The sequence below is a fragment of the Heloderma suspectum genome, chromosome 1 (genome assembly GCF_057233095.1).
Source record: "Heloderma suspectum isolate Gila_16-S chromosome 1, 16-S_ref, whole genome shotgun sequence".
NCBI classification, from domain to species: domain Eukaryota; kingdom Metazoa; phylum Chordata; class Lepidosauria; order Squamata; family Helodermatidae; genus Heloderma; species Heloderma suspectum.
The window spans coordinates 146,662,051-146,935,025 of NC_139458.1; the positions used below are offsets into that span (position 1 = coordinate 146,662,051).

Sequence of the window (272,975 nt, forward strand, 5' to 3'; positions counted from 1 at the left end):
AGCTGATTGGTGGGAGATTCAGGACAGATAAAAGGACGTACTTCTTCAACCAGCATAGTTAAGCTAAGGAATTTGCTACTGCAAGATGTAGTGATGGCCATCAACTTGGATGGCTTTAAAAGGGAATTAGGCAAAGGAGAGAGCAATCTTATGGCTGCTAGACAGCAGCTAGACGGCCATAGGATATGCCATTTCCAGGAACCGACCTCGGAGCCTGTGCTCTGAGGTCAGTTCCCAGAGAACCAACCTCCTCCCACTTCCAATCCCATCCTCCGTGCTCGCAAGAGGAATGCAGAGCGGCCAGAAAGGGGCGTGGGTGGGGACGTTCCAGGGCGGAGAGAGTGTAGCTGCCTGTATGACATCCAATGTGTTGTACAGCAGCCTCCCTCCACGCTCCATGCTCCCATGGCTAGACAGCGGCAATCCCCTCCGTGCTTCTCCTACCCTGCTTTGGATAGGCTGTCACCTCCGAGTTCAGAGGCGGCCGCCTATCTCGATAAGATTGCGCTGTTAATGGAGAATAAGGCTATCAATGGCTACTAGTTGTGATGGCTGTATGCTACTTCCAGTATCAGAGGCAGTATGCCTATGCACACCAGTTGCTGGGGAACATGAGCAGGAGGGTGCTATTACATTCATGTCCTGCTTGTGGGCTTCCCATAGGCAGCTGGTTGGCTACCTTGTGAACAGAATGCCAGTCTAGATGGGCCTTTGATTTGATCCAGCATGGCTCTTTTTAGGTTCTTAGATTGGGCCCAAACATTGCTTTTAGCTTTTGATGCAGAAAGCTTTGTAAACTCTTGATGCCTGCATTTGTGATAAATTCAACAACCAACAAAAACTAATCAAGTCTTCACCACTATTCCTATTAATATTTAACTGTAATCTGCTGCCAGTTTTAGGGGCAATACCCAAACCAATATAGTATGTCGGGGTTCTATTTTAATTCGCTTGTCAAATAATTTGTTCCTGGGTGGCATCACATCTACGCCATTATCCTTGTTTGCAGAATATTATAGCGGTGCTTCTGTTAAATATACAGGCAGGCAATTACTAGCACCATCCCTTCTACATCCCCCTTGGGTCTATTTACCTTGTCTTGCAAATCCTTGCTAATAATTTTAAATTAAATGTTTATTATTGATCTTCCCCCAGACCTGGTAAATTTGCATGGAACTTCATTGCAGAATAGCTATCAAGATTTGATTAATGGGCTTCATTTGGGAATGCTAAGGTATTGCTGCCCCACCTTTAAAATTAGATGTATTTGTTTATAATGTCTGCCAGAAGGGAGGCACTAGACTAAATGGCAATTTTCATTTTGTAGAGTATGGGTCATATTCAACTTAATGCTAGTGGAAAAATTACAAGAGTTGGCCTTGTTCTGCTAGTGGTTGCACAACCCTAATGAAGGCACACAGCCCTAACGAAGTTGCACAACACCTTGTGGAATGACTTGAAGAATGCCTTTTGGACAGCTTGTGAAACAGCTTTTGCAACACCTTGTGCAAAAGCTTTCTCAATAGCTTGCGCAAGTAGAATCAAACACTGGCTTGAGGATAAAAACGAGGTTTCCGTAAGCAATAGAAGCTTTAAGCTAGCAGAATGACACCATTGGATACAACCTTTTGTTGTTGTTGTTCAGTCGTTCAGTCGTGTCCGATTCTTCGTGACCCCATCGACCATAGCACGCCAGGCCTTCCTGTCCTCTGCTCTCTCCCGGAGTGTGCTCAAGTTCATATTTATTGCATTGTTGATGCTATCTAGCCATCACATCCTCTGCCGTCCCCTTCTCCTTTTGCCTTCAATCTTTCCCAGCATCAGGGTCTTTCCCAGGGAGTTTTCTCTTCGCATTAGGTGGCCAAAATATTTGAGCTTCAGCTTCAGTATCTGTTCTTCCAATGAGCACCCAGGGTTGATTTCCTCTAGGATGGACTGATTTGACCTCCTTGCAGTCCAGGGGACTCGTAAGAGTCTTCTCCAGCACCACAGTTCAAAAGCATCAATTCTTCAGTGCTCAGCCTTCCTTATAGTCCAGCTCTCACAGCCATACATTACTACTGGGAAAATCATAGCTTTGATTATACGAACCTTTGTTGGCAAGGTGATGCCGCCACCCTAATCATACAAATTTGTTTACAAATCTAAAAAAGAGAAAGGAGCCATGGAAATCTGATAGTCCCTGGAGGAACCATACCCATTTTCCATCCTCCAGGATGCCCTTGATATCCTAAAACAAAGCCTGACTTGAACAAGCACATTCTAGGGCTGAAGCAATGACACAAATGAGGTTGCCCAAGGCTAAACTCCATCTGGCCACTTCAGGAGAGAATGAAAAGAATAGGCCTCAGTTGCATCCCAAGAAAGGACACATTATCTCAAGAGCTGCAGCAGTAATGCTGCAGGGCGCTGAGGTCCACAGATCTGTGAATGGATTCTGTGTACAGTAAAATAGAACCTTTCCCCTGTGCAGCAGCAACAGGATCCTTATCTAGACTAGATGAAGCTCACTATGAACAATGGTGAACAATTTGGGGTGGGGTTGCGGGGAGGGTGTAGCCCAGACATTTTATTGAAATAGATACCTCCTGCAAGGAATCTTTCCATGAAATAATTAAGCTCCAAGACTAGTAAAAGCTCTCTCTGTGGAAAAGAGGGCCACTAATAGGAATTGAGTAATAAAAGGCAGAACCTGACTAAGTAAGCACACTTCCAGTCAGAGGACTCAAAAGGGAACCCCCCACCCTGATGCAGTCCTCACCACCCCAGAGGAGCCAGTGGCTGCAGAATCAAGCAATGGTTGAGACAGTACCTCAGAGGGTGCAGGTTAATAGCAGGCCCATATCAGCCAGCCTTCATAAAGCCTCAGAAGACCTCTGCATGATGCTGAGACAACAGCTCTTCCTGAGCAAGTTCCAGCCATCATAGATCTGTCCAGGGTTCTGAGGAACCCTGACTAGTCTGATTTTGCCATCATAGCAGGACTTGACTCTGCACCACCTGTCTTGTAAGTGCAACTGCTTCAGATTGGCTCTCCTGGGAACCTTGAGCTGAGCTAGACAGGACAGCATCATCCCAGATAGTAACTTCATCAGACCAAAACAGTAACTATAACCCCCACCCCCACCCCAAAATAAGTATTACTTATTTTTAGAGACAGGACTAGTCCAAGGCACTGGTGGCTGCAGCAGGAAAAGCCAAATGCTACACATCTCTTTCTAATTAACATGGGACACAATCGGTCAACAGGTTCCCCTATCCTGAGAATACTTTTTGGGGAATGCAAGCACTCAGGCTCATTTCAATGGGGTTTGCGCAGAACTTCCCAGTGGAGTACAGATTTTTCTGTAGGCCAGATCTACGTCTCTAAATTATGCCCCAAATCTGTCATTTGAAGTAGTTTCCTTACCACGCCTCATGGGAAGGCCACTTCTGTTGAAGTATTTCCTGCTGTTCTTCGTGTTACATATGACTGCTGCTGCTTGTTACCCAAAACAGCTAAATCCTGTGCAGAGTTAAGTGCCCCTAAATCTATTGAAATCAAAGGGTATAATGCACTTAACTCTGCAAAGGATCGGGCTTCGTATCTGGACACAGTCTAAGAGCAAGATGATGTGCATCTTCCCTCTTTGGGTGGGAATCTCTGTGTTATCTCACAGGCTTGTTGTGAGGATAAGATGGAAACAAGGAGGACCATATAAGCTGCCTTGGGTTTCTTTCAAGTAGAAAAAAGAGAGCCAGTGTGGTGCAGTGGCTAGAGTGTTGGACTGGGAGCCAGGAGATCCAGGTTCTAGTCCCCACTTGGCCATGGAAGCTCACTGGGTGACCTTGGGCCACTCACAGACGCTCAGCCCAACCCACCTCACAGGGTTGTTGTTGCGAGGATAAAATGGAGAGGAGGAGGATTATGTACGCCACCTTGGGTTTCTTAAAGAGGAAAAATGGTGGGATATAAATGTAATAAATAAACAAACAAACAAACAAATAAATAATAAAAAGGTAGGAAATAAATGTAATAATAAATAAAAGATCACTGTTGCCCTGGGAAAGACACAGGGCCAATGTTGGCAGACAATCAGTTTATAATCCTTGAACCAGAGCCTCTAAACTCTGCTTTTTAAAAAACAAAAACCTTTTCCTCACCCCAGCCCATAAGAGTGTAAAAATGCTAACCTTACCCTGATACTACACATCCTGTCTCTTTCAGCAGCATCGTATGCCACTTGTCAAGGGCTCCTTGGAGGCTTCTCTCAGTCTAATCCAGTAGCCAAGTCCAGACACAGACAAATGGATTCTTTTCAAAGCTTTATTCCTCTTTTACAACTTAACAATTCTACTATTAGCAACTAGATATGAGCAGCAGAGTACCTATGCCCTACATTGGAACAGTTGGTCCCCGTTTGAAAGGGAATTACTGGCAGACCCCTGAACTTAAGGACTAGGGAGAGTCCCTCCCCTTTTCCCTTGGATCCTCTGGGCGCAGACGTTGTTTGCGCGCCAACCGGGCACTACGCCTCCTTTCTGCGCCCTCCATTTGGCGCCGCTCTCTGCGTCGACGTCGCGCGTCCATCAAGTCTGCTTCCCGCGCTCTGTCACTCCCAGGACTGCTATTTAAGCTAGGAATGCTGGTGGGAGGAATCTCTGTCAGCTGTTGGCCCTGGGAAAGAGGTGCGCGCTCCTCTCCCAGGAGCGACTCCTCTTCCCCAGAATCAGAACTACTCTGGGATTCTATGGGCTCAGTTTCCACCCTGACACCACTACACCTCAAAAGTATGCCTTGAAGGAGCACAGCTACCATGTTCCTCAATAACTTCTCACCTCAAGCAGCATATCTGCTACCCCTCACTAATCTAATTTAAAGGGCGCAGGTCTCTGCTGTCTTTCAAAAGCCATATCTCTTTTTCTTCCCGCTTTCCTGGTGCTTCTGCAAAAGGGAAGCAGCCCAGTTTACTGAGACAGACTGCTGATGCCTTTATTGGTTCTGCTAGAAGGAAGGGTACACACAGCAACATACCTCCCACCCCACCCTCGGTGGATGTGGGGGGACAATAACTACACTAGAGAAGAAAATATTTCTCTAATCATTCAGAATACTCCCCCACCTATATTTTTGCATGAAACTCACCAGCCACATTAGGAACTTCTATATGGTGCCCTTGTGCCCAAAAGTTGGTAGCAACATTAGTGCAGCACTAAGCAAACTTGAATTATATTTATCTCCATAGAAAGTAGCTATGGAAGCCCCAAGATTCACATTCAAGAATTCTTACATACCTGCCCAGTCCTAACCCGGGAATATTTATTTAAAAGTCAGGCCATAGATAACCAACAGGGGGGAGTATGTTTGAACTTGGAGAGGAGATGCTACTCCCCTATTTTCCTGGGTTATCATAATGGTGCCAGTATGCAGACTAGAAGGTTCCCAGTTCAAGTCTCATCGGACAATGACAACAGTTTGGACTCAGCCTTGGTCATATACTCAGACTAGACCCACAGAAGCAATGAGTCCTTTGTTAGTCATGACTAACAAGAACCACTGATTTCAGTCAGCCTGGTCTAAGTATGACCAAGTCTGGATCCAACCCATTAGCTACAATTGGGAGCACTTATCATTTAAAGAATGTATGTAATGAAAATCAGGGTGTGTGTGCACACGTGGGATCACTATGCAAATAAATAAATTGCCCTTAATTCATATCCCCACACCTTCAACATAAATGTATTACTGCATGGCTTAGTACTTCCATAACTAGTTTTTAAAGTCCTGTGATTAAAGTCCTGTGATTAACAAAGGGATTGCGTCAGAAACTGTGAGAGATACATCTACATTAATCTTACTAATGACAAATTTTTATAGGGAGAAACATCAGCTGAGAACCTAACAGATGCTTCTGGCCTCAAATATATTTATTTATTTACATTTCTATACCACTCAATGCCAAAGCTCTCCGGGCGGTTCACAAAAATTAAAACCACAAAGTTGGTTTTAGTAATGATTTATAGATCTGCTGTGTATCACTTCTTGTGCTTCCTGGTTTTGCTTAACCTGTGTAAGAAATGCCACAAGCTCCAGTAGAACATGTAACAACAAGAAGGTTAGAACTTAAACTTTAAGTCTTAAAGTGAGGAAACCAAGAAGACCCAGATCTCAGTGAAGCACCGCTTGTATTTGTGGTGGGGAGGTGGGGGAAGAGAATGAAAGAAACTCAAGAAGAAGGTGGAAGGAAAGAAGTTAAAGAAGAAAGAAACGATAAATACAAAACTACCATCCACAGCACTTTAATACAAGTCAAGCAAGGGAGAACAATGGTACACTTTGAGGCCAGAAATCAAAGAGAGAGAGACACAGAAACCCAATAAATATTAGGAAATACATCTTTAAGGGTTGTATCCAATGTTAGTCCTACTTAGAGTAGAAATGAATAAGATTTAAGTTAGACTAACATTGATACAACCCTAAATCTCCCAGTACAAACATGGGAGTAACTAGACACATTCAGCTAGTAAGCCTCTTTGGGGAATTTCAGCAAGATAACAATGGATGCATACAGATGTAACATTAAAACAGGAGCCACCACAGATTTTTCTTCAACTTCCTCCATCCTTATGGGTCAGTTCACATGATCAAACAAGCCACCATGGCTTAAATAACCCTACAACAGGATATGGGTTAGTTGAGGGTTGTTTCCCCCTCAAACAAACCATGCTGCCCAAGTTTGGACATGACAAGCTGCACCCAGATGTGTAATTAGGGAAATGGCAGCTGGCATGCACCACTGATTAAAATAAGCTTAATCTGATTTTGTGAACCAGGTCAATGTAAATGATAGATATGCATACATGTGAATCAAACATTGATTCACTCCGTGATTGACTTGCCCCACCTGCCGTACTTCATGCAGTCTGTTTACCTAAAAAATTAATAATAATAAGCACTGCATATACTTGCTTTTTATAAGCAAAACTCAATTTTTTAAAAGCCACAAAACTGCTCTGGTCATGGGAGGGACTAATAATGTCAACAGGCATCAACCAGTCAGCACTGTGAATAATCAACTCCTGCTGCAAACTTCTGGAACCTTTTTGTTGGTTTTCCTGAGCTTGACCTGGAGAGAAAGTAGTTTGTTTGAACTGAATGTGGTGAGTATACTTTTAGAGAGGCCTCACTGCTCAAATAATGTTGCATCTGTTCACTACACACCCAGTGGCACATTATCACCAATTAATTGTGAGTAGAGGAAGGAAAGAACATTGTGCTTTTCAACTACAGCATGGCTTTTAATACAGTTAGTAAGCCTTTGCAGTATTAGGCAACTAAAGTGGTGTGGTAAGAGAAAGAATCTAGAGTTTAGGAAGGCATAAGAAAGGCAAATACAAATAGCACCAGCACTTGGGCTTAAACCTCGTTTACTTTACAGAAGTCAAGAGACCATGAAGCAAGAAGGCCCAAAAATGCATATCCCAGAAGAAAATGTATAATTTGTATAGATGCTGTGTAACTACCAGCCCCCAATACTACTGTGTTTGCCCCATATGAACAAAGGATAGGACACTCTGTGGTGGTATCACCTCCCTTCCCACCCCACTGTATAGTATGTGTAGTAAGGCTTGTGTGAATGATCTACACCAAGGGTGCAGAACTGTTTAGGGGTGGGAGGCTGGATGACATCAGGACCTGTGTCCCCATTCCTGACATCAACCCCCTTTTTCTTTGTGCTGGAAGGAGGCATGGAACTGTACCTCCTCCCAGCACAGAGAGAGGGACCCAGGCAGCCCTGCTACTATTTCCAATCTGAGATCAGTGATAGCAGCAGGATGAGGGGTGGTGGGCATCTACACAAACTTAATTCACAAGCACATCTTATTGATTTTATACATGTTTTTGCTTTCTGTCACATTATTAAGGTAGGTTTCCGATTCACCATGGCTTTCTGCCCACTTGTTAAAACCGATGTTAGAAATGACACCCTTTAACAAATATTACATAGATGTAAAATATGTGGTGACTAAATAGGGACCTGTGGGAAATTGTAAGGAGCTGTATAAAATGGGGAAAGGGCCTGACATGGCTTGCAGCATTCAGGTTCTTCATGTCTTTCCCAGGAAACTGTTCCTGGGACCCTAGTTTTTTTGGGGGAAATCCAACGCTATGCACGTGGAGTTTCCCTTCTCCTCTTCCCTCCTGCAGCCCCCAAATCTGCTCTAGAGGGTCTTCCAACCCTCTGGAGCAGATTTGGGAAGCATTTAGGGGCTGCAGGGGGGAGGGAAAATTTGACCCACCAGTGATGTTCATTCTGCTGGCAGTAGGACACCCCTGGATCAACCTCCCTAGGTTAGTCTAGCCAGCAAGCCTCACTTCAAACTGTGTTCCCATTTGAATCCCCTGGAGGCATTCCTTTGTAGCCTGAGAGTCTTTGAGGATTTGCATCTGTAATGAACCTGTTGATAATGAATTAAAGGCCTGAGACTGAAGCCTCTCTATTTGTGTGTGAGAGTGCATCAGGAAAGAGGGGGCCCAGCCATCTGGTAGTTAGTAACCTGAGAAGCACGCCTACCCATATCTGAACTGGCTTGGGAAAATGAATCTCTCGGTTCTGGCTGTTCCTCTTCTGAATCTGAGCTGCTATCTCCCTGCACCCAGAATCAATCCTGACACAACCCTAAGACAGCACCTATATCGCCATAGGCTACAGGTAATTACATTTGGGCTCTGTTATAATAGGGTTTATTCTCAGGTAAATGCATCTCAGATTGCAGCCATCAGCACCTGGCAGCTTCTGATTTTCAGCACAAGTAAGAGGCAGGTATCAACTGGAAGACTGCATCAGTGTGTTCACATTGGAAGATCCATTTTGCAAATGCAGGAAGCTTTGGGGACCATTTTCTTGTTCCGTTCCCCTCCCAGCCAAGTAACCCCAATAAAACAGATTTTTTTTAATCACTAAACAATGTGCTTTAATAAAACTGAACAAGATTCATTGATCAGACCAGCAGTATTATGAACCAGCCATGCATGTTCATCTTACAAGGAATGGTAGATTCTTACCCAGCACACTGGTATTGCACATTCCTTTAAGAATCGAGGGGCCAGTTTATACAATCAGCAGAATTAAGTGGTAAAGCTGCTCCTGGACTGAACCATATCAGGCTGTGGGTAGGTTGAATGTTTGAATGTTATAATTAAAAATAAATCCTGCCCAGGCTTCTCAATGACAGGTTATTTTTGTATGTGCAGGGAGATGTTTTGTTCATTCAAACATGTAACCCTTCACTGACAGCCTGAAGTGGTATAAACTGGCCTTGGGCAAGTCAAGGTCTGTACCACATGATACTGAATACTAGCAAGTCAAAAATACAGCTAGACTAGAACCCTGGACATGCTAGCTTTCCACAAAATGTTGATTTTTGACAAGGAGAAAATATTTAAAGTTGTGATCACCCCTTCATTTTGAAGTGGTACCATCCAGGAAGGACTGTCCCATGTGTTTTTTCCTGAATGTCTGAATTGGCTTCAAGGGTTTATCCATGAATACTGTGCATGCTTCTTGCAGACACTGTAGGTTCATTTCTAATACCTGTGAACATGAACAGTCAAAGTCACTTAAAGCAAAGGCTCAGACGGCTGAAATCTCTTCACCCTGTGCTGAGCCTTTAGCTGACAGGCTACCTGAGACGTTGTCAGAATCTAGTAGCTCAACAATGCTGTACGGGGAACAATCTTCTAGGCCCATCTTGCTACACAGCCAGCCACAGAATCCTTTCTCCATATCTCTGACAGCATGCCACCAATGCCCAAAGGCCCAGGAGATCTGAGTCACTGCTGTGTAAAGGCCCAAGGAGAAGGAAATCACCATGATTATGATAGGGTAAAAGATAATTAGAAAGGGGCAGAAGGTGATCTTGTGCCAAAAGGTCCTCTCTTCATTGTACACTAAGAAGACATTGTACCAAGTGATGGTCCCATAGTAAAAGGAAACCACAAAAGACATGACAAAGATGACAGGAAAACAGGCGAGGCTCCAGAGAAGGACATGGGGGCCTTTATCCAGCCCAACCTCACAAGCCTTTTTCCCTTCAGGCATTTCTGGTTTTGGAGGCTCCTTTGACCTAGCCAGCTCCTGAAGCTCTTTGTCGGTGAGCGTCACATGAATGTCCACCATCTGGCCTTTTTTCTTTCCTCTTGTGATGGTTCCAGTTAAAGTAACATACCTGCTATCCAAAGGCATCGGCCATGAACCTAAGAACAACAAAAAACCCTAAATAAATCCAAAGCAAAGCAAAACAAAACAGAGTTTCATTTTTGTGCAGTGAGTTTCACTGCATTTTCTGCAATGCCTCGAATATATATTGGAGACCTGGGGCAGTATCCAACAGTGACATTCCGCAAACTCAAACAGCGCTAGTGGAGATCTGCTGAATCTTTCCATTGCGCAAGCAGGGAGATGTGTTCCATTTACACCATGCATGTTGGCTTCCCAAAGAGAAACAAGAAACCGATGGGACAAAATATGTTAAATTATATGGTCTGATCCAGCAGAGCTCATATGCTAAATCAGGGTGCACAACCTGTGGACTCCTTTGGTTGTCCTGACCCCACCATCAAATTCCCCTTGCCTGTACTCTCCTCTCATTCCCCATACAGATCACTCTTTCCCCACCGCTGCTAGGATCCCTGACGTGTGCAACCTTTTCTAAAAAGGTTGTGCGTCCCTGAAAAAAAAAAGGTTGTGCATCCCTGTGCTAAATAATGGTCATCTCCACTTTACTATTTTGTAAAAGGTTGTGCTCCCTTCATGGATCACTGCCTTGTTGTGGCGAAGGGGCTTGCGTAGCTCAGTGAAGCCATAAGCTATGCCGTGCAGGGCCACCCAAGACAGGTCATGGTGGAGAGTTCTGACAAAATGTGGTCCACCAGAGAAGGAAATGGCAACCCACTCCAGTATTCTTGCCAAGAAAACCCCATGGAACGTATCACAAAGCTAAAAGATATGACGCCGGAAGATGAGCCCCTCAGGTCGGAAGGTGTCCAATATACTACTGGGGAAGAGCAGAGGGAATTTCCAAGTAGCGCCAGAAAGAGTGAAGCGGCTGGGCCAAAGCCGAAAGGACACTCAGCTGTGGATATGTCTGGTGGTGAAAAGAAAGTCCGATGCTGTAAAGAACAATATTGTTTAGGAACCTGGAATGTAAGATCAATGATTCAAGGTAAGCTGGAGGTGGTCAAACATGAGATAGCAAGATTGAACATCGACATCTTGGGAATCAGTGAACTAAAATGGACAAGCATGGGCGAATTTAATTCAGGTGACCATTATATCTACTACTGTAGGCAAGAATCCCTTAGAAGAAATGGAGTAGCACTCATAGTCAACAAAAGGGTGGGAAAAACAGTACTGGGGTACAATCTCAAAAACGATAAATGATCTCAGTACGAATCCAAGGCAAATCATTCAACATCACAGTAATTCAAGTCTATGCCCCAACCACTGATGCTGAAGAAGCTGAGGTTGATCAGTTCTATGAAGACCTACAACACCTTCTAGAACTAACACCAAAAAAAGATGTCCTCTTCATCATAGGGGATTGGAAGGCTAAAGTAGGAAGTCAAGAAATCACCGGGATAACAGGCAAGCATGGCCTTGGTGTACAAAATGAAGCAAGACAAAGGCTAACAGAGTTTTGCCAAAGGAACAGGCAGATCATAGCAAACACTCTTTTCCAACAGCACAAGAGACGACTCTACACATGGACATCACCAGATGGTCAATATTGAAATCAGATTGATTATGTACTTTGCAGCCAAAGATGGAGAAGCTCTATACAGTCAGTAAAAACAAGAACTGGAGCTGACTGTGGCTCAGATCATGAGCTGCTTCTTCTCGCAAAATTTCGGCTTAAATTGAAGAACGTAGGGAAAACCACTAAACCATTCAGGTATGACCTAAATCATATCCCTTATGAATATACAGTGGAGGTAAGGAATAGATTTCAGGGATTAGACCTGATAGACAGAGTGCCTGAGGAACTATGGATGGAGGTCCGTAACATTGTTGAGGAGGCAGCAATGGAATCCATCCCAAAGAAAAAGAAGTGCAAGAAAGCCAAGTGGCTGTCTGAGGAGGCTTTACAAGTAGCTGAGGAAAGAAGGGAAGCGAAAAGCAAGGGAGAAAGGGGACGATATACCCAACTGAATGCAGAGTTCCAGAGAATAGCAAGGAGAGACAAGAAGGCCTTCTTAAATGAACAGTGCAAAGAAATCGAGGAAAACAACAGAATGGGAAAGACTAGAGATCTTTTCAAGAAAATGGGAGATCTCAAGGGAACGTTTTGTGCAAAGACGGGCATGATAAAGAACAAAGAAGGCAGGGACCTAACAGAAGCAGATGAGATTAAGAAGAGGTGGAAAGAATACACAGAAGAACTATACAGGAAACATCTTAATGTCCCCGATAGCCATGATAGTGCGGTCACTGAACTTGAGCCGGACATCCTCGAGAGTGAAGTCAAGTGGGCCTTAGGAAGCATTACTAACAACAAAGCTAGCGGAGATGACAGTATTCCAGCTGAGCTATTTAAGATCCAAAAAGATGATACTGTTAAAGTGCTGCACTCAATATGCCAACAAATTTGGACACTCAACAATGGCCACAAGACTGGAAAAGGTCAGTTTACATTCCAATTCCAAAGAAGGGCAATGCCAAAGAGTGTTCAAACTACCGTACAATTGCGCTCATTTCACATGCCAGCAAGGTGATGCTCAAAATCCTACAAGCTAGGTTTCAGCAGTATGTGAACCGAGAACTACCGGAAGTACAAGCTGGGTTTCGAAGAGGCAGAGGAACTAGAGATCAAATCGCCAACATTCGCTGGATCATGGAGAAAGCAAGAGAATTCCAGAAAAACGTCTATTTCTGCTTCACTGACTACACTAAAGCCTTTGATTGTGTGGATCACAACAAACTGTGGCAAATTCTTAAAGAGATGGGGGTACCAGACCACCTTACCTGTCTCCTGAGAAACCTGTACAAGGGTCAAGAAGCAACAGTAAGAACTGGACATGGAACAACCGACTGGTTCAAAATTGGGAAAGGAGTACGACAAGGCTGTATATTGTCACCTTGCTTATTTAATTTATATGCAGAGTACATCATGAGAAATGCCGGGCTGGATGAATCACAGGTTGGAATTAAGATTGCCGGGAGAATTATCAACAACCTCAGATACGCAGACGATACCACCCTAATGGCAGAAAGCGAAGAGGATCTCAACAGCCTCTTGTTGAGGGTGAAAGAGGAGAGTGCAAAAGCTGGTTTGAAACTCAACATTACAAAAACGAAGATCATGGCATCTGGCCCCATCACTTCCTGGCATATAGAAGGGGAAGAAATGGAAGCAGTGACAGATTTTATTTTCCTGGGCTCCAAGATCACCGCAGACAGTGACTGTAGCCATGAAATTAAAAGACGCTTGCTCCTTGGGGGGAAAGCTAAGGGAAACCTAGACAGCATAGTATGAAGCAGAGACATCACCTTGCCCACAAAGGTTCGTATAATCAAAGTTATGGTTTTCCTAGTAGCAACGTATGGCTGTGAGAGCTGGACTATAAGGAAGGCTGAGCGCCGAAGAATTGATGCTTTCGAACTGTGGTGCTGGAGAAGACTCTTACGAGTCCCCTGGACTGCAAGGAGGTCAAATCAGTCAGTCCTAAAGGAAATCAACCCTGAGTGCTCATTGGAAGGACAGATAGTGAAGCTGAAGCTCAAATATTTTGGCCACCTAATGCGAAAAGTCAAAAAAGACCCTGATGCTGGGAAAGACTGAAGGCAAAAGGAGAAGGGGATGGCAGAGGATGAGATGGCTAGATAGCATCACCGATGCGATTAATATGGACTTGAGCACACTCCGGGAGAGAGCGCAGGACAGGAAGGCCTGGTGCGCTATGGTCCATGGGGTCACGAAGAGTCGGACACGACTTAACGACTGAACAACAACAACAACAGGTTGTGCATCCCTGTGCTAAATAGTGGTCATCTCCACTTTACTATTTTTCTAAATAGTGGTCATCTCCACTTTACTATTTTTCTAAATAGTGGTCATCTCCACTTTTACTATTTACTTCTCTAAATAGTGTCATCTCCATTTTGCAACTGGGTGGTATGTGAATCATCAGTCATTTCTCTCAGCAAACAGAGCTATTTGTAATCTAATCAACACAATCTGCTATTTTATTCCAAAGAGTAAAGGCTCAGCCTCACTTGCATGTATAACAAACGCTTCTTTTAATTTTCCTCTGAACATCTACACCCGATGAAGAATGTGTAGTACAAAAGCTCACTGGCGTGATTTTAACTAGCATGTATCCTGATAATAAGCATGCTTACTCAGAGATATGTCCCACTGTATGCAACAGGATTTACTTCCATGCAGGTGTGTGAAAGATTGTAGCATTAGTCTACAATTTACAAAAGAAAAAGAAAACAAAACAAAATAGCTCAATCTGATGCAGAGTTAGGTGTGCCAGGACCATTGAGAACAAGGGTTTTCAGAGCACCTAACTCTACATAGGATTGGGCTGAAATGTTCCTGGTATTACTTTCCCCAGGTTTCTCATCTTGTGGGACCAAACCAGTCACTGATGCTCACCCTCTATAGTAACTCTTAAGAGTTATACTTTTCATAGAGGAGAAGCAGAAAAACCTTGCAGCACATAGCATAAAAAGGTTGGACAAAAAGAAAACAGACCAAAGCATAAGTCCTCATTTGAGAACTGCTTTCTAGTGGGAAAGAAAGAACCCATAGAACCCCCCGCCTAACTCACACTCTTAAGGAGAACATTAAACATGTATTACGAAGCACAAACCACTTATTCCAAGGCATTTACCATCTCCAAGAGAGTGTCCCAAGAACTTGGAGCCTTCCTCTGAACTTCTCTCACACCCATCCTCATCTGCCTGTTCTTCTTCCACCTTGCTCTCATTCCCTGACCGATAAATGATGATTGATTCTGGACGTGACTCTTTCTTCTTCTTTTTCCTTCTCTCGGTGGTGGCTTCCCCATCAAAAGTCACTGCAGTCGCCACAGCCCTGCGTAAGGAGTTGCGGTGAGGGCTCTGCGTCCCACCCTTGGTTTCTCTTACCACAGGCTCCTCCACCACATCGCTACCTTGGAGCCCCTCGCTGGGCATCTTGGCAATTTTTTAAAAATTAAATCAGCCTCTTCTGTTCTTATGAGCCATTAATGCGGACTTCCAAGTGGGATATGCTGCCTCTAACAGTAGCAACCGTTTCACACCACTGAACAAACACATTCCATTCCCAACCCTAAAAGAGAGAGAGAAGGGTGAAAATAATTGGGGAATATAATCCATTTGTTAAAATACAAAGAGCATCCTATAGCACTTGGAAAGCTCATGGTGAGCAAGAATTTGAACCAATGGGTTGGATCCCCATATCAAGAAAACAAAATATATGGTGATAAGCAAAAAGCCTTTTACTGCATTTAAGAGTACAATAAATAATATGCCAACCGAGTGAGTCACAAAATACAAATACCTAGGAACTTGACTCAATGAAAGAAATGAACAAACACAAGTGATAAATGCAAAAGTGGAGATGGCAAGAACAGTGTTTGTTAAAAGGAAACAATTAACATGTAATCAGGACCTTAATCTCACAGGAAGGATTCAGACGGTAAAATGCTAAGTGTTCTCAGTATTATTTTATGGAGTGGAGGTTTGGACACTTAAGAAAAACAATCTGAGAAAAATCGAATCCTTCGAAATGTGGATATACCAACGCATGATGAAAATGCCATGGACTGATTGAGTAACAAATGAGAATGTACTATGCAGAGTAAGAAAACAAACAGAATTGGTAAAGACCATCAAGAGAAGAAAGTTACAATACCTTGGTCATATTATTTGAGGGAAAAAATACACCATACTCGAGCTCGTTATACAAGGGAAAATGGAAGGGAAAAGATCAATACGAAGAAGACAAACATTGTGGTTAAAGAATCTGAGGGAATGATTCAGCTGTACTTCTATACAACTATTCAGAGCAGCGGTGTCAAAAACAAAAATAGCTGTAATGACAGCTAACCTCCAATAGGAGATGGCACCTTAAGAAGAAGAAGGTGCCATCATACTTAGCCCCACTGAAATCATACTTAGCCATACTTAGTTCTACTTCGTCATACTTAGCCCCATTAAAATCAATGGAACTCAAGTTACTCATGACCAACTTGCATTCCATTTATTTGGATGGCTACTCTACGTATGACTAAGTCTGGATCCAACCCAACATCTCTTAGGTCAAAATGTAACACTCTTCTAGTTTAGGCCACAATGAAAGCAGTTTAAACCTTGTATTTAAACTTTTGGGCAAAAGAAGTCAAGTTTAAATACTGTTCAGGCTGTTTTTATTAGTATAAGCTTGCCAAGTGCCCTAAATTAAGCTGTCACCACTCAGCCTAAGTTTCCTGTATAACAGATGTGGGAAATGGAGACTTATTTTTGGTGTTGACTGTACCACTGCCCACATCCATAAAACAGGGAGCACAAAACTGAATATTGTGAACCACTGAGAGATTTTATTATATTCAGCAGTATATAAATACCACAAATAAATAATAAATAAATAAATAAAACAAAAGGACAGGTGAGAGAGGGCAAATCCTTCCCTGAGACAAATAGCTTACCCCCACGCTACTGCTGGGCCCCTGTGTTTACTTGAAGGAAAAAGGTTTTCACATGCAATTATAACTAAATCATTGGCTATATCCAAAGTTAGTCATACTTAGAGTAGACTCAGTTAGACTAACATTGGATACAACCCATAAACTGGAAATTAAAGGATGCAGTCCTGAACTTACTAACTTGAAAGGTTAATGCCATTAAAATCAATACGACCTACTTCAGAGGAGATATGTTAAGGATGGTTGCATTAATGAGAAATATACTGCTATTTCTCTCTTCTGGGAATCTAGCATAGGATAACAAAGTTCACCCCTCCAGAAAGGCACTTCGCTGCTTCTGTACTCCCCCCATGTATTTTTTTTCTGATGCTGCCACTGCATTCACTCCCTCTGTGTGTATATGTATATATTTATGACCATGTTATGCCTTTCCTTTACACTGGGAGAATTTCCATGTAGGAAAATATGCATATATAGTATTGTTTGTTGGGGTGAGGAGATTCTGCTGCTGGTACAAAGACCTGGCAGCGATAAACTGTTTATTGCACTGTATTTATCTTGGTGTGATTTATTTTACTCATGCTTTTGTACACCACTCTGGAGTCCATCTGTATGAAAGTCAGCTCAGAAATATTTTAAATAAGTAAATATGTAAACTGTATTGGCTGAAGTCCAATCTCTGTACTCACAGAGGGGGGAAAACCCACAACCCTTCATATATGTCAATAAATGGATTGCATTCAGAGTTAGACATGCTTAGAGCAGACTCGCTGAAATCAATGGGACTTAAGTTAGGTATGACTAATTTAAGACTCATTGATTTAAATGGGTTTACTCCAAGCATGACTTAAGTCTGGATCCCATCCTATACCTATAATTTTCTTACACAGAGTTCATTCCTGTCTAGGGGAAAAGTAATTTATCAAGCTGCCCTCATATTCATAAGCCAAGAAGTGTATACACAAATGACCACAGAAACGTATATTTCAGTCCAGATGTGCATGTATCAGGAAGCTAATGCAAATAAATTCATGGAGGATAAGGCTATCAATGGCTACTAGTCCTGATGGCTATATGCTATATGGCTATATGTTCTCCAGTATCAAAGACAGCATGCATATGTAGATCAGTTGCTGGGGAACATGGGTGGGAGTGTGCTGTTGCACTCATGTCCTGTTTGTGGTTTTCCCATGGGCAGCTGGTCGGCCACTGTGTGAATAGAATGCTGGAGTAGATGGACCCTTGGTCTGATCCAGCATGTCTCGTCTTATGTTCTGCTGTCTTTTCAGGGTGCCAAATTATATGCTCACACACAGCCATTCCTACATTATTTTATATACACTCCTTTACACAAATATGAATCTGTATCTTACAAAGTAAAAAGAACTAAGACCTAAGCAGCAAAATTGGGAAGGAAAGAAAATTAGAATGCAAGAAATAACTGTAAGGGCTGCAGAGGTAGCAGCTGGTTAACAGGCAACAGACAGTAGCGTCTCTGCAGCAAAAAAACCCCAACAACCAGGGAGTTTTTTCAACCCTGTGTGGGTTGAAAAAACAGGGAATTTTTAGATATAAGGGAATCGACTGTAACTATGCAGAATGCTACTGCTGTGTTCTCAGAGATATTCAGGGCTTCCTGCTGAAGCTGTGGAGTTCTCACATTAGTTTAAAAGACTTCCTATTGCACGAAGCAAAGGATGAGACGCGGACAAATTTATTCAGCATCAAAGGGGCAATGTACTTGACCTGGCAGGGCAGCACCTAATTAGCACATATTGGTTACAAAAAGATTGACAAATTATAATCATGTTTGAATAAACAGTGGAACATGTGTTTATTCAGTTACACTGGGGCAGGTTTCCAGTGTGAAAGCGGCAATTAAGATGTTTTGCAGATGAATTATCATCACTTAAAAACCAAGATCTCAATTTTACACCAATTAAACTTCATCAGTTGTGGGGGTGAAGAATCCTCAGAAATGGTTACACTGCCAAAAAGGAAGTGTTAGTAAGTACAAATCTCTCTCTTCCCAAAATTAGCAGACTACCAATAACAGTTAAAGCAGTAGTTCCAAAGTAGCCTTTGGGATGGCCCCCAAGCAGCACTGTCAACACAGTTATGGATTGCTGCAGGGAGTTGTCAGCAGAATCCAGGAGTGGCACAAGCAAAATAATTCAAAAGTTGTGCTAACTCTGAACTTCAAAACATAAAGCCAGTTTCTTAGCGTCACGGAGGGAGCAATCCCATGGCTGCTAGACAGCGGCTAGACGGCAATAGGATATGTTTTCCGGGGTCTGACCTCAAAACCTGCATCCTGAGGTCGGTTCCTGGAGAACCAACCTCCCCGCACTTCCGTGCTGCTTCTGAGGCAGCGCGGAACAGCCCTGTCCTCCGCACTCACCAGAAGAGTGCGGAGCAGCTGAAAAGGGGCATGGCTGGGGGCGTTCCGGGGTGGGGAGGGTGGAACTGCCTGTATGACACATCCTATGTGTATAGAGGCCTCTTTCCCCGCTCCGTCCTCCCGCAGCTAGACAGCCACAATCAGCTGTCTAACCGAAAAAGCAGGGCAGGAAAAGTACAGAGGGAATTATCCCCTCTGCACTTCTCCTGCCCTGCTTTGGATAGGTGGTCGCCTCTGAGTTCAGAGGTGGCCGCCTATCTGGATAGGATTGCCCCCTAATTTGCATATCAAAACAACCCCTGAAGTGAAAGCAAACTTCCCTTGTTTTTAGAAGATACTTAACACACACATGGTACCAAGTCTAGTACTATGAACACTATATCCATTAAACCACTCTGACTTTACATATGGGGCAGCATTGGACCCAAAGTAACGAAAGCTCTTTTTTTCAGGTCTCCCTTAGCCCCCAGGTCTGGCTCAAAGATATATCCTGGTAAAGGAATAGCTTTGTTCATGGTTGGACAACAAGGCCCAGACATCAACAGAGCAATGATGTGACTGTTATCTTCTAAGCTTGTATCCACCAATTGAAAATATTGTTATTATTACAGATTACAACTGAGGTCAGTCAAATGCACTTTGGCAGATTTAAAAGGAGAGCTATCTTAAGAGATGCATCAGCCACACCTATATTCCAAATAGATTCTTATGGTTATTGTAGTGGACAAAACTGTGCTGATTCTATCTAGCTTTTAAAGGAGTTTCCACAATTACACTATTTCCAGATATCACCTTTACAGGATTATTTAAACCATTCTGGTAAGGGCACTTTACACTTTGTTTTATGGATTGGTCCACTACATTTTGTAAAAAGAAAAGAAAATCTGATGCTGTAAAGAACAATATTGTTTAGGAACCTCAAATGTCAGATCAATGAATCAAGGTAAGCTGGAGGTGGTCAAACATGAGATGAACATCGACATCTTGGGAATCAGCGAACTAAAATGGACAGGCATGGGTGAATTTAATTCAGGTGACCATCATATCTACTATTGTGGGCAAGAATCCCTTAGAAGAAATGCAGTAGCACTCATAGTCAACAAAAGGGTGGGAAAAGCAGTACTGGGGTACAATCTCAAAAACGACAGAATGATCTCAGTACGAATCCAAGGCAAACCATTCAACATCACAGTAATTCAAGTCTATGCCCCAACCACCGATGCCGAAGAAGCTGAGGTTGATCGGTTCTATGAAGACCTACAACACCTTCTAGAACTAACACCAAAAAAAGATGTCCTCCTCATCATAGGGGATTGGAAGGCTAAAGTAGGAAGTCAAGAAATCACCGGGATAACAGGCAGGCATGGCCTTGGTGTACAAAATGAAGCAGGACAAAAGCTAATAGAGTTTTGCCAAGAGAACACGCTGATCATAGCAAACACTCTTTTCCAACAGCACAAGAGACGACTCTACACATGGACATCACCAGATGGTCAATATCGAAATCAGATTGATTATGTCCTTTGCAGTCAAAGATGGAGAAGCTCTATACAGTCAGTAAAAACAAGACCTGGAGCTGACTGTGGCTCAGATCATGAGCTGCTTCTTCTTGCAAAATTTCGGCTTAAATTGAAGAACGTCGGGAAAACCACTAAACCATTCAGGTATGACCTAAATCATATCCCTGATGAATATACAGTGGAGGTAAGGAATAGATTTCAGGGATTAGACCTGATAGACAGAGTGCCTGAGGAACTATGGATGGAGGTCCGTAACATTGTTCAGGAGGCAGCAACGAAATCCATCCCAAAGAAAAAGAAATGCAAGAAAGCCAAGTGGCTGTCTGAGGAGGCTTTACAAGTAGCTGAGGAAAGAAGGGAAGCGAAAAGCAAGGGAGAAAGGGGAAGATATATCCAACTGAATGCAGAGTTCCAGAGAATTGCAAGGAGAGACAAGAAGGCCTTCTTAAATGAACAATGCAAAGAAATCGAGGAAAACAACAGAATGGGAAAGACTAGAGATCTCGTCAAGAAAATTGGAGATCTCAAGGGAACGTTTTGTGCAAAGACGGGCATGATAAAGGACAAAGAAGGCAGGGACCTAACAGAAGCAGATGAGATTAAGAAGAGGTGGAAAGAATACACAGAAGAACTATACAGGAAAGATCTGAATGTCCCTGATAGCCATGATAGTGCGGTCACTGAACCTAAGCCGGACATCCTCGAGAGTGAAGTCAAGTGGGCCTTAGGAAGCATTAGTAACAACAAAGCTAGCGGAGATGACAGTCTTCCAGCTGAGCTGTTTAAAATCCTAAAAGATGATGCTGTTAAAGTGCTGCATTCAATATGCCAACAAATTTGGAACACTCAACAATGGCCACAAGACTGGAAAGGTCAGTTTACATTCCAATTCCAAAGAAGGGCAACGCCAAAGAGTGTTCAAACTACCCGTACAATTGCGCTCATTTCACATGCCAGCAAGGTGATGCTCAAAATCCTACAAGCTAGGCTTCAGCAGTATGCGAACCAAGAACTACCGGAAGTAAAAGCTGGGTTTCGAAGAGGCAGAGGAACTAGAGATCAAATCGCCAACATTCGCTGGATCATGGAGAAAGCAAGAGAATTCCAGAAAAGCATCTATTTCTGCTTCATTGACTACGCTAAAGCCTTTGATTGTGTGGATCACAACAAACTGTGGCAAATTCTTAAAGTGATGAGAGTACCAGATCATCTTACCTGTCTCCTGAGAAACCTGTACAAGGGTCAAGATGCAACAGTAAGAACCAGACATGGAACAACCGAGTGGTTCAAAATTGGGAAAGGAGTACAACAAGGCTGCATATTGTCACCCTGCTTATTTAACTTATATGCAGAGTACATCATGAGAAACACCGGGTTGGATGAATCACAGGTCGGAATTAAGATTGCCGGGAGAATTATCAACAACCTCCGATATGCAGACGATACCACCCTAATGGCAGAAAGTGAAGAGGATCTCAAGAGCCTCTTGTTGAGGGTGAAAGAGGAGAGTGCAAAAGCTGGTTTGAAACTCAACATTACAAAAACTAAGATCATGGCATCTGGCCCTATCACTTCCTGGCGTATAGAAGGGGAAGAAATGGAAGCAGTGACAGATTTTACTTTCTTGGGCTCCAAGATCACCACAGACGGTGACTGTAGCCATGAAATTAAAAGACACTTGCTCCTTTTCAGGAAAGCTATGGCAAACCTAGACAGCATAGTAAGAAGCAGAGACATCACCTTGCCGACAAAGGTCCGTCTAATCAAAGCTATGGTTTTCCCAGTAGTAATGTATGGCTGTGAGAGCTGGACTATCAGGAAGGCTGAGCGCCGAAGAATTGATGCTTTCGAACTGTGGTGCTGGAGAAGACTCTTACGAGTCCCCTGGACTTCAAGGAAGTCAAATCAGTCAATCCTAAAGGAAATCAACCCTGACTGCTCATTGGAAGGACACATACTGAAGCTGAAGCTCAAATATTTTGGCCACCTAATGCGAAGAGAAAACTCTGTGGGAAAGACCCTGATGCTGGGAAAGACTGAAGGCAAAAGGAGAAGGGGATGGCAGAGGAGGAGATGGCTAGATAGTATCACCGATGCAATGAATATGGACTTGAGCACACTCCGGGAGGGAGCGCAGGACGGGAAGGCCTGGCGTGCTATGGTCCATGGGGTCACGAAGAGTCGGACACGACTGAACGACTGAACAACAACAAGAACAACCACTACATTTTAACATCTCTTTTGTGAACATTGGAAAATGTTCTTAACACTGTGCAAAATGGGTTGCTTTGAAGACAATACTACACACAACTATTTTTTATTCAATTACAAGACAAACATAGCAAAAACGTTATTAGATTAATCATCCGACACATCATTCTCGATATGCAAATCCTTTTTTTTTACAATTACAAAGATCACTGGAAAAACATATCACCTACTTCAGACTTTCTTACAATGTACCAGATTATGGGTAGAATCCATTGAAATGAATGAGACCTGCCTTAGTCATGACTAATTTGTCTCATTCATTTCAATGAGCCTACTGTAAGTAGGATTTATGTTGGATTTAACTCTGTATTCCTAAATCACTTGGGACTAGGATACCTATCAGATCGCCTTCCCCTGTATACATCTAGTCGACTTTTGAGATCGTCAGAGGAGGCCTTGTTGGCCGTTCCACGTCCAACAAAATGTCGCCATGTAATATCATAAAAGCATGTCTTCTCAGCAGTAGCGCCTACCCTCTGGAACAACCTCTCCCAAGCAGTTTACATGTGATTTCTGTGGCTTGTAATTGATCACACTGCTTGCTTTGTTTTCCTGGTTTTTGTTGTTGTAAGTTGCCACTGTTTGTTATATTGTATTATACATATATTATAGCTGTGTTTTTTATAGTATTTTGTGTGAAACCACTTAGAGGTTTTATTATAATAAGCGGGATATAAGTATTATAAATGAAATAACAATAAATATTTTTTGGTCTCCCAGTTTGTTTAGGTATCTGTGCTTTGTGCCACAGCTTCGCAAGAGTTGTTAGTTTACATAACAGAACAGATAGAAGATTTTGAATTCAGAACTGCCATTTCTAAAATCACCACCAATGCATCTGGAGGAAAGAACCACCCTCAGTCCTCCAGGAGCTGCAATGACAGAGTGTCAGCAGCCAACAAGGAGAGGGGCCTTCCAATTCCCCTCCCATGAAAGAGCTCAAAGGGTCCAAAGCCATGCCTCGGCAATTACACCATGTGTAGTTGCTTGGATAAAGCACCAGAGCAGCCTTCCCCAGCCTGGTGCCCACCACAGGTTTTGGACTGCAACTCTCATCAGCCCCAGCCATGATCGTCAGAGACAATTACTGGGTTTGCACAACATGCTAACCTACACTCAGTGCACCACACTCAGTGGTGGAGTGTGGGTTGTTGTTGAACCACCAGTGTTGAACCATTGCTGTCTGAACCTAGGACAATTTCTTCAGGGTGACTTGTTAACCATGCAGTGTGGCTTATTTTTCTCAAACGAGCCAACCTTGAGAAACCATGGTTTGTTGTTGTGTTGTTCAGGCTTGTTAACTGCATGGTTAACGAGCCACCCTGAAGAAAATGTCCTGGGTTCAGACAACACGCTAACCCCTGGCTCAACAAACAACCCATGGTTCAACAACAGCCCATACTTGACCACTGAGTGTGGGTTAGCGTGTTGTGCGAACCCAGATAATGAGAGCTATACACCAAACATCCCCAACCTGGAGGACACCAGGTTGTGAAGGTTGCACTAGAATGAGGCTAAAGAAGATGACTTGTTTCTAGCAGGGGAGCGGGTTTTATTAGGACAGCACTGGAGGAAGACTCCTAAACAAAGAGAAGAGGAAACATTAATGTATTACTGGGAAAAGCAGGAAAATATACATTTTTATATTTTTAGAGGAGTTTTGTGTCAGTGAAGGACAAGGTATATAAATTGCTTTGGTTGAAGAAAGTAATTGTGTAATATATACACTGCCATTATATTAAGCTAAGGCAACCACATAACGATAGCTTTAAAAGTCATGTGAAGCACCCAGTTTGAAGTCACTTGCAACATTTTGTTTAATGCAGAATACAGTGGTCCTGCTCAATTTTGCTTGTTCTGTCAAATCTACATTGAAGATTATACACTTCCTCCTCCTTAACCTTCACCCCTTTTCCAAAGGGCAAGGAGAGAAATGGGCCTTTTTAGGCAAAGAACTCAAAAGCGTCACAAGTTCACTGAGAAACTTGCTTTTGTGTATTGCAGGGGTACACCCCCAAGGCCTTTACTGTGCCCCCACTGAGGCCATGAGTACCCCTGCCCCGTGCTGCTGCTGCATTCTCCTCCTGTCAATTTCCATTCTGCCTGTATTCTCCACTCCTCCCCCAGAGACTCTTTATACAGATTGCTCTTTTCTTGCCGCTTCTAGCAGCAAGGAAAGAACAATCTGCGGCAGGATGGCTGGTGCGCATATGTGTGTGAGACAGAATGAGAGAGAGTGCCTGTGTGTGTGCGCACACACACATGCCTATGCACATGCAGTCCCCAAAGCAGCATCATATTTTAGCACTTGGGGCTGAAAAGGTCACACACTCCTGGTGTGTTGCATCTCCTACCTGCATGCTTATCATGCGATGACTTGCAGCATCAACTGGTAATATAAATACATGGATACAAGCTATCACAGACCAAGTACCACAGACAGAATTCTCACATCACCTCCTAATTCTCACATCACCTCAAACACAATACTTTTCAGCAGAGTCAATTTACACATTCAGCTAGGAGTCATCAAATGCTGAATGATCCAATTATGTACAAAGTTGTGTGAACTTCTATGCCCCTGCCAAGTACAGAATGAAATATAGGCCAATCTAAGTCCCCAAAAGCAAGGAATTGCAAGGTTAAATAATTCCTTTGCCCAATACTATGCTGCGATGTAGCAAAAGATAATTATGTTTTGAGGTAAATAATTATCTTTCCAACTGGTGGGGTGGGGATCACAATAATTCCTGTGTTAATGCTTCTCATCTAGAAAATAATCTTTGCATATGAGTTATACTTGAATGAAGGGACTCCCTCTCTCACCAGCAGAACTGGCACCCTGAATGATGAAGACCTATTTTTCCTAGCCTAGATTTAGTGTTTCTCCTGGGATTAAAGACCTGTATTATATGGTCCATCTGAGGTGTGTAGAGCAGCCAAAGGCAATAAATGCAGCTTTCTATGGCCTCCATCATAACAGCAAGACAGGAAAGGAAACACAAGAAATCCTAAAGGGATATGGAATAAAAACAGGCAGGGAGCATAGGATGATGGTTGCTGGGTGTATGGAAGGTGAAAGTGCTAAAATGCTGAATTACTGAATGACTTCTGCTAAGTCAGGGGCCATCTGTGCTTCTTTCTATGCATGTGTTTGTTCAGTGAGGCATCACATATGCTTCATCCCATGCAGCACTTGCTCCTGCATAGGCAGAAGCCACACCCAGTGCACAGCTATCCTTTAGCAACTAAGCATACCAGTTAACTCTGCCCAGATCTTAAGTCGACAAGGAACCAGCAATCATTCCCAATTAGTGCATAATTGGTGGTTGAACACTTCTCCCTCCCCCTAATGTGTCAGTTGTAAAACAAAGCATTAACATGACTCTTTTGTTCCAGTGGATGGGTTTTCATAATCAAAAGTGACCATGTGAATCTTTACTTCCATAGAATTAGAGACTAAATTTAGAAAGATAGCTAGGGTTGTCATCTGGATGTTCCCCCTCTACCTGCCTCTGCCTCAAGATATGAGCACCATCACTACTGTCTTCCAATTTCTGCCTTGGCCCTTTCATCCGCCCCCTCCTTGCCTGCAGGACTCAGGTATGCCATACAAGCAGGGAAGGGGGCATTCAAAGACCCAGGAAGTCAGGGGAGAGTAGCAATAATGCTCCTATTCCAAGGCAGACCCAGATTTAAAAGACACAGGGGGAGCCTCCAGGTTGTAACCTGAAATGGCTGCTTTTCCTTACTTGGTGTCCAGTTCTGTGGAGACCACAACTGTCCCATCTTCCAAGTAAGTGAAACTGTGGTAGGCATACATGCACACACAAGGCTGACTGGCGCCCACAAAAGTCAGTGCCACAGTAAACTGAGTAGTCTCCAAGGTGTCTCAAATGTTTAGTATGTGTTTTACCACCACAGACTAACTTGGCTACTTTCCTGGTGCCCAGTTCTGTGGAAGTGAAGATCCATGTAGGTGACAGCAAAAATGTTAGCTAGCATCACATACACAGTAACTAACAATTTGTCTCTCTTGCCACGTTTGAAGTGAAGTATTCAACCAAGTGTTACTTTCTAGCCCAAACTGGTGCCCTCCAGATGTTTTGAACTAAAACTCCCAGCATTCCTGACAATTGGCTATGCTGGGTAGGGCTATTTGGAGCTGAAATCCAAAATATCTGAAGGGCACCAGGCTGGCAAAGCCTGTTCTAACCAGTACCAGAATACACCCTACTCCAAAACTGTCACGTGAGCAAGCTCATTTATTTATTGCATTTGTACTCCACCTTTCTACCAAGAAAATGGCGCTCAAGGATACTACTTGGACTACATCCAATTTGGATGGCTTTAATAGGGGATTAGACAAATTCATGGAGGATAAGGCAATCAATGGCTACTAGTCCTAATGGCTACATGCTACCTCCAGTATCAGAAACAGTATGCTTATGTACACCAGCTGCTGGGGAACATGGGTGGGAGGGTGCTGTTGCACTTGCATCCTCTTGTGGTTTCTGGTTGACAGCTGGTTGGCCATTGTGTGAACAGAATGCTGGACTAGATGGATCCTTGGTCTGAGCCAGCATGGCTCTTGGCATGTTCCGATTGTTCCAGTTGTTCCATCCCTATTCTAGTTTTACAGAATGCATACTTCTATTAAAAACCATACACATATCAAATGGTTATAAAAATAAGTAAGAATCAATTCCTAAAGAGAAACTGGGTATAGATAAAAGGGAAGCATACATCAAAGAAAGTGCTGTTCTATGCTGCGATCCTATACCCACCTACTTAAGAGTAAGCCCTAACTCAGTGGGAATTACTTCTGAGTAGGCTTGCATAGGATTACACTGTCGGAAAGCATTAGAGCTCATATGGATGATTCAGACTAGTGGTTAACTCTACAGGGTTCCATTAAGGCACTGCTTCTGGTAATGTGATTGAAAATATGAGGCTGGAATCTGTAAGTCATTTAGGCGGGCAGACTGTGTGCATAAGCCCACTGTGTTCCATTGATTTCAGTGGGACTAATAGCACAATTTGCGGCATGTTTATTCAGATGATGGTTCCACTGTGTTCAACAAGATCTACTTCTGTCCTAATATGCTTAAAATTGGGCTCTTCATCTAGCCACTTTGGGACTGCTATCCACCGTGACCTATTGTTACCCTTGCAAAAGCCATGGTGACTTGGAATACCTAGTGAAGGTTTGTAAGGAGATATATACAGTTTTCTTTTAAAAATGGCTTCCTCCCCCAAAGCCAAAAAGCAGTCACAAAAAGGGAACACTGAATGAAGGGTAGGTCTGGCAGAGAGGGTGTGGGGTGGAGTGAGAACATGTGTGCAAAGGCTCATCTCATCGCCCCAGAATTGCAGTTTGAGCCCATGAGATAGGACGGATTTGTGCTTCACAAGCAGGCAGTGGTACTTGAGAGGAAGATCACATTCAAAGTCTTTGCACCCCTACTGTAAAGGGTGTGATTATTTCAGCACGCGGGAGTGCCCTTTTACCTGCATCATGTAGGAACCAATATTCTACACATCTAGGTAACATTTGGCCCCAACTAGGCATGATGGTGACCAGGATAAAGCACTTGCCCGTGTATTCCATGTTTGCTCCATATAAGGCATTTTTTTTTTTTGTCCAAGATGGCCATTTGGGGTATAGACTTGGCCTGACAGCTCTCATTGGCCTGGGTGCATGTAGCACTGGCATGCTGATTATGAACAGCCCTACAAGGGCTGACTCACGTATGAAGAGTACGTCATGGGGAATGCTAACAGGGGCAACTACTCTACCTGTGGCTGCCATCCCATCCTTTTTGGCCTTTTAATAGAACACTCCTATACATGTTTATTTAGAAGCTATATTGTGTCTAATGAAGCTTACTCCCAGGAAAGTGTGCACAGGCTTGTAGCCTCACAGTGCTACCCTATGAGTGTCTACTCAAATGTAAGTCCCACAGAATTCAATTGGGCTTTCTCCCAGGTAACTGTGTATAGGATTGTATCCTAAGGATGCAATCCTATACATGTTTGGACAGCAAAAGGCCCTACAACTCCCAGCATTCCCCATGCTGGCTGGGGAATGCTGGGAATTATAGGACTTTTTTTCTGTCTAAACATACATAGATTGTGCCTTAAGTGACCCAACCACGGGGGAGGGGGCAATCACATGTTTGTTTCCCAAGAAAATGACTTCCTCCCTACTCTTGCTGCTGACCTGCACAATACCCCCCCACACACCCCCCCCTTTCATGTGGCTGAATCATTTAAACATTATCCACCTTCTCAGGAGCTGCTCATAGAAAAGGAAACTTGGGTAACAGGTAAGGAGCTTCACAGTTAGAGACAAAAGCCTGGAAGGGTATTACAATTCATTGTCAGTTTCCTGTTACAAAGTGATCCAACCTAGCACATTGTAAGTAAATTCCATTTATTTAATTGACACCAACGGACTTAGGAAAGAGCTTCACAGTACAGGCGCATGAGGGAGGACATTTTATTTGCTGCCTTACACAGTCCGGCTCCCCCCATTAAAAACCCAAACCTGTTTTAACACGCATGTCAGATTCCCCACATGCAAGTTTGCTTGCAAAGGAAGTTGGGAGGGTGGCTCTCTTTCTTTCCTTGGAGAGGATTCTTCAAATAAGGAGGGGCCTTCCCCGTTGGGGTGCATATGTTGGTAAGAAATCTTCAGATATCCAAAATATGCCCTCAGCCGGGCAATCTTGAACAACTCCAGATGTGCACATAATCTTCAGGAGCCCCTCTATGTCTTGCTGGAGTAGTGAGTGTCTCCTTAACATCGTGGGAAAGGAATTAATTTGAACAGAAAAATTAGATCTAATGGGTTCTCTGTCACTAGGAATTACCCGGCCGCAGTTGCGTGGAACAAGCAGTCCTTGCACGCATTTGCAGACCACAGCCCCATTTACAATGGGTGGGGGAGGGAAACATCTGGCTTGCACCTGCTACCATTTTAAAGAAAGGAAAGGAGATAGAGATGCATGGTCCCCTAACGCTGAACAATTAAAGCCCCCTTCAATTAAACTCGCGCTTACCTGCTCCTGCAAGACCGGCGAGGCCTGCAGCTGCCTTTGCCCTGATGCGCACCTTGGGATGGCATTGGGGGCGCCAAGGATGGATGACGCCCCTGTTCCTTCGCCTCCTCGGCTGGCGACGTGGGTGGGGAGATGGGGTGTGCGTGCCACTGTCGCCTCCTCCTCCACGCCCGCCCTAGCCCGGCGAGGTCAACGCAGACAGGCAAAGAGGGCCTCCCCTCCCACCTCAACCAAACGGATCGCCGGCACAGGAGAGGACGCCCAGCGAGATGCCGGACAGACGCCCTTCAAGAAGGGGGTGGGCCGGGCTCGCTCCACTTCGAGCGCACCTTCCGTCAGATCAGCATGTTTCTGCATCGCTCTGTTTGGGACCCTGCCGGTTCTTTTCCTCGAGGTGCGGGGGGGGGGGGTGTGGAACGAAGCTTGCAGCGCGATTTATGTATGATCCAGCGTGACTGACGATCCGGCGCCACCCCGCCACTCCCTCCTCTTGGGCGGATGAGACCACCGAGGAAGAAGGCGGCCGCTTTGGGGGCTCGTGTGAGCTGTGTAGCGGGGAGGACCAGGGGAGAAACAGTTGTCCTAACCTCGACTCCTCCCTCTAACGTGGGGGAGAAAGACGCACCAGGCAGGGACGGACCTTTTGTGTTGCGGGGAAAACGGCGGGTGGGGGGAGAGCTCATGCTGCCCCCTTGCCACCCCCACCCCTTTCCTCTGATGCAACAGCAGAAGACAGAATCCTGTTTGCATCCCATTGGGCTGTATTGGGATGGGGACGACCCGCCCCCTCGGTTGCACAAGCGGGGCGGGGGCGCCAGGAACGCAGCGCTCCTGCTGTTCCAGGCTCCGCCTGCTTTGGTGGCTTAATTCAGGGGAGGGGAGGGGAGGGGAGGGGCGGGGCTGGCGGCGGGTCGGTCACGTGGAGCCGGGGGCCGCCGCAGCCGACTGGCGGCGCTTTAGCGACCGAGGCCTGCGGGAGCGGCGTTAAGATGGCGGAAGCGGCTTGCGGCGCGTATGGCGGCCGGATTCTGGCGGACGGGCTGTTTCGCAGCTGTGTGGCCATCGTGACCGGCGGGGGAACCGGCATCGGCAAGGCCATCGCCGCCGATCTGCTGCAGCTCGGTGGGGAAAGAAGCCTGGGGAGCCCCCAAAACAGACCGGGAGTAGGAAGGAGCGTGGGTGTGGGAATGCTGGAGGCGGCGAAGGGCCGAGGTGGAGCGGCTGCTGTCACTAAAGCTAGGGCTGTCTCTTGTCGTTTTGTTCCTGGCAGTGCCCCTGTGGCTTCAACAGGACTGGCAGGAGGACTGGCTCGTTAATCTAAACGAGCGGAGGGGGCGGATAAAGGGGTTCCTCTGTACACACTGGGGTGGGGTGTCGAGAGGGATTCCTTTAAGAGAGCTTGAGGGTTTGGGGCAAGAAAGAGTTCCCTATGGATAGAGGGAGCCGAGTGGAGTGGGGGTTGCTTCATTGAAGGGAGAAGAGGCGATTTAAGGAGACGGCGTGTGGGAGCAAGTTAGGGATTGAGAGGCGTAGGTGAATGTAATGATGGGCCTCAAAACAAAATATTTTAACCAACTTGTAGTGCAACTTCTCAGAATATGCTCCGTTCCCCACTACAAGATCTGTCGATCTTTCAGCAGTGTTTGAATCCTGGCCTTTGACCATTACCATCTAGATCAGCCTTTCCCAATGTGAACATGAAAGCTTAGGTGCTAAGTCCATCTCTCTCTCTCTCTCTCTCTCAAAGAAGGAAATCATGCTGAGGCACCTGCATAACTCCACTTTAAGAGGTAATCCCACCCCCCTTCTGGCTCAGTTTTTTTTTTAAACCTTTGAAGGAGCAAGCAAGCTTTTCTGCCTGTAGCAATACTAGCCTTGGCTACTGTTTCATTACTATTGTATAGTTGCCTAGTTCTTCAAGCTGGATCACACTAGTGCAAAGATCTGACCTTTGAATTCAGAGTTCATAGAATCATAGAACAGTAGGGTTGGAAGGGGCCTACAAGGCCATCGAGTCCAACCCCCTGCTCAATGCAGGAATCCAAGTCAGAGCATCCCTGACAGATGGCTGTCCAGCCTCATCTTGAATGTCTCCAATGTGGGAGAGCCCACCACCTCCCTAGGTGATTGGTTCCATTGTCGTATTGCTCTAACAGTCAGGAAGGTTTTCGTGATGTTCAGCCGGAATCTGGCTTCCTGTCACTTGAGCCCATGATTCCGTGTCCTGCACTCTGGGATGATGGGAGAAGAGATCCTGGCGTTCCTCTCTGTGACAACCTTTCAAGGACTTGAAGAGCGCTATCCAATCTCCCCTCAGTCTTCTCAAGGCTAAACATGCCCAGTTCTTTCAGTCTCTCTTCATAGGGCTTTGCTTCCAGTCCCCTGATCATCTTTGTTGTCCTCCTCTGAACCCTCTAGTTTCACATTGCTTTTGCTGAACTTTACATCTCTGGTCCAGCATTTTTGTGAGATGCTCTCCCATGTTAGTGACAGATATGCACACATCTCTGAATGGGCTCACTTAGCAAATATCAACTTCGGCAACCTCCTTTCAGACGCTGCCAGTGGACTCCTGTTTTCTGCCTCTTTTATGCTGTACAACAGCTTTCCCCAATTTAGTGTCTGCCGAATGTTTTGGATCACAACTCCCAGCATTCCTGACCATTGGCCATGCTGGCTGGGGCTGATGGGAGTTTGGCGGGCATCAGGTTGGTGAAAGCTGTTTTACCACAGGAATCGTATTGTGCATATCCTTTCACATCTGTGCTGCGCTTCTGCTAGACCACTGAGGCAGCAGGAGGAATATCGGGCAACTCCAGCTACCTTAATCTCCTGATAGCCTTTGCATACTCCCTCCTTGTACAGCTGTGCATATACCTCTACTGCAAGGGTGCAGAGCCTGAACTTCAGGGTCCCAGTCTGGCTATGTGGAGCGCCTCAGATGGTAGCCCCACCTCCTTTTCCATTGATCATTTGATATTTTCCCAGCTTTTGTGCTGCTTCTTCCTGGTTCTAAAAGGTTGAAATGCCTCTCCTAAGGCTTGGTTACTGACAGTAAGAGCTTTAAGCTAAAATATGCTGGTATTTTTGGCCCTGCCCATTTATTTATTTATTTATTTCTATACCACCCAATAGCTGAAGGTCTCTGGGCGGTTCAATTTTGCCTTTGGCCCTGCCCACCACTGGAAAGGGGCCCCTGAGAGATTCTGCGAAATGGAATTTGGCTCTTGGGCTGAAAGAGGTTCAACACCCCTGCTCAGCTGTATCTTACTTGATAAGCTATTGGTTGTTTTTCTGACTTTTTTGGTCATTCTGTTAGAGGTCTAACATCTCTTGTTAATCAGTGATCTGTAATGTTAACTCCAGCAAGGCAGATTGTGAACTCCTTTAAGCTGTACTTACAGCTGGTAGATAACTGGACTGTGAGTGGCAGTGAAAGTGATTGCCAGATTGAAAATGAGTTGGATATATTTACGATATTTGTATACTGTGTTTGAACTATATGTTTCTCAAAACCTACCAGCATTAATAGGTCACATCAGGGAATTGGTGTCCTTGTTGCTTGTGTGTTAATTTAGGCAGATGGTTAAAATACTAAAGCAACTTGCACTCTGCTGAAGATGTTGTGTGCACGTGTAATGATAGGTGAGTGAGGTCCTAAACGAAAGATGGGCAGCTTATTTGCCATTAAATGCTGTGTAGTGCAGCATAGCCCATTTTGATTAACATATGGTATATGTGCAAACTCTGGACATGAAGCCACAAGAACTGATGGAGATTTTATGATGATGCCATGCAATTTTTGCTGTCAACTAGGACTTCCTAGCATGCTTTTGAAATGGGAAGTGTGGCTGTTTCTGTAAAGCAGCATCCATATTGGAGCAATGGTTTGAGGTATGGGTTTACTCCCATTTTTCAGCAAATTGCTTAGGTCTTAGAGACAAAATTCCCCACTTCTGTCCATATGAAGAAGTGATGATGGTACGGTTCTTTGTGTCAAGAAGGTGTAGTTCCTGCTAGCATTACACTTCGGGATATACAAAAGTTCTGCCATGGATCTCGGGGAGGCTGAATGCCAGCGCATTCGGCCCCCCGAAATCGGTGGCGGAACGGCCCGCCACCCCCCCGGGACGAGACTTACCTTGGGCGAATCTTCCTGGCGGCGGTGGCTCCGGCGGCGGTTCGGCAGCTGCGGCAGCCGGTCTTCTGACCGGCTGCCACCGCCGCCATTTCCAGTTTAAAAACAAACAAACAAACAAATGTGATAGGCTATGTAAATGTTTACGTAGCCTATCACGGCTGACTTAAAAACAAAAACAACCCCCCTCCCCGCGCGTACGCAAATGGCGGTCAGGGCTGCCGCCATTTGCGTTCCTTATTTTGGCACGTCTTAGTCTACGTAAACATTTACGTAGACTAAGACGTGCCAAAATAAGGAACGCAAATGGCGGTGGCCCTGACCGCTGCCATTTGCGTACGCGTGTTTTTTTGTTTTTTTTAAAGTCAGCCGTGATAGGCTACGTAAACATTTACGTAGCCGATCACGGCTGACTGCAGGGACGCAAACGGCGGCAGCTATGGCCGCCGCCATTTGCGACCCTGCTAGCCAGCGGCCGGATGTCCGGCTGCTGGCAGAGCCGGCCGGCGGCTCCACAGAATCGCTGCAGAGCACAGCCGGCCGGCCAGGATTCTGGGGGGGGGGGGGAGGAACGGAGCGCCTCCCCCCCGGCGAGGATTCCGGGGGGGAGGGACGGAACGCCTCCCCCCCAACCATAAACATAATTCGCAAAAGGTAAGTACCTTTCGTACATCCCTAATTACACTAGTTTCATGACTTATTAATTAGATTCTAACCCCATTAGTTCAGGCAGTTGCTACAAAGCAGTTTGCAGAGAGCTTCAACTATTGGGCAGTAAAGAAATGTAATAAATAAAATTTTCAAACTAGGAGTGGGAAGGGTATATTTTGCAAGCTGAATATCAAGTTAAAGAAGCTTTTAAGATTTGATCTAACTGTATCTGTAAACTTCCAGAACTGCTAGAAGCTCCCAATAATCCAGAAAGTCCTGATGGAGGATGGTTATGACAGTCTGTATACAGTGCCACTTCTTGAGCCATCTTGTTGATCTTGCCCAAAGTCTAATGAAAGAATTACTGTGAATTTCTAAACTGCTTATGGATTCTTTTTTGTTTTGGGGCAGGTTGCAATGTAGTCATTGCCTCTCGCAAACTTGACAGATTAAATGCTGCTGCGAAAGAGTTGGCTGCCAAAATTCCACACACAAATTCTGCCCAGGTGACCCCTATACAGTGCAACATTCGCAAAGAAGAGGAGGTAAAAACAATATATTCTTCTGCTGGTTTGTAGAGTGGATGACTAGGATATTGGCTCACTGGAGAATACATGCCCCCCCCCCAAAAAAAACCTGTCAAAAAGATTAAACCAAAATTTAACAGGAAGTGCTAGTTTTGCTGTTCTCTGTTGCTTTCACAGAGGTTGTTACAAGGATGTTGTAATGCCTTGCTAGCTCTTGGAAAAGATTGTCTATACATCTTGTTGCAAAATTGTTCATAATCCTTTGTATGTCACTGAATATAGTCTCCTTTACCCATGTTCAAACTACTGAGTAATCAATCCTAGCTATGTATAGTCTGTAGGCACTGAGAAATGTACATATGTTGGCCTGCCCCTTGTATTTGGGGTTGGGGTCTAGAAATGACCAGCTTTGACTAAACTATGCACCTTGCTCTCCCCAAAGAAAACTCCCCCAGCTGTGATTGGGAATGCATGCAATTAAGGAGGAGCCAGTTCTTTAGGTGATTTTGTTTTATAAGGAAAAGGAATGAATGTATAATAGGGCTGTTGATTTGACTGAGACAAAATGTTTTTCACTTTCCTAAATGTAGCTTTTATTTATGATGGCATTGGCCATCAAGTCTGGCTTGTCTTGGCAGTGTCAACACACAGATGTTTATTTTGTTAAAATGTGTATTTGCTGATTTTACTTTAAAAATAATAATCAGTTAAGGACTTTGTGAAAGAGCAGAGACATAGATCTGGTTCGCATGTAACAGCAATTCATGAGTTGTTCAGCCCATGAATTTCCAGGGTACAGTGGGAGTGAGTGTGCTGTCTGCTGTGCACTTGTCACTTCTGCTTTACATCTGGATCTGCAAACAACCCAGGTATGCGCCATTCCTGGGTTTTTGCCATGCTGCGTGACGTTTTGTTGCACTCTGGGTTGTTTAGAATTGCAACCCAATAACAAACCATGGACGATGATTGGGTTAAAACTCTGGATTATTGGACCCTAAACAAGCCTGAGTTCCAGGTTCACACATCATGACAACAGCCCAGGAACAAGGCATTCTTGTTTTGTTTACAAAGCCAGATGTAAAGCAGAAGCGAATGTGCTTGAGACAGTGCGCTGGCTCTGGTGCGGCCATGGCTAACTATGGGTTGTTTAACCCATAGTTAGTCATGATGTGTGAACCAGGTCATGAAGTTAATTTTGCCTTTCACTTAGTTTTCTAATTGGGACACGACCTCATGTTTTCGGTATAGACTATCTTGTGTCAATAAAAACCTATTAATTATAACAGGGGTGGGCATCTTGGTACCCTTCAGATGTTTTGGCCTACAGCTCCTATAAGTTCTCACCGTTGACTATGCTGGCTAGGGTTGATGGAAGTTGTAGGCCAAAACATCTGGAGGGCCACCCCTGAAATATGCAGAATTAGGAGTACTGTATACTATCTGGGTCTGTCTGGAGCCTGAAATATATCTGGAATTACTTGTCTGTTACGTTCATGAATAAATGTGTACAATTTGACATGTGTCTTTTCGTTTCTTTTAATATATGACATTTTGTTTTCCTAATCTGTGAATGGTGGTTTATCAGTTCACTTTCAAAGCCTTGCCTAGCGTGTCCCCTGTCTTCTGAGATTGGAGACAGACGTTTTGTTGGTTTAAGAGTTGGACAATAGACTGATTTGCATGTAACACTATGTGGACAAGCTGGACTTCTGGAACTCTTCTGTAATCTCTATTTTCTGGAGTGATCTGCACCACCAGGTTCGTGTGAGGCACCTAGGGAATAATTTATTGAATGCGAGTTGCGAAGTCTTCATCCATACCCTCAGGGGCCTCCTTGCTTTCTAACAAAGCTTTCTTTTCCACAAATGTGCCATAAATAATTCTGCTTCTTTGGCACTGGGCTGCCAAACACCGCACAGCCTGCCAGTTTCCTTTGTTAAGAAGACCGTGATGCTGCATTATAGTATCTGTTGCTCTTGGCTGTTCTACATCCAGTAGTTTGTATACTGTCACTAGTTCAACTAGGCTTCCATAATCTCTCCTAAGAAAGGGAGCGATTGAGCTAGTGGATGCTGTCATGTGTGAAGATGACCTCAATTCTCTAAGCTTTTTCTTCTCACAGGGTTTATTTGGATTGTGCAGTTGTAGACAGGATGAGCTTCCAGAGATTATTAAACAGCTGGCATTGGTGAGCCTTTGGTGTCATGCTCGCTGCTTTTAGAGGAGTCATTAGAACTATAGGCCTCTTGACCAAAGTCTGTATCAAGTTATCGTGACTTAGTTACATTTATATCCTGCCTTCCTCCAAGAAGCCCAAGGCAGTGTGCATGATTCTCCTCCTCTCCATTTTATCCTCGTAACAATCCTGTGAGGTAGGTTAAGCTGAGGTCAGTGATGACCCAGGGAGCTTCATGGCTGAATGGGAATGAAAACCTGGGTTTCCTGAGTCCCAGTCCTACACCACTGTGGTGCTCCACTCATTAAGCCATAGTTCTCATAAGGCTGGGGAAAGCTGTCTGATGCTGTCCTGATGTTTTGGAGCACATCTCCCATTATCTCTCACCATTGGTCATGCTGGCTCGGGCTGATGGGAGTTTTAGTCAAACAGCTGGGGAGCTCTAGATTGGGTAAGGCTGTTGTAAAAAGAGTCCTGTTGAACTGGACTAATGTTCAATGATTCTGTCCAGTATTCTGCTTCCAACAGTAGTGAGCCAGGTACTTCTGAGAATAAGTATCTGGCTGGCAGCCTCCTCCTGTTTTGTCCCCATGACCTGGGATTTATTAATCAATTGCTTATTTTAAAATATTTCTAGGCTACTTTTAAAGGTAGCCTAGAAATACTACCTTTATTTCTACTTTTATTTCTACTTTATTTCTACCTACTTTTAAAGGTAGCCCTCTCAAGGCAGCTTACACAATGAAATCCCATGCAATAATAAAAGCAAAAATGAATAAAATCAACAAATGCTAGCAATAAAAACATCCCACCCTGATAGTGCTAAAATGTTATGCCATTGGGTGAGCAGTGGTTATTTGTCCTAACTTTTTCATATGTGTATGAGCGAGTGAGGGGTTACAATTTCTTGCTCTATTCACTGGAAGGTAGATCTAATGGTCCCAGGGCATAGTCTGAAGGCACATGAGGCAGCCACCTTGCTGAAGCTAAGCAGGTTGGGTCTGGCCAGTGCTTGGACGGGAGACTACCTGGGAACCACATGTAGCCACCTTGAGTTCCATGATGGAAGAAAGGTGGGATATAAATGTAATAAATTGTTGTTCAGTCGTGTCCGACTCTTTGTGACCCCATGGACCATAGCATGCTAGGCCTTCCTGTCCTCTGCTCTCTCCCAGAGCATGCTCAAGTCCATATTCATTGAATCAGTGATGCTATCTAGCCATCTCAACCTCCGCCGTCCCCTTCTCCTTTTGCCTTCAGTCTTTCCCAGCATCAGGGTCTTTCCCATAGAGTTTTCTCTTCGCATTAGGTGGCCAAAATATTTGCGCTTCAGCTTCAGGATCTGTCCTTCCAATGAGCACTAAGGGTTGATTTCCTTTAGGATAGACTGATTGGACCTCCTTGCAGTCCAGGGGACACGTAAGAGCCTTCTCCAGCACCACAGTTCGAAAGTATCAATTCTTCAGCGCTCAGCCTTCCTGATAGTCCAGCTCTCACAGCCATATGTTACTACTGGGAAAACCATAGCTTTGATTAGACGGACCTTTGTCGGCAAGGTGATGTCTCTGCTTCTTACTATGCTGCCTAGGTTTGCCATAGCTTTCCTTCCAAGGAGCAAGCGTCTTTTAATTTCATGGCTACAGTCACCGTCTGCGGTGATCTTGGAGCCCAAGAAAATAAAATCTGTCACTGCTTCCATTTCTTCCCCTTCCATATGCCAGGAAGTGATGGGGCCAGATGCCATGATCTTCATTTTTTTAATGTTGAGTTTCAAACCAGCTTTTGCACTCTCCTCTTTCACCCTCAACAAGAGGCTCTTTAGATCCTCTTCGCTTTCTGCCATTAGGGTGGTATCGTCTGCGTATCTGAGGTTGTTGATAATTCTCCCAGCAATCTTAATTCCGACCTGTGATTCATCCAACCCGGCGTTTCTCATGATGTACTCTGCATATAAATTAAATAAGCAAGGCGACAATATACAGCCTTGTCGTACTCCTTTCCCAATTTTGAACCAATCGGTTGTTCCATGTCTGGTTCTTACTGTTGCTTCTTGACCCTCGTACAGGTTTCTCAGGAGACAGGTAAGGTGGTCTGGTACCCCCATCTCTTTAAGAATTTGCCACAGTTTGTTGTGATCCACACAAAGGCTTTAGCGTAGTCAATGAAGCAGAAATAGACGCTTTTCTGGAATTCTCTTGCTTTCTCCATGATCCAGCGAATGTTGGCGATTTGATCTCTAGTTCCTCTGCCTCTTCGAAACCCAGCTTGTACTTCCGGTAGATCTCGGTTCACATACTGCTGAAGCTTAGCTTGTGGGATTTTGAGCATCACCTTGCTGGCATGTGAAGTGAGCGCAATTGTGCGGTAGTTTGAACACTCTTTGGCCTTGCTCTTTTTTGGAATTGGAATGTAAACTGACCTTTTCCAGTCTTGTGGCCATTGTTGAGTGTTCCATATTTGTTGGCATATTGAGTGCAGCACTTTAACAGCATCATCTTTTAGTTTTTTAAATAGCTCAGCTGGAATACTGTCATCTCCGCTAGCTTTGTTGTTACTAATGCTTCCTAAGGCCCACTTGACTTCACTCTCTAGGATGTCTGGCTCAAGTTCAGTGACCACACTATCATGGCTATCAGGGACATTCAGATCTTTCCTGTATAGTTCTTCTGTGTATTCTTGCCACCTCTTCTTAATCTCATCTGCTTCTGTTAGGTCCCTGCCTTCTTTGTCCTTTATCATGCCCGTCTTTGAACAAAACGTTCCCTTGAGATCTCCGATTTTCTTGAAGAGATCTCTAGTTTTTCCCATTCTGTTGTTTTCTTCGATTTCTTTGCATTGTTCATTTAAGAAGGCCTTCTTGTCTCTCCTTGCAATTCTCTGGAACTCTGCATTCAGTTGGATATATCTTCCCCTTTCTCCCTTGCTTTTCGCTTCCCTTCTTTCCTCAGCTACTTGTAAAGCCTCCTCAGACAGCCACTTTGCTTTCTTGCATTTCTTTTTCTTTGGGATGGATTGAGTTGCTGCCTCCTGAACAATGTTACGGACCTCCGGCCATAGTTCCTCAGGCACTCTGTCTATCAGGTCTAATCCCTGAAATCTATTCCTCACCTCCACTGTATATTCATAAGGGATATGATTTAGGTCATACCTGAATGGTTTAGTGATTTTCCCTACGTTCTTCAATTTCAGCTGAAATTTTGCAACAAGAAGCTCATGATCTGAGCCACAGTCAGCTCCAGGTCTTGTTTTTACTGACTGTATAGAGCTTCTCCATCTTTGACTGCAAAGGACATAATCAATCTGATTTCGATATTGACCATCTGGTGATGTCCATGTGTAGAGTCGTCTCTTGTGCTGTTGGAAAAGAGTGTTTGCTATGATCAGCGTGTTCTCTTGGCAAAACTCTCTTTGTCCTGCTTCATTTTGTACACCAAGGCCATGCTTGCCTGTTATCCCGGTGATTTCTTGACTTCCTATTTTAGCCTTCCAATCCCCTATGATGAAGAGGACATCTTTTTTTGGTGTTAGTTCTAGAAGGTGTTGTAGGTCTTCATAGAACCGATCAACCTCAGCTTCTTCGGCATCAGTGTTGAATGGTTTGCCTTGGATTCATACTGAGATCATTCTGTCGTTTTTGAGATTGTTCCCCAGTACTGCTTTTCCCACCCTTTTGTTGACTATGAGTGCTACTCCATTTCTTCTAAGGGATTCTTGCCCACAGTAGTAGATATGATGGTCACCTGAATTAAATTCGCCCATGCTTGTCCCTTTTAGTTCGCTGATTCCCAAGATGTCGATGTTCAATCTTGCCATCTCATGTTTGACCACCTCCAGCTTACCTTGATTCATTGATCTGACATTCCAGGTTCCTAAACAATATTGTTCTTTACAGCATCGGACTTTCTTTTCACCACCAGACACATCCACAGCTGAGTGTCCTTTCGGCTTTGGCCCAGCCGCTTCACTCTTTCTGGTGCTACTTGGAAATACCCTCTGCTCTTCCCCAGTAGTATATTGGATACCTTCCGACTTGAGGGGCTCATCTTCCGGCATCATCTCTTTTAGCTTTGTGATATGTTCCATGGGGTTTTCTTGGCAAGAATACTGGAGTGGGTTGCCATTTCCTTCTCTGGTGGACCACATTTTGTCAGAACTCTCCGCCATGACCTGTCCGTCTTGGGTGGCCCTGCACGGCATAGCTTATGGCTTCACTGAGTTACGCAAGCCCCTTCGCCACAACAAGGCAGTGATCCATGAAGGGGAATAAATTAAATAAGTAAATAAAATAATAACCATGACAGCTAAATGCAGCCTTTACATACAGTACTAGTATATACCTGAATCCAAGGTGATGGGGACAAAAAATGGGAAAGACCATCACCTTCATGCATGTGTGGAGTATTCTGGCTGGCCTATATGGGATGCAGGGTATTGGACTTCATGGAGCTTGGTCTGATCCTGTTAAACAATGGAATAATAGTAAGGCAGATAAGAATAATAATCATACATAGCATAATGATTAAGGAATTATGTAAATACCACATGTACAGGAAAACCAAACATTACTGGTGACAACTAACAACCCACAGCAGAAGGAATTTGGATACTAAAGCTGCTAACATTGCAATTCTACTAACCCTTTAACAGTTTGATCCTATACATGACTACTCAGAAGTGCCACTGAGTTCAATGGGACTTTCTCCCATGTAAGTGTGTGTAAGATGGCAGCCTAAATTGTTTCTTCAAGAAGGAAAAGTTTCTCATCCAGAGAATAAGATTGGCTCTCCTTAACAGATTGACTCACTCAACACCCCGTGCCCCACAGCACTTCAGAGAGCATTATGGGCTGCAGTACACACTTGCATTCTACTGGGATTTAAGAATATCCACCAGATGTAGGGTGGCAACCTATCTCATAAACTGAAAATCTCTCTTCTATTCCAAGTGATTGTTTGAGGGTGTTTGCTGATTTGTACAATTTATTTAACTAGCATTTGTGTACAGTTGAAACTGCACCATTTCAAAAGGAATTACTATAAAGCTGCAGCAATTTATACTGTGAGGATTTAGATGTTTGTCTTATTTATTAGGATCAAGTTATAATGAAGAGGCTGACTCAGCCACAGTATCTTGCATCTGTTATAGGTTCTTCCCTGTAAAAGCTCATGTACAACATACTGGTTAGTTTTTAACACAAGACTGCAGCAGATTTAATACAGCTACTTTTCTGGAGTTTGTCCCAGAAATGAGTATGTTTGCAGAAGGATTTGTACCAGCTTAGGAAGAGTTTGCTGTCAAGCGTTTTTTATGAACAAGCAAAAGGGTTGCAGATTCTTAATGTAAGACAGAGAGGGGATCTGAAGAAAGCTGATACAGTCCTGAATAATTCACTCTGATCAAGCCAGAAACAATACAGAGCAAAACCCAGATTCCCAGACGTTAGAATGTTAAAGAAGAGAGTGATGGGAAAAAGGGGTGTGAGGGAAATAATGGATCTGTGGCGAAAGTACTGTACATACAAACTGTATGTACAACAACCCAACGCCCTTTTTTATTTTCCCTCCTGCATAAGACTACATCATTGTCAACAAAAGAAGGTCGGGGGGATAGGAATCCAATTTTCAAGAGAGAATGGGTTGGTATTTTCTTGAAACTATTGTCCATGCTTTCACCTGAATTACTCAGTACAGACAAGACTTCACCTTCTGGTATTGTATCCAGGTTTCCTCTGGTTATAGTTTTGCAGCAAAGCTGCAAGTGCAATTAGGGGAAAGGACATTTTTACCATGAATTCCTGTTTCCAGGACTCCCAGAGGGCATTCACAATTCTTTATCATTTGGGATAGCCCCTCCTCTTCCATTAGTAGGCAAGGCAAACGACTTGCCATCTCCTCCAAAGGGAAGGGTATCCCTGGTCTCCGGACTCGTACTGGAAAAGCAGAAAATCTCTACTACCTCCAAAAGCAGGAACTATAAAAATATATATTGATATAAGTTCTGGAAATGTGCCAGTTACTGTGAGTATTGAAACACATTAACATGACAGAGCAATTGTTCAACAAAAGCAGGAAATTCGTCCCATGAAAAACTGCTTACCGCTCCTATGTGTATGGCAGATACAGTAGCCTAAAAAAACCCTCTCCCCATATCAGCATCTGGACTGAAGAGGTGGGCAAATACCCTCCGGGAGTCCTGGAAACAAATTCACAGTAAGAATTTCCTTTTTCTCAGGACTAACAGAGGGCATTCATAATTCTTTATCCTTAAAGATGTGCAAAAGCAGTGCCATCCCTGGGTGGGAGTCCAACTGGCTAATCGCAAGACAGCACAACCCGTTGCAATATCCTTTTACCAAAAGCTGCATCAGCAGAAGAGTATTTGTCTACCTTATAGTGTTTAGAGAAGGCATGTATGGAAGCCCATGTAGCAGCCCAACAAATCCTTTCTATGGAGGACCCACTCCATAGTGCAGCAGATGTGGTTGCCACCTGGACAGAATGAGCAGTCACCCTAAGCCATCTGGAAATGGTTATCTCCGACACCTTCTTCCCCAGGGATGTATCCATGAAGGACACAAACAAGGATTCAGATTTCCTATATGTGGCTGTCCTGTCCAAGTAGAAATGGAGAGCCTTTCTGACACCGAGCATATGCCATTTCTTCTCTTATTGGTGTTTTAGTTCAGGCAGAAAGATGATAGGACTACCTCCTATGGAATACTGAATTCACCTTGGGAATAAATTATGGATCAGAGTGAAGTACCACTTTATCGTGGAACACACAATTGTGGGTTAGGAGATAGTGCCTCCAATTCTGATAACCTGCGAGCAAATGTCACAGCCACTAAAAATACAGTCTCTAAGGTAGGAATTCTACCATAGGCTCAAACAGGGGGCCCATTAGTGCTGTAAGGACCCCATTTAAGTTCCATGAAGGGAACCTGTGAATGGGTGGAGGGTTTAACAGTGCTGCCTATCTGAGGAATCAGCAGACATGGGATTCAGTGCTGCCCCAGTTCAGTGCTGCCCCAATTCAGGGTTCCTTCCCTTGCCTCACACCTAGATAGAAACATCCTTCAAGTCTCCTCCACCTAATTATTGGAAGGCTTACATGAGGGCAGGACAGTTGTAAGAACCCCTTTAGAGTATCCCAACCCCCATAACCATTGCCACTCAGCCTCCAGGCTGTCAGATGAAACGTGAGGCTGAGGGCATCTCACTAGGCTCTGGGTCAGCAGGTCCACTCTGCTGGGGAGCCACCAACGCTCCTGTAGCTACAGATTAACTAGGTCTGGAAACCAAGGGCTCTGAAGCCAGCCTGGTGCCACCAGAATCACCTCAGCTCTCTGATTCTTCAGAGCATCCTCAGTAGCAATGGCAGAGGTGGAAAAGGCATATAGAAGCTCTGGAGGCTATGGAGTCTTGAGAGTGTTGTTTCCTCTGGCTTCTGGACATGATGTGGAGACCTGTATCTTGTCCTGAAATTCCAAAAGAGCCAATCTGATGGCTCTCAGTTCCAGCAGATTTATGCTCTTCTTTGCCTTCATTGCTGACCAAATTCCATGAGTCACCCAGGACCTCACGTGGGCCCCCTAACTGAACAGACTGGCTTCTGCGGTGATGACAACTCCATTGGGATTTGCCAGTGACATTCCAAATGTCAGGCTGGGGGGTGCAGCCACCATTGTAACACCAACTGGACTGTTGTTCTCCACCATGAAGTGGTCCTGATGTGCTATGTGAGCCTGGAAGAGGTGAAGTAAGCACTGCAGGGATTGAGTGTGAAAGTGTGACCAGCTTATCAACTCTTTTCACAACAGAATCAGGCATAGTAGCGGAGCCAGGGGAATCAGGTCCATGCGCCTTGGCTGTGCTACCTCTGATGCCATCTGAAGGACTTTGTTCTTCCTTTCCTCTGTGAGAAATATCCTGCACACCTTTGCATCCAAGATCACCCCCAGGTGTTCCAGACGCTGGCTTGGTTCTAATGAGCTTTTCTGTGTGTTCACAATGAAGCCATGCACCTGGAGACAGTCCAGAGTAGTCTGAACATCCTTGATCCCTTTCTTTTTGTTTGAGGATTTGACTAGGTGTCTAAGTAGGGATACAGGTAAATCCCCATCTGTCTCAGGTGAGTCACTAATGGTGCCATAATTTTGGTAAATCCCAGTGAGGCAGATATCAACCCAAAGGGCATTGCCCTGTATTGGTAGAGTTTGGGATAGTAAACGAATTGAAGAAACTTCTGATGACTTGGCCTGATTGGCACATGTAAATAGGCCTCTGAGAGACCTGTTGATGTCAAGAAGTCATCCTTAGTCAGGGCAGCCACTATTGACTATAGAGTTTCCATATTAAAGTGCCATTTCTGGATGAATTTGTCCAGCTGTTTTAATATGGCTCTCACATCCCCGTTTTTCTTTGAAACCATAAAGAAATTGGAGTGGACCCCCAATTTTCGTGCTCTGGGGGAACTAAGTTCGATAGCATGGATGTCCAACAAGTTGTCAGGGTGGAAACTGAGCCGATAGAACCCCAGAGCAGTTCTGATTCTGAGGAGGATCAGCAATCCGTGAGAGAGGAGCCAGCTCATCCCTCACAGGCACAGCAGCTGGCAGAGATTCCTCCTGCCAGCATTCCTGAGATAGTGATCCTAGCAGTGAGAAAGTGTGGGACGGGGGCTTGCTAGATGCTAGACGCAGATGCAGGGAGCAACGAGCGATGGAGGGCTCGGAAAGGAGGCGTAGCTCCCGTTTGGCGCACAAGCAATGGCCACCTCCCGTGGACCCAAGGGAAAGAGGGAGGATCTCTCCCTAGCCCATAAGTTCAGGGTCTTCAAGTGATTCTCCTTCAAATGTGGATCAACTGCCTACTTGGAGCATGGGCTACTCTGCTGTTCATTGCTTAGTCGCTGGTGATTAGCATCTGAAAGAGTCATTAAGTTGTAAAAGGATTAAAGCCTTGAAAAGAATCCTTTTGTCTGTGTCTTGAGTTGGCTATTGGAGTGTACTGAAAGAGGCTGCTAGGGCGCTCCTGACATAACTGTTGAATGGCTGTATTGAATAGGCTGTGGTTTGTGGGATTTTTGGACTTCAAGGTAATCCAAAATTTGTTTCTGGGATGACGGGCAAACTCCAGGGTATAACCCTGGGAGACTGACTCCAAGGACCAGGCGTCTGTTGTTGTTATTGGCCATGGATGGGCAGACTACAGAAGTCTTCCCCCTATTGGACCTTGGGATCCAAGTCTGACATCAGGAAGTGTGTACCTTCTTTGTTTCCTTGGCTGTGTTGGCAAGTCTGTTTGCTGACTGTGACTGCTTCTTGTATGTCTCCCTGGTGCAAGGCCACTTGGATGCTGAGAATCCTCATGATCTACCTGAGGGTTTAGAGGAGTGAAAAGTAGATTCTTGTCTTCCCTCTTGGAGGATGGAAATGCCTTTGTTTTGACTTTGTCTTCCACCAGAATGTTTTCAAGGGGTTCCCTAAAGACTTTGCCGCCAGCAAGGGGAGAGCCTGTGAACCCAGATCAATGTCTCAGCTGCAAAGCTGTATGTTCCTGCGTGCTACTGCGTTGGTCACCGTGGCTCTAGATTAGACCCAAATGGCGGCCACAAAAGAATCAGCCAGGAGTACATCTGTGTGTGTGATCTTCCGCAGTCTGTCTTTTTCTGACTTGGGAACAGACTGTGTTGCTTCCAAGTCTTGTGCCCAAATATAAATTGTTCTAGTGAACATGGAGTTGTGGTGGTTGCTTGGAAGTCTGTAGCAGAGGCCTCAAAATCTCTGCAGAGTGCCACCTCCACACACTTATCGCATGGTTCCTGCAGCCCACCTTCCCCATCTACCAGAATGGCTGCATTGGAAGTGAGTGCCACCACTGGGGCATCTACCAGTGGCACCTTAAGCTAGCCCATGATTTCCTGATGAAGCATGTAAACCTTGTTAGCCAACTGGTTAGATAGTCTGGTCTTGGTTGGGTTGTCCCACTCCGCCTTACAAAGCTTCTTGAAGAAGGAAAGGAAGGAACCATCAGAGCCTGTTTGTCTTCCTAAGGGAAAACCACCTTAGAGACAGAATAAGAAGAGTTTTTTTTCCCTCTCCCCTCTGGTTTCTTTTTTTTAAAAAAATACTTTTTATTCTATTTTTTATCTTTATAAATGAAATAAACAGTACCAACAACCTAGTCATTATCTACAGTTTCCAACAATACAGTATTCTTAGGACACAGCAATAACAAAGAAGAAGAAAAAAATAGGAAGAAGGAAAAGGAAGAAGAAAGCAAGAAAGAAAAAGAAAAAATATAAAAAAGTTACTTAAAAGGATTAAATTTAAACTTCATTACACCCAAACTTCAAGTATCATTCTACTTAAAAGTTATACCTATAACATTGCCAATATTACAATTCAGTACAGCATAGATAATCAACCTTACATTTCAATATCATATCATCAGTCTTATAGCAAGGGAGCAAGCCTACAATTAATTTCCAATAATCATATATTGCCCTTCAGTTAACATATGATAGTAAAGCTTAACAATTTAACCAGCCAAAATTATTACTAATCAAAGTCCCATAATAATGATAGTAATAATAATAAAAAGGAAGGAAATTAAAAAGGATAAGTAATAATAATAACAACTTTATGCTATATATTTTAGATAGTGTAATTTCTAAATCTATATATGAATTTATACATATCTGTACATACACAAACAGGAATTTTATTATACAGTATATCATGTCTAATGTAAAAAAAAGAGGGGAGGAAAGGGGGGTTATATGTAAACAATCCTCTGGACTGACGTACTACCTGGACCTTATAAACCAAACAAATCCGAAGAAGAAGAATTGAAAAGTTCCCAGCTCGTGAGGCTGGGGAAGATGTCTCCCATGCCTTACTTTGAACGCCAGCTAACTAAGCCTCCACTATTTCATGTTTTAAAAACTTTTTCATCTGGCCTTCAAAAAGAATGCAAAATATAGCAGGATATTTGATATGATATTGCAGATTCATTTGTCTTGCCAGATTTCTCGCCTTGGTAAATTGCCTTCTTTTGTTAGCGATTTCTTTAGTGTAGTCTGCAAATAACATAACTTTGTCTTGTGTTGGCCCCCAAAAAAGTTCTCCCACTTCCCTTGCTAAGCACAAAATATGATTTTTTGTAGAAACTCTTGCAAATTGAACTATAACAGTATAGGCAGTCCCTTTGATGCCACGAACTGGACCTGGAACACGGTATGCATGCTCAATATCAAGTAAATAATCAGATGGCAGAGCAAGTAGCTCATGCAGAAATTTATCCAAGAATTTAGACAGACTTGTATCAGCAGGCAGATCTTTGATACCAAGGATACGCAGATTTGTTCTATGAGTATATGCCTCCAGTTGGGAAATTCTCGCAGACAGGATATTATGGGAGGCATGCCTCTCCCCTCTGGTTTCTGATCCCCAGTGAGCTGTATGGCCTGGCAGGCTTTCACTAGCAATATTGGGAACAGATCTGGCTAAAAAGCTTGGTGACCTTGGGGGACACTTAAGTCACATCCCTGGTTAGTACTTGGATGGAAGACCACCTGGGAATCAGGCTTCCTGCATTGAGCAGGAGGTTGGACTCGATGGTCTTGTAGGCCCCTTCCAACCCTATGATTCTATATCTATATCTACCCTCTGGAAAGAGCTGGGAAAGAGCCTTGGATACTGCTCTGCTGTAGGCTGTCTGTCCCAAGAGAGGGAGATTTACCTGTCAAGGTGGACACTGAGCCCATAGAATCCCAGAGTAGTTCTGATGCTGAGGAGGAGCAGTCGCTCCTTCAGGAGAGGAGTGCGGAGCGCGCTCCTTTTTCCCCAGGACCAACAGCTGAGGGAGCTTCCTCCCACCCACATTCCTAGTTTAGAAAGCAGTCCAGGGAGTGATTCAGCACAGATAGCAGACTGGGGGGGATGCGCGGCGCAGACGCAGAGAGCGGCGCCAAATGGTTCGCGCTCAAAGAACGGTTGCGCCCAGAGGATCCAAGGGAAAAGGGGAGGGATTCTCCCTAGTCCTTATATTCAGGGGTCTGCCAGTAATTGCCCTTCAAACGGGGACCAACTGTTCTAACTTAGGGCATAGGGATGCTGCTGCTCAGATCTAGTTGCTACCTGTAGAGCTGTTAAGTTGTAAAAGAAGAATAAAGCTTTGAAAAGAATCCCTTTGTCTGTGTCTGAACTTGGCTACTAGATTAGACTGAGAGCCCTCCAAGGAGCCCTTGACAGCACCTTTGCGTGCCCTAGAATTAGTGGCAGATGCCTTACCTTATATGCCCAATGGCCTCTGCACCTTGTTCACACACTTCTCCCTTTTTTCCCTGCTAGACTGTGACCTCAGCTCTGATGATAATGAGGATCATACAGAGGATAGGCTCTTAGATGAAAAAGAAGGGGATCTACATTCCTTCTTGTACTTACGTCTAAAGCTGCTGTGGTCATGTCTGAATTTTTTCTTCCCCTTTTGTAGTTTCATTTGGAGGGAAGTTGATTTGGGGGGTTCCCTACCAATCCCTGGCCAGGCCTCATGCCCCCCCCCATCCTTGAGAACTAGGGCTTGCACTCACTGCAGAAATTCGGGGTGAGCCCTCTCCCCACTCAAGTCTGGTAGATAGGGGGAAAGAGGGGAAGAATCTCTGCTCACCCACTGCACTGCAGTGGGATCCTTCTCTGGCACCATGTGGTCCCAGCCATTACTGGTGTTTGTGACCATTTCTCCTGTGTTGTCGGGGTGCCTGGCTTCCATCCCTGTCCCGGTCAGTGTGGAGGGGGAGAGGCATGGAGTAACCAGCGGTTTGGCATCTGCTCACCTTCCTTATAGGAAGAGGAGGCAGCAGGGCTCACTGTTTCCTGGCTGATGTGTGCTGCAGTGGCTTGAGTGTCAGCCTTGCACCCTGATAAAAAGACAAAAAAACATGCCACACTGTGGCTCTGTGGGGCCCACATGAGGTGGGAGGGTGGTCACAGAGAAATGAATGCTTCCTCTTCCGTGCCTGATTGAATAGCCCCCAGCCCTAAGTAATCTGTGTCAGGAAGGAGTGGAGAAGACTCAGCAACCCCCCCCCCCAATAAATACGCAGTGAATCAGAGGCCAGAGGCCCTGTTGTTCTGCTAGTAGGGGGGCTGGTCTGGGGTCCAGGGATACCCCTCCTTCTGGAGGAGACAAGATGTTGGCCCTGCCTACTGACAGAAGAGGAGCCTACTGATGGAAGAGGGGCTATCCCAAAGGATAAAGAATTATGAATGTCCTCTGTGCGTCCTGGGAAAAGTGTTCTTTTTTGTTCTATTTGTTGATTACTCAGTATTATGCATGTAATCATAGGAATATAACTTCATGCTGTATTAAAGAAACCCTCATGTTAGTGAGCCATTATATGTAATTGACAGTTATGTTTTTGGACAAAGATATGAAGGAAAACCTGCAAGTAGAAATGACTGTTGCAAAAGGCTGCTCCATAAAGTCTTGTCAACCCAACTTCTTTCTTGTTGTAGGTAGAGGCACTGGTGAAATCGACATTGGATCTTTACGATAGAATAGATTTCCTGGTTAACAATGGAGGAGGCCAGTTTCCTAGCCCAGCAGAAGCAATCAGTTCAAAAGGTTGGCATGCTGTGATTGAAACCAACTTGACTGGAACTTTCTACTGCTGTAAAGCAGGTGAGTGCTAGGTGTTTTGGCTTACAACTCCCATCAACCCTCATCATTGGCTATGCTGGCTAGGGCTGATGGGGAGTTGTAGTCTAAAACATCTGGAGGGCCACAAGTTGCCTATTCCTGGCGTAAACGGAAATAGAGGCCACTAAACCATTGGAAGAACTCTCCCTCTGCTTTCCTTGTATAGTGGTCCAGTCTCTTAGTACTGGCCTTGATTATTCTCTGCTGGAGGACTTCTGTTTATTGCCTAGGAGCATCCTTCATAACTGGGCATTCTGAGAACTTTGAGATGCTTCATGGGTTGTTAAAGGACTCTGGGGTAGCCTGTCTCCATTAGAGACTCTTCCACTTTACTATACCACACAATATAACCACAGCAACTGTTCCTTGGAGTGCTGAACAAACCTAGCATTACACTTGGGTTTGAATTGTAAACAAGATATTATATAGAATGCAGAAGAATCTGGATTGCTTCAGTGAGAAGATAACAAAAGTTGCTGGCATTCATTTATGTAATTCATGTATTTAATCACTTAAAATATGTGTAGCTTTCTCACAAGATGGCTAAAATAACCCAACACTAAAAACGATACGTAACATAAAGTACTAATTAAACAATACAGATGAGCATACATATAGTGCTTCTTCATGGGCCATGTTCCAAGCCTTCAAAAGTTGACTTGTAGAAGTCTTAAGGTCTGAGACTATGCAGAAACTTTTGGTCCCTAGCAGCATAGTAGAAATGGGAGCATGCGTTACAAAGGAGTCTCCATGAAATCTTGCTGTACTTCTGTGTTTGTGGGTTTTTTTCCCCTCCTTTTGAAGACAGCTAACTGGGTTAGGCTGAAAGTAGGGTTGCCAGGTCTGCTCAGGTTCAGAACCTGAGATTCAGGTGTCAAAGCCTGGGAGGCTAGCTGGAGAAGCTGGCTGGTATAGGTGGAGTTTGATGGGCAGGGGGTAACAGCAGCAGGGTGAAGCAAATGCAAAACCTCTCAAGCCAAGAACAAAACAGCTTCTGCCTTGAGTTTTGGCGTGAAATTCTACCATCTTCTTGAGAGTCTGAGAAGGCTAAACACTGGACACCCCAGTTCAAACCCTGAGATCTGACAAGCAGTTTCTTCCCTTGAGTAATCACAACAAAAGCTGGAGGAATTAAGGCTGAGAGTGCAATCCTACAGATGGGATGGTTCTGATCTCATAGCTCTTTGTCTATCCTATGCCACTGCTGGCAAGAGCCCAGTGGGGTGGGAGGAACAAAGCCATTTTTGCCCCCTGTTCCTGTTAAAAAGCATTTATAGTCCCCTGCCTTCACAGGGACAGCAGCGAAGAGGCCCATGGATCCAGCACAGGGGTAAGCAACCTTTTTGGGCTGTGGGCACATTTGGCAATTTGAGACACTGTCTTGGGCACCACCACAAAATGGCTGCCATGGGAGGTGTGGCAAAGGAGAAGTAACCTGACTAAAAGACTGAGTCCAAGCAGAAGTGGGGTCTGAGCCACAACATACTAAACAACTCCCATGGCAGCCATTTTGTGTCATTTTAAGAATGCACTTGTCATTTTAAGAATGCACTTAATGCAGGTGCAGGGAGGGGGGAGAGAGAGAGTGATTTTTATCGAGACAAAAGGTGTTTTCTGTTTCCCGGCACAAACGTGTGTGTCTACTCAGAAATAACGCCCATTGTGGTCAATAAGGCTTGTTCCTGAAATGCAGGGGCATCTGGAACTTCAGGGGAAAGGAGAAAGGGTGGGGGGAGCCTGGCGGAGAGAGCCTGTCTTATTGGCTGAGCAGCCCCACCAGTCAGATGACGTTCACTCCAACCCCCACCCGTAAGTATGATCTGTGAAGCACTTTTTACTGGTGTGGAGTGCTCACTTGCAGAGCCCTGCATGGACCAAAGCGCAGCAGAGTTGATTCCTTTTTAAAAATCCAGCATGCTTCCATTCGCTTCTCCCTTCATTGTTGTAGAAACACACACACACACACACACACCCAGTCTAGACTAGATGCTCCAGGGCAGTTTGTTCTAGGAAGAAAGGAAATCAGGCTGTGTGTGGAGAAAACAGCATACCTTATTTATCAATCTTTTTATACCAGCCTTTTTGCAAAAATAAAGCCACCAGGGTGGTGCGCAACAAATCTAAATAAAACCTGCTTTTGGATTTTCCAAAACTGGTAAGGGAGTAATTTTGTTCTTGCCAAGAACAGTCATTCCTGGGCCTTCAAACTTTACCAGCTGGAGCATCCTACAGGTTTTCTCTGAAGCTAGTAGACCAGACGGCAGCAAGGTGGATTGGCATCCCGTGTTTATGCAGATACAAAGATTTATTTTATTTAATTGATTTCAGTTCTGTACCACCCAATAGCCAAAGCTCTCTGGGAGGTTCACAGAAATTAAAACCCAAAATACAATATATAAAATATTTTGCATACAAAAAGATGAAAACAGTTTAAAACAACTAAAAGTGTTAATAATACAGACCTAATAAAACAATGGATATTAAAAACTACATCATATGCCACCAAATGTAGAGGAAAGTATCTGATCCTGAAAAGATGACAATGTTGGCACCAAGTGGGCCTCAGTGGGGAGAGCATTCCACAGTTAGTGGACTGCCACCAAGAAGGACTTCTCCCTTGATGCCATCCTCCAAGCCTCCCTCGGAGGTGGCCCTCCGATGTTGATCATAGTGTACGGATAGGTTCAAGATCAATATAGTCCTGAAATGTGCAATTCAGTTGTGGTGTTCTGGTGAACATCTCGATTTAGTTCCATTTCTCGTAATGAATCCATGTTTAAAAAGAAAAGTATGGCCAAGTTGATAAACTTCCAGTGTAATCCTATGTGTACTTTCCTGGGAGTAAGTCCCTTTCGGTTCCATTAGGTTTACTTTTGAGTAGACATGTATAAAATTGTGCTATTATTTTATTTCCATAGCCTTAAGCCATAGATTTTGTCATTGTTCTTAAATTCAGCACTAGACTGAGATTTCACTATTCATTTATATCCCACCCCTTCCTCACAGAGAGTGGCTAACAACCTTTATAAGCACGGTACCGTACCATACACAAACACCATTAAAATAATAATTCTAAAATCACAGATAAATAATATTATATATTATATAATATATAATCAGTAAAAATAGACAAAAGAGAAAAAATCAGTTGCCTATGCCCCCAAAGCTTGCACAAATGTTTTCAACTGGCACCTAAATGACAACAGCATGGTGAACCACAATCTCTCTACTGGGAGTTCCACAGCCAGGGTGCCTCCACTGAGAAGGCGCTGCCGCATGTGTTAGCCCCGCATGTGTTAGCTGGGTCACACTCATCAAGGACACCACAAGTAAAGCTTGCTTTAAGCATTGCCCACCATCCATCTGGGAATGTAAAGACATTCACTGCTATTTTTCTTTTTTTTTCTGTCTCCCTACAGTGTACAATGCTTGGATGCAGGAGCATGGAGGTGCTATTGTCAACATTGTGGCTGATATGTGGAAAGGGATGCCTGGCATGTCGTAAGCCTGTTAATTAAAAAGAAAGTTGGATATTAATAACAGGACACATATCGCTGGCTTTAATTTAAACTGCTATGATTCTAAATAGTTTAAGTGAAAGCAAACTTAAACTTGCTGGGTATTTGAAGGGCACCAAAAAGAAATGGAACAGTAGCTATTTCCTAATACATCATTTCTAGAAAATGTTTTCTGAGATTCTGTTTTAACAAAAGTCTTTGAAGAATTCAGGACTACCGCCTGTCTTTATGATCCTTGTTTGTGGATCGCAGAAATAGCTCTCAACAATTAATTGTGACAGGTATGGCTTGTCTCAGACCACTTCCATGAACAAAAAGTATAATAAAAGAAGCAGCAGCCTTCAGATATCAGAAGTCTGCATTTCTTCTAGACCAGCTAAAAAACAGACATGGCATGAAAGTCTCTTGTCTGAGCAAACAAGACCCTCCCAGTGCAAACTTAAAGATGCACCAGAGGCTTATGAAGCATCCTATCCTTGCTTGCCATTTACACTTTTCCATACCTTGCAGGAGAAGAACATGGGGTTGTATCCAATGCTAGTCTAACTTAAGTTCTGTTCATTTCAGTGGGTCTATTCTGAGTAGGAATAACATTAGATACCACCCATGGGACATTAGTTGGCTGTCCCTGCTGTAAGAGAGACCATTGTATTTTGTGTCTCAAAAATCACCATGTAAGCAATATCTTCCTCCCAGTAACTAGCCATAATCCTATAACTTGTTGGCATGTTTGTAATTTGGGGGTGCAACTTGCATCATGTGAGCTTTTAGTCAGGATGGAGTAAGTGTAAACGGGCAAATGCAAAAGGTAGGATTCTGTACTGCAGTCCTTCTATCAGCTAGTCTCTGGCTCATTGACCCATGTCAGCACGCCTACAGGTAAGTGAGTTTGCCTGTTAACTTTTGGGCTGGTAAATATTCCTGCCTTGACTGCCCTGTTCTGCAAAGAGTGAATCGTTTGGATTTGTTCCGTGACCATGAAAATCTGTCCAATGAAGAGAGCTTGTTTGAGTTTCAACCTAGTTAGGCTTGGCAGGTATCGCTCTCGCCACCTCATCCAAACTTGATGCAGCTGCCACATGCTCCAGGGTTGTCCCAGGCTACCCTGTTGCTGGACGCTGCTACTGCTTTTTGATTTCCGTTCTTCACAGGCACAGTGGTGCAGCAAGAGCGGCAGTTGATAACCTGACCAAATCTTTCGCCATCGAGTGGGCCCACAGAGGTGTGAGAATTAACTCAGTTGCACCGGTACGTGATGGAATATGTGACCGGACAAGCTTTGGTGCCCAAGAGGGTGGAGCCAAATACACAGGCGGATTTCACACTGTTATTTACCTGGGGGTAGCTACGCTGAGCTGAAAGCAGTTGCTTTTCCACATGCAGGAGGTTCAGTTGGCCATTGTTGTTGGAGCCTGTGAAGGGTTTTCTTGAGAGGGTTCTACCTTTAAAGGCAGCCTAAAAATTTTAAATAAGTAGATAATAAATTTGTTGCTAAACTTGTAAACGCATTAAGGGTTGGGGCAGGGGTCTTACTTTCCTAAAAGGGGCTTGCTTCTGAGTAGACATATATAGGACTGCATTATTAGTCAGGATCTGGAACTTGAGGGCAAGACATCTCTTTGGTGTTCACTTGCAGCAATTCAGAAAGCATACAACCATCCAGTGGTACACTGATATGAGATATTAAGTGCCATCAAGCCAAGGAGACAGCAATTTAAAGTCTAAATAAAATGATTATTTTATGGTGGTGAGAGGTTATTGGCTTGGCTGAGAGTGCAAAAATCTAAGATCTGCACTGGGACTTGTCATGGAGGGGCAGAAGAACCTATTTAAGGTGCTGAGCTTTGTCCCTGATCCGTTGAACTCTGATTCTCCCCTACCCAGCTCTTCTGAGATTTTTCACAAAGCATGCCAGCATATTTGAAGCTGATCTTCACAGTCAGAAGACTAGATCCATGTTTTGTGCATGTGCTTTGGGGTATTTTTTAATGCAAGTGGAGATCTTTAGGGTGAATCCTGTACCACATGAGTACATAATGTAGTATTGGGATCAGGGGATACACAGAGCCCTGTTTACTAAGGGACCTATAAGCAACTTAAAGTAAGCCAAGATTTTGTATGAAAACGCTTGTGGTTAACAGCTGGAAATACGATTGACTTTCAACAGAGTAGCTTGTACTTTATGCGATTTGCTTGTTGGTAGATAAATATATCCATATTCTGTCTCTCAGGCTATTCAGTGTGCACACATCATTTTTTTAAAAAAAATGTTTGGGGCTTATATTGCTGTGTAACACAATGATGTAGTCTTACCATGAGCTTATCCTTTCTACACAGGGAGTGATATTTTCAGAAACTGCTGTTGCAAATTATGAAAGGGGGGAAGAAGTGTTTAGCCACTTTATTGAAAAGATTCCTGCAAAGAGATTAGGACTTCCTGAAGAGGTACAGTAGTATCTTAACTTTTTGGCACTGGAGGAATTTCCAGGTGATTAAAGAAAATATTAGGTTTTCCCTCCCTACATTATACTTGCACTATCCCTGATTTAGCACAAACCAACTTTGTAGTGGGACATGTTTATTGGTGGTACTCCTGATCAACGTGTGTGTTTGTGTGTAAAATTCAATACAATAATATATATAATTAAGGGGAAATTGTGCTGCTGCAATGAAAAGAGGGTGATCCCAATATATTAAAAAAACACCTTAATTAAAAAGTAAGACATTCACAGAATGGTAAGGCGTTGTTCTGAATACCATTGTGGTATTCACTTTATATTTATATATTTGTTCGTTTGTTTGTTTGACTATTAATGAAAGATAGAAAGACTAACAGAGTGTTCAAAAATATATTTAAGCTAAATGTTTTGGCTTCTGACCTCATCAGTAGCTGTGCCATTATGTGTTTTGGAGCTTAAATATACAGTCAGGGCCAGAAATATTGGAACAAGGATAACTGTTTGGGCAGTTGGCCTCTGTACACCACCACATTGAAGTTGAAAGGAAACACACCCAGATGGGAGCGAAGTCAGGACTTCCAGCTGTAATTCAAGGGGTTTGACAAAAGTGGGGCACTAACCATTCAGGAAGGACAGCCAGTGGCATACACACACCCTCACCGTTGGTGGCTCATAAGTAATGGAACAAACCAACATTTCAAACTGAAGGATCGCCTTTAATACCTGGATGAAAATCCTTTGCAGTCAATGACTGCCTGAAGTCTGGCACCCATGGACATGACCAAATGCTGAGTTTCCTTTTGTTTGTGGGTCTTTCTGCCTTCAGTCTTGTTTTCAGGAAGTGAAAAGCATGCTCTATTTGATTGAGATCAGGTGACTGACTTGGCCATTGAGGAACATCTCACTTCTTTGCCTTGAGAAACTCTTGCGTAGCTTTTGCTGTATGTTTTGGGTCATTATCCATCTGCAATATGAAGCGGCGTCCTATCAGTTTGGCAGCATTCGGCTGAATCTGAGCAGAAAGTATAGCCCTATACACTTCAGAATTCATCCTGCTGCGTTTATCAGCAGTCAGGTCATCAATAAACACCAGTGACCCGGTTCCATTGGCAGCCATACATGCCCATTCCTTAACACTGCCTCCACTGTGTTTGACAGATGATGTGGTATGCTTTGGATCATGAGCTGTTCCTTTCCTTCTCCATACTTTTCTCTTCCCATCATTCTGGTACAAGTTAATCTTGGTTTCATCAGTCCAAAGAATCTTATTCCAGAACTGGGCAGGCTTTTTTAGGTGTTTGCTGGCAAAGGCTAATCTAGCCTTTCAGTTCTTGAGCGTTACCAGTGGTTTGCACCTTGTTGTGAGGCCTCTGTATTTACATTCATAAAGCCGTCTCTTGACTGTAGATGTTGACAATGACATGCCTACCTCCTCAAGAGCTTTCTTGACTTGGCTAGATGTTGTGAAAGGGTTCCTCTTCACCATGAGCAGAATTCTGCAGTCATCCACTTTAGTTGTCTTCTGTGGTCTTCCAGGCCTTTTGCTGTTGCTGAGCTTGCCAGTTAATTCCTTCTTTTTCAGGATGTTCCAAACTGTTGTGTTGGCCACTCCCACTGTTTCTGCTATCTCTCTGATTGCTTCCTCAGCCTAATGATGGCCTCCTTCACTCGCATGGACACCTCTTTGGACCTCATGTTGAGTGTTCCAGTGAACAGCTACCAAATGCAAACATAACACTCAGAACCACCTCCAGGCCTTTTATCTGCTTGATTGGTCATGGGGTACCCAGGAAACAGGCCATACCTGGCCATGCAGCTGCTTGTCAGCCATTCGTTTCATTACTTATGAGCCACCAATGATGGGGGTGTGTGTATGCCACTGGCTGTACTTCCTGAATGGTTCGTATCCCATTTTTGTCAAACCCCTTGAATTACAGCTGAAAGTCCAGACTTTGCTCCCACCTGGGTGTGTTTCCTTTCAACTTCAATGTGATGGTGTACAGAGGCCAACTGCCAAAACAGTTATCCTTGTTGCAATATTTCTGGCTCTGACTGTATATTTTTGAATACTATGTTGTTAGTCTTTCTATCTTTCTTATACTGACTGCATCCACAGTGAATCCAGAGCCTCGTTGTTTTGCTGTTGTGAAGCTTTACACCGACCTCTGTGTGTCTCTCTCCCCCCCCAGACAGACAGACAGACAGACAGCTCGATCTCCTGCTTTAAAGGAGCACATCCGATATGGGCAGACTGCATGTGGCCTTTGGAGCCCACTTGTGCAGCCTCCTGTGGGTGTCCAAGCTGCCAGATGCCCCTCAATTCTCCCCCTCCCCATATGCTGCTGCCACAATTATGCTGGGGAAGAGACACATAGGAAAGCTCTCATGTGCCCTCATCCCCAGCACTTTCTCACTCCTGGGCTGTCAGAAGCACATTGTAAATTGCACACACACTCCCTCGCCCAGGTGGTTAGCAGGTAGAGAGGTGCAATCTCAGCATGCAGGGAGGGGTGGTTTAAGCCTCCTCATCCCTGTATGCTGAGATAGATGGCAAAAAGTGTGAGTGTGGCCACTTCTCTGACCCATTACTGATCACCCAATGCCGCCCTTGGGGTTAAAAGGTTGCCTACCCCTGGACTACATCCATCCTTGTACACATGAGTGCTACAGAAGAGGAGCCCTTGGCCTCCAAATAATTTTAAAATGTTTTTGTGTACACAATGGTTGGGAAACTGACACGAGGACAATAATATTTTATCACTCAACATGTCCAGTATGTGCCATGACCCTTGTGCATCCATCTTCCACACAGCACTCACTTTTATAATTTACCTGCTATCTGGGGTGTGAGAGATTGTATTTTCCCCATTGTCAAATTATTTATTTGAGTGCTAAAAAAGTGGAGCTTCTTTGCAACAGAAGTGCTACCTTGGGATAAATTACCTTGTGTAATATATTATATGAAATTAACCTATTTATTTATTTGTTTATTTATTTAAAACATTTGTATCCCACCCTATATCATTAAGATCTCAGGACAGCGTACTGATAAAATCAATGTCAGCGGTATAAAACAATGCATAATTTAAACACCTACAAACATATTAAACCATTAAATAAGCGAATACCAATTAAAATCTAAAACAATAAAACAGCTAAAACAGCATGCTACTTTAGGGAATGCATTTAGACCTCAAAGGTTTTGGTAAAATGCCATGTTTTTACTTGATGCTGAAATGAGACCAATGTTTGTGCCAATCAGGCCTCCAAGGGGAGGGCAGTCCAGAACCGGGGTGCCACAGCAGAGAAGGCCCTCTCCCACGTCCCATTATAGTGTGTCTCTCACACTGGTGGGATGCAGAGGAGGGCCCCTCCAACAGATCACAGTCCTCGGGCAGGCATATAGTCCAACCTAGTCTGGGAAAAGGCCCTCCTATGAAGAGGTATCAAAAGGTTACTATTTTATTTTATCTATTTGTGGGTTGCCTCTCTGCCCACAGGCATGGTAAGTAATTTAAGTTGCAATTGATTTCACAAAACTCTTTGATTAGTTTGAGAGTATTTTGAAACTGGATAATTTGAATTCTGGCTAAAGCATCACTTTAATGAGTAAGTGTGCTTTAACTACAGTCAGGGTCAGAAATATCGGAACAAGGATAACTGCTTTGGTAGTTGGCCTCTGTACACCACCACATTGAAGTTGAAAGGAAACACACCCAGATGGGAGCGAAGTCAGGACTTTCAGCTGTGATTCCAAGGGGTTTGACAAAAGTGGGGCACTAACCATTCATGAAGTACAGCCAGTGGCATACACACACACCCATCATTGGTGGCTCATAAGTAATGGAACGAATGGCTGACAAGCAGCTGCATGGCCAGGTGTGGCCTGTTTCCTGGGTGCCCCATGACCAATCAAGCAGATAAAAGGCCTGGAGGTGGTTCTGAGTGTTACATTTCCATTTGGTAGCTGTTCACTGGAATCCCAACATGAGGTCCAAAGAGGTGTCCATGCGAGTGAAGGGGGCCATCATTAGGCTGAGGAAACAAAATAAACCCATCAGAGAGATAGCAAAAACATTGGGAGTGGCCAACACAACAGTTTGGAACATCCTGAAAAAGAGGGAATTAACTGGCAAGCTCAGCAACAGCAAAAGGCCTGGAAGCCCACAGAAGACAACTAAAGTGGATGACTGCAGAATTCTGCTCATGGTGAAGAGGAACCCTTTCACAACATCTAGCCAGGTCAAGAATGCTCTTGCGGAGGTGGGCATGTCATTGTCAACATCTACAGTCAAGAGACGGCTTTATGAATGTAAATACAGAGGCCTCACAACAAGGTGCAAACCACTGGTAATGCTCAAGAACTGAAAGGCCAGATTAGCCTTTGCCAGCAAACACCTAAAAAAGCCTGCCCAGTTCTGGAATAAGATTCTTTGGACTGATGAAACCAAGATTAACTTGTACCAGAATGATGGGAAGAGAAAAGTATGGAGAAGGAAAGGAATAGCTCATGATCCAAAGCATACCACATCATCTGTCAAACATGGTGGAGGCAGTGTTATGGCATGGGCATGTATGGCTGCCAATGGAACCGGGTCACTGGTGTTTATTGATGACCTGACTGCTGATAAACGCAGCAGGATGAATTCTGAAGTGTATAGGGCTATACTTTCTGCTCAGATTCAGCCGAATGCTGCCAAACTGATAGGACGCCGCTTCATATTGCAGATGGATAATGACCCAAAACATACAGCAAAAGCTATGCAAGAGTTTCTCAAGGGAAAGAAGTGGGATGTTCTTCAATGGCCAAGTCAGTCACCTGATCTCAACCCAATAGAGCATGCTTTTCTCTTACTGAAGACAAGACTGAAGGCAGAAAGACCACAAACAAGCAGCAGCTGAAGGCAGCTGCAGTAAAGGCCTGGCAAAGCATCTCAAGGGAGGAAACTCAGCAACTGGTCATATCCATGGGTTCCAGGCTTCAGGCAGTCATTGACTGCAAAGGATTTTCATCCAGGTATTAAAGGCGATCCTTCAGTTTGAAATGATGTTGTTTTGTTCCATTACTTATGAGCCACCAACGGTGAGGGTGTGTGTATGCCACTGGCTGTACTTCCTGAGTGGTTAGTGCCCCACTTTTGCCAAACCCCTTGAATTACAGCTGAAAGTCCTGACTTCGCTCCCATCTGGGTGTGTTTCCTTTCAACTTCAATGTGGTGGTGTACAGAGGCCAACTGCCAAAACAGTTATCCTTGGTCCAATATTTCTGGCCCTGACTGTAGATCAGCCTTCCCCGGCTGCCCTCCGGTAGTGTTGAACTATAACTCCCATTATCCCAAACCAGCATGGTGTGGAAGGCACTGGGCTGAGGAAGACTGAACTAGATGCTAGGTTAGCATGTTGGGGGCATGGGGCACAATGCTTAAGAAAGAGCTGCCATCAATTAAGCTTTTTTGGTAAAATTATATTTTTAGCAGGTTGTATTCAATAGTGCCTTTGTGCTGAAGCCCTTCTGCTTGTGGAAGATGGGGTGCCTGATTTTCTGCAGTCCCTCCTACCCACAGCAGCCCCCTCTCCCAAGTTGCTCTTAGTGCAGCTTTAGTGAGGCTCCTACAACCCTAAGTAGGGGGAAGTGGAAAGAATCAGGTGCCATGCCTTGCACAAGCAGAAGGGCTTTTTTGCTAGCACAAAGCTACCATCGGATACAACCTGGTATTTTCACTCCTGTATTAATGCGGGCCACCCTGGAATATGTAACGAACACGAGCCCGTCAGAAGTGTGGCTAGGAGTCCACACGTTCAGGCAACACTGTAGGGGAGTGTCGTGGTGGCAGCAGGTTCTGCACCTTGCGGTAGACATCTGCATTGCATGTACAAGTGTAGGCATGCTGCAGACATGTTGGAATGTGCATAGGGTGGGCGTGCGTGTGGAGCCCTATTCTACAACGCCACCACTGCCCTACACAAACTTGTTGAATGTGTGCAAGAGGCTATAGCATAGGAGACATTGAACCCCTGTCAGTCTAACCGTAAGTAAATGTCCTGATTCTTTGTAAGGTATCTCTTTTGGTGTGTTTCCTGCTGTCTCCAGCTGCCTCCTTTATAACTGGAGAAACTGTGAAAATTGATGGTGGACAGAGCTTATATAGAAACATTTGGGAAGTTCCAGGTAAAAAACCTACATATTAAAAAATGCTTTTATATTAGACACTCGAATATTCAAGGGATCTTATTAGAGAATGAAGGAGTGCTGCCTCAAAAGATGAGGCTATTATGCAGTATAGAATATGGAAACTGGCACAACATGTTAACTCCTTGAGACATTATGCTTTCCTTCTTTTGAAAGTGGCCTTTCTAGTGCTCCTTGTCATGCCATAATAACCAGTTAAATCTCTAAGGTTAAATCTTGTCATGCCATAATAACCAGTTAAATCTTTCTCTTCATTTAAGAGACTGGCCCAGACATGTTAATATTTCATTTTCCAGATGTACATGCGTTCTCCTTCTGATATTGTTGTTTTTGTTGTTTCTTACTAAGCTCAGCATCTGAATTTGTGTACCAATAGCCCTCCAATAAGTTTTAAGCATTGTCGTCATTCATGTGGCATGATGAGCCACAATTCTGCAGAAGAATGGGTTATCGTGAGTGAACCATGTGTTGGTGCACGCAGCCTATTCGTGTCTGCTTGGCTCCTCCCTCTATCATGACAGTCTAAACAAACCAGGAATAGTTTAGTGCAACACCCAAACCAGAGGCCCTAGCTTGTCACTCACTTTACAATCCAGGATCACAATCCAAGGTTTATTCTTGGCTTACATGTTATTTGAGAGTGACAAGCCAGGATCCCCAGTTTGGACAGCATACTAAACAAACTATTCCTGGTTTGTTCAGCTGGTAATGCCAGCAGGATGTGCCAAGCAGGAGTGAACAGGCTGCATGCATCATTCACAAGCACGGATTCTCCAGAATTCTGGCTTACGCTTTTGTGTGAATGAGACCATTGTGTTTTCGGAAGGAGTGCAGAGATGCTGAAATAACCTGGCTTTTCAGTCTGTGCTGCAAGATGAAATTTGGTATGTATAAATGAATGGTGGCATTGGTACAGTGGTGCAAAATCACCTAAAGGAACACCCACACCAAGTATATTTGAACTCGTACTTCTTAAATGAGGAACGTGACTTCGGTGCAACATGTCAAAGGAAATGGAGCAATATTGGTGGTAGATCATAAGATTCAGACAGCACGTCTTCCTCAAGCAAAAACAGTAGACACTGCAAAACAACAATAAAAACTATGCCGATGCAGGCATAACCAAAGATGCCACAACTTTCCTGTGTCTTGTTATTGTAGCACACTAACAAAGGTATTCTTGTGGAAACTAAACAGACACAGTAATGTTCAGGGACTTCTTAGTAATCATAGAGACCTTAACCAGTGCTTCTGTGCCCTTCTCAGCTTCCTGATTATCCCCATAGTCCCAGGGTAGAAGTCCTCCCACCCCACCCCCCCGGCCTTAGATGTTTTGGCCGACAGCTCCCATCAGACCTAACAAGCATAGCAAATGGTGAGAAATGATGGGAGTTGTAGGCCAAAACATCTGGATGTCTACAGGGTGTTCACCCATGCTGTGGTTTCTGTTCCCCCAGTTCCTCACCTGTGCCTACTCCACTCAGGGCTCTCTATCATGACAATTTCTATTCATTGAAACTTAGCTGGAGTAGGGTAAGAATAAAGCAGTGGCTTCCTTTCCAAGGTAACTGAGTTTTGCTGTATCCTTTCTTGCAGATCATAACAGGTGGCCACCTGCTCCAGAAGGAGATAATTCCAAAGCCCTCAGGACCATGCTTTCAGGAAAACCTCCATCAAAGATATAAATCAAAGAAATGGGGCTAGAACCCTTCCATTCCTGTCATTGGAGAAATGCTGTCTTGCAGTAATTTACCGCAATCACAAGAAACTCCACCTCACTGGGGATAAAAAGATGTACGTACTTTGGGGGTTTGGTGTTTTTTTGTTTTATGATGGCAATATAAAAACTTGCACTCAAAGTCATCATAGGAACAACCACTTGTCAACACATCCTGTTACTGACTTTGATGTGAAAGGGTAAATGTGTGTCTCATACCCCCTCCATTTGCAATTTTTACTTCAAGCTCCAGAGTATGTTGTATTAGCAAGGCACTGAAGTGAATCAGGCCAAAGTTCTACAGTTTGTTACCATGGGCTCTCTGATTGCTTTGCATTGATTATTCCTGCCATAACGGTGTATGCTGGAGCTCCGAAATATGACAGATGATGAGACTCTACAATAAACTGGTGGTTTACATCTATGTTCAAAGTTTTCTTCCATGTTCAAGGAGAGTAGCACTAACTGCAACATGAGAACATCTTTTTCCATGCTATACTTCAAAAGTTCAGAAAGGGAAATACTCATCTTGTACTGAGGAAGGAACTGATGGCTGTAGTCTGTCCGCTGGTGGAATGGCATCCAGTAGCAGAATAGATTCCTCCTCCCCCTGCAGTCCCCCGTGTCACCCCAAAATCCACTTCAGAGGGTTGGAAGGCCCCCCAGAGGCTGCAGTGGGGAGGAGGGGGAAGCAAAAGTCCTGTAGCACAAGTGAAAGTCCACTCACATCATGTTGGGTGTGGCCTTCAGCTTCCTTATTTCATGTGTGTGTTACAAGATGAGAGTTTGTTTTTCTATGTGTTGGCCAGGAAGCTAGCACTGCTGGCTACCCAGCTCAGTTTACCGAGCCAACAAGCTGGTGGGTGACATACCCTTTGCATTGGCTAACCCTAGTGATTAGAGAAGTACGTTTTCCAGAAATTGGCAACATGGGAGAAAATAAATTATTCCTGGAAGACACTGAATGTTTTTGGGGGTAGAGGGAGGCAGAAAATTGAAATATGGTTACTTGACTAGTGGTATTATACTTGGCAGTTTCCTATAGAATTAGAAAAATATATAAACTAGGGCTCTGAGAGAAAAACTCAAGTCAAATTGCAGCAACACGAGCTGTATTTTTGTATATTTCACCAAATGAAAGATAGTTAGCAAAATCATCTGCTTGTGATCCAGGCAAGTTCTGCACTTTGAAGTATCGCTTGATTTCAGTGGGAGATTTTAAAATATGTGAATCATATTTGTGAACCTGAGAACATGGTCTACACCTGCAACAAGTGCAAGTTGATCACACTGCTGGAAGAAAAAGTAAGAGGACTGGAGTGGCGACTGTCAACCCTCCAGGGAATAAGAAATCACGAAGAGTTATTGGACAGAATGGTGGAACTATAGCAGCAAAGTGAAGACCAGAAGCTTGAAGAGCAACAGCAAGATGAGGAAAAAGTGGGAAATGCTGAGGTGAGGAAAAATGCAGTAGAGGATACTCCTTGGAAAAGGGTGACGGTTAGGAGAAGAACTAGACGCCACTCTGCACCAGTGGAAGCAGTGGAGCTGATTCCAGGTACTTGAGGATGAGACCGGAGGACAGCCTGCAGAGGAAGAATTACAGGGGAACCTGCATGAGAGTGAGCAAGAGGCTGAAGGTCAGTCAAGCAGAGGCGATGAAACCCAGGCCTACAACAAGAAGAGTAGTAGTAGTGGGAGACTCCTTGCTGCATGGGATCGAGACCCAAGTATGTTGCGAAGACCCGTAGACTCGCCAGGTATGTTGTCTCCCGGGAAGATGGATTAATGATGTGACTGAAAGGTTGCCTGCACTCATAAAGCCCACTGACAGGTATCCCTTCTCATCCATGTGGGAACAAATGATACTGCCAAGCGGAGCTACGAAGAAATCACGTCAGACTTTGAAGCTTTGGGAAGGAAACTCGAGGACTTTGGGGCTCAGATAGTTTTCTCATCCATCCTTCCAGTAGTTAGAAGAGGGACAGAAAGGGAAAGAAAAATACTCCGGGTGAATGACTGGCTACGAAGGTGGTGCCGACGCAAGAGATTTGGATTCTGGGACCATGGGCTATAATTCCTCGAACATGGGCTGTTGGCAAGGGACGGTTTGCACCTCACAAAGGCTGGGAAGAATGTGTTTGGCCTCAGCATGAAGAACTTCATCAGGAGGGCTTTAAACTGAATCCTATGGGGAAGGGAGATGTAAAGTTGGGAGTAACAATGGATGAAGGCTCATGCACCACAACAGAGAGAACAGCTCTAATAGCGCCCAATAATAGTCTTCAGACAGATGTAGGAAGAAAGCCAGACTATGAAGCACATGTTCTTCAATGTCTATATACTAATGCCCAGAGAGTATGGGAAACAAACAGAATGAACTTGAACTCTTAATACGGGAGGGAAATTATGACTTGATAGGTGCAACTGAGACTTGGTGGGATGACTCTCATGACTGGAATACAGCAATTGAAGGATATAACTTGTTCAAAAAGAACAGGAAGAACAGAAAGGGAGGTGAGGTTGCACTGTATGCGAAAAATACATATCTCTGCACAGAAATACAGGAGGAACTTGCTAGCCCCATCGAGAGCATTTGGATCAAAATAAATGGAGCAAAGAATAAAAGGAACCGGGTGCTCGGAGTCTACTACCGGCCACCCAATCAAGGAGAAGACGAGGATGAAACTTTTGAAAAGCAAATAGCCAGTGTTTCAAGGAAGCATGATGTAGTAGTAATGGGGGACTTCAATTTCTGCAAAACATGGCCCCTCCAGGAAATTCCTGACTTGTGTGGCAGATAACTTCCTCCTACAGAAAGTAGAGGAAAGAACTAGAGGATTGGCTATCCTTGACTTGATCCTAACCAATAGAGATGTGTTAGTGGATCAAGTAGCAGTTACAGGAACTCTGGGGTAAGCGACCATGTTATACTTGAGTTCTTGGTTCTAAGGGATGCAAAAGCCGAGTGTAGTCAAAAGCATACCCTGGATTTTAGGAAAGCTAATTTTAATAAACTCAGCACAATGAGAAGATCCCATGGCAAGCAACTCTAATGAGAAAAGGAGTCCAAGGTGGGTGGGACCTTTAAAAAAGGAAATTCTCAAGACACAATTACAAATTACAAGAGAGCCAGTGTGGTGTAGTGGCAAGAGTGTTGGACTGGGAGCTGGGAGATCCGGGTTCTAGTCCCCACTCGGCCATGGAAGCTCACTGGGTGACTTTGGGCCAGTCACACACTCTCAGCCCAACCTACCTCACAAGGTTGTTGTTGTGAGGATAAAATGGAGAGGAGGAAGATAATGTAAGCCGCCTTGGGTTCCTTGCAAGAGGAAAAAAGGCGGGATATAAATGCTATAATAAAACAATGAAATAAACAAATAAACAATTCCAACAAGAAGAGAAGGTGGAAGACAACAGAAGAAGCCAATGTGGCTTCACAAAAAGCTTAGCGATGACCTGAAAACAAAAAAGCACACATACAAGAAGTGGAAAGAAGGCCAAGCAACAAAGGAAGAGTACAGCCAGGTAGCACAGAATTGCAGGGGTGGCATCAGGAAGGCTAAAGCTGAGAACGAGCTGAGGTTAGCGAGGGATACTAAAAGCAACAAAAAGGCTTTCTTCAGCTACGTGCATAGTAAAAGGAAAGAAATGGTGGTTCAGCTATTAAATAAGGATGGCAAAATGAAGACAAGGAAAAGGTAGAGGTGCTCAATTCCTACTTTGGCTCAGTCTTCTTCCAAAAGAGGGTCTATGACCCCTCCCCCCCCCCCCCGGCAAAAGCGAAGTACAGGCTGAAGGATTGCAGCTTGAGATGGATAGGCATATGGTCAAGGAACACCTAATTACTTTGAATGAGTTCAGATCTCCAGGGCCAGATGAACTGCATCCCAGAGTAATAAAGGAACTGTCAGAAGAACTCTCAGAACCACTGTCTATTATCTCTGAGAAATCATGGAGGATGGGTGAAGTCCAGATGACTGGAGGAGGGCAAACGTTGTCCCTATCTCAAAAAGTGTAAAAAGGAGGAACCTGGGAACTACAGACCAGTCAGTCTGACATCAATCCCTGGGAAAATTCTGGAGCAGATGATAAAACAATCCATCTATAAGCACCTGGAAAACAATGCAGTGATTACTCGAAGCCAACATGGATTTGTCAAGAACAATTTAGACTACTCTGATCTCATTTTTTTATAAAGTAACCTCCCTTGTGGACTGTGGGAATGCTGTGGACATAATATACCTCGACTTCAGCAAAGCTTTCGACAAAGTGCCCCATGATCTCCTGATGAGCAAACTAGCTCAAAGTGGGCTAGATGAAACAACAATTCGGTGGATCCACAGTTGGCTACAGAATCAGACTCAAAGAGTGCTTATCAATGGGATCTTCTCAAACTGAGGAGAGGTAACGAGTGGGGTACCGCAGGGCTCAGTCCTGGGCCCAGTGCTCTTCAACATTTTTATTAATGACTTGGAGGAGGAGGTGCAGGGAGTGCTGATCAAATTTGCAGATGACACAAAATTGGGCAGGATAGCTAATACCCTGAAAGACAGAAACAACATTCAAAGTGATCTTGATAGACTGGAGAACTGGGCAGAAAACAATAGAATGAACTTTAATAGGGATAAATGCCAAGTTCTGCACCTAGGAAAAAGAAACCAAATGCACAGTTACAAGATGGGGGATACGTGGCTCAACAACACGACAAGTGAGAAGGATCTTGGAATTGATCGATCACAAGCTGAATACGAGCCAACAATGTGATGTGGCTGCAAAAAAGGCAAATGCTCTTTTGGGCTGCATTAACAGAAGCATAGCTTCCAAATCCCAGGAAGTACTAGTTCCCCTCTACTCAGCACTGGTTAGGCCTCATCTGGAGTACTGTGTCCAGTTCAGGGCACCACACTTTAAGGAGGATGCAGACAAGCTGGAGAGGGTTCAGAGGAGGGCAACAAAGATGATCAGGGGACTGGAAACAAAGCCCTATGAAGAGAGACTGAAAGAACTGGGCATGTTTAGCCTTGAGAAGGCTGAGGGGTGATATGATAGCGCTCTTCAAGTCCTTGAAAAGTTGTCACAGAGAGGAAGGCCAGGATCTCTTCTCCCATCATCCCAGAGTGCAGGACACGGAATCATGGGCTCAAGTGACAGGAAGCCTGATTCCGGCTGAACATCAGGAAAAACTTCCTGTTAGAGCAATATGACAATGGAACCAATTACCTAGGGAGGTGGTGGGCTCTCCCACACTGGAGGCATTCAAGACGAGGCTGGACAGCCATCTGTCAGGGATGCTCTGACTTGGATTCCTGCACTGAGCAGGGAGTTGGACTCGATGGCCTTGTAGGCCCCTTCCAACCCTACTAGTCTATGATTCTATGAATCTGTTATGTGAATCACATGGTATAGGTACTAACTTGCCTGAACAATCTGTTGCTTGTATATATGTTGATAATCTCAGCTTCTTTGTAGCTGTTGATATAAATATGCTGCATAGACTAACTTTCCCCAACCTGGTGCTTTCCAGCTACAACTTCCACTTTAAAATAATGTTGTTTTATGGGCCACCCACCTGTTCAGTTCAGCATTTTAGAGATGCCAGGGTATTTGAGTATGGGATATAATCCAGGCATTTTGTTCTTCTAAAATTCAACAGTGTAAATTTAGGCTGCAATCCTATGCATGTTTAGACAGAGAAAAGTCCTACAGCTCCTGGCTGGAGAATGCTGGGAGTTGTAGGAGTTTTCTCTGTCTAAACATGCATAGGATTGCAGCCTTAGTTTATCATGTTATAGTAGTTTCAGAACTGGCTCAAGTAGGGATGTAAGGACTGTGTAAAATCTGCTCCATCTGTGTTTCGCAGATTGTCAGGTGTCTTTTGTTCCGTTGTCCGCCCACGGACAGATGCAAATGTTTTTTTCTGTCATGCGGAAAGATATACAAATAATTACGTAAGTACTTACATAACTATTCACATAATTTACTTTAGTACGTAACATTTAGCGTATTGGCCCCCATTCCACTCAATATTTTCTCAGCAGAAACATACGTATTTTCCTACGAATTTATATACGTAAATTTCAAGAAAGTAAAAAAATAATCTGAAAGTCCCTGGACTCCGTGTGGCCTGAGGGGGTTGCTCTGCAGTGGATTCCACAGGTTGGATTCCTAGAAATCTGAGCTCATTTTAGTCCATCTTCAATTTCTCCAGCATCCCTAGGCTCGTGTGCTTTTACCTATTGAGAAACGCAGGTATTGAAAGGCGGGGGGTAGAATGCCAAAGTTGCTAGCCATAAAACATATCCTGCTTTCCCCCATGTTGTACATAACTCCTGTCTGATGTGCTGGATGAATGAGCATTCCCCCCATCACACACACACACTTTGGAACTGTGGGTGAAAAAGAGGTAACCAAAAAATGCTTGGATAGCCGAGACCTTATTTCTTCCAAAGGTGTGCATCTCTCCTCCCTACGTTTAATGAACCCCCAGTCTCTTATTATTGCATTTATATATTTTCCTGCTGTGTTGCTGGAATGCTAGAAGCCAATTTTCTATCCTGAACTGCCAAGTTCAGAGAGTGCCTTCAGGTCATTTTTTGGACACTCTCTGGCATTAGGTCATCAGACATACGGCAAGTGTGTTATACCAAGATGGGGGTGGGCATGGGAGAAAATTACTGAGAGGATTCATTAAATGTAAATGTGGACAAGCCTTTATGCACTCTGCAATATGTCAAATAAAACCACTGAAGCAAAGAAGATGGGAGGAGTGACACTTTATTACTGGACCACACTACTTGTCTTGGGATCAATGCTTTTAAAGTATTATTAGAGCTGAGCAACAGTACCTAATTCAGGTGTGCCTTTAAAAAAAAAAATACACCTGTACAGTGTTTGAATACTCAAGCAATAGAGTCATATGAAAATAAACCTATTCTAGAAGACCTACTCAGGTTCCTTGCTTAAAATTCCTGTTGCTATAAAACTGGGGTACAACGTGTGGCATCATAAGCTGCTCTGCCGCTCCTCGCTAAAGTTCTCAATCACAGCAGCGGAGAGTTTAATCAGGGGTTTCTTCCTAGCAATGGTAATGGGAGGGTAGGGTGTGCACTTTCTAGCCTATAAAATCTGCCAAGCGAGTGCTATGAAGCATCATCGGCTTGTCGTTTACAGAGTCAGCCCGCTGCAGCAAAAACAACGAAGAGTCTTGTGACGCCTTAAAAGGCTTAACAGATTATTCTGGCCGAAGTTTTCGTAGGCTGCTTGTTCCATAGCCCACTTTCTTTGCTGATTCCGTGTGTAATAGTTTGGTGGGCTCGACATCCTGCCTCCTGCTCAAGGCAGAAGCGGGAAACAGCCCGAGAACGTGCCAGGGCTGCGCGGCACAGGGGGCGGCTCGCCGCGCTCTCCGTGGGAGGACGCAAGGCTGCCTCGGGCACATCCTTGCCGAGTCTCCTGCGCTCTCCCCTCACGAGGCGCGCGCGGCCGTCGGCTGGATGCGAACCTCCGATCTTGGGGCACGAGAGCGCAGCCGCCGCCGCACGCCCGCGCCACAAGCTGCGAGCGGGCAGCGAGGAGCGGACCTACCGGTGGGCAACGGAGCATGCGCACTCTAAAGTGGCGGGCTTTTATAATTTTTTGAGGTTTTTTTTTTAAAAGCTACGTTAAGGAACACTTACCATTAAATGTTCAGACCGGTTGATATCGAAAGTATTAAGAATCTCCCCATTTATCGATGTCCTTCCCCTCCCCTCAGGTTAGAAAACACGGTTGGGAGGGGGGAGAAAGGAACGAAGGAAAAGGCTGCGCATGCGTTCGCCGTCGTCCATTGCTACGGTCAGCGTCGCTCAGAAAGCGTAGGGAAAACATTGCTTGTGAACCACCGAGATAAGAATAAATGTAGAGTGACACACAACGTTGACTGAATGGAGAGCTTCTGAGCACGCACCGGAGAAGCCATTTTTAAAAGTCCCTCGGGGACGTTAAGGGCAGCTGCCCATAGAAATAAAATTTGTTCCATTTTATATATATATATATATATATATACACACACACACACACACACAGATACATACATACATATACATATACATACACACACACATATATATATATATATATATGCAGTAACCTTGGATTTTATATAGCTGTGATAGGGCAGCTTGTCAATCCAGGGACAAAAGGTAACAGCAAGGATGAGAGACCATACTCATTCCAATTAGGATCTTTGTGTGTGTAGGAAATGTGATTGCCGTGCAAAGAATAATACAGAAAAGAACTGCCATGCAAAAGATAATCCGGTCGATTGTCCCCCGTTTTGCAGCTTCGAGGGCTGTTACTGAGGATGTGGCTTACAATAGCAATCTACTGTTAATATTGAAGGCTAGAGGTGGGGACGGGGCTGAGGCTGACTGGGGTTTCAGTCCAAATTTCTCATACGAAAAACGTCCTTACGGTCCATCTAATTAAGGTGCCTCCTCAGATCCCGTCCGATCACAAATCCAGCACGCAATTGCATCCATAAGCCTTGTGCTCCTTCACTTGCATGCAGATATGTTCCACGTTTAAATATTAAAAGGTAAAACGCATTTGCCCACAAGAAATAAGGGCGTAATTAGAAAGAGCATAAGCTCTTCGCCGCCGCCTTTTGCTGGACATGGAGAAGCGGGACATGCTGCCGCCCAAAGGCAATTATGCTAAACTCCTCGATTTTTCAATTGTTTTCTGTGACCGTCTTCCCTTCTTTCCACCCTTCGAGAGTGGGAAATGGCGTTTCAAATTAAAAGCGGACGCTGCTCTTGCACGGTATATCTAGCTTTTGCAAGTCTACGATCCCGACCAATTTTCGAGCGGAAGTGCCAATAAGGACTACGGGGGACGCGACCCAGGGGCTTTTACGCATTAGACTGAAAAGCGCGATCCTGTATGTGCCTGCTCAAAAGACCCACTGAGTTTAACGGGCATTACTCCCAGGTACGTGTGTAGGGTAGCAGCCTAGAGGAACTCGGAAGTTGTTTCTCCACGAGAGCGCGTTGCTCTTCATTTATCTCTGTGATGCAAAGTATACAGGAGGGGAGGTGCGTGTTATCATAGAAAGGAGACGTCCTAGAGCGCCGCTGCCTTGCACCTAGAGAAAACCATAGATGCCGGATTTCAGGTTTTTCTCTGGAAGTTTAGGCTGTACGTTTCCCTCGTGTCCTTTCCCCACTCTCCCCTCCCCCCCGGTGAACCGTAACAACGTATTTTGTGCGTGACTCGAGCCCGCAAATATGCGTGCGGAACGCGGCCTCCCCCTCTCCCCCTCTCCCCCCCCCCCCAGCTCCGCCGCTTTACCTTCGAAGCTTCGCACCTTTCCTACAACGTACGCCGTGACGTTGACGTTCCCGCTGTGTGCCGTGTCACGGGTTCCTGCGTAGGGGAGGCGGAGTCTGAGGAGCGCTGGAGAAGGAAAAGACGGGCTGGAGTGCGGGGAGGGGGCGGTCTGGCTGAGTAGGCGACGGCCGCGGGGTGGGGGGCTCCCCGCCGCCTTCACTCCCCCCGCCCCCGGGTGGCGCGAGAGACAGGGAGCGCGAGGAGGCCCTCCCTCCGCCTCGCCGTTGGGGGCTCCCGCCTCCCCCCCAGCGTGCTGCTTGTCCTCTTCTTTCTGGGGAGGGGGCTGCAGGGCCTGCGGCTCTTCCCCTCCCCCCACGCCCCCCTTCTCACCTGGGCAGGGCCGTGAGTGTTCTGGCCTCGGCTGAAAGCCAGGATCCTGCACCCGTCCGATGTTCGGGCCCTGAAGCTCCCCCCATCCTCTCTGCTCCACAGGTATGTGAGGGATGTGTTGGTGTCAGCGATTCCGGTGCCTGGTGAGGTGGGGGAGAGGAGCGGAATTCAGTGCCCCGGTGTGGATGAAAGAGATGGCTGTGGAAGGCTGTGGAGGGGGAGAGGCATTCACCCGCTCGCGCAGCTGCTGGGAAAGCATATACTGCATATTTTAATAATCTTAGTTTAGCTGGTTGTGTTACACTTTTCGTACCTTGGTTTGCAATTAGGAAAAGCCAAGTACAAAAAGTATTGGGGGTTTCAGGATTTGGGAGGACCCTTGCGTTGTCATTGAGGATTGCGAGGGGACGTGAGGCTGCAGGGCTGCCTAGGAAGTAACGAGAGAAGTAAATTGTGGTTCTTTGCTGTGCAGTCCTGGATGTCTGCTCGGAAGTAAGACGCGCTGTGTTCAATAGGGCTTTCTCCCCGGTAAGTGTGTGTTTAGGATTTCAGCCGGGGAGGGGTCTTGAAAAAACATGCGTACTTGAGAGTCAGTCCCACGGAACATTGTTGGACTTGGTTCTCAGAAACAACCATAGGATCAGGCTATGCAGTATGTCAGCCACGGGTAAACAGTATATGGATGTATGGTTTCTCTGAGAACAGAATATATTTTATGAAATGTGTTCCTCTATCTTTCTCTTCCAACCCCCACCACATTTATACACCAGGAATTTTAGACAATTGAAATCAGGTTTTAATCGCAGGTAGGTGGCCTTGAGAGAGAAGAAATAAGCAAGAATCCATGAATGCATTACGAAAGAGCATTGGATATGAAGTAGGAGACTCCTTGAGATAGTAGTTTGGAGGGAAGGATATAGGAACAGAATAGAATTAGTCTTTAAATGAGGTGTGGAGGGTAGTAATGGTGGGTACAAGCTGGTTCTTTAATTCCACTTTACATGAATTCTTGATTATAAATTGAAGAATCATAGTCTTTCTGTCTGATTATAACTATGAAGTTTTGTGAGTTGCATACCATTAGGTATTTGTGAGGAAAAAGTGAATGCGAGGCTTTGCCCTGAGTTGTGAAATGTAGAAATGTAAGGAATTTCTCTGGCTTCCACTCTTACTTGGCATGGAAATTTCTCAAAGTTTGCCACAACATTGTTGGTTGGAAGATCAAAGCCTAGAGATGCTGACCACATCTTAGGGATATTTATGTTTCAGACTTTTTTTATGGGAATAGCTAAAAAGGCTAGTAGACATTCATTTTTGGAATAATTTTTATAGCATACCTAAGAAAGCACAGTTTGGAAAATAATTTGGCAGGTTAGCACTCCGACTTTTTTGTAGCCAAAAAAGGTGTGTAAGAAAATAAATGGTGAAATCATACATAAGTAAATATAGGATTTTCCACTGAGTAATTCATTAGTGTATTCACAACAGCATTAATATGTAAAAGGATCTTTCTAACTTTGCTATAATTAATGCTTACTGCCCTTATGAACGGTCAATGTACTTGTTCATGTTTTAAGGTTTATATAGAATGGTCACTGGCTGTTCCACTGGCTGTTCCTTTTGCATTTCATGATAATCTGGTCTACCTATTCACATCCCCCAACTGAGGATGTGTGTGTGTCTGTCCCCCAACTGAGGATGAACTTCATGTATCTGACGAAGTGGGCTTGTGTCCATGAAAGCTTATTTTTGTTAGTCTTTAAAGTGTCACTAGATTCTCTGTCTTTGCATTGTAACTGATGAGTGGAACCTGGAATAAAGTGTTGTGGTATCTGTTCTAGGGCTGCGGTGGCTTAGTGGTTAAGACGCTGAACTGCAGACTGGAAGGTCAGCAGGTCAGCAGTTCGAGACCCGAGCGCCACGTGACGGAGTGAGCTCCTGTCTTCAGTCCCAGCTCCTGCCAACCTAGCAGTTCGAAAGCAAGAAATTGCTAGTAGATAAATAGGTACCGCCTCGGCGGGAAAGGTAACAGCGTTCCGTGCACCTCGGTGTTCAGTCATGCCGGCCGCATGACCACGGAAGCGTCTTCGGACAGCGCTGGCTCTTCAGCTTAGAAATGGAGATGAGCACCGCACCCTAGAGTAGGACATGACTGGTTGGGGACACCTTTTATCTCTTCTTTGTTTCAGTCAGTCAGCATGTGCCTCCACAATACACCATTCCATCTCACCCCAACAGTCCTCATAGGGTTGGGGTTTTTTGTGGGGTGCAGTTCCCTTCTGTGGGTTTTTCTAAAGCATTTTGGGGGGGGTAGTTTTGCAAACCTTGGGGTTCCCCTGAACTTGCTGATACCTCATTCTTGTGCTGTTTTGATTACATAGGGCTGTATCCAGCACTGCCAGTGCGTCTCCACTGAGTATGTTGCACTAGCAGGACCCATAGCTGGTGAAACAGGAAACTAGAATTTCTTAGAGCAATCCTGGAAATGAGCCAAAATATTTATTTCTGAAATGGGACAGGTCAGTGGAGCTCCCTTCTGCTATCTCCGCTGACCTGTTCCTTTCCAGCAACAAGTGTTTTAGAACGCACTAGCTTCCTGTTGTGCCAGTGGTGGGTCTCACTGGTACACGGGCAGCATTGGATACTGCCCATAGACTGGTAGTAGTAGATGGTGCTGTTTTGGCTACATAAAGACTAGCACTCAATTAATTGAGATCAATATTGATACCATTAAGAAAACCTATTTAGGGTGCAATCCTATGCATGTTTAGACAGAAAAAAGCCCTACAACTCCCAGCATTCCTCAGCCAGCCATGTAGGACTTTCTTGTAGGACTTTTTTCTGTCTAAACATGCATAGGATTGCATCCTTAGTTATCTGTTAAGTTAGGTATGTATATTTTCTTGGGTTGCCCTTTATTTTTGAGCCAGAGTAGCTCCTTGAGTCACAGGATATTTGTGATGCTATCATTCCTGGCTACCTGCAGAAAAGTTACTTTAGGCTAATTATGAGGTAAAGGTTCAGTAAAAAGTGTATGCCATTTTTTTCTTTTTACCTGCCTATTCCCCACAAGGCCTTATAGTCTTAAAACCTCAGATTTTTAACTGTCATTTGTATGCCTTAATTTGAGGGGACAAATTAATTTGAGTTTCTAAGCAGCTGAATGGATTTAGTTAATATGTTCACTTGGACATAAGCACTCTCAGGATTGCAACCTAGCAGTCTGATCCTCTGCATGTCTGTATACTTGGAAATAAGTTACACTAAATTGAATGGAATTTACTTCCCATTAAGTATACACATTATTAGTTGTTTTACATAATACAGCTTTAATCAAATAACAAATTTACTAGCAGTATTAAAATGCTTAATCTGAAATTGCAGGCTTGCACATAGCGTCAAAGTCGCTAGAATGTAAAGGGATTTTGCTTAAGTTTGACATACATCTGCATGGAAATACATTACTAAGATGTAACAATACACAATGATCATTTTGGTATGACTGCTTATTCAGCACACAGTGGCTGTGTCTTCATTTCAAGCTAAACTATGTTTTAGTGTGACATGAACAAGATGCAGTGAACTTTGCATATGTCTCCTTCCCCTCCTCCCACACATTCTGAGGGACGGGTTTGGTTTAACCATGGTTTGTCATGTTGACTGGACTGACAAATTGTGATTAACATTAACTATGGTTAGTTTCAAACAAGACTTCTAACCATGCTTTATGAAGCTGGCTTGTTTAAACTAACCACAGTTAAGACTAACCATATTTCTGGGTCCGAGCAACATGACAAGCTGTGGTTACTTGGAAATGGAAACTTCCAAACTCATCCTCCCTGCCACATGGAAGGACAAGAGGGGAGCATGCAGTCTTGAGGCTTGCTACAGCAAGTTCATATCGTGCTAAACTATAATTCACTGTGAAGTGGAAATGCATCCAATAGCACCATTGTTATACTTGCAGCATAATATCTGTGAGTTCCTGGATCATATAATGGAGATGGTTAAATTCCTTTATTTTGCAGTTCATTGTTTGATTGAATTAAGCAGGAATAAACCCCCAAATTTCATATGTGCTGGCTTAATTTCAATTGTGTAATCATGCCAACAAGAGAGAGGGTGAGTTCACATGACATGACTATCCACGCTGTGGAATAAGCCATGCAATATGTGTTGTCATCGGAACAACCCAAGGTGAGCCGGACAGATGTTTGGCCTTGCCATGGGTTGCTCTCCCCTTCAGTCCTGTTGCAGGTAACCCAGGGGACTTGGCAGCAGACCTTGTCTTTTCTGCTGCCAAGTCCCTCTCTCTGCGGGAACTGCGAACCCGGATGAGGTTCCTGGCTTTAAAAAAAATTCCTCTGGACATTTGCGCAAATTGAGGCTGAAATATTTTTAAATTATTTTTTCAGCCCCAGTAATGTGCACAATAGTCCCTGAATATTTTCTTAAAAGGGAACTATATATAGGCTGATTTTACAGCCTTTGACAGTGGACAAGTGGTGAAAAGGGGTGCAGATCACCCTCTTAGGAGGCTTAAAACCCTAGGGTTTTAAGTTTTGTCCTGACCCTTGGGGTCCCCACTTCGAATCCCCACTTGGCCGAGTCCTCAGCATGTCATCCACAGAGAGATCTGCAAACCATCCCCCTTTTCACTCCCTTTCTCGGTAACCACGGCTATGTTGTCAAAGGTTGCTCTGGTTAGTGTGAACTGGAGGGAAAATGGGGTGGTGCGTAGATCTCTGTGAAAAAGAGTCTCTCTTTTTCATAGATACTCTTCCACAGAGATCTCTACACACACACACACACACACACACACACACCTTTTCCCTCCTGTGCGCAACTCCAAAAAATCCCCCCCCACGAGGTTGTTTGCCCACATTACCAGGGCCAAAAAAATAATTAAAATACCTTTGCCGCAATTTGCGCAAATGTCTGGAGGAATTTTTTCTTTAAGGTGGTTAGTGAATGCATGACAGGCCCTCCAAAATGCTGCTTGGGCACAGTTAGAGGGACTGTCCCTCACTCACTGGTGAGATCACTCAGCAAGAGAACCTGGGGTTTCTGCCACTTTTAGCAAGCAGCTTGCCAATGCCCGCAACCCATGATGTGTTGGCAGTACCGGGTTTGGACGACATGCCAACCCATTGTGAGTTCACCCACCCCTACAACAAGCCATGGGTTGTTAGGGTGGCTTGTTGCCCATGCACAAGGCACCCTCCAGGAATCAGTCCAATTTTGCATGACAACCCACCATGGCTTGTCACCCAGGATAGGCTGGTGTGTCATGTGAATCTAGTCAGAGTAACAAGATGTGGAGGATAGTAGGGGAAATGCTTTTAAGCTTGCACAGGTTCATAATAATTTTGTGGAATGTTCTTGTCAGGAGAGAAGCGTGTAGGCTAGACAACTTAGCACTTTTTTGGGAAGGAAAAGCAGTGATAAATCCTTGCAAATTCTTGCTGTTTTAAGATACAATGTTAAAATATTGCAAAAAGGGTCAGCACTCAAACTATTCTCAGCAGAAGTAAGTGGTGATACTGACTTGTTCCAGAAATGGTAAAATTGTAACATGATTTAATTATCACCTTGGTAGAAAATAACACTTATAAAGTAGCACCTAAAAAGCAATTAACTCAATGGCAAAAAGCAAAAAAAAAAAAAAAATGATCCAGCAAGGTAGCTGTAAAGTTTTTTGATGTAAAGAAATTGTTCTGCATTGCCATTAAATCGTTTATTACCTGGACACTGAGGGTGCACAAGACTACATCTTACTAAAATCAATTTCATAGCTCCCATTGGTAGTTTATATTTTTGGATTGCACATTTAAGGTAGATAGAAGATTAAAAGAGCTTATAAATATAGTGTCTTCGTCATTTTGTTGCCTTTATTTTAAAAAGAATGTTTTAAAATAAAATAAGAATTTCATGGGGGGAAAGTACGCAGTTCCTTTCTCATGCCATTATCTCAACTTCCTGAACAAGGTATTCATAGCATGGATTTTAATTGAATTAAATATACATAACTCATCATGTTATATTTTCCATAACATAGGTGCTCAGCAGGAGCACTTCAATTTTGTAGAAGGCTCAATTTGTTTTATTAACTTGTGTTGCAATGCAGATTTAAGATTGTCACGGTGCATACATTTTACTAACTTAAACTTTATACTTAGTGATTTTCTATTGAATGTAGTGGAGTTCTGTTGCTATTGGATATCTTTGGAAGTGTCTGGAACTAATTGCAGAAATGAAGCTACAGTTAAGTGTTTTATGGAGATGCTGTTAGTTAAGTATTGAGCACTGGTACATTTTTCTCTTCACTTATACCCAACACTTGCTTAACTACTCAACACCTTCCTCCTCCCTCCTTTTTACATAGCCACTGTGATTCCTTCCCCTTGCACACAGGGTAACTTGCTATAATGTAGTTGTCACTAAGAAGATCCCATAAGGTAGCCTTCTTCCTTACTAGTACCATGAACAACAAATAGGCCTGGTTTGCATGCTGTGTTGTGTGCCTGCTTCCACTTTGCATAAACAACCTTCAATTGGAGGTTGTTGCATGACGGGCAAACCTGGACACTTTGGGTTGTTTGTGGGTTAAACAACCTTAAGTTAAGACCAAATCGAAGGTTAACTTTGGATCGTTTAACCCACAAACAACTCAATGTGTCCAGGTTTGCAACAACCTCTGACAAGACCAATCGGAGGTTGGTTATGCAAAGCGGAAGTTTGATGATCCACCTCTCCACCTGAATAGTATAGGTGCTATGATGAGCTAGGTGCCTGGCTCTCAAAGAGAATAAAACTAACAAAAAAACAGTTTGGACTTCATGTACAGTGCCAAAGACTACCAAAACTAACTAAAGTTTCTGCTTATCTAGAATCTGTTTAGGCAGTAGGCTGGTTTCCAAAGTGTTAGGAACATAGGATTACCTAAATTCAACACGTGTGCTATCTGATCTTACGTATTCAGATATTTCAGCTATTTCTTTTAACCTAGCATCTTTAGCTTTCAAAATTTATTTTCTATGCAAGGAAGTGAAGGTATGCATATGAACATATATGTATCCAAAGATTAATACCAAAGCCTCCCTTCTACCTCTTTGGGGGTACCTTAGTAGCTTTTCATTGCTAGAAAGACAATACATTTGGACTGTCATTCTTTGAACCCTTTGCTGATTACTAGTTAGGAATAAAACAGTGAATCATTGATGAGCACTGGTGTACCATAATGGCTAGCTGCAAGCTAAGGAATCCTGCAGCTGCAAACCAAGTAACAACTGTGAGCTTGCTATAAAGCCTTAGCCAAGACTATCAGCAGCAGCACCCCCACCCCCATCTGTAATATAGGCCAATACTTGTAGTGGTCTATGCTATACAACTGTTCTAAGGTTCACTGAGATAACGAACTGGTTTGCGCAGCACAACAGTCTACCATGGCTTACTGTACCAGTGGAGGCTGTTGCGTTGTGCCGGGCGCCTGCAGACGCCCAGCTTGCTGTGGCATAATGTGTGAACCCAGGTAGCAGGGGTTATTTGACCCTCAAACAACCCCTTCTGCCTGAGTTTGCATGGCACGGCAAGCTGGGTGCCTGTGAGCACAATGCAAAAAATGCCGCCTGAAGGTACCCAGTACAACACGACAGCCCATGTGGATAAATTAAGCCATGGTGGGCTGTCAAGATGTGCAAACAGCTGTGTTATGTTGTTTGAACACTTAAAAAGTGCTATATAAATATGAAGTGCTATATATTTATATATATATATGCAACTTATTAAATTTAGTTTATTTACGGTTTATACTTCACTTTTCTATTAAGAAGGAATTAGGTGGATGGCTACAAACAATCACTTTTTAGTGGTGGTGCCCCATCTGTGGAGTATCCTCCCAAGCTAGACTCTCCTGGCACTTGCATTGTGGTCTATTTGGTGCTAGGAGAAGACCTTTCTATTTTAGGAATAGTTCTAGTGATTTTTAGATCTCTGCACTGTTTTGTCTTTGCTGTGAATGTTATGTTTTATTACCGTGTATTTTATGTTTTTAATTTATCTGTACACCACCTTGGGAACTTGCATTATTAGTCAGTCTAAAAATGTAATAAATAAATAAAAGGGTCTTACAATAAAAACACACTAAAATTGCACAATCGTTTAAAAATATCAGTGCTTACAATAAATAAGCACAGCAAAAACAGCATAACAGATGTCAGTAAAACCACAGGTCACTCCTTCAAAGCCAGCTTAAAAAGACATGTTCCTACTTGGCAGTGAAAACAGTAGGACTGAGCCTGCTGAATCTTCACCAGGTAGGAGTTCCATAAGTGTAGTACATCTCTTGTGCCTGCCCACCTGGCATCAAGTATGAATGGGACAGAGAGCAGGACCTCCAAAACTGATTTAAAAACCTGGCAAGGTTTATATGGAAACATGCAGTCTCTGAGGTAACCTGGTCCTAAGCTGTTTAGGGCTTTAAAGTTCAGCACCAACACTTTAAATCAAGTCAGGAAGCAAATAGGTAACCAGTGCACATGATGTAAGGTCAGATAAATGCATTCTGTCCTCTTGGCATCAGACAATAGCTAGCATCACATTTTGTTTTAATTGAAGTTTTTAGATTGACTTTAAAAGCAGGCCCATGTAGAGTGCATTATATTTATTTACAATATTTATATGCCATTCTGCATCACAGATTTCGGAGCGGTGAACAGCAAAGACAGAAGAATAACACACCATGTTAAAACAATTAGAACATTTTAAAAGAAACTTTGTATCATTACAGTAAGTCAATCTGGAAATAATGAGGGCATGAATGATTGATGCCAGGTCCGTCTTCTCTCTAGCTATGGCCTTGTTTAGAGATTTTTGAGTACCCTTGGCCTCAACCTAAAGTAGCTACTTATGTGCAGCTCTGGGTTGCTTAGCCATTGCAATTCTTACTGCTGATGAGGTCAGCCATTCTTGACAATAACATTTTCCTTTGCTGGCTGTAGAGGTCGCAGTGACGAAAACCTGCTGAGAAAGCCCTGGCTGCAGATACGGTTCCTTGACAAGCCTTTAGCATCTTCTCTGAATTGTGTCTTAGTATGTGACCTTGTCCTGGGGGATTTGTGCTGTTGCGTGGAATTGTGTATCTAATCAAACAGAAGGATTTAAATTGGCCTAAAGCAAATTGATGCTATCTTTGTATTGCTAGAATGTCCCCCCCCCCCGCCCCGTTATATTGTAACTACAAGATGGGAGGGAGAACTATTAATCAACTCTTCTGTGATTAGGGTTAGAACAAAAATACCGTCTACAACTTACAGTTGAAATAGCTCTCAAAGAAACACGATGCATTTTTCTAAGGAAAATTGACTTTATTTATATATTCTTGATTATACATGTGCCAAAATACCTCTCATGTTCTACTTGACATGTATGTATGAGATGGTCTCCTTGTGAAATTATTGGTATGTAGGCTCATAAGTTGCAGTTATATGTATGATTAGATTGCTTCCCTAGATGTTCCGTTGAAGGATGAGCCACACATAAAGGGTGGCTTATGTGAGGCAGCATGTAAGAGTTAAGATGGCAAAGGTGACGCCTCTGTGGAGGTAATGGTATTGGCAAGAAGCACTATTCTTTGCCCCTTAGAGCACAAGAAGGAGGTGTGTTGCAAAACTGCAGTCTGGTTTTTTTTTCCTGATGTATCAACAGAAAGTACATAAATGCATGGGCTTTGCACATTTTTATGCCATCTCCACCATGTACATAATTTTAGCACTATCTTTTGATACTAAAGTATTCAAATGGCAAACTGGAAGTAAAAAATTCATGACCAAGAACATTAAAAAGTAAAGCATAAGGCAGGAATGACTGAAGAACATAGGAAGAGCTGTACTGGATCAAACCAAGGTCCATCTAGTCCACCATTCTGTTCACACAATGGCCAAGCATGGGAAACCCACAAGTACACGTGAGTGCCACAGCACACACCCACCTATATTCCCCAGCAACTAGTGTACATAGGCATACTGCCTCTGATACTGGAGGTAGCATATAGCCATCAGGGCTAGTAGCCATTGATCATCCTATCTTCTATGAATTTATCCAATCCCCTTTTAAAGCCATCCAAATTGGTGGCCATCACTACATCTTGTTGTGGCCTGCAGGCTGCATCTAATCTGCAAGATTTTTTTCTGGACTCCATCAGCCTTCCTGAAAATCAGTTCTGGGTTGCCTCGGTCTTCTAATTCTAAGAGTCTGTTTATCCATAGTTGTTAAAAAGCAGAATAGGCATAAGTTAAAGTAAGGAAATAGGGGATTGGAATGCTAAAGAGGAAGTCAAGAAATCACCGGGATAACAGGCAGGCATGGCCTGGTGTACAAAATGAAGCAGGACAAAAGCTAATAGAGTTTTGCCAAGAGAACATGCTGATCATAGCAAACACTCTTTTCCAACAGCACAAGAGGCGACTCTACACATGGACATCACCAGATGGTCAATATCGAAATCAGATTGATTATGTACTTTGCAGCCAAAGATGGAGAAGCTCTATACAGTCAGTAAAAACAAGGCCTGGAGCTGACTGTGGCTCAGATCATGAGCGTCTTGTTGCAAAATTTCAGCTTAAATCGAAGAACATAGGGAAAACCACTAAACCATTCAGGTATGACCTAAATCATATCCCTTTTGAATATACAGTGGAGGTGAGGAATAGATTTCAGGGATTAGACCTGATAGACAGAGTGCCTGAGGAACTATGGACGGAGGTCCGTAACATTGTTCAGAAGGCAGCAACGAAATCCATCCCAAAGAAAAAGAAATGCAAGAAAGCAAAGTGGCTGTCTGATGAGGCTTGACAAGTAGCTGAGGAAAGAAGGGAAGCCAAAAGCAAGGGAGCAAGGGGAAGATATATCCAACTGAATGCAGAGTTCCAGAGAATAGCAAGGAGAGACAAGAAGGCCTTCTTAAATGAACAGTGCAAAGAAATTGAGGAAAACAACAGAATGGGAAAGACTAGAGATCTTTTCAAGAAAATTGGAGATCTCAAGGGAACGTTTTGTGCAAAGACGGGCATGATAAAGGACAAAGAAGGCAGGGACCTAACAGAAGCAGATGAGATTAAGAAGAGGTGGCAAGAATACACAGAAGAACTATACAGGAAAGATCTGAATGTCCCTGATAGCCATGATAGTGCGGTCACTGAACTTGAGCCGGACATCCTCGAGAGTGAAGTCAAGTGGGCCTTAGGAAGCATTAGTAACAACAAAGCTAGCGGAGATGACAGTATTCCAGCTAAGCTATTTAAAATCCTAAAAGATGATGCTGTTAAAGTGCTGCATTCAATATGCCAACAAATTTGGAACACTCAACAATGGCCGCAAGACTGGAAAAGGTCAGTTTACATTCCAATTCCAAAGAAGGGCAACGCCAAAGAGTGTTCAAACTACCGCACAATTGTGCTCATTTCACATGCCAGCAAGGTGATGCTCAAAATCCTATGAGCTAGGCTTCAGCAGTATGTGAACCGAGAACTACCGGAAGTACAAGCTGGGTTTTGAAGAGGCAGAAGAACTAGAGATCAAATCGCCAACATTCGCTGCATCATGGAGAAAGCAAGAGAATTCCAGAAAAATGTCTAGTTCTGCTTCATTGACTACAGTAAAGCCTTTGATTGTGTGGATCACAACAAACTGTGGCAAATTCTTAAAGTGATGGGAGTACCAGACCACCTTACCTGTCTCCTGAGAAACCTGTACGAGGGTCAAGAAGCAACAGTAAGAACCAGACATGGAACAACTGAGTGGTTCAAAATTGGGAAAGGAGTACGACAAAGCTGCATATTGTCACCCTGCTTATTTAACTTATATGCAGAGTACATCATGAGAAATGCCGGGTTGGATGAATCAGAGTTCGGAATTAAGATTGCTGGGAGAATTATCAACAACCTCCGATATGCAGACGATACCACCCTAATGGCAGAAAGCGAAGAGGATCTAAAGAGCCTCTTGTTGAGGGTGAAAGAGGAGAGTGCAAAAGCTGGTTTGAAACTCAACATTAAAAAAACTAAGATCATGGCATCTGGCCCCATCACTTCCTGGCATATGGAAGGGGAAGAAATGGAAGCAGTGACAGATTTTACTTTCTTGGGCTCCAAGTTCACCGCAGACGGTGACTGTAGCCATGAAATTCAAAGACGCTTGCTCCTTGGGAGGAAAGCTATGGCCAACCTAGACAGCATAGTAAGCAGCAGAGACATCACCTTGCCGACAAAGGTCCATGTAATCAAAGCTATGGTTTTCCCAGTAGTAATGTATGGCTGTGAGAGCTGGACTATAAGGATGGTCGAGCGCCGAAGAATTGATGCTTTCGAACTGTGGTGCTGGAGAAGACTCTTATGAGTTCCCTGGACTGCAAGGAGGTCAGATCAGTCAATCCTAAAGGAAATCAACCCTGAGTGGTCATTGGAAGGACACATACTGCAGCTGAAGCTCCAATATTTTGGCCACCTAATGCGAAGAGAAAACTCTCTGGAAAAGACCCTGATGCTGGGAAAGACTGAAGACAAAAGGAGAAGGGGACGGCAGAGGATGAGATGGCTAGATAGCATCACGGATGCAATGAATATGAACTTGAGCATGCTCCGGGAGAGAGCGCAGGACAGGAAGGCCTGGCGTGCTATGGTCCATGGGGTCACGAAGAGTCGGACACGACTGAACGACTGAACAACAACAACAAAGTAAGGAAATAAGAGCTGTTGGGCTCAGAGCAGGGGAAGGATTAAAGATATATCTGAGGTAGTCTACCCATTCTGATACTAGAAATATTCCTTGTTAGCTATTGTCACTTTTAATGAAATGCCCCTTAAAGCTGGATGATACAGCAATATCTCTCCCCCCACCCCCGCTTAAAAAATTGGACATCCCTTATACTTTAAGTAAGCAAGTTCAAAGGATACCCTGCCTCATTGAGGCTTATTTTATGGGTGACTGGCCAGATGGGCGTATATAATTTAATAATAATTTAATAATAATAATAACATGGGGCTCATTTTATGACATGGGGCTCATTTTAACAAAAGACACTGGGTGGAGTCTTCCAAGTACGGTGTGAAGTAAGTCCATCAGTTAGTGTTATGCTACTCCTATTTTGGGATGGGGCCTACCAGAAACATTTAACAGGCAGTACGCATGAAGTGGCCATCATTTGAAAGCTGTTCCAAATTGCTCTCCATAGCAGATGTCTACATGGTGCAGGGAATTCATATGCAGCGCCTTTCTGCGCAAATTGGAATTTTTCCTTACACCATAGTTTGAGGTGGTATGTGGAATGCTTGTAGTGTGCTGTAGCATACAAATACCTTACTGCTGTGGAGAGCTGCCTACACATGGCGGCTGTTCTGTGTGCACTGTTCCTGAGTTCAGAATGAAGGTATGCCAAACTTTCCCACAGCTGAATGGTAAGAATGTGACACTAGGGCAGAGGTGTAAAAAGTGTGACTTCCACGCCACAGGCAGCCTCTCCCCCAAGATTTTATTGTTTTAAATTGTTTATGGTGGGTTGTACATCGCCCAGAGTGGCTGGGTGACCAGTCAGATGGGCGATTAATAAATGTAATAAATAAATAAATATATCTGTCTGGCAGCATCTCACAGACTCACAGCATCTTATGCTATTGAAAAAATAGTGGCGACACTCAAAAAAGAGAGACAAAACGCTAGGAGTGGTCTGTCCTGCCATAGATGTCCTGTTCCTAGAGTGTCCCAGGGCTTCCTAGGAAGCAGTGCTCAGAGGCTCCTGCCTGCTTCCTAGAGTGCTGTAGGAACAGGGCTTGTATGGCAGGAAGCATAGAACCCATTCCTAGACTGTGTTTTTCTTCCTAAAATCCCAGAAAATCATTGGTAAAGCAACAGTTGGTTTGATCTGGCTGAGGTAGGGAGCAGGCTGTAGCCGCTTCTCTTCACCAACAACCCCCACACAGCAACCCATGTGTGTGCATGAGTTGTGTGTGAATGTGCGTGCATACACATGTGCAGTCCCCGCCATCCCAGCAAACATCTGATGAGGCCCAGGTTGTGGCTGTATTGTGGTAAAATTATTAATTTTTAAAATACCTGCATAGAAAGGAGCATATAAAATCCATATTGTGATTTTTTAATGCATGAATGTTTGGAGTCATAGCTGCTTTGATTCCAGATATGCTGCATGTAATGATGGCTAGCTAGGTGAATAGTGGAAATTCTTTTTGTACAAAAGGGTCAGATTAAAGTACAAGATCTGAATCTCTGTGGATACTGCAGTAGAAATGTGTGTAGACTTGCCTTTATCCTATGCTTGTTGCTAGACATCTGCTTTTAAAACTGTCCTGGGCTTACACCACAATGAGAGGCTAGTCTGTTAAAAAGACTGCCCTTGAGGCCTGGCAGTGTTGTCTTTCTCTATACTGTTGGTGAATTATTAGTTGCTTGTGTGCCATCTTTCAATTGTGCCACTTTAATTTAGAAATCCATAAAAGTTACAGTGGTAAGTACTACTTATACAGAACAATGCTAAAGAACCAAATCAGGATACCAGTTTACTCCAACCCAGTGACTCAGAAAGAAAGTGGACTTGCCTCACTTTTATTACCAGATATAATGGGCATGGGGATGAGAGTGTGTAAGGGTCTGTCCCTTGTCCAGATTTGCAAATAGTTCCACTACAGCTCCATTGCTGGCTGAATCAATTTTACACAGGAAAATGTTGAGTTAATCACTCATGTAGGCAGATATTGAATTTCATTCAGTCCTGTGAGTGTATGTATAACCACAGTCTCAACGTTATTTAAAGTGGGCTTCAGTTTTTTGCCTGAAGGAGTCAAACTCGGGCATTTATTTTACAAAGAATCATTTAAATTTTACCAGTGTTGTCCCTCTCCTTTGCTCCTGACAACCCATCCATAAGGCTCTTCTAAGTTGCTCATGAGTCTAGTCTCCACCTTTTAGTGATCCCCACTATAGTTTATTACTGGACTGTGTATTATAATTCCAGTATAAGCTTTAAGATGTACAAGACTAACAAAACCCTGTATAGTGGTGATGCAGTTGGCAGAACATGTTTCTGCTCCATGATAATGTGGACTTCTGTGAATGGGGACTGTGGTTTGAGAGATATGATAATCCAGCAAAAACTAAACCTGAGTTCATTGTATCGCATTTTTGGACCTTCTGCTGCATCTAATACAATGGACAAGGTATTCCTATTGTAATCTTAACCCATACTGCCTGATGATGAAGCTGTTGGGGGTAGTTATGGTAAAGCTTTGCTAATTTTTGGCACTATTCCCTCCATTTTCTCCGTCTGCCAGTGGCTTATTACATTTAAAGTCTGGGCAGTGGCTTTTGGGGGGCGGGATGCCTGCAATTATAGTCATTTCTAAACTGCTTACTCTCATCAGTATTATCATTTATTCTTTTTTGTAGTTTCTATAGGCAATAAAAGGATTCTAATGGGAGAGCCATTCTTCTGAAATTCAGATTTGCTGGCTGGCTGCCACTATGGGTGAGTTCTTGAATTTGATAAAGTGCTCAAACACCTGTCTTGTGTCCACAATGCAGAAGTTTCTGAATATGGACCACACCCCCTGATAATTTGCAAGTGTATTTATTACAGTTTGGAAATCTACTTCCACGTGTTCGTCTCAAAATTGTTAACTTGGGGAAAATTGTGAGTGTCCTTTATGAAGGGTTGTGTATAGCCTTAGTTACCAGTTAATTTAGCTTAGAGTGACAGATACTGCCCTCCTCCTCCCCAACTAAAGCTGCCTGCTGGCATGTCCTCTTACCACACATGCTGCTCTTGCTGCCAAACCTCTCTTTTTTTGTCTCAGGATTTAGCAGGCCACTTCACTCTAGCTAGTGTTGGCAAGTTTCAGCTAACCTCTGTAGATATACTTTTTAACATTGACTTGGCGTGCAGACATTATTAAGGGATAGTGTTTATCTCCAAGCTGAGAAAAGCTTCACCTATTCATTCCCGTAAGTAGAGTTGCCGTTATAAAGACACAAGAGCAAGCCAGACCATTTTTTTCTCATGAGTTGGGTCAGCAGCCAGATGTTGTTCTTCATCTTCTACCTGCTGACTCCTGAAATACTTTACAGTTAGATATTTTTAGATGACAATAAACTAGTGTTCACTTGCAATTTCATAAACTGATCTACCATTTTTCATCTATGTATGCTGTCTAAATTAGTCGAGAAAGCCTTCTTCGTACATGAGCATACCTTTCATACGTGAGCTTTTCCTTTGAGTTAATATTAAATCACTTCCTTGTAACATTTAGTGTTAAATAATATCCATGACAGACGTTTTATTCCTAGAAGTGCTTGTGTATCATCTGAATACTTTGAGATAGCCCGAGTAGCTTAGTTTAGCCTTGGAAGCAGCAATCCTGCAAGTTCTCTTTCCAGATTTCCTCATCTTCTCTCACTAATCTGCTCAAGTCTTGCTGCACAATCCCTTGGGAATGGGTGGGGAAAGTCAATAGATATTGACAGGTGGGAAAAATGCTCGAGAACACCCAGTTAGCCGAGTGACCCCCGGGATTTAAACTCTTGCCCTGGCCCTTGGGGGTGCCTCCTTCTAGTCCACCCCACCCCAAGTCGGCAGCATGTTTTCATATAAAAGTGCATTCCGCCCCTTTTTCACTCATTTTCTATTAGCTGTTCCCAGGTCTGACAGCTGTCAAAGGAGCTGTCAAACTCGAGCGTGACTAGTGGAAACAGGAGGGAAAAGGGGGGAAACTTAAAGATCTGCTGGAAAGAGACTCCATTTCATATAAAAGTGCATGTCACTCCCTTTTTCTTTCCCATATGCAGTAACTGCTTCTAGTTTCACAGCTGTAAAACTAGAAGCAGTTAGTGCATTCAGGAGAGAAAAAGGGGGTGGTGTGTCAGGCACCCTGGAAACAGGTTGCTGGGGACTCAGGCAGACGGGGATTCTTAACAGGGCAACACGTTGAAGTTTGGGGATAGCCTTGCCTAGGGGGTGAGCTATACTTTGTTTCCCCACCTGTCAACTATCAAAGGCTGTCAAACCAGCCTCTTTACAGTCTAGCCTTCCTTTTATCTTGTATGTTTGACAGGTCAAACATAAAGGGAGCAGCCAAGGCAAGCCTCTATATTTTGGATACCAACAGTTGTGCAAGTGCACAACTGCGAATAACCGATTAAAAGGGGGGGGGCATTTGCACACATAAAATGGGGCTGAGAAAATGTGAAAAGGGGGAGGGGGCTCCAGTCGTGATTTGAGTGGGGATGGGGGTTTGGCGACAGACAAGATGGGTTCTGCCGCCAAGTCCCCTTGGTGGAGCTGGCTGGAGGACCAAGGGGGAACAGGTAGAAACAGCTGATGTGCTGTGGGTTGTGTGCCTGATCATCTGCTGGGTACACAAACCACACACTGTGCGCAAAACAACCCACAGTGTATGGCTAGTCAACCACAATGGGTTGGCGTCTTTTGTGAATATAAGTGTGCTTTAACTTTTCTCCTCAACTATTTCAGATCACATACTTGTGGTGTATTGAGACAAAAAATTAACATGGGGTACTATTTTAGCATTGTTTATTTTACTTGTATTTAGTAAACATCCTAAATTAGATCACTCTCTAGTGATTTTCCTGTGGAAACTGAGAATTTTCTGATGCAAATGAACCTACGCAAATTAGCCTAGTTTGCATCGGAAGATTTTCCAATTCAAAATTTTCCGGAGCACCTACATTACTGCTGGTTAGTCCAACATTCTGTTCCCAGTGGCTGAATAGATGCTTATGAGAAGCCCACAAGCTGGACATATATGTAGGCTCCTGCTTGTGTTTCTCAGCAACTGGTATTGAGAGGCATACTGGAGGTAGTATATAGCCATTATGACTAGTAGCCATTTATGCTTGAGGGTGCAGTGGGTCACAGATTAAAGTGCCTTAAATGGTGACAGTGAGCCGTTAAATACAGCAGTAGATGTCTCTAGGGGCATCACAAGCTCTACTTGGCTGCAAAGCTGTACAAACCACTTTAAAAAAAATTAGAACTGAGTGTCTTGTGAAAGAGTGTTTATATGGCAAACCATTTAGGGTATTATTTTTCTTAGACACTAGTTAAAATTACAATGTAGTGTCAGTGTAAAAAATATTTTTATAAATAAGTAGATGATAGAGCATGAACTTTAATTTAAGCTGCAAGCTTCCTTGTTTGAAAGATACCAGAAGCCATTTTAGAAAGAAACACCGAAATACAGCAGGCAGTCTGTAGCCTGTGGCCAAAATTATACCAGTTAAAACTGGAAAAATACTTAGAAGTCCTTTGTGGAAGAGTGGTTGAGAAAAGACTGGCATGTAATGGTAATGAATTTACAGCATGTAGACAAATATGGATGGGAAGATGTTACTACAACATTAAAGATTTGGCAACCATTAATAGTTTACTGGAATAAAACTAAACCGAATGAAGGAGCACCATAACAACTGCTATTGATATTACAGTAATAGATGTATAAATTAAGCTAGATGATGTGGGCTGGTTGTCTTGTCATGTTTTGCATGGGATTTAATATATCAATGTTTTCTATTTTATATAATGCTTTGTTTTCTGATTGTATCATGTGTTTCCTAGTCTTACATTTAATTTAAATTCTAATTAATATATTAGATTTATGTTATATTACGAGGGTGTCTCCTGTGATGCTTCCTGGGATAGGCAAGTGATCTAGCAGCTTTTTAATTAGACAACTGCATTGGTAGGGTAGCATGCTTTATGTGGCACACAGCTCTTCAGCAAACAAGTAATCTGTGGAGTTCAGAAGCTTGCTATCCTAACAATGCAAGTTAGAATTCAAAGCAGTTCATGTAATAATATTGGACAGTCTTGAGATTCACATTATGAATGCTCTTAAAAGGTATCACATGAACCATCTTCAGATCCTACTTGTTTTATCAGAGATATTCCTTAAAATGATAGCTCTTACTTGTTTTTAAGGGGATTTTTTTTTTTTACCATGAGTGGCTTCTTTCTTAATAGATGAGCAGCAAGCTTTGGATTCAATCATGCAGGATTTGGCAGTCCTTCATAAGATAAGTCGTCCTGCATTGCCTTTACAAGAAACGGGAAAAGCAAAATCTTCTTCACCGAAAAAACAGGTAATCCTGTAACGTGTTCGCCTAACACAGTGAAGAATCTGTGTCTGCATTTGATGTGAGTGATTTTTACTTCCTGGGAATGTTCCACCTTGTGGTGTGCATACTTTCCAAATTAGGAGGGAAATGAAAGGGATACAGTGTTGCAGAACAGATTTTAAACAGATGTGTGCTGTGTACTAGGGTAATGCATTTCCCAAATTCCCACTTCCTATTTTTGTCCATTACCAAAGAATGTTGTTTCAAATATGTGGGAATATTTGTTGACCCTCTATAATCTAGGGAGGAATACTTGCAAACTCTAGTTAACAAATGATATTTATTCCCAATTTTGTTTTTTGATATGTGTGTATAATTTTCTTACAGAATGACATCCGAGTCAAATTTGAACATCGAGGAGAGAAAAGGTAAACACAATAATCCATTCTAGTATCTCTGTTGCTAGTTCATGACTTCAATTGAACTATTTTTTAGTCTCCAGAATCCATTCAGAATATTTTATAGCTTTATTGTGTAGTGACTTCTCTTGAGAGAAAGAAATAGACAGCTGTTCAACCAACCTCAATATTTTGAAAACAAAAATGTAAGTACACTGCTAAAATGTATGCAGATGTATGGAAGAATTTCAGGTGGGATTTTGTGTTGTTGCTCTGTGTTCCTAGAACAGAATGAGGAGCAATATACCTTAATCTTTTTATTTTGATTTTCAAAATAAATGTAAATATAAATGTAAACTAGGGTCACCAGTGTTCTCACACCATCCAGCCATTCCCCAAATAATCTCAAGGGAGATGTTGGGGGGTAGGGGTGGCTGGTAGACTTCATGAACCTGTTGTCAGTGGTGCTCATTTTTTGACTGAGTCAGTTACTAATGTTCAGAGAGATCATATCTCAAAAATGAGCTAGTTTTTGTTCTTTTTGTGCCAAGACTGACTTCAGGTTATTGGGAGCACAAATCTACAAAGGCCAGTTCTGTTCTTCAGGGTTTTACCTCAGCATGTATCTGAGAGAGAGCCTCAAGAGGTTTTGCCTTTGGTATAGAATTAATTTCCTAGAAAAGGCTTGGATGAGTTGAAATACCTCAAATTAGGAGAGTTTTTCTTAATATATGGGGTATTGATTCACACAGTAAGCCTGCTGCATATCTTAAACAGATCTCTTCTAAGCCTGGTTTTCTAATGCCACAAAATTCATAAAAGCCTGATAAAAACCTTACTTATGCTGCTAATTAGCTCATTAACCTACCTCTTATGAAGTGTGTGTGTGTGAGCTGCTATTTGATTACTACTTTATACAAAAATTATTGCAGCTGGGTTGAAGCAATATTCTGAAATGTATTCGTTTATTTTATTTGTACCCTGCCTTTTTACCACACCGCACTTAGGGCAGCTTACAGAAACAATTAAAATTGATTAAAGCAATAAATCAATACATTAAAATACAATAAAAGCATAATTACAGAAAAAAATATTATTAAAAACAGCACCCAACCCAACAAACCCACTTACAGGCCAAAGGCCTTCTTGAATAAAACGGTCTTTGCCTGCTGGTGGAAGGACAACAGAAAGGGAGCAAACCTAGCCTCCCTTGGAAGGGAGTTCCACAGCCTAGAAGCAGGCACTAAAAAGGCCCTCTCTCAGGTAGCCACCAAACACATCTTTGAAGGCAGTGGTATTGAAAGAAGGGCCTCTCCAGAAGATCTTAAGAACTGGACAGTCTCGTATGGGAGAAAGCAGTCTTTCAGGTTGCCTTGTCCCCAGCTGTACTATTGCAGTATCCAGCAGCAACCAGATGCTTAGTAGGATTCACTTACCCAAATTTAGGATTATTTATTTTTGGTGCTCTTTTTGAGTTTTCAGTAACCTTTTTTTACATAGGTAGGGTTGTATTCAGTGCTCTTGCTGAACAAAATCCACCTGCCTGATTTCAGGAAATTACCCACTTCCACTCTAGCCTCACTGTTCAGGAGCGCCTCTGACCCACGGGAGAGAGGAGGAAGAGAAGAGAAATATTGGTTGCGTGAACTGCCTTCTGCTTACACAACCATTGGATACAACCCATACAGTTTAGTTATTGAGGGCAAGTCCTAAACCTTATGAAAGCTTGCTTTTCTTTTTTCTAGACGTTATTGTTTCATGAGAAAAAATTACAGTTTCATAATTGTAGTAAATAACTACTTGTTTTCATGTCTATGGCTTTTTCCCACCAAACCCATACTGTGTATTACAGAATTCTACAGTTCCCTAGACCTGTCAAGCTAGAAGATCTTGCATCAAAAGCTAAAGTTGCCTTTGGACAGCCTATGAATTTGCTTTACAGCAATAATGAGGTAAAATAATGATTCCTGAAACTATTTATGGTGCACATTTGATAGCCTTGAGATTTAATACTTGAGACCTAATTTGGGCATATTTTGAAAGTTACCGATAGGCTGCAATCCACTTTGTGCATTGTGCTTTTTGCTTTCATAATAGTATAACAGCATCATCTTCCATCCCGATGCCTCCCATGAAATAGCGATAAGACTTTCAGTAAATATGTTACTTTGAACAAGCCGTGTGCTGCTTCACTCATAAAAACGTAAGGGCCATGCTGGATCAAACCAAATGTCCGTGTAGTCCAGCATTCCATTCACACAGTGGTCAACCAGTTTCCTGTGGGAAATCCACAACTAGGACATGAGTGCAGTAGCATCCTCTTGCTCACATTCCCCAGCAAATGGATTACAGGGGTATACTGCCTCTGATACTGGAGGTAACATATAGCCATCAGGACTAGTAGCTGATGATAGCCAGCAATTTGGATGGCTTTAAAAGGGGATTAAACAAATTCATGGAGGATAAGGCTATCACTACATCTTGTGGTAGTGAATTCCATAGTTTAACTATGTGCTGTGTGAAGAAGTACTTCTATCTGTCCTGAATCTCCCACCAATCTGCTTCATGGGATGACTTTGGGTTCTAGTATTATGAGAGAGGGGGACAAATGTCTCCCTGTCCATTTTCTCCACACCATGCATAATTTCTTACACTTGTATCATGTCTCCACTCACTCACTCCCACTTGGCTCCTGTCACTAGCACATATAAACTAACGAGAAATAAAAACTTAACTGTGCTATCTGAACAAGCCAGGATGTGTAAACAAAGAACAAACCCTGTTTATGATACTGGTTTGTAAAGGGTGCAGCAAGCCAGCATCCCAGTTTCAGATGTCATGGTAAAGCTTTCTATTTTTGATTAGTTTAGCTGCTCATGGAAAGAGTAAAGTAGGAGCAGCTCATTTATGGTAAGTCAGGATTCACCAGCATCCTGGCTTACTGTTCTGTGCAAATGCAGCCACTGTGTGAAAGTGAAGAGACAATCATCTTTGTAGCAAGACAACAATAAAAATTAATTCAGATGAGAGTTCTTCCACTAATATATCATCATGATTAAACAGTTCATTATTACAAAGGTTGAAAAAAAACCCACTTGTAGTGGCAGCCCATTTTACCTTGACTGTGACTACACAGGGCCAGGTGCCAAAGACACAGCACTTGTCCTTTATCAGTTCTGGGAAGCTCAATGGAATCTGCTTCCTGCTGATGACTGCTTCTTCCTCCTTTTTACTATTGGCCACTCTAGCCACCACACTTAAGATGCCTGTTGCTTGCTCTGAACCTGATGTTTGTTCCATGAGATGGAGTATGTCCAGAGAGCTTTGGCTATTGGGCAGTATAGAAGTATAATAAATAGATACTGTGTACAAAAATAAATCTCAATACTAGTTCAAACACATGAGGACCTCTTCTAAATATAATCCCCTGGCTTTTAAAATCTTGTTTACAGCTTGTGCAAAAGGAGAGAAATACCAAACAACATTATAACTTAAATGGTTAACAGATGTATGTGATATTAAAGGCTCATGTTCTTTCTCATTTTTAGGCCTGTATCATGTGAAGCCAAAAATCAATTTTAAAAGTATAGTAGTATGTGAAGCAGAATTTAAAAATATTTAACCAGGGGGCAGTCTTGCCAAAGGAAATTATAGGGCAAGATTGGGTTTGGATCATGCATTTAGATGTGATGAGTTCATTGCAAGTAAACTTTCCTCCCATTGGTCAGTCCTTACACATAGGGCTGGTTCAGACATCTGGCTGGTCAGTTAGGTCCTGTGCATAGTAGGAAGCAGACCAGTGCCTCAGGAATACATATATTTGCCACCATGTAAATGTGGTGCAATAGACATAACTGTGATCCTTCCACCCCTTTTGAGAGAGAAAAAAATTACAGCTACTAGGCAAAGTGTGTATGCATTTGTATGTATGAATGTCCAGTTCACGTATGAAATCGTTCATGTGTATGGTAGATGCCAATGGCTCATAAGCTTGCAGATCACCATGCATTATACTTTGCTGCTTGGCAGAAGGTCTGAGCTATTGTACAAGACTATCAAAATAGAATGATGGTTTCAAGCAGCCACCATGTGAAATAGATAGGGTTAGTAATCTGCTTTGGTTCTTTTACATCGAAGAATTCTGAAAATGTATTACATGATGCTGCATGTGTGTCTAATTGTATTGGCCCCAGGAGCCTAGCCAAGTCATTTGTAGTGTTAGAGGGGCCTGGAGATCCATACTGCTTGCTTAAGTTCATTATTGGTGCAATTCCCATGCTAGTAAGCCTCTGAGCATGTGCAGATGAGTCAAAAGGCCAATAAAAGCCTTCTTGGTGCATTCCTTGCTAATGAGGAGAGTCTTAATCTCTGATGTGCCTGGGAAGCAAAGTCTGTTTACATGTGGCTGTGCCTGAGAACCAAACACTTCTAGCCTATGCTGAGAATGAATGCTAGGGGCGCGTGCTGCTGTTGTTCTGCTTATTGTTAACCTGTAGAGTGTAAGACCTGTTGAACCCAATGGCTCGAGGTTCAGAGAAGCTGTCTGATCCAACCATTGGGTACGCCTGTGTGCTGTAAGTTACCCAATAAAGTACTACTTGTAAGCAAACCTTTGAGTCTGATTTATCACTGTCTTGTCACTTCTAACCTAAGAGTTCAAGGCCCACGGCTGAGGCAACACACTAATCTACTTGGTTTTGTTTGCTTACTAGTTTTCATGGGAGAAATCTGAGGGTAACTTGTATCCAGAAGAAAATTGATGTCTTTCATTTTGAACGTTTAACATTTAATAACCTATGCAGAACTTGGCATCCTAAGGCTCTTGGATTTTAAAAAAGTAATCTGGTTCCAAAGAAACTTGCTGTGCCTAGGGGAACCTTAGAAACTAGGTTAGATGGTATAGTGGGAGAGCCTTGTGGGTTGAGTTTCAGTGCCTTGCACAGTATCAGTATCTTCCTCTGGCTACTGTTCCTCCTTAGCTACTTCCCTGTAATGCTCATATCCATCTCACACTCCCTTTCCTTCTTCTTTATACCATGCTGCCAGCCAAGTTATGCCAGTCATTAGTTATGGAAGGCACTTGGGTGTTGCTCTGTTCAGCTTAATTCCTCAGGTCAGGGAAACTGTTGTACCTCAACCACACACGCCAGCTGTGGATATTGTGACTATGTTCTCTGTGTGTTTCTCCCATGTAGTTGGTGATCCCATTAGCTACCCAGGATGACTTGGACAAAGCTGTAGAGCTCCTTGATCGAAGTGTTCACATGAAGAGCCTCAAGATATTACTTGTTGCCCATGGAAACACACAGGTGTGTGCATGTAACACATTTTTATACATATAGGATTGGATCCATACTTCTGCTCAGCAGAGTTCAGCTTGTTCTGGAGGAAGGGGACAGTGCAATGTTGTTCACCATTTTCTCCTTCCCCCTGCAGCCCTCTGTGTCTCTTAACAAGCTGCTCTGGAGGGTTGGAGAACCTCTGGAACAGCATGGGACTGGTGCTGTGGGCAGAAGAGGGAATTAGCAAAAATTGCCACCCCTCCTTCCAGAAGAGAGCCTCTGTTGGAAAACCAGTTCCTTATGTGAATGGAAAGAGCCCTTCTGTGAATGGCAGGGCAAGTCTGGATCTAACCTATAAAATATTACATAAATGAGCTTGCTACATTAAAATTATTCTTTACGTCATGTGTCCATGACTCCAAAGCCCATGGTCTTTTAATATAACATAGTTTGTTTAGTCACAAATTATTTGCTCAAGATCCAGATGGCAAATTCTCCTAGAGTGTGCATAGACATTGAACTGCTGTAGCAAGCACTGGATTATGCAGCACCACATTCCTACCTTACAGGATGCAAACTTCCTACTATTTGCCTCATCAGAGCAGTAAAGACACAGCCCAGGACAGTTTAAAGGAGGGTTGGGGAACCTCAGGCCCACAGCCCACATTGGGCCCTCCAGGGTTCCCCAGATAGCCACACCCCTTTCCCCCAACCACCAATCATTTGGTGCCATTCTTGTGCAGTTTTTTCCACATTCTGAAAGGTTGAAATTTTATTTATTTATTATTTAAATTTCTTAATCACCCATCTGGCCGACCACTCTGGGCGATGTACAGTGCCTCTCCTAATGCTTTGTTATTGGCAGTAACAGCTTTAAGCTACAATATGCTGGTGGTATTCGCATTTTTGGTCCCGCCCCTTTTACCTCTGGCCCTGCCCCTGTTGCCTCCAGCCTGGAATGTGGCCCCAAGAGCTCCTCTGAAATTGAATTTGGCCTTGGGCTGAAAGAGGTTCCCCACCTTGGTTTAAAAGATGCTAAAAATGTGATATCAGCTATTTTTCATCTATTACTGCTGATTACTATCACTGTATGAGAGAAATGCAAAACTTTTCTCCTATGGGTCAAAAGGGTAATATGTATTGTTGACAGATATATTTCTCACAGTTTGGAAGTACTTTACACAGTTTAAACTTTCATGCTTCTTGATGCCTTTGTAATCTGAACATTTTTGTAAGAGTGGAGATTTTTTATTTTTTTAGGAGCCTGTACCATCACTGGAAGATTTAGATAATACAGTTTTCAGAGTGACAGAAAAGAAAAATAGACTTTCTGTAATAGGTAATGTATGTTTGCTTATTACATTTTTAAACCAATAACTGAAGTTCTCTGGGCAGTGCACAAATTAAAAACAAAATACAAAGTAACAATAAAACAATAATAACACAATTTGAATTTTAAAAAGTAGCAGCACATGATAAAAACAAGAGTAAAACCAGCAACAGCGGTCAAACAGTGCAAAGATCTAAAAGCACTAAAGAGTTTCTAAAATTTCTGGGAAAATTAAGAGGTCTTCATCTGGTGCTGGAAAGACCATACTGTAGGCGCCATCTGGAGAGGGCATTCCACAGATGGGGTGCCATCACTAAAATGGTCCCCTCTCTTGTAGTCACCTGCCTCACCTAATTTGACAGGGGCACCTGGAAAACCCCGGAGATAATGGCCTTTAGGTCCAATCAGGAAAATATGGGAGGAGACACTCCCATATTTAATATACCACATACCTACTTAATAGGTTTGTTGTGATGAACTGTAGGGGGGCGGGGGGAGAAGACCCATGTACACTACCCTGAGCTACTTGGAACAAGGGCAGGATATAAAACAGCCAATTAAAAGGTAGGGGTGTCTGAGTGTATGTGTGAGCAAGAGGGAGAGGCTGAGGACTTATTGAAAGGTTGTGGGATACTTCATGCACTAAAGTTTTAAGCCACAGGAGTGTGAGAAAAAAACTCTCATGTTTGAAGTGGTAATATTGGGAAAGGTTTATATGTAACTTCAACAATTATGTTCACTGTGGTAAGTATGGCATTAGCCGGTGGTGAGCATGATAAGCAAAAAGCCTCCCTCCCAACTTCGTGGAGATAGGCAGGGATTGTCCTGGCAGCTTCATGGCAATCCCTGCCCTCCTCTCTCTCTCCCTCGCCTTCTCCAGAAGGTTGGAAGGAAAGCTGGAGCTGTGGAAGCTTGTGCCTCCTCTCTCTTTCCCGCAGGGGAGAGAAGTGAAGAGAGAGGATCATGCAGCCACTGAGCTCCGCCACTGAGTAGCAGCTGAAGCTTGCATGCTGTTGGCTTTTCTTTCCCAGAGGAGAGAGATTGGTGGGGAGGGAGGACCCTGCAGCTGCTGCTTGGCAGAGGGACTCTGAGGCTCGTAGAGATTGGCTGAGATTGGAATGTTCGTCTCCTGCCTTTCCAACAACAAAACATGGGGTAGATTCCTTTGCTATTTGGTGGAGTTGCTTGCCTCATTCCAGCTGGCAGGGGCGGGAGATGAACTCGGCCAGCCAAAAATCATGAACACTTATGTGTGTAGCAGCATTTGCAGGAAGACTTGTCTAGAGAGGTTTCTAGATTCTTGGCCTATTTGACTGCTGGATGAAACCTGTCAAAGATCTTACTTACGTAGACAGTCTTGGTTGTTTTCTGCTCAGTGCTTGGTTATATCTTCCCTTGTTTTACACAACTTGCTTGTTCTTTCTTGTTAGTGTGGGGCCTCTGTTGCCTGAACGTTTTGTAGTTCTGTAGCAGAATTCAACAGAACTGCCAATACGAAGTTCTCAGGGTTGACTAATATGAATAAGGAATGGGTTTCAAGCTGCTTCTCATTCATGTCTTTTAAACATCAGCTGTTGTGGCCTCTATTCTTATATGTTGTAGGAATATTCTTCTTTGAAGCTGCACAGTCCCCAGCACCTGCTGCTTTTCCCTACCTCTGTTTGCAGCCTCCTTCAGTCCTGCCTGCCTTTGAATACCCATCTACCTCAAAGCCAACAAGAATGAGGGCAGGCAAGATAGTTGGGGTGGTCACCAATATAGCTACAAATTGTGATAAGATGGTTCTCTTTTTTTTGTAGAATTATATATCTATTATAAATTCCATTTCTGATGTGGAGACATCTTAGAAAATGCACAGATTTCAATATGGCAAACATGTAAAAATGTTTCTTTTATTTTCTGTATCATATGAGTGCATGGTTTCTGTAGGTTTTTAAGTCGAGGCATCCTTTAATGAACAACTATAAAATGCTTGGAGTAATACAGAAGTAGGAAATGTGTTTTGATAAACACAGTAAAGTAGACAAACCAGGTACATAATACATGATTAGTTTCAAACTTTATTAGTATAATAATGAAACTGAAAAATGTTTGAAGTAAATCATTGCAATTGTAGGAGAACCATTTCTAAGTAAAGACATTAAAAGTACATATAAAATGCAGCCTCCTACATTAGGATGTAATGAACAATAATGTAGCATGTTCCATGAATATATAGGCACACATTTGAAGATTTCAATAGAATTGTTTTTTGACATTTTTATCAGGTACTATGCTGTTTCTCCTTGCTCTTCTTTCTTCAGACCATCTGTGATTCCTTTACACAGCTTCATTAGACAAATGAACATTTCTTCCTCAAACTAAGATTTGCACATTGGCACAGATGAGGCTTCCAACATGTGTATGCAACATTAACAAGCCAAAGTTATGTTGAGTTTGTGTAATATATGTGTGTGTGTGTCTGTGTGTGTGTGTGTATATATAAATAAATAAATAAAATGGTCTGTGGGGTGGGAAGCAAGCTATGATAATGTGATAGCTGGTCGATGAGAGCTGGATTATTTTCCATAAAGAATCATATTCACAACAGCAAGCAGTGTATGGAATACAGTTCTAACTGACATTTCATTTCAGCTGCTCATTAAGTTTTGGTACACTCAGCTACTTCCTAATTGGTGCTGAAACTTTAATGAATACTAGCACATCTTCATTATAATCTTCTCACTGTGTCACCATTATGTTTGTCACAGATCAATAGGTACTTCTCAAAGCTTCACTATCCCCTTTGAAAGCTTTTGCAATTCTTTCATGCAGCTTAGAGATATGTACATTCTGTTGCTCTTCAGTGTTGCTTCCCAGCAGTTGTGTGATCCACACTTCGTACGCTTTAGTCAGGTTCCCCATTTCATAACATCTTCTATAAACTTTATTAACTTAACAAAAGCCCTTGCACAGCATTGCTGAACTCTACTAATCTTTCTCACAGTGACGCTTTCCTGGGATGACTTGTAAAGCCCAATCAAATACTTTGCATGATACTTCATTTCCAGTCTATCATGTTGTCAGAATTGAGCTTGGAAATACATCTGCTATTTTGAGTCACATGCTGTGCTGATGGACCTTTTTGTCTATATCAAAAGCTGTAATTTTAAATAATGGATTGCAAGGTGAAATTGAAATTGCACTTTCTTTTTCTTATCTTTAAGTTACAGTGCAGTGCACACTTCCTTAAAATGCTTTTCTTTGAAGAAAGGTTTTCCCTTTGACTGAGACCTTCATAAAAATCACATGCTGCTTGTTGGGAGCAGATCAATGACTGTGGATAGCACATCGATAGTTTTGAGTTCTCTGAAATGTTTCACCTAGGTAACATAACCTACATTACATGATGCCTCAGTAGCAGGTAGCAGATGCCTCACAAATTATTATGGGTTGTATCCATTTAATGTCCTTCCATTGATAGAAGGCTCTTTGATCCAGTGGAGGCTTTCATAAGCATAATGGGAGGGAAGTGGTTTTCTGCAATGTCCCTCCTTCTGGCAGCCCCCTGCACCCACTCCCATGCTGTTCTAAAGGATCCCCCAAACCCTCCAAAGCAGCTTTTGAGAGGTGTGGGAAGCTGCAGGGGGGAGGGGCAATCACAGAAATTCACTTTCCTCCTCTTGATCAAAGAGCCTTCCCTGAGTGGAGAATCCACATCAGATAACTAGGGATCTGATATAGGATGCACAATAACCAATCAGTTGATGTAGGTTGTGTCTCACTGTCATACCCTAGGGTGGATTCACTAACCAATTTAAACTATTTTTATCTGATCATGTTATTTCCTGATCATATTATTTGGAAAGTTATGAAATCAGCAAGCACACCAGAAAAGGAAACATAAAATTAGACTCTAATATTTATTTGTATTTTACATATTTTTGAAGTATTGAAAGCCTATTTAAGTGTTCACAATGGTATTCGTCAAGTTCTAAAACCTCAGAAATGACACCGTGTCTTATCTTTGACATGGAAAGGTTTAACAATGAAAAACAAAGAGGTTGTCATTTTTTTATATGGCCACCATATTGGAATGTATGCATTTTTAATGATGGCTCCATATCTGATATTGATTATAAAACTGTTAACAATGGTCCTGCAGAATTGATGTTTTTATCATTAATTGTAATTCTTTTTTTTAACCATTTGGCATACTAACTAGAAGCAGAGAAAGATGTGGATGGTGCGAGGAAATATTGCAGCTGCTGGCATGAAGCCCATTTTTCAGCACTAAAATGGGTCTGTGGATATCTGGTATTGGGGAGGGAGCTGCTGTCAGTGAGAATAGCTGCGTTGCAGAAAGTTTGCCCATTCTTCTCCATTTTCTCCCTTTAAAGGGAGATGCTAGAAAGAAGAAACACAGAAACATTTTTAAATGATAAAAAGCTCATAAAATGGCAGACTACTGTGTAGGCCTTGCTGATATTGGAATGGAAGTTTTGCTGGTTTTTTTATCCAGTTGGAGTGGCTCACTGGAGAGTATTCCACCTCAACAGACAAGGAAAGGGGAAATATTTAAATCTAACTTTCAGAATAAAGTAGGGATGGAGGAATATGTTGCTGATCATTGATGTTACATGCACTAACCAATAGCTTCCTGTGTCATGCATACAACTCAGCACAACGGTATTCCACAATTGTACAGGCTGCAAGGGAAATTGCATATACCCAACAGCAGCAATTAGTGGTTTGAGTTCTGTGAAAATGCAGTTTCCCTATGTTTGAAGTTTTATCTGGAGGGATAGGGGTATGTTTGAATCGTGTTTTTTAAAAATGTTAATTTTGGGAGCAGCACCATCTAGATCTAGCAGTAGCACTGGGTTGAGGAGGGAGTCGGGAAACTTAAAAATGACCCTGCTTGAAACTTGCTGTACAGGGTGAGAGAGGATGTATTGACATATATGTTGTGATTTTTAAAATTTGAGATTGTTCTTTCCTGCGGGGCATGTATATTACTATCTTGCTAAATTATGTGCACCTTGCAGACAGTGACTGGATTCAGATGACATGCTATGGGTCCCCATAACAAGCCGCAGTGGCTGCAGGCATCATGTTGTATATCCGACCCCACACTTGGGGGTTGTCATGTTGTGCAAGCCGAGCAGGTGTGGGTTATGCGAGGGTTAAACAACCCTCGCATAACCCTAAAACAGATGATGGGTTATGTGAGGGTTGTTTAACCCTAGCATAACCCACACTTATCAGGTTCGCACGACACAACAATGCATGAGTGGGAGTTGCATATTCAAAATAGTGGCTGCAAATGCTGCAGCTTCACCATGGGTTAAATAACCCACAGTGGACTGTGGTGTTGAGTGAACAGCCCCAGTATGGGGAAGTTCAAAGAAATGTCACATTCTTTGATTTTAAAACCAAGCCAATAGATGATTCTTGGTGGTAAAGGATGTTTATAATCTTCTCGCATACTTTTACAAATCAACAGGTTATTATACTCAGGACAGAAGCTCTCCTCCTCCAGGATACATTCCAGATGAGCTGCATGATGTGGCACAGAATGGCTCATTCACCAGTATCAACAGTGAGGGCGAATTCATTCCAGAAATCATAGATCCAGTAAGCATTTTCTTCATGTTTGCCTTTGGTAAAAGGTGCTACTGTGTGCAGGTTTTGCTGCTTAAATATCTTTTACCACTGTCCTTCTCCATCACCCTGACACACTGGGTAACAAAGAATTGCATTTCCCGTGGGCCTTGGGGCTTTATGCATTGTTACCCAGTATGTTGGGGGTTAGAAAAGAAAGGAGGGAAGGGGGAAAACCTCCTTCCTCTCCTTGCATGGGCCTGCGACTGTCCCCTCTGCCAGTTACAGGGTAAGTATTGCTGTGGGGTGAGGCATGCCTGGGAGGGCTTTGTGGGACTGTGAAGACTGTTGGGGATGGGCATTTTTGTGAGCTCTCCAGCTGTCTTAGAGAAATAATCTGAGGTTCTCCCCCCCAGAAACAGAAGATCTGGAATAATTTACCAGTTAATCCAAGGCTCTCCTTGGAGAACTAGCCTGTCTCTAGCTCCAAAACTGAATTGGGCTCTGAAATGGACCAACAACCAACACCGTTCCTTAAGCATTGGATTAATGTGTTCCCAGAACCAGTCCCACTTACTAATCTAGCAATTGTATTCTGAACTAACTGAAGTTTCTGTAAAATTTTCAAAATTACCCCATTATATAACACTTTATATCCAATAATAGATGTTACCAGACCATAGATAGCCATAGCTTGGCTTTCCCTATCATATTGCCTATTTATGTTACATAATTTGAAGAGCTATCATTAATGATGATGATGATGATAATTTTTTAATTTATTTTATTTCTATACCTCCCAATAGTGAATGTCTGGGTGGTTCACAAAAATTACAAAACGTAATATAAAAATGGTAACATACAAAATTTTGAAACGATTTAAACAGCTAAAAACCGTTATGAGATACCGAGACCTGATAAAGCAACTGGCATTAAAAACCCAGCATATGCCGTCAAATGCTTGAGAGTAGAGGACAGTCTTAACCTGGCACTGAAAAGATGCCAGTGTTAGTGCCAGGTGGAACTCATTGGAAAGATAATTTCACAGTTGGGGGGCTACCACTGAGAAAGCCCTCTCCCTAGTTGCCACCCTCCAAGCCTCTCTCAGAGCAGGTACTTGGAGGAGGGCCTGAGACATTGACTGTAGTATATATGTAGGTTTGTACTGGGAGAGGTGCTCTGTCAGGTATTGTCGTCCTGAGTCACTTAAGGCTTTATGCAGCACCTTGAATCAGGCTCAGAAATGTACGGGCAGCCAGTGCAAGTGGGTCAGAATTGGTGTTATATGTTCAGACTTTCTGGTCCCTGTTGCCAATTTGGTCACTGCATTTTGCACAAGCTGCAGCTTCTGAATTGTCTTCAAAGGCAGCCCCACATAAAACACATTGCAGTAATCTAACTTGGAGGTTACCAGAGCATAGACTACTGAAGGCAGGTTATCTCTGTCCAGATAGGGGCATAGCTGGGCCACCAACTGAAGCTGATAGAAGGCATTCTGTTCCACTGTGGCCACCTGAGCCTCAAGTGACAATGTTGACTCCAGGAGAACCCCCAAACTACGAAACTGCTCTTTCAGAGGGAGTGCAATCCATTCCAGAACAGGTTGAACACCCTCCATCTGGTCAGAAGTACCACCCACCCCACAGCATCTCAGTCTTATCTGGATTGAGCTGCAGGTTATTAGTCCTCATCTAGTCCATTGTAGCAGTGAGGCACTGATTTAGCACATCCACAGCTTCACCTGATGAGGATGAAAAGGAGAAATAGAGCTACCTGTTATCAGCATGCTGATGGCAACGCACTCCGAAATGCCTGGTGATCCCAGTCAATGGTTTCATGTAGATGCTAAATAGCATGGGAGACAAAACCAACTTCTGTGGAAACTCATATTGGAGAATCCATGGGGCTGAACAATATCCTCCAAGGACCACCTTCAGTACAGTGGTGTTTCAGTTAGTCTCCTCTATTTTCTTCCAGATGCTGGATCCATTATCACTGAGTAGTCCTGAAAACTCTGGCTCTGGAAGCTGCCCTTCACTCGACAGCCCTTTAGATGGGTAGGAACATTTTTCTGCTGTGTTCTTTAAAACTGCCAGTCACAGAATCTAATTGCATTCAGATGGCTCTTTACACAAGGCTGTAATAGTCCAATGTTTTGTGCTTCTAGAGACAACTATCCCAAGTCCCGGATGCCAAGAGCACAGAGCTATCCAGATAACCACCAAGAATTCTCTGGTGGGTAAAACAAATGGGCACAGTTTCTGAGGTTGTTAAACTCTTCTGTTGTAACTTTAATGTGTCTCTGGATGCATGCATAAAGTTTAACCTAGTACTATTTTATTTGTCTTATTCAAATAGTAGTAATAATGACGAAAGTGCAAAGAATACAGCCATATGATTATTAATAAACTTAAAATATACCTTTCTTGAAAAACTGGAAAATCTGTATATCAATCAAAGATAACACTGTAAGTAGCAAATACTTCAGTGAAATAAATCATCAGTGCTCTTTTGTTAGTACTAGATCAATTTAAATGGAACAAAGATAAATAATTATAGAATTCCAGAAATCCTTTCTGATTTACATGTATACATGAATGGCTAACAAATAATTTGATAGGTCCCCAAACATACTTTGGCTTGCATTGACTGGAAATGTGGGGCTGTAAAAAGTGTTTCGTCCAGGTGCGTAACATGGTTAAATGTTGTGCGATGCCAAGCTGGGATTTAATAGCACCACATCATGAAGATGCATTAGACCATGAGCAGGCAACATGTGGGCCATATGCAGCCCCCCTGGCTTTTTTCTTTTGTGCTCCCAACTGTCCCACCAAATTTGCTGCTGAAATTCATGGTGCAGCAGCAAAAAGGGGTTGCTTTTTAATTGTTTGAAGGAATCAAGCAGTGGCATGGCAGCAAAAAAAGGATTGATTTTAAAGAAAAATCAGCTCTTTCTTGCTGTTACATCACCGGATTTTGCTAACCCAAACAGGAGTGTAGCCCCCAGAAGTTGCCCACTCCTGCATTAGATCATAGCAATTGAATTTGATGTTTTTTAATCCAGTAGCACTTTACCCATAAAGGCACCTTGAGAACTCAGACTTTTAAAAAACCTAGTCGTTGTATGATAGCGCTGATCTTTTTGGAACTAGAAATGGATTATTGTACATTTAAACATTCTGGAAGCTGGTCATCGCATGTATTAATTTCGTCCTGTAATTAGGGGACAGAAAGTGGGTTTCAGAGGTGAGAGTTTCCTCTAAAATCAAAGACAAATAATGGTGCACTCCTATGGATGTTTAGACAGAAATACATCCTCTAACTCCTGGCATTCCCCAGCCAGTAATCTGGATTACATGACACAATAATCCATGGTGGGTTGTCATAAGAACATAAGAAGAGCCATGCTGGATCAGACCAAGGGCCCATCTAGTCCAGCATTCTGTTCACACAGTGGCCAACCAGCTGTCTATGGGGAGTCCACAAGTAGGACACGAGTCAACAGCACTCTCTCACCCATATTCCCCAGCAATATGTCACCCCTGTTTGTTTCAGAGCGGTTTGTTGTGTTGTCCAAACCTGGCAGGATAGCTTAAGCATGGGTTGTTAACCATGCACAAGCCAGCCTGAGAACCCATGGTTTGTTGTAGGCTTTTTAAGAGTGGCTTGCTTTCAAGGTGGCTTGTCATGACATGTGAACTCAGCAGCATGGGTTTTGCATGGCTTGTTTGAAAGAGCAAAAAAATATGACTACTCCTTGCAGCGCTGTCTGCCCCTCCTCCTACAGCTCAGTGCTTCATTTGACAGTGACTGGCTTTTTCCCCTTGTGAATCAAGTTAGCACAGCTATACATGTATGCGTGATTCATTTACCTGTGCCTAAGCATGCGTGGCCCCAATTTGGGACCATTGTTATTTGCGGGGGTGGGACTTAAGCTTCCCCTGTCCTGTTTTCATACCAAAACCTGCCCCCCTATGGCGTGCTTAAAAAAAAGGGAAAAAAGTCTTAATTTTTATTTTTCTTTAAACCTCCCCCCATGGCGGGGGGGAGAATTTCAGCATGAAAACAGGAGCGGGGTAAAGCTTAAATCCTCCCTCTCCCAAATCGCCACAGTCATGAATTGGGGTCATACATGCTTAGCCAGAGGTAAGTCAATCATGCATGCATGCATATCTATGCTAGGAAGAGCAACGTTGCTTGTCCTTGGCTGCAAGGAGCACCCAAGGAGGCTTTTTTTTTTAAGGTGTTCAAGAAAGAAAATAAATAAAACCCTCAGCCATCTCACCCTAAAAAGTAAGGTAAGCACCCACCCTCCACTCTGAAGATATGGCATATATATATAGGTCAGCGCGGGTGTTTCATGAGGCAAGAAAGGGTGGGGTGGGGGAATCTTACAGCAGAAGTATAGATGGGTTGTGCTGCAAAGGCCCCTGGGATATGTGCTGGGAGCGGGTGGAAGAATGAAGGGGGAAACAAACCATGGCAAGCCAGCAAGCTCCTGATCGTCTGTCAGCAGCAGCATGGCTTAGCAAGCGATTAACCAACCCACCATGGCTTGATTTCAGCATGGCTAATCGTAATGTGCAAACTGGCCCAGTATGTTGCAGGAGTTATCTCTGTCTAAACATGCATAGGATTGTGCCCTAAATTAGGAATTCCTTCCAGTAGCAACGATACAAGAACACAACATGGAAGTTAAGGTCTGCATTTTACAACCCAGAGATACGTTAAAATAAGTATAAGTGCAGTAGTGAAAAGCGACATGAATGCTTGTTTTGTCCAAAGTCCATACATCAAGAATTATTTACATATACAGGATGAAAAAGACACACGTGCTGCCCTTTGTGTGTTACAAGATATGCACTTTTTTCAGATTTGAAATTGGAGGTAATATATGAAGCAGCACAAAGCCTTTTTATGCAGTCATGACTAGCTCAGTCAACATTTTCCCCAGAAAAACCTAAACAGCTTAATGGAAAACAATGATAATTTTTCTTCAGATTATGACCTTCCCTTTGGCAAAGGTGGAACTTATCCTCGAAGGTATCATATTTCATACCATCATCAAGACTACAACGATGGTGAGTTGTGGGCCCCTTAGCACTTTTGGTGAATGCTTTTTGTTGAAAACCATAACGTATATAACAGTCAAACAAGACATACAGTTTTAATCTCCGTTGTGTTAAGTTTGAAATTTGAATTTTTCTAGTCTAGTTTCTTCTCCAGTTAAGTTCATGTTTCTTTATTCTTGGTCTCAATTATGTATTCTCAACCATGTGTGATGGATTGAGTAACAGAAACTATTTCTTCCATGAGCTTTTAGGGTTCTTGGTAGCCAGAAATGGCTGGGTTGAAAAACAGAACAAAACCCAAACATAGCATAAAAGATTAAAGCTGTAATCCTTTTTATGAGCTCTTACAAATCTTTTGTATGTGCTCTTACTTGGGAGTAAAGCCCTTTTGAAATCAGTAGGGTGTTGGACTGCTGTGGGAAGGCTCACTTGATCCTGTGGATTCTTCCACCAGTGAAACAAAGAGGGAAGTGATTTTCAGAGATTTCCCCTCCCCCTGCACAGACCTGTGCTGCTCCCCCCTTATCCACCTCAGGGGGTTGGGGGACCCTTTGGAACAGTGTGGGAGGTGGCATGAAGGCTCCAGGTGGGAGAATTTGTCAAAACCATCTCCCTTCCCATTCTACTGACAGATGCCTCCTGTGAGAGGTACTTCCAAATAAACTTACATGGGATTGGGCTGCAAGTCTTCTAACATAGCAATTAAAATATTGCACACAGAAAGCTGAGTCATGTTACCTGCTGACAACTTGATTGAGGATTTTTCTGTTAAAATATCTGGGCAATGTTTTCAGTTGCTTCTGGCTACTTACCAACATTAACATCTGAATCTCACGCCAAGTACTCCCAACTTTAATAGAGGTAACAGTATTATATTCACACACACACACACACACACACACACACACACACGAAGAGAGGGAATATGTATATATTGCTAAGACGTTGCTAAAACATACACAGGAATATGCAGTTTTCCAAGCCATAATTATTATGGGTTGGATTCCATGAATGGAAGGGCTCCTGAGACTCCTGCCAGAGGAAGTGGAGAGGCAGCTTTTGCTTATTTCCCCCTGCAGCCCTCCTATGCTGTTCTGGAGGGTTTCCCGACCTTCTGGAGCAGCGTTTCAGTAAGCTGCAGGAATGGAGGAACGGGCGAAATTGTGATTGCCACTGAGGTCTGCAGTATGGTTCCAGATCTATCCAATATCCTGTTGTTGTCATTTGCTTTCAGTGGAATGTACAACCAAAGGCTGTGTTTCATGGTACTGTATTGTAGGGTTTCCTTGCTCATTTCTGCAGGTCGTAAAACTTTTCCGAGGGTTAGAAGGACCCAGGGAAACAGCTTACGGTCTCCAGTTAACTTCAGCCCAACTGATCATTCATTGAGTACGAGCAGTGGCAGCAGCATTTTCACTCCGGAATATGAAGATGGACGGATGCGGAGAAGAGGAAGTGACATAGACAATCCTACATTGACAGTAATGGATATCAGCCCACCTAGCCGCTGTAAGGAAGAAATGTGTATAATGCCATGTGATAGCCCATCTGAACTGATAAGTCAGTTCTTGAGACACCTAGGCTGGGCCTTCACCCTTGAGTTTCTTTTTGGCCAGTTTGATTCTTGTTGTCCCAACATTGTCCTGTGCTGCTGTTTACATATTAGCAATCCTCACCTGCAAAAAGTAGCAAAAGAATGACTTGCAAATAAGTATCCGGTCTATTCTTGTCAAGCAGCATGCAGTGGCCCTTGTTGAGTAGAACCACTAGGAGGGGAAGGCTATTTCAAACAGCAAGCTTGTGGGAGACAGTGTTCTTTGTGATATTGGGACAGATATAGCGAATGTGGAGAAGTCTTCATCCACATGTAAGCGGAGCCCTGGATAATGCCATCACCCAGAATGAAGTGTGGATTGTATTACCTGTTCAGAGGATGTGCTGTGACCAGTCCTAGGAAAAACAGTTGGCATAGGCACACCCCTAGAGAAAAATCAAATACACATAGGTATTTTTGGATGATTGGCTTCTGGGAATTTTGTGGAAGAATGGGAAATTTAAAGAGATGTCCTATAGATACACACACACACACACACACCCTACCTTAAAGTGGTGGGGAATGTTTGGCTCTCTAGATGTTGTTGGACTACAACTCCATCAGCCCAAGCCAACATAGCCAGTGGTGTGGGATAATGGGATTTGCAGTCCAACACCTAGAGGGCCACGCATTCCCCCATCCCTACATTATGAGGAAATGTTCGAATACATCACAGTTGACGAAAACTATGTTGTGGTGTAACTAAAAATTTACTTAATACCTGAGTAAGGAATGAATTTGTTTGTGAATGAGAACCTTAATTGTGTTTCCCTAACTGAATACACTGAACACGCTTAGCTTTATTATCAGTTGCTGCTCAGACTGCATACAAGCTAAATTGCAACACATTCATTCTAAGCTAGTTTAGGGCACAATCCTATGCATGCTTAGACATCGCTGGCTGGGGGATTTGGGGAGTTGTAGGACTTTTTTCTGTCTAAACATTCAAAGGATTGTGCCCTTAGTTGTATTTAAGTAAATAATACAAAATTAGTTTAAATTAGCTTGTGGCTTGGTCTCTTGATAATTAATGCTGATTGATACTGGGATAGGTCTTGTTGCTTATGTGAAATACTTGTTCTTCTGATCTTTTTCCTTGAATAATATTATATATAAAACTTTTCTCATTGTTTTCAGCTCCACGAGCTCCGACTAATTGGGTACTTGGTAAACCGCTGGGCCAGGGTGCGTTTGGTAGAGTTTATCTGTGTTATGATGCAGACACAGGACGAGAACTAGCTGTTAAACAAGTTCAGTTTGATCCTGACAGCCCGGAGACTAGTAAGGTAAGAGAAATGGGAATGGTTACTCAGAAATGTGCCACCGTCCTTGTTTGGTCAACAGCAAATGAATCTCCTCTCAAGCTCTCTGATACTTATTCTTGCTTGTGTATATGTACATTTGTGTGTGTGTACATCACACATTTTTTTATGAATTAATGCTGGAAGTTATGTCTGTCAAATTCCTAAGTTTTTAATGTAGTGCTTTTGCTTTTCAGGAGGTAAATGCACTTGAATGTGAAATTCAGTTGCTGAAAAACCTGCTACATGAAAGAATTGTTCAGTATTATGGCTGCTTGAGGGACCCTCCTGAAAGAACTCTCTCTATATTTATGGAATATATGCCAGGGGTAAGCCAGAGAGTAATCTCTCTCTCTCTCTCCCCCTCTACAAAAGAATGTCTGCACAAAAATTTATGCACACTTTTAAGTACATTTCTCCAAACGTAGGCATTTTTGTGTGCGCTTTTCCTAGTGTGTGCACTTTTTGCGAGCAATATTTCCCTATTATAATGCATGCTTGTGCATACTTCCCCTAGAATTAGGGATGCCAGAGAAATCCGCAATGGACTCAAATGAGTCCAGATTTCTTGCAATCTGGTCTGTGGATTCCGCACCAGACCAGCATCTGCGGGTCAGGCACATTCCACAGACCTACGGCTTTCCCCCCAATTTCCTATTTCCGAAATTTAGTAGTGGGATGGGGGCAATATTGTGCTTACTGGTAAAATCATGAGCGTTGTAAGGGTGAGCAGGTTAGAATGAAGTCACCCATGTTGGTGCACTTCCTGGAATGGCCATAAAAAGACTTGGGGTCCTTTCGTGGGCATTCCAGTAAGTTTCCTGCCTGGGAGATTGCCTGTGTCTTTCAAGGAAAGAGCCCTTTTTCTCTGTCTTTGAAAGACGCAGCCAGCAAACTTACTAGAATGCCCATGAAATGACCTGAAGTCTTTTGTGGATATTCCATATTTGTGCACCAACACGGGATACTTCATTCTAAAAACAACAAAAAACACCCACAACACTCACAATTTTCTGGTAAGCACAAGACACCCCACCAAACACAACAAAATTTATAGGAAAGTCGCTGCTAATTTATTTCCATATTTTTCTGGGAAGGAAAAGAACATTCAGAGTCCGCAGGTTTGCGAATGGTGGACTGGAAAACTCAACCCAGTCTGTGGATCTCACGCAGAGAAGATTAAATATAATCCTAACATCCCTACCTAATAATGCAGTTTTGTGCACGTTTCTTTAGTACCTAAGGGAACATCTCTGGAACCTTATGTCATCTTCAGAGGCCCTCCATCAGGTGCCCCTGCTGAATGAAGTGGGTGGCTACAAGAAACGGCCTTCTCAGTTGTGGCACCCTGCTTATGAAACACCCTCCCCAAGGAGGCTTGCCTGGCCCCCACACTGTTATATTTTTGGTGCCAAGCAAAGACATTCCTTTTCTCCCAGGCATTTTAGATTTTAGCTTCTTGATTCCACAGTTTAGATTTGCCTGTAGAGTGCTGGAATGACTTTTATATATTTTATTATTTCCTCTGCTGATTACTTTATTTTGTAATAGAATAATCAGTAAATCAGTTCTGTTTTATTGTATACTGTTTTTATTCTTTTATCATGTAATCCATCAAGGGAGTGTATTACTATTCAGCAGACTAAAAATATAATAAATAAAATAATGTTTTTGCTTAGGGCCTAGTGAGAGGCAAGGCCAGATGGGGAAAGGAAAGATTTACAGATTTAACAAACTTTTTAAAATGTAGCAGTTTTTCATATAATCCTCTTCTAGAATAATAATTCTACTAGTAAAACATGGCGCTATGGTATTTCATTGTTTCTTTGCCTGTAGGGCTCGATTAAAGATCAGTTGAAGGCATATGGAGCACTCACAGAGAATGTGACTCGGAAGTACACCCGGCAGATTTTAGAAGGAGTTCACTATTTACACAGTAACATGATTGTACATAGAGATATTAAAGGTAATAAAGGGGAAACTGTTGGGGGTCTACTTGCTGAATTGTAGATAAGTAATGTGGTCTTTTGCTTTTTATGAAACTAACTAAATGGAAGTGATAATTTTCATAATAGAACCACTGAAAATGTCAGTGTTTTATCTAGACTCCTCCTGACATTAAAAAACAACAACATCCTGTTAGTAGGTGCCAGTGTTTCAAGTTGAGAAGCCAAAAAAAATTGTTTTAAGTGAGATGGCTAGGAAACTAATAGATTATCATTCCTGTTGTTTTGTCAAAAAGTCGTGACCCATCTCCAAGGCTGCGGGAGCAAATCACTAAACAACATTATTTAATCACAGTGATAATAGGTGATTCCTTCCCCTTTATTCATCCTGAATCCTTTTCCAATACTAGACATTTTGTCACAAGTGTATATAATAATAATTTGTATTTTTACAGGGCTTTTCTAAGTGCTTAAGGAACTTCACATACATTACAGGAATGTTTTACACTTTACTAAGCTAAAGTAGGACAGTATTATCCCCTTATTGCATATGGGGAGCTGAGACTGAAAGAATAGTGGCTTACCTAAGGCCATCAACTAGGGACTGCATGGTTGAGGTGAAATTTGGAGTGGGGATGTCCTGGCTTACAGCTCATTGTGTTTACCTGTAGACAACAGCAGGCATACAGAACAACCAGTGACTCTCTCCTGAGGTATTTTGGAAATGCATTTTTTCTTGGAAAACAGAACACACACACATACACCACCATCATAGTTTTACTAGTTAAACTTCGGGAACTTTATTGCTCTCCAATCTCTCTTCCTCATCTTGTTTCCTCTGGCTTGACCTATATCTGTAAGTGGAACCCTAAGACATCTACTGAATCTTTGCCCAATAAATCTGTATTGTTGTTTGTACCTAATATATTTACTTGGAAGCAAGGCCCACTGAATCAAATATCAAATTGTACTCTGAACAACGTATCGTCTTGTAAGATTCCGCTGGCCCCATGGGACTACATATAAACTGCTCTTATCAAGCCTGGGTGGGGGCAGTTTCCTGTCAAATATGTACACTATATCATATTTTCATATTTTTTCAGGAGCAAATATTCTCCGGGATTCTGCAGGCAATGTTAAGTTGGGAGATTTTGGTGCCAGCAAGCGGCTTCAGACAATTTGCCTGTCTGGTACAGGAATGAAGTCTGCCACAGGAACTCCATACTGGATGAGTCCAGAAGTTATTAGTGGAGAAGGTTATGGGAGAAAAGCAGATATCTGGTATGTCTATGTTGTTGTTGTTCAGTCATGTCCGACTCTTCGTAACCCCATGGACCATAACACGCCAGGCCTTCCTGTCCTGCACTCTCTCCCGGAGTGTCTATGTTACTGTACTGAAAAACTGTTACATAAGGCCTTGCTAACTGTTATTCCAGCCCATTTTATTGTGTGATTCTTTTATGTTTGAATATGTATCCACTTAGTAGGCTCTGTTCATACATTTGGATCAGAAAGTTATGACATGACAAGAGTGAGCAGGACAATATTCCTGGCCATATCTGTTCAGTTTTGTGAAACAATTCTGACACAGGTTATAGATTCTCTATAATATAGCTCAAAGAACCAACAGAGCATCAGACATAAAAGCCAGGCTTGGGCAAACATGTGACTAGACAGATCTGGGGGGGCTCAGATTCCTTTTCTCTACAAAATAAATCCTTTTAGATGGAAAGTTAATATATCTGGGAGAAAGTTCTGTCATAATCCTTCTTTATGTGGAGGGATTTTTTCCCACTATCGAGCAACATTCAGTCTTGAGATCCTCCAACTGCAATATGAAGTACACAGTTTAGATTAGGGATGTACAGATTGTGTTAAACCCGTTCCGTCTATGCTTCATGGATTGTCAGGAATTTCTCATTCCATCATCTGCTCATTGACATAATCGGACATTTTGTAGGAGTATTTCATTCTACTTGTGCTAATTTGCATGTGTGCTAATGCACACTTGTGCACATCTGTAAATGCCCTACTCCTCATAAGTAATGTGGGCTTACACAAATCTCCCCAAAAAGGTAAAAAAATAAATAAATGGGGAAATGTGCAAATCCCCACTAAATCCACACAAAAAAAACCCAGAGGGGAGTTTTGCACTGATTTAGAGGCTGGGAAGTAATTGGGGGGGGGAAATTCGTGTGCTTACTTCATTTGCATTTCTTTCTTTTGTGGTGCTCCTGAATTGTGCAAATGATTTCCTTCGTTGTCTTACTATTCTTCCCCCCACGCCCAGTCCTTTGCAACTGTGAGGAAATTAGCCTATATGTAGTCTCGCCTTGTCAATTTCCTTGTATTCCACTTTGGTGCTCCTGTTGATAGCTGAAACATACAAGGAAATTGACAATGCAAGCCTGCACATATTGGACAGCTGAATATGCGCTGTTTCACATTTGCGAAAGACTGGGGTGGGGGGCAGAAATACAACCCTATTTGCACAAGTTCCAAGATCCACCCAAAAAATCCAATTTGTACAAATTGACGCCATTAAAATAAAAATGGAATCTGTGTACTGGATCAACTCATTATAGATTGATTCGAGGCCAGCAGGGTGAAATGGAATGAAATCTGCTAGAGCCGAACTGGAAAAATATGTTGCGTTTTCACACCCCAAATGAAATCCTCATATATCCCTAATGTTGAGTTTATTTATTTGATTTATCAGCCGCCCAGTAAATAATACCAACTTGGGCTCTCAGCAGATTGTTAAGTGGGTCTAGTGCTTAAAAGTCTGGCTTAGCCTGGAATTTCAGAGGAAGCCAGAACACACAAATGGGAGTGGCCAGTTTTAAATAAATTAAACTGTTTCAAATCGCAAAGGGTTAGTGGGGTCCAAAGCTCCCTGTTGTGATTTTTCCAGTAGAATTCTAAGCTTCCACCAACTTTGAGATGAATCATTCATTTCACTCTAACACAGAACACTGATGCTGGCATAGGATTGGACCCAGACTGCCAGTGGTGGTGAGGAGGCAATTTTCGCCAATTCCACCTTTCTCCTGCGGTCCTCTATGCCCCCTGAAAAGCTGTTCTGAAAGGTTGGGGGACCTTTCAGAACAGCTTGGAAATGGCACTGGAGGCTGAAGGGGAAAAGCCAGTCAGGGAAATCAACTCCTCTCCTTCCTCTAGAAGGGAACCTCTGCTAGATTTCAGCCATTTTGGAATGGCATGTCTAGATCCAACCCATAGAAACTTCAGGTAATGTATCTACAGTAAACGGCCTCTGTAGATATAACAAGTGTTTGTTGTTGTTGTTGTTGTTGTGTTATTATTAATGCTTTGACCAACTGAAACATCAAAACAAGTATTATATTCTAACCATTGGCATAATGCATAAAATTCCAGATATGTTGCAAGGTATGCATGAAACATTGTATTGTGAATTGAAACTAAATTGTGCTCTTTTATATGGATGTCAGGGAAATCTGAGATAAATTAAAATGAGTTTGGATTTCCCTGAATTGAACCTGCGGTTTCTGTGGCAGACCAGCTTCTTTGCAGTTCTGTGGACTTTTAGATGGTTTTTCACTTTCCTGAAATGTACACACATTTATTCCTTGGGAAGTATTAACATTACTGGAAAATATGTTAATACATATGGCATTAACATATGGTTAATACGCAAATACATATGCCTTTTTTTAAAAAAAATGTTGCATTCTCTTTTTTTGCACTCTGCTCATTGTTTGTACAGTGATCTCACACAACATTGGCCTGGTAGAAGTAGATAAATACTGGTAACTATTTTAGACTAATGGAAATTATGTCAGTTGCCTGTGAAATTCTTTGCAGGATCTTTTGTGTACTTTTGCAGAATGAAAAATTATTTTTTTTTCAAATTCCTTCTGTGAACAGGCAATGGAGTGAATGATGCCCAACAATCCACAAAACATACATGGAATAGATTGCCCCATATCTGTATATCCCAACTCTTTAGGCACCACTGTCTGATCATTCCTGCACATAATAGGGAGACTGTTGGTCTGCTTGACTTTAACTCACTTTTCATTCTTGCCTCTTTCAGGAGTGTTGGCTGTACAGTAGTTGAAATGCTCACTGAGAAACCGCCCTGGGCAGAGTTTGAAGCAATGGCTGCCATCTTTAAAATTGCCACACAGCCAACCAATCCCCAGCTGCCACCTCATGTCTCAGACCACGGTCGGGATTTTCTAAAGCGGATATTTATTGAGGCTAAGTTGCGACCATCTGCAGACGAACTGCTAAGACACACATTTGCACATTATCACTGATGGCCTGCCTCAACCCAGCTCTCACCTACTGCATTTATTTTCTGACTGCACTTTTTTACCACAAAGTTGAGAAAAGACAAGGGAGAATTTATTTCTCTTGATTCTTTATTTCATATAGATTGTTAATGATTTCTCTGCATATTTAGAATGTGGATTTTGTTCCCCATTTAGGAGTATGATCTTTTTGTTTCAGTAATGTACTGATGTGGTTCGCTTAAAGCACTTTAGTACATATTCATTCCTTATTTAAGGGGGTAAAGGCAACGTATTTGGACCATCAGGAGCTGTGTGTACATTTGTTCCCTAGCAGAACTGACTAACTCAGGATGCAGGGAAAATATACATGTCGCTAGCAGATGTAGAAAAAGAAAATGTGTCCAGTTGTTCTTTGTAGTATGTAGATAGATGCCCTGAGAGGTCTTGGTTGTGTTTCAGCTTTCAAATGAGTCTCCTCTGCAGTATTGGAAATAGATTCAGAAGCTGAAAACCCAGACTGCTGAGCAGGTGCAAAAGAAACCATCCAACTAGCACGTCAACTGCAATCAAATAAGTGTATTACTAATTTTAAAAGAATAGGTAGTTCATTGAGGAGTCAAGTAGCTCTGTTGCATGAATGTTTTAGATCGGGAATTGTAGATAAGCAGATTACTGTAGATCCTTACTCCTCTAGAGTTGAAGAGCAGTCTTCCCATACAATGGAACAAGTATGTTTGCTGGATCTGCCAAGATCTCTGAGATTAGAGTTGGCCTGGGAGGGGTCTAACAGACAGAGTGAATAATATTCATTACTTCCTGTTCCATATTCTTTGTACTGTCCCAACTATCCTGCCCATTGCCTAAAATATTTCATGAGCCCCACTCTTCCTTCCTTTTCCACTATCACTACGTTGAAATTTTAGAATATTGCTTCTGTTGAGGCTGAACAGAATTTTGTTTAAGCTGCACAATTGATTTATTAGTCAAATGGCATTTGCATAATTTGTGTAATTTGCATCATGGAGAACATGCAGAATTTGGCTTTTCAGATTGTAGACTACTTGATATGGAGTGTAAAAGATCCCTACTCATTACAATGAAGAGAGGAAAAGTACGCTCAGTAGAAATAGATCTGGAGGCTTCTCTTTATATGTATCCTTACCATATAATTCAGTTCCTGCTGCTGCTGCTGATGGCATGAAGAATGAGGTACTTTTTTGTCACTTGGTAGACTGTTCTTTTCTGAGTACATTTTATACCTTATGTATTAGTAATTAAAAGAATATCAGATTTGAGCTTACTATCCCAATTATGTACATCCACATTTGGATATCTGAATATAATATTCAAAAATAATTGTAAAATGCTTAAATGATTTCTTTACCTTCAGGAAACTGGAAAGGGCCACTGAAGGGAAATAATTCTAGTTTCCACTGTCACAGGGCAATAGAAGGCACTGAAGAATCTTATGCTGCTTTCCAGAATTGGTGTTGCCAAACACTGCTATTAAACATTTCCTAGGGAAATCCTTAAGGGCCTCCTGAATAAAAGCATTAAAGGCAAGCCAAAAACACATTCAGGATTAATATATACTGCATGAACAGTGCACAAACTGTGTCTATATATATGTTCCATTAAGCTAAAAAAAATTGTCCTAGGAAACCTAGACAGCAATGAGATCTGGAACAATTTAAAGCTACATATGTGGCATATGGTTTGTACTTATGTAACGCTCCCAATAGCTTAACTACTGGTTAGAGACAATAATAACTAGGGTTTGCAGTTCTTGATATATGGTTAAGTGCTACTGGTTAAAGCTAGCAGGAGAATTTGTGTGATGGGGAGGCTTAGGGGGAGTATCTAATCATTTAGACGTGGTTAAGGGATAGAGAGTATTGCATATGCACCAGCCTACAGTAGTCAGTGCACTGAAGTTTGAGAATCAAATGTCAGTTGAACAAAATTTGTAATAGGTGACACTAAGGGACTTTTGCAATTTTCTATGGAACATGGAATATGGCATCTAATGTAGAACCTACCAGATTGAGTGGATGTTTAAGGATCATAATTTTTGACCTTTTAAATCAAATCCTTGTGATTGCAGAGGAAATAGTCAGTTTTTGCTAAAAGCATTGTAAAATAGTCTAAATAGGATTCCACTGAGTGACCCATCTTAGCTGTCATCCCTTCCCTGTAGCCAATAGTCTGTCATCTTTAGCACAGATCTGTGCTCTCCTCCTCTTGTACATTTTTTTCCTCATAGACCAAAGCCCTCTTTTCCCAGTCCCTTGTAGCAAATTCCATAAGATTCCAGATTCTGCTAAACCTCCATCAGGCTGTAACTATGCAAATTGTGTAAAACATGCAAATGTGCATCACTTGGTCCAGTAGTAGAATATGGGGGCAAATGAAGATTGAAGTCCCTCTCCCAACTATACCAAGCTATTTATGTATGTTTTACATTTTTGTCAAAGTTCCTTTCTCTGTTCAAGTTTCAGTGTTTTGAAATAGTTAAAATCTAGCAGACAGACAATCATTGCAGCCTGTAAGTGACCTCTGTAGGTAGACCAACTTATTCCAGTGGAGAGATTTGAGGTGCATGTTTAACGAATCTTGCCCTTTCTCCAGAAAACGGTAAGAATGGCAACTAAGACACACTAAGGAGTAAGCCCCATTGAACGTAGTGAAACTTTCTTTTGAGTAAACATGCTGTTGGAATATTTTCTCCAACTTTGTTGTTAAGCCTTAAATCCTTTGTGCATGAGGGTGGGCAAGCATCTTTTAACAGTTGGCAGTCAGATGTCTCTGTCTTAGGTGGCATTCAACAGTGTACACTTTAACATGAATCTGGGAAGATCCTGTTTGAGAGCTCTAGAACATAAAATCAATGGTGCTTGAATAGAATCACTGGCTGCCTGTCCTTGGTCTTTAGCTGTGTAAAGAACAGCATATGTTGGTGCTTTTCTTTTATAATAGGATCTCAAAAATTTGGATGGGTTTGTGTCCCATCACCCCTTGCCTTTAGAAGTGTGAGATGCATGAAAGCCATTTTGAGGTGGGCTGAGAGAGTGAACATTTAAACAAATACCTTGATGTAGGGTTGCAAGACTCAATTCTAAAATTCATTTTTCTGATACGAGGCAGGAACAAATGAATTAAAGGAATTGTTAAAATCTTATACTAGCAGTTTACTTTTAGGAGTCTGGATCTGCCTTAACTTGTTTATCATCCATGGGTCTCCATACAGCCATATCAGTGTTATTACATTAGCATGTGGGGCAGAAAGATGTAGTTATATGAGAGTTAACTCCCCACCACTAGCCTGTTCAGGGTGGGTGGCAGTATGATCTTTATCCAAAATAATAAGTGCTCATGTTAAGACGTCCATGGAGACGGGAGCAAAGTTAGCTGGTGTCTTCTCAGCATTGTCATTGGACAAACTCCTAAGAAGACCACTTGTTTGTGAAACCTGAAGTGGAAGGGAATGTGTAATGTGCAGACCTCTGAAACTCTAAATTTTGATCAGTTAGAAGGGTCCTTAAAATGTTAGTTACTTACAATGTACAGGTACGACAGCACTCACTGATATGTGAAGGGGTAAAAAGTTTATTTAGCAGAATATTAGGAGTTTTGTAGAATGAGAAACATAAGAGTAACCGAGGCAATACCTCTTATGGGTTATTTAGAAAAAAGTATGCAAACTTTCAGAGCTTCAGGCATGCAGAGTTCACATAAAACATAGATGGCGTTTATTTTGTGGCCAGGCTTCTTGGATGTCTGGATGAGTATAATTATTTAGGACAAAACAATTGCCATCCCTAGCAAGCTACATAGATATCAGTTCTGCCTTTCTAGAGTTCTGCGCAGCCTAAATGATACTAAATGTGAAAAATGTATTCTGGGTTTTGGTTATATTGTTTACTTTACTGCATATTAGCCCACAGTTTTTGTTTCTACACAGAACATTTTAGAGTAACACACAATCTCTGTTTTAAGCCTGTGTATAATTGAAGCCTATCTTGCTTCGGTCTCCCATTTCTTTTGTTCTAAAGAACTACAGGCTCAACAGAAGGACTGTCCTCCATAAGGGCTGTCCCATTTATTTTGTGCTCTGAATACGTATGCCTAAATAACACAAAATTCAAAAGTTCATATAATTTTAACAAGGGTATTTCTGTTGCCAAAAGGTACAAAAATGGACTTTAAAGAGAATGTATGTGCAGCATATGAATTTTAAACTCTTCCTGAATTGTTAAATGGAACTATTTGAAGCTTGGCAACATTCAAATTCTATAATCTACTCAGATTGCAGTGCACAGCTTGCTCTTCTAAACTGCAGTGCCATTTTTTCATTGTGGCTGCCAACAACAACAAAAACCATAGCAGAATAAGGTGACTGCTTTTTGTGCCTTTTTACAATACTGCGTTTTGTCTTGACAATGGCAATATTAATGTGCTGCAAAAAGATAAATATCTCTGGGGATTTCCAACCTCTTAACTACAGCCTGTAATGCCATTCAGGTTCTGTAAATGCTATCACAAACCCACACTTATATCAATCCCACTACTACTTCAGTGTTGTAGGTAGGTGTGTTAACACTCATGGTTTGTCCCTAAGCAGCAGATTGGATGAATCAAAGGTACCTGACTCATAATCCCTAGCAATTTTGTATTTAATAAGATCCAAATTTTAGATAAAACCCTGTGCCTCACATTTAACTTGTCAGTGAGGTGGCCAAACCAAAAAGGCATAGTGATTGGCATCAAGTCTGGGTTTACCATTTTGTTTACAGTTAAGACTTTTCCAAATGGGACCGAAAAGTGTGTACATGATTACTTTAGAGTTAGTTCCCTCCCTCTTTGCTTAGAGCCTTTTAAGAAAATATTTACAGTTTTATCTAGAAGTAAAAAAACCTCACTAATCTCTGAGAAAGAAGAGTTGCAAATATCCCACCCCATGCATGGTGCATATTTGGAATCCTAGTGAGTCAATTCATTTTTAATTGTTCCCCATTTTGTTAGGTATGTAGTCTAGTACTCTTGCGTTAAGAATTCCAAGGATACAGGGAGATGCAAAGTCATGAAGCAATAGCCTTGCGTACTACTGCTATGTTGTGGTTGGCTATTTTGGCAGTATTTCAAAATCATGGATACTCTTTATGATTATTAAGGACAATTATGAGAAAATGGTCTGGGAATAGATCATTATCAAAGGATTATTATGAAACTGGAGACACCAAGAGAAAAGGTGGCAAAATGACCATCACAACCAAGATTTTTCTCTTCAAGCATAAACTATCGATCTGGCAATAACAGTGCCTTCATTTATCTTAACCCAGCTGGCTGGCTCGTCTGCCATATCAGTAGACTTTAGACGGCATATTAATTTGTATTTTTCAGCCAATAAGAGACAAACCTAATGTTGCTCAAAATGCATTAGAAACAATTTCTCAAATCACCCAAGTTTCAGAAGCAGCTCTCAAGCAATGCTATACTTATGAAAAGAGGTTCAAGGGCCCTGCTCATATTCTGCTTTGCTGGGTTCCATCTTGAATGCTCAGGAAAACTTTACAAACACACATCTTCACTTCTTGCCTTTTGTGTACAACAAGGGCAGCTTGTGAAGGGAGTGCAAAGGCCACAGGCCTGCTGTGGGTAGAATCTTAGAAGTTGCATCCAAACAGGCCTTTGGCATTCCATATTATGGAGCTTTCCATATGACTCTCTAAATCACAACCCAAATTAAGAATGTGTAAGCTGTCATCTTAGCTGAATTTGGGGTTAAGGGGGAGGAGGAACTGATATGGGGCTGTATCCAATATTAATCTAATTTAAGCCCCATTCATTTCAATAAGTCTGCTCTAAGTAGGACTATCACTGGACACAACCTATGGAATCCAGCCACTGCCTTCAGTTGTGTGCGACCTAGAATAAGAAAGTAAGTATTTGAAAATCAGGGAACTATCTAACTTGACCAATAAAGTTCAAAAAAGAGAGGCCCCCAATCTCATAATGTCTATATAATGAAATCTGAGTCTGCAACATAAGCTTTATTCCCTACATTTCTAAAACATTTTGCTTTTGAGTTTAGATATAGTTTGTTGCATTAGGATACATACATAGAGGAATAAAACTTACTCTTTTTAGTTATACTAGCAACAAAATTCAAACAGATCTGAGTGCCTTTATCTGTATGCCTTAATTTTGTTTGCTTACATATTAATTACAAAAGGGGTCAAGTCATGCAGCACCAACAAAAACAGTCTTTGAAATGTAGAAAGTGTCAAATCTCAAATTTTTAGAGGTCCAGTGTTTTTTAAATTAACTACCAAGTGCTTACAAGATTTTTTTTTCAGAGTTCTGTACAAATATTCATTTTATAAAGCCTGTTTTCTAAAAATCGGGGTACAGTATGTGGGCATAGTCCAGCCAATGTTAAGTTTGTTCAAGTCTCATTTATTTCAAAGGACGTGCTGAACATGTACTTAAATCCCTCCACTGGAAATCAATCGCAGTTAATTTTGATTCGAAAGTGCCCTTTACTCTTAAGCTAAGGGGGAAGTAGGAAATCCTCCACATCGTTGCTCTCTTTAAAATCTCCTTGCTTCTGACTTTTGTACTCTATTCCAGAACACACTGCTTAATGCTACTGCCATGTTCAGGTGAACTGTTAATAGTTGCCTAATTCTTCTGTGATGGTTCTTGTTGTGAAGGAAGGTGTTTGCTTAAAGCATGTGACAGTATTGGTTCTGTATAGGAAAATCGGATGTGGTTTCAAGGAACATATTTCCTTTCTCTTGATGCCATGTAATCACAACAAATGAGGACTAACCTTGTTCCTGCCATTGTCTAGATTTAATGCTGCATTAATGAGTTAGTTGCACTAGCAATCCTCTCCAACTTTGCAGCAATTGTCTTATGACAGCTGCGGATGTTTGAGAAAACTGCTCAGCATTCATAATATAGTTCCTTTTTTCTTTCCTATTTTTAATGTTTGAATTATATCACACCTATGGGGCGGGGGGAAACAGACTTTATGTGCTTTAATGTAAGTCCATGTGGTGATTTTGGATTAACAAAGGTATTACCGCTAGCATACCAGTACTGAATTGCTGGTTAGTTCCTTGGGTGTATTCATAGCATGTATGCATTTGCAAATCACTGAGAACCAAAGCTTTTCTACCCCTGCACACAGCCAAAAGTGATATTTATCTAGCATAGTGACTGTTAATTCATTTTCTAATAATTTGTAAATTTTGTGCTGGATATAAAAACTACCAGTGCTGGCCTAGTCACACATGCAATCCAAGTGGTTGCTTGGGCGGCAATATTTTTAGTAGTGCCAATGAATCAGTGTGTGACCCAAGCATTGCAGCCAGCATCCTCTGTGACATTTCAGTGGTTCCTGGGACCATACAGTGCAACCCTTTTAGGGGCCACAAAAACTGCTGGTTCTAATAACTGCAGGTGCTAGTCAGCATAATTATTGGGCATTGCCTGATTCATGCTCAGTGTTGATGATGTAAAGACTTGGTCTTGTTGAAGTAACAAGAGGAATCTAGTAGCAGAAGGTATAATTATGTCCATGCCTCATTTGGGGGTGGGAGAGTGTTACAGGAGCAAACAAGCTTAAAAGAAAGGTGGACATATGTACAACTGATACAAAATCCAGTTTATGTGGCAACTTAGAGCAAAAGCAGATTGAAATGAAAAATGTTGACACACCTCTATACATTCATCTGAAACCATTTTCCACAACTGAACACCAATGGAAGTGTGTGGGGGATTAAGTTACACTTTTGTTTATGCTTATGTGTTGGTGACTATTGCTGGCCTTTTAACTGCAGTGTTGTATAGTTAACCTCTTCACAGCTACTGAACATACTCCATACACTGAAATGTTTTAGATTGTACTTGCAGGTGAAGCAGGTTCTCCATCAAACTCATCCTTGGCTTCATAACCTTATCATGGCAAATCATTCTCACACAGTCTGTTGGGCTGACCAGAACTGGCTGGCCTTTGGACAAACTATACTGAAAATGTTGATGAAAACTATTAAAGTTTGAGGGTATTTGTCCCACAAGATAGGTGTGCTTGAAATGATGTGGTATTCACCCAGCAGTGATAACATTGTCTTTCAGTGGAGTGATTTAAGTATATGGAAGGAAGGCTGACCAAGTATTAACACTCATACATCTGTAAAAGAGTGTCTGTCATATGATCCTTCATGCGGGCACAAACTCTATTCTGATGCTTATAAATGCAGGAAGAAATGTCGGAGACTACCTCCAGTATGAATTTCAAATAGAGCAGCTGGATCATCTATAAAGATTCTTACGTGCAAAAAACCTGTCCAAGCAAGTTTGGCCACTACAATACTAAGATGATCGAACCTTCAACAGTGAAATTAGGACAAAAATTGTTTTCAGCATCTCCTTCTGACAAAGATGCTCTCCATGTCACAACAAACCAAGTTACTAAGTGAGGAGATAAGTATTTGTACAGATTTGTCAAGCTGTACAATGAAATGTCAATGACTCAGTACATTGTGCTATTCATTGTACATGAGAATGGTAGCTGCAGGCAAATGGAAATCTCAGCATCTTTCCACAGCCTAACTGTTCAGCTCCAATCCATTTTATGGCAGATTTGTGAGTTCTACACACTAAATCTGAAAGAGTAGGGCTGAAACATTTGAAAACAAGCTCATTCCTATGGTAAGGCACCTGTTCCTGATGATACACTTAATGTCAGGTGTAAGTGCAAGATGGCAGTGAGGGGATGCTCATATAGTACAGGAATTTGCTCATGTTGTAAATATGGCTTAACAAACATGCATAACATTATGTGGTGATTGCCATGGTAAGGGGTATGAGAAGACATTGGGTTAGATCCTGAAGTGCTTTGTGTGAACAAAAAGACACTTCCATTTAAACAGTTGTGGGTTGGGGAGAGCATGATTTCTGCTGCCTCCTTCCCCCATTAGCAGTCCACCATACCATGCCCTACCCTATTCCTGAGGATCCCCTGAGCATCCGGAACAGTTTTTCAGGGGACCCTGAGGGCTGCAGCACAGAAGAGGGAGCAGGGAAGCCTTGCTTCATGAGTGGAACACCACTTGCAGTTCTCTGGATCAATCCTACTGTTGGCTAATCTGACACAATTATGTCATCAACGAAACTTAGGGCAGGTTGTGTGGTGGCTTAATAGAAGTAAAGAACATCCACATTCTATCACACAATTCTTAGTCATTTTTAATTATGCAGGGTGAATTTTAGAGATTACATAGCAGTACTTTAAAGAAAGTATATTTCATTTCATACTTGGGAGCAAAGGGGAAAATTTGATGACCATGCATTTCACTAGATTTCAGTGGATTTTGGATAGATTGTACATATCTTCACCTTCCACTAAGTCCTTCTGTACTTTTTTTTTCTGGGTATAAACTACCAAACATTATACTGTTCCATTCTGCAGTTTTTAAGTTTGCAACTGAAGGAAAGGAGGTGACTAAGAGGTAAGCCTTGGAAGGAGCAATCTTACCAAAATCGACAGTCGCCTCCAACCTCGGGGGCGACCGCCTATCCAGTGCAGGGCGGGAGGAGCGGTGAGGAGCCGATCTCCTCCTTGCTCCCCTAGCCCTGCTTTTGCAGCTAGACAGCCGATTTCGGCTGTTTAGCTGCGGGACCTCTGAGCGTGGGACTTCCCTGCCCCGGCCTACCTCCAGGAACACCTCGTTTTTGCCGCTCTGTGCTGCTTTTTTACGAGCGCGGAGCCAATCCATGCTGCCCATGAGGCGGCGTGGGAGGGGGTCGGCTCTCCGGGAACCAACCTATCCTATGATCATCTTAGCTGCTGACTAGCAGCCATAGGATTGCGCTCTAAGTCAGTATAATGGGCCAAAGTATTCCTTGTGCCATAATGATCTAGAGCATTGCACAGCTTGCTGGAGAAGGAATCCATCTCATTCCAAATAATTCAGAGCCATATTTCTCCCTTGCATATCTTCATTCAACAGAAGTCAAAGATGTACATCTAAGTAAGCAAAACTAGTATTTCTAAGCTATTGACACTCTTAGCAGCAAAAGCATTTTCTTGACTTATCTTGTATGTGCTAACTCTTCATATCTCAAACAAGAGTGTACTTAACAAAACTATATTACTGTATTGCTTTTTTAATGGACTTGCCTTTTGACCTTTTCCCCTCTTAATAACCAAGAAGCAAACAAAAAGAGGCAACTGAAATTGTCCATTGTCATTTGATGGTAAAGGATTGACTCACCAGCTTTTCAGGAAGGGAGAGTGTTATTGTGGGTTACCAGTGTCCTCTGGGGAAGACACTTAGAATCTCTTCAAACTGACTTGGTTCTTTTCTGTAATTAGGATTAGTCTCCCAAATCCTGAGCATATTCACAAACTGCTTTGATGTCAGTGGTGGACTATTTATAAGTACGTTTGTTTAGGATGATCCCATTTTGATGTTTATACACACCCACCCACCAGGCACATAATCATGAATTATAAGAAAAGGATTGTGCTTTCTTTTCGGAACAGGGTCTAAACTCTCTAAATCTCAAGTTGCTTGCTTTTTTTTGCTAATATCAGCAGTTTAAAACTTGATACTGTTCATCCAAACGTGGGAACAGATTATTGTAACCCAAATGCATTCAGCCTGTCATCTCATACCTCAAGCAAATATCACTGTAGCTATGGGGAAGAGGTGTTGGTTGAAGTCAACAGCAGACTTTTACTTTTCCAAAAGCTATAAATAATGTATAAATCTTATCCTTTTGATCTAAAGTACGTTTTTATGCAGCTGTCAAATTCTGTATTTAATCCCTTGGTTTCTCTCTGTAAATGTTTTTACTCTCTGTTTGAATGCTGGGCACAGTTTGTAATGTATGTACACAACGGTGGTTTTTTTTCTATCGATGTTGACTCTTTTGCACATTTTTTGAAAAAAGTTTAATTTGTACACTGATTTAATACTCTGACCAAATGTTATGGAGTGTATGTGAATTATGTATGTGTGCAATGTACTACTGTCTTGAATGTATGAGGATTTTTTAATTCAGTGTAAATGCGTCTCAGCTTCTGGCTTTATCTTGGTTGAGGAACTCAGGACTTTAACTTTGCTTACTAGTTCCCAATAATAGCCCTAATCCAGCAACTTGGTTGCACCTGCAGGAGCTTTGACACACATGAAATTCTGTGTGAACAGGAATTTCCAGTTCACTTCATACTATTGGGGCACTGGCCAATTGACCAGTAAAATATTGTCCATTCACTGCCATATAATTTCATTATTTCAAAACAGAAGTTAACTAATTTGGTTCTTTTCTGTAGTTGGGGTCAGTCGCACTTCCACAGTTCTAAATACTAACCATTCTTTGACTGGATGACTGACCAAATGCCAAACCCTTTCACATTGGTCTGAAGAGTGTGTATGCAGAGCTTTCCATAAGTATGGAGTGAAGAGGGAAGCCACTGCCTGTGTGGGGCTTCATATATTCAGAGTCTCTGTGGATTTTGGATTGTGGCAAATATGTCTAAGAACTTTCCACATATATAGGGTATATAAAAATGCCTTCTATGTACTGTGTTCACTCTGTCCCACAGACTTATTCCAGTTTCATTTCTACATTTTTAAACAATTGTTTTTTTTAAGGGTACTGCATTTAGTTAAATATATAAAAGCTTTGAGAGATAATTTACTAGATAAATATATTTTCAGCTGGCTGATGTTCAGAAAATATTTTTTTAATTTTTGTTTTTAACCATTCAAAATGTATTTGTATTTCCAAAATTGGATATGAACTGTATATTAAAACACTCTGGCTGGACAATGGTATGGTTTGTCTTGTAAGGACTGTCTTTAAAAAAAAAAAAAGCTAAAAGTTGTTTCTGTGATACAGAGAATATACTGTTCTGAAAAGCTGAAGGCAATCTTTGAATTTATAGCTGCTTGATAAAATTGAGACACATAACCAGTCTTAGAAAAGTCAGATGTTTTTATTGCCTGTCCTTTTTTGTTACGTTGAATGTAATGTCTCCCTCTTGATCTTAACTGTTTCCTTGTTTTCTGGTACTGGGAAAATTTAAAGCATGTTGAAGGTACTACCAAATACCAATTAATGCTTAAATTTTAAATTGATAACCTAGTTTGTGGCTTGAACGAATCTTTGTATAATGCTTAAGACGTACCAACTGAAAATTCATGTTGGGTAAATAGCGCACTGGTGGATATCAAAAACCAACAGTTAGGAAAAGTGGTGGTATTGGTTTTTTAAAAGAGCATACTAATGGCCTAGTATGGTGTGGTTTGTTCCATTGTTCATGCACATTTTGACCTTGTTATAGTCTCAAAAGTGTGCTTGTACAAAATGTATAAAAACATTTTGATTTTTAAAAATCTGTATTTATCTGTTATTTTCTTGCTGGTAAATGGCTTTTATTTTATTTGGTTTTTTTTTTAATCAAATATAAAAGAAGCCATGTTCATATTATATTCTGTGTTTGACCAAATGACTTTGTTTTATGAAATGTGTATATTGCTGGTACACATCTTGGTTTAGGATGATTGTGCATGAGGACCTGCAAGAATTAATACAATGAAAGATTGTTTTTTTTCTTCCAAGTTAATTCATTCTGGAAAGGTTATGGTACAAAGGTTTACTGAATGTAACCTTATGAGCTTATGGAATGACTATAGATAATGGCACTTTTAAGTGTTAATAAAACAAATATTTATTTCCAGTTTCTATTCTTCTGTTCCAAAAATGATCGTAATGGTTAATACTTAGCACTTTATTTAATGCTTCAGTTTACCGATAGTGCTTCGTGTACATTATTTCAAGAATTCTTACAGCAATGCCTCAGGGTAGGTTAGATGCAGATGCAAGAGCTACATATCAGAATAGCTTGTGGTGAGCTTTGAACCAAGGACTCAAAAGTGAAATCATACTTGCAACATTGAGGCATGATACGTGGGCAAGGGAGAGAAACAAGGCAGCAGCATCTATTTTGACTGGAGGTTATCCTTCATCCAGAATATATTTTGGAAGAACCATGTAGATACAGCTAAAACTAATGAGACTTGTAGCGTTCTGAAAACTGACAATTTATCAACTGCACAAGGTGTTCTCCTCAGCAGAGATTATATGTATATGCACTCATATACACAGTCATAAAATGCAAGAAATAGAATCTGTAACACTATGCCAGCACTGGACAACGTGTGGCACTACAGCTGTTTTGGCCTACAACTCCCATCATCCCTCACTACTGGCTATGATGCCTAGGGCTGATGGAAGTTGTAGGCCAAAAATCTGGAAAACCACAAATTGCCCACCCTTGCTCTCTGCAAAGCTTAGGGGTTGGATCCAGCTTTTGTGCGAGCAGAAGCTTCGTTCACACAATGGGACTTATACTTCTGCAATGGAACTTCCCTGTCCTTTCCTTCCCTGCAGCCCTCCGTGTGTGCCCCAAATCTGCTCCATAGGGTCCCTAACCCTCTGAAGCAGATTTGGGGGGCTGCAGGGGGGGAAGGGGAAATTGTTCTGCCAGTGATACAACCCAAATATATACAAGATAAGTCCACTGGCCATTCACAGCAGCAGTAGCTGACTGAGGACAGAATCCAGTCTCTCCCTATTTTCTTAATATGTTGTTGTTGTTGTTCAGTCGTTCAGTCGTGTCTGACTCTTCGTGACCCCATGGACCATAGCACGCCAGGCCTTCCTGTCCTGCGCTCTCTCCCGGAGCGTGCTCAAGTTCATATTCATTGCATCCGTGATGCTATCTAGCCATCTCATCCTCTGCCGTCCCCTTCTCCTTTTGCCTTCAGTCTTTCCCAGCATCAGGGTCTTTTCCAGGGAGTTTTCTCTTCGCATTAGGTGGCCAAAATATTGGAGCTTCAGCTTCAGTATCTGTCCTTCCAATGAGCAGTCAGGGTTGATTTCCTTTAGGATGGACTGATTTGACCTCCTTGCAGTCCAGGGGACTCGTAAGAGTCTTCTCCAGCACCACAGTTCGAAAGCATCAATTCTTCGGCGCTCAGCCTTCCTTATAGTCCAGCTCTCACAGCCATACATTACTACTGGGAAAACCATAGCTTTGATTAGACGGACCTTTGTCGGCAAGGTGATGTCTCTGCTTCTTACTATGCTGTCTAGGTTTGCCATAGCTTTCCTCCCAAGGAGCAAGCGTCTTTTAATTTCATGGCTACAGTCACCGTCTGCGGTGATCTTGGAGCCCAAGAAAGTAAAATCTGTCACTGCTTCCATTTCTTCCCCTTCTATATGCCAGGAAGTGATAGGGCCAGATGCCATGATCTGAGTTTTTTTAATGTTGAGTTTCAAACCAGCTTTTGCACTCTCCTCTTTCACCCTCAACAAGAGGCTCTTGAGATCCTCTTCGCTTTCTGCCATTAGGGTGGTATCGTCTGCATATCGGAGGTTGTTGATAATTCTCCCGGCAATCTTAATTCCGATCTCTGATTCATCCAACCCAGCATTTCTCATGATGTACTCTGCATATAAGTTAAATAAGCAGGGTGACAATATGCAGCCTTGTCGTACTCCTTTCCCAATTTTGAACCAATCGGTTGTTCCATCTCTGGTTCTTACTGTTGCTTCTTGACCCTTGTACAGGTTTCTCAGGAGACAGGTAAGGTGGTCTGGTACTCCCATCACTTTAAGAATTTGCCACAGTTTGTTGTGATCTACACAATCAAAGGCTTTAGCGTAGTCAATGAAGCAGAAATAGACGTTTTTCTGGAATTCTCTTGCTTTCTCCATGATGCAGCGAATGTTGGCGATTTGATCTCTAGTTCCTCTACCTCTTCGAAACCCAGCTTGTACTTCCGGTAGTTCTCGGTTCGCATACTGCTGAAGCCTAGCTTGTAGGATTTTGAGCATCACCTTGCTGGCATGTGAAATGAGCGCAATTGTGCGGTAGTTTGAACACTCTTTGGCGTTGCCCTTCTTTGGAATTGGAATGTAAACTGACCTTTTCCAGTCTTGTGGCCACTGTTGAGTGTTCCAGATTTGTTGGCATATTGAATGCAGCACTTTAACAGCATCAGCTTTTAAATGTCAGATCTTGTCTTAATTGACGGGGAAAACAGCTATATTGAAGATTACATAATTAAGCTGTCCTACTTGTTTTTCTGCAGCAACAAAATTTCTCAATCCCCCCCCCTTTAGATGTGGAGTCCCTACCCATCAGTATCCATTGAGGGGGCAGCCCCCCATGGATATGCCTTGTAGTGTTCCTCTTACTGTTAAACATATCTTGCTGCAAAGTCCATGATTTACAACTGTGCAGTAGGCCTTTCCTACACACCCAGTTTCCAGCTCTAAACTTGGCCTCTTTTCTGCATGACTACATTGATCTACAGACTTTATCTGGGTTTCTGGGCTGTCTTGGACAGCTGTCCTCCTTTTAAGACAGTTTGGATTACTGGGTACACGTTTCTGACTAAAGGATTCTGCATTTGCAACCAACCTCTTTGTGGTACAGTATAGCCTAGCTGATACTGTGCTGTAAGCTTCATTATATCTACCTACCTAGGTGTCCTTATTCTACACCCTTGAAGTTGGGCAGCTGTGTGAAAGAGCCCTTCAGCCCTGTGTGGTTGTAGAGGGGTGGGGTTTAAAGGCTCTCTGTGTATTGAAGAAGCAGCTTGGCCCTTCCTGAAATTAAATCCAGCCTGCAAGGAGAGGGATAATGCCATCCATCTCCATAATAGGCAGAGGAGAATCAGAAGATACAGGACCTCTTCCTTCTTTCCTTGGCATCATCTCAGCAATCCCTTCTTTTACTCAGATGCTGTTTGGCTGAAGCTCAGGTGGGCTTCAGTCTAGCTCCTAGGGAGGAGAAGCAGCAACCCCCCCCCCCAATACACATACACACTGCCATTAACACTCCAGCCAGCTACACAGTACCCTAGGCTGGTCAATTTTTTTGGCAGCTGAGGCAGAAAACTCCAGAGGTGCCTCCCTGGCAGTAAAGATACAAGGTTGTATCCAATGCGAGTCTAACTTAAGTTCCACTCATTTCAACAAGTCTGCTCTCAAGTAGGACTAACACTGCATACCACCCAGAATAATTCATGGTGTAATCCTATGCCTATTTAGACAGAAAAAAGTCCTACAACCTGAGCATGCTAGGAGTTAAAGTTTTTTTTTTTCCTGTCTAAATAGGCATAGGATTGCGGGACCGTGTAAAAGCTAGAACAGAATAAGCTGGAACGACCCAATTTATTTTAAAAAGACCCATGCCAAACACTATAGCATGTGTTAGAGATACCTGAGAACAATATTTTAGGATGGAAACCCTTGAAAAATTAACCTCTTAATGCCCAGAACACAGAACGGAGTGGCATGGAACAGTCACTACCCAATGAGCCAAATGAACCAAATTCACCAGTCACGCATGATTGTATGGGAGACATGCAATAAGCCACAAAACATCCACAGAAACCACATTTGGATAACCATTCCAGACAACAGTCAACATTCTCAAAAAACAGCCCAGACAACCAACTTCCAAGTGAGCCAAATCAACGAAATTCACCGGTCATATATACGTACATGGAATGGATGCAATAAGCCACAAAATGTCCACAGAAACTACTTTCATATTTTATAATATGGCCTGGAATGGGAACTTCCAAGTGAGAAATCAACCAAAACCTCTTGTCACGTGTAACAACATGGGTAACAAATTTCAATATGTTGATGGATGCAATAAGCCACCAAATGTCCACAGAAACCATGTTCCAGTATCCATTCCAGGCAATAGTCCATATTCTGGAAAATGGCCCAGAAGGGCAACTTCAAAATAAGCCAAACCAACCAAATTCACCTGTCACACACAACTGGATGGGAGTGATGCAATGAGCCACAAAACCTCCACAAAAAACAATGTTCCAATAACCAGACTTACAGTATAGTTTGTTACTTTTGCGGGGGATTTGTGCAAATGTGCACTTGCACACCTGTGCATGCATGTAAGTGCACTAATGTGCCTTTGTAAATGAATGAAATTCTTGTAGGAGAGATCCAATTCCATGAATGACTGGATAACAAAACAAAGGATAATTGACAATCTGGGAAACACAGATGGAGTGGATTTAAGAAAATTCATACATACCTACCCATGCCTCCCATTTATATTGCCAAAAAGGCATGCAATGTAAATTGCAGGCATAGGGAAAAGGGTTAAGGTCCCCCACCCACCAGTCTAGTGTCCTGATCCATATGAGGTCCCATGAGCTTACTTTTGAGTAAAAAAGAAAGAAACCCCAGCTACATGTTCACAGTAATATGTTTGACCTTCAGATAATTTGGGAGGGATGGAATGCACAAATGTGGGGAGCAGAAGGCTCAGGACTTCACACCAACTTTCTGAAAGCAGAAATGCAGTACAAAGGCCCCAATCCTTGGCCTTACCTTCTGTGTAGCGGGGAAAGGACAAGCAGGGACTATATTCACATGTTATACTGAAAATGCATTCACACTGTATGTATGCCCATTTCATTTCACTTCATGTACCCACACTTTTCCTTGGTCAGCAAAAATGCCCCATGTTTTCCTGGTTCTATATTGCTTTATGAAGCAACTAGTGTTACTGCTAGAAGAGGTTTCCCTTTTACTGTTTAACCCATCCTGCCAGCTACTGATAAAACTAACAAACAGGCCTGGTTCAACTCACAGCATTCCCCTAGGGTGCCTACATTAAGCACCCCCCCCCCTGCATCTTTACTGGGGGTTTCTGCTTTTGGTTTCTTTGCAGGATTAGGATGGGCTCCTTTACATGGCAGACATGTGGTTTGAATCGAGGGAGCGCCTCCCTCCCTGGCATGTGTGCAAAGGAATGGGGTATGTGTGTTTTCCTCCTTTAACTTGTGCACAGTTAAGGGAGGAAAACACCTCACAGCACACAGGAAAGCTATGACTTACTTCTGAGTAGACGTAAGATTGTGCTGTGTCTGCAGCCCTCAGCACAGTTACTTGTGAGTAAGCTCCACTGAACTTAATTGGGTGCGCTAAATCAACAGAGGGCATTGATTCTGAGCTTGGTGGGGTGGGGGATCAGATCTGTTTCCCTTCAATGCAGGGAGGCATTTTACCCTCTTCTCCCTCCGATCAGCCTGCAGTCGAGAATTGTGCTCAAGCATTTACATGGCAGACACATGGTTTGAATCGAGGAACGTCCTTCCTTGGCAAGTTCATAGTGCTATGCCAGGATTACACACTGCCAATATGCCACCATTGACTTTTATTATTAGCTTATCTCCGATCTTTTTGAAAGTGGGATAAGAGGGGAAATGTACGGGAGATGTCCTGGAGGTTGGCAACATCATATAAAGGACCCGCAAACTTCCATGACTGACCAATCATGAGCGTGCAATAAATCGCTCAGGTAGAAACACCCCTAGCCATACAGTAAGGCTCAAAAGCGTCATAAAGCAATACAGGACCAGGACAACATAGGGCATCTTTGCTGGTCCAAGGCTCTCCATCCTCCTCGTATAGATTTGGGCCTGAAAGACCTAGGAGAAGTGTGAATGCATGGAGGGTAAGTAATTCATGACGTACAACATCATCACTGATCACGGGGAACATCAGTTAAGGCACCAGACTTAGCTTCCAGTTTCCTGGATTTGTGGACCTTGAGCAAACATGAGAGAGCTTAAATTCTGGTCTTAAACCAGCAGGCTTTTAAAAATCACTGAATACAAAGTACGCTGGTTTAACAATAGACAAATTTAATTTGATGATGTCAAATGTTACTTAGTAGAGCTAAAAGTTAAAGACACACATTGGTAATTTTTGAGGTGGATTTGATTGTTATATGACTGTAATATACATTAAAGTATGCCTATGTGCACCAGTTGCTGGGGAACATGGGCGGGAGGGTGCTGTTGCACTTGTGTCCTGTTTGTGGGTTCCCAGTCAACAGCTGGCTAGCCACTGTGTAAACAGAATGCTGGATTAGATGGACCCTTGGTCTGATCCAGCAAGGCTCTTCTTATATTCTTAAAGATGGCTTTTAATTCTAATATTGATTGGTAGTGTTTGTTTATGTCTTATTGTATCACTCCCATCTCGTCACTTTGTGATTGGTGGGTTTGGTTGATTTGCCTCACTTGCACATTTCCATTCCAGGCCATTTTACAAAATACAGACTGTTGCTTGAAACAGGTACTGGACCATGATTTTATGGCATTTTTGTAGCTTATTATATCACTCCCATGCAGTTATGTCTGGCTAATAAATTTCCTTGATTTGGCTCACTTGGAAATTGTAGTTCGGGGCCGTTTTCCAGAATACGGACTATTGCCCAGAACGAGTATCCAAACATGGTTTCTGTGAACGTTTTGTGGTTTATTGCATGTCTCTTATGTAGTTATGTGTGACTGGAGAATTTGAGTTGGCTCACATGGAAGTTGCCGTTCTGGGCCGTTTTTCGAGAATGTGGACTATTGCCCAGAACCAGTATCTGAACGTGGTTCCTGTGGAAATGTTGTGGCTTATTGCATCCCTCCCATACAGACACGTGTGACTGGTGAATTTGGTTGATTTGGCTAATTTGGAAGTGGCTGTTCCGGGCCGTTCCATTCTGTTCCGCTTGTGTCCCGGGCATTAAGAGGTTAATAATACAATTTTTCAAGGGGTCCTGCCCTAAAATACTGTTCTCGGGCGTCTCTAACACGTGCCACAACGTTTGGCAGGCCTGTTTTTCAATAAAGGGTCCGTGTCTGCCTGTTCCGTTCCGGCTTTCACACGGTCCCGAGGATCGCGCCCTTAGGCTGCAAGCCTAGACGCGGGTACCGTGCCTGGGAGCCAGCCCCGCTGAAATCAACTGGGGACTTACTCGAGGGTAGACATACCTAGGATGGCGCGGTGACTCAGAATGTGCCGCACTGTCACGGCGCCCCGAAAGCCGCCGCGGCTCCGCCTACGGGTGGGCCCCGCCGCGCCAGCTGAGCGCGCTCCCGCCCTCGGCAAGCGGGAACAGCCCCCGGCGGAGGGGCGGGAGTGCTCGGCCCGCCGCGGCGCCGCGCCAAGCTCCAGCCGCACGCGGCCTTTCCCCAGCGCGTCGTCCCGCGCCTTCCGTGTTTGCATTCGCGGAGCCGAGCCGTGTGACGGAGGCGGGGAAACCGGATCAGCTCGCTCTCTTGCTCCGGAAGCGCCGGCGCGGGGGGCGAAGCCGCAGGAGCCGTGCGCGGCTCGGCTGAGGCCGCTTCGAAATGGGCAAGAAGGAGCGAGGTGAGCGGCGGCGCCGGCTTGCGGGCAGCGGCCGCCCTGTTTCTTTTCCCCTGTACAGGGGGTGGGGTGGGGTGGGGTGGGGCGGGGCTTCGAGCGGCCTTCTCTGCCGACGAGGGAGCTCACCCTGCCCCGGCGCGGGGGCCCCGCTGCCTTCCAGCCTGGCGGTGGCGTCTTCCCAGATTTGGAGCCGCTGGGTTTCGCTGGCCGCCCTTCTCGAAACTCGTGCTTGCTTTCGTGGCGGGGGGCGTGATTCGAACCCCGGCGTCTCTTTTGTGCTGCAGGGACCCCTAGTATCTGTGAAGGGATAGGAGAAGCGGGGGGTGGGGGCGCGGAGGGAATGCCTGTCAGCACCTGCAAGGTCCATTCCTAGCAACAACGACCAGCATCTGCTGTTAGGACGAAGGGCTAATACAGCAGTTCCCTAAAATCTGGTGCCTGCCTTCCCGATGTGTTGGACCACATCTCCCATCATTTCCAGCCAGCGTGGCCATGATGGGAGTTGCAGTCCAGCACATTTGGAGTGCACCAGGTTGGGGGAAGCTGGGCTACCACGGTAGGGAGCTGTCCCCTCTGGGCAAGCCGGCCTGTTTTATTGTCTTGTGTTTAGAAATTAAGCAGGCAGTAGTTTGGGTTGTGTGTGTGTTTTATTTTTATTCCTTTTATACGTATCGCAGATCTTCATCTTTTTTATTTAACCGTAAACTAATAAATGCAGGATCAATACTTAGCTGTAGAAGAATGAGAAATAGATTAGATGAGTTTGGGTTGTGTGTTGAGGCCCTGTATTTGAAAGCATACTTTGATCCATAAGGGCTCAATCCTATGCACGTTTAGACAGAAAGAAGTCATACAACTCCCAGCATCCCTCTAGCCAGCCACGCTGGCTGGGGCATGCTGGGAATTTTAGAACTTTCTTCTGTCTAAACATTCATAGGATTTTGCCCTATGCCTCCTAAATAATCTCCTTCCTCCTTTCTAAAAAAAAAAAGAACCTTCCTTCCGCAGATCTCCCATGCACATAAAGGTTTGGTGCCCAAATCGGGGTGGAAACGGGGGTAGATTGAAATGGTTTAACACATGCTCTTTCCCCAGGAAGGCCCTGGTTCTACCCTTAGCACCTCTGCTTAAAAAGTTATTGAGGAGGATAGGAGGCTGCTTGAAATTCCAGCAAGTTGCTGCAACATCTTAAGAGCTAGGAAGCAAATGCCACCCAGTAATGGCTGACTTTGAATGTCTCAGCTTTAGTCCCTCAACAGTACAGCAGTTGAGGAGCGTGGAGAGTATAGGAGAGTTGCGTATGCTCCCTTTTAAAGCTGGTAAAATATTTGAGGGGCGATTGCTGGACATTTGCTGGATTGGAATCTTGGCCCTTCAGTGGTCCCATTGAGTCTGATGTCCCTCCTTTATAGAGGGCCAGCATCTCTGTTTATCCTAGTCCTCCTCTCCCTGCCCCATGGATTCTTCCCTTATGTAATACTTCCACCCTCATGACTGTGTGCCAGTGGGGAAAAAACAATCCAGATATACCACCCTTGCGAAATGTTTAAAAAATGTCGTGTAGCAGCAACTTTGAATAAAAGTTAGTCTGTGGGAATTGTAAGTAGATACATTGTATGCATTTAATGGGGGAGTCTCTTACCCATTTGTGAGACTAATCAATGTTAATGTGCAGGCATAGTCTACTCCCCATTTAAAGCAGTGTGAGGAGAAATGTGCACGTAGTTGAGAAGTGATGTCTCTCTTTTTGGGTCTCTGACATGTTGTGGGTTTCTTACATGGAAATAGTTTGCACGTGGAAAATAACAGCATGAAAAGCACTAGACCAGGGGTAGGTGACATGGTGCCCTCCAGGTGTTTTAGACTACAGCTCCCACAAATCCCAGCCAGGAAGGCCAGTGGTCAGGGATTATTGGAGTTATAGTCCAAAACATCTGGAGGGCACCAGGTTGCCTGCCCCCTGTAGGCAGTCATGATTAACATGCAAATTATGACATGGAAAATGTTTTCTGTGTAGGGAGTTTAATTTTGACTTAATTGAAGGGAAAACTGATGGTATCCTATTTGTTTACTCTGACTATTTCCTAGGAAGTACACTTCACACACAACCCACAAGGGTGCACATCCCACAGTTCACGTGTGGCCCTCAGCCACTTCCAGTGCAGCCTGCGAAGCTAGCAACATCCCATCCACTTTTTCTTGCATCCCAGTTGGTCCACCCACCAACTTCTTCCCTAGGTCCTGTGTTCTCTCTCAGCAGGGGAAAGGTCTTTTCTCCAATCAGCAGCTGATCAGAGGCGATGAGAACTTTACCCTGCTGAGCACTGAAAAAGGCTGACTACTGACATCTTCTGCAGGAGCCATTTTGTGGTGATGCCTGCAGCAGTTTCTCAAATGTGTCCATGGGTCCAAAAGGTGGAGTCCCCTGCCTTACTGGCTTTCAACAATAATACATGTGAAACACGTATGAAAATAACTCACGTTGTGGCCAAAATCACTATAGATGCGGTACATTTGCAGTTATTTTCTACTAGCAATATTTATTTATTATTTATTTCATTTCTATCCTGCCCAATAGCCAAAGCTCTCTGGGAGGTTCACAAAAATTAAAATCACAAAGTGCAGCATAAAACAATATAAAATATGGAAACTTAAAACCAAAATATAACAGTACAACCAGAATAAAACCTAGCAGCAATGCAGAGTTTTAAAACAGATTAAAAACATCAAAGCTAAAAGACTAGGAGCTAAAATACTGGGAGAATAAAAAGGTCTTTGCCTGGTACTGGAAGAAGTACAATGTAGATGTCAGGCAAACCTCTCTAGAGACCTCATTTGATGTGAGTGGGGGGGGGGGCTCTCCTTTGTGTATGTGACTTCTGCTTGCTTCTGAGCCTTGCCCTGCTTGTGAGTAGACATGCTGGTCATGCTTACTTCTGACTAAATAGCAAAGGCTTGGTATTTGGGATGCTGTTTGAAAGTGCTGATGAGTGATTCAGTCCTGCTTACTTATAAGTAGAAAATGCTTCCCCACCCAGCTAGTGGCGGTAGAGAAACTTCATACCCTCTCGTGGTAGGCTGTGTGTGCGCACGCATGTGCATGTGTGGCCCCACTCTCTCCCACCCCGCCAACGGGTGCTGGATATGGCCCTCAGGGCCAAAAAGATCATGCACCCCTGAACTATGGAAACCACGATCCTTGAAAACACAGGAAAGTGTTGAGATTCACTTCTGGGTTTTGGAAGATTCTTCAGGATGAGGAAAGGCTTCCATTTGTGTGTCATTATGGACATCTTGTGCCTTTGATTTGTTCATTGGGTAAACAGTTTCTGAGGTTTTGTGTGTGTGTTTTAATTGCCTATGCCTTGGTTTTCAGATAAGAAGAAATCTAAGAAACGGCACTATGAGGAGGAGGAGGAAGAAGAATATGATATCCCAGGCAGAGAGTCCCAAGAAGCAGTTCCCTCAGCAGCAGGAAAGCAAGTGGAAGATTCCGGGACAAAAGTCGATGAATATGGAGCAAAAGACTACAGGAACCAGATGTTGCTCAAGGACGATCATTCCTCACGCCCATTGTGGGTGGTACGTCCCATTAAACACATAGCTTTTCAGAAAGTTTCACTCATGTTCTGACAAAGGAAATGTTTGAGGGTATTTGGCTATACTGAGTGGTTTTACCTTAAAACATGTTACTATAAGATGCCACGTTTTGCAGATGGTTATGTTTTACGTTACGATACAAATCGCATGGGGAACCTGAGTGCAGCTTCTGTTACAGATGAAGCCTGGATTTTCTTAAAAGAATTTCAAGAAATGTTGACAAGTTTGATCCAATAAAACTCTTAAAAACGCTAAACTTTGTTGTTCGCTTTCACGGTGGCTAATGTAGCAGTAGCATTCTCTGTCTTTCAGAATATTAATGTTCGGGTCCCCTGGGGGAGAGAAGGAATACTAATTTTAGGCTAGCCCCCTTCTTTGATAAAAATGGAAGCTTTCCTCTGATTTTGTTTTGTAGACATAAGGTGAGAATTATGGGGGGAAGAATCAGACATGGGTGCAATGTGGTTTCTGTGTCTGTGGCATGGCATTCTGAGGAAGGCACTTGAATCTCATGCTTTATCTCGTTCATCCTCTCAGTGACTCTGTGAGAAAAAGCCACCATTCCATTTCCTTGAGGCTGGTTCATAGTAACCTTGAAATGGCCACCCTATGAATTCATTATTTATAAATGTATGATATATTTTTTATCCTGTCCCTCTTCCACGGAGCTCAGTGTAGCGTTGATGGATCTCATCCTCAGCACACTTTATCCTTAAGCAGCCTTTATCCCTTATCACTTTATCCTTGTGAGGTAGATTAGTCTGAGACTATGTGACTGGCCCAAAGTGAGCTTTATGGCTAAATGGGCATTCGGACATAAGTCTCCCCAGTCCGGGCCCAACACAAACCACTACCATGCTGTCTCTCAAGCTCCCAGTTCAGAGTGGAGGAGGAATTTAAAGCTAGGCACTAGGCCAGAATTCTGACCAAACTCCAGAGAGCTATTTCAGGCACACCTAAGAGCTTGTATGAATCCAGTGAGATTTCTGTCTTGTTTGAATGGCAAGCTTCTCCCTAAATGCCATATCACAAGCTGCTTTTGAAACTCCAGTGGGCTTCAAATGTAACTTGCCTTGTGGTATGGGAGCTGGGGGGCTGTTGCTGCAAAAGAAACACAAATTCAAAGAAACTTCCAAAGTGGGTTGGTCGTCCTCGGTTCACTGGATAAAATGAAACACTCCTCCGCATTACACGTTGCATACCTAAAAGCAGTGGTGCAGATTATCTGCCGCTGTTTTCTGATTAATATTATTGCAACTTTTCTTCTGTCCTTTTGTAGGCTCCTGATGGCCGTATTTTCCTCGAAGCCTTTTCACCTGTTTACAAGTATGCCCAGGATTTCCTAGTTGCCATCGCTGAGCCGGTTTGTCGACCTGTCCATGTGCATGAATATAAATTGACTGCTTACTCCCTCTATGCTGCTGTCAGTGTGGGTCTGCAGACAAGTGATATCACAGAATATTTGCAAAAGCTAAGTAAGACTGGTGTGCCAGATGGGATTATTCAGTTTATCAAGGTAAGCCGTTATTATCTACTTGCTCTACTGGTATATCCATTCAGAGATAAAGGGCTGGACACTGTCATGCTAATGTCATGCTTGGAGTTGGCTGAGGACATCCGTACACAAGTGAACTTATTCTTAGACGATAAGACCTGCAAACAAACATTCAGTTACTGTAGTATATTTAAGAGACAGAATTGGAGATAACCAAAAATTCAAGAGGGGGTAACATCCAGAATTGGATGGATAGCTTAACAGAATCAGTGTTGCAGGTTGGTTCAAGATCCATATGGACGGCACAAAAGCAAATCCTGTTCTAGGAATTTGGCCAAACTAACCTATTATTGCCACTTGCTGCTATGAATCTGAGCAGGATTTTGGGAGCCTACTTTGGTCAAAGTGTGAGAGAAGGTCTTGGCAATTCATTTGACAAGGGGTGGTTCTCTCACCCCTGGGCACATCATTTAGGAGAACCTGTCATGCAGAACTTGCTTGTCACTTAGTGAATGTTCCCCCCCTTCCCAAGTAGATGCCATGACACAGAACAGAGATGAGGAAACCTGCTATATGTGATGAGCAGGATTCATGTGATGAAGAGTTCTAAATCAGCATTCCCCAGTGTGGTGCTCTTCAGGCGACAACTCCCACCATCTTCAGGATGGGGCAGGCTGTACTAAATCATATGACCATGGGTAGTATCTAAACCCAGCCTTCCCCAACCTGGTCCCCTCTAGATGTATTGGATTACAGCTCCCATCTCTGACCACTGGCTGTGTTTGCTGGGGCTGAAAGGATTTGTAGTGCAAAACATCTGGAGGGCACCATGTTGGGGAAGGCTCATCTAAACCAACCTTTTGGGAATTTGGGAAGTTCTCTTTCATGTTTTGTGGGTGACTTGAAAGTGCAAACATTCAAGTTTGATTTCTTCTTTGGGCCACATACCTCTTTTCTCAGATATCTTGTGTAATAAGTTGATAACATTACTCTGTATACACACAGTTATGCGTATAGTGCAAATAGATTTCCTCCACATGTTGTGTTCCTAACCAATAGTATTCTTTTGTAGCTGTGTACTGTCAGCTATGGAAAGGTAAAGCTGGTCCTGAAGCACAACAGGTAAGCAGTTACTTGTATTTTTTTTAATTGTGGGAATATTTCCAAACCTGTCCCCAGTTCCTGTTAGCTGATTATTTAGTTTGGCTTGGATGCTACTTGAGTGAATAATATTTCTGTTTTAGAATGCCTTTACTGAAGAAAATATGATTGGAGCAGCAATATTCTTAACACACTGGCTGTGTTCACACATAATGTTAAGCCAGGAATCCTGGCATATTGAAGCACAATGGGAATGAGCTGCATGCTGGTGCACACAACCCATTTGCTTCCACTTCCCTTCACAGTTAGTGTGAGCTGGTAAACAAACCAGGCAGGGATAACTAACGGCTGAACCTGGGATTATGGTTTATTGCACCCAAACCATTCAGAATTTGTAAACCAGCTTTAAGCCAGGGTTTGTTGTTGTTTTACCAATCCTGGCTTGTTTGGGTGCAGTAAACCATAATGATGGATTTCGACATCATGCTAAACTATCCTTGGTTTGTTTACCTGCTTACCCAAATTAAACAAGAAGTGGGAGCAAACAGGCTATGTGTACCAGCCCATAGCTTGTTCACATTGTGGTTTAACAAGCCAAGATTCCTGGCTTATTGTCATGTGTGAACATGAGCACTGCCTCTTTAAGAATTGTGGTCAGGTGTCAACTTTAGTATCACTTTATAGTTCTCAAAGTGTATGACAAACTGTCCTGAAGAGGCACAAAAAATAAGAGTACAACCTCCTCTATTGGGGCAGGCCTTCCTAAAATGGTAGAATCTGCATACACAACTCCCTCTCTTTTTCTCTACTTACTAGGTATTTTGTAGAAAGCACCCACCCTGAAGTCATTCAGCAACTTCTCCAGGACCTAGTTATTAGGGACTGTCGGCTGAGAAATGCAGAAGGGGAAGAAACAGAACTCATCACAGAAACATTCACAAGCAAATCAGCTGTAAGCATGGATTACATGACAGCCCTTTATTTAATATGGGCCGTCCTTTCTTTACTATGTAACTAGCTGGCACAGGCGTATCTTTGTGTCCATGTTGGCTTTTCTCCCTGCCATACACGCCCCCATTTGAGTTTCCTACTACAGTTGAAGCATCAGAGATGGCTGTGAAGAATGTGGGCACATTTTTGCTGGGACTCTATACCTATCTTTTTGTGTCCACTTTCACCATTGTCATCACATTTTGGGGCTGGCTTATTTGCAGTCTGTACTAGTGTACAGCCTCCTGTGTTTAGTTGTCTTTTTGTTTGGTCTTCAACAGTGATGGGCCTGGCCCCATTGGTAAGCCCCTTTCTGGCTGCATCTTCCTCTGCCCTGTTGAATTCCTGTTCTAGATTTCCAAGTCAAGCGAAGGTGGCAGCGGCCCTTCAAGTTCACAAGGGACAGATGGTCAGAATAAACCAGATGTCCCTGCTGACTTATTTGAGTTTTATGAACAAATGGACAAGGATGAAGAGGAGGAGGAAGAAACCCAGACCGTGTCTTTTGAAGTAAAGCAGGTAAAAATACACTAATCATTGAAGGATCCCCTCATCATGGCAGACTGAGTATGAGTTCATATATTGTTAAATAACAAGATGTCTTTTGGCAGGATGTGGCCCTCTATGCTGGTTGGCAGCCCGTCTCCTTTTACTTTGAAGAGCTGTTTTCCTTTCCCCAGACTCACTCAGGTCTGTGGGCTCTGTCCTCCTTCAGTGAGCTTTAGCTGAAGCCTGAAATGCAAATCTAACTGCCTTAACAATTTTGTGTGACCACAGCACAATGTCCCTTAAATCAGCAAGACCAAATATGCCTTAAACCAGCATTCTCCAACCTGGCTGGCTGGGGCATGCTGGGAGTTGCTGTCCAACATGTCTAGAGGGCCCCAGGTTGGAGAAGGCTGCCTTAAACTGATGTCTGTTGTAGCATGAGTTTTGTAGGCAGTGGGTTATCTCACCAGATACATGTTAATGCAAACAATTCTTTGGTGCAACAAGAAGGCATGTATTTAATGCTTTTTAACATCTACTGTGGGTCGACAACCAGGTATCCTCCAGATGTTTTCTACTACAACTCCCATAACCCCTTACCATTGCCCATGCTGATTGGGGCTGATGGGAGTTGTAGTTCAATACCTCTAGACTGGAGGGCACCAGGTTGCCTACCCTTGAGAGCTGCATAGCTTCACATTGAGAAAGAAAGTGAGGAAAAAACACTCCAAAGAAAAGTAGTAGTCTAACTCCTACTCTGGTTAAGCTGTGAACATTATAGGAGTAGTGGCTGCTCTTCCCCATCCTGAGGTGCTCCCACAGAACATATATGGGTATCGGCACAACTGGGAAAGCAGAGTAAAGAATAGTTTTGGAAATAACTTCAGTGTATGTGATCCTTGTATGGGAGCCGTTCATTCCTGTGTCCTCAACATTTGGCATCACAGTATCTAAATGAGGTATTTCCTCCTGAATAACCTGTTAGCTTAGATTCACGTGCAACCCTTTGAGGGTGGTCAGTATGGAGGTTAAATCAGGTTAAGAACTTTAAAATAACAGGATGTGTTTTCTCCATCCCCATTGGCTAGAGTGCTAAACTTAAATCCATATGCATAAACACCTGGTTCATGTGTAACAGCAACCCATTGGTTTAAAAACAGATGGGTTGTTGTGCATGAGCGAGAGAGAGAGAGAGTTTGTGTTGTTTAGCCCTCAAACAACCCAGCAATTTGGGTTCAGATGTCACGCTCAGCAGGAGCCGATTGTGGCTTGCTGAGTAAAAGCAGGAGAGGCAGACGCACTGCAGGCAGCACGCCTGCTCTCTCCCGCTTGTGCATGATAACCCAGCAGTTTTTGAACCGATGGGTTGTTATTACATGTGAATAGCCCCAAATATTTTCTACAGCATTAAAGCATGAGTATGATACACAAAAAAGTGGGAAACAGTTGCTTGTCTTGTTGTGGCCCATAAACCCTCTTAAAAGCATGGGAAACATTTGAGATTTGTGAATGCTACCCATTTCTGCAGCATCCTGGTGTAACTCTCCTTTAAATATTTCTGCTTTTTGTTTCATGTAAGGATCCTTTCAAGCCTTACAAGAAGATTGCAATGCCTTCCTAAAGCTGTAAGCAAATAGCAGAGTAGTAGAATTATAAAAGTAGCCATTCCCTTCCTGCCTTTCTGCCCCTTTTCCCAGGAAATGATTGAAGAGCTTCAGAAGCGTTGCATTCAGCTGGAGTACCCTCTGCTCGCTGAGTATGACTTCCGAAATGATTCTGTGAATCCTGATATTAATATAGACTTGAAACCCACAGCTGTTCTCCGACCGTACCAGGAGAAGAGCTTGAGAAAAATGTTTGGGAATGGCCGAGCTAGATCTGGTGTTATTGTCCTACCCTGTGGTGAGTTGGCTAGGTTGAAGTTAAAAGCTCTCTTAAAAGATTTCTGACTTGAGTTCGGCTTTGTGATGGTGCTGAGCATTTTAAGACAGTGCTTCTTTTGCTGGCAGGAGAGCAAAATGTTAGTTATACTATACCACTGTTCATCTCAAGAACATGGGACATTCTGTATGTGTCTCCCATCTAGCTTACATGACTTATACCTGCTTAGCTTCTGCAACAGAGCTACATCATGTGCATTTGGGGCATTCTCTTGGCTGAATGCACTTGCTGTGCTTTTCCATGTATGTGTGACTGGCAGGACCCATGGCTGCTTTTGCTTAGGACATTTCCTCTTTAGTAGCGTAGGAATCTGTTTTAATTTATGACTGCATACAGGGTGCAGCTGAAACAATTTGACTGCCAGTGTAACTACTCAAGGAATCCTAGTGATCTCTCTGTGCAGAGGAACCACTTGGTTTATGGGTAGACGCCTGTTTTATTGAACTGAATGGCACAGACTCGTATAACGAATCAAAGAAGGTTCCTTAGAAATGAAGGAATCATTTTACTCTCAGTCCCCCAGTAAAATAATGAAAGAAAATTAAATGACAGTCTTATGACCAAGCTTGGAGAGGGTGATATCTGCCAGCAGTGGTGACTTCCGCTTCCTGGATTGCTGGATGTCAGAAGTGATACCCCCAATCTTAACTGTATCTTTCATCAATAATCCCTTAACATGGATGAAATCCCAATTTGGTCATGGCATGTGTTAGGACTTTTGATTGGTGGTTGTTCCTACACTGTTCCAGCCTTTTCCGAGCAGTGCCCACCTTCTATCTACACGTTTGCTCCCTTTTCCAGATAATACTTGATTTCTATCGAAACTTCCTAAACTCTACCTATGTTCTTGTGTATTCAGCCTTAACCACAGAAACTCGCTCTTACTTGTACTTTGCTAGGTACCTCTTTTGTAAATTTCAAGCCTCACTGCTATTAAGCTAAGCAATACAATTGACCTAACTTTTCCTCTGGCTAACACTACAATCCTATACACAATTACCTGGGAGTAAGTCTCATTGAACTCAGTAGGACTTACTTCTGAGTAGACATATAGAAGATTGTATTGTATGTATCTCTATGAGTCCTGAGAGAGGTCATTATAACCTCTAACCTATATATGTGATCGTATATGTTTAACAAGGATATTCTAAATGCAAATGTATGCCAATTTAATTCTCCCCCAGTAGGTTACAGAAATGCGTAGTGGGGAGCTTCTGTCTGAGCTTTTTGCCCTTTATAATCCTGTGAATAGTGATGTGTTTCATGCAGATTTTTTGGACAACTTTTTGTTTTTGTTCACTAAAGGTGCTGGCAAGTCGCTTGTAGGAGTAACAGCTGCTTGCACGGTCCACAAGCGGTGCCTAATATTGGGCAATTCTGCTGTCTCTGTGGAGCAGTGGAAAGCCCAGTTCAAAATGTGGTCCACCATAGATGACAGCCAAATCTGCCGATTCACTTCCGATGCCAAAGACAAGCCAATTGGCTGCTCTGTTGCTATCAGCACCTACTCCATGTTGGGACACACAACAAAGAGGTCATGGGAGGCAGAGAAAGTAATGGAATGGTTAAAGAGTCAAGAGTGGGGCCTGATGATCCTTGATGAAGTGCACACCATACCTGGTAAAGAAACCATGCCCATGTCCGTGAACCATGCCTTTTCCCCCTCCCTCCCCCAATCTTAAACCCACCATCACTGAACTACAGCTTCCCTGATTATTTTATTTGGTAATGTGGTGGCAATAATACTTCAAAAATTGTTGCTGTTGTTTACATTTCTTAGCTGCCTTTCTCAGAAAAAGACTCAAGGCAACTTACAATAGGAACTAAAACATACAAAAATTTAAATCCATTGACAGTAGATAAAACAACTAAATTAAGAAGCCCTATCATATGACTGAGTAAAGGAAAGTTTTAACCTGTCACTGAAAAGATGGCAGTGTTGGCACCAGGCAGATCTCACTATGGAGAGCATTCCACAGTCAGGGGCCACCTCCAAAAAGGCCCTCTCCCTTGTTGTCATCCTCTGAAAATCCCTCAGAGGGGGCACTTGGAGGAGGGCCTCCAATGTTGATCATAGTGTCCGGGTAGGTTCATTCCAGGAGAGACGCTTCATCAGGTATTATGGTCCTGAACCATGTAAGGTTTTCTAGGTTAAAACCAACACTTTGGATTGGGCTTGGAAACATACAGGAAATTAATACATGTTTGTAAAGAATCCTAACGCTGGTGTGAGGATTGCTTGTAATGAGAGCTTGTATAATGCTTGTAATGAGAGCTACTTTACAAGATTTCTCAGAACAAGTGGAAGATATGTCTCTTACCACGCTTACTGCTTAATGATGACTGCTGCACTTCCTCTGATTTCATTAGTATTAAGTAAGGAAAGAATAAACATCCAGTATGGACCAGTGTATGGCATCTGGATTTCGACATAGGCTCAGCCAGTGAATTTGATGGTTTTCTCAAACTTGTTTAATATCAATTAAACTTAATATTCCAACAGTAAAGAAAAGGGTGAGACCTTTTTAACTAAAAAGGTCCCCAAATCTTCATGAATAAAAAATACCTCTTTAAAAACACTGTTTTGTTTTAATCAGTATAATATGCTTATGTGTTCATTTTCCCATGTTAAGATGAACTTTCCACCTTTAAATAGTAATGTGATTCTGCAGTTGGAATTTCTTCCTTTTTTAATCAACCAATATCCTGAGAGCATGATCCTATGCATGTTTACTTGGAAGGACATCCTACTGTGTTTAACAGAGTTACACTCAGGTACATGTGCACAGGATTGCACCATGGGACACTAGACATGGCACATCTGGTTTACAGTTGTAGGTTGTTCGTTTTCTCATCTCCAAACAGACTGTGAGAAGGCTGCTACCATACCTCAAATACCATAATGTAGAAACTTTATTAATGGTTGTAGTGCATAAAATTATGCCTGGACTCGTCATCTAACGCAACCTAAGATTCCAATCCATTGTGATATTTTGGAATGGACTAATTCTTGTTCAAGCATGTAATGCCACCTACCACTCTGAAAATAAACATGGCACTCCTGCTTGAATGTCTTTTCCTTTTTGGAAATCAAATCATAACCTGTTCTCATATGATTCTTCAGCAAAAATGTTCAGGCGCGTGCTCACCATTGTTCAAGCCCATTGCAAGCTTGGACTGACAGCTACCCTCGTCAGAGAAGATGACAAAATCGTAGACTTGAATTTCCTCATTGGACCTAAGCTGTATGAAGCCAATTGGATGGAGCTTCAAAACAATGGCTATATCGCTAAAGTCCAGTGTGCTGAGGTAAAGAATGCTTTGCTCCTTAATGCCATGGGACTTCCTGGGCTGCAGAATGTATTCTTAAATATTCAGAGTGGCTATAAAATTGCTTTTCCTGTGGAATGACCTGTTTTCTGCTTAAAATTTTGAAATCCCTGCCCTTCGGTGTATTCCAAGTGGTTGTGATGTTCTTTTGGGGCAGTAATATTTTCCCGGCAAAAAAAATTAAATTGGGGAAACAAGACTCTTCTGAGACATATTATGGAAAGTTTCCCTCAGTATTAAGTCTCTTGGCTTGTCACCTGTCGCTACTGAGCTAAAAAAGCCAAATCCTTCAAATACACTTGTCTTGTAAAGACATAAAAATCCAGTGTACGCAAGTTGCATTTTGGGTGAACAGATTTTTCCTGTGTGAAATAATCCATCTGCCCCTAAACACTCAGTTCTTCCAAGCAACTGCAGGGGGCAGTGCTTGTTGTAAGATCAGGCAAAGCCTCACTTGTGCATGCTAGCATCTCCCTTCATTTAAAAGGAATGGGGTCAGGTTTCAGGGTCTGTGATAGCAGACGGAGATGGGAATACTAGATGAGCTTTTGGCATGGCTTTAAGGAGCTTCATCAGCCTAAAATATGGGTAGTAGAAAGTACCTCCTTGGGAGACAAAAGGTATTGCAAAACCCATATTGTGACACATCGCTTCCCAAGCTTCTGATAGCAGAGGCACTCTTTCTTCTGAATCAAAGTTGGAGGCACACTGCCCAATTTTATGGAAAAGGTAGAATTCGAGAGAGCAAAATTTACCTAGTTCCACCAGAGCACTCCCCCGCCCCCTTCTGTGTTGCCTGCTTGCCTGTCCTGGTGGGATGTGCCCCCTGATCGGAAGGGGGCGCGCCCAGAGCCACAGCTCATCCAGAGATTCAGCAGGTTGCCTCCCCTGAGGGTGGGGCACTGTTGCCTGCCTACATTGGCAGTGATGAGATCATTGCACAATTACCCACCACAGAGGCTGCTTGGAAACTCCAGAGTGGAGAATTGGGCAGAGAGGCACCGGCAGCTCACACTAGGACAGCCTTCCCGACCCTGGTGCCTTCCTGACCGCTGGCCGTGCCGGCTGGGTCTACGACCTGGTTGAGGAAGGCTGCACTAGGGCTTGGCTCCCACTTACACAAGCTGTCTCGACCCAGTTTTCTCCAGTTTGCCCCTCTCACTGCAGCTCCCTTTCTGAGAGTCCATGAGAAAGGCTTTGGGGAGGGGTTCAGTGTGGAGGAGGAAGCAAATTCCCCTTGGATAAGTGCTGCTTTGGATACAGCCCGTTGTCTTGTCCAGGGGACATGATGAGTAATGTCCCTCCTCTTTCTGTGTATCTGTTCAAATATTTTTAAATAATCACATGCATCCTTTTAAATAAAACTGTAAACATTCCTGCCTCACCCTTAAGTTGCCTTATGCTGAGGTCAGGCCCTTGGTCCATCTAGCCCAGTATTGTTGACAATGACTGGCAGCAGCTTTCCTGGGTTTCAAGCAGGAGTTTTTCCAACGCTACCTGGAAGTGTTGAGAGTCAAACCTGGAACCTTCTGCATACAAAGCATGTGCTTACCATTGAGCTATGGCCCCATCCCAGCACATGGGATATATGGATGGCTGGCTCCTCTTTCCCCTCCTTCTAGAGGTTTCTCCTCTCAAATCCTTTTGGACCCACTTGAATAGGCTCTACTTCTGGTGGATCCAGAAACCTGCAAGCAGAGCTCATCTCCTAGTGCAGGACTGTCAGGCCCCTTAGCAGCCTCACAAAAATACTGTGTAACTCCCTTAGTCTTTATCATACGGCACAACCTTGTAGACCTTTATCATCCTTGTACTTCTCTCTGAATCTTTACTGAAATATCCTTACTGAAATCTAACTGTATTTTATTGGGTATCATCTTAGGTTTGGTGTCCAATGTCTCCTGAGTTCTACAGAGAATATGTGGCTATTAAAACAAAGAAGCGAATATTGCTTTATACTATGAACCCAAACAAATTCAGGGCTTGCCAGTTTCTGATTAAGTTTCATGAACGGAGGAATGACAAGATCATAGTCTTTGCGGATAATGTGTTTGCTCTGAAGGAGTACGCAATTCGGTTGGGCAAGTAAGTATTGATGGGTGAAGGATATTTGTGTGCCTGCACCGGTAACATCAATGGTGGGGGAACGTTAAGTCTTGCGTCAGATGTCCAAAAAAGGTACAAATGTAATTAAGGAGGAGAATTTTGAGAGAATTTAAATTCAAGGTATATGGTACCCAAGGAAAAAAATGTTCTGGTGTGATTATTTTATATAATAATGGATTTCTGGCAGCTGCATGTGGGGAAGCCCAGTTTTTCTGTGATTCCAAAACACAAAATTAGTTTTTTTGTTCCCCCTTTTCCTTTATAAATGGTGATGGCTGTTTTAGCCTGAGCCTTTTGACCAGCAAAAACAATTTCCCTGATCAGTTTCCAAAGCTTGCAATGAGGGTGTTTAAAAATAATAAAAGTGAATGAATAAATAAATAGCAGCTTTATTATGTCAGCTGACAGGAGCTTCAGCCAGTCCACTACTTCAGATATTTGAACTTGTGATCTGTTTTCATGCTTAGAATTCAGCCTGTCTGGACAGAGATGACCAGTAAAAATGCTTCTGGGAATATTATTAAAAGTGATCAGTGTTGCACATAAATAAATCCTAAAGTGAACAAAATGAGACATTACTAAGAAATGTTCAGCAGGGAGGTGCTTGCCTAAACAAAGTGCTGTTGCTTACTGGCTGACAAAGATGTCTCAGAAGAACTGAGTGTATAGCGGTGAGAACAGACTATTGAACTGTTCTTTCAACAGATTTCTGGGGGAATGTTTTAATCAAGAAATTCTCTTTTTACAATCTTCCAGATGTAGAGTAGATCTTCGCTGAACATAATTGAGGTAGTCAGAAATTGCAGCAGTAGTCTTGGGTTTGTATCCAACGGTGTCCGTCCTCCAGCAGAATAGACTAGCAGAACAGATTCTCCCCTGCAGCCTGCCACCCCCCCCCCCCATTCACCAAATCCCCTTTGGAGAGGTGTGGGGGGAGTCCTCTGGAGCAGATTGGGGGAGCGTGGGTGGATGCAGTGGGAAGAGAGAAAGGGCAAGTCCCATTGTACAAGCAGAAGTCCACCCACATGACCTTGGATGGAACTCTTAGTGCTTTAAAGTTGCACAACCATCTGTGATTGTCTTCTGGGTTGTGATGTGAGTTGTTAATGCATGTATCCTCCTTTGGTGGTCTTGACAACCACATTTCCGCCAACACTAGTAAGTGCAATTCACATGCTAGTTGGGAAACTGCATCATCTCAGTGACAAAATACCGCACTTTGAGTGCTGAAAAATGCCATTTCCCCACAACTGAAGTGTGTAAAGAAGCATGTGAAAATCCCCTACAAAAACCGAGCACACAGTTATGCTATAAACTCATTTGAAAAGGCTTTTAGTCTGTTTTGCATATGTATATCCTAGCATATACTAGAAGAGTTGAAATTATTCCTAGTATTGACTCTCCCCTCTCCACGTCTGGTGTGGCTGCAAGGAAGAAATTGGAAGCTTTTCCTTCCATTTTTAATTAACTGCATCTTGTCATTAGTACGAAGCTGGTTTGTTTCAACAAACCATAATTAAGATTAATGGCAGTTTGTTCAGATTTGGATGTGATGACAAGCTGCAGTTAATCAAAAATGGAAGCAGAAGCATCCGATCTCCTTACGTCCACACAAGAGGAGAGAGTGAATACACAAACTGCTCACTGTAGCTTGCTTCCGTCATGATAAACCATAGTGTATTGTTAGGTCTAATCACAGCCATTGTCTCAACTGATATAGGGCAGCTTTCTAGGTGCCTCTTTTTTAATCTTGAATTGATTTTAAAATTCTGAAACTTACATTATTGCATTATTTCTAATCCAGTGACTGTTTGTTTCACAAATCCTTGCAAGTGAATTAAACTAGATGGTAATGGAGTACCTAGTTACTACATGCTTTTTAATTTTTTTATTTATATAATTTACACACCACCTTTCCTGTTGGTTCAGTATGAGGTATATCGTTTAATGTACAAAAAGCCATCTGAGGAGCCATGGAACTACAATGTTAAATGATTAAGCTGATGCTCATTATTGAATAAAATTGGCAAATTGCTTCTGGGAGCTGGGAAATTTGGAAATGTGAAAGAGGCAGACATTGTGGGGCTGGGAAGAGCTGAATCCATCCAGGAGTTGAAATGCATATATTATCTTTTTCTTTGGCTTTCTGAGAGCAAGGTAGCTTAGGAACCATGCTACATTGTTCAACTACCGTAAACCCCTAGCAGTCTCCTGGGTTGCATTTTTTTCACTCAACTCTGTAAGCATCAACAATCTGGATACTCCTTCACAAGATGTGCAAGGATAATATGTTGATTTGAACACTGGTTATCATTTTGCACATGAGAATATGTAGTTCCCAGCATGAAATAAGAATTTAATCCAAAGGGGCAGTTTGGTCTGCAAGGACACGAGTGGGAAGGGGAAAGAGATCACAGCTGTTAATGTTTAGTGGATGTAACCAAAGAAAAGAAAACGCCTTTTTTATTTTAACAGCTGCTTCCATCCTTTCATGTAGGATTAGTAGACATATTCAGCCCACTGATCTGTTGAGTCAGGAGGCACACATCAAGCGAATAACATTTCCAACTGTCAGGATTTATTTCTGTGGAAGGGGGTGTCTGACAGAATGGGTTTGTCTCCAGATGGGTGGGTCCACAATAATAGTTAACAAAGAATGCTGCAAGAAAAGGAAAGTGTTTCTGTAAATGTAAAGCGTAAACACGCAGTGTAGATTTTATTTTAAAATTTGCCATGGTTTTCAAGTCTTCATAAGACTATACCACACATCTGAGTCCATAGGGCAAAAAGTCACACACACTTGACACGTTGTTTTTGTTTTGTTTTTTGTCTTTTTTAGACCTTATATCTATGGGCCTACAGCACAGGGGGAGAGAATGCAGATCCTGCAGAATTTCAAACACAATCCCAAAATCAACACGATCTTTATCTCTAAGGTAACAGAAGGTGCTCTCCTTGCCACTGAATTTGCTTGGAATGTTACAGACCTGATTTGGGGCAGTCTGTGAAATTGACTCTTTGTAATGTTGACATTTTTTTTTTCATTGTAGCCCACAAGCTTATGTAGTTTATTAAGATTTGGGTTTTGTTTTTTAATTACTGTGGGGGAATAGCCTATTCCTTAGATGCTCCTTCTGTATTGTAGGTAGGTGACACATCCTTTGATCTGCCGGAAGCCAATGTTCTCATTCAGATTTCGTCCCATGGCGGGTCTCGAAGACAGGAGGCTCAAAGATTGGGTCGAGTGCTGCGAGCCAAGAAAGGTAAACGGAGGCCTGTCCTCTGTCTGCTATTTGAATGGGAAACTCAAGCATGAAAGTAACATAAGTCAACTCATGTAGCTGACTAAGCGTCTACAGTTTGCCATTGTCCTACTTTGTCACTGTCGGCTCAAGGTCACAGGTTAAAACAAAATTCAGGAGTAGTTATAAAAAGTGCTGCTGTAGGGGGCTATCTTTCCCTTTCTCTCCCCTGCTTAATCACTCATCACATGACACTTAGTATTAGCATTTTTAATGTCTTTAAAAGGCACGCTTTAGCAGACTTATAGCTCAATGGGCTCTCTTCTAATTGTTCTTCTTGAACTTTCAAGGCAGCTGTGTTAGAATACTGAGATGTGTCTCTTACTTGGTGGCGTGATCTTTCTATAAGATTTAGGGCTTGGAGGAACATGCTTTCTTTCCATGTTGCCCCAAAGGAATAAACTGAACAAGGTTTTACTTTAGCGCTTTGACTAGCAAGTTGGGCCATTCATGCCAGTACGTGCTTAGCAATAATGGCATCTTACTTGGGTGTGAGTTGTGCTTTTAAGCTGGCCAGCAAACAAGCCTGTCCACTTGGCCAGGTGCTTCAAAATGGGATTCCCCTGAGTTTCTGAGCACAATACTTGGTTGCCACAATGCTCCCTCCTCTTGACAAAAACTAAAGTCCTGTCAACCATAAACTAACAAAAGGTGGGTAGTCTAGAAAAGCTGATTGGATGATATTAAAAAAAAAAAACTGGGTATAAACATATTCACAAATCCTCCACGTTCTGAAATGAAGGAACTAACCCAATGTGGTGACATAAGAAAAAAGTGCCTATTTGGTAAATTTGTGTACATGCTGTGTACCTAATCATGTTTGTTGTAAGGGAAGCATGGGATATAGAAACATTGGGTTGTGGGACAGTAGATGGATTCAATATTTAAATAGTTATAATGGGGAAGAACTATATGGAATAAACTGTATTCCACACAATTCTTCCCCATTATAATTATGTAACTAATGGATCAATCTAGTAATCAATAAAGCACTACTACTCATCACTGTACTATGACAAAGGCTTTAGTAAAAATTGCTGTTGGCTTGTCAAAGTCTTCATTGTAGTTCTCTGCGAGCTGTGGGGCAGGAGTATTCCCTTCAAATGAAGATAAAAAGCTGGTTATCATGTTACATTTTTTGGCATGGAAATTAATAGCATTTCTAGTGGGAAATGAAACATAAGAATGGCTGTATGAGTGTTGCTAACACCAAATAGCTGGATTTTGCTACTTCTATAAGCCTGTTGTCTTTTGGCCTGAGTATGCAGAACATATGTTGCATACAAACATAAAGACGGTAATTTGGTGTTGGAGATGTATATGCTGATTGCTGTCATGGCCAGCCCTGTCACTGGGCAGCTGCTTTTGGGTATCCTGAAAGAGTAGGAAGTGGTTATTTATTATTATATTTTTGCCTCCAGGGAATGGGGGAGATACTTGTGGGATTTTCTGTCTCAGGTGCCAAAATAATTTGAGTAGCTTTGGGTACTGCTAGATCAGGGATGAGGGGTGCCATTTGCTTCTACAATGTTTTGAGCCAGCCCAGCCCTGATTGCATTACACATCAGAAGAGCAGGATTCTGAAATTATAGCAAAAGCTGAACGCAGCTTGGCAGAAACGTGGCTCCTGACTGAGATTCAGAGTGGTTTAAACTGAAATACTCACTTGGGACTTGCCTATCTAAGAATGCTCTCTCTCTCTTTGCCAAGCTGCAACTTTTGAATTGACAGAGGTGCTATAGCTGGTGACTTCCTTGATTATCCATGATAATACTGCCATGTCAGTGGCTTAAGAGTCTACAACATTATGACTTTCTTAATGTTTCGACTTGTTTATATGTGAGCTCATCTTCCAATACTACCTTTTCTCCAGGAATGGTTGCAGAGGAGTACAATGCCTTCTTCTATTCTCTGGTCTCCCAGGACACTCAAGAAATGGCATACTCAACCAAACGTCAGAGGTTTCTAGTAGATCAGGGCTACAGTTTTAAGGTAATTCTCTGTCCAGTATCCTCCAGCATTGGGACTGTGGCACAAGTCTGATTTTTAACAGCATTCCAGTGTTCAGTGGATCAATGGCACTGTAACAACAGCCCTATGAAGTAGGTTAGGTTGAGAGCGAGTATGACTGGCCAAAGGTCACCCAGTGAGCTTCATGGCTGAGTGGGAGTTTTAAACACTCCTAGACCAGTGCTCTAACCACTGTACCACACTGGCCCTTAATTTCCTCTGATTGTGAAATGGCGTTGTTGCAGCCATAAGGTTCATTGGGTTGTATCTAACAGTGCCATTCTGCTAGTGCAAATGATGTTGCCAAGTTCCAAGTATACTCAAGGGGACAATCCAGCTAGAGTTCCGTTTGTGCTACCATTTATATGGAAGCACTTGCAGATCTTCCATTTACCAAGTGATCCACTAGCACTTGCACAGTGAGGAAAAGGCAGCAGACCTAGTGCAGCAATTTTTTCTGCTAATGGTACATTGGATTTAGGCCACCATGAGGAGCATAGGTGAAGTTTCTCTAGGTGAACACTGAGGGAAGTAACATCTCTCTTTTGGTTTCCCAGGTAATTACTAAACTTGCAGGTATGGAGGAGGAGGAGCTAATGTTCTCATCCAAAGAAGAGCAGCAGCAACTCCTCCAAAAAGTTTTGCAAGCTTCAGATCTGGATGCTGAGGAAGAGGTGGTTGCAGGAGAGTATGGCTCCAAGTCCTCTCAGGCAAGTGGTTATTATGCTAGCTGAAGGTCTGTTGAGTTTGATGTGGAGGGAAAAGGAATGGAGTGTGCCAGTCCTTTCCTCAGGGCCACTCACCGGAGCTCTATTCACATATTCCTCTATTCACACATAAAGGGCCTTACTCTGTTGAAGAAGGAGCGGGGTTGTGGTTTTAGCTCCACCCATTATGTTATTTTCTGATATCTGTGTGTTGTACAGTTGTTTGCAAAAGATCCTCAATGCGCATGTAGGGGCTCTTGCAGTTGAGATACCTGATTGTGGGCAGCTGCTCATGTGTTGAGGCTTCCTTGGAAACAACCATGCTCAACACATACATATTGGAGGACAGGCACATGACGTTGGGGCAGAGCTGAAAGGGGGGCTCTGCTCCTCCTTCAACAGGATAAGGTCCTTCACACCAAGAACATGTGAATAACGCATAATCACCACCCCTGTCACGCAAGGGAAGATGCTGGCCTATGGCCCTGCTAAAATGCCAGTGGCCTCCATGATGAATCGAAGGAGTGGAAATGGAAAGTTATACTTCCCACCCATTCCTATCCATTCTTAATGCCGTTACTGCAGGAAGGGGAGAGGCTAGGCCTGATTTTTCAAACTGTCCTGACCCTAATACATCCAAATTGACCACAGCCTCTAGGCCCCAAGATTGAGGTTAGAAAATTGTTTTCTCCCCTGTGCCTCTTATGGTGACGGCTGGATCACCCAGAGTCAGGACTGTTAGGCATGGTTTACGGCTATCGCAGTGTAGTCCCCACTTTACTTTTCTGTATTGGAACTAATGGCACCTCTTCACTCTTAGGGGAGAAAGTAAACAGGAGCATTCGTGGCACCATTGAGGTGTGGGCTAAACACACTCCCAGCCTGTAGTAACCCTAGTTATATAGAACCAACCCTGCTCCTGTTTGCATAGCCCCATTCTGGATTCTGTTTTTTTGGTCATACTAGACTTCTGGGAACTAGTGTTGTTGTTTTTTTTGGTGTGTTTTTTTAGCGAGAGATGCTAGCAACCAAAGAGCCTGTCATGAAGACAGATCTGTATAAACCCACAGGGGTGGGTGTGCCAGGTCACCCTAGGTGGTGGTGTCCTGCTGTCAAATTAGTTCACTTGTTGTTCCAGATGGGTTGCTTCCCTGCTATTGGAGTGTGTGGACCAAAATATACTTTGGAAAGCATCTGCATATTCATCTTGTGGTCTTCCTGCAGCACCTTCCCAAGCCCAGTTGGGAAGCTGAAGGGGAGAACAAGTGACTGATACTGTCCAAAAATTGAATGTTTTTGAAGGTGTATTTAGTTGTTTCCTTATTGCATAAAGAGCATGTAGAAGTGGTTTTTTTTCCTTGTACCACTTAGAAACACACATTCATTACCAGTGCTAGGTGTATTCAATTTCTGTCTTCTCTCCCAGTTGAAAAGCTGGCTTTCACAGATTCGTACTTGCAGAGAAGTGTTCCCCATAGTGTTTCTAAAAAATACTTGCTAATTTGATATTTAGTTTCTTGAAAGTAACAGGTTAACTTGTTAATATGGTACTGAAATACTTTTCAATTTCCTGAAGATTGACACGTTTCTTAAAGATTTAAAGATCTGGATTGCATCCAGAAATTCTCCCTGCCACCCCTTGCACATGCACAGCCACCCAAAATCTGCTACAGAGGATTGGGGGACTCTCTAGAACAGCATGGCGGCAGCACAGGGATTATAGGTGGAAAGGGGAATTGGCAACAACCCCCTCCCCCACCACCACCACCTTTCTTTAGCCTTTATTGGATCAAAGGTCCTACTATGAACAGAGGAAGCCTTTCCACTTGCAGACAGGCAGCTCTGAATCTTAAGTCCTTAAGTGTCACATATTAATGTCAGTAGTAGAAAGACATTTCAGCTGTTTAGGAATGTGTTATCCCAGCAGTGTTCAAACCCTATGTTTTACTAGAGGGACTAGTAGCTTGTAAGTTCAGCCTGCTTCCTATATTCCCCAGTTGGAAGGAAATAGCTATTAAAGGGCAGGTGTGTGTGTGTGTGTGCGCGCGCACGCGCGCGTAGATATAGCTGGTGAACAACTTGCAGCAAAGGAATTAAATTACACAACCTAATTGTGAGGTGGCAATTCTGTGGTGTGGGGGTGAGCTATCACAAGCCCTTCTCATGCATTATATGTGTGCTGAGTTTTCACATGTCGAATGGAAGCCGTACTGCTCCCGCTGCCCCCATCGCCCCTTCTACTGTCCCTGCCCTGTCAACATCTGCGCAAGAGTGCCCGCACATGAGCAGTTGCTCAGATGTAGATGCTTCATGTGGTTGGGACCCTTCAGTGAAAAGGGCTACAGTCTTCTTATGTGTGTTTAGAGAAGCTAGAATATCATTAAAATTACATGTTCTGTTTTTCTTTCTTTTTTTAAGATCTCTCGACACTATGGCACAATGAGCTCCATGTCTGGAGCAGATGATACGGTTTACATGGAATATCAAAGCTCACGAAGCAAGGCATCTTCAAATAAACATGTCCATCCACTTTTTAAGCGCTTTAGGAAATAATAAGGAAAATGCATTATACATTTCTTTATTTCCATAAGGTGAAGAGGAGACATGAATTTGGTTCAGGCTCTTAAAATGTGGTGGCATAATTTCATAAATAGCTAATAGACAAAATGGAGTGAAACAATTAAGTCATAATGGAAGATGGTCGTAAATGGACTTTACCTTTACTATTTCTATGTGCTATTTCCTAGGTAATACTTTTAACCTGTATGTTTACTTAACAGTTTTAAAGATTGCTTCAGAATTGTGAAATGAGAGCACTTTATTTTTTGTATATATTTGTACGAAGTATATAGTAAAGGTTCAAATATTTGAAAGTACTGAATAAACATTCTGTACAAAAAAATATACAGTATCGTATTGTCCCTTTCCTCTGAATATTTTTGGTGCCCCAAATTGGATGCCTTCAATAAAGACTCAGCCATGCTAGGAAGTGTGGTACTATTTCTTTCGGTCCCTTCTGTACTGTTTCTGATCCGGTTCAATCCCCTAGCTATAGGCTTTCCAGAAAAAAGGATGGGAGTGGTTGCACATACCTGAGGCAGAAAGGTCTTGGGCCAAAGTGATTTAAATTGCATATAAACAATGTAGTCTTGGCATTTAAATGTGATGCCTATTTTCCTGTTAGGCTCAATGGTGAACTATTTTCAGTTCTGCTTTGTGCAGATTATATAGTCTGTCTAGCCCACAACAGAATTTGACATGGGTTTATTGAGGAGATTCAGTGACCACTGTGTGCAAGAAAAACTGACTATAAACTATGCCAAAACGAAGGTGATGGACCTTAATCTACCCTAATTTAAATAGACATGAATTGGAGCAGTTTCTCCTACAAATATCTAGGTATATATTTTATACACATATTTAGGAACATATGCTTAAGGGCGCAATCCTATCGAGAGACATCAGCCTCTGAACTGTGTGGCCAGTGCTTATCCAGTGCAGGTTGCACAGAGGGGACCTCTCCTCCGTGCTCTGCCTGCCCTGCTTCTGTGGCTAGACAGCCAATTTTTTGGGGGGGGGAGGGATGTGGGGCACATAGGAAGCTTCGTAATGAAGCTTCCGTGGCCTCCCCACCCCAGGGAAGCTCCCTTTTCACCCTCTCAGCACTCTGTTTCCAAGCATGGTTTCCTGGCTTCAAGCTTGGAGCACTGTCTACAAACTCTGAGCCAGTAAACCGGAAAATCCAGGATTGCTCTCTAAATATTTGTGGGAGGAAACCTGCTCAAATTCAATACTGTCTATGGTCTATTTAAATTGGGGTGGATTATAGCCAAAGTCCATCACCTTTAATTTTGGCATAAGTTAAAGTGACCTATAAAGTAGCCTTGTTCAAAGCAAGTGCAATTTAATTACAAATTATTAACAACACGCTACTGATTGTGAATGTGTTTATTTTCTGTATGGTGTGAGGAGGCATCCACAAGACTGGGTTGTTTCCTTGGCCCCACCCAGGGAGGCAGGGATCACATGATCTTGATCTTTCAAGTGCTGCTTTCTCCAGCTCCGCCCCCCAGTTTCTTCCGTGTGTTGCACAGGAACAGTCACCTCAAGCTTCCTCTCCAGCTTTCCACTTAAAACAGCCTTTTTTCTGACTTCTCCTTAATTCCTTTCTTACTCTATTCTTAATCCCAGTTTTTCCTCTACCTTTTTTTTTTTAAAGGGGAAAAAATCTCGCCATTTCGTCTCTCTTCTGATGGCTTAGGTAGGGAAGGGAGCAATGGCATCAAAGAAGATGAGACACATTAGAGTTGTCAAGCCTCCAAGCGTGCCCCAGCAAGCCTCGCTGCAGAGGTTGCTGGCATTCTGCTCTTCTGACTGCCAAATGGTGTGTCTCCCACACCATGTGATCATGCTACTGCATCGGGACAGGGTAGACATTAGCACCAACAGCACAAGGAGGTGGATATTTCCCCAAGCTCCAAAGAGGCCACACCACAAACAGAGCCCTGCCACACTGCTGAACAGCCCTCAGACTAGGAAGTGGTAATTTCCAAAGCCTCAAATGGCAACTTGGCCCCACTGGAGGACACCATGGCGAATGCACAAAGTTTGAAGCTGGTAGTATATACCAGTAATAATAAATCTCACAGGGACCTACCTGCATGTCCCTGATGCCCTGGCCCACAGGAGATTCCTTTGGTTCTATCAGAACAGACATTTCCAATACTATACCCTCCCATTCAGCCTGGCCTCAGCCCCAAGGGTCTTCTCAAAATTGATATTAGTGGTAGCTTTTCTCCACCTTCAGGGTATCCACTTATATCCCTACTTGGACAATACCTTCCTGAGAACACCCTTTCTCTTCAAGGCAAAAAGGGACCTTAACATACCTGTCAGACCATGGCTTCCTAGTAAAGTCAGGAAGAGCCACCTGGCACCCTCGAAGAGATTGATTCACCTAAGAGCAGTGATAGGCACCGACGGGGGCTCCAGTTCCCTGTCCACAGAAACAGTCTCAAAATTGCTCCAAGAGGCCACCTCCATCCACCGCCACATGACCCTAGCACACCTTTTGGGATTCATGATTTCCTGCTTCCAAATTCTCCCATGGGCAATGTTTCACTTCCACCCTCTCCAGTGGTTACTCCTACCTTACCAGAAATACATTGCCCTCAAGTGCCACAGATTAATCCAGCTCCCCCAACCCCTGACAAAACGTCACTGTTTTGGTGGGGAAACCATTCCAGTCTCCACAAGCAAGTTCCCCTCAGGAATCCCCCAAGAATGACAGTAACAACAGACACCAGTGTAACAGGGTTGGAGGGGGGCACTGCCAGAATCTGGTAACCCAGGGCTGCTTGTCCCCTGCAGAACCCAGCCACAGCATCAACTGGCTGGAACTACAAGCAGCCCATCTAGCACTAGCCCACTTTCACCACATCCTTCAGGGGCACCATCCTCATAAGAATGGACAATGTCTCCATGATGGCCCACATAAACTGTTAGCAGGGTGCAGTGTCTCACTCCAAGTCGCTTCAACAGAAAGCAAACCTCTTTGCCAGGGCAGAGTGGTCCATTTTCTCGATTTCAGCCTGACACATAAAGGGGACACTGAATGTGACAGCAGACTATCTCAGTCAGTAACACATCGATCCAGGCAAGGGGCCCTCAACCTCAAGGTCTTCTATCAAATTCAGCACCACTGTGGCCACATGACCTTAGATCTTTTCACATTCCTCCCAAATCACAAGCTACTTTGGTTCTTCTCCCGCTTTCAGTTCAGCAAGGCGGAAGCACAGGACACTCTCACAGCACTCTGCCCCCCAGGTCTTCTATTTGCCTTTCCACCAGCACCTCTCATCTTGCAGGTTCTTCTCAAGCCACAGTTGTCCTCGTTGCCCCATACAGGCAAAGATGCCTGTGGTTCTCAGAAATACTATACCTGGCTCAGACAAATCTCCTTCCTTCCAAAGCAACTAGATCTCATCTCTCATTTTCCACCCAGACCCAGCCTGGTTACATCTAGCATCCTGGAAACTGAGCAGCAAATGTTCCTGAGCCTGTTCTACCCAGAACTGGTCATTAATACTTTTCTGTCTTCTAGAAAAGATTGACAGCATATCTATGAAGCCACCTGGAGAGCTTTTTCTAGATGGTGCAAACTTCCAAGACAAGTCACACTCACCTCCTTTCCTTCCTCCAAGCAGGTATGGACATGAGCCTTAAACCCAACACATTAAAGAGACAGGCATCATCACTCTCCTCAGACCTCTCAAGACCTGGGCATGCAACAATTGCACCCCCCCCACACACACACACACACTTAAAGGGCTTCTTAAGAGCTGCTCTTCCTCTCAGACCTCCGGTATTGCACAGATTCCCATCCTGGAACCTACACACAGTACTAAAAGTGCTTACCAAGGCTCCCTTTGGACCACTAAGATCTCTGTTGCTCAGACTCCTGTCTTGAAAGGCCATCCTCATAGCTATCACCTCAGCCAGAAGGGTTTCCGAGTTGGGGGCTTTCTCCATCTGAGACCATCTATGTGTCTTCACCAATGACATAGCAACACTCAGATTTGACCCTTCCTTCATTCCAAGAGTAAACTCTGGTGTTTCACTGGTCCCAGGAACTGATAGGCTGGATCTACACTTACCGCCTTTTTTAGCTTCCAATGAGGTTTCCTTTACATAATTTAGCAACACTAATTTAGTTGATAAAACCAACTACGCTTGTTGACGGGCTGCCTGTGGAGAGGAGAGAGGGACTGTGATCAGGAATTTATAGCAGCTGCAACAGATGGTTCCTGTGCCTGAGTGCTCTCTTGTAGTTGGTGAATTGAGAAAAGGTGCTGCTACCTAGATGCTCTTCCATTCTGCATGTCACAGCCTAACTTCCTGCTTTCTCATTCATAATCTCCCAAAACATCTGGAGGTTTATCTATTGTGGAAGGTAATGTAGCATTGGGATAATATGTATCCAATAAAAAGAATTACACTGGATCCCTGGTTTTGGTTACTGTTTATTCTGTTTCAGGTGTCCTCACTCTGATCCTGCAAGGATGAAATACTTGTACTGAAATACTTGTACTTGTATTTATAAACTTTTCTGTTAAAAATATATATTTTCTGTTCAAAAGCATTGTACAACAGAGTAAAAAACTCAAAAGTATAAAAATAAACCAACAATCCCATTGGAGAGACACTGTCAGCTATAGATATCTGAGTGTTCTGCATATCCATCACTTCCGTGGGATGACTGAGGGGGAGGGAAGGAGGAGTTTCAGGCAGGGGTCAGCACTGTTGGGCACTTGCTAAGGCCCACACCATTCAGGCACCTCTCTTCTACTGCTTACTTGTGTGTGATACCTTGTCCCTGCAGCCCCAGTTACAGGTATAACCAAGGCCCACACCACAGCAAGAGGCCAACCGCCAACCCCTGGAGCCTGCCAGCCTAGCCGCTGCTCCTTGCTGTCACTGCCTGTTCACCTGACCTCTCTGCAAAAGCAAGCAGTGACTGGAGTGAGAAGGAGTGGCCTCCACTCACCTTGCACTCTCCTTGGTAGCCATAGAAACTGGGCCCAGAGGGAGAGGGAAGAGGGCAGTGAAAAACACTCACACATTGAGGGTTCCCAATAAGGGCATCTTGCCCAAGGGCTACCAAAAAATCTGGAGTACAGGGCTCTTGCTTTGAGGTATGTTCTCCCACTTCCAAGAGAGTCCCTTTCTCTTCTTATCTCTGTGTGGTGCCTTGGCCTTGCTGCCTGCATTACAGGAGCTGCGATGGGATTCTTGGTGGGTGGTGGTATCTGAAGTTCTACAGCAGCATACCTGAACTCAAATATGAAATTGCTGATCTTCTAACCAAAATATGCACCATGTCCCTAAGATCAGCTTCTATACCAGAGGACTGGAAGATGGTCATTGTAACACCAATTTTCACAAAGGGATCCAGGGGGGATCCGGGAAACTGTAGGCCTGTTAGCTTAATGTCTGTTCCAAGTAAACTAGTTGAAGGCATTATTAAAGATAAAATCAGTAAGCTTATAGAAGGACAAGCCCTGGTGAAAAAGCATCTACATGGCTTCCGCAAAGGTAAGTCCTGTCTCACTAAACTTTTAGAGTTCTTTGAGAGTGTCAATAAACATGTAGACGGGGTGATCCGGTAGACAGTGTTTACTTGGACTTCCAAAAGGCTTTTGACAAAGTCCCTCACCAAAAACTCCTGAGCAAACTTAGCAGTCATGGAATCAGAGGACAGGTCCTCTTATGGATCAGTAACTGGTTAAAGAATAGAAAGCAGAGAGTAGAAATAAATAGTAAATTCTCCCAATGGAGGGAAGTAAATAGGGGGAGAAGGAAATGGCAACCCACTCCAGTATTCTTGCCAAGAAAACCCCATGGAATGTATCACAAGGCTAAACGAGATGACGCCGGAAGATGAGCCCCTCAGGTCGGAAGGTGTCCAATATGCTACTGGGGAAGAGCAGAGGGTATTTCCAAGTAGCGCCAGAAAGAGTGAAGCGGCTGGGCCAAAGCCGAAAGGACACTCAGCTGTGGATGTGTCTGGTGGTGAAAAGAAAATCCGATGCTGTAAAGAACAATATTGTTTAGGAACCTGGAATGTCAGATCAATGAATCAAGGTAAGCTGGAGGTGGTCAAACATGAGATGGCAAGATTGAACATCGACATCTTGGGAATCAGCGAACTAAAATGGACAGGCATGGGCGAATTTAATTCAGGTGACCATCATATCTACTATTGTGGGCAAGAATCCCTTAGAAGAAATGGAGTAGCACTCATAGTCAACAAAAGGGTGGGAAAAGCAGTACTGGGGTACAATCTTAAAAATGATAGAATGATCTCAGTACGAATCCAAGGCAAACCATTCAACATCACAGTAATTCAAGTCTATGCCCCAACCACTGAGGCCGAAGAAGCTGAGGTTGATCGGTTCTATGAAGACCTACAACACCTTCTAGAACTAACACCAAAAAAAGATGTCCTCTTCATTATAGGGGATTGGAATGCTAAAGTAGGAAGTCAAGAAATCACCGGGATAACAGGCAGGCATGGCCTTGGTGTACAAAATGAAGCAGGACAAAAGCTAATAGAGTTTTGCCAAGAGAACATGCTGATCATAGCAAACACTCTTTTCCAACAGCACAAGAGGCGACTCTACACATGGACATCACCAGATGGTCAATATCGAAATCAGATTGATTATGTCCTTTGCAGCCAAAGATGGAGAAGCTCCATACAGTCAGTCAAAACAAGACCTGGAGCTGACTGTGGCTCAGATCATGAGCTGCTTCTTGCAAAATTTCGGCTTAAATTGAAGAACGTCGGGAAAACCACTAAACCGTTCAGGTATGACCTAAATCATATCCCTGATGAATATACAGTGGAGGTGAGGAATAGATTTCAGGGATTAGACCTGATAGACAGAGTGCCTGAGGAACTATGGACGGAGGTCCGTAACATTGTTCAGGAGGCAGCAACGAAATCCATCCCAAAGAAAAAGAAATGCAAGAAAGCAAAGTGGCTGTCTGATGAGGCTTTACAAGTAGCTCACGAAAGAAGGGAAGCAAAAAGCAAGGGAGAAAGGGGAAGATATACCCAACTGAATGCAGAGTTCCAGAGAATAGCAAGGAGAGACAAGAAGGCCTTCTTAAATGAACAATGCAAAGAAATCGAGGAAAACAACAGAATGGGAAAGACTAGAGATCTCTTCAAGAAAATTGGAGATCTCAAGGGAATGTTTTGTGCAAAGACGGGCATGATAAAGGACAAAGAAGGCAGGGACCTAACGGAAGCAGATGAGATTAAGAAGAGGTGGCAAGAATACACAGAAGAACTATACAGGAAAGATCTGAATGTCCCTGATAGCCATGATAGTGCGGTCACTGAACTTGAGCCGGACATCCTCGAGAGTGAAGTCAAGTGGGCCTTAGGAAGCATTAGTAACAACAAAGCTAGCGGAGATGACAGTATTCCAGCCGAGCTATTTAAAATCCTAAAAGATGATGCTGTTAAAGTGCTGCATTCAATATGCCAACAAATCTGGAACACTCAACAGTGGCCACAAGACTGGAAAAGGTCAGTTTACATTCCAATTCCAAAGAAGGGCAACGCCAAAGAGTGTTCAAACTACCGCACAATTGCGCTCATTTCACATGCCAGCAAGGTGATGCTCAAAATCCTACAAGGTAGGCTTCAGCAGTATGCGAACCAAGAACTACCGGAAGTACAAGCTGGGTTTCGAAGAGGCAGAGGAACTAGAGATCAAATCGCCAACATTCGCTGCATCATGGAGAAAGCAAGAGAATTCCAGAAAAACGTCTATTTCTGCTTCATTGACTACGCTAAAGCCTTTGATTGTGTGGATCACAACAAACTGTGGCAAATTCTTAAAGTGATGGGAGTACCAGACCACCTTACCTGTCTCCTGAGAAACCTGTACAAGGGTCAAGAAGCAACAGTAAGAACCAGACATGGAACAACCGATTGGTTCAAAATTGGGAAAGGAGTACGACAAGGCTGCATATTGTCACCCTGCTTATTTAACTTATATGCAGAGTACATCATGAGAAATGCCGGGTTGGATGAATCAGAGGTCGGAATTAAGATTGCTGGGAGAATTATCAACAACCTCCGATATGCAGACGATACCACCCTAATGGCAGAAAGCGAAGAGGATCTAAAGAGCCTCTTGTTGAGGGTGAAAGAGGAGAGTGCAAAAGCTGGTTTGAAACTCAACATTAAAAAAACTAAGATCATGTCATCTGGCCCCATCACTTCCTGGCATATAGAAGGGGAAGAAATGGAAGCAGTGACAGATTTTACTTTCTTGGGTTCCAAGATCACCGCAGACGGTGACTGTAGCCATGAAATTAAAAGACGCTTGCTCCTTGGGAGGAAAGCTATGGCCAACCTAGACAGCATAGTAAGAAGCAGAGACATCACCTTGCCGACAAAGGTCCGTCTAATCAAAGCTATGGTTTTCCCAGTAGTAATGTATGGCTGTGAGAGCTGGACTATAAGGAAGGCTGAGCGCCGAAGAATTGATGCTTTCGAACTGTGGTGCTGGAGAAGACTGTTACGAGTGCCCTGGACTGCAAGGAGGTCAAATCAGTCCATCCTAAAGGAAATCAACCCTGAGTGCTCATTGGAAGGACAGATACTGAAGCTGAAGCTCCAATATTTTGGCCACCTAATGCGAAGAGAAAACTCCCTGGAAAAGACCCTGATGCTGGGAAAGACTGAAGGCAAAAGGAGAAGGGGACGGCAGAGGATGAGATGGCTAGATAGCATCACGGATGCAATGAATATGAACTTGAGCACGCTCCGGGAGAGAGCGCAGGACAGGAAGGCCTGGCGTGCTATGGTCCATGGGGTCACGAAGAGTCGGACACGACTGAACGACTGAACAACAACACAGGGATCTGTATTAGGACCAATGCTTTTCAACCTGTTTATAAATGATCTGGAATTAGGAGTGAGCAGTGAAATGGCCAAGTTTGCGGATGACACCAAATTATTTAGGGTGGTTAAAACAAAAAGGGATTGTGAAGAGCTCCAAAAGGATCTCTCCAAACTGGGAGAATGGGCATCTAAATGACAAATGCGGTTCAGTGTGAGCAAATGTAAAGCGATGCACGTTGGGGCAAAAAATCCCAACTTCATAGCCTGATGGGATGTGAACTAGCAGTGATCGACCAAGAAAGAGATCTTAAGGTGGTGGACAGCTCAGTGAAGATGTCAACCCAGTGTGTGGCCGCTGTAAAAAAGGTAAACACCATGTTAGGCATAATTAGAAAAGGAATTGAGAATAAAACTGCCAATATCATACTGCCTCTATACAAACCTATGGTGCGACCACAGTTGGAATACTGTGTACAGTTCTGGTCACCATACCTAAAAATAAAATACAAAATACTGTAGAGCTGGAAAAAGTGCAGAAAAGGGTAATTAAAATGATCAAAGGGCTGGAGAATCTCTCCTATGAGAGAAGGTTAAAACAGCTGGGATTATTTAGCCTGGAAAAAAGGAGGGTAAGGGGAGACATGATAGAGATCTACAAAATTATGCAAGGTATGGAGAATGTGGATAGGGAGACATTTTTCTCCCTCTCTGAAAATACTAGAACCAACGGTCATCCTACGAAGCTGATTGATGGGAGATTCAGGACAGATAAAAGGACGTACTTCTTCACACAGTGGATAGTTAAACTATGGTATTCGCTACCACATGATGTAGTGATGGCCACCAATTTGGATGGCTTTAAAAGGGGGTTGGACAAATTCCTGGAGGAAAAGGCTATCAGTGGCTACTAGTCCTGATGGCTATGTGCTACCTCCAGTACCACAGGCAGTGAGCCTATGTACACCAGTTGCTGGGGAACATGGGAAGGGTGCTGCTGTTGCACTCATGCCCTGCTTGTGGGTTCCTGGTCAACAGCTGGTTGGCCACTGTGTGAACAGAATGCTGGACTAGATGGACCCTTGGTCTGATCCAGCATGGCTCTTATGTTCTTAAATTCTTATTCATCTGCTCCTCCCTTTCTTTCTTTTTTGATCTCCTTGGCTGTTGTGTGTGTTTGTACATGGTGCCTCATCACCAAAGTTCACATCACCAGTTCCTACTTGTGTGCTCATAGTTTTAAAGCATTGGGATCAAAGTGGGGCAGCCCCATGTTGCACATCATGACATGTCAGAAGTGTGTTCCTTACTTGGGTTTATACACTATAATTGTGCCATGACTGGAATCCTGTCCTCTGCTACACTGAAGGAGAGGAGCAATCATCCATGGATCTTAATTGACTCCAGTGAAGTCAACTGATGTCACCTTTTGTGCAGACATAACTGTAGCCTATCATAAGGAGTGAGACGGATACCTGGCCAAGCACAGGATGTCAACTAACTTCTACCACCACATTCCCAACTCTGCCCAGTTGGGGATGTGGTGGTAGAAGTTAGTTAACTCTGCCTCTTGTGTTAACAGAGTCTCACAAGCCCAAGTATACTACTACACTGTTGTGTTTTTTTCTGCTTGTGTAGTCTTATTTATTATTGATGTATTCAATTTGTACCCTGCCTTCACACCAAGAAAATGGTGCTCAAGGCAGCTATTATGGTTTGCCAGTGCAAGGGAATTTATTATCATTCCTGTGGTAAGATCCCCCCTACATACAGTGTGGGAAACGTAGACTCCAATTTACAGTTAAATATAGCAGATGTCCTATTAAGTGAACATATGCTGATGATAAGAACTAGATTTCTTGGGGCAGATACACAAGATCCCCTTCCTATGTATCATATCATGATGAAGCATTTGGGCACTAGTTGCTCAACCAACTCAACTAAGTCCTTAATTCTGAGGCTAGCATGTGCCTGGACACGAATCATTTGTCACCACTTCAGCTCCCTTACATCATAGAAACTGATATGTGACCAGCTGTGACTGCCACTGAGGTGAAGCAATTAATTTCAAGCTTAGGTAGGCAGAAGGCACCTGGGAAAGAAATGCTTCCCCCAGATATTTTTTTTTATAATTTACATTGCTGGGGCCCTGTATTGGCCAAACTTTTCACTTATTTCAGCTCAATTGGCAGATTCCCCAGTGGTTGGAATCAAAGTATTGTTGTCCCAAGAAGGGGGACAAATCCTCACCAGCCAGTTATCACCCTATTAGCCTGTTGGATGTATCCTCCAAATTGTATACATGATATTTGCTTGCTAAAGTGGAGGCTTGGGCAGATCAAAATAACATCATTAGAGAGGAACAAGCAGGCTTCCATCATGGTAGATCAACCATAGATCAGTGTTTTGTGTTAAATCACCTGCAAGAGAAATATGCATGTCCCCTGAAGAAGCATTTTTATGCCGCTTTTGTCAATTTGACCTCAGCCTTCAATAGAATAAACAGAGAGAGGCTGTGGCATAAATTATGGAGGCTTGGGATGAATAGACAGACGCCTTTTGATTTTGATCAAGAACTTATATTCTGATATGGTGATTCAAGTAAGAGCTGGTAAAGAAGGACAACTATCAAAGGAGATTAAAAACAACAAAAGGCTTAAGGCGAGGATGCCTGCTGGCTCCATTTTGTTTAACATTTATATAAATGATATAATTGCACCACTAGCCAGTGACTCAAATTTCTCTGTGTCTGTTGGGGCTCGGAAATTGAATATGTTATTATATGCTGATAACATGGTTCTTTTATTTCAGAATTTAATAGGCATGAGGAGACTGCTGAAAGTTTTGGGGGATGTTTGTAACAAGGAATAACTATATGTAAATTACTCAAAGACTAAAGTTATGGTTTTTGGTACCTGCTTCCCCAACTCTGGATACTGAATGAGCATCAGCTGGAACAGATCTATCAATTTAATTATTTGGGAGTCTGTTTCCCTCAGAATGGATCCTGGACTGGCCACTTGTCCGCTACTAAGCTGAAGGCTCAAAAATCTATGCAGACAGTATTAAAATTTGCTAAAGCCAATGGAGGTAATTTAGTTGTTCCCGCTGTTAGTTTTTGTTGCAAAGGTCATTCCACGGAGTATATATGGGGCTGAGGTATGGGGTTTCCCTAAGAGGTGTTCATTAGAATTTTTACAGAATAAATTCTTAAGAACATTACTGGGACTCCCACCAGGTACACCTGCCAGTTATATAAGGGCAGAAGTCAGAGTAATGCTGAAAATATACTCTTTTTGGTGTACTGTATTCTTCTACCTCCTCAAAATGAAATGCTCAGCTAATGAACTCATAACTCATTGTGTAGCACAGCAGAGAAGCTCCACTGTTAAAAAATAATTGGTTAATAAGATGTGAAGCAAGTTTGAAGAAATTTGGGCTTGACCCTAAAGTCAAGCATCTTACTTCCTATATCTAGTGATATACAGAATAACTGCAAATCCATTAAAGAACAGATGCAGGAATATTGTTAGGTTGGATGTTGACACAGTTAGGGTATCCCAATTTTCCTCTTGTTACCCTTCCCTCCAAAAACATGACATGGGGAGGAGAAATACCTGTCTGAGATCACACCTCTGTTTCTTCATTGTCACTGGTTCCAGACAATGAAAACTAATTTCAGGGAAGGAAGATATAAGAACATCTCCAGGGAACATTTCTGTATTTGTGGCAGTCATGTGGTTGAGGATACAATACACTACGTGTTACATTGCAAGTTATATAAAATTCTAAGAGATAACTATTTAGCACCTGTAGTTAACCTTAATGATATGGATAAAATTAAATATTTGTTGTCAAGTACATCCAAGTTTGTTCTGCTTAACACAGCTAGATTTGCACTAAAAGCAGCCCAGCTCAGAACAGTCCAAGAGGATAAATGTTTTTCTTGAGAAAAGTGGTCTCTGCAATCACATATTCTTGTAAGACACTGAGTATTTGTATACTGTATACTGAATTTTAACCTGGTGATAGAATTTTTAATGTTAATACCCTGTATTGTATTGATAGGTATCTGTTGTTGGTCTCTTTGGTTATAACCTTTACTTGTTTGCTAATAAATAAATGAAATGAATGGTATCATTCCTATTTTGTCCAGGAGGTATAAATCAAGGATAGGACCATGTGGTAAGGCATTCGACTTCAGTCTGGCCTATGTAGGGTGCTGGTGAAATACAGTTGACAATTTATTAGTATATAACCTTTTGAGCACATTTAAATGTAAGGAGAGCTGGACTATAAGGAAGGCTGAGTGCCGAAGAATTGATGCTTTCGAACTGTGGTTCTGGAGAAGACTCTTACGAGTCCCCTGGACTGCAAGGAGGTCAAATCAGTCAATCCTAAAGGAAATCAACCCTGACTGCTCATTGGAAGGACACATACTGAAGCTGAAGCTCAAATATTTTGGCCACTTAATGCGAAGAGAAAACTCTCTGGAAAAGGCCCTGATGCTGGGAAAGATTGAAGGCAAAAGGAGAAGGGGACGGCAGAGGATGTGATGGCTAGATAGCATCACCGATGCAATGAATATGGACTTGAGCACACTCCGGGAGAGAGCGCAGGACAGGAAGGCCTGGCGTACTATGGTCCATGGGGTCACGAAGAGTCGGACACGACTGAACGACTGAACAACAACAAAAATGTAAGTAGTCAGAAATACAGTCAGGGCCAGAAATATTGGAACAAGGATAACTGTTTTGCCAGTTGGCCTCCATACACCACCACATTGAAGTGGAAAGGAAACACACCCAGATGGGAGCAAAGTCAGGACTTCCAGCTGTAATTCAAGGGGTTTGACAAAAGTGGGGCACTAACCATTCAGGGAGTACAGCCAGTGGCATACACACACACCCATTGTTGGTGGCTCATAAGTAATGGAATGAATGGCCGACAAGCAGCTGCATGGCCAGGTGTGGCCTGTTTCCTGGGTACCCCAAGACCAATCAAGCAGATAAAAGGCCTGGAGGTGGTTCTGAGTGTTACATTGGCATTTGGTAGCTGTTCACTGGAACTCCCAACATGAGGTCCAAAGAGGTGTCCATGCGAGTGAAGGAGGCCATCATTAGGCTGAGGAAACAAAATAAACCCATCAGAGAGATAGCAAAAACATTGGGAGTGAACAACACAACAGTTTGGAACATCCTAAAAAAGAAAGAATTAACTGGCAAGCTCAGCAACAGCAAAAGGCCTGGAAGACCATGGAAGACAACTACAGGGGATGACCACAGAATTCTGCTCAGATTGAAGAGGAACCCTTTCACAACATCTAGCCAGGTCAAGAACGCTCTTGAGGAGGTAGGTATGTCATTGTCAACATCTACAGTCAAGAGACAGCTTTATGAATGTAAATACAGATGCTTCAGAACAAGGTGCAAACCACTGGTAACGCTCAAGAACTGAAAAGCCAGATTAGCCTTTGCCAGCAAACACCTAAAAAAGCCTGCCCAGTTCTGGAATAAGATTCTTTGGACTGATGAAACCAAGATTAACTTGTACCAGAATGATGGGAAGAGAAAAGTATGGAGAAGGAAAGGAACAGCTCATGATCCAAAGCATACCACATCATCTGTCAAACATGGTGGAGGCAGTGTTATGGCATGGGCATGTATAGCTGCCAATGGAATCGGGTCACTGGTGTTTATTGATGACCTGACTGCTAATAAACGCAGCAGGATGAATTCTGAAGTGTATAGGGCTATACTTTCTGCTCAGATTCAGCTGAATGCTGCCACACTGATAGGACGCCGCTTCATATTGCAGATGGATAATGACCCAAAACACAGCAAAAGCTACCAAAGAGTTTCTCCAGGCAAAGAAGTGGGATGTTCTTCAATGGCCAAGTCAGTCACATGATCTCAACCCAATAGAGCATTCTTTTCACTTACTGAAGACAACACTGAAGGCAGAAAGACCCACAAACAAGCAGCAGCTGAAGGCAGCTGAAGTAAAGGCCTGGCAAAGCATCTTGAGGGAGGAAACTCAGCATTTGGTCATGTCCATGGGTTCCAGACTTCAGGCAGTCATTGACTGCAAAGGATTTTCATCCAGATATTAACGGCTGGTCCATGAAGTCACGAAGAGTCGGAAGCGACTGATCGAATAAACAACAAAATTAAAGGCGATCCTTAAGTTTGAAATGATGTTGTTTTGTTCCATTACTTATGAGCCACCAACGATGGGTGTGTGTGTATGCCACTGGCTGTCCTTCCTGAATGGTTAGTGCCCCACTTTTGTCACACCCCTTGAATTACAGCTGAAAGTCCTGACCTCACTCCCATCCGGGTGTGTTTCCTTTCAGCTTCAATGTAGTGGTGTATGGAGGCCAAATGCCAAAACAGTTTTCCTTGTTCCAATATTTCTGGCCCTGACTGTATATGGTCCTGTAACCATTGAAGAAAATATGTTGATGAACATAGGAAACTGTGCTCTTGTTCATATTATTATATTGCTGATGTGTGTTCTGCAACAGGCTTATTGTCAGTCCGTAGATATGTATGTGGGTGGGTGGGTGGGTTGGGGTATTTATAAACCAGCATAAGTCACCTGCCTGTTACCACTAGTAGGATACAGTTACTTTCAAAGAAGAGGTTAGTTCCATTATAATTTGTTGGAGCACTTTCAACTGTGACTTCTTAGTAATTATCAGGACTTAGTTAAACAACAATGTGTGCCCATGCTAGTTAATAAATTATGTTAAGCTGCTGAGGCTCCTTTTAACTTCCCATAGATTTGTATTAGGGATAAATCCTGGAAGAACGTGATCATCTTTATAACCACATGATAGCACCTCATTTTAGGTCTCAGTATTCAAGCAGAACTCTTTGAAATCAATAGGAGTTGTGCTTGAGTAATGATTGCTGGACAGCAGCCTTTTGTGATAGTTTTCTCACTCTTTGAACTTGCCAGTTATCAAAAGATTTTTTTTTTAAAAAAAAAGGCTTGGCAACTGTTATTACAAGCTTCTGTTTTGTTAAGACTGATTATGTCCCAGTCTCTCACTATTGGCCAAAGTGAAAAGGGAAGAGGGAGTTCAATTTGTTTGACCTGAAAATATTTGCCTGACTCATAGAGACAGTCATTCTTCATGTTTGTGCCTTTTTCTGACAGCTGTGTAACTTTCAGTTTAATTACATCTGCTGTATACAGATTAATCAACTACCACCTAGAGAGAATGTGTCAAATGAACTCAGCAGTCATGTCAAAATGACATCTGGGCCTTTTACTTCCTTTTTAATCAAGGGAGAAAAGTGCTCAATTTTTATATGAGATCATGGGAACTATTTGGTGGATGGGAATGCAGGAATTTAAATTCTTAAAAGAAAGCTTGAATAATTGAAATATGTATAGGTGTAGAATGCATAGTGTATAGTGTGATTTTCAATGTATTGAACTGTATTACAAGAAAAGAAATGGAGATAATTAGAAATCCCAGCCCCATTAGGGCTATTTGGAGCTCTTTAGATATGCAAGGAACAACAACGAAAAATTGATTTCTAAGCTGAAATCTGCATGAGGTCAAAAGTCTTAAAACACACAAATTCTCCTCATTCCTTGCCTTTCCCATCACCATCCTCTACCAGCCACTTTTCCATTCTCAGTAGCCCTTAAAACACCTGTGCCATATTTTTTTCTGCTTTTCCCTAGGTTAGCCAAACCACTACTTCTCCCAGTCAACAGATGTTGACAACTTCCTATTGTAAAGGTAAAGGTAACGGTGTCCCCAACCAGTTGTGTCCGACTCCAGGGTGCGGTGCTTATCCCCGTTTCTAAGCCGAAGAGCCAGCGCTGTCCGAAGACGCTTCCGTGGTCATGTGGCCGGCATGACTGAACACCAAGGTGCATGGAACGTGGTTACCTTTCCTGCCGAGGCGGTACCTATTTATCTACTTGCAATTTCTTGCTTTCGAACTGCTAGGTTGGCAGGAACTCCCTATTGTAGGACTCAGGAAATGTGCTATTGCCATAAATGTCTTCTTTACAACTAAGCTTCTTTTAGTCACAGTGTAAGGCTGAGAAAAGAGAGTATGAGTTGGACAAGCAAAATCTTTGTTGAGCTCAGGGGTGTTGCTAGGTTCTTAAAAGATCCGGGGCACAGGCCCATAACACAAATTTGTGTATATATATATATATATATATATGTGTGTGTGTGTGTGTGTGTGTGGGGTGTGTGTGTGCATGCGGTGTGCTTGTGTGTGTATATATAGATTACATACATAAATACTAGGGATGGCGGAGAATTCCGCCACGGATTTCAGTGAGGCCGAATGCACTGGCATTCGACCCCCCGAAATCCGTGGCGGAACAGCCTGCCCCCCCGCCCCCCCACGGATTCCCCCTGGGATGAGACTTACCTGGGGTAGATGTTCCGGATGGTGGCGGCTCCAGAGGCGGCTTCGGCAGCGGCTGGTCTTTCGACCGGCTGCTGCGGCCGCCATTTGCATTATGGTCTTTGCCGTGATAGGCTATGTAAGTCTTTACGTAGCCTATCACGGCAAGCCAATAATAATTTTTTAAAAAATGGTAGCGGCTACGGCGGCAGCCATTTGCGTTCCTTATTTTTTGCCGTTTTAGTCTACATAAATATTTACGTAGGCTATTACGGCAAAAAAAAGGGGAACACAAATAGCGTAGTGGGCGCTATTTGCGTTCCTCCCCCCCCCCGTTTTAGCCTACGTAAATATTTACGTAGGCTAAAACAGCAAATTAAAAAGGAACACAAATAGCGCCCACTACACTATTTGCGTATTCATTTTTTTTTCCGTAATAGCCTACGTAAATATTTACGTAGGCTAAGACGGCGAAAAATAGGGAATGCAAATGGCGGCGGCCGTAGCCGCTGCCATTTGCGTACGCTGTTTTTTTTTTTTTTTTTTGCCCAGCCGTGATAGGCTACGTAAAGACTTACGTAGCCTATCACAGCTGCCTGGCTGGACGCAAATGGCGGCCGCTACAGCGGCTGCCATTTGTGTCCGCACAAGCCAGTCCACGGTCGGAAATCTGGCTGCGGACAGCCCTGGCCGGCTGCTCCGCGGAGCCGCCGCGGAGCAGAGCTGGCCGGGCAGGATTCCGGGGGGGAAGGACCAGATCGCCTCCCCCGCCGTTGAGGATTCCGGGGGGAGGGACGGAGTGCCCCCCCCTGCAGACAGAATCCACAAACAGGTAAGTCACTTTTGTAAATCCCTAATAAATACATAAGTGTGCACTGACCCCCCACCCCACTTCAACTCAGACCCTGATTCAGCGTTTTGGAAAACATCCTGCTTCTGCTCCAGCCAATTTGTAGTCAGACCACTTCAGCTCAGCACCAAACCTGAGTCAATGTTTGGAAAAATGAATCTTTATGCTTCCTGTTGACTACCATGGGAAATTAGAAAAAAAAACTGTAACTTTTTTCTCTTGGTCAGAACTGGATGATAATTTCAGGCATAGTAGCTCCCTAAAAGGGGATTACACCTGCCCAATGTCAGAAAAATAGGTGAAGGGTTTATATTTTGATTTTCTTTTAAAGGAAACTGCCAATGGCATTTTTATTCCTTGGAAGAATTGGATAAAAATTTCAGGATTCATCGCCCCATCAGGGGAGATCATGTCTGCCAAATTTCAGAATGACAGCCACAAGGGTTTTTGTATAAGGGTAGCCTTCACATTTTGAGGTCTCTAAAAGAAGACATACTTATCTCCCTATGTTCCTTGAGGACCATTGTTCTGAAAATTACAAACAGCCTAGAAGAGTCCCTAAGTAAGAAACCAGCAAAGTTTCAGAAGGATAGGTGCAACAATTCATGTGGAAGGGGAGTTCTCCAGTCTGAGGGAGGGAGGGATTTGTTTTTCCTTCCATTCACCCCTTCCCCGATTGTTTTTTGGTAAATTTGTATGAAAACGCACAGGTCATTAGAGGTGTCCCCCAGGCAAGAAACCTGTAAAGTTTCTGAAGGATAAACATGCAAATTTAGAATACTAGAATTTATTTACATTTAACCAATGTTAGGAGCAGGGGAACATGGGGGGGAAGGTGCTATTGCACTCATGTCTTGCTTGTGGGTTTCCTATCTGGTTGGCCACTGTGTCAACAGAATGCTGGACTAGATGGACCTTGGTCTGATGCAGCACACCTCCTCTTATGTTCTTAAATATAGAATGCCTCTGAGCATGCGCAGAATGTTTTTCTTTCACCACTGAACACTTACATTCTCCCCCTACCAATTCTATTCCCCTCCATGCAACCATCCTTCCTCATCCTACCATCCTCTAGCAACTCTTCATAAAAACAGATGTCATGTTTTGTGCAACTCTCCTCTACTTCCTCCTTTTTATGCACAAACTCTCATTGTATCTTCTTCCCCATAACTTAATTTGTGCCAAGACTTCACCAGGATTCAGCCAATCAGTCTGTTTTCAAAACTAGGGCTAAGTTATGCAGAAACTCTGAGCATGTACTAAGTGCCTTTCCCTCACCACTGAAGCTAGAGTTCATGCAACCCCCCCCCAACCCACAAATGACAAAACATGCGTAGGACTGAGCTGAAAGGGTTGTCAATTCATTAGACGGAATTGGGTAGGCACTGTGTTAAGCTTAGAGTACTGTGCTCACAACTCAGGACTTATTTCCGAGTAAACATGCAGAACATCAGGGTGCAAACCTCCCTGCAAAAGTAACTTGTGCTGGAATCCTATGCACACTTTATTGAGGGTAAGCCTCATTAAACATACTGGGACTTCTCAGTAGGCATACATAGGATTGCATAAATTAGCAATATTTATCTCTCCTCCACTTAAAAAACAAACCAAAAACTCCTGTTTTTTAATTAAAGCTTTCTGTTCATAGGAACATAGGAAACTGACTTATAATGAGTCAGCTCCTGGGTCCATCTAGCGCAGAATTGTTGACACTGACTGGCAGCAGCAGCTCTCCAAAGATTCAGGCAGGATTCTTTCATAGCCCTACCTGGAGATGCTGGGTATTGAACATGGTACCTTCTGCATGCCAAGCATGTGCTCTACCACTGAGCTACAGCCCTTCCTATTGCTGGATAATGGCAACTGACAAACAAAACAGCCCCAGATTTGTTTCTCTGCGACCATGTGAACCCACTTTTCTCAAAGACTTGAGTGAGAAGGAGAAAAACCTTTATGTATTTGTATAAAGTCAAATACAGTTCAGAACTTCTCTCGCCCACTGAAGAGAATTCTCTTTAAGAATTCCTCAAGATATGCTCTGGGTGGAATAAAGAAGAGAAAGAAAGAAAGAAAGAAAGAAAGAAAGAAAGAAAGAAAGAAAGAAAGAACAGGATGGGGGAGGGAAGAAGAAAAGAAGAATGGTGATTGGAAATGTGCATGGGGGTGGGGGGTAGAGAGAATTCCCTAAGCCAAGTGGCCCCTTTCAGAGAGGTAGTACTTCAGAGGAATTTAGGAGGCTGTGCAGGGTTTGCAAGGATTGCACGTACTTAAATGAACTTTATGGGGTAAGGTGGCTGAGGGCTTTTTCTAGCTTTTTTTAAACTGTAGAACTTATTTAAAAGTCCCAGCAGTTTCTCAATCATGACGCCACATAGTCCTAACCCTCCCTTTGGGATTGAGTCCTACAGCTATTTAAGAGAAATTAAAGTGGAGGGGGAGAAAGAAGTTTGTGGAGGCTGACTGGATCCTTTGCTGTACTGGAGCTACTAAACTTCTGCAGAAGCCAAAGGTTCCAGTTTGGGGCAGTAAAATCAGATGCTGTGTGAAATACCAGTATTTCACATGGAGCTTTTTCCTTCCCTTCCTTCTCCCGCTTCAAAATTTCATTGCAGGCAAGCTCGCAACAGGGCATGTAAGAGCAGAAAAGAAAAGTAGGGGAAGAGGGTTTTTTTGCACCTCAAAAAAAACCTACACCAGAGATTAGGGATAGTGACCTCCTAATGGTCACCTTAAACACCTTCTGATTAGGATGCCTAATCTCCTGGGTAGCTTGACAGTTTTTACTTTTTGTTTTAGTCTTTGAGAAAAGGAAAATTTATGCATGGCTAGTGCAAAAGCCATTGGACCTAAGTGTCTGATATTTGGCAGGTTCAGTCAGCTCCATGGGGTCTGCCAGGTCCCCAAATTCCATGAATTTATGTGGAAGCACAAAAAAATTATAGCTCTTTACTTTGACAGATTTTCTTGGAAAAAGCAAATTTTACCTGTGGTTAGCACAAAAACCACTGAACCTAACTATCTGAAATTTGGCGTATTCAATCAGCTCCATGGGGGCTACCAAGTCTCTAAATTTCATTTATTTATCCTACAAACTAAAAAAGTTATGGCTGTTTTTGTTTTCCAATGCAAGTCTATGGGAAAATGTAAAAAAAAAAACATGGCAGTTAGGACAGCTCAAAAGATCCAGGGCCCGTGCCCAGGTGAAATTTCTCTAATGATGCCCCTGGTTGAGCTACATTCTGGATGGGCATTATAAGAAAGTGTCAGTGGAACAAAGATTATGTTTTTGTGGCCCAAACCAAGTCAAGAATCTAGTGTATTATATTTTAACCTGTCCTCTGTACAACACAGACCCTAGAGATTTTTGAAACCCTTCTTGACCTGTGGGAGTGCTCTCATGGAAACGGTTTTCTATTGAGTTGTACTAATGCCTATGTAACATACAAATGGCTCTCTTTGCCTTGGCAGCAAAAAAAATCAGAAAGCAGGAACGAGATATAATTGCTGTAAACTGTTGCAGCGATGCAGAGATTTAACTTCAATTAAAGTTGGCTCCTTTTGTATCCCTGTCTTCTATTCCTCCTATGATGCAAGGCTGGAAACTCTAACTCTGCATTACTATATTGATTTGTTGTATTTGTCATGGCCTTTGGCTGGAACAAAGGACTCATTGATTGATAGAAAATAACAGACTTTGATATGCAGAAACACCAAAGAAGTTGTTGGCTGAAGGCATGCAAGGCAAAACTTGCAAAGTAACAACAATGTGCAAGATTATTTCTGTGATCATGGTACTGCTGGAGATAGTGATAGAAGGGCCACAAATAGTCCCTATACATGGAATCATTTGGGCTGGAACCAGAGTGTCGCTTCCACAAACAGAAAAGCTCCTTCTATTTGCAGAAGGGATTGAGATCCAGTGTAGGCTCTCACTGGAGGAAGAGGGGAAGACATTTTTGTCAATTCCTCCTTCACCTTGTACCCCCCCCCACACACACACATTGCTCCAGAGGGTCCCCTAACCTTCCACAGCAGCTTTTCAGGGGGCTGCAGCTGGAAAGAGAAGAGTGCAAAAATGGTCTCCCCCTCCCTTCCTCTAGAGCATCGGGGGACAGAAGGTAGATCTCCCCAGATATTTTGAACTTCAACTCCCAGTAGCCCCTGCCAGCATGGCCAATAATCAGGAATGCTGGTAGTTGAAGTCCAGAACATCTGGAAATCTACTTTCTGCCCACCCCTGGTCTAGAGGAACATCCTGTGAGTGGAATTCAGCTCACAGAACCTTTAGATGCATCCCAGTGGCTTTTTGGCCCCAATATACTAGGAAAGGCCAGTGCAGCCTTTCACCAATCTTTGTAAAGCACCCATGCATAGCTTTTGAGCTTCCAGAACTGGCCACAGTTTGAAACACAGAGCTGATTTAAATGGATCCCAGAAAGGCATTTATTATGTTCTTACAGATTTGTGGTGTCTGGCAAATAAGCAGCTCTTAAGAACCAAGTAGCTCTACTCTACTTGTCAGCCAGAGAAGCCTACTTTAGTGGGTGTCCAAACATTGCTAAACAGAATGATAGGACTGTACAATTTTATACTTTTCAAGCTCTGAAAAAGATGGCTGTTTAGAACAAAGCTCCAGCCCAGCTTTCAGAAGATCTTGAATTCATTATCACCTGTGATCCTGACACTATAGTCAATCACCTAACTTAAGAAAAGCAGTATTGCAGGGTTTGGATGGGCTTGTATCTAGGTAATGTCATGGTCAATTGTATCACTTTATAATTCTCCACCAGCAAAAGTTAATATTAGCATTAACAATGTAAGCTGTTTTCCACATTATATATTGTCATAAACCAGTGTCGCAAGTGATGCTTAAATTAGTTTTTACAGTTCCCAAATCTGTAATTTGTGTGTAAACCCTAAAGCTGGCTACATATACAGTTGATTTAAAAATGGGCTCTTCCTTGCTTCGTATACCACATTAAAGGTATATTGCACTCTAGATTAAAAGGTTTGTGGGAAATGTCCTTATTAGTAATACTGTTTTTTCTGAACAGTGATATACCGCTGTTGGTATGTTGATAATTCTATAGAAAATTAAAATTAAAATATCACTGAAAAAGTCATATGGCAGTGATACAGGGGGAAAAGGCAAAGAAAAAACGTATAATGAGCCAAGACGACAGCTATGTTTGGGCAAGCCAGAAGGAAAAATAATAACCCAGTGAAAATTGAGGGTCAGAATCTCAGTGGGTTCTCTCAGAATTGCAAGCTAAGCAATCTTCATAGTTTTTTGTTGGTTTAACTTTTAAAAAGTCCAAAAAGAGATGGTAGTTTAAAAAGTTGATTCTTTGTGTAAACAAAATCAAAATTGTAAACATGTATGTTTACTGTGGAGTGAGATTGTTATGCAACATAAAGGGTAACAAACTGCAGCTCTGTTCAAGGGGCCAAGGAATATGTTTTAAGATACTACAGTATTTTAGCAATACAAAAATCAAACAACACATAAGCACTCTGATTGATATAACTGGAGGATATCTTGGCAAAATGGTAAAATTTATCTGGTTAAAAATATTGCTTTCTGTATATTCTCTCTCTCTGAATAATACTGGGTTGCCCCTTTCCCCTTGTTGTTCTGCTGAGTGACAATTTCTGTGCAGTTTAGCATTAGAATTTAGTATTAGCTGACACATGAAAACCAGGAGGACTACTAGAAATAGACACATAATCGCACAATCCCTTTTGCCAAGACATTGGAAAGGAAAATAGACAGAAACCCAGATGTTGGCAGTTTAAAACCATCTACTGAAGTTGGGGCATTTCTCTGACCTAAATGAAACAAAACACACCGCTGGCTCCTTCTCTCTGTCTCATCTCAGACCACCCCGCCTTCCTCAGCCTCGGGGGAGGGAGTCTTTAATAATGGTCTGTGTAAACTGATGCTCAGGCAGTAAGAGGTTGGAGAAGCGCTGCTTGACGAGAAAGAGATCAAGCAGAGAAGCTTCGTTTCAATGAAAGGCAGTCCCTGAAGGGTAAGAAAAGTTTTCTCCAACTTCAGGGAAAATGTCTCTCCTCGCCAAAGTCTTGAAAATGGACTTCAAGCAGGTGCTCGAGCCTCAAAGGAGCTGCGTTTATGGTGTGGTTTTTGTCAGTATGTTTCACCAGCTGCCCAAACTTTCGAGCGGCACGTCGCTGGAGGTGCAGAATAACACAGCTGCAGCAGCAGAGGACAAAACAGAAGAGAAGGTGGCAGCTTCGGAGGGAGCCAGGGGGCTCCTCAAAGCCAGCCAGCAGCATCCATGCCACCAAAGAGTGAAAAGCCTGAAAGAAATGCCAGGACCCAAGACCTTCTCCAATCTCGTCGAGTTTTTCTGGAGGGATGGTTTTGGCCGCATTCATGAAATCCAGGTACAATTCAGTGAAAGTGATCATTGTGCGGATGGATTGATTTGATCCCAGAGGAGAGAGCCAAGTGAACCATGTGCTGTGTCCAACGCTAGTTTAACTTAAACCCATCCATTTTAATGGGTCTACTCTAAGTAGGACTAACATTGGCTTACAGCCCCGTGCGTCCGTAACATTGTAATCTTAATGCTAGAGTTTTATGGTACAGGGAAAACTGACTCCCCCCACCCCACCCCCACCACACTGGGCTTCATGTCGTCCGACTGCGACGAACTGACGGCACTTAGGATTGTTTCACCCTCCGGAGAATGCAACCAGTTTGGTTTTATTTTCCAAAGGCATAACGTGTTAGAGCGAGGGTTTCGAATCAGAAAAAAAAAATATTAGCTACCTGATCCATGAATACACATCACAGTTTCTTCGTGGCTTCACTCCCCTAGGCTTGATGTTTCTTCATATTTTTTTCTGCAATTGCTGGGCATCCTGAATGGCAGGACTAATGGGGCGGGGTGAGCGATTGTGTGCGCGCGTGTGGAGGGGATACTGTTAACCTTGCTTATTGCAATCTAGGTAGGATAATTTTGTAGGAAGAAAGTGTGTTTCCTTTTTTAAAAAAAAAAAATCCCTGTTTCTTATAACTATATTGACAAATCAGGAGCGTAACTGAAACTAGATGGCAAAAGTGGGAAAGGGGAATGACTAGCCAATGTTTAGTTCAGCTGATGTTTAAATATTTTAAAGCTGCAATCCTATACCCACACTTACCTGGGAGTAAGCCCCATGGAATACAGGGGGACTTACTTCCGAGTAGGCATGAATAGGACTGCACGATTGGCCTGAAGGATGGTTTCTGAGATGTGCCCGACTGTTGTGTGTTTTTAAGTTCGCTCAGAGCATTTGCCTCAAACCTACGCGAGATGCGGTCGACTCGAAAATGTCCCCCGCCTCTTACCAGTTCGAGACTTCGTTTATGAGGGAGAACTAACAAGCTGACCAAAACACCCCTCCCCCGACTGCCTAGCTGGAGAGCGGCCGTGCGTACGTGCGCGACTATCGGTCTTTGCCTCACAGATGAGCTTCTGCCGGTTTCCACCGGACAGAAATCCACCTCGTTCTCTCTAGCGAGAGACCATTTTGCCCCCTCCGCTTCTACCGGTCCCTGAAGAAACTTCTAGAGCGTGTAGACACAGCCTATACAAGTTCTCTTGGCGGGGTGTGGCTCAATTTCAATGGCTAGAGAGGAAGAGCGGCAGCGAAGTGCGCTGCCGGCTAAAAGTTACACAACCTCCTCAGCAGGAGGCGGGCGCTTCGAAGCACTCCCTCCCCCCCCCCCGCGGGCTTCCCTCCCGCTCTCCGTTTAAAGAGAGCGTAGAAAGCGGAGGCGGGAGCCGCAGGGGGCAGGCAACGGCCGCCGCCGGCGCCGCCTACGCAGCTCCCTCGAAGTTCTAGCGGTGCCAAACTGCCAACAACGGCCCGTCCTTCCCTCACCGCGCTTCCAGACGGAGCGGGCGGGCGGGCGGGCGAGGGAGGTGACGCGCTACGCACCAAACACCTCGCTTCGCCACACAGAACTCTCTTCTCCCGCTTATCTTTCTCCCCCGGCTTCCCATAGGCTGGCGGGGAGGCGAGGCCCACGTGATACTGATGACGATGGGGCGGGGCGGGGCAGAGAGAATGGGGCTAAGGTGAATTTCGTGGGAGGGATCTAAGGGTTCCCTTCCCCCCCCCTCCAGTTGGCTCTTGACCGCTAATTTTTCCACATCTGGTTCTATGGACTGCCCCTCCCCCCTCACATAACAGGACGGTTGCCATGGAACGAGTGTGTGTTTCCACACTACATAGAACACGTTTGCACACCCCCAAGGACTTGGTGCATTTGCCATCCACACTGTTGCTGGCACCGACAGCACTAACGTTTCACATCTGCTGGCTAAGCCTTTTAATCACAGAGCCAGTCTGTTCTTTTGCTCTGCATGAGGGGCAGCTATATTTATTTACTTCTCGAGGCGGAGAGCAGCATGTTTTAAAAACGCGTAAAAAGACTGTATATAACGTAAGAGGGAGGCATTCAAGAGAGTGAGAGAGCCAGTGTGGTGCAGTGGCTAGAGCGTTGGACTGGGAGCCAGGAGATGCGGGTTCTAGTCCCCGCTCGGCCATGGAAGCTCACTGGGTGACTTTGGGCCAGTCACAGACTCTCAGCCAACCCACCTCACAGGCTTGTTGTTGTGAGGCTAAAATGGAGAGGAGGAGGAGGAGGATATCGTAAGCCGCCTCGGGTTCCTTGCAAGAGGAAAAAAGGCGGGATATAAACTAAATAAAGTGGAGGAAGGCATTCAAGAGCCTGGGTAATCCCATCCCCATACAAAGCCATCCACTACCTGCTGTCCTGGGGAAAGGATCCTGATGACTCGTTGTATATTGATATTATTGTGGTCTTTTTAAATGTATTTTGATGTTACTTAGAATCATAGAATAGTAGGGCTGGAAGGGGCCTACAAGGCCATCGAGTCCAACCCCCTGCTCAGTGCAGGAATCCAGGTCAGAGCATCCCTGACAGATGGCTGTCCAGCCTCGTCTTGAACGCCTCCAGTGTGGGAGAGCCCACCACCTCCCTAGGGAATTGGTTCCATTGTCGTATTGCTCTAACAGTCAGGAAGTTTTTCCTGATGTTCAAGTCACTTGTAAACCACTGTGGGAGGATTTGTGTAATTGCTAGAGTGTTGGACTGGGATCTGGGTTCTAGTGTTGGATCCGGGTTCTAGTCCCCACTCAGCCACGGCAGCTCACTGGGTGACTTTGAGCCAGTCACAGACTCTCAGCCCAACCTACCTCACAGGGTTGTTGTTGTGAGGCTAAAATGGAAGGATTATGTGCGCCGCCTTGGGTTCCTGAAAGAGGAAAGAAGGTGGGATATAAATGTAATAAAAATAAATAAATAAATAACATAAATAAAATAAACTCCTTACTAGCTTGACCATCAAATGAAGAACATGACTTAAAAAAATACTCAATTAAAAAACGAACTGGAGACACAAGTTCTGTAGTTGTGAGGTAGCCATTGAAGTGTCGATATCCACTTGCTATTGAAAGATGATGTGCAGCTAGTATAGTTAAGAGAGCATTCTCAATTAATCTTAATGCTCACAATTTGATGTGGGGAAGATGGGATTTAAGAAATGTGGGACTCAAGCAATCTTTGATTTGTACAATAACCTCAGAAATTCCAGCCCCATAAAGTACATTACAGTAGTCAAAAGTCATTACAAATTCATCAGTTTCAGATTACAAACCTAACAGGTCACAAGGACTGCAATGCTAACCATATCACCTCAGTCTTTTCTGGATTTAGTTTCAGTAAGCTCACCTACATCCAAACTCTAGGCATAGTTAAAAGCCATGTAGGATCAAAGGCTGTAGCTCCTGGTTCGGAACAGAAGGAAAGACATTGAAATCACCTCATCTCTCTCCAGGGATTGTATATAATGTTAGAGTAGATCAATTGAAATGAATGCTATTTAAGTTAGATGAACATTGGATACAACCCATTGGATGCAACCCATAATCTTGCAGTCTTGCTGTTCAGTAGTATATTATACTACTGAATCAGAGACAGAACCAGAGGGAATCCTGCAAGACCATAAAATGAAAGACATAAGAGGATGATAACTAATTACTTATCAACACACCCTGGGAACACTCTGCCAGAAGAAGCTATACTACCACCTCTTTCACAGTAGCAGAAATGACATGTTCCTTAAGAGAGACATCTTCAGTCTCCCTAACCAACTCAGCCAGCTGATCCAAAAGCTTGTGGAACTGAACACCCACCACATTCTCAAACACCATGCCCCAAAATGGTAGAATAAAGTCTGCCTTGCAATTGCTACTGATGCTGTTGAATTTTGTAATTAGTTTGCTTGTTGGCCAAACCCCATCATTTCATAATGCTCACCATTTTCATTAGCTTGGACTGATGGTTTATGAAGTCGTGCTTAAGTTTGGAATTGACAGTGAGCTTCTGAGCATGCGCAGTCTGAATCTAAACAATGCCATTTCTGTGCATGTGCTACATTGGTTGGATTAACACTTTCCTCGACTAATCCAGTGCTGCTCCCTCCTCGCCGCTCAGCAGTGCCCTCCCCCAATGTTTTAGTCATCCTACAGTTGCTTTAGCAGTTTCCCTTGTTACTGCCACTGTAGCTCTGGGTCAGAGGAGGCACTACACATTCCAAACTACAGCTCCCAAGAAGCACTTGGATATTGCGCATGTGCAAAAGCTCGTTTACTTGGAACGAAAGTTTGCTTTGAGGGAGAACTCTCATCTGAGCCTACGTGCATGAGTTCATTATTTTCTGAGTAAATAACAAACTCACTAGGGGTAAGTTCTCCCATCACTAGTAATTACCCAGATCAGAGGCACTCAGAATGGGATTTCCAAAAGAGACCACACCACCTCTGCTTTCAAAGGGGGAAGAAAGAACCTGCAGAAGACAGGCATTTAATGATTTCCCCACCCAGCCCACCTCACTCATGTACAATTATCCAGGAATTGCTTAGGGTTGAGATCTACATGTGGTTGGTAGAACTCCAAAATTTCTGGCTTGGATACAAAGAACTCACTGTGTGAATGGCAAACACTTCCTCCTGCAGAGGGGAAAACATTATTTCTCCCCCATTTTCATCATCTATAGCCCCTCCCTCTCATAAACTGCCAGTTTTCAGGAAGTGCAGACAAGAGGAGAAAGAATGCTCAGGCACTACCAGAAGTGCCCTTGCACAGTGGGCCCTTCAGATCCAAGCCCTGTGTGCCTCCTCCAGAAAAACAGCACCATAACAACTGAAACTCATCCAGCAAATGTGCTAAGAAGACAGGACATACCTGAAATGTATTCTACAGTCAATGTGGCATCTAAGTCAGCACAGATAAAAACATTTTTCCCCACCCCCAAAACAGGTTTAGCAAATATGCCACAGCAGACAACCAAGACTGTCTCCTGCCCCCAGTAGGGGCCACAATATAGCAGACCCATAACTACCCAGAAAAGCTGATCTGGATGAACACTGTGAATAATACAGTGGTAGCAGATAAGTCAGATTTGCTCACCACAGTCACTGCCATGGTGCCTGGCTCTGATCTGTCTTCAGTCATCTCTGCTACTTTTTGCCTACAGCTCTCCAGAATGTTAGGGAGGAGACTATCCCTAGCATGTGGGAGAGAGCGGCTAGCTACTATGGTATCAACTGTCTGTGTCATCACCTTATTCCAGAAGTTGACTAGGGCTCTCTTCACACCTTGGTTTTTTAGCACAATCGTTCTTCTTTAATCACTGATTTTTGCAGGAGCTTTAAACAACGCCGCAGCTCTCCTGCTACTATGTCCCAACTTCCCCACCCTCTTTCTGTGTTATCTGAGAATGGGGAAAACTCAGCATTTTCTGTGCTTGTGATTGAAATTGCCATCCCCCCCCCCGTGTATTTCCCCTTTAGTGCTGTGTCCCGTTTTGTGTGGGCATGTGCTAGGGGGTGTTGCTGGGCAGTGTTGAATAACATTGTCATGACAACAAATTAGTGGGAGGATGGAGTAGGGCACTGACCATGCTTCCAGTGACCATTTCTGCCTCTCTCCCATTCCATTGTGGGCGCTTGAACTGTAAAGTGGTTAATCATCCCAAATGCTTCTCCGAGATCCCCCGGAACACAGCAGTGCTTACTTCTGAGTAAACTCATTGGTTGTATGGCTTTCCTTTCCTGGGAGCAAGTGCCATTGAAATCTGGGTGGCTTGCTTCTGAGAAGGCATGCATAGGCATGCATTGTAAGTCTACTTAGAGTAGCAGTCTTAAGGTTTCCCACCCTCGTCAATGCATTTACTTGGAACTCCCCCCCCCCGACTTCACTGACTGCTTCTTCTCCCTTTTGCTCACCAGTTTGATGGGCTGTTTTTCCTCCCAGGGTGGATGGGGGAGTCTCCCTTCTCAGCCATGCAGGAGAAAGGCTTGACAGCTAGGATTTCAATGGCTATTAAAAATGCTTTTTCTCCTCCCCTGAATACATTCATCATACAGAGCTTGGAAAGGTCATTTTTAATGATTTTATTTTTGTGTGTAGAGTTGTTTTAGATAAGGCAGTAATGCTGAGGTGGTTTTCCATAGTACTCCCTCCCACCTAGCCAGCCACTATCTCTTCTCCTAGCCCACCTTGCAGGGTTGTTGGGAAGCCAGAATAAGGGGGAAAAGCAGCGACAGTGCGGGGGGGGGGGAGCCAGCCACTATAACTTCTCCTAGCCCACCTTACAAGGTCACTGGGAAGCCAGAATAAGGGGGAAGAGCAACAACAGCGGGGGTGGGGAGTAAGCTGGGTCTAATGAAGAAGGTGTCCCCCATGAAGCGGTCGCCTGCTGAGGGAAGGGGCTGCTAGGGATGGCTTGGTGCATTGACTGTATACAAGTGTGCTTGTGGATTTCTTACTTCTGTAGTTGAGAACCCAGAAATCGGTATACTCTTCAAACTCAGTAGTGCAAGCAATGCAGTAGTGCAAACTCATTTAATTCCATCACACACTGACATATTTAACAAAGAAGGACTAGCAGCACCAGCTAGGCGTGGAGGGATGGACGGAGTCATCAATCATGTTACAGGAACCAATGATCAGGGGAGGGGAGGGGGCATGGGGCCAGCAGCCCCCTTCTGTCCTGATTGTTCCATGCAGCTCCTCCCAGGCATGAAAAGATATAGAGCGGAGGGACACACTATGAGAGATGCCTATATACAGGGCCAGTCTAAATCCTGGAAAGAATCTGGAATCAAAAAGACAAGTTTGTAGTGGATAAAATGCCAGATGTGAAGAGAGCCTAGTGCTTCAATGGGATATCTTGCAATGCCCCAGAAAGCAGTCAAGAACCAAACCATTTGGATCCATTAGTCATTGTAGGCAGATTATCCTAACTGGTCCACACTCCCAAGAAGGCTGTATTCAGCATAAATCCAGTCTTCACCAGGTAAGGTTTTGTCCATGATATAATCACATTTTCTATGTCTAGATCTCTAGCCTCCTATCCAGTAAAACACACACACACACACACACACACACATCAAATCAAATGTATGACCTGCTGTATATGTTGGTCCTTATATATATCAAGGATAGACTCATTGTTATGAAGTTCTGAGTTGCACCAAAGAGATCGCAGCATTAATATTAAAGTAATGTCACCAATACTTCATGAACTACAGTATCAAACACTACTGAAAGAGGGTCCAATTTCCTAGAACATACTATTGTTACTTGATTGACCATCGTTCTTTGATTGAGTGCAGACAAAATATCAATAGTAATCAGGATGATTATATATACTCCATCCAGGATCAGGGGCAGCATGCCTCTGATTGCCAATTGCTGGGGAATGATAGTGGGTAAGAGCTATTGTATATATGTCCTGCTTGTGGGCTTCCTGGAAACATTTGGTTGGTCATTGCAGGAAATAGGATGCTAGACTAGATAAAGACTTTGGTCTAATCCAGCAGAGCTCTTTGTATGTTCTTATGTTCAATTTATACAGTAAAAAACTAGACTCAGATAGGTTTCCCAGCACAACACACACTCTTGGGGTGCTTCCAGACAGATGGCTTCTAGCACTATCAGTCAAAAAACATTGTGGAGCTATCCCATCTTTCCCTCCTTAACAGATTTTCTGTGGTAAGAAAAAAGACAGAAGAGGCAGTGGGAAAACACATGAGGATAACACATGGAAGACATTATCATCTGGACTTCCCCATAACTTTCCATGAATGAGGCAGGGTGACTGAACACTAAAAACCGTGTCTGGAAACACCCCTGTACTCCCTATTAATTAATCCAGTCTAACTGTCCCTTCTCTCCCAGTTTCATAGTCAGCAATGTGAGTTAGAAACCCCACAACATCCATATACATATTGAAAATGTGGACATAAAATCCACCTGCCCACAATCTTTGTTGTATAATGTAATGGTTAAACAATGTTAAAGGAGAACTAATCAAATTTAACCAAAGGTTAAATTTAAGCAAAGGTTCTGTTATAACTGTACATCTAACTAGAGAGAACTTACTTTACCAATTGGAAAACTACAGGAAGTGGTAGTAAGCAAGTATGACTCAGTCTGTCCTGCTGTGTGTTAGTTTTGTTCAGGGGTCTTATGCAAATGATTACACTTAATGCAACTTGTTAAATGAATTAATAAAAATCTGGTAAGGGCACCGTGAATAGAAGAGAAAATTAATCTAGAACTCCTTAGCAATCACAGCTACTTAGATGATGCAGTTTGACATACAGAATGTTCCATGCATCACACCATATGTGAAAGGGGGGAGGCGATGGAGTGGCTTTACAATGAAGGTTCTGTTTGTCAGTAACCTGACTCCAGCATTAAGCCAGGCCATAACATCTGTGCCTAGCACCGTGCAGTTTAAAGGGAAACATCTTTGATTCAGAGGAGCTATAGCTATGTATGTGTTCTTTGTAGTGTCAAGCAGGAAAGCAGAGAGAGTGATTTCCACCAAAAATAAAAATGTATATTTGTGTGCAAAGTGTTATGTGACACAGATGTTTCAAAACAGTTTTTTAATGATTGGAACAAAGTTCAAACATGTTTTGTGCAAAATTTCAAACAGATATCTCAGCTATGTTACCATGTGCTGTTGTTGTTGTTCAGTCGTTCAGACGTTTCCGACTCTTTGTGACCCCATGGACCATAGCACGCCAGGCCTTCCTGTCCTCCGCTCTCTCCCGGAGTGTGCTCAAGTTCATATTCATTGCATCGGTGATGCTATCTAGCCATCTCATCTTCTGCCATCCCCTTCTCCGTTTGCCTTCACTCCTTCCCAGCATCAAGGTCTTTTCCAGTGACTTTTCTCTTTGCATTAGGTGGCCAAAATATTTGAGATTCAGCTTCAGTATGTGTCCTTCCAATGAGCAGTCAGGGTTGATTTCCTTTAGGATGGACTGATTTGACCTCCTTGCAGTCCAAGGGACTCACAAGGGTCTTCTCCAGCACCACAGTTCGAAAGCATCGATTCTTCGCGCTCAGCCTTCCTTATAGTCCAGCTCTCACAGCTGTACGTTACTACTGGGAAAACCATAGCTTTGATTATATGGACCTTTGTCGGCAAGGTGATGTCTCTGCTTCTTACTATGCTGTCTAGGTTTGCCATAGCTTTCCTCCCAAGGAGCAAGCGTCTTTTAATTTCATGGCTACAGTCACCATCTGCGGTGATCTTGGAGCCCAAGAAAATAAAATCTGTCACTGCTTCCATTTCTTCCCCTTCTATATTGCAGGAAGTGATGGGGCCTAATGCCATGATCTTAGTTTTTTTAATGTTGAGTTTCAAACCAGCTTTTGCACTCTCCACTTTCACTCTCAACAAGAGGCTCTTTAGATCCTCTTCGCTTTCTGCCATTAGGGTGGTATCATCACATTAAATACCACTTTGGAGCATTAAACCAGTGCTGGAAGCTGTACCAGCACAGATGTCTACACAGCTGCTGGTTCACATAGTTTGCCTTCTCTTCGTGTGTGTGTGTGTGTGTGTGTGTGTGTGTATGTGCATTTAAAACATAGAACTTGATTTTCTGAAAGTCTCCTCCTTAAAATCTTACTGGTTATGGTTTATAGTGATTTGGGTTTTTAAAAAATATTTATTATTGAGTTCTGTATCTGTCCATGAATGTAAGTTGTTTCAAGGCTGATTTTTGCAGTGGGAATTGACAGAGAAGTGTAATAAATAATATGATTCCATTTTTGTGTTTAGATTCTAAACACTGTGTTAACCATCTAGTCTTTCCAACAGTATGCTGTTGGTGGATTGCGTAGGCTCAGGCTTCAGTGTTCTGATGCTGGTACAACAATACCATGATGTTGCACTAGTGCCTGGAATCCAAACTTAGAGCCAGCACAGCAATTATTGTTGGAGCTGCTATGCTCAAAGTTGTCCCCTGCTGTGGCAAAACATTTGATGTGGTATTGGTGGGAACAGTGAGAGTCTGTGGGAATATTCATGATCTTATATATAATTTGCCAGATTCAGGATGTTGTGTTAATTTTGCTGAGGCAAGCCACTATTTGAAACGCTATTGTAAAGTGGCTACAGAGGATTAGGTCCTAATTTTCTCTGAGCAGAACTCCACTCTCATGGTACTCCCAATGGCAGAAGGTGGGGGAAGGTGATTTTTGCCAATTCCCCCTGCAGTCCCCTGTGCCATTTGAAAATGTGTTTTGGAAGATTGGGGGCCCTCTGAAACAACTTAGTAGGTGATGCTGGGGGCTGCAGGGGGAAGGGGGAATTGGCAAAAATCACCTCCTCTCTACCATCAGGAGCTTCTGTTAGATTGGAGTTTCTTCCATTCATGGAAGTTGTAAATGCGGTCCCATTTAACCTCAGAACCTGCACCAAATGGGTCCGAAGCACCCCAGTGGGTAACCAGGCTAATCCCAACAGGTAAGCATCACCACAGAACATCACTACAGACAAGATTACAGCTTGAAACCATATTTATGGCTTTATTGCTGAAATTCAGGAGAAATACAAAACAAAGAAAATAGCATGGTGGTTATATGAGCATCAGAAATTCTCTCTCCAATTACAGGGAAAGAGAATGCAACAAAAACAGAAGATAAATCAAAAGCATTGCAATTGCCAAAGTTGGTACTATGAACTTGGCCAATAAGATAACGGCTTGAGCTTCTAACATTGTTATGACTCCTCTTTCCAACTTACTCCTGTTTACTACTTGCAGTTCAAAGCTAAATGAAAACAATTCAACCTATGTGTTAACCCTCCCATGGCCTCCTTCTGCTTCTAACTTGAATACAAAACTTATGCTGAAGCATTACTAAGTTCCTCTAGGCATAGGAAGAGTAGAGGAAGGAGATGGAGGGAACAGAAAACTCAAGACTTGGGAATAATTCCAGTTGTCACCTCTGAAGATGGGATTCCAAATCCCCTCCTCAGATATAACCTCCAAGTCTCAAGCTTAGAAAACACTCTAAGTGCCACTCCCAGAAATCATTCTAAGTCCCAAACTCAGAAATCATTCTAAGTACCAAAGTCTAAGAGTCTAAAGAGGTCCATATTTACCCAAATCCTTGGGTCTGGTGGCACGGCAGAAAGAGGGAAGTGGAGCAGCAGCAGCAGCAGGAACAAAAAACACCACACCAGAGCTCTCATTCCCTGGGCTCTTATAACCCTGCTCTGGTCAAAGGTGGGGCCAAAGAAGCAATGAGACAATCAGTCTCCAATAGAAAATGGGGTGCACGTGGTTAGAGCATTTGCTCACCAATCAGAAACCAGGTGTCCCAGTTATCTCCCATAATTTCATGTGTCTGGGGAACGTGTCTGGCACCATTACAAACGGGCTACTTTGAAATATCCCAACATATGACCCAAGTCTACCATCTGGGCATGCTATCTTGATTGACGCCTTTCTCTCTGGTATATCTTCTTTGAACTCCCTGTCATCTTTGGCCATTTTTGGTCATATCCGCCCAAACACCTCCTCCCAGTTGTCGCTCGTGCTCAGGGCTACACTTCCCCGCCCAACTAGCATTGAGTAAGGACATTCTCTTATCAGCAGGTGTATACCACTAGAAGTCAAAACAGTACTTTTCCTCCTCTCAGTAGACATCTGAGCATGCTCAGTTCTGCTGTTCATCTCATTTAGACACTCTGCCAGCACGTCATGGCCTTGAGCAAGCTCTGTGAAGCCGCTTGTAAAGACAGCTGCATTTTTTCCTCCTTCTTCAAAGACAGTCCTGAAAAATCTCAGTTAGAGTCTCAGTTAGTGAAATAACATCATTTAGTATAGAATCAAACTTCACGGTCTTCTTGCCCAGGGGTCAAGAGTCTGGAATATAAAGCTGGTTATGAGTCTGGGGTCTTCTAGGGGCTCTTCTTGTAGGCCTCTCCCAGATTAAATCAGCCATCTTTACTCTTTGTTAACCCTTTTTAGTACCAGATTAACAGTCCCCCACTTGATATTCTGATTATTCAGATATTTCAATATCTGATAAGCACGAATATCACTTCACTGCAAGTCACATTAGTCACTGACATACCACCACTGACCAGAACAAGGAACAAAAGTTATTCTACTCTATTATCTACTCTATTTGTCTTATCATTGTGTTTGAACCTAATCAGCTATATGGACTTTGGCAATTTCTTCAATTGCTTTGGTGCACATGAATAGCTGATTAACCCTTTTGTTAATCCAATACAAGACACCCATGGCAACAGCTACAAACTGAACTTGCAAGAAGAACACAATTATGATAGGATGAATAGCTGAAGGAAAGCTGTGGCTTTAGGTCAATAGCCCATAAAAACATCCCACCAATGACGAGCTGTCAAGGATTGTTCTTGTTTACTTAAGGCTTGCAACTGTCCATTGAAATGCCAAATCTTAATGTGTCCTGATTGGAGTCTAGATTCCAGTTCTTGCATGGCATCAGTAACCGTTTTCTCCATTCTTATCAAATTCTCCAATCCAGTCCAGTTTAATCCAGTATCAATATTCCATGTTGGAAATTCCTCATGATATATCATCTGGCGTCTTTCATAGGCTGAAATCCTGAAAACTTGATCACACACAGTAACTTCAGTAACATTACATCTACAACTTTCAGTTGGCACATAATCTGCAGTGGAAGTTCCCCAATATACTTCTGGGCACATAGTTATCACACACATGCAACGTTGTCCAACATCATACACATGAGTGTCATTACGGGCTAAATTTTGCCATTCACACACTGCAGAACTATGGTTTGCATTACAACCTTCTTCAGACCATGTAAGTTTTGGACAAACCCACTGATTCCTTTTCCATTGGACACAATGTTCTTCTAATCTGACTAACATATTATTTTTAGTAATCCTTTTTGCTACAAAGCGGGGTTCCTACTATTCTGGGAATTGTTACTGTACGTAAAACCCGTTGTTCTTGGGGTGCTGGTTCAACAATCATATGCATTTGCAATGTTCCCCTTAAGTAGTGCTTATTCCAATCAAATGAATCAATTTTATACCACCCAAGCTTTCTGTTGTTCCATAACTGGGTATTATCCCAGAACTCCTCAGGAAGTACACCATTCCCCAAAAGACTTACAGCTTGTTCAACCCTTTGAATTGCATATAATTGTATTGTAGCACATGCCAAAGCTATACCGGTTTCATTCTCCAATCCTACAATCTGTGACAGTGAAATTCATATGCTGTCCCAGCAATTGCCATGCATGTCATTGCACCTGAACTGTTTTTTCCATTTCATCCGGCAAGCTTCCAAAGTTATGTGTTAATGGGGTCTGATATCTTCCAAGTATCTCTCCCTATTTTGATAATTTGTTAGCTGTAACTTCAATATCATATGAATTTAGGATACCTGCCCCAGTTCCCATACCTCCCAGAATAGTGCCTAATAAATGCCGTTTCCTTCTGTGATGAATCTTGTCTGTAGCTTGATTCCACCATCCCTTAAACATAGGATCAGCTGAATGTTTGCACTGTGGGTGGTTACATTCACATTATGGAAATACAATAATACAGTTTCTTGGGAGATTCTAGGGGCTTCAAAAATTATTTGTTGTAATTCTGTTTTGTTAATTCGGGCTATATGAGGAACATGTTTAAATATAGGAGACACTGGAGCCTTCAAATAAAGATATGTCCACATATATGGTACACAAAGTGAAAGATTACAAGTCATGTCTTTACCTTCTACTTTTAACCGAAAATTATCTTTCCCATGAGTGATTGTTGTCCATGTTAAGATGTTATTAACCCACTGTTGTTCAATAGGACTTGTACTGATCCATTTTTCCAAGGACTTGTTCTGCATTTGTACCGTGAAACCTAATGTGGATGGTAAACGTAGACTACTTGTATACAGATCAAATTGGAATGTTATATTACTTTTCTCTCCATTTATGATATGTTTATCACCATCTTTTGTCCACCATACACATCCCACTGGATCTGATATCTTCACAGTCATTATAGGACTTTGTGTTGTATTGTGGCTATTTACCCACTTCCAGGTCATGTCAGTGTGCTTCACTAATATCAAGATAAGCCATGTGTTCCGGTGCTTACATACATCATCTTTTCGAAGTTCCAAAGATGGGGTTACATCATCATAATCATAATCAGGCTCAAGATCTGCAGGAGCAAGAATATTAATCAAAAGAACACAACATACAAGCCGTCATACATTCTTTTGTGGGCTCTGGAACTCCATGATTAAACACGGGCTCTTCGCGAATAAATTTTTAACATCAAAATGTAGATACCTGCAGCAAAAGACAAGGGGGGAAATGGGGGGGAGGGGAGAAACAACAAAATATGGGTCTTTACAGACCCCAGTTCTCATACTCACTCTCATTATTAGATAGCCCATGGGAAGATGTCACCCTCATTCACTTCCTCATCTTCAGGAGCTATTAAGTCCCAAAGCAGGTGATCCATGTCCGGTGTGTTTAATGTATTTAAGGGAAGGGTTTGTCTTGGTGCTTCACCACGTTGCTGCATGAACTCTCCATACTTGCAGTAGGTGACTCTCAACTTGTTACAGTGTAATAGCATTTATTCTATCCCCATTCACTCAAATAGACTCCTTTAGGATTTCTCTATTTGGTTCCAATTATTTTTCTAGGACTTAACTATACTGTTTCATAGCAATGCACCTATGCATCAGATAGACTAAGCTTGCCATGTTCTCTTAGCCATTTGCTAATCAGACTATCTGCATATTCATTTTATACATTTCCTTATTACCCCTACTTGCCTTATAACAATTCAAGTTGTTGACTTCTTCATTCTTTTAAATGTCTTGTTGCTATAACCCAAAAAATGCTGCTGAGAAAATCTGGCTGACAATCACTTCTACTTCTGGGAAAATGCCACATGGAGTGAACCATAGGCAAAACAGACAATGAGCCATTGCTCTAAAGTCAACAATATACATACATTTCATTTCAGTTAGGAGAACAGGCCCTTTATTTCCTTCAGGGGTCCTATCTCCAGTCTCAAAAGAGAAATGGGGTATTCTTCACCACCATTCCAATCCAAAATCAGGCATTGCATCTAACAACATGGAGCCCTCAAATCTCCTTAACCTGACATCTTAACTCACAAGGGTTTCCTCCCTTGGCCTTTCTAGTAGTCCCACTCCTTTTCCCGTTACACTAAGTCAGTCTAATGCCAGCAATACATTCTTCAACAGTAATACACTCTTAAAATAATTCAAGTGTCTAAAACAGTCTCAGAACAAAGAGGAAACTCATATACTAAATTGGGAAGATGTATGCTAGCTTTTGGGGCCTTAGGCTAAAAGTGTGGATTAATGATAATGATATCTTAGGGGAAGAACAGATAAGTTTCAAACTGGGTCATTCTACTTTAGACCATTGTCTGATTCTGGCCCATCTTGCTCACAAGTACACTAAGCCTAAAGGAGGCAAACTTTTTACAGCATTTATTGATTCAAAATCCGCCTTCAATTCCATCTCTCACAATTGTCTGTGGTGCAAATTGGAGCAATATTCTATTGCTAAAAGGCTACTGTTTTTGATACATACATTGTACTATAATACGTCTGCACAGGAACAATGTAGTAATGTTGGCCATCTCTCTAAGGACATTGCCTCTACCTGTGGAGTCAGGTAAGGGTATGTTCTTGCCCCTATTTTATTTAACTTATATTTGGCTGACCTTCCCTTTGTGTTAGGCCCATTACCTTCCCATCCACCTAAGCTTGGATCCACAAAGATCTTTATCCTTTTGTATGCTGATAATGCAGTTCTGATTTCTCAGACATGCTTGGGCCTTCAGAGATTGCTGATTACTGTCAGAAAAGCCTTCTAACTATTAATTATCTAAAATCTAAAGGTTTGGTCTTTTCAAAAAAAGGTTAGATACTCCTGGATGCTTAATAAAAATAGATTTGATCAAGTAGATTCATATAAATATCTAGGTTATTTGTTTTCTTAAACTGTAAATTGGAGGGTGCAGGGAAAATCTGTTAAGACCAAAGCCAAACAAAAATGTGAATTCTATAGCCCATTTTTTCTTTACTAAAGGTGGAAAACACATTCTGTCAGCCATCCAAGTTTTTATTGTTCAGTTGTTCAGTTGTGTCCGACTCTTCGTGACCCCATGGACCATAGCACGCCAGGCCTTCCTGTCCTCCGCTCTCTCCCAGAGCGTGCTCAAGTTCATATTTATTGCATCGGTGATGCTATCTAGCCATCTCATCCTCTGCCGTCCCCTTCTCCTTTTGCCTTCAGTCTTTCCCAGCATCAGGGTCTTTTCCAGTGACTTTTCTCTTTGCATTTGGTGGCCAAAATATTTGAGCTTCAGCTTCAGTATGTGTCCTTCCAATGAGCAGTCAGGGTTGATTTCCTTTAGGATCGACTGATTTGACCTCCTTGCAGTCCAGGGGACTCGTAAGAGTCTTCTCCAGAACCACAGTTCGAAAGCATCAATTCTTCGGTGCTCAGCCTTCCTTATAGTCCAGCTCTCACAGCCATACATTACTACTGGGAAAACCATAGCTTTGATTAGATGGACCTTTGTCGGCAAGGTGATGTCTCTGCTTCTTACTATGCTGTCTAGGTTTGCCATAGCTTTCCTCCCAAGGAGCAAGTGTCTTTTAATTTCATGGCTACAGTCACCGTCTGCAGTGATCTTGGAGCCCAAGAAAATAAAATCTGTCACAGTTTCCATTTCTTCCCCTTCTATATGCCAGGAAGTGATGGGGCCAGATGCCATGATCTTAGTTTTTTTAATGTTGAGTTTCAAACCAGCTTTTGCACTCTCCTCTTTCACCCTCAACAAGAGGCTCTTTAGGTCCTCTTCGTTTTCTGCCATTAGGGTGGTATCGTCTGCGTATCGGAGGTTGTTGATAATTCTCCCAGCAATCTTAATTCCGACCTGTGATTCATCCAACCCGGCGTTTCTCATGATGTACTCTGCATATAAGTTAAATAAGCAGGGTGACAATATGCAGTCTTATCGTACTCCTTTCCCAATTTTGAACCAATCGGTTGTTCCATGTCTGGTTCTTACTGTTGCTTCTTGACAAGTAGATAAAGCTAAAATCGTCTCTCAGACACTCTTTGGGGCACCAATTTGGTTTCCAACTGCTAAATCCTCTTTAGAAGGTGCACAATCTTATTTTCTTAGATCTCTATTTGGTGTGCCCAGGTGTATTGCAGGTGCTGTTCTTAATCTGGAGGCTGGCCTTAATTCTTTGAAGTGTCTGGCGTGGACATACTCCATTCATTTCTGGCTCTGTTGCCTTGTGCTGCCCTCCACCTCCTTTACATCTTTATTACTGATTCCTGTACATCACTTTGGAGAAAGGAAGTGGTGCAGAAAGTTAATTCAATAGGGCTCTCCCCTTCGTATTTACGATCTGGACTAGGATAGTGCAAAAATTCTAGTTAAACAGAGGTTGCAATATATTGACCTCCGAGAACTCTATTGTGCAGCATAGGGCCCATGCTCCCTCAGGTTTTGGGGTTTGCCAGGTTCCTTTTTAAAAGACAGAATGGCTGATTTAAACTGGCTGTCAATTCCTAAATATAGGAAAGCATTCTCTTTGGCCCAGCTTAATGTTTTACCCTCTACACTCTTAGCTGGAAGATATTCCAAAACAACGGTAAATGGGAGATGTTGCCCTTGTAACAATGTTGAAGTGAAATCTGTAATACATGTTTTGTTCAATGGCTGTTACTACCAGGGGGTCAGAGATGCCTTGATACTTCCAATTACTCAATTTTTCCCAGGTTGGTCTTTAGAATCTCTTATGTGCCTCTTACTCAAAGGATCCAACAGATTAATTACCGAGCGAGTTGCTAAATTTTTTAACGTTGCTATTTTAACTAGATCCTCTATGGCAGCAGTCCCCAACCTTTTTGGCACCAGGGACCAGTCTTGTGGAAGACAATTTTTCCACGGACTGGGGGGGGGGGGATGGTTTCGCTGGTGGAGTTCTGGCCGCTGGGACGCCATTTGCGTCCCTGTTCTTTGCAGTAATAGGCTACGTAAAGATTTACGTAGCCTATTACTTGAAGAATAGGGATGGAAATGGTGTCCACGTAGCGGATGCCATTTGCGTCCCAGTGGCCGGAAGTCTGTCAGCGGCTGGAGCCGGCTGGCAGCTCTGTGGACTTGCCGTGGAGGGCAGCTGGCCAGGGCCGGTGAGGATTCCGGGGCGGGGGGAGAGGGATGGATTGCCTCCTTCCCCCGTGTACCCAAAGTAAAGGGGTTTAACACACCCCTACTGCGGTCCAGTTCCTAATAGGCCACAGACCAGTACCGGTCCGCAGCCCGGGGGTTGGGGACCCCTGCTCTATGGCACTGTTACTTAATTTTATGATATAGAACAACATTTTCTGTTGTTATGTATTTTTGTATCTTTTGCTGGTGGTCAGTTGACCATAAATAAAGGATTCATTTATTCATTCAGGCTCCAAGCCATAGCATTGGACTGCTGAACATGATTTCTCAATTAATTCTAGAAATCTCAAACACAACTGCAGTTTCTCTTTCTTTAAATAAATCTAATTGTGCAGTTTTGAAAAAAAAAAAAGGTTTCTGTCATAATTTCTTGAAGAATAATTGAGCTTATTCAGTAAAATAATCTGCTAGGAAACACTCTCTTTTCTCCATTCTTCATAGCTACATGTTTTTCAGGAGATCTTATTTCATAATTGCCCTTAACTGGCATTTACAGATTAGTCAGCAAGGATGTACTGCTATATGAGTAAGACTTTCTCCACCCAAATCTATGTAGCATTCAGCAATGTATTTAAAACAATAAATCTGTTCTAAGGCCAGGGCATTTCAGTGCATATATTTTAGGGCTGTGCAGGGAGCCCACTATCCAACTCAGAAGCTGCTTTGTGGCTTCGGAGATGGGCCCAATTCGGCTTGGGCAGATTCGGGCCCCCCCGACCCAACTCAGCCTCGTCCCCAAAGCAGGATTCGGACATCAAACCCCGCTTTGGGTCCCCCGCAAACTCCCTTACCTTGCCGCCACCACCTTCTCTGCCACCGTCCTCACTGCTGCCATCCTCGCCACCGCCACATCCACCACAGCGGCCTCTACCGCTATTGTTCTTGCTGCCTTCTCTGCCGCTGTCCTCGCCGCCACCAACTCCTGAAGCCTGGACATGCGCTCCGACTCTTACTGCAGGGAGTTGCCATTTTAAAAATGGTGACTCCCTGAAGTAAGAGTTGGCGTGTGCATCCAGGCCTCAGGAGTTGGCAGTGGCAAGGGCAGCGGAGGCGAAGGCAGTGAGGGCAGCGGCGGCAAGGACAGTGATGGTGGCAGCGGTGGAGGTGGCAGCTAGGATGATGGCAGCAGCGAGGATGGCGAGGATGGCAGTGGCGGCAGCGACAGAGGCGGTGGCTCAGGTAGGGACCTGGCACGGCCGGGCCGGGGGTGTCGAAACTGCAAAGTACACCAAGTGCTTCAGAGAGCCCCTGACCTGCTCTGGGTCATTTCGTGCCCCCTCCGCTTTGCCTCGGAAGGGGCTCAAAGTGACCCGAAGCCGCCTGCTTCAACTCAGGGTTCGGGCCTTGGGCTGAAGCAGTGCATAGCCCTAATAAATTTGTCCTGGCAATCATCACAGACTATATATAGAATGTACCAAGAACTGAGACAATAATACTTGACAATAATACTAGAAAAAGGAAGCAAACAAAAATGAAACTTTTACTCATTAACAGTGCAGTCTTATACCAGTCTACTCAAAAGTTAATCCTGTTGAATCCAATGGGGCTTACTTCCAGGTAAGTGTCTATAGAATTGTAGTCTAATATATTCAGGTTTAATCGCTTCAACCTATTAAAAATGTGGCTACAGTAGTAATTCGGGTTTGTCAGTTTTTCTTAACTCTCATCTGATTCTAATTGAGGCAAACACTATACAAATGGTTCAGACTTAAATTAATGCCAAATGCTCATGTTTGCAAAGTAATTACTATAAAATGACTATATGATAGATATTTAATTTGAGATGTATTTATTTTTTAAATATGCTATTTGCATTCACAAAACCATGACAACCATGGGGCTGTCTCAGTACATCACTGGCCTGATATAGGTGGCAGGACATACCCTCGACCTAGTTTTTGCTGTTGGGCGGATGAGGGATGATCTGGGGGGCGGTGTTCAACAACCCCGTTGTCATGGTCAGTTCATTTCCTTGTAAAGTTCGGTTTGGCGGTAGCAGATCCTCTCTACAGGAGTGGGGGACCGATTAAGATGGTCCACCCCCAGAGACTTATGGAATCTGATGGATTCCTGAATGCTCTGGGGAATTTTCTGGCTGATAGGGCTGGCAATTCAGTTGAGGCCTTGGTCTCACTATGGAATGGTGAGATGGGAAAGGCTATCGATACCATCACTCCTAAACAACCATTCCAGTGCTGTGGAGCCCATAATTCACCTTGGTTTACAGAAGATCTACGGGCAATGGAACATGCCGGATGACTGCTAGAGTGCAGGTGGCTCAGGTCTCAGAGCGAGTATGATTGAAGAATAGCAAAGACTCTTCGTTGTGCCTATTATGTGGCAGTGAGGATGGCAAAAAGTTCTTATTACACCCGTATTATCTCATCCTTGAAATGTCACCCAGCAGAAGTGTTCCAAGTGGTGAAGAGCCTGTTGGGATCTGGCTCGGGCTCAGAGAAATTGGGACTGGAACCCTCGGTCATTTTCTGTAAGAAATTTGCTAGGCACTTTGAGGAGAAAGTCACTCTTATTCACTCAGAACTTGACGCCACAGGATCAGATTCCGTTGTTGCAGCCTGATGATGTAGACAAGATGCTTGAATCAGTCTGTCCCACCACATGTATTATCCAAGATGGGCAAGGGTCAAGCTTACAATCTAGCAGGGGTAGACTGATCGGGTGGGTCCAGGGGGTGGTAAATGCCTCACTCTGTCAGGGGGTGGTGCTTGCTGCCTTGAAAGAGGCTGTAGTGTGCCCTCTCCTGAAGAGAACTTCCTTGGATCCAGAGGTATGTGAGAACTACTGCCTCATCGCTAACATTCCCTTTCTGGGCAAGGTGCTTGAGCGCGTGGTGACTGGGCAACTTCAGACGTTCTTGGAGGAAACTGATTATCTGGACCCATTTCAGTCTGGTTTCAGGCCAGAGTATGGCACTGAAATGGCCTTGATTGCTCTGACTTGACTAATGAACTACTCCAGATGAAAGGCAGAGGGAGTGCTACCCTGTTGATCTTCCTAGATATCTCAGTGGCTTTTGATACCATTGATCATGGTATCTTCCCGGATTGGCTCTGTGGGATGGGGGTTGGGGGCACTGTGCTACAGTGGTTCCGTTCCTACCTGCAGGGCCAATTCCAGAGAGTGGTATTGGGGGATTCCTGTTCTACCCCATGACTATAAAGCTTTGGGGTGCCACAGGGTTCTATTCTATCCCCCATGCTGTTCAACATCTATATGAAGCTGTTGGGTGAGGTCATTAGGAGTTTTGGGGTGGGGTGTCACCAGTACGCTGATGATGCTCAGCTCTACTTCTCCTTGTTGCCGGAGTCAGCTGGGGTAGTGAAAGTGCTGGACCAGTGCCAGAGAATGTAATTGGCTGGATGAGGTCCAGTAAAATGAAGCTAAATCCTGACAAGACAGAAGCTCTGTGGATTGGTGGTTCCCAAGTCCAGGAATTGGGTAAGCAACCTGTCCTGTATGGGGCTGCACTCCCCATGAAGGAGCAGGTGCATAGCTTGGGTGTATGCCTAGATCCATTCCAGTCACTGGAACCCCAGCTGGATTCCGTGGCCCAGAGCACTTGGGGCCAGCTTTGGCTGATCCACCAGCTACGGCCTTTCCTGGACAGGGATAACCTAGCCACAGTAGTGCATGCACTGGTAACTTCCCAATTAGACTACTGCAATACACTTTATGAGGTGCTGCCCTTGAAGACGACTCAGAAGTTGCAGCTAGTGAAAAATGCAGCAGCTAGACTGTTGACTGGAACTTCGAATAAAGATCATATAACACCAGTTTTAAAGGAATTGCACTGGCTGCCAATACACTTCCGGTCAGAATTCAAGGTGCTGGTAATGACATTTAAAGCCCTAAGCAGCTTGGGACCTTGATATTTGAGGGAGCACCTCTCCCTATATATGCCTGCCCAAGGATTGAGATCTACAGGAGGAGCCCTCTTCTGAACTCTACCAGTGTGAGACATACACTATGGTGGGACGTGGGAGAGGGCTTTCTCTGCTGTGGCACCCTGGTTGTGGAATGGCCTCCCCTTGGAGGCCCGACTGGCGCAGATGCTGGTTTCAATTTGGCACCAAGTTAAAACATGGCTTTGCACACTATTTTTAGTGTTGGAGGGAGCAATCCTATGGTCGCTAGTCAGCAGCTAGACAGCCATAGGATACATCAGTTTCCGGGAACCAACCTCGGAGCCCATGCTCTAAGGTCAGTTCCCGGAGAACCAACCTTCCCCCCCTCCTGTGCTGCCTCTCAGGCAACTTGGAATGCCCCCACGCTCCGTGCTCAGAAGAGGAGTGTGGAACGGTGAAAACGGGGTGTTCCAGGGGGTGTTCCAGGGCAGGGAAGGTGGAAATGCCGGTACGACACATCCTATGTGTTGTCCAGTAGACACTTCCCCCACTCTGCCTTCCCGCGGTTAGACAGCCGAAATCAGCTGTCTAGCCACAAATGCAGGGCGGCTGAAGCGTGGAGGGGATGATCCCCTCTGCACTTCTCCTGCCCTGCATTGGATAGGCAGTTGCCTACAAGTTTGGAGGTGTAGGCAACATAAGATTGCGCCCTTACTGTTTTAGATTTTTAATTGGTATGAACTTGTTTAATGGTTTGATATGCTTTTAGCTGTTTAAATTATTTATCATTTTTTACTCTTTAAATTGATTTTATCTGTATGCCGCCCTGAGATCTTAATGATATAGCATGGGATACAAATGTGTTAAATAAACAAACAAATAAAAATAATAATAATTGCATGTTTTCAAAAATTTGGAGAATAATATTCAACCACTGGGGTGATGGTGGTAGTAGAATGATGAAATTATATTCAATATCTGAAGTCATGATATTGCTGAAGTTTGTAATTAAATGGCTCATAATACCAATTAGTCCAGCTTGTAATGCTCCACTGTATTATGAAGAGAGTGTCATGTCCCTGAGAGTTCTTCTTTGGCTCAGATTAAAATCAAGCCGAAGTACCTGCATCTCCCTCCCTGCTGATTCCTTGAACTTTACAATAGCAGAGGGTCCCTGGAAAGGTAATTTTCTCAGGATACCCGAGTACTGATGTTAAACATCTTGGAAACTACATGTCTCCAAGATCCTTGTACCTGAGACACTGACTGAAGACTTATGTTTTAATGCATCTGATGATTAGAATGAGAAGTTGAACTGAACTCTGAAAAGCAAGATGTTGGTATCACCCAGGACTCCTGGGAATTATATAAATGTAGAAAAGTCTGTAGGATTTGTCTTGTGTTATTTTGGGTTACACAAAAATGTAATTTATTACTTCTAATTGGATATTGATAGCATCACTGCAGATTAGAATATACTGTTGTACAAATATATTATTTTTGCCGGTAAGAATGAATAATTTATTAATTTTTAATTTACTTTTTGTTCATAGCAGAAGCACGTTCAGGAATATGGAAAAATTTTCAAGTCTCATTTTGGTCCCAAACTAGTTGTATCCATTGCAGATCGAGACATGGTGGCTCAGGTTCTCCGGGAGGAAGGATCCATGCCACAACGAGCTGACATGGATTCCTGGCAGGAATATAGGGATCTACGAGGGAGAGCTACAGGACTTATATCTGCGTGAGTGCAATGACATTTCTGACTTTACATTGCCAAACAATGTAAAGTCTATTGTTGTGTTCCACAAAAAGGAGACTGATGATGCATTTAAAGCTGCTTTTGATTAATGTGATTCTTTAAAGAATGGGCTTCTAACATGACTATATACCTATGCGATGAGTGTTGGCAAATGCCCCTGGGGAACATTCAGAGTAATTATTGATGTAATGTGCTTATTCAAAAGAAAGCCAATCCCTTTATGAGTCATAGGCATTCTTGTCCTTTCACAGGGTAAAATTGCAGCAGCTATGTGCTTTATGTAGTAAGAACTGGATTGTGCATTAGAAAAGGTCAGCAAAATCTTAATGATGCAGCATGGATCAAAATAAAGATGTCTATTCTGTAATTCCAGAGCTGGAATGTTCCATTTACGTTTGTTAACCATGGAGTCCTTTGTTGTTAGAGCTGTTAGGGTGCAGTCACCCCACAGTTATGCCTGTTGGAATCAATGACATGTAAGCACCCATAACTTTTAGGCTGGATTGCAGCTTGATTATTTTATGGTAAACGTTCAAAACTGTATGACACAATTGGGTGGGTGGTGATATATTTAATAATTAAAATACTTAATGAAACAAGAAAAACAGCATTTCATGGAATTTCTTCTTGATCATGAAAAAAAGAGCTGCAGTGAAATTATGTTTCAGTGATTTCAGTCGAAGGAATTGCATTCCTGTCAAAGCAGATAAAGATTTTCTCATTTGTTCGTATTAGTTTGATATACCAGTTGATATACCAGCAGGAGTGATGCACAGATATTCTGTTTTGTACAAGGATCTCTCCCTCCCCTTATCTCTCCAAACAGTACTTATATTTTTGAGGAGAGGGGCAGGGAAAAGGGTGTCTTGCAGCCTGCCCTACTTTGCAGGGCTGGAGGTGCAGACATGCCAGTTTGTCACAGTAGTTATTTTGAATATGTTCTTATTCCAGATTATAGTTACTAGTTCATAGAAAGAACACATTTCAATTAAATGTAATTGATAACTCATGACTAACTGTGGGTGCACAGACAATAGGTCTTCCCCATATGGCTCTTTTCCTTCTGGGAAGCACATAGTGGCCTTCCACATCATATAATGGCTTGGCATATTATGGTGTGTGTACAGGTGGCCAAGGACTTCTGGGAAGGTATAGTGCTGAAAAATGGTGCACAGGGGATGATGGACTGTGCCAAAGGTATTTATCCCTTATAATCTGCTGTTTTAATTTCTATACTTGTTGAAATTACTAGAGTAACATGACTTGATGGAACAAGAGTATATTTAACAGCTACCTAGATATAGCAAAGGGGAATCTATGTTTGGAAAAGGTTTCTCCATGCAGATCTTTACTAGTAGACAGGAAAATGGTTGGGGGTTGTTCACATACACATACACACACATGCATCCAGCAATTAGTGATGAGGCACACATACCTGTCAAACAGTGTTATTTTATCAGATCACCTATTAGGATCTGAGCCCAGGTTCCTCCCAGTTCCTTAGAGGTAACTCTGCCACCACCCATGTATTAAGATATCTTATGGGATATTTATATTTAATAACCTATAGCCTGGATGCATGGTAATCCAGGTTTATGACTCATATATGGAGAAGGACTGCCCCCCTTTTCAGAGATTCCTTTAAACTCCTTAACAACCAGGTTAGTGTGTTTGCCAAGCAGTCCAGCCCATGGGTAGGCCAACATCCAGGTTCTGCAAGAGAATCAAATCAGTTTCCAATTCAATGTATTTATTAAAGAACCAAGCAGGGAGAAGTTCAGAAATAGTCAGTTGCTTAAAAAATAAAATGAAACACAGGAGACATCCAGTTGGAGCCATGGTGTCCGGCAGTGACTTGTAGAGCTCTGCAGGTTGCTTATCTCAAACAGCGGGGGAAAGGTTGAGAAACCTTTTTATCTTCCCCTGGAATTAGAAGGGGAAACTTACAGTACCATCCGGATGGAATCTTGGAAGAACAGCTGCTTTTGTGAAGAAACAGAAGGGCTGAAACCTAAAAATAGATGCCGGAGTGTCAACTACTGCACACTGTTTGAAACTTCTAAGCAATTAGGAGGCACAAGGACAAACGGCTCCAAACAACATCTCTGAATTTAAACTATCAGCAATATCTGAGGACTTGTAATTAAATCTGAGTAAGCTTGTTTTTCTTGTTTCTGCAATTATACTTGCTTGTTGTGCTTTGGAAAATACCAAAGGAAAAAAGGAAAGGCTTGAAAACGCCACCTACCCCCACCCCCAATGGCTCCCCTGACAAAGGTTTCTAGAAATGCCGGAGATGAAGAGGAGTTGCTTGCTTTGATAAAAACTATGACTTTGCAGCTACGAGAGCAGTCCAAGAAACTTGAAACAATTCAGGACTCAATAACCGCCCTTCAGGGGGCTGTGGATTTAATTAATATCTCTTTTCAAAAGATGGAAGTGAAGGTTAATGATTTTGAAGATCGGATTGTTGCGCATGAAACAGCTAAGAAAGTGTCTCATAATGTTTTGTCTGCTTGAATCTCTCAACTGGAGGCTTTCACACGCAGACCAAATCTATGTATCCTTGGTATTAAAGACGTGGCTACTGATACAGGCTTGGTGGAATTTATGGATAAACTTTTGCATGAGCTATTTGCTTTACCATCTGATTTTTTACTTGATATTGAGCATGCATATCGTGTTTCTGGTTCAATGCGTGGCACTAAAGGGACTTCTGGAACTGTTATTGTTCAATTTTCATGAGTCTAAACAAAAAACTACCTTATGTATCTGGCAAGGGAACAAGGTGAGCTCTGGTGGGGACCAGCAAATGACAAGATTATGCTCTTTCCTGATTATACTAAAGAAATTGCTGACAGAAGAAGGCAATTTGCCAAGGCAAGAAGTTTGGCAAAGCAAATTAACCTGCAATATCATATTAAATATCCAGCTACATTTTGTGTTCTTTTTGAAGATCAGATGAAAAGATTCTTGGATCCTGATGCTGCAGAAACATTTTTAATTGGTATTAAAATTAAATTCAGGGAACCAACTCTCTCAGCCTCTGGAGTTGGAACTTAGCCATTTTCACTGTTCTTCTGAAGTCTTGTTTGGGTTTTAGCTGATAAGTGGTTAGGCAGTAGGTCAAAGATAAATGTTTGCATTTTTTTCTTCTTTCTCCTCTTTCTTTATGTTTTATTGTAATAAAGTGCATATTTGTGTGTGTATGTGTGAGTACACATATAAATTATTTTTAGATATGATACTACTTAAATATATAAATGATTTGTTCCTGTTTTTGTCTTTCTCTTAAACGTCTCTTTTTTCCCTTTTTCATTAGTATCATTACTATTAATATCACTATGGGATTATTGTTGTTGCTGTTCCTTGCTGGCTAAACCTTTAATGCTTATTAATATGTGTTAACTGAATAGTAATTTATGGCTAATGGAAATGGATTGTTTGCTTCTATTTCTGCGCTATAAGACTGTTTGGATATTTGGTTTGTTTTTATTGAAGTTTAGTATAATTCTGTTTTTTTCTTTTTTCTTTTTTCCCTCTTCCTTTTTTTTGCTATCCTCCCTTTCTTTTCTTTTCTTTTCTTTTCTTTTCTTTTCTTTTTGAATACTGTAATGTTCGAAACTGAAGATTTTGATTATATTGTTGGTAGTGTTTATTTTATTTGTAAAAACAAAATAAAAAATAAAATGAAACCTCAAACTAGCTTGCTAGAACTTGCTTATCAACAATTTAAGAGTAACTCACTAAAGCAGCTTACAGGTGAGGGAGCGGATAAGACCTACCTGGGCTCCAAGCCTGGCTTGGCCTTGTCTTCACTCTTTGCCAACCAGTCAGAGACAAAGGAAAAATCTCAAAGAACCCACGTATTTCTATGGGGCTGGGCAGTTTCCAGGCAGGGAGATTCAAACTGACCAGTCATTAGCCTGGAAAGACCTGGTCCTCCATCCTCGAAGTGATTTTTACAGTACCTCTTTTATATAAGCTGAGTTAACAGGGAAGGGTTATACAAATGCAGATTGGTGTCCATAGCTGCCCAGCTATATTCTTTGTTAAATGATATTTCCAGAAAACTGGGGTCAGTGAGGGGCAGCAGGGAGAAGGCTGGATTCGGTACATCTACCAACAGTCACTTCTCTAGTCCAAGTCATGTGACAAATAGATGAAAGCTATAACCAGGATACCAATATGATTGCATGTGACATGGATAATGGGCAGTCTAGTCCTGTGATCATGCTACACCAACACCTGCTACTCCAGGGTAGTATAGTAGTAATCCTATGCACATCCAGCAGCAGAGTCAATAGCATAATAGCTACATAAATAAAAGCTAATGTAGTAATATTGGCATACACTGTCACAGCAATCCAGGCAACGCCACTATCACATACCAGTAATTATACTGTCCCCCCACACTACTCATGAATAAAAGACCAAAATCAACACATGACAGATCAATAATAATACTCTCATTCCGGTAAGTCTTTGATCTGTTCATGTCATAGGACATCTTTCCTTTTGGCTCATTGCTTTTATCCCATCCAGTTCTCTCCCGCTAATTCATTTGGCTGATTACCAGAATCTGCTGGTTATTGCCCCAGGACACCTTGATTTCTAACAAACCCCTATCAGCTCCGTTTCTAGGTTTATCATCATAGCAATAGTAACTGGAAGTGGATTGGAAAGACATTGAGTTTCCCTCTCTAATTTTTGCTACTTCTCTAAAGACAAAGCCATGGACAAGATGATGGTCCAAAGATAATCTAGGAACTTCAGTTAATACAAAATCTGGGGGCTAAGATACTGACTGGAACTGACCACTGATCATATATCATCTTCACTGGCTCCCAGTTCATTTCTGGGCCAAATTCAAAGCTAAAGCACTTCACAGCTTGGGACCACGTAGTATCTAAAGGAGCACCTCTTTCCATATATTCCTGCCTGAGTGGAGATCATCCGCAGAAGCCCTGCTCCAAGTGCCCTTGCATGCCAAGATACTGGGCTTCTTCACATAGAGCTTTTATCCTGCTATTGAGATTGGTTACTCATGGAAGTTTGCGGGTCCTTTAGATGACATCGTCAACCTCCAGGGCATCTCCTGCACTAAATGACCTTTATTCCATTGTTACAAAGATTGGAGATAATGAGCTATCGAATTACAGTGCTTGAGTTCTGCTTGAGTTCCCTTTTGAAAAGAGGAAAACTCGCAATGAGAGGAGCTAGACCAATGAAACGTATAGAAGGCTCAGATAAGGGGGGGAAGGGGGGGAAGGAAACACAAGTAAAGGGAGTCCATCGTGAACAGAAAGCCCCATTTAAAATGCGTGATTTTAGGCTGGCGTAGAGATGCTCACAATGGGTGGCTACTTGAGAGTGGGCTTTTTTCAGTAAAGTGGGCCTTTTTAAGCTCCAGAGTTATGGAATATCCCTGAGAGGTCTGCCTGCTATCTTATTATCTTTTTGGCACCAGGCAAAGATGCTTTTATTCTTTCAGGTGTTTTAATCCTTTATATTTCTGCAGCTACATTGAGTTTTTAAGTAGGTTTATCTTTGATATTTTTAGGGCGCAATCCTATTCAGGTAGGCGGCCGCCTCCAATCTTGGAGGCGACTGCCTATCCAAAGCAGGGCAGGAGAAGCATGGAGGGGATTGTTCCCTCCGTGCCTCTCCTGCCCTGCATTTTTGGTTAGACAGCTGATTGTGGCTGTCTAGCCACAGGAGGGCTGATTGGGGTGGAGGCTGTTGTACAACACACTGGATGTGTCATATAGGCATTTCTGCCCTCGCTGCTCTGGAATGCCCCCCAGAATGCCCCTTTTCGGCCGCTCTGCACTCCTCTTGTGAGCGCAGAGGATGGGGCTATTCCACGCTGCCTCCGAGGCAGTGTGGAAGTGGAGGGAGGTCGGTTCTCTGGGAACTGACCATGGAGCACAGGCTCTGAGGTCGGTTCCTGGAAAACCAGATATCCTATGGCAGTCTAGCCACTGTTTAGCGGCCATAGGATTGCTCCCTCTGTCCTGCTAATGTCTGTTTTAGCCTCTGCTGTTTTTAATTGATTGATGCTTTTAATTGATGGTTTTATTATGCTTTTTCTGTTTTTCTGTGGATTTGGGATTTTATTTGTGCTTTTATTATATGCCACCCTCAAAGCTATTAGCCATGACACAACTAATACATCTTAGAACTAAAACAAACAAAGATGCAAACTCTCATCCCTGCTGGATATCGTAAGAAACCACTGCCCCCTTCCCAATTTGTACGCCCCATCACATAGAAAGCTGAGGTAGGTAATAAGGGATGGTGGTGGTTCTGCATCTGCTAACCATCACAAGAACAGAGAACAGTTGAAATAATCCACGCTTCGGTTTGCAATTAAATGCCTAGAGTGGCTTATAATAAAATAATAAAACCACAGTAGTTCCAATAACATAATAAAAACACAATGGCTTGGATCCAGATTTACGCTGGATCATCTGCGCTGATAGAAGTTGACTTCCCTGTCCCTCTTTCCCATGGTAGCCCTTACAGTCCCCTGAAAAATGCTACACAGAGAGCGAGGAGATACTGTTGAATAAGATGAGCTGTGGTGTGGGAGGATCTCCCAGAATCGGGTAGAGGGATGTTTTGTGAGCGGAGGTCCATTCCTCTTGTGGAAGGCAGATCTTGGATACAACCCCCATAATATGAAACAGCAGCATATAAATCAAGAGCATTAAAAGCAGATTAAAACCAAGATTTAAAAGCCTGGGCAAATAAAAAGGTCTTCATCTGGTGCTGAACAGAGGAGAGTCAACACTAAGAGAGCTGCTTTGGGGAGAGGATTCCAGGGATGAGGTACCACCACTATAGTCCCTTTCCCTGGTTGTCACCTGCTGCACATCAGAAGGGATGGGCACCTGGAGAAAGGCGGCTCACTTGAAGATAATCTCACTGTTCAGGCAGGTTCATGTGGATCTAGGTGGTCATCCTGTAGATACCTGGGTTGTAAACTGTATAGGTTTTATAGCTTAGGGTGCAATCCTGCACAAGTTTAGACAGAAAAAAAGCCTATCATCCCAGCATTCCCCTAGCCAGCTATGCTGCCTGGGTCATGCTGGGAGTTGTAGGCCTTTTTTTCTGTCTGAACTTGCATAGGATTGCACCCTTAAAGAACTAGCACTTTGAATTGTCTTTAGAAATGTTCTGGGGTCTGGGAGTCAGTTAAAACATTTTAACCTCACTGGTGAGATACTTTCCATGTTCCCTTTTATTCTATCCTCTTATTGAACAGAGTCCATGGTGGAGTTAGTTCTGATAGCATTACAGAGAAAAAGGGCTGATCTTTTTCCTCTGGCATGATTTTTTCCCACACGTCTGTGCTCTGCTAGCAACTAGCATAGGTAAACATAGGGGCATCCTCTTCCCACTAAGTGGGTGTTACTCAAGTGTAGGATCACTCCGATAAAATATAAATCATAATGTATAATAATGTATTACACAACATATGTAATTTATAGCATGTAGAGGAATATAGTATTTGCTTCATGTTGATTCTATCTGAATAAATATTTGCCCAACATTTCTCCCTCCAGCAACAGTTTCAAGTATGAGCACATTTTCTTATTGTCTCCTAATGATAAATTCTCTTTTTACTTTTTGACAGACAGTGTGATCTAGATCATTTTGAACTGTTATTTCTTTCAGAGAAGGGGAGCAGTGGCTAAAAATGCGGCGTGTGCTAAGGCAAAAAATGGTAAAACCCAAAGATGTTGCCATTTTCTCAGGAGGCATTAATGAAGTTATTGCAGATTTAATTAAGAGAATCCACATTCTCAGAAATCAAGAAGAAGATGGGGAAACAGTAATAAATGTTAACAGCCTTTTTTTCAAGTATTCAATGGAAGGTGAGACTTTTTCTTAAAAAGGAATTCAAGTTTAAAAATTCTGTGATGAATTATTCTGCATTAATTATTATTATCAACTATAATCTCTATTGCAATACTCAAGTCAATGGGTGCGGCATCCTCTAAACGTTGTGAGTTGCACAAGTGGGCATTCCCAGCTGGTGTGCTCTGAATAATGTCCCTTTGTGTGTCTGATAAAGTATTGTTCGGTGTTTTCAGTGTGTTGTGGATGAGTTACATTGCACTGCGCATTGCTACACTACAGTCTACACCAGGGATGCAGAACATCAGGCCTTGGGGCCAAATCCAGTCCTCTGGGGTTCCTAATCCAAGGATCCACAGAAGGCCAAGCCGCCTTTCCCTGGCCCCAGCCACTTTCTCCTGACTACTGATGGTTTGGTAGGTTGCTGGCATTTGTGCAGTTTTCCCTATTCTAAAAGGTTGAAATGCCTCTCTTAAAGCTTGGTTACTGGCAGTAAGGGTTTTAAGCTCAAATATGCTGGTATTCTTGGTTTTGTGTCCTGCCCCTTTTGCCTTTGGCTCTGCCCACTGCTGGAATACAGACCCCAAGAGCTTCTCCAAAATGGAATTTCGCCCATGGGCTGAAAGATGTTCTGCACCTCTAGTCTACACCATCTATCACCGTTGTGTGCACTTTGTTGAATGCTATATTGTCTTTGCTGTGTGTGTACATTTATGCAAGAATATATACACAAAACCCAATTATATGCATGTTGAGTACAGAAATACAGCAGATTTATTATAATAAATATAATAATACATTATAATAGATCTGCTTTATTTCTGTATAAATCTAATAAATCTGCTTTATTTCTGTACTTTAGGGCTGCAATCCTATACACATTTACTGGGAGCAAGTCAGTGTGGCTGACTTCTGAGTAAACATGTATAGGCCTGCACTGCAAATTATATTGGAAAGGAAAAGAATAAACTCTGAATTATTTTGCCTGTGCAGGAGCAGCAACTGTTCTGTATGAGTGCCGCTTGGGATGCCTGGAAAACCAAATCCCCCAGAACACTATAGAGTACATTGAAGCACTGGAGTTGATGTTTAGCAGTTTCAAAACTACCATGTATGCAGGAGCTATTCCCAAATGGCTTCGTCCAGTTATTCCAAAACCTTGGAGAGCATTCTGTAGATCATGGGATGGACTTTTTAAATTTAGTAAGTTTTTAAAGTATTGTTTTGGTATGTTTGCACTTATTTGAAAGGCATTTGTTTTTGTTTTCCTCAATAATTGTAATATGAAATGGCAGCCAAAGAAAGTAAGTTCAAGTATGACTTATTAAGGATTTTTGTTGAAATGTCTCTGTAGGAAAACTCTGATATGTAATACTGGGTCTGAGTAGGAAAAGCTAAGCTTTGTTAAGTTGTTCATAACTGTCCATGGAGAATCCTGAAACTAAATGACCCTTCTCCCCAGTTGTCAAAATATGTATTGTTGCAACAATTGGTATACCAAATCCTAATGCAAGGCTGGGCAGCCTCTGGCCCTGGGGTGCCCATCCACTCCACAAAGGATTGGGCTGGGTCAGGGTGGGGCTTGATGATGTCGTGGGAGGGGGTGGGACTTTGAGGTAGAGTCATGCCCCGCATAACTTAATCCAGTCCATGGGCTTGGTCCAGATGGATAATCCAATCCCCAGACAAAAATAGATTGCCGCTCCAGCAGTGACCAACTTGGAGGTTACCAGATCATGGATCACCATGGGCAGGCTATCCCTATCCCAGAAAGGCTGTAACTGATGAACCAGCTGAAGCTGGTAAAAGGTGTTCCAGGCCATGGAGGTTATTTGGGCCTCTATTGACAATGTTGGATCAAGGAGCAGTACCAAGCTGTGCACCTCCTCCTCCAGGGAGGGTGCAACCCCCATCCAGAACAGGTAATACAGCAACTTTCTGGACATGGGAACCACCAACCCTCCATCTTGGCCATGCTTTCTGGAGCTGATGGGAGCTTGAGTACAACAACATATGGAAGGCTACAGATTACTCACCCCTGGTTTAGAGGAACATGTAATTTGAGCTTGACTCTGTGCTGCATCTTACCTAAAAAGCAATAAAACAATGGTTGCTAAAGCATCTTTATTTTTTTCAGCAACATTAATGGTAATGTAGCTTGTTTTCTGTTCTGGGCGCAATTCTCTATATAACAGAATTCGTAGTAAGGATGTCGCTTATGTGCCTTGCCTAGCAGACCAGTTTGCTTAACAGAGTTAGGATAGTTTTCTAACAAGCATTTTGCACTGAGGCTATTAGCCCTGAAAGGGTTTGGCATTACAGAGTGAGTTATTCCTTTAAACTCTAAACTTGTACTGAAGATCCCATATTGGTTTGCAGTTGCCACATTACAAATGGGAAATAACTGCATGAGAAATTAAATATCAGTGATTGACAAAAATATTCCTTTCCCCCCTCTTTTACTCACAAAGGTCAAATTCATGTTGACAATAAATTAAATGACATAAAGTCCCTTTTAGACCAAGGAGAAGAGATAGACGGTGGACTTCTCACAACTTTGCTTAAGAGTAAAGACCTCACAGTAGAAGAAATCTATGCCAATATGACAGAAATGCTTTTGGCAGGGGTAGATACAGTAAGTTTACTATTATTATTATTATTATTATCATCATCATCATCATCATCATTATCATCAATAGCAGTAGTACAACTTTATTAGTGTAATTATTGCTATGTTTGGTGAATGGACACTCCCTAAATATCTTATATTCATATTATTCTGAAATAGAGAGAAAATTGGGGGCTATTTTAGATGTTACTTTTCCCCTGGTTTGCATGCTTCGTCTTCCATCTCTCACTACTCCCTACCTCTGTTTTGGAGTTAGGGAGTACTGGTAAACCTACATGTATCTAAAAACAGGACCTCCCTCATCCTGCAATAAAGGATCTGATTTAGGCCGTCAAAGGGAACTAAAGGGATTTCACTCCCAATAGAACCTATGTTTCACACTGGTTTGGATATTCCCTTAAACTGGACTCATCACATGAAAGCCACATTTCAGTGTTGATTCTATACAGTTACAGCTGATGTTTGAGAAATAGCAAATCAGTCTACCTCTGCCTACAGTTTTTGCACAATCAGATTTTCTCTAAGAAGAAAGACAGCAATGCAAAAGTAACCAGGTGATATTACTTTCTTTGTCTTAGAGAGATGTGTTTGTTAGAATTTTAATTCTGGAAGTATTTCCAGTAAAATCTATGGATGTATGATTAAGAGTTTATTAAACATTATTTAATAAAAACCAATGCCACACCTGCGAGTTGAATTTAGTGTGCCCTGATTTCAAAATTAGAGGAAACAAAGGGAACTTGGGAGCCACAGAATAAAATACATATCTTTCTTATGTGTCAGGCATGCTTTCCTCACATTCTCTAGATTTTGGTGATTCTTAGGAGATGTTTGTTTCCTCAAAGAAAATCAAATGTATCAATCCTTTTCATCTTCTAGACATAAATGTCTCCTTTAGACTTGAAACAAGATCCTTTGTAACCTCTACTGGCAATGCCTCATGCCATCAGAGCCTTTGCCTTCATTTATATGTACCTCTTTAGCTGGTAATGACCAGTTTATCTGTCCTACAACATGAGAGGAAACATATAAGACCTGGCTCCCCAGTGCTGTGATTTAGAATGTAAAAACTGTAGGCACATAAAAGCCTTATGAAACACTTTGAACAGAATAGGGCAGGCCACTGTTACTGGGTTGGCTTCAAAGCACTTCAGATACTTTAGTACAGTGCCAGTTTTGAAGAGGATGTGAAGGCGCTGGGAACTTGAGAGGAGACACTGTTTAGATCACAGTAACTTCTTATGTAGTTAGACACAGTTCCCAGCCTCTAATCTACTGAGAGAAACTGTCCAAAACTGAACTTGTGAGAGAGAAAATAATACAATACAAACTAAAAAAAAAATGAACTAAGGGACCAAGGGCAGTTTTTTACCCTGATGTCCAGTTTTTTACCCTTTTTTGTGAGGCAGGGGAAAAGAGAATTGAAATATCATGACCAAATGTACCCCTAAATATATGATAGATATTCTGATAAATATTAAAATAGCACACACAACTTGATATTCAAACAATCCATATTGTGATTATAAATGAGAAATCAAAGATGAAAGTAATTAGTTCCATGGCAGACATTAAGGAAAATGCGAATCCAGGAAAAACAAAAAGAGTAGTTTTTTTTAAAAAAAATCAAAGTTTCTTTTATGTTCAGTAACATGGTGTAATTTCAAATACAGGCAAGGAATACTAATGAAAGATATAGAATCATAGAATAGTAGGGTTGGAAGGGGCCTACAAGATCATTGAGTCTATAGGCTAATGTCTGCTTCTTGCCATTGCCAACCAACATCGTATCATCCATATTGGCGTTTGACTATCTTCCATCATATGTATGTATTATTTAAGAGATGGGAGTACAGGATAAACATCCTTACAGAAAGGTGACATCCTCCTAATGGTTTCACCCTCTCTCACAGAGTAAATTTCTAATTTCCAACTGTAGATAATTGAAATAGAACCCATGCCTCATTTCAGGATTATATTGTAATTTGTAACAAGCTCCACCCTGCCTAAATGTTAAGTCTAGGCCTCTCTTTGTTCATCCATGCAGAGCAGGAAAAACATGGAAATACCGTTCAATTATACCTATTTAAATAAATAATTTGGTCTTTATAATAATCATTTTTCAAGTATGTTAAAATATGTTTTATTCAAATAACTTATTAAAAAGTATGGCTGAAAATGAAGAGCATGCACACTTTCTTGTTAGATTCAGGGGAACGTGTTCTATAGATTATGATGTGATGCTATTATAATAGCAACATTACAGCTGCACTCACTAAAGCACTGGTATTGATGGTCTAAGGAATGTGTAGTATGGTAGAATGCTGGTTAGAAGTGCTTGCATTTTACCTCCTGTAAAATATAACTTTTTAAAAAATCAAAATTTATAAACTGGACAATAAAAAAAGTTCTCTGGGTAGTTAACAAGTAAAAATTTTAAAACTAGAAAATACAAAAATGCAACATGAAAATAATATAAAACAGAATAAAAGAGCATCAGAATAAAACCAGTAGAAGAGAATAGCATCAGTGAAACAGATCTAAAAAGTACTAAAATGTTTAAGAATGAAAACCCTGAGAAAATAGTCTTCACCTGGCATCAAAAAGATCATAATGTGGGTGCCAAGCAAGCCTCTCTGAGGAGGATGTTCCATATCTGGAGTGTTAGCACTGAAAAGACCCTCTATCTAGTAGCCACCTCATTGGGTCCTCACTAGATAACCCCACCCAGAGAAGGGCCACGGAAGAAGATAACTGAATGCTGGCAAATAAATTAACTTATTTACAGATGAAGAGTGAATCAGCTTTTAGATTGCAAAAAATATTTTGATTTACTTTGCTTGGGTTCTTTCTAAGAGGAAGAAGAATACTTTAAGCCTGCAATTCAATGCCAGTAAAACCTCCATAAGCATGCTTAAAACCAAATAAAATTCAGCTGACATACCTGTGTGCAGGACTGAAGCCTTACAGTGCAATCCTAAGCATGTTTACTCAGATGTAAGAGTTGTTAATGAAGAAAACAAGGAAGCCTGGCTGTATTATTAATCCTTAAGATTTAGGCTCTAATCCTATGCAATGGGAGTAAGCCCCACTGAAAACAGTGGAACTTACTTCTGAGCAAACATGCATAGGAATGTGCCATTTGGGAAAGTGCTTTATAAATATTAGGCATTACTATTAATCACTATAGTTTGTTTGGTCCACTTGTGCTATTTAGCAAATGTTGTTATTGTTTTTTCTCCTACTGTCTTTTCCTCCCTCTTAGACTTCATTCACTTTATCCTGGGCAACATACCTATTAGCACAGCACCCAGAAGTTCAGCATTCTATCTATAAAGAAATAGTCAGTAACTTGGGGAAAGATAAAGTTCCTGATGCAGATGATATCCCCAACCTACCAATGATTAGAGCTCTTCTCAAAGAAACCTTAAGGTAAGTGCAGAAAAACTAACCTGACAGAATGTTTTGTAACTTCCTTGTTACAACATGTCTTTCTATTTAAACTTAATTGCAATGGTCACATTTCCCCTTTTTCTTTATTTTCTGTATTGGGGGTATTCTGGGCATTTGAACATGTCTCACTATGCTCTGTGGGTTTTGGTTTTTTTTAAATACTTATGGGTTCATTTCTATGCATATTTTAAAGTGCTTCCATGTCAGAAAGGGAAAGGCAAGACTATTCATATGAGGAGTGAATATATTCTTCTGAAGCTCAGGGATGACTCCTTCCTAAGAAAATATACATAAAATCAATTTAGATTTTTTTAAAAATTGTTGTAACTTTGGCTCAAGCTAGATGTTATATGCGGCGGTGCGGAACATTACTCCAGCTGCCCTTTCTTATAAAGAGGCAATTGGGATTGGAGAAGCATCAGGGTAGAATGTGCTCAACCCGTTCCCTGCCACATTGGGTAATATTCAATGTTAGTCCTACATAAAGTAGGCTCATTGAAATGAATGGAAGTTAAGTTAGTTATGACTCACTTAAGTCTCATTCATTTCAATGGGTCTACATGTAGAACTAATAGATACTACCCATTTTCTCCACTTCAGTTTGCCCCCTAGTGGCTTTTCCCACAGTGAAGTTCTAAATGCATGCTTGCCCTCTGCAAAATGCACATTTAGAGCTCTGCAGGGGGAAAGCTACTGGTTACCTAACCATGAGATTTGGAGGGGAGAAAGGGTTCTCCAGTCCTGATCACCCTTCCACATGTAGCTTATCCTTTTAAAAACAGTGCTATTGGGGTAATCTTACATGCACCTGCATGTAATATTTAGTTTGCTCCTTTATCATATATATTACTCTGTGAAGAAAAAAATGGCATGGGAATCTGCCCCTGGTTTCTCTCAGAGATGTTAGTGAAATAGTTGTGTTATATGGAGGCCAGTGCTTTAAATGAATAATTGAACTCCTGATTACTTATTTCTCAATAGCACTGTGACCAGTTAATTATACCTGTTTTGCAGATGGATAAACTGATGCAGAAAAACTATTGTTAAAACCAAAGGCAGAGCCAGAGTCAAAACTGTGGAGTTTCTCACACTGGTCTCATGTTTGGAGGTATAGTTAGAGTGGGGTTTTTTTTTTTTAACAAAAAATTAACCCCACTAAGCTGTGGACTTGAGTCTTGCTTGCTCACACACTAGATTGCTGCTTCTAATTATCCAGGTGCAAATGTAACTTCAAAGGCCACTAGAGATGAATCTGTCCATATAATAACCTAGTGTACCTTAACCAAATGAGCCCACTTCATCAAAAAGGAGTCTTTGAGCTCCTTTTCAAAGTATTAGGCCAGTAGGTTCACACACTGGCCACATTTGGATAATCAGTTCCTGAAACCAGGATATGCACAAGGGTCATGCACCAGCCTGCAGTCCCTTTGCTCCAACTGTGCTTCTCCCTTTTCATGAGCAAGCGAACAAGTCAGGACATAACTGCTGTTAAACTGCTGTTATGTCCAAACCAACAACTATGGTTAATGGCTTCCAAACAAACCAGGATTTGTTTGGCTTCATACAAATGTATGATGAAGCCTTAAACCATGGCTTCATATCTTGGCTTGTTTCAAAGCCACTTAGCCATAGTTTCCCAATTAGGACATAATGGAAAAATATGGTTAACTGCAGCTTCCTGTCTTGTTTTCCCACTTTCATACAGGGAGGAGAGAAGTGGAAGGGAAGGGGCTGCATGAATCATGTGATCATCTGAACTGGACCATTGCTTGTACCTGTAATACACTTCAAAGTTGCTATAGTTCTTTACATTTATTTAAAGAACTATAGGATTTATTATATAACGTACTCTCAATCCAAGTATAAATTCTATACTTGAGAGCATAACAATTGCCTTAAGGGAATACACCAGTGATTAATTTGGTCCAGCACTCAGGCTTGGATCAAGTGTAATTGGAACACGTGGTTTTCCATTACTAGAATGAGCAGCATGAGCCTCAGGCTTGTATGTTCCTAGGGTGGCCAGATGAAAATAGGCAGAACTCCTGCACCTTCAATAGTTACGTAGAAAAGGGGAATTTCAGCAGTGTGTAGCTCTCATGACAAGCTACATTTCCTAAAAGTCCTTCTTCTGCACAACTATTAAAAGTGCAAGAGCCCTGTCTCTGTCCACCTGAATGCTCCCAATCCCCCTTCTCCTCTTTCATGTGCAATGAGGGAAAATTTAAAATGTCCACTTTAGCTTTTGAATTAACCACAATTCCATGTTATACCTGAACTCAAGGAATATCTATATGCTGGGAGTTGTAGGAGGTTTTTTTCTGTCTAAACGTGCATAGGATTGCACTCTAAATCTCCTATCATTCAGCTTCATGGGATGATCCCAGGTTGTAGTTTAGCTGAAGATATTTTGCTGCTGCCTGAGGTAAAGAACAACATGGCGCTCCTTCCCATGTACAAAAGCCAACTGGACTGGTAGATGAATCTGTCTTTAACACTAATGAATGGACAGTATCCTCCACTGCACCTGAAAACATAAGGGTAACTTGGGGGGGCATACAGGTCTCTCTTCCAACAACTTGTTGCTGCCTCCCAGAATCTGCTGCCTGAGGTGACTGCTTCAGTCTGCTTAATAATAGGGCTGCCTCTGGGTATTATGAGATATGGAGGAAAAAGTTCTCCACACCATGCATAATTGTATACAACTCTATCATGTCTCCCCTTACTCGCCTTTTTTTCTAAGCTAAACATTGCTTCCAAACTAAGGGTACTTACAATCAGAAACTGTGATTAGTTCAAAAGGTAAAGCAGAAGCATTCATTCTCCTCTTGTGCATGAAGGAAAGGGAGTACATAAGCTGAGACTCATGCAAGCTCATTTTTGTAATAGGAAACCATGGTTTCCCATTAAATCTGAACCAGAGCTCTGTCTCCAACAATGGCGAGCCAGTTGCCTCCAGGAAGATTACAAGCAAGGCAAGATGGACAGAGCTATTTTCCGTTGCTTTTTGTTAGCAAAGTTAGTTGGAAGTATATTGCCTTTGAACATGGAGATTCCCTTTTTAATGAGTATCGCTAACAGTAATTAATAGGCTTATTCTCCATGAAGTTTCATAACCCTTTTGAAAAGCCATTTTATTCTAGTAGCCATCATAGTGTCAAGTAGCTATGGTGGAAAGGCAAGATATAAATTTAACAAACAAGTGAATACATATTTCTTAAGCTTATAATGTATTGCATTGTTTCTCCAATCAATTTCTTTATAATTTATTTCAAATTTTACTGTTCGGGGAAAAAATCACAAGTTTTAGTGTTCCGTAAACCTATCTTATACCTTCCCCAACAGCACAATTTTGCACATGTTATTTACTGAGAAGGAAGTCCCATTGTGTTCAGTAGAATTTACTCCCTAGTAAGTGTTTAGGACTGCAGCTGTAATTGATTTTTAATTGTTTTTAACTAAAAAGGATATTCCTTCTTCTTGATAATTTCAGGCTGCAATTTATACACACTTATCAGGGAGTAACACCACTAAATACAGTGGGATTTACTTCTGAGTATAGATGTATAGGATTATACTGCACATTCCTCTTTTCTATATTTTCTCCAGCTCAACATTACCCTTATTGAGACAGGGTGACCTGCACACAGTATTCCAAATGTGGGTGCACTACAGATTTATAAAATTGCATTAACATACTTCTGTTTAATTTTAGACCATTTTCTAATATTGCATTTGCCCCCTTCACTGCTGTAGCACAATGAATTTCCACCCAAGATCCGTTTCTGGTGTGATTTCAGCCAATTTAGACACTATTGGTGAAACTTTGTATTTATTTTTTGCCTGGCTTCATCAGCTTACCTCTATCAAATTTCATCTGTCATTCTATTGTCCAGTCATCCAGTTTGGAGAGACCCCTTTGGAGCTCTTCACAATCTCTTTAGGATTTTGCCATCCTAAATAATTTAGTGTAATCTATGTCCATGGCTACTTCACTGTTGATATTATTTATGCAAAACCTAAATGACACCAGTCCTGAGACAGAGTCTTGTGAGACCCCCTGTTCATTTGGCTACATTGTCAAAATATTTATTTATTCCTTCCCGCTGCTTCCGATAATTTAGCTAGTACTCAGGCCTTGCCCTCTTATTCAGTGACGGCTAAATTGTCATAGAAGACATGGACAAGGGTCTTTGTCAACAGCTGTTTAAAAGTCCAAGCATACAGTGTTTACTGTATTACCTCTATCTATATATTTGTGGAAACCTTCACAGAATGCCTTCTGAAGAAATGAATATTACAGGCAGTGAATATCTAATTGACACTTATTTGTAGGTTATTTCCAGTATTACCAGGAAATGGTAGAGTAACCCAGAAAGATATGATCGTTGGAGGATACTTGATACCTAAAGGGGTGAGTTGTATAATGGCTTTATGAAAGGAGCGGGAAAGGGGCAGATGAAACTGTCTGTACTAAAAAACTAGCTATTTTGTGAAAGTCTGGTTTAATCTTAGTCATGTGAGATCATTAACTTAAGGCTTAAAGTATTACTTCACTTTTCATCCCCAAACACTTAAAACAATTAAGAAAGAGAAACTCTGATCCCTTAGTAATGCAACTGAAAAGAGCTACATTTCTGGAAGCAATTAAACCTGTCTTGGTTAGGCAGAATGGCTGCCATAAAAATGACAGCTTTCCCCAAATTGTCTTTCCTGTTTCAAAGCCTTCCAATAATAATCCCTTTAACACAGTTTTTAAAATGGCAAAAATATTAGGGCTTTAATTAGAGGTAGTGGGAAAAGATGCTGTTAAAGTGCTGTACTCAATATGCCAACAAATTTGGAACACTCAGCAGTGGCCACAAGACTGGAAAAGGTCAGTTTACATTCCAATTCCAAAGAAGGGCAATGCCAAAGAGTGTTCAAACTACCGCACAATTGCGCTCATTTCACATGCCAGCAAGGTGATGCTCAAAATCCTACAAGCTAGGCTTCAGCAGTATGTGAACCAAGAACTACCGGAAGTACAGGCTGGGTTTCGAAGAGGCAGAGGAACTAGAGATCAAATCGCCAACATTCGCTGGATCATGGAGAAAGCAAGAGAATTCCAGAAAAGCATCTATTTCTGCTTCATTGACTACGCTAAAGCCTTTGATTGTGTGGATCACAACAAACTGTGGCAAATTCTGAAAGAGATGGGAGTATCAGACCACCTTACCTGTCTCCTGAGAAACCTGTACAAGGGTCAAGAAGCAACAGTAAGAACCACACATGGAACAACCGATTGGTTCAAAATTGGGCAAGGAGTACGACAAGGCTGTATATTGTCTCCCTGCTTATTTAACTTATATGCAGAGTACATCATGAGAAATGTCGGGTTGGATGAATCACAGGTCGGAATTAAGATTGCTGGGAGAATTATCAACAACCTCAGATACGCAGACGATACCACCCTAATGGCAGAAAGCGAAGAGGATCTAAAGAGCCTCTTGTTGAGGGTGAAAGTGGAGAGTGCAAAAGCTGGTTTGAAACTGAACATTAAAAAAACTAAGATCATGGCATCTGGCCCCATCACTTCCTGGCATATAGAAGGAGAAGAAATGGAAGCAGTGACAGATTTTATTTTCTTGGGCTCCAAGATCACTGTAGACGGTGACTGTAGCCATGAAATTAAAAGACGCTTGCTCCTTGGGAGGAAAGCTATGGCAAACCTAGACAGCATAGTAAGAAGCAGACACATCACCTTGCCGACAAAAGTCCGTATAATCAAAGCTATGGTTTTCCCAGTAGTAATGTATGGCTGTGAGAGCTGGACTATAAGGAAGGCTGAGCACCGAAGAACTGATGCTTTCGAACTGTGGTGCTGGAGAAGACTCTTACGAGTCCCCTGGACTGCAAGGAGGTCAAATCAGTCCATCCTAGAGGAAATCAACCCTGACTGCTCATTGGAAGGACAGATACTGAAACTGAAGCTCAAATATTTTGGCCACCTAATGCGAAGAGAAAACTCCCTGGAAAAGACCCTGATGCTGGGAAAGATTGAAGGCAAAAGGAGAAGGGGACGGCAGAGGATGAGATGGCTAGATAGCATCACCGAAGCAATGAATAAGGACTTGAGCACACTCCGGGAGAGAGCGGAGGACAGGAAGGCCTGGCGTGCTATGGTCCATGGGGTCACGAAGAGTCGGACACGACTTAACGACTGAACAACAACAACAACAAGTTGGAAAAGATCACATATTAACCGAAATGCTCTTTACAGATGGATAAAATAGGGTTCCCTCCAATTTTCCATAATATATCCTTTCCTTTTAATATATCTTTAAATATATTATGACTTTCTAAATAAAACAAATAATTCCTTTAATTATTCCTTTAATGTTCAAACAATACCATGCTAGAACTCCCTCCTGATTCCCCAGATATGTGAGCCCTCTCGCATGCTGAACACTTAAAGAATTAGAATTACTGAAAGTCTCAAATTCTTTCTTAGAAACCACGCTGAGATATTGGAAAACATGGAGAAAAATATTGTCCTCCTACACTTTCTTGCCATCCCTTTTTTTTACTAACCTAGACAGATACAAACATTATGAGGCCTGGGAGGCTAGAAGCATTTATAGACGAACAAATTTATTTGAGAAAGGCTAATTCATCTCAAGGGCTGGGATATCTGAATTACTTCAGGATCATTAGATAAATTGGCTACAAAAAATCCAGTTACAAAGTTTTGCATCTAAACTGTGGAATAGACGTGAAGCAACAGAATCCCTGACCATCTTTGAGAGTGAGTCTATAAGATCACTGTACAGGACAAAGGGAACAGTCTCCTGTATCTAGGGTTTCTTAAGAACAGATAAGAACAAGCTGCACAGCAATCCACCGAAATGGAACAGTATCAAATATGAGCTCCACATATATAGCTGGGAGAAATGCAGTAGGTAAGGCTGCTTATTGCCTTGGAGCAGCATCCAGAGGCACAGTGTATCCCTGCTCACATTTTTTATCAGTATGGCGATGCTGAAAGCCAGTTTCTGCCTTTTGGTCACACTGTACTTCTAGTGTCCATTGATGTCTTTCCATTACACTACCTGCTGTACTGGTTCTAAGTGCAACTGAAGCTGCATGTCAATCTCCTCTTTAGCAATCCTCCCCCCATAAGGAAGATTATTACTGATGATGTAGCTGACTGAAGCCTCAACAGCAACAGTTGGCTTTCCTTCATGTAAGAGGCTGTCAAATTTAGTGTGATATGTTCCTTGAAGGGTTCCATCCATTTGAATTTGCCTAGAGATACATATATGTTGATTGGTTTATGAATTCTACTAGCTGCTTAAGAAACAAACTTTGGCTATAGGGTTCATTCTCTCTTTCCTAGAATTCTCTGGAATTCTAGACAGAAGAATCAGAAGAACACAACAGCTTTTTGCCATGTTAAAAGCCCCCAACTGTATAGTTTTCAAGAAAAACTATGGGCAGACTCCAGTATTGCCACTGTGCTCCCGCTCATTCCATTGCTCTGGCAGGGTTGACCGTTAGCACAATGGGGAGCTACTACTTCCTAACGTAACCCCAGAAATGAGTGGAAATGCTTGTTTCCAGGTCAGGACAGATCAGCAGAGCCCTCTTCTGTGAGCTCCACTGACCTGCTCCATTCCAGAAACAAGCATTTATGCTAATTCCTGGTTGTTTTAAGAATGGTTAGCCCCCTATTGCACTAGAGGTGAGTGCCCCTGGCACGGGGGCACAATAGGACACTACCCTATATATCTATATAAATATATATTATGTCAGCAAGTAACAGCATGTAAGTGGGCCTTCTCAGTAGTGGCACTCACCCTCTGGAACACTCTCCCACATGTCGTCCAATAGGCAGAGACTGTGGTGAACTTTAGACATCTCTTGACAATAACCTGCTTACTCAGGCTTCCCTGTTGTCTAATTGCACTGCTCTGTTTTACTGTTTCTGTAGTGTTTTCAGTATATTTCTTATTTTATATTGTTCTTATATTGGCTTTTATATTGTATTTTATGTATTTCTTATATAATCCACTTAGAAATCTTAAGATATCGAGCAGCATATAAATAATCTCTCTCTCTCTTTCTCTCTCTCTCTCTCTCTCTCTCTCTCTGTGTATATAAATAAATTCTGTTTTGTCTTTGATTCTTTGATTTTTGTCTTTGATCTACGCTTATGCAATTGATATAGCACTAACATAAGTGACCTCTAGCACAATGCCAATAGGATAAGCTGGTGTTCTCTGGGAAAACCTGTCATGCCAGCTTACGCTATTGCCATTGTGCTAGAGTCACTTATACTGGTGCTACGTCAATTGTGTCCTACTTAAAGAAGATCCACTGAAATTAAGTTAGACTTAACTTTGGACAAGTTAGACTAACATTGGATACAACCCACTGTGTTCCCCTTGTGAATAATCTGACATTATATATAATAGTGCAAACATTATTTTGACACAGTATTTTTGAAATTATAAGTATATTAACATGCATGTGAGTGTGAGCGTGTGTATGTGTGTGTGTATGTGTGTGTGTGTGTATATTTATTTGTTTGTTTGTTTCATTAGACACAACTGGCACTCTGTCATTATGCTACGTCATATCAAGAAGATAATTTCCCATCAGCAAATGAGTTCCAACCTGAGCGCTGGCTAAGGAAAAGCAATATAGACAGGGTAGATAATTTTGGTTCCATCCCTTTTGGTTATGGGATTCGGAGTTGTATAGGAAAGAGAATTGCTGAACTGGAAATTCATCTGGCTCTAATACAGGTCAGTTGGTTATAAATACTAAACTATATGTCCTTGTTATATAAAACTTTTAAATATGTTTAAGTTTTATTTTAAGAGTGCAGATTAATCCCCTGAACTAGCAACAATGTTCTTTCAAGTGGGACTGTTCACATGTTCTTTTTGTAATCATCATTATGGATTAGAAGGGGTGATTTTTTTCTTCCTGGTGGACCTCTTCTTTACAAGCATTCTTAAAAAAAACACACACAATTACTGATAGGCTGCCACCAGTCAGAATGAACCTCCTGACACAGCCTAGTCTGTCCAGCTGCTATTGCCAACGACTCCTCCCTTCAGCTGAGCCCTAGGAAAACAAAATAACAAGGGGCAGTATTCAATGCTGCCAGTCCACAAGCATCCTGCCCACTGATTCCATTGTGGAACCCACCACTTGTCTAACGGAGATTTCGTGCTTCTGGGGGCAAGCCCTATAATGAGTGGAAACATTTGTTTCTGGAACAGGGCAGATCAGTGGAGCTCCCTTATAAGAATTCCACCAGCCTGCCCCATTCCAGAATTGAGCTCATTTCGGGTTGCCCCTGAAAGTGATAAATCTTTATTCCATAAGTGGTGAGTGTCACTTGCAGAAGGGAATTGGCAGGGCTGGCCACTCGTGGGTGATCTCCATTTAGATACTGCCCAGAAAAGACACTTTGGATTTCTTTGCCCAAACCCAAGAAACACAAACTTAACCAACCTTATTAAAATCCTGAAAACACAAATAGTGTGGTCCTTCACATGGGGAAGTGTTTAGTGAGAGTTCCCTTTTAAAACAACACAGACTAATATCCAAATATAAAAAGGAGTTTATCTGGGTGAAAAGAGAAAAAAACAAGGGAAGGCAACAATCAAAAATTACTTAGTGGCCAGACTCACCTTCCTAATAAATTTACATCTCAAAAAGCCCAGCTGGTTTGAACCAGTTAGCCCATTATTTTTTTTTAAAAAAGCATAAGTTTTTGGGTGCATATTGGGAAAGGATGAGATGAGAAAAATAAACTGAAGTGTATAAATACTGTTAAATACTGTTCCAGCATGGAATTATTAAAGGAATGAGGGATCTCCACATCACAATGGGACCTGTTCTCACTCTTTTCATAAGAAATCTTTAAAAAGCCACATAAAACATAAGGGAAAGCATTGCCGCAGGGCAGATCTAGGTACAGGCACTATAAGTGGTACAGTTTGCAGGCAATCCTAAGTATTCTTACTCAAAAATAAGTCATACTGGATTCAGTGGGGTGTACTCCCAGGTAACTGTGCCCAGGATTGCAGCCTTAGATTACCTTTGGGGCCTTCCAAAACCAACCATTCACTGTGTGTGTGGAAAACTCATACATTCCATTCTGGCACCTGAGGTTTTGTAGGGCCTAACTCGTGGGTCCTTCCAGCACCTGCTATTCTCATAGTGATTAATTTCTAAAAAGAGGTTCTGGGAATCATGGCTGCTTAGCCCCAAACCTTCTCAATATTTTGACCAAAGCTCTCCCTGTAACCCCTTCCAGTTCCTTAAGTGGAACTGCACATGAGATCAATGCAGTATCCTAGGTTATGCTGAAATCACCTTCAGAAATCCCCCTTGACCTCTCTTACCACTTTAATACCAGAACCTTCAGTAAAAGGATCAAACTGATCAACAGGAGGTTTAAAGCAGAAAAAGAAAGTACTGTTACACAACAGACAATTACATTATGGAATTTGCTGTCACAATTGATGACCACTGGCTTAGGTGTCTTTAAAAGGGTGCTAGACATTATGAGGATAGGTATTCAGAGTTATGAGCTATGATAGCTAAATGGAACTCCATATTCAGAGGCAATGTCGCTTGCTTGGGGACAAACATTGTGGACTGTTGCTGCCATGCCCTGCTTGTGCCGGAAGCATCTGGCTGGCCACTGTTGGAAACAGGATGCTGGACTATATTGCCCTTTGCTCTTCCAGCATGGCTTTTCTATGTTCTAGCACAGAGGTAGGCAACCTGGTGCCCATGGGCACCAATGTCCCTGCAGACGTCTCCTTGGTGCCCACTGAGACACCGTACTCCTCCCAATTTTTATTTAAAACATATTTTTATATTTTCTTACTGGAAGCTGGGATTGCTTGAAAGCAAAGTAGGAGCCTCTAGCTGCCACCATGTTAATTTCTCATGAATTCTCTCTGTGCAGGCACCTTGCCCTTTGTGACTAGCCATGTCCACCCATGGCAGCCAGTTTATGGTTGTGCCTAGGACAGTTTATCAAATTTCCCAATGTGCCCACGGGCTCAAAAGGTTGCCCACCCCTGTTCTAGCATGTTCAGTAGATTTTACAAGATGTAAAATACTGCTAGCACTATTAATATTATTGTTACCTTTCTCACACACTCTTTTCATTAATTATTGTATTTTTCCATTTGTTCCCTACCCCCAAACCCAGCTACTTCAAAGATTTGAAATAAAAATTTCTCCAAAAACTAAATCAGTTTGTGCCAAAACCCACGGACTATTGACTCCTGCAGACTCCATCAATGTGAAATTTGCTGACAGGAAATGAGAGTAGAAACTTCAAGAAGTTCCTCAGCTTGACTTCTGACTGAAAGGTGCTGAAGGTTTTCTTAGCCATAGTGGGATTTCTGTAATCAAGCTTTAGATGCCTACCTAGTGGTTTATCTGTCTCATGAAAAACAATTATATACATGTTCTCACAGAACGTTATGTAAGTACATGTTAAAATACTTCTTTTTGTCCTGTGCTGGGAATCCAGTTTATCTTTGGATGACACAATAAAGGCAACAGAGTAATCAATTCATCATCATACACTTAAACACAGCGATATCATGGCATTGCTTCTTATGAGACTCCTTAAGTAGTGCGACAGTCATTCTGTATTCCAGTAAATGACTTTGATCACTATATCACCTCCTCCCAGCTTGTTTCCCATTGTTAGGCAATTGGCTGAGATTATGGGAGGCAATGATCTATGAGATAAATGGTAACAGATTTACATCTTCAGAATATCTGCAATTATCACAACAGTAACCTGCAAACTCTGGGCTAAAAAATGAGCGTTCTTTGTGTGATGGAGTACAGGATAAATACTGATTCGCGATTTGTGTTTCTTTACTTCACAAATTCCCATCTGGACTATGGTTCTTTTTGGATAGTTTTATATATTAATTATAATGGATTAAAAATTAAAAGAATGGTTTGAAATGTAAAGAGATTTTAAAGAAAATTTTGAAACCTACAACCTGTGTGGATTCTAAAGTTTGAATTGCATTCCCTGAAAGCTTTTTAAATAATGCACAAAAGGAATATAAAGTTTATGTAAAATTTAAGTCAATAAGCCACATAAGTAGTAAAATAATAAATTTTTATACGTCTACATTTTTATTGATAGTTACAGCAAACATAGCTTTAAATAAAGGTTTTCCTTTTGTATTATGACAGTCTTTTTTTTAACTGCATGCAGTATATTTTTCTTAATTTTCCATAACGTGTTATTTTTTATGTGGGCTACTGCCCTCTCTAGGACAGATAGGTAAGTAACATGGTGCTTATGTATATGAGAAATGTGCACTTTGTAGTTCCTTATCTAAGCAATTTTTATAGCTAATGACAACCAGAAGAGATGTTCGTGTCTGAGGTTTCACCTGTTTGGAGGGCGACAATAAGACATTCATTAAGGAGAATGCCTTATAAAAGCGATGTTATGCCTTCAGCTAAACTTTTTGCTAACATGATAGAACATGCATATTTTAAAGTCACATTGACTATGGGCTTAACAGATGAAAATCATTAACTCTGAAACATTTACATTGCATATTTCCAAGAATCTGGTAATAGTTCATCTACCATGACTTTCACTAATCTCAGCTTTGTACTAATTTTCCAAATGTGTGAAAATATGTCCAAATTTCTCGGGAACCTCTCTCTGTATTTCTGAATATTGTCCAGAAAGAAAAATTTGACAGAGAATCCTGTCTTACTTGCCTTCAATATCTAAGCCTGCTTCCAGAAAACTCCTTGCTTAAGGAGCAAGTAAACTCTGATTCTCAGTTTGAATTCTTTATGGACCTGCATTTTGGACTGTTGCATTAGCTGTATTTTAATTATAATATTTTCCTGGCATTCTTTTGTAAGTTAATATTTCATATTATATAAAAGGAATTCAAGGGAGAACATTTTAATAATTTCCTATAATTAATAAAGACTTTGAATTACTTTGCTAAATCTCCCTCTTTGTTCCTTAGCCACAATAAAGTAATTATATAACAGCCCTGGTTTTTGTCTGCTATTGTTGCAGTACTCATCTATAGAGTCAGATACTTTAAAAGCAGAAGCCATTACAGGGCTATCCAGCTTTAGGCCTGAAAACCAAAGGACTTGCAATTTACAGACTCTATCCAAGGACTGATATGATTGTCCTCAAAAGGACCAAGTACACTGCCAGCTGATATGGAAGATCCTGAGAACAACAGTTCAAAGATACATCTTTACAATATAAGAGGTTCTATACAATAGCCAGTTTTTAAAAATGAGAGACAGAGATATGATGTCTGGGAGAGAGAACAGAAATAACATAGCTGGCATCAAGCTACACAGCCACCTGTTGCAGGATCAGGATGAATAACAGTAGGTGCTAGGGATTCAGACTCAAGTCAATCAGACTTTGGGGCATATTCTGGGTGTTGTAAAATCTGTCCCCATTCTTTGAGCTTGGAATCCATTCATACTATACACATGAGCACCCCTATTTTACAATACCATAACCCCATCAATATAATGTATGCTCCAACCAGATCTATTACACACTGTAGAAGGACCCAAGACATTTTGTTGCCTGAGGCAGAGCAGCAAATAGTCACCCCTCCACCCAATCAAAGTGTACCATACTGAAGCTCAGTCACGTTATTTTGGCACCTGAGGCAGAAAATCTCACAAGCATGTCTGCCCTGCCCTGCCCTTTCATGACTCCAAAAATTCTGCTGCCTAAGACAGCTGTCTCACTCTGCCTAATGGTAGGGCCAGCCCTGCTGGACTGGGTTCATATTTTGTATTGCATGACTTATTTTTTGGATTATCCAGAGAAAATTAATAGTGATCTGGGTCAGTCAGGTTGGCTGTCTCTGAGTGAGAATATGTTCTCCTTTCCTCCATCGGACAAAGATAATCTAGAGAATCCAAACATTTCTTTCCCACTCTCCCATCCCCAATCTCACTGTACTTGGTCTGGAGCTTTGGCAGTGGGTTGACCTGTGTACAGAGAATTTTAATTGTTTTGTGTGTGTGTGTGTGTGTGTGTGTTTTCCTTTTCCTGGGGGATTTTGTTGTGGTTTTAGGGGTGGGTAGCCTGCCTGATAGGCGGGAGCGAGGGGGCATGTGTCCACCTGATGGAGGCAGTGGGGGGAGTGTTGGGGGCCAGAAAATACTGAGGCTGGGCGGCAGGCACTGGTGGAGCGCTAGGGGCAGGCCATGCCAGGTAAGGGGAACAAGGGAGAGATGTGTAGTATCTGTCCCCTGCTCCGGGCCTGTCCAGAGCCAAAGGATGGCTGGGGGAGGTGTGACCCCATCTTCTGGCCTTCGTTTGCTGCTCTGCAATGCCAGGTCTGTTACCCAGAAAACCTCCCTCATCCATGACATGATCCTGGATGAGGGTGCAGACCTGGCATGTATTACGGAGACCTGGCTGGCCGAGGCTGCTGCTCCAACCCTTGCAGCCATGTGTCCAGCTGGATTTTCGTATGCACAGCAGCCGAGGGCTGGGGATCGGGGAGGGGGAGTGGCTGTTATCTACCGAGACTCCTTGGTCTTCACCAGACCCCCTCTCTGGGAGACCAAGGTTGCTGAGTGCATGTACTGGAGGTTGGGCCTGAAGGGCAGTCTGGGGATTCTGCTCGTGTACCGTTCACCCCGCTGCACGACTGACTCCCTGGCCGAGGTGCTTGAGGTGGTCTCTGATGTGTGTGGACAGTCCCCTAACTTACTGGTGTTGGGGGACTTCAACGTACATTCGGAGGCCATCCTCACAGTAGCACCTCGGGACTTCATGGAGACCATGGCCTCCTGGGAGCTGCACCATATTCTAACTGGGCCCACCCATGTAGCCGGTCATGCACTAGACCTTGTGTTTGTTTCTGGAGAAGTGGGGAGTGATCTGGAAGTCGGGGGTATATCCACCACCCCCTTGTCATGGTCAGATCACTATCTGGTGACGTTGGACTTCTCGGTTCCACAACCCCTCCGCAGGGGTGGAGGACCCATTAAAATGGTCCGCCCCAGGCATCTTATGGATCCAAATGGATTCCTGAATGCGCTTGGGGATTCTTTGGGGCATGCCAACGGCCACTCGGTCGAGACCCTGGTGGGTGGCTGGAATGCCGCAATCACTGGGGCATTAGATCAGGTGGCTCCGAAACGCCCTCTCCCCCTGAACAGGGCTCGGACTGCACCATGATTCAATCTGCGGTTACGAGCTCTGAAACAGGAGGTGAGATGGCTAGAGCACCGGTGGCGGAAGTCTCGCTCCAAAGACAATCAGACACGGGCTAGAGCTGTATCTTCAGCCTATCACGTGGCGGTGAAGGCAGCAAAAAAGGAATATTATGCTGCCTCCATCGCGTCTGCAGAGTGCTGTCCCAGGAGGCTGTTCCAAGCCTGGTCGGTCCTGTGGCTCCGGAACCACTGGAGCATTCTAAGGCCTCCTGTGAGGCCTTGGCAAGGCACTTTGCAGATAAAACTGATCAGATTAGGTGTGTTAGTCTGCACGCTGTGGATACAGTTAGTGAGCAAGAGGCGGCCTGTGGCAAACCGGTTTTGTGAGATTGGTTCCAGCTTCTTCCTCCTGACGAAGTGGACAAGGTGCTTTCATCGGTACGGCCGACCACCTGCTTACTTGATCCTTGCCCATCTTGGCTCATTATGAGCTGCAGAGAGAGATTGGGTGAGGGGATCAAGGCGGTGGTGAACGCCTCCCTTGAGGAGGGAGTGATGCCATCAGCCCTCAAGGAGGCAGTGATAAGACCGCTCTTAAAGAAGCCCTCCTTGGATCCTCAAGTTTTGAACAACTTTCGCCCAGTTTCAAATCTGCCATTTTGGGGCAAGGTGATTGAGCGGGTGGTGGCGGTGCAGTTGAAGGCACACTTGGAAGAAACTGATTATCTAGACTCATTTCAGTCAGGCTTCAGGCCTGGGCATGGGACAGAAACGGCCTTGGTCACCTTGGTAGATGATATGAGGAGGGCTCTGGATAGGGGTGAATGCTCCTTCCTTGTTCTCCTCGACCTCTCCGCGGCTTTCGATACCGTTGACCACGGTATCCTCCTGGACCGCCTGGAGGGGTTGGGCATTGGGGACACCGTATTGCGGTGGTTCCGGTCCTTCCTCTCCGGCAGGTACCAGAGGGTAGCACTGGGAGAGGAGGTTTCGGACCCGTGGCCAATTACTTGTGGGGTGCCACAGGGTTCCATCCTCTCCCCGATGCTATTTAACATCTATGTGAAGCCGCTGGGGGCTATCATCAGGAGGTTTGGGGTGCAGTGTCATCAATATGCGGATGACATGCAGCTCTACCTCTCGTTTAAATCTTCACCAAGGTTGGCCGTAGAATCCCTGTCCAAATGTGTGGAGACGGTGAGTGGCTGGATGGGGAGGAATAGGCTGAAGCTGAACCCTGACAACACCGAGGTACTTTTGGTGGGAGACAAGAGGAGGCTGGGGGATGTTGACCTGGTGTTGAATGGGGTACGGCTACCCTTGAAAGACCAGGTCTGCAGCCTGGGGGTCATTTTGGACTCCCAGCTGTCCATGGAGGCTCAGGTGTCAGCTGTGAGCCGGACAGCGCTGTATCAACTCCATCTGATACGGCGGCTGCGCCCCTTCCTTCCCGACCATCTGCTCCCATCGGTAGTACATGCCCTGGTCTCCTCTCGTTTAGACTACTGTAATGCGCTCTACGTGGGGTTACCCTTGAAGACGGTTCGGAAACTGCAGCTGGTACAGAACGCGGCGGCTCACCTGATTAAAGGCAGCCGCCGGCGAGATCACATCACTCCAGTGCTGAAGGAGTTGCACTGGTTACCAGTTGTTTTCCGGGCCAAATTCAAGGTGTTGGTTTTGACCTTTAAAACCCTATATGGTTCCGGCCCAGCCTATCTTAAGGAGCACCTCCAGCAGCACCAGACAGACCACTTAACAATATCAGCCTCGGATGGCCTTCTCTCTGTCCCATCAGCCAGGACAGCCAGACTGGTGGGGACGAGGGAGAGGGCCTTTCTGTGGTGGCCCCCACTCTGTGGAACTCCCTCCCTAGGAAACTCCGTCATGCCCCCTCTTTAATGAGCTTCCGTCGTGCATTAAAAACATGGTTGTTCAGGCAGGCATTTGGGGTGGGTTAGGGTATTTTAGAAAATGTTTTTATTGTAGAATTTTGTTGTTTTAAACTGTTTTTATTGTATGTTGTACATCGCCCAGAGTGGCTGGGTGACCAGCCAGATGGGCGATTAATACATTTAATAATAAATAAATAAATAAATAAATAAATAAAGCAGGAATTCACTTGAAGGCACACATTCTCTCCAGAAAAATGACACTGGACAGTCTCTGTGTGACATGTCCAGTCATGTGCCAAACTGAAGAGGAGAAGGTGCTAACCAATTGCATATATGTCCAGGAAAGGTAGCTGTGAGTTCACAACACCTCTTTTAAGTTCTACTTGTTTCTACCCATATCTTTCCTTTTTGTTTCCTTGATCATTTAATTTTGTGCAGGATCCTTGCCGATTGCACACAAGCACATCATGTGGACTTTACTAGAACATTTTTGGGCTGTAACTATACCTACCTCCAGGATGATCTCTGCTCATGCTCACACACACACACACACACACACACACACATTTTCCCTTCAGACAGGATAAGTGTAGAGGTCAAAGGAAGAGAAATCACTCTTCGTACTGCCTAGGAGCAGTATGATTCATAATGTTATAAGGGATGTACTTTGAAAAATCTGAAATAGCATCCTGTGTATTTTAAGAGGAACAACTTATAGTGAAAACAAACTGGCTCTACACTGTCCTGCTACATAAAGCAATCAAGACAATCTCACTATGTAATCTGCCAACCATTTCACTTGAACCCTCATTCCTTTATTGATACCCTCCTCACTGTGCTGTGGTAAGGTGCACAGGGCCCACCTCTGTAACGTTACTGGCTTTCTCATTTTCAGCTGGCAACTGCATGTGTCATGATGTTTTTAGATACTGTTGAAAGTATTCCTTCTACTAACCAAGAGCTCCATCCTCAGTCAGCAAGAAAAAGAACCACCAGCTGCAGGGACTGGTGTGTAAAGTGAGTGGGTCAGTAAATTGTATGGGCGGGATGGGAAAAGAAGGATTTTGCCCTCACCGGGTCTGGGCTTACCATTAGGCAGAGTGAAGCAGTCACCTCAGGCAACAGATGCTAGAAGGTAGCAGCAAGGTGTTGGAGAACCGTTGAGGATGCTGTCCCATTGCCAGTGTTGAAGAAAAATTTAACTGCCAGTCCAGTTGGCTTCTGTACATGGAATGGGAGGGGGCACCATTTTGTCCTTCATCTCAGGCAGCAAAATGTATTGGGCCAGCCCTGCCCTCAACTAATGTGCATTTGCTCGAGTGAAAAGAAGGTGGTGCTAACCGAATCCTGATCCTGAGGGAAGCAAGCACCAAGGCTATGACCACTGTACAAATATGTGTTTACGTGTAATGAAGCTGTTCCTTTTCTGTAAGCATTATCAGCTGCTCAAATTAACGCAGGACATTCTGCTACGTAGAAACAAAATACCACTAGATGGTGCTATTTCTGCAATTGTCTGCTCATCTTAATTCCCAAATCTATTCCATGCCCAAAATGTGTGTGCATGCACACAGATGTGTCTCATTTTCTGAGTCATGTAGTTCATGCTTCTATTTTGATGTGAGAAAATGTTATCAAATACAACCATTAACACCAATACTAGTGTATGAAAACACCTCAGGAGGCTTAAAAGGAGCATCAGTTTGCACTTACTCATATATTAAAATAGGTTTATGTGATAATTTATATGATTTTGATATAACAAATTATTTTGATATTACCTCTAAATGTAGCAGTGAGGAGCTTAAGTTGCTGAAGGTATGATCTGAGTAAAATATTTCTTCTCAGCTACTTTTATTTATTTATTTATTTGTAGCATTTTTATCCCACTCTTTAGCCTAAAAGGCTCCATGAGTAGCTGACATATGATCAATATGACAGTCCTGAATTGCAGGCTTACAATCTAAAAAACAAGACATGAGGAAAAGGGGATGGGGAGAGAAGCGGATGGGGAAGCAAACACAGACACCAGTTCTTAAAATAATAGTTCTGACAATAACCAACTGGAATGGAAACAGTCCAGGGAGAGGAAGAGCCAAATATAGATGGTCTCTCAGCAGGGCAGATGGAGTTGCTCTGCTTTCCATCTCTCCCTCAGCTGCAGCCTGATGGAATAGTTGTTATCAGGTCCTTATTTGGGGTCTTTATTCGAAAGACAACAATGTAGTCCTTATTTGAAATGGGGAGACAACATCTGGGGGGCCATAGGATAGTTTGGATCCTTGGATCCAAGGTCGGAGTCATTTCTCCGACCTCAGATGTAGGAGTCCGAGCTCCCTGCCTCCTCCCCCTCGCACTGGCATGGACAGAACTGCACCAGCAACCTTGGAGGGAAGGTAAAGAGGGTATTCCTGTGGGCAGGGAGGGGATTGGGGAACCTGGCTTATGAGGAATCCTTTGGCCTCCCCAGCCTCCTTCTCTCCCCTCCCTACATCTCAGTTAGGTGGGTGAAAAAGCCCATCTAGCTGAAATGCAGAGTGGGAGAAGTGAAGAGGTGAAGATTTCCTCCACTGTGCCTCCAGCTCTGCACTGGATGGCTGTAAGCCTCCAGGTTTGGAGCTTATGGCCAACCCCATAGGAGTGCACCATTAACTGGAGAGAAAAATGTCAAGCTGTGAGATCCCCTGCTTTGTCCACTACGATTTAAAGATATGGGTGACAATAAATTCTAGTGTTATCTACAGGGGAGAAAAAGCTCTCTCTCTCTCTGGATTCCTTCACATGAAGCTTTTATCCTGCTATTGAAGTTGCTCACTCACAGAAGTTTGCGTGTCCTTTTCATGATGTTGTTAACATCCAGAGCACATCCAGAGGTATTTCCTGGTTATTTCATCTCAAAAAGATCCAGAACTAATGAACTATCTTTTAAACTTGGAATGTTACACAATTAAAACAGCCGCTAGATGGTGCTGTTTCATTGAGTTCTATGGAACCTTGAACATTAAAAGCTTCCCCTTTCAGCAATCACATGGTCACTGTCTGGGAGCCCACAGTAAATGTGGAAAGGCTTCAGAAAGGGAGGACTGGTGGGGTTTCTTAGTGTAAAGGCAGCCCCCCCTTTCCACCCCCCCAACTCTGTCAGCACCATTCATAACTTTGACAAACATTTAACACAGGTGTGCAGACCCTCTTTCAGCCTGAAGGCTGGATTCCATTTCAGGGGTCACTTCAGAAGCTCTCAGGGACCACTTTCTAGTGGTGGGCTGGGTTAAAGGCAAAAGGGATGGGGTCCCAAAGCCAAAAATACCCCAAACGCCAGCATATTGTAGCTTGAAGCTCTTCCTGCCAGTAAATAAGCCTTAGGAGAGGCATTTCATCCTTTGTGAATGGGGGGAAAACTGCCCCCCAAAGAGGAATTCACCCAACAATCAGTGGTCAGGGAAAGGGGGTGGAGCCAATGGAAGGGGGCATGGCCTTCTGGGCAACCCCAGAGGAATGTATTGGGACCCTGTTGTAACAGATCCTGCTTTAATCTTTTTTTTTGTCTCCTATGCAAAAAAGCTGCAAATGTTAGCTTTTCCTCAAAGGGACCATGTTCCAGCCTCTTTATTGATCGCATTGTCCTGTTTGTCATGAGATCCTCTTTTGAGAGGGAGGGAGGGTGCTAACCAATCATCTTTTCTTATTTATTTGCAATGTTGATGTTTTCTGTACCTGCTTGCTTGCTAATTGTCAGTTAAGATGAATTTATGTTTCCAGAGCCACCATTCAGTAGCCGTTCATGGCTAAAATATGTTTATTTAATGAGCAAAGACAGATGCATATACACACAGACATTCAGTGGAGGCTAGAAAAGTCTGGGGAGATGTAGTGCAGCCAGCAAGGGAGAATCACATCTGATGTTTTGCCACTGTCTGAAAGACAGAGACTTGCTGAGGCTCTACAAAGATATTGCTTGTATTTTGGGAACTAGCACTGTCTATCTGGGTGCCTGCCTGCTCCCCATACCTAACGGTAGATTTAGATCTGTAAAGAATCAGATATGGTAAAAATATGATTAAATATCCCATGACCACTCACCCAAACTGAAATTAAACCTATTAGCACATCTCCTGGAACTTCTCATCAGTGGGCAAGTGGAGAACAAGGGACGGAATGGAGAAACCCGTTCAAACTAACATTCATAGATTGATTCTAAGAAGATATAGTTGTTCCCATGGCTTTGGTCAGTAGGAAGAGGCAAGATTTATTCCCTAGAGGTGACCAGAGGAGAGCCGAATCTTTATACTACTCAGAGACCTTTTAAGATATTGCCTCCAACTGTGATTTCTTTTCCCACATTCACTCATTCTTTTATGCATAGTATAGTCCAATGGAAGTTTTCAGGATGTACTGAAAAGAAGGACACTGAAAGGTCACTGAAATGCCATTGGTTCATTCCAAATGGCCATGGGAAAACAGTGGAAATTTTTAGGGATCATCTTCAAATCAAAATACCTAAAAGAGATAAACATTTATTTTTCATAGAAAAAAATCCAGAATCATAAAAAGTATTTTCAAAAAGAAAAGTAAAGAAAACAACCCAGAATCAAAATACTGACTAACAGAGTGGTATTAGGGAACAACTCCTATGGTTCCCAACACAGCAGTTTCTAGAAATCATCTCCAGTTAAAAAAAAGAAATTGAATGTAATAAACAGAAGGGGACTGCAGTCTTACATAATGATCTATAAGCACCAGTTTCAAATGGCCTGGACACATGGGAGGGATTTTTCCAAAGACTGCCAAATATTATTTCCATGCTTACATAGACCTCCTCCCCGTCCCCTGGCAACCTCCTTGCAACAAGCCTGTATTTCTGAATGGCCATAGGAATACTTGTAACGATACCACAACCCCTCAGGAAACAGAGGGAGCCCCCAAACTGCTCATGGATAATAGAGGTACTATCCCCAAACATCCTAATAGTCCTGATATGATGCATGCTCCATAGGAATGGGCACTCCTTCGGAATGGCCATAATATTACAGGGTCCTTCAGAATGGCTATAGGAATGCATGGGACTGAGACAAACAGCTCCACAGGAGGGAGGAGCTGCAATACTGCTCACAGGTGGCAGAGGGAGTACCCCCAAAGGCCCCAGGTGATCCGATGCCATCCTGACCCAGTGTTAGTTTATTTTTCCAATTTTTCTTCAAGTTGTCTTTTTAATGTCTCCTCATATCCACTTATATTTCCCTTAGTTACCTCTAAAATCGTATCACTTTTATTAATTTCTCTCATTTCTTAAATCCACCTTTACTTGATTTTTGTCAACAAAGATTGCTTCCCTCTATAACTTCTCCCCCTGCTCCTAGTAGATAACCCCTTGTAGACTTCGGGCGCCACAATGTACTCTTGTTTTCTTTGCAATGTAACAAATGTGGCGTGAAAAGTAATAGAATGCAAAGTTTTACCCAGAATATAAGCCTGAATTGTAAACATACTGAAATGTATTTTGTAACCCAAAATATTTAAGTGTCCATTGAGAACACTATGAAATGTAAAAAGGTCAACATTCTAAACCAGTCCATGTCATGTGAATATCCCATATCAGGAAGGGGAGATGTGAATGGAGAATGAATGGTTTTATTGCAGGAGAACCAGATGAGGGTGCTCTGGTATGTGCTGAAGATTGCCAAAGTATCAGTTACAGAAGATGGAAATGGGCCAATAAAAGAGGAGGAGGGCACGTTATAACCACAGAAACAACCTTGAGAAGTGCTGGGGAGTCAGAAGGAGATATCAATCTGTCAGTAACAACGTCAGTCCTAGAATTGGGAACATGATGTATTACCAACAAAGAACATACTGAACCCCTCTTTGATCTCATGAGCCCCAATGAGGGAAAAGGGTATAAAACCCCTGAATCTGCCATTATTTAGGAGGGGCGTGGTTGCATCTGGATCGTTTGTATGTGCACATACCAACAGTACCCTCGATCCACGGGACACGTATTAAGTGCTGTGGCCAAGTACTTAATAGCATTGTGGTGAGTATGTGTTGGGTAAAATTCAGGGAAAGGATGTTACTGCCCGGGGCTTAGATCAGGCGCAGTTATCTTTGTTCTGTCATAGTTTATCATTTGGGTTTAGGATATAAGACAGCAGGCTCAGGCTTGGGCCTGGCTGACCCTGTATCACCGTTGCCTCAGTGGGCCATTTGCGGTGTGGACCGATCTGGAGTTGAGCAACAAACAGGGGCTAACTGCATACTTAGTCATTTAATGCACCATATTTGGGTAACTAAGTTTCTGCCTAAGAGGTGTGCAACCTCTTAAGCCTCAGAGAAGAGTGCAACTTCTTGAGGATTATTAGTTTTTGGGCTCTTATCTAAGAGGTGTGCAACCTCTTGAGTTTCAGAAAGCCTGAAACTCTTTGAGATTTCTTTTTAACTAAGTTTTTACCTGAGAGGCGTGTAATCTCTTTAGCCTCAGAGAGCATGCAACTCTCTGGGGAGGTTCCACTTTTGCTTATTTCTTTTATTTCAATATATCTCCTTTTCTTTCATCTACATTGGTTGTGTGCATGTTCTTCTCCACCTCATAAGATCCCAAACCTCTCAGCTGATCAACTGAGTGGCCCTGGGTAAATTGAAATCCATATTTCACAATCCCTTCTCCAAAGCAATGGTGCCTCCTTACACATGGCCATAATATTAAGATTTCCTTCTGAATGGCCATAGGAATGCATTGGCTGAGACAAGCAACTCCACAGAAAGGAGCAGGAATTAAAAAACGACTCATGGATGCCAGCATTAGTATGCCCAAAGGCCCCAAGAGTTCTGATGCCATTCCCCCATCATAGCTATGGCCCGTCCTTGGGCATGGCCCTGATATTCATGTCCTTCTGAATGGCCATAGGAATGCATTGGGCTGAGAGAAGCAGCCCCACAGGAAACAGCAAGAGCCACAAAACTGCTCATAGGTGATAGAGCAAGTACCCCCAAACATCCTAAGAGCGCAAATGTGATGTACATTCCACGTAAATGGCCCCACTGTCCCCATGGCCATAATTTTCAGGTGTCCTTCAGACTGGCCATAGGAATGAATTGGACAGAGATGAGGAGCCCCAAAGAAAAGAGCAGGAGCCCCAAAACTGCTCATGGGTGATAAAGTGAGTATCCCCAAGCATCCTATTTGATGCGTGCCCCATAAGAATTGCCCTGTCCTTGTGCATGGCCATAATATTCAGATGTCCTTCCAAATGGCCATAGGAACACACTGGGCTGAGATGAGAAGCGCCACTGAAAAGAGCAGGAGTTCCCACACTACTCATTGGTGATAGAAGGAATACCCCGAGAGGCCCCAAGAGTCCTGATTCCAGCCCCCCCCAAGCAATGGCCCCTTCTTCCACATGGCCGTAATATTAATATTTCCTTCTGAATGGCCATAGGAGTGCATTGGACTAAGATGAGCATCCCCAAAGGAAGGAACAGGAGTGCCAATACTATTCATAGGTTACAGTGGGAGTACCCCCAAAGGCCCCAGAGACCTGATGCCATTCCCCATCCATAAAAATGGCCCCTTGTTGCGCATGGCCATAATAATCAGATGTTCTTCCAAATGGCCATAGGAATGCATTGGACCGAGACATGCGGTCCCACAGGAAACAGTTGGACCCCCAAAACTGCTCACGGATGATAGAGTTAGTACCCCCAAAGAACCACCAAAGTCTCAATTTGATGCATGCTCCCTAGGAATTCCCCCTCCTTGTGCATGGCAATAATATTCAGATGTCTTTCTGAATGGCCAGAGGAATGCATTGGACTGAGACAAGAAGCCCCACAGAAAGCAGCAGGAGAGCCAAATCTCCATACTGGTGACAGAGTTAGTAACACCTCATGTCCCAAGAGTTCCAGTGTCCAAGAGTCCCAGTTTGTTGCATGGTCCATGGGAATGGCTCCTCCTATTTGTTGAACCTATTTTGGGGATATGGTTCAGTGCCTTGGATAGCTCCTTTAGAGTTCTTGCTCGCTCTGGCTGCAACCCAGAATGGATACACAGCCCACTGAAATCGGAGCCACCAGCCCCCACTGGCTGGATATGGCTCTGGAATAGATACTGACATTCAAATCCACCAAAGGACTAGTGGCTTGTGTAACATGTTCTAACACTGCCACTGGCGATCTGGTGATGTCATTGGGGACAAAGGGGGAAAGAAAGAGTTCTCCCTAGTAGAAAAACAAGAGCAACTCCTCTGTATGCCAGATCTCCCTAAGGATTGTTTCCCATCATTAAGGCCATGTGGAACAGGCCATCTGACTGGCCTCCCATTAAGCATTTTCTTGCTCTGCAAAAAATGAACTGCTGTCCATAGATCCTTCTGCATGATGTTGCAATCTCTATTGCATTTTTATTATTAGCAGATATTTGTACACCAGCTGGTGTGCATGTGCAGTTCTGTTGTTGTCTATTGACTACAACTCCCTGGTGGAAAATTACTGTGCCCGAAGTTCAGGGGAGTTATAGATCAGTAATCTCAGATAGGAAGGGATGCTAGCAACATAGAGATGCTGTCAGTGTCTTCTGCGGTTTGGAAAAACTGCAAGGGGAAGGTGAGAAACCCAACATCTTCCAAAAGCCGCCTGCTGTCCTACCCTGACCTGCAAGGCAAGCTTCACCTTTTGGGGACCAAGTTAAGCACAAATAGAGCACAGATTCAGAGCAGACGACCGGTTTACAGTGGGCTGGGCTGCCTGCTCCAATTCTGCTTACAGGAATCAAGCAGGGACGTCCCCTATGTGAGCACCCTTATTTATTTCTTTGTTTGTTTGTTTGATTTATTTAAAGTATTTTTATCCTGCTCCTCAGCCAAAAAGGGTCTTGGAGCAGTTTACAATCAATCGGTGAACAAGACAGTCCCTGCCCACAGGCTTACAATCTAAAAATAAACACACACACACACACACACACACACACCACACAAGGAAAGAGGAATGGGGAGGGAAGAGGATGTTTTGTGACATCCATAGTCAGAATTTACATACACCCAGCTGACCTCTAAGAGGAGGCCATGTTGTTGTTTAAAAATTATTTTTATTGAGTTTTAATCACATGTTTTCAATGTAATTAATGAGGATATAAAAATATTACAACTTTTTCAACTAACAAAACACGTACATTATGAAATCCAATTACAGGTAACAGGGATCACAGGAGTTTCAATATATTAATAGCCTTATATTTATCCACAGAAGTTCATCAGGGGTTTAAGATTTAGTTGTCCTTATCTAAATTACCTCTCCATATCTTGGCCTTTCCACAAGTAATAGAATGTAACATCTCAAAAGCCGCCCTTGTCGATACTGACGCCTACTCTATGGAACACTCTCCCCAGCATGGTTCAAGAGGCAGAAAATGTGGTGTGCTTTAAATGAAAATATACATCTCCAAAAAATATACTTGTTCACATGAGCTTTCTCTGGTTTATAATTGATTATCATGCTGTTGCTCCATTTTACTGCCTTTTTATTGTTTTTCTTTATCTTGCCTTTGCTGTAATAAGTGGAATTTACTACAGGTTATATCGTCTTATATAGTTTAAACTGTATTTTTAATAGTTTTGTATGTAAACCGCTTAGAGTTTTTACTATATTAAATGGTATAAAACTACTACTACTAAAATACATATAATTTGGAAGTTGGGAGGTTGGGCACAGAACGTTTGTTACTTTGACTCAGTATTTCCACAATCTGTGCAGCCTAGAGGTACTGCTGTGCGGTGACTCATCTGCAGGCTCTTGATTCTGGAAGTAGGGATGTTAGAGAATTCCGCCATGGATCCCAGGGAGGCCGAATTCCAGTGAATTCGGCCCCCCAGAATCCATGGCGGAATGGAGCAACCCGCCCCACCACTCTGTGAAAGCCCCGTGAAACAGAGCCTACCTGGCTGTGGCTCCGGTGGTGGTGGCGGCTCTGGCGGTGGCAGCTCTGGCGGCTCCGGGCTGCAGGCGCAAATGGCGGCCACCACATCGGCCACCATTTGTGTCCCTGGCAAGCCGTGATAGGCTACGTAAGTATCTACGTAGCCTATCACGGCAAAAGATAGGGGCGCAAATGGCGGCCACTACGCCATTTGTGTCCCTGTCTTTAGCCGTGATAGGCTATGTATATATTTGTCGCCTATCACGGCAAAAGAAAGGGGCACAAATGGCGTAGTGGCCACCATTTGCGCCCCTGTCTTTTTCCGTGATAGGCTACGTATATATTTATGTTGCCTATCACGGCAAAAGACGTAAATATATACGTAGCCTATCATGGCATTAGGAAGGATAGCAAATGGCAGCCACCGTAGCCGCTGCCATTTGTGTCCATGTCTTTAGCCGTGATAGGCTACGTATATATTCATGTAGTGTATCATGGCTAAAGACACAGACTCAAATGGCGGCTACGGTGGCCGCCATTTGCGTCCCTGTGCAGCCCAGCAGCCGGATGTCCGGCTGAGGGCGGCCTCGGCCAATGGCTCTGCAGAGTTGCCACAGAGCAGAGCTGGCTGGGGAGGATTCCAGGGGGAGGGATGGAGTGCCTCCCCCCCCACCGCGCATTGCCCGGTGCGGAGCCAGGTAAGAGTTTTGTACATCCCTATCTGGAAGGGAAAGAAGGGGGACGTTCTACTTAGATTAGATATGGCACAAGGGACATTCTTTGCTTACCTATCCTGTACAGAATGGACATACTTATGCTGCAATCTATACATACTTACTTGGGAGTAAGTCTAATTTACATCAGCCTAAAATCCTGCATTTAAAACTGGGCTTTCTGCTTCCGTTTTAAATGCAGGATCACAACGGACTGCCTTTACACGCGCCTTCTCCCCACCCCCATTTCCCCCTTATCTGAGTCTTCGATATGTTTCATTATACAGCTGCTAGATGGCGCTGTGGTCTAGCGCCTCTTATTGGGTTTTCCTCTTTTCATGGAAGGAACTCAAGAGGCACTTAAGCGCTGTAATTTGATAGCTTATTATCATTATTAGAAAACTACCCAGTAATATTTTTCAGAGGGTTAGAGACTTGGAATTAAAGGTTAAGTCTGAAGTGTATCTTCAAACATATCTCCCTCCCAAGCCCTGTAACTTTTAAATAACACGAATAGGTAGTTTTCTCAGTCTGTTCGTAAAAGAAAGGGTCTTAAACCTGTTTTACAACATATGAAATTAAGAGTTATTTCTACAAGTAAAGCTTCAGCAGCTCTCCGAATCTGAATTTCCTCCTCCTGATCATGGCTGTGTCTGCTTCCCTCTTAAATCTTGAGGCTGCAATCCCATATGCTCTTGCCTGTAAGTAAGTCCCATTGAACCCACTGGGGCTCACTTTGGAAGAATGGGTATAGGATTGTACTGTTAATCTCCCTCTTGGCCTCCCCTGCCTCAGATGGTTGATGCTGTCTGGGCTACTGCTGCTGCTCTGGCCCCTACTACTCTTCCCTTCCAGCCTCACACTATATAAGCAGTTGGTCTAATTGCTGCCATCTCTGTGACCCTTAGAGAGTGCAAGTCCCAGGTGAGAGAGAGAAATCGCTGTGCTGTAGCCAGAGAGCATCTCTACACCAGCCTAAAATCCTGCATTTAAATGGGGCTTTCTGTTTCCATTTTAAACGCAGGATCATGATGGGCTCCTTTTACACATGTTTCCTTCCCCCCACCTTTCCCCTCTCCTTTCCCCCCTTATCTGAGTCTTCAATATTCTGCTAGATGGCGCTATGATCTAGCGCCTCTTATTGTGAGCTCTCTTTTCACGGAGGGAACTCAAGCCGAACTCAAGCACTGTAATTTGATAGCTCATTATCTCTGATCTTTTTTAAAAAATGGAATAAAGGTCATTTAGTGCAGGAGATACCCTGGAGGTTGACGACGTTATCTAAAGGCCCACAAACTTCCATGAGTAACCAATCTCAATAGCGGGATAAAAGCTCTGTGTGAAGAAGTCCACAGTCAGTGGCAGAAGGAGAGGGATTCCCACCTTAGACTCCAGCCAGCCTCTCTTAGCCTTGTAGGGCAGGCACATTGGCCACCTCTCTTGTCCAGGGAACCCTATTCTGTGGTTGCTCGCTTGCTTTCGCCCTCATCTCAGGGCTGGGGGGAAGAGCGAGGGGAGAGAATGGCCTGGGGGTCTGGCAACTCTAGCTCTAGGCCTGTGTGAATAATATTCTCAACCAGAGCCCATTTTATCATTTTTCAAATGCTTAGTTATCAGAACAGCAGTGGCATATATCATAGAATCACAGAATAGTAGGGTTGGAAGGGGCCTATAAGACCATCAAGTCCAACCCCTTGCTCAGTGCAGGAATCCAAGTCAAAGCATCCCTGACAGATGGCTGTCTAGCCTCATCTTGAATGCCTCCAGTGTGGGAGAGCCCACCCCCTCCCTAGGTAATTGGTTCCATTGTCGTATTGCTCTAACAGTCAGGAAGTTTTTCCTGATGTTCAGCCGGAATCTGGCTTCCAGTAACTTGAGCCCATTGTTCCGTGTCCTGCACGCTGGGATGATCGAGAAAAGATCCTGGCCTTCCTCTCCATGACAACCTTTCAAGTATTTGAAGAGCACTGTCATATCTCCCCTCAGTCTTCTCTTCTCAAGGCTAAACATGCTTTCAGTCTCTCCTCGTAGGGCTTTGTTTCCAGTCCCCCGATCATCTTCATTGCCCTCCTCTGAACCTTTTCCAATTTGTCTGCACCTTTCTTAAAATGTGATGCCCAGAACTGGATGCAGTACTCAAGATGAGGCCTAACTAGTGCTGAGTAGAGGAGAACTAGTACATCACGTGATTTGAAGCTATACTTCTATTAATGCAGCCCAAAATAGCATTTGCTTTTTTTTGCAGCCACATCAAATTGTTGGCTCATATTCAGGTTTGATCTACAACAATTTCAAGACCCTTCTTGCTTGTAGTATTGTTGAGCCAAGTATCCCACATGTGCATTTGGTTTCTTTTTCCTAGGTGCAGAATTTGGCATTTATCCCTATTAAATTTCATTCTGTTGTTTTCAGCCCAGCACTCCCGTCTATCCAGATCACTTTGAATTTTGTTTCTTTCCTCCAAGGTATTAGCTATCCCACCCAATTTTGTGTCATCTGCAAATTTGATCAGCATTCCCTGCACCTCCTCCTCCAAGTCATTAATAAAAATGTTGAAGAGCACTGGGCCCAGGACTGAGTCCTGCGGTACCCCGCTCATTACCGCTCCCCAGTTTGAGAAGATTCCATTGATGAGTACTTTTTGAGTCTGATTCTGTAGCCAACTGTGGATCCACCGGATCGTTGTTTCATCTAGCCCACTTTGAGCTAGTTTGCTAATCAGGATATCATGTGGAACTTTGTCGAAAGCTTTGCTGAAGTTGAGGTATATTATGTCCACAGCATTCCCACAGTCCACAAGGGAGGTTACCTGATCAAAAACTGAGATCAGATTAGTCTGGCAGGATTTGTTCTTGACAAATCCATGTTGGCTTCGAGTAATCACTGCATTATTTTCAAGGTGCTTACAGATGGATTGCTTTATCATCTGCTCCAGAATTTTCCTAGGGATTGATGTCAGACTGACTGGTCTGTAGTTCCCAGGTTCCTCCTTTTTACCCTTTTTGAAGATAGGGACAATATTAGCCCTCCTCCAGACAACTGGCACTTCACCCATCCTCCATGACTTCTCAAAAATAATAGACAGTAGTTCTGAAAGTTGTTCTGCCAGTTCCTTTACTACTCTAGGATGCAGTTCATCTGGCCCTGGAGATTTGTACTCATTCAGAGTAACTAGGTGTTCCTTGACCATATGCCTATCAATCTCAAGCTGCAATCCTGCCTCTTCAGCCTGTACTTTCCCTTTGCCAGGGGGGTTGTAGACCCTCTTTCGGGAGAAGACTGAGCCAGTAGGAACTGAACACTTCTGCCTTTTCTTTGTCATCTGTTATCATTTTGCCATCCGCATTGAATAGGTGAACCACCATTTCTTTTCTCTGTCTTTTACTATGCATGTATCTGAAGAAAGCCTTTTGGTTGCTTTTAGCATCCCTCGCTAACCTCAGCTCGTTCTCAGCTTTAGCCTTCCTGATGCCACCCCTGCAGTTCTGTGCTACCTGCCTGTACTCTTCCTTTGTTGCTTGGCCTTCCTTCCACTTCCTATATGTGCCTTTTTTTTTTTTTTTCCCTTTCAGGTCATCTCTGAGTGTTTTGTGAAGCCACATTGACTTCTTCTGTAATTGTGCCGTTAGTATTTCCTTTTTAAAAAACTCCCACCAATCTTGGACTCCTTTTCTCATTAGAGTTGCTTGCCATGGGGCCTTACTTATTGTTGTTCTGAGTTTATTAAAACTGGCTTTCCTAAAAACCAGCATACGCATTTGGCTACACTCGGCTTTTGCTTCCTTTAGAACCAAGAACGCAAGTATAACGTGGTCACTTTTCCTAAGTCATCTCTGTTGGTTAGGATCAAGTCAAGGATAGCTGATACTCTAGTTCCTTCCTCCACTTTCTGTAGGAGGAAGTTATCAGCAACACAAGTCAGGAATTTCTTGGAGGGGCCATGTTTTGCAGAATTTGTCTCCCAGCAGATATTGGGGAAATCGAAGTCCCCCATTACGACTACATCATGCTTTCTTGAAACATTGGCAATTTTCTTTTCCAAAGTTTCATCCTCATCTTCTCTTTGATTGGGTGGACTCAGACAACCATGTTCCTTTTATTCTTTGCTCCATTTATTTTAACCCAGATACTCTCTATGGGGCTACCAAGCTCATCAGCCTGTATTTCTGTGCAGAGATATGTATTTTTAACATATAGTGCGACTCCACCTCCCATTCTGTTCCTTCTGTTCTTTTTGAACACGTTATATCTTTCAATTGCTGTATTCCAGTCATGGGAGTCATCCCACCAAATTTCAGTTACACCTATTAAGTCATAATTTCCCTCCTGTTAAGAATTCAGGTTCATTCTGTTTGTTTCCCATACTCTGGGCATTAGTATACAGACATCGAGGACCATGTGCTTTATAGTCTGGCTTTCTTCCTATTTTTTTGAAGACTATTATTGGGCACTTTCAGAGCTGTTCTCTCTCTATGTGGGGGACTCACGAGAAGAACAGAGGATTCGTCCAGTCTTAGACTGGATCTACACTTACCGCCTTTTTTCACTTCCAATGAGGTTTCACGCCTGCCTTTCCCACTACGCAGTAGCCACCTTGAACTGGAACCGGAATTTCCCACTTCTGTGCTCCCGCTTTCAATACCCTAATATCCCGATATTTCCCCTTAATGTGCTCTGATTTTCCGCCTTCGCTACCATATCCGGTCGTAGTCCCCTCCCCCGCCTGTCCATATGCGGCGGTGTTCGTATTTCTATCCTGTCCAATCACAGCTCTCGACGGCCCCATGTCTTCTTCCGGCTACCGATCGCATAGCTTCCTCAGCAGCCCCTGTATCCTCAGCAACAAGCAAAGGGCTGGATGTGCATGCGCTTGTCTGATCTCAGAAGCTAAGCAGGGCCGGTCCCGGTCAGTGCTTGGATGGGAGACTGCCTGGGAATCAGGCTTCCTGCCCTAAGCAGGGAGTTGTTGTATACCTTCAAATGAGATTAAGTTTTACTCCCTCCTATCCCCCGCTCTGGATGTTTTTTAAAAAAAATTAAGGCATTATCCTCGCAGAATCGGGGCTTCTCCGCAATGTTTTTTTTTCTAATTGAGGCATGATCCTCGAAGCTTTGAAGTTGTGAAGTCTCATTTGAAGGGATACAACAACCCCCTGCTCAATGCAGGAAGCCTGATTCCCAGGTTGTCACCCATCCAACTACTGACTGGGGCTGACCCCGCTTAGCATCCGAGATCAGACAAGCGCGGGCAGGAAAACAGCAGGAAAACAGCACAGCGCTCTAATGTGAACCGAGCTTGTGCATTGATGAAGCACTGCAATGGGGAAAATGGGTGAGTGAATAATCAAGTTTTAATGTGAGAGCGTTTAACCCGACAGCACACCGAATTCATTGCGATGGCAGGTGCAATGTAGATCGGCCCTTAGACTTTTATCCTTGTGAACCTATGGTAGAGGGGGGAGGGGGAGGAGACATACAAGGAATAATAGCATATGTATATCTTTGATCACTGGAGATTGATTAGTATTTGGCAGAATCTAGATTCTAATGATGATGTTATGCAGACGTGTTCTAGACTGGCCTTTGCTATTTTATCATCTAGCCTACGGTTTCACTTAGGCCCTGAAGTAAAGGCTGATGGAAAAGAGAGAACAAGTCTCGGGATGTAGGAAAATAAAGTTTTATTCCTAAAAGAAGCCAAACGCATTTTGGTCCTGTGGCATATATTTCTGGGCCTTCTTCAAGGTCTATAAAAATATGGACAATATAACACATTCATATGCATTTATATACATGAACATTTAAAAAATATATTAAACTACATAAACATGCTAAAACTGTGTCTATGTATACTTACGTAAAAACTTGTAAACAGCCTGCAGAGATATCTGAAAACATGTTTCAAGGCATAAATCCTGGGCCTGGTGACATAATTCGTAAGCAACAGTTTTTATGTATTTTCTTTAAATAACTTCAGCTGTACCCATAATTATACTGGATAGATTTGAGGTAATAATTTTTGGATGTACACCACACTCTAAGGAAATATCTGCAAAGCTCTGTACGTTAAAGAAAGTGGTGGTGGTGGGGAATCCAGGTCTTCACTGTGGCCACCTGGACTCAAAGTTTTCAGCCTTAAGATCCACTTTGATTCTTTTTTTAAACAGGATTTGTTAATTATATGCAGGGAGTTTTTGTAATGCCCAAAATCTGATATCCTGTATAGAGTAGTTTTGTTCTAAAAACAAACAAAAGGCCTACCACAGGAGTGCCCTATTTTTTTTATTTCTGATATTGTTCAGGTGTTCCCCTATATGTAACCTAACTTGTTGCAGAGGCACTGGATGACATAAATCATACCTCTGGCCTAGAAATATATGCCACAGGGACAAAACATATTAGGCTACTTTGAAGACATCCTGAGACTCATTCTCTCTTTTCTGTTGGGTTATTTTGGATGTTCTCCAGTTTTGTCTGACCCTGAAGTAAAGACTCCTTATAGCAATATTTCTAAGGGGTCTAAGAAGAACTGGAATGGCCACGAGGAGGTTACAGATATGCAGCAAAAATATACGCAGCAAGGTCTTTGTTAATTTAATCTTCTGCCAGTGAGTGATTTGTTTTAAAATATTTACGAGCTATCAGCCTTTCACATCATTTGGAAAACATCAGTAACTTAGCTCACATTCGTTGTCATTGTTGCCGTCATCATCATTTAGTTGTATCCCACTTTTCCCTCCAAAAGGAAGCCCAAAGCCGATAAAAACATCACATGGAACAAATACAATAGCATCAAATAAAATATTAAAAGGCAATATGAAACATCAGCTAACAATAAAAATCAATAAACCTATAAAGAAAATGTCAATGGATTAAGATTTTTAGGGCACAATCCTATGCATGTTTAGACAGAAAGAAGTCTTACAACTTCCTTTAAACCATCATAAAACCAAATAAATTAAAAGCACAATTAAAAAAACACAACAATAACAGACATACACAGCACTTGAGCCAGTAGAATCCCCTTCAGCAACAGGCCAGCTTACATGCCAAACACCTGCCTGAATTAAAATGTCTTTGCCTGCCCGTGGAGGAAAATGATAAACATATCAATGATAAATTGCTTAATGGCAGATCAACTTTCCTGAAAGACAGCTTGCATGCCACTACCAATCATCTCCTCAAATATTCAGTTGCAGGGGGTCTGGATTGTACTTGAGGGTACATTCTGATTCACACAGAGTAACACTGAGGTCCCACAGACCTGCTGCTTGGCCACCACCAACTGGGTCCACCCTAGGATACTCCAGAATCCTCAGCAACATGTGTTGTGAGATTTCCTTAGCAGACCTTTAATTAGAAAGGTGGGCTCCCTAATATTAGACAACTGAAAACTACTGGTCTTTATGATAAGCAAATAACTCTTTTACAGCCTTAGTTTCTGTGACCAAGAGGATCGCTCGCTCATTTGCCTTTCTCAACAGACACCATTTATATGTCTCCTATTTTATGAAGATCTAGGCCTAAAGAGGAAGTTCAAAAGTTTGCTTTGCTAAGTTGCTGATGTTTCCCCAGCACTGTGAGGTAATTTCTGGAAACAGACAGTTCCCATTAGTGTCAGGCTGTTAAATCTAAAAAAGACTCCCAGCCACATAGGCAGAAGACAGATATCAGATATGACCAAGCTTTGCCATATCAGCATGTCACATGACTGACTCCACACAATAATTCTCTCAGGAATGAAGGAAGTTGACAGCTAGGAGTAGTCACAGTGAAGATAAAAGACTAACTCCGTCTGTATGAATCCCAAATTCACCAGAAGCCTCCCAGATGGAGAGGACGAGGCACGCAGGAGTTACTGCTTCTTCTCCTTTCTTGCTCACTTAGATCTACAGTAGCTTCTCACCAGCTCCTCCATTTTCCTTGCCTCTGTCCTGCCATTTTACACTGTTATGGATCTAGGATGCGGGGGGGATTATGTTCTATATGGTATACCACTTCTTTCCAAGATGTTACCTAAAAAAGAATTATTCATAGGCTGCCACTACAGGCTGATCCTTACCTTAATACTTTAGGCCATCTAGCTGTGGCCAGTATCCAGCAGGGCGCTTACGTTCCTGCCGATTCTCCTGCACCCCGCTGTTTCCATTGTGCAAGCAGTCCCCACGGCTTGCATAAAGGCAATTTAGCACTTCCAGGGACAGCCTGAAAAGAGTGGAAATGCGTGTTTCCAGAAGGAGGCAGGTTGGGGGAGCTCACATAAGAGAGCTCTGCCAACCTGCCTCCTTCCAGAAATGAGCGTTTCTGCTCGTTTAGGAGTTTGCTCTAGGAAGCGTTAAGTCTCCCTTGCGTAAGTGGTTCCCACTACTTCCATTGTCCAGGTGGGACCCACCGCTTGTGGAAAGGAATTGGTGGGGGCATAAGCACCCCATTGGATACTGCCCTCTATGAAGAGATTCTAAGACCTATTGCCAAGGACCTGTCCCTTCCACCCTGCTCTAGAAAAACAACATACAATGAAAAGGAAAGTGCTTTGAACTTTCTTGCCCAAGGCCCAGAAAACATAGAACTCAACAAATCCTTGTGAATATCCTAAGAACGCCGGGGGTAGCTTAGCAACTGTTTAGTCTTGCATGAGGGGAAGGTTTCCATGAGAAATTCCTCTTTAAAGCAATGCAGCAAAATGTCCGAAAATTTAAAGAAGTTTATTTGGGGAAAAGGTGGTGGCGGTACCAGCGGGGAGTAAAACAAGGGAATGCAACAAGCACACACACAGATTTCCAAGTAAAAATCAATAAAGTCAATCTAACTTAGCTAGTTACATGTTTCTTACAGAGCCTATGCAGAGTTAGTTGCAGAGAAGATGGTCCAAGGGAAGATGGTCTAATCATTGGCCTCCTGATTAGATGTTGCTTGGAAGACCCAGACTGAGTGTAAAGTCTCACATACTTATGGGAATCTGAGATCAGTAAAAGCCAGCCCCTTAGTAGAGACAGATGGTTGTTTTGTCCAATGGGCTGGTAAGCTCAGTTTCTGATGTCAGTGGTCTAGCCAGCCAATCAGAAAATTATGTAAAAGCTAGGTCCAATGGGTTAATTGGATGAAGGGTTGTGCGTAAGAGCTCACCTTCTCAGTGTATATTCAGGAACAGAAGGTAAGATTTGGCCTATTTATAAACTTCCCGTGGTGCATGTGATGAAACATAGACACTCTAGGGGGCGTTGTTGAGCTACATCAGAATATAGAGATTTCATTTGTCACACAGCCTTTCTTTCCTCCTGCTGTTCTTGAAATCCTGCTCATAACAGCAGATGGGGGAAGGAGGTGGATGGCAGGACAGGAGATGGAATAGGAAGGAGTTGCTGCATCGGTCTCATGCTGCATCAGGAAACTGAAAGCTACACAAAAATATTAATGTTCTTTGAACAAATTCTGCAAGTTCCTATAGAACTGGAATAACAAAAGCATATATTGTCTTGTGATGAGGTCTTTAAAAAATTAAAATTATGTTTGTCTTGCACTGAATTTGATACATTTCTTTGCATATGTGACATACCCCTCTGCTGAAATGCAGCTTCCACATGTGAAGGAGCCCTGAGTGAGGTAGGCTGCTGCCTATGAATGCTCATACCAAACTAGAACAGAGACTAGCAACAGCTGCTTCCACACGCTGTGTTTTATGATCAGTGCTCTGATTTAAAGCACTGCTGACCCGCAATCCACATGTTAAGCAAGCGGCAATCTCCTTGCTGTTTGCTCCCAGTCTACGGCAAGGTCAGCACAGGAAGCAGAGCTGCCACAGCGACAAACATTTTCACTCGAATGAGTAAAGCTATACACTCTTGCAACAGTGTACTTAATCTGACAGTGTACTTCCTGTTTCACATCCTCTCTGCATTACCATTACAGCCTGGAGTAACCTATGGAATTGCCTAAGGTCCCATACCACTTCCCTCCTGTTTCAGACAGTCATAGAATCATAGAATAGTAGGGTTGGAAGGGGCCTACAAGGCCATCGAGTCCAGCCCCCTGCTCAGTGCAGGAATCCAAGACAGAGCATCCCTGACAGATGGCTGTCCAGCCTCGTCTTGAACGCCTCCAGTGTGGGAGAGTCCACCACCAGTATCAGCCAAACCGCACAAACAACCCACACTGGCTGGTCTTTTGGGAGGACAATAGCTTGAGGGGTGCCCCAGTGTCATATCCATGTCCTTGCAAAGTTTCTGGGGCACACTTCTCAGATGGTGTGCTGCAGCAGCTTGGAACAGCTCGTAAATAAACGAATAAACAAAACATCTATAGATATTGGGGCTGTTTGCATGACACAACAGCCCACAGTGGGTTATTTAACCCATGGTGGGGCTGCAGTGCCTATGGATGCCATTTTGAATATGCAACCCATGATCAGGGGTTGTCTTGTCATGAGAACCTGGTGAGCGTGGGTTATCTTTGGGTTGTTCAACTCTCACATAACTCACACTCACTGGATTCACACAACACGAATAAGGGTTGGATATGCAGCCTGGCGCCTGCAGGCGCTACCATTTGTGGGCTAAATTACCCATGGTGAGCTGCGGCGTGTCATCCAAATCCTGCCATTGAATCAAGCATTGCTGAACATCACATTAGTTTTAATTTAATTGTTTCAATCATTGGAAAGCTACCATTCTTAAACCAAACAATTGTGAAGTCAACTTATTGGATGAATTCACAATTATAGCCCCCAAACGGGATATGTCCTCTACTCTAGTCTGATGTGCGTATTTTCCCTCTTTTCAAGTATACACCACATCATTGTAAGCTGGAAGAATTTCCAAAAACGTGGGATGTTGATCTGCCACTGCTCAGCATTTTATAATAGTTTTAAAATCGACTGGATGTGCACATTCAAAAACCAGTTGATTCTACTCTATAATCATTGAGCAATTTGAGATTTGAGCTTCAGAGTTTATATACCCCTGATGTCAAAAAAACAGTCATGCACTTAGTGATATTACTGTAAAAATATATATTCAGACATCAATAACATTCAAGGCCCTAAACAGCTTGGGGCCAGGTTACCTGCAGGATCATCTCCTCCTATAAATACCTTCCCAGACCCTAAGATCATCTTCAGCGGTCTTTCTCTGGGAACTCCAGCTAAATGAATTGACGTGGGTGGCTACTAAGGATAGGGCCTTTTTTGTTGTGGCACCCCAGTTGTAGAATGAGTTCCCCAGAGAGGCTCACTTGCACCTACATTGTCGACTTATCAGCACAAGGTGAAGACCTTATTTGCCCAGGCATTTTAGTCTTTCAGTTTCTCTTGTTTTAAATCTGTTACTGTTTTAAATCGTTTCACTGCTGCTAGGTTTTATTTTGGTGTTTTTTTAATTTTATACTGTTTATTTTTATTTTATACAGCAATGTTAAACTTTTACACATTTATATTATATTTTATCATGTTGAATTTTATGGTTTTAATTACTGTGAACTCCCCAGAGAGCTTAGTCTATTAGGCAGTATAGAAATATAATAAAAATAAATGCAGAAATAAATACATCCTCATAAAATGAAGGGGAAAAAAATGGATTGTTGTATGTAATAATTCTGGTCAGTTTCCACCATTATTTGGTATCTGTTGCCATAGCAGTAAAAGAAAAAGTACAAATCAAAATTAATTTGATTAATTAATTGCTCCTGATTTACCATCGTTTTGAATATACACCAGTTTGCACATCACAATAAGCCACCCTGAGCATAAGCTATGGTGGGTTGGATGTTCGCTCGCTAACCCAGGTTATTCCCGTCAGATGATCACATACTCTGCAGCTTGCTGTGGCTTGTTTCCCCCTTAGTCCTCCTACCCACTCGTGGCAAATATCCCATGGGCCTTTGCAGCACAATCTCAACAGCCTATTCCACTACCACGCTAATGAGTGTATTTGCGCTCATTAGCAGAGTAGGGATTTTTGTAGATGTTTTTTCACCTTTGGGGAGATTTGTACAAACTGAATGTTCCCCACCACCACCTTTGGGCAGATTTGCGCAAATTTACCTTTAAAAAACTTTGGGGGAGATTTGTGCAAATCAGCTAAAGTGCAGTAACTACTTTAAAGCTACTGTAACTAGTTACTGTGCTTTAGCACATTTGCACAAATCTCCCTGAAAGTTAAAATAAAAAGTTATATTTGTGCAAATCTCTCTGAAGGTGAAAAAAGGTTAAATTTGCACAAATGTCCCTGATGGTGAAAAAAAGGAGAATGTTGCATTCATGCAAAACTCCTCGAGGGTGGGTGGGGGAACAAATCTCCCCAAAGGTGTGTGTGGGGGGAAATAACATTAAATGTGCACAAATCTTCCTGAAGGTGGAAAAAAAAGTGTCACTGTCTGATGAAGTGGAGGAGTAAATGGACTAGTGTCATTTCAAGATGTAATAGAGAGAGGGGGGGTATTGTTAGCAAGATTGTGAGGAGCAGCTGGCAAGGTTTTTTGCAGCTCTTGCCAGGTGGCTCTCTTGCCTTTTTAAACAACCCATGCTGAAGTGACTCTGCTGGGTTCAGATGTCATGGCAAGCCACTCTGAGAACAAACCACCCTAAACAATCCTAGTACAAGCCATAGGTTCTCAGGGTGGCTTGTTTGCGAAAAACAACCCATGATGGAAAAGCTACGCCAGGTTCAGACATGGTGTAGCATGAAGTGCGAACCAGATCAGAGAGTAGATATAAAAATACAATTGTAATGTATCTGGCACACCAATATTGCAAGCTGACCCAATACAGTTCCCTGGAAAAACCCTTCATGCCAGCTTAACCCTTTGTGTGCGACTATTGTATGTTTATGTTTTGAAACATGATAGACATTTCTCTATTGCTGGAATGTATTCAACACTGCTATCTCTTGGTCAGATGCTTTGAATAACACTGATAAGCTCTTTGGCAGAGAGGGGAGGATAACTAAATCCAGTGCCCTGAATGATAGTGTAACTAACAGGGGAGCCCTACACACAACCCTGGCTGTACACACACCAGCCATTTCCACAGGCAATACTGCTAAGGATATGCAGGCACAAATCTGTTTCTGAGGGCTGCTCAGGGCTAGTCTAGAAATTCTGAATAACTGTGCTGTGAACTCCCAGGTAATCAAGAAACCCTGGGGTTGATGAATGCTGCATGAGAGGTGCTGCCTATTCCTAATCTAATCTTCTAAAATGCTCTCTGTATTTCCCCTCCCACCTCCTCCCCAGCAGTCCTGGAATGATTTGTCACTGTTTGTCATTGAGATGGATGACTCACCATTCTTGTTTTGCCAGTCTGATTCTTTTCTCTTAACATGATACAGTGATCTGTTTTTAATTCACACCCTCAAACCAGTCCTTGGGCAGCAATCCCCACAGCTAGCTAGGAACGGTAAGGCAGAAAAACAAACACCTCTACCTTTTCTTACCTTATAGAAAGTTCACCCAAATGTACCTCCACTGATACTTTATTTTTCGGTTGGATGTTTAAAACAAGGAATATGGTGCTAGCATTTTGCATCCTAGTGGTTCTACAGTTCTTTATTTAGAGCTTTCTCTAGATATAAAAATACAAAAACATGAAAAAGAATCAGGACATAAGTTTTCTGCAGACATTGTTGTGGTTGAGCAGATTAGTATTAGTATTAGTATTAGTATTAGTTAATAGTAATTAGTATTAGTTAATAGTCCAGAATAGTAAGTTGATAGTTCATCAATGGATTAGGAGAAGGTCTCCTGATAGGTGTGGAATCTGTAGCAAATTGTAGAAGATAATGCCTCCACCAGCTAAGGGGAGGGGGTAGAAAGTAGGGGTGTGTGTGTGTGTGTGTGAGAGAGAGAGAGAGAGGGAGAGAGAGGGAGAGAGAAAGGAACTGTGAGATTACTTATAATTTTAAACATTAGGGGTGCAATCCTATTGTTGTTTAGATGGGAAAAAAGTCCTACAACTCCTGACATAAAAATAAAAATTAGGAAACAACTGTATATACATTATTATTTCTCTTATACATTAAGTATATAAAACAAAGTACTGCAACTGGGTATAATATTCAAACAACCAAGTCTGGCTGTGCGTGTGTTGGGGCGGGGGATATGTACCCATGTCTCTAGTTGGAAGAGGAACTGCACTCACCAACAGATGCTAGATGTGTAATTCCTTTTTTTACCAACTGCCTGGGCATTATGCCAAATAGCTGATTGGTGCAAATGGGGGTTGTTTGTCAGGGCTATGTGTGTGCAATTCTGGTAGATATGTGTTTGCACAGTTGCAACATGGACAAAACCTTTAATTGATTAATCTACCAATTAAAGCAATTTAAGGTGCAATCCTATGCATATTTAGACATTAAAAAGTCCTACAACTCCCAGCTCTCTAGGACTTTTTCTGTCAAAATATGCATAGGATTGCACCCTTAGACTGCAGTTCTACACTCATGTTCCTGTAAGTCCCACTGAACTCAACAGGACTTCTGAGTAGACAGACTGCACCGTCAAACTTGCAAATTTAAACAGGAATGCCAGTGTTAAGTCCTTTCAAGTCTGGGACCCAACAATATAACCTGAGAGCATTCCCTTTCTTTCTTAACAAATATGAACCTTTCCTAAACAATTATTGCTTTCAGGCATATGCTCAGGAACCAGATCCCTTTCCTCCACACAGCACTTTGGTTGTGGGGACATTGCATTTCCCCCAGTTTTGTCATGGGGAAAACATGATTCTTTCCCCAGCTAACACGTCCTTTCCTATTGTAAGTGCTGTATTATTTATTTATTTCATTTCTATACCGCCCAATAGCCGAAGCTCTCTGGGCGGCTGTGCAAGGATCACGCATCCCTGTGTGGATAGCATTTGTGTCACTAGGATCTTGCAACACAACTGCTCCTGTTCCTCTCCATGCACTATTGTGTGGGGTTTAAATGATGATGACGATGATTTCATAGGCTGAGCATTTCTGACCGCACTCATGCATTAGTGCTCATCTGACCTTTAAACAAACCAAAACCAAAACCAAGAGTATTGTGGTGCCTTAAAGACTAACAAACATGCTGGCATAAGCTTGCATGGACTATATTCCACCACTCCATCAGATGTACTTTGTCAGTTACAGTAGCAAAGGTAACAAAATAAGTCATCTCAGACACCTGCAAGGCTGTCTCCTGCACCCACACACAAGTTCTTTATCTTCTTTGAAGGCTGCGCACTCCACTTCAGTGCTCATGTGCACATGTGCTCTGAACTGGCAAACAGGAGGACAAGCTTTCCTCTTACAGCAAGGCAACATCTAATATTGGAGGCACTATTTCAATGTTGGAGGCAGTATGCCTCTGCATACCACTTTCTGGGGAACATAAGCAGGATGGTGCCTTTGCGCTCATGTTCTGCTTATGGGCTTCCCATGGGCATCTGTGGAAAACAGGATGTTGGACTAGATACATGGTCTGATTAGGGATGTCAGAGAATTCCGCCACGGATCTCGGTGAGGCCGAATGCCAGTGCATTTGGCCCCCCGAAATCTGTGGCGGAACGGCCTGCCACCCCCTGCCTCCCGCAGATCCCCCCCGGGACGAGACTTACCTGGGGCAGATCTTCCGGGCAGCGGCGGCTCTGGCGGTGGCTGCGGCATCTGGTCTTCCGACTGGCTGCCGCCGCCGCCATTTGTCTTGTAAAAAAAACAAACAGAAAACGACGTGATAGGCTATGTAAAGATTTGCGTAGCCTATCATGGCTGGGTTAAAAAAACAAACAAAAAATGACATGATAGGCTACGTAAAGATTTACGTAGGCTAAAACAGTGAATCAAAAAGGGACGCAAATAGCGCCTGCTACGCTATTTGCATTCCCCTTTATTTTCGCCGTCATAGTCTACGTAAATATTTACGTAGATTAAGACGGCCAAAAATAAGGAACGCAAATGGTGGCGGCCGTAGCTGCCACCATTTGCATACGCAGTTCCCCCCCCCCCCCGAGCCCTCCATGGCCGGAAATCCAGCTGCGGACGGCTCTGGGCTGGGCTGGGCCTGGCCGGCTGCTCCGCGGAGCTGCCGTGGAGCACAGCCAGCCATCGAGGATTCCGGGGGGGGGGGAGGAACGGATCGCCTCCCCCCCACCATCAACATAATCCGCGGAAAGGTAAGTGACTTTCGTACGTCCCTAGGTCTGATCCACCATGGCTGTTCTTATGTTCCTACACATGCATGTACCTCAAAAGTTGGTCCAAGAGATTTGGGCACCTGAGGCAGGTTGCACACTTCTCAGTAAAAAAGCGGAACAAACATAAAGTAAATTAGTAGATAACTTGACATTCTTTAACAAAGTCTAAGAGTGTTTATTTGATTCAGCAACTTCACACTGTCTCATGGTAGGTCCTCTTCTGTCTCCATAAATTACATGTGGATTGGATATTGTGCTGTAAGTTGGAACTTGCAGCATCATTCTACAAGTGCTAAAAGAGAATAAGGATGGTCTCTGCCTAGATGAACTTGTTCTCTAGAAGAGGCCCTGCTCTGTGTCCCACCACCACTACCTGAGCTGTAATTGGTGGGCTCAACGGGCAGGGCCTTCTTGATGGTGGCATCCAAGTTGTAGAATTCCTTGCCATGAGAAAGTTGGCTGGGCCTTTATCTCGGTGTCTTTAGATGTCAACTGAGAACATTCACAGGAACACAGGAAGCAACCTTATACTGAATCAGACCATTGGTTCACCTAGCCTAGTATTTTCAACACTAACTAGCAGCAGCTCTTCAGGATTTCAGGCAGGATTCTTTCCTAGCCCTACCTGGAGATGCTGGGGACTTTTTGTGTGCAAAGCAGGTGCTCTACCACTGAGCTGTTGCTTTTCTCCTACCCATTCCTGTCTAGCAATCCATTTTGTAATATTTCACTGCTCTTTTATTGTTCAGTTGTTCAGTCATGTCCGACTCTTTGTGACCCCACAGACCATAGCAGGCCAGGCCTTCCTGTCCTCCACTGTCTCCCGGAGAATGCTCAAGTTCATATTATTGCTTGTCATTGTTTTATGGTTCTCCTGGCTTGAGTTGGTTGTTGTTTCTTTAAAGTACATACAAAGAGCCCTGCTGGATCAGACCAAGGGTCCATCTAGTCCAGCATTCTAGACACACAGTGGCCAACTGCCTCTGGGAAACCCAGAGGACATGTAGGGTTTGTGTGTGTGTGTGTGGGGGGAGGGGGGTAAAACATTTTTTCTGCTGTCTTGATCTGTCCTGTAGGCTCTGTTGTATAACTTAAAGATGAGGTATAAATGTTTAAATAAATAAGCAAGGCACAATCCTATGCATGGTTAGACAGAAAAAAAAATCCTACAACTCCCAGCATGCCCCAGATAGCCATGCTGGCTGGGGCATGCTGGGAGTTGTAGAGCTTTTTTCTGATTAAACATGCATAGGATTGCACCCTAATGTGTTTGGTAACCACATCTGGATGAGCCCAAAGGATGCTGCAAAAATGCCTTTAATGCTGACCACAATGGTCTCATCCTGAAAAGTGTGGCAAGTCACTTGCTATTCTGCATGTAGTTTACAGCGGAAGAGCAATGAATGGATAATGGTATTAGAAGCTGCCCATTTGGAGGCGCCCAAGGTCTCCACTTGTGTTAGATGAGCTCCGCTGACAGATGTGATCTTCTGCCAAGCTGCTATTTATCTTTCAGGGGTAGCGGTGGGGTGATGGTGGTGGTGATCAGTGAGGCTGTCAGGGAAAGCCTTCTGTTTGTTGGCTCCACAAACGTTTGCGAGCTGAAGAAACCAAGATGAAGGTTGCAATCCTATACCCACTTACCTGGGAGTAAGCACCATTGTATTCGATAGGATTCCCACCCCCCAATGTTTTACTGTGAGTTTTAACAAAATAAACAAACAAAAACATAACAAAACAATTTTTTTTAAAAAAATAACAACATATTCTAAAATCCTCAGTTTGAAATATTACAATATTCTAGGAAGAAAAAAAATAGAGAAAGAATAAGGTACACATAAACTTCAGTAAAAGCAGACCAGATATCCAAATATAAGTCCATTTGCAAGTTATGCCTATATACCACTCTTTCAAATGTTGCTAGCATTAAATCTTCAATCCATTGCATTACAGGCAGTGAGCTTTTATTCTTCCAGTATCGTAATATCAGTGTCAGGGTGGAAACTGAGCCCATAGAGCCCCAGAGCAGTTCTGATTCTGAGGAGGAACAGCAATCCATGGGAGAGGAGCTCACTCATCTCTCACAAGCACAGCAGCTGGCAGAGATTCCTCCTGCCAGCATTCCTGAGAGAGACAGTGACCCTGGCAGTGAGAGAGCACTGGAGGGGGGCTTGCTGGATGCTT

General features: G+C 42.9%; 6 protein-coding genes and 1 long non-coding RNA gene across 15 annotated transcripts; 4 read left to right on the top strand and 3 right to left on the bottom strand.

The window, feature by feature from the left end:
* Positions 1–4,300: 4,300 nt before the first annotated feature.
* On the bottom strand, positions 4,301–30,676 carry TMEM169 (transmembrane protein 169). Of its 2 annotated transcripts, XM_084806560.1 has the most exons (4): positions 29,953–30,555; positions 29,439–29,689; positions 14,882–15,321; positions 8,709–10,237 (listed from the first exon to the last, which is right to left on the bottom strand). In XM_084806560.1, exons 3-4 carry the CDS (start codon positions 15,183–15,185, stop codon positions 9,615–9,617), a joined length of 927 nt encoding a protein of 308 aa, XP_084662686.1. In that variant the 5' UTR covers positions 15,186–15,321; positions 29,439–29,689; positions 29,953–30,555; the 3' UTR covers positions 8,709–9,614. The 2 variants fall into 2 exon arrangements, with proteins under 2 accessions (XP_084662677.1, XP_084662686.1); XM_084806551.1 differs by lacking the exon at positions 29,439–29,689 and having other exon boundaries at positions 4,301–10,237; positions 29,953–30,676.
* A 241-nt stretch (positions 30,677–30,917) lies between these two features.
* Positions 30,918–65,455, top strand: PECR (peroxisomal trans-2-enoyl-CoA reductase). 4 transcript variants are annotated; one of them, XM_084806635.1, is made up of 9 exons: positions 30,918–31,074; positions 31,700–31,742; positions 35,153–35,286; positions 50,964–51,129; positions 54,567–54,648; positions 55,817–55,913; positions 57,003–57,110; positions 63,182–63,293; positions 64,911–65,455. In XM_084806635.1, exons 2-9 carry the CDS (start codon positions 31,709–31,711, stop codon positions 64,997–64,999), a joined length of 822 nt encoding a protein of 273 aa, XP_084662761.1. In that variant the 5' UTR covers positions 30,918–31,074; positions 31,700–31,708; the 3' UTR covers positions 65,000–65,455. The 4 variants fall into 4 exon arrangements, with proteins under 4 accessions (XP_084662761.1, XP_084662770.1, XP_084662743.1 ...); XM_084806644.1 differs by having other exon boundaries at positions 50,964–51,072; XM_084806617.1 differs by lacking the exon at positions 31,700–31,742.
* LOC146358264 (uncharacterized) lies at positions 54,553–72,880 on the bottom strand. Its single transcript, XR_014783987.1, has 5 exons — positions 72,711–72,880; positions 70,604–70,951; positions 64,284–64,396; positions 56,001–56,120; positions 54,553–54,654 (listed from the first exon to the last, which is right to left on the bottom strand). It is a non-coding gene; the product is annotated as an uncharacterized LOC146358264 (long non-coding RNA).
* Positions 72,881–74,104: 1,224 nt separating this feature from the next.
* MAP3K2 (mitogen-activated protein kinase kinase kinase 2) lies at positions 74,105–121,079 on the top strand. Of its 2 annotated transcripts, none has more exons than XM_084806606.1 (17): positions 74,105–74,211; positions 90,187–90,265; positions 93,776–93,894; positions 94,258–94,298; positions 96,121–96,220; positions 99,464–99,577; positions 100,811–100,889; positions 106,366–106,496; positions 108,441–108,520; positions 108,631–108,698; positions 111,464–111,544; positions 112,838–113,044; positions 114,267–114,415; positions 114,628–114,759; positions 116,267–116,396; positions 117,480–117,657; positions 120,452–121,079. In XM_084806606.1, the coding sequence occupies exons 2-17, from the start codon at positions 90,262–90,264 to the stop codon at positions 120,675–120,677; spliced, it is 1,839 nt and encodes a 612-aa protein (XP_084662732.1). In that variant the 5' UTR covers positions 74,105–74,211; positions 90,187–90,261; the 3' UTR covers positions 120,678–121,079. The 2 variants fall into 2 exon arrangements, with proteins under 2 accessions (XP_084662732.1, XP_084662723.1); XM_084806597.1 differs by lacking the exon at positions 74,105–74,211 and adding an exon at positions 74,411–74,835.
* LOC146358266 (uncharacterized) lies at positions 120,744–143,294 on the bottom strand. Its single transcript, XM_084860199.1, has 4 exons — positions 143,244–143,294; positions 140,555–141,299; positions 122,038–122,193; positions 120,744–121,436 (listed from the first exon to the last, which is right to left on the bottom strand). Exons 1-3 carry the CDS (start codon positions 143,292–143,294, stop codon positions 122,183–122,185), a joined length of 807 nt encoding a protein of 268 aa, XP_084716325.1. The 3' UTR covers positions 120,744–121,436; positions 122,038–122,182.
* On the top strand, positions 140,850–164,988 carry ERCC3 (ERCC excision repair 3, TFIIH core complex helicase subunit). 2 transcript variants are annotated; one of them, XM_084806571.1, is made up of 15 exons: positions 140,850–140,933; positions 144,307–144,512; positions 145,810–146,046; positions 147,098–147,147; positions 147,943–148,078; positions 148,471–148,635; positions 150,303–150,507; positions 151,852–152,166; positions 153,671–153,855; positions 155,759–155,961; positions 158,822–158,918; positions 159,128–159,245; positions 161,158–161,276; positions 161,852–162,004; positions 164,420–164,988. In XM_084806571.1, the coding sequence occupies exons 1-15, from the start codon at positions 140,915–140,917 to the stop codon at positions 164,552–164,554; spliced, it is 2,343 nt and encodes a 780-aa protein (XP_084662697.1). In that variant the 5' UTR covers positions 140,850–140,914; the 3' UTR covers positions 164,555–164,988. The 2 variants fall into 2 exon arrangements, with proteins under 2 accessions (XP_084662697.1, XP_084662708.1); XM_084806582.1 differs by lacking the exon at positions 140,850–140,933 and adding an exon at positions 143,188–143,345.
* A 23,614-nt stretch (positions 164,989–188,602) lies between these two features.
* Positions 188,603–239,972, top strand: CYP27C1 (cytochrome P450 family 27 subfamily C member 1). 3 transcript variants are annotated; one of them, XM_084829520.1, is made up of 10 exons: positions 188,603–188,689; positions 188,810–189,065; positions 212,754–212,941; positions 220,643–220,842; positions 221,819–222,028; positions 223,297–223,460; positions 226,720–226,886; positions 231,243–231,321; positions 235,493–235,696; positions 238,132–239,964. In XM_084829520.1, the coding sequence occupies exons 2-10, from the start codon at positions 188,811–188,813 to the stop codon at positions 238,246–238,248; spliced, it is 1,584 nt and encodes a 527-aa protein (XP_084685646.1). In that variant the 5' UTR covers positions 188,603–188,689; position 188,810; the 3' UTR covers positions 238,249–239,964. The 3 variants fall into 3 exon arrangements, with proteins under 3 accessions (XP_084685646.1, XP_084685628.1, XP_084685637.1); XM_084829502.1 differs by having other exon boundaries at positions 188,603–189,065; positions 212,751–212,941; positions 238,132–239,972; XM_084829511.1 differs by having other exon boundaries at positions 188,603–189,065.
* Positions 239,973–272,975: the final 33,003 nt, after the last annotated feature.

Excerpts from the sequence above, each read along its gene's own strand:
- PECR (XM_084806617.1), top strand. The coding sequence starts at position 30,942 with ATGGCGGAAGCGGCTTGCGGCGCGTATGGCGGCCGGATTCTGGCGGAC. Across the intron at positions 31,075-35,152 it reads CGCCGATCTGCTGCAGCTCG|GTTGCAATGTAGTCATTGCC; the intron begins GTGGGGAAAGAA and ends GTTTTGGGGCAG. Across the intron at positions 35,287-50,963 it reads ACATTCGCAAAGAAGAGGAG|GTAGAGGCACTGGTGAAATC; the intron begins GTAAAAACAATA and ends TTCTTGTTGTAG.
- LOC146358266 (XM_084860199.1), bottom strand. The coding sequence starts at position 143,294 with ATGGCTCCTGCAGAAGATGTCAGTAGTCAGCCTTTTTCAGTGCTCAGC. Across the intron at positions 141,300-143,243 it reads CTTTTTCAGTGCTCAGCAGG|GAATGGACCTTGCAGGTGCT; the intron begins GTAAAGTTCTCA and ends CGTTGTTGCTAG.
- MAP3K2 (XM_084806606.1), top strand. Across the intron at positions 96,221-99,463 it reads TGCTTTACAGCAATAATGAG|TTGGTGATCCCATTAGCTAC; the intron begins GTAAAATAATGA and ends TCTCCCATGTAG. Across the intron at positions 108,699-111,463 it reads TAACCACCAAGAATTCTCTG|ATTATGACCTTCCCTTTGGC; the intron begins GTGGGTAAAACA and ends ATTTTTCTTCAG.
- CYP27C1 (XM_084829502.1), top strand. The coding sequence starts at position 188,721 with ATGTCTCTCCTCGCCAAAGTCTTGAAAATGGACTTCAAGCAGGTGCTC. Across the intron at positions 212,942-220,642 it reads GCTACAGGACTTATATCTGC|AGAAGGGGAGCAGTGGCTAA; the intron begins GTGAGTGCAATG and ends TATTTCTTTCAG. Across the intron at positions 222,029-223,296 it reads GGATGGACTTTTTAAATTTA|GTCAAATTCATGTTGACAAT; the intron begins GTAAGTTTTTAA and ends TTACTCACAAAG.
- TMEM169 (XM_084806551.1), bottom strand. The coding sequence starts at position 15,185 with ATGCCCAGCGAGGGGCTCCAAGGTAGCGATGTGGTGGAGGAGCCTGTG. Across the intron at positions 10,238-14,881 it reads GGGACACTCTCTTGGAGATG|GTTCATGGCCGATGCCTTTG; the intron begins GTAAATGCCTTG and ends TGTTGTTCTTAG.
- ERCC3 (XM_084806571.1), top strand. Across the intron at positions 150,508-151,851 it reads TGTTATTGTCCTACCCTGTG|GTGCTGGCAAGTCGCTTGTA; the intron begins GTGAGTTGGCTA and ends TGTTCACTAAAG. Across the intron at positions 161,277-161,851 it reads ATCAGGGCTACAGTTTTAAG|GTAATTACTAAACTTGCAGG; the intron begins GTAATTCTCTGT and ends TTGGTTTCCCAG.